The following is a 248,461-nucleotide window of genomic DNA, read 5'->3' as shown; positions in this document are numbered from 1 at the left end:
TTTTATACTTGTAAAAGAGAACTCATGCGCATGTAACACCTTGATTTTGTAAATTATTTTAAATATATTTTATTTTTTCTGCTAACATGACATGACCATTTGTTATGAGAGACCAGATGTGTAAATATACAAACACCTCATTATGGATAAGCACATTACCTTACCCCTTAAATTCATTGATAGACCACACCCTTTTTTAGCTGTTCTCTATGGTAACCAATAGGCTATTCACTTGTATTGATGGTTTCTTGATGAATGTGTGATTGTTCAACCATTTGTGGATGTTCAAATCATGTATATAGACCCAAATATTACTATGTCCACAATTTATGTATTTTATAAAGAGAAAAAACTAGCAGAATAGGCATGCATACTGTATACATTCCTGGAAACTGCACGCTGGGTGACACAGGTCTCATCTGTCAATACTTCTGTGTATACTTGTGAGTGTATGATAGAGCAAACAATTGTACAGTACACATTTTGTATTATGTCCAAATAGAGGGCCTTGTGCCTCTTACTGTCAGAAAAAAGAGTAAATATTATATCGCCTATAGAGAAATATTCGAATGACGTATATCAAATTATTCCCCTTCCCTGAGTCTGAGAGTGGTGCTTGCTGTGTGGGGAATTTGTGTTGTTTGTGAAATTGTGAAGAAGAATGATAATCCAATGTACTAAAAACCAACCTAACAGAGCAAAACATGTGCAATCGTCTGTAAGGAGGAGGGTTAAGTGGCTGCTTCGTGTGTGAAAACTAAACCAGACCAAGGTTGCTGCTTTTGTACGTTCCTGTTGTGTTTTTGTGACAATAAAAGTGACTCTCTCTCATACAACATGTCTGTGGACGTCCCCTTTGTTTAATGTGTGGATTATCATTGAAGATAAATGATTTTTGTAGTTTAGAGATGTAATGTGCACCCAAATGGCTCAGTCCGAAATACTGCCCATGTGTTCCAGAATGATGAAACATGAGAAACATTGCCATAGCATTTAACTATTTCAAACTAAATTCAAATAATTTTGTATAATGTTCAAGCAGCAGGTAAATGACTGTTCTATATCACTCCACTGTGTGCATACCAATGGGTAAACAAAAGACTAGGCTCATCAAAACAGAAATAACCAACTTGGACTTATTATTTGAGACTTCCACAGACCATGAACAGTCAGATTAACAGGTGAGCCATTTTAGTGTGCGGGAGTGTGGTGGATTAAACGACTCAGAGTCAGATCTGTGCATTACAGTTTTCACACACTTGGCGTTAAACTGAGTAAAGCACAGCTCCTCGTTGTTTAATCCGTGTGTAATGCTAACATGATAAAAGTACTTGGTGTATTAATTAAGTTATTATACTGTAGATCAGAGCAAGAAAGTCCCCATCTGTAAATACTAGCAGCACACAGATGAGTAACATTAGAAGTGTGGCCAAACCAAATCAATATTTGACTCTGGCCTGTATAATGAACTTGACCGTGACAATTCTCAGTGATGTTTCTTTGTTGACACCAAGGACCCAGAGCCAAAGTTGATTGTTTAAACATGCACTATGTAACTTTTCTGGTGCTGCCACGTCCTTGTCTCCATGGAGATGTTACTGCTATCCATATGTTACTGCTATCCATAATTCAGTTCTTTTAAGTCAACAAAATACATTTAAAACGCAAGATTTGACTATCACGTTTATAAAGTTTCAGAAACATCTGTTACTTGATCTTTGGACCCAAAACAAAGGAAACAAAGAGAAGATTAGTTAGCCAGGATGCCAATAGGTGTGAAAAACACCCATTAAGGGTTGTATGAATATGCTAAGTATGTCTCAGGCACAGTGCACATGTACTGTAGCTCAACAGACCTAGCCTACATTCAGAAACTAAACAAAAGCTGTTTTCAGTTTCAGTGTAGTTAGCTCCTCCCTTCAGGTAGCTATAAGTCAGTGTCCACCATCTGACCAGAACTGAAGAAGCGGCTTGGATGAGCAGCGAAACGTCTTCACTCATAACTTTTTGTCCAGCTGACAGATTTAACTTTTGTCTTTTACTATGGATCTAAGGTAAGAATTCCAGTTTGTTTCAACAAAGTGTAGTGCTGCTTGTCAACTGGTATTTCATTGGTTCATATGCCAGACTGAAATGAAATCTAGATTAATACAACATAATAAAAAAGCACTTTAGCGGTAATTTAATCTTGGTTTATATATATAATAATCAACTTTAAGGGTATGTAAGATTTGATAAAAAATTGATACAGTTTTATGACGTATCTGTGTTGCCAGATACAAGGTAAATCAAATCAAACATTGCTTTTACTGATAACATCTGTTAGTCCCTACAGTGTGGGCTAACCTAGGGAAGCAAGCTTTCTGTTGCTGCTCCCACAACTTCCACACTCCCACGCTGTGCAAACTGAACTGAAACTTTGTGAGCTGGGGTTTTTGCTCTATTTAAAACAAAAACAAAACAAAAAGCAAGAATCCTATGAATATTGTGCTTTTATATGTCATCCTGTAGTTAATAATAATAATAATAATAATAATAATATTATATTGGACATGACAGCCAAGTTCACCAGCTTGTCTTGGTTGTTTTGGTTCTCAAGATCCATTCAGAAAACAGATAGAGTCTCTGATTTGGGTTCCCATTTCCTATGACTCAACCCAGTTGGAAATAAACGACTCTCTGATCTGAATACTCCTGACCTAAAGTACTGATACATCATGTGGCCACACCTCCTTGTTAGAGGTCCTTGTTTCATTCACACATGTTTAACACACACATTCTGTATATTTAGGCCGAGTTCTTCTCTCAAACAGAAAACACTCTGTTCCACCTTGTGATGTCGTGGTAATACAAGAAGAGCTCCACTGTGTTTCTAAACTCCATACACCTCCATTAGAGTCATTTGAATTATTTCAGCCCTGGAATTAACAGTCTCTACTGAACAAAAGGTAAAAAGTAGCTGTTAACTTGAAAACTACCACTTCATGACATCACAAGGTTAAACAGAGGATTTTGAGCTTTGGAGATGTAGACAGACTAATAATAAAGTGTTACACAAACATGTGTGAATGAAACAAAACACAACTCCAGGTCTGTTTTTGGTGAGGTAACATTATAATGTGGTTTAAAGGTCACAAAGGTTAATTTTGCATAAAAAAAACTCTGATCTCAAAAGCTAGGGTTGGGCCTGGTTAGCACTTTGATGGAAAACCATCAGGTACAACAAGTGCAACAGTTTTGTCCTGGTGTGGAAGACACGTGACCACATTAGTGGGTGTGTGCATGAGTGTTGGTGGTCAGAGGGGCTGACTGCACAGATTGGCAGCCTCGCTTCTGTTAATCCCCAGGGCAGCTGTGGCTACTATAGTAGTTTACCTCTGAGTGAATGAATAACACACTATAAATCCTCCCGTGGACCCACCACCTGCGGGAGGAGCCATGAGGGGCGGGTGCGGAGAGATCCGGGTAGCAGTCGAAGGCGGGGACCTCGACGACCGGATCTCCGGACATGGAGACTAGCTCTGGGGACATGGAATGTCACCTCGCTGGGGGGGAAGGAGCCTGAGCTTGTGCGGGAGGTTGAGCGTTACCGGCTAGATATAGTCGGCCTCACCTCCACGCACAGCTTGGGCTCTGGAACCCATCTTCTTGAGAGGGGTTGGACTCTCCATTTCTCTGGCGTTGCCCGCGGGGAGCGGCGGCGAGCTGGTGTGGGCTTGCTCATTGCCCCACAGCTCAGCCGCTGCGTGTTGGGGTTCACTCCGGTGAACGAGAGGGTCGCGTCCCTGCGCCTTCAGGTCGGGGACAGGTCTCTCACTGTTGTGTCGGCCTACGGGCCAAACAGCAGTGCAGACTACCCGGCCTTCTTGGAGTCCCTGGGAGGGGTACTAGACAGTGCACCGACCGGGGACTCCGTTGTTCTCCTGGGGGACTTCAACGCCCATGTGGGTAACGACAGTGACACTTGGAGGGGCGTGATTGGGAGGAACGGCCTCCCCGATCTGAACCCGAGCGGTGTTTTGTTATTGGACTTCTGTGCTAGTCACAGCTTGTCCATAACAAACACCATGTTCGAGCACAAGGGTGTCCATCGGTGCACATGGCACCAGGACACTCTAGGTCGGAGGTCGATGATCGACTTTGTTGTCGTGTCATCTGACCTCCGACCGCGTGTCTTGGACACTCGGGTGAAGAGAGGGGCTGAGCTGTCAACTGATCACCACCTGGTGGTGAGTTGGATCCGCTGGCGGAGGAGGAAGCCGGACAGACCTGGCAGGCCCAAGCGTATTGTGAGGGTCTGCTGGGAACGTCTGGCGGAGCCCTCCGTCAGGGGGGTCTTCAACTCCCACCTCCGGGAGAGCTTCTCCCTGATCCCGGGGGAGGTTGGAGACATGGACTCCGAGTGGGCCATGTTCTCCACCTCTATTGTTGATGCGGCTGCTCGTAGCTGTGGTCGTAAGGTCTGTGGTGCTTGTCGCGGCGGCAATCCCCGAACCCGGTGGTGGACACCAGAAGTAAGGGATGCCGTCAAGCTGAAGAAGGAGTCCTATCGAGCCTTGTTGGCTCGTGGGACTCCTGAGGCAGCTGATGAGTACCGGCAGGCCAAGCGTGCCGCGGCTCGGGCAGTCACAGAGGCAAAAACTCGGGGTTGGGAGGAGTTTGGGGAGGCCATGGAGGAGGACTATCGGACGGCCTCAAAGAGATTCTGGCAAACCGTCCGACGCCTCAGGAGGGGAAAGCAGTTCTTCACCAACACTGTTTACAGTGCGGGTGGAGAGCTGCTGACCTCGACTGGGGATGTTGTCGGGCGGTGGAAGGAATACTTTGAGGATCTCCTCAATCCCACTGTCACGTCTTCCGAGGAGGAAGCAGAAACTGGGGACCCAGAGGCGGACTCGTCCATCACCCTGGCTGAAGTCACTGAGGTGGTTGGCAAGCTCCTCGGTGGCAAGGCTCCGGGGGTGGATGAGATCCGTCCTGAGTACCTCAAGTCTCTGGATGTTGTGGGACTGTCTTGGCTGGCACGTCTCTGCAACATCGCGTGGCGGTCGGGGACAGTACCTGTGGAATGGCAGACCGGGGTGGTGGTCCCTCTGTATAAGAAGGGGGACCGGAGGGTGTGTTCCAATTACAGGGGAATCACACTCCTCAGCCTTCCCGGTAAGGTCTATTCCAGGGTACTGGAGAGGAGAATCCGACCGATAGTCGAACCTCGGATTCAGGAGGAGCAGTGTGGTTTTCGTCCTGGTCGTGGAACACTGGACCAGCTCTATACTCTCCATCGGGTCCTCGAGGGCTCATGGGAGTATGCCCAACCAGTCCACATGTGTTTTGTGGATCTGGAGAAGGCATTCGACCGTGTCCCTCGTGGTGTCCTTTGGGGGGTGCTCTGGGAGTATGGGGTCCGGGGCTCTTTGCTAAGGGCTGTCCGGTCCCTGTATGACCGGAGCAGGAGCTGTGTTCGCATTGCCGGCAGTAAGTCAGACCTGTTCCCAGTGCATGTTGGACTCCGCCAGGGCTGCCCTTTGTCACCGGTTCTGTTCATTATATTTATGGACAGAATTTCTAGGCGCAGCCAGGGGCCGGAGGGGGCCTGGTTTGGGAACCACAGGATTTCATCTCTGCTGTTTGCAGATGATGTTATCCTGATGGCTTCTTCAAGCCAGGACCTGCAGCAGGCACTGGGGCGGTTTGCAGCCGAGTGTGAAGCGGCTGGGATGAGAATCAGCTCCTCCAAATCCGAGGCCATGGTTCTTGACCGGAAAAAGGTGGTTTGCTCTCTCCGGGTGGGTGGTGAGTCTCTGCCCCAAGTGGAGGAGTTCAAGTATCTCGGGGTCTTGTTCACGAGTGAGGGAAGGATGGAGCGTGAGATTGACAGGCGGATCGGTGCAGCGTCTGCAGTGATGCGGTCGCTGTATCGGTCCGTTGTGGTAAAGAAGGAGCTGAGCCGGAAGGCGAAGCTCTCGATTTACCGGTCAATCTACGTTCCTACCCTCACCTATGGTCATGAGCTTTGGGTAATGACCGAAAGGACAAGATCGCGGATACAAGCGGCTGAAATGGGCTTCCTCCGCAGAGTGGCCGGGCGCACCCTTAGGGATAGGGTGAGGAGCTCGGTCACACGGGAGGAGCTCGGAGTAGAGCCGCTGCTCCTACACGTTGAGAGGAACCAGCTGAGGTGGCTCGGGCATCTGCTCAGGATGCCTCCTGGACGCCTCCCTAGGGAGGTGTTCTGGGCATGTCCCACCGGGAGGAGGCCCCGGGGAAGACCCAGGACACGCTGGAGGGACTATGTCTCTCGGCTGGCCTGGGAACGCCTTGGGTTCCCACCGGAGGAGCTGGAGGACGTGTCCGGGGTGAGGGAAGTCTGGGAGTCCCTGCTTAGACTGCTGCCCCCGCGACCCGGCCCCGGATAAGCGGAAGAAAATGGATGGATGGATGGACTATAAATCAAATGCATTATTACTATAGCATGATATCATTTCACAATTTTCATGAAACACAACTTACAAACTGTTGATCTGACCAATATATTAGGCAGAAACAGAACTAGGTTTAAGTAAAATGCTATTAATCTTTGTCATCAAAATGCAAATCTTCTGTCATGTGCTATTTTCTATTATTTGTATTTTGTAGGTCTTTTGTAAACAGACCCACACCTTGCCTCCAGACCGCTTCAGTCACTATGCTGATGATCAGTGGACAAATTGAATGGCAGCGTGACGGCCGACAACTCCTCGGCTCTTTGATCAAATACGTTGAGCTCTACAGTTCTCAAAGGGACCACTTGACAAACACTGTATTTGACTTTTCCCTGGTCTCCTTTCAAACTCATAGACAGAAAGAAGAATTTGAAATTGTAGAGATTGTCAGGACATGTACAGGTGTTTTTTGGGGAGGATCTCTTGGTGCCATTGTAGGAGCCGTGAGTGGAATTTTGGCTACTGTGATTGGGACTGTAGCTGCTCTCCACCGTGAAGATCTGAATGTGGTCCATGCCAGTGTTGGATTCTTTGGAAGAACACTGGGGGATGTGCTAGGTGCAACATGTGCTGGTATGCTAGGGGGCGCTTTTGGGGTAGTTGCTAGAATCTCTGCTGGTGAAAATGTCTCCAATCTGTTCGGGTGTATATTTGGATTAACCACAGGAACATGGATTGGCCATTTATTTGGTGGAGACATTGGAACAGTAGGGGGGGCTATTGGAGGAGGGGTTGGTGGGTTTTACGGGGTCAGTCTTACCCTTTGTTTTATAAAGTTATTTAAAAATGTATGTCAAGTTCAAAATTTACAGCTACAGAGGAAAGCAGACTCAGCGAAGCAGAGCTGTCAAGAAATCACCTCTCCTTTAATCACTCAGCTATCAATCATCAACAGAATCAGCAGCAAAATGGGCACCAGGCCGAGGGCTGGGCTCGGCGATGTGGCCACACAGAGCTCCAAGTGTCTCATCGCGGTTTCCAGGATGTCAAAATTGCTTAGCGATGTGCAAAAGACCTCACAAACTACTTCCTGTTTGAAAGCTGCTGAACACTGCTTATACATGTATAGAGAGTTGGAAAACATGAAACTTGAAGCAGGGAAACTTTTAGCTTCCTGGAGCAGTACTGTTTAGACTGATGGGTGTTGTCATGGAAATAAACCAATGTACAGAATTACATTTTTTTTAGAGTTCTTCAATCAATTTTGGCAACTTGCCCTAAGATTATAATGGCAAAATAATTCCTAAAATATTGTAATACTAAATATATGCTTTAAAAAAAAAAAAAAAAAACTAAACAAAAAACAAACCATACAGTATATTCTGCTGTAAACCAGTATAACAACACTTAAAGTCCCTGTTTGCAATTAGACTGGGTGACCCAGCCCTGTTGTATTTTCACATTTTACCACCAGATACTATCTATATTAAATCTGTCTAATAGTGTTCCAAAAGAAGACCAGAGAGCACAGGGCAGATTCTGTACTTGTCTGTACCCTGTACTCCAGGGTACAGACTTGTAGGACTTGAGGAAGAAACTATTTAACAAGTAACTCACTATCCTTAAGTATAACCGTTATTATAACTCATCAGCCCTCTTCATCACACTTCAGGCTAAATATTTGAACTATGTCTTCATGAATGTTGTTTAGACTATTAGTTAGACTAAATTGTCTGTATAACTAATATCTAAAATAACTAATATCTTACAAAAGTATTGTATGAAGTATACTGTATAACAAGTATTCTTTCCATCACAAGGTGTGTATCCACACTAAATATAGCCTAATAAACTTTTTTGCTACCATAAAAGAGCTCTTGCTATGTTGAGACATATGAATTATTATCAAAGGCTGGTAATGATAACATTTGAATAGGCTAATTAACCACAAGAGCAGTGCTCTTTGAGCACACAGGAGGGTTTACGGTGATTTGCGGTGATCCCAGTAAAACGGGCAGATAAGTTCTCATCTGGGAATTCCAGCGGACTTGCCAAGAAGCGGACTTTGAATTGGAACAGGACTTGGGGGTAAAACCCTGAACAAAGTCGAGGTGAGGTAACAGTAACTTTTTTTTTTTCCATATCCAAAAACCTCTTAATGTACATATATTTTTTACAGATCAACTTGAAGCCAAAGTTATAATGGCAGAATCATCTCTAAAATAGTTGTAATAGTTCAAAATAATGTTAATATGTAAAAATGATCCTTCTAACTATTGTAAATATAACCAGTATAATTAACTGATAAATGCACAGTTCTCACTGTGCTTAGTTTAACTTGTGTGATTTAAACATGTTAGGGAATAATAGGGACACACCACAAGAGACTTATTTGAAAAACATTTGTTATTTTTTGCTTTGTACATTTGAACTTTGAAATAAATGCTATGGCGGCTTGTGTCTGATGTAAAAAATAAACTGGAACTTTGAAGTGCCTCACAACAAATTTAAGTCTGTTTTTGGGCAGAATTAAGTACAATATAGGATATCATTTTTTGTAACATAACATTTTTTGTCAGTTTTGTCAAAAATGGCATGTTTTTTTTATTAATTACTTTATATACAAAAACCCAGGTAATTGAACTTAAAGGTACATTATGTAACTACACTACTTGTTACCAAGGAGAAAATATTGCTTTGCCTGGAATGTTCTTTAGACCTTTAAATCCAATCCAATCAATCAGGTTTGTATGAAGACTCGCAAGTGGCAGACCTTCTCCTGAAGTTCATATTTGGGCAGTAGTGTGACGCAGTAGTGTGACAGGACACAGACAAAAGCAACTGTATAAAACATTTATTCTTTGAAATGCAGAAGCAAAGTAGCTATCTCTTCAGTATTAAAAATAATTTATATAATAAAAATCTTCAGCATGATCAGGGTTTTGAGAGTGGAAACTGATAATTCATAAGCTCATTTTTCATCAAAGCATTAGGGCCTTTTTCTTAGAGTGGACCTTTCTAAGTACATCTATTCAAACTTTACATAATTGTTTTAATTAACTTATTTGTCATTCTCTGCCATTAACAACGTCACAATTATTTTAATCACATGAGTGTTGCTAAAAACTCTAATGGAAAAACTACAGTGATGCTCTCAGAAGAGGCTGTGGCAAGAGCTGACTGTCATGCAGCTGGTTCATTATAGTGTTAAGTACATGCAGATTCACCTCTGCATTCAACAACATGCAAGAGGCGTGCCAGAGTTCAAATGCTGGGTCCCACCTAGACTACTGTATTCAGCTTTGTGCATTCTGTAGTATATAGCTTTAGAATATAGTTTGTATATAGCGTCATTAGAGTGAGATGTCTGAAGATACTTGGAGCTGTTGTCCTGGTTTCCACTTGGCGCTGCGTCGTCCCCCATCGGCCCTCCTGTACGGCTGGTTTCTGAGGTCTAAAAGGGATGAATCGAAGATGAATTGGTTAATTGATAAACATGACTATTCAGGTCACAATATAATCATAATGACTAAAAGAACATCATAGTGATTCCGATTCAATGGTATGGTATATCAACCCTGCATCCATTTATTTTTGGCATCTTATCTTCATATATATTCCTTTGTAAGTTGTGACTTGTAACCTATTTCTGACTTCCTTCTGATCTCCTTGGTATCCATTGGTTTAATGAAAAATTAGGATTGTTTCCAGCCATAGTGATTACAATTTTCAAACTAGATGTTGTATCTTTTGAATTGTAAAAAGTCCTTAAAATGTCACCTATAACAGGATGCTCAAATCCATGGATAAAAATGGTGACTTAAATGAAAATGGGCAATGTGGTTAACATCTGTGGTTTATATTTGCGATAAAGCTTAAGGTGTGAGATAGACTTTAGAGAAATATGTATTCCATTGGTCCTTGTAAAACGGATATATGGAGGAAATCATACTAGTACTCAGCATGTCACGATCATTCAAAACATGATAGATGGCACAATATTTTTGGGGGGTCAGTACTTTCTCAGTCAGTCAGTCATTTTTCTGGGGGTAACTGTTATTTTTGTACTATGGTAAGATGGGAGCTGTAGGACAAATAACTTCCATGACTCTTAAATATAAAAGTATTTCATTTATTTATTGCGGTCTAGAGCTTTTAACCATGTTATAGTTGTTTCCCTTCTCATTTACCCTCTCAAAGTTGTTTTTGTAGTGATTCGTGCTGTTTGACCTTTAATCGCTTATTTTCAAGATGCCATATTGCAGATCAATCCCTGTTTTCGCTGATACTGAAATACGCCCACTGCTCTCTACTTTATTTTCTTAATCGATGGTGTGCATAGGATTCTGCAGTGTTGCATTGTCATTTTGGTACAAATGAAAAAAAATCTGCTACTCGCTCGTGTGATCTGCATTTGTTTTAGATGAATATTACGATTTAAAATGTGCAAATTATAACATAATGATCTAAGGGTGTCATCGATTATAATTATATAGCAGACACAAGAACAATATGTCTTTAATAATTTTGTACATTTTGATTTTTTTTGGCAATATATCGCACTTCAAAATTTGCTATCGTGAAAGGCCAAACCAGTAATAGCATTTATTTAGTTTCCATGTGTTGCAGTAGTGCACATACATGGCTGGTGCTGAATGATAAAGAACGGGGCATGCGCAGAATACCCACTGGTTTAGGGAGAGCTGTCCTCAATGAAAACAGAGTCACAGAGAAGACGAGATGAACGTTTGCCGGAGCGAGCCGTGAAGGGGACAGACTTAAGAGCTGCACCAGATAGACAGAGAGAAAGAGAGGAAGAGAGGGAGAGAAGGAGAAAGAAGGGAAAACAGAGTGAAATAAAGCAAGGACAAAGAAAAGACAAGACTGTAAGCAGAAAATAGAAGTAGTTGAACTGGGAATGAGAGTCAATATAAGATTAACGTGAATAGGAAGTACTGAAGGACAAAGCAGATTAAAGAATGTTTAAGGAGCACTGCCAATAAGGGAGACATAGAATAGATAAAAGGATTATAAACCGAACAAATAGCTTTTATTATTTATATAAGGGACAACAATGCAATATATTTTCAAAAGACAACATGATGGAAAAGAAATGTTTTCAGTAAGTCAATTATATGTAAAAATGTAGAGTGATAATATGGTTTAAGTAAATAGTAAATTTTCTCACTGTCTATTGTATGTTTATGTGATTGATGAATTACACTTTGAAAAATGATTACATACCTGTGATGATGTCTTCGATAGCTCCATCCTTTCCCTCTCTCACTAAAGGAGTGGTCTGCCTCTTCTTCAGCTCTGCTATCAGGTCCATCTGCGGCAGCTTTGGCATCATGGTCACCTGCGGTCACGCCAGAAAGAGTTTCAGTTTTTGAACATTCACTGTATTATGTTTTCACATTTCAGTTTGCTTTTTAGACTAAAAATGAAATCCTTTTTTTTGTTGTTCAATAATTCTCATGATTGTTCTTTGCCCATTTCAGTGACAATATTATGATCACAATTAATGGTTAACTTCAACATTCTTATGAACCTTATAATTATTGGATGTCAAGACTAATTCAATTATAAATGATACTTCAAAATTTGGTCAAGTTTTTAAAGTGCCCTGAAAATCATATCCAGTGTTCCTTCCTTGTACCTTGTTGATGTCAGGTTTGGGTGAGGTTAGTGGAGGATCAATGTTGACTTTCCTCTTCCTCTGTTCATTCTCCTGCTCAGCTTGCTGTTGAAAAAGAAACAAATTACACAAATTATAAAAATGCTGAGTTTTAAGTTTGTTTACATTTGAAGGGCAAAGAGGCCTGTGATCCAGTCCCAGGGCGCTCCTTGTTTAAACAGCAAAAGCTCTTTCCCATTAGCAGTCAGGCACATATCTGATGTGACAGTTCATTGAATTAGGAAATCAATAAATTACTCCAATCTGACCTTGTATGCCTTGATGAAGCGAACGAAAAGAGGAAAGAACATCGCGGGCGGCATCGTTTTGGGGTTTTCTCCAAAATACTCCACTGCTGAGTCATACACGTCCTAAATAATACAGATACAATGGATCAATTAAAGGATTCTGAAAATGCCATATTACATGCTCAGATTAGGCAAACATGATTGGGACTTATGCTCACGTTAAGTACCCCAAATATTCCATCATTAGGCTGGTAAATTAACATTTTGGAGAGCATTAAGGATTTGAGCAAGTTTTAGAAATGATAAAAATGATGGCATGACCGACTGGTTTTCTTTGAGATAAATATATACCAAACTATTTCTTAAAACAACAACAACAACAAAAGTGAGGGGAATCTATGATAAGTCATGTACATGGGTAGCCACTGCAGCTTGATTTTATATCAGTAAATATGATATACTTTTTATGTTGCACCTCTTAAACAAAGACTTACAAGATATTATTATATAACTATTGCTAAAAAGAAAGAATGCTGACTCTGAATCTGAAAATAAACAAATAAATATTCATTCATTGATCAAACCTGTGCCTTTTTGCCATCGGCGATGACAGAGTCCAGGAGGGCAGAGTTGCTCTTGACAAAGGCCTGTAGGACGGGGTTGTCCTTTTCCACTGTAAACTCCCTCTTGGTCACCTCCATGCCCCGCTCCAGAGCCCGGACGTCCTGCAGGATACTGTCCAAAGAAACTGGGACAAATGAAAAAAACATGATTACGAAAATACTAATAGTAAGATTTTTACAGCTGAATTATTTGTTTATGTTATGAAGAAGTGGAAAATACAGTTGTGCTTTTTTAAGTAAAAATATATATGTTAAAGATGTAATAATAATTTGATTTATTTTGTATACAAAGTAAGGGTTTTATTTTTTTAATAGCTTGAACATTTAACCTTGAACAGGCTACTTCTAGTTGTGAGGGCTAGGGTAAATATTTTAAATTGTGCCATTAATTAACATGTGAAATTAGAATGTGATTATATACAATGTAACTGTAATCTATTGTGCACTATTCTCACCCATAGCAGCCTTGTCCAGGAAGTGCAGCTCTGTGTAAAATGAGTGGAGCTCTGGATACTTCTCCTGAATGATGTTGACTATGAAGTGAAGCAGGGTCTGTCTACGGTCTGTCGATTTGGTCTCTAATAGCTAAGGATATAAACAACATTAAAATTAAAGTGAAATAATTTATTCATTTTACAATTCAGCAAACAAACATCATACCAGATCTAAGCTCTGCAGTTTAAAGCCATATGCTGCTCCTCGTTTACTGCTGTTCATGTAGTTTCCAAATGCTAAAATGATCTAAATGACAACAATAGTTATAATTATCTTAATGTATGCCAAAATTGCAAAAAAATAAAAAGTGAAAAACTACTTACCTCTAGGATTTTCTTGAGTTTGGCTGATGATTTGATTGACATAGATGCAGCAATAATAGCATCAATTTGCTTTAAAAATAAATCATTGTGTTTCATTATGATGTATTTACATATATTGTAGCATTTCTATCATAGTAATTTTTATTTATTTATTTGGTTTAAGGCTACTTGATTTGGGAAAAATACTTACGGGCTGAATGAGCTGGACACTGTCTGTGAAATTGCCCATAAAGGTGAGTGTGCTGATGCGCTGTGCCAATCGGGGAATCTTGCCAAATCGCACCATAAAGCGGTCCTCCTCGCTGAGCTCATCCAGGGGCCTGCCCTCGCACTCGTAGTTGTGAATGAGCTTCATCTCGTACTCAGTGGGAATGAAACGCTCCAATAATTCCAGGAAATCCAAACTCAGGGCTTTCTGGTTGTAACTGAGGGAAAAGGAAACATCAGACACACAATACATTAAATAGGCCGTGTTGACGTTCTAAAATGTAATTATGTCATCTCAGGTGGTGTGCAAGGGCCTATATAACTATGGGAGATTTACTGTTTTTGAAAGACATATCCAAAATTGGCATAAAGCATTTCAAACTGAAAACAATACCACTTTTGGATTTGAATAATGGTATCTCTGTCTAAGGTATAAAAGTGCAAAGTATTAGATGAGATCGTACGTTTCTATAGCACAGCAAATGTCTGATGCTGCCATGCCCTCCTTTCTCAAAGTAATAGCAAGGTTTTTGGCCCGGTTTGGCTCCATTAGGCACACTTTACTAGGAATCTTGTGGGCCAGTTTCATCCTCAGGGTGCCGATCTCTGCAGGGGAAGCCTGGGCTTTGGTCTTGAACTGCTCTTCAAAGGCAGCCATGTTCAGCTCCTAAACAAGAATGGAAAGTAGTAGAATAGAATTGAATAAAATAGAATAGAGCATATTTATTGTCTACCAAAATAAAATTCTTTGGCTCATCACCACATAAAAACAGCACAAGAACAGCAAAATAGGGCTGTAGCCGACTAAAGTTCTTGGTCAACGTCCTACGTCATTTAGTTGACTAAAAAGGGGGCGTGGCAAAGTTCTTAAAACGACTGAGTATTTCTATGTAGCTGACCCAAATTACCTGGGCATTCATACAAAAACAGCTATTTCTACAGAAAAGGGAAGAAAATATTTATATGTAAAGGTAGATTATACTCCCAAATGTTCAGTTAAATTTCTCTTTTCTGCTGCTGTCCCATATAAATGTAAACAGAATAATTAGTTGACTAAAGACACCCTTGACCAATTAATCGAGTAAACAGCTAATCTTATGGCATACAGCCGTACAACAGAAAGACCATAGTCAAATAAGTACATTATAAAAAGTCAGTTAATTTCTGTAACACACGTTTCAACTCCTACTTCTTGGTATCACATAATAATGTTGTCAGTACTGATCCTCGTGGGACCATAGGTTTATATTCTGCATATTTGTCCATACCTCTAAGATGCTCTCATCGTCCAGCTCGTTAAAGATGGTGCCTGCCACCTGGTTGGACTTGAGAGCCTGCCAGTTGAATAACGGCATGCGGTACTTGGTCTGGATTGTCCTCTTCTTCTTAGAGGCTGCACCATATATCATAAATATAAATATTTAATATACTAATATGGAATTTACGAAAACAAATTAAACACACAAGCCTACTGAATTTGAAAAAATGAGATTAGATTAGTTTAATATCTTACATATCCTATCTTATAAAAAGGTTTCTTAATGGTAGTTTTGTCCATTTTAAAAATCACACTTTACATTACAAGAGTGATGGAAAGCAAAATATTGATCAAAAATTCAGAACTAGAGTTAGTATCACTGTCATGTTTAAATTACAAACTGCAAACTTCTTCACTGCCATTCCATCATAATATGTAAAAACGTCTACACTGCCTACAACCTGTAACATGTTTATGAGGGTCATTACCTGTAAGCGGTGCACTTCCAGCAGAGGGCAGCTGTGGCGCTGGAGGAGCTGCTGGAGGCGGAGGAGGCGGGGCAGAGGGGGGTGCTGGTGGTGCGGGGGGAGGTGGGGGCGGGGGAGGAGGGGGAGGGGTCTGGATGTTTTCTGATACAGCAGTTTTGTCTTCTTTTGGGTGTGCTGTAATGTTGCCCACATCTGGCACATCTTTAGCTATGAACAAGTAAATATGAAAGTGTGTGTGTTAAATTAGAAAAGTAACATTTGAATCACTGGTACACGAGGCCCTCTGCTGTCTGAGTATTTTTTTCAATTTAGAGACAAATCTTTTATTGTTTTGTCCTCCTTTGGGTTAATTATTATTTAGAATTACCTTATATATGGTTTAGTTTAACTTTAGCTCTAATTTAGGCCTCATATTGTTGGGCTTTAGATCTGCTGGTTCTCAGAAAACCAAATATTATCTTAGGTGGTACTTGGTGTGAAAACTTTGAAAACCACAGTACTTACCTTTCTGTATGACTTGTTGGACTGTAGGGACCACTTGAATGTCCAGTTGTCCTGATGTGGAGCGTTCCATCCTGATGAGCCCCTGATCAACCAGGGATTGAACTTTGGCCTCCAGCTCCTTCAGCGCCTGATTGCTCAGGTCCTTGTTTCTCTCGATCTCTCTCTCATGCTCCCGTTCAAGTTCTCGCTCCCGTTCACGCTGCTGCAGTGCACTGACCTGAGTGGAGGACTCACGGAGGCTTTCCTAGAACATAACATTTTTCTTTTCATCATATCAAAGCTCAAAAGCATGTGATTATAACTTTAATTGAGATGCATACAATTTGTAATTAAAACTTTAAAATACAGCAGATGTGTGTACCTTTAGGAGCTCCACTTCTTTTGTGGCTTGCATCAGTTTCTTTTCAAGATCAGACACTTTCTCTGTAGATTCCTTTTCACTTTCTTGCAGTCTTGTGTTTAGCTGTAACATATACATTTTATAGAAGTAATGTTACAGTGTGTAGTAGTGGTTAGAAATAAACAAATTACAGAAATATCAGTTGCAATAATACAAAAGCACGATAGATACACATAATACTTATAACATCTCCATGGAGAAAAGCAAGTTCACCAGAAAGTTACATAGTGCACCTTTAACTCCTGATACTGTAGTCCTTGGTGTGTACCTGTGTGTTGTGCTCCTGCAGTTCCTCCATGTGCTCCAGCAGAGCGTTCTTGGTCTCTGCGTCTTCCAGCAGTGCTCCCACGTCAAACACATTGTCCAGATAGGCCTGAATCTGCACCAGGAGCCGGTCACTCTCTGTGAACTTCAATGACTGCACAACCAAAGGCGTATATTAATCAATATTTTATTTATTATGTATTTATTGTATTGCATTATACAGGGCAAAGTAATAATCCCAGACTTGCCTCCAGGAACTCGTCCAGACCGTGGTGAGTGAATTCATACTGCAGATGTACTCTGAAGTTCATGTTCTCCACAGAGTGCACCACAATGTTGATGAACTGCATACAGGCCACCTAGTGGACCAGAAATGTAATTATTTTTAAGGGACACTGCATAATACACTGCAAAATACATACTTGGGTTTTATAATCAAAAATATAATGTGACTGAAAAATACAACTGCTGCCATGGCCAACAATTTAAAACTAAATTTTTTATCAGGAAATATATAACACAAAGGTGAAATCCATCCAACACAATTTCCCATTAGTATGTAGAGTACAGAATATTTAAATTTTAAGTAATCAATTTAACTTCCCTCTAAGGCTGTGCATATCTCGCAAAAATCTGTTAATCTCAATATAACTGTAGTTTTACAGCTTCTGTCTGGAATAGGCTTGTTTTCACTGCCTTACACAGCCACAGTTCATCCAGTCAGCCTAGACCCAATTAAACACTTTGTATACATATGGAACTGTGTGGCCATATCTCACTCACTGCATTTGTTCAATTCAATGCAATTACACACAGCTGTATCATTAACAAGAAACACTGTCATTGTGCTAATTGCTTTTTCTGTTTTTCTCTACGGAGTAATTAGTGCTAACCTCCACACTGAATGTTTTTGTTATGGAGCTGCATTCAAATATTCAGATTCTACCGTACACACAACAAAGGATGTATGTGCACGAGTAGTCAATTAAAATACATAAGCAGCTTACCATGAAGTCAATGTTATTGTCTTCATTGCAGAAATATTCCATGAGCTTTTCAAATCTTCTTTTCTCTCCACAAACCTGAGACAAACACACATTTTGCATCAGTAAATTCCAACAGACTGTTTTAAATATTGTTGTGAACATATAATAAGGGGAGGACTGATGAACAAATTTCACTGTTTTCAAGTTATTAGTTTTATAAAAGCATTTCAATATATATTTTTGTGTTGTTATTTCAGTGCTGCCATTCAGTTGGAAACATGTAAGTTTTATCATTTTTGAACTGAAATAATGAAATGACTTTAGTTTACACCATATGTTTGTTATATGTCTCTATTTGATGAACCATTCCACACAAAGGTTACAGCAGCATTTTCAGTGGTGGATGAAGTACTCCATTTTGTCACTTAAGTAAAAGTACAGATATAGAAGTAAAATGTTACTCTAATAAAAGTAAAAGTATCACATGAAAAAATCTACTAACTAAGTGTTTAAGCCCCTGTTTAAAAATGTACTTTACAAATAACAAGTAAAAGTATTTAACACAAGTAATGTGAATTTATTTAAGTGTTAAATGTGGTATATTGGTTTAAAAATTATGCATATTTTTGTCAACAGAAGCAATACAAATAAATGTCTTATTTTTTCTTATATATGTTTTATTTGTATTTATTTTTGTTTGCTCAAAGCCAAAGTTTGAACTCAAAAACTTTAGTCAGGATGTTACTACGAACATGGTAAAAAAAATAATCCCTCAGATCACATGAAAAGTTCAAAAATGTAGTGGAGTAGAAAGTATAGATACCTGTTCTCAAATATAGTGAAGTAAATGTACTTTACTACTTAACTACTTTTACTTTCTACCACTGCACATTTTACATTGGCACTTCTCAGCAAGATTTTTTATATCATCATCCATATTTTATTACTGTAATATGTGCTTTTTGCATGTGTTGTATTGTGGTTATAGTATTATTGAATGTCTATGGCCGAGTGCTTTCCCTTGTTGATCAATAAAGCCCATCTAAGCCTAGTGTAACTCAAATGTATATCGGAAAGCTGCTGTTAACGCTAGTCTTAATCATGTTTTCTCGTCAGCACAATTCCCATGAGTTTCTCTGCTCTGTTTGCTGCGCTCTGCCTCCCCCTTTTGTCCATTCATGTCCTCTAAATAATGCAACAACCGGAGCGCTCTAACAGGCCGGCCGCACAAGCCAAAACAAAGCCCCTGTCCTGCTTCAGCGAGACACATGATCCGACAGCTGGCCCCGTGCCCACCTCCTCCGAGCTGCCCCCTCCCACCCTCACCCCCTACCCAAACACACTAGTCCATCACAGCTAGCCATGCACTTTGCTACAGAGACTACTGCAGCAACATCACAACAACAATGGGTATCAGTGATGTGCCAGGAGCAGATCTACAGAGGTTTTGGAGAGGTTTATCCATGGGTTTGAGAGCAATGAAAAAGTAGTGCTGTTGCCATAGCAATTAAACATTCAAAACCTAAGTATTATCTTTTGATTTGGGAAAATAACTCGAAATCCACTCATAAACAAGACACTGAAAACTTTGAAAATATGTTTTATAGTGAAACCGGTCATTAGAATTATTACCGTAAGGCATCTTAAAATATGTATCTCAACAAATTTTAACTTTCTTTACTTTACTTTTAGAATCAAATAAGACTTAAATTGTATGATTAAAAACATGGATCTACACTTACTTTGGGCTAATATTAATACAATAATATATTTTCACTTTCAAGTAATTGTTCTTACAAGTGAATCCAAGATTAATGATTATCTATTTTGAGGTATTTTTTATCCAACCACAAGGGGGCATAAGCAAGTTACATTAAACAGTGAATTGTGCTGATTCCAAACCTGGATAAACAAGGGCAGTGGCAGAGGGTCAATTATGTATTTACCGATAGTTAAAAAGTCTTGGAGGGGGTGAGGGAGTATCATATATGTATCAATTTCAATTTAGTCATCTTATTATATAAATATTAGGATTAATAATTGAATAGTAAATATTGGTTGTAGACCCACAGAGGAAAAGCAGATCAAACAACTGTAGTTACTTGATGATACCCAATAAGGATGCTACAGTTAGCTTTAGGCTCCGCTGTGATACACATTAGTGTTATGTGTGTGGGTGTGAACAGTGCTTCAAAGAGGATCCCCCAGCTCACAGTGGGGGGGATACCAGACCACAGTTTGCGGTCTGTTGCCAGGGCTCCTGACATCCTTGACATTTACTAATAATAGGTGCTGCTAGTTCACGTTCTGCCAGAGTCTGTGCAGCTACGGGAGCCCATTAGCCAGCAACAGTTGCCGCTTTGTCATGAAAAAGAACAGAGAAATCCAGGAGAGGGTAGAGGCAGCTGGGGAAGAGTTTGACAGTGACGCCGACGCAGTGGTTTAGTCTGGCTGTGGGACAACTGAGCAGCAGCTGAGGAGCAGGTGGGGCGGGGGATTCCCAAACATAACACTGCAGTATACTCATAGTGTCCATAAAGATTTTAGTCCTATGGAAATGTAGATCTAAACAGCTCCTATCCTTTTGGGTTGTCCCCTCTAGTGTAAGTGATACCCTTAATGCTCAACACTTGTGAAGTAGTAAATACAGCTAATAAAACTGTCACGTTTATGGGAGGATGAATAAATAGGATAATAAAGCCTTTATGAGGAACTGTTAAGACCAGTCTTTATAATGTTGCATTGTTTAGATGCGTCTCGTCCAGTAATTGTCAGTGGTACAGTTTTAACAACAGCGGCCTATAAATGTTATGTATTATGCAATTAAACAAAAGTAAGGAATACTTCATTTCATATTTTACAATGTGCTGTTATCATAAAACGTGTTGTCCGAAACATTTAATAAAAATGTATGAAAGATTATGACCTCTAACCTCTTTAAAGTTGTCAAAAGCTGAGAGAATGATGTCATGTCCTCCTCTCACCAGACAGACAGCCGCCAGCAGCTCCAACACCAGGGCTTTAGTTCTGAGGGGACATTTATAATGCAAAGACAGATGCTACAGTCACTGTAACCCTCTCATCAATGCATGTATGTTATATATTATGTGATTGGTGCTTACCAGTACAGTTACTGTAAGCCTCTCATCAGTACATGTACATACATGTTATAAATCATGTGACTGATGCTTACCGGGGGTTCTTGTTGTTGAGACTCAGGGTGATCTCATTGACACAGCGGGGGTGAGTCATCACCACGTTAAAGCCCGACTGACAAAACAAAAGTCATTTAGAGTGGTCAATCACACGAGAGTGATCCAGAGAGAGTGAAAGAGAGAGAGAGCTCAAGTGAAAAGACAAGAGTGATCTACAGACCACAAGGTAATCTACCACCAGTGTCACTTTACCTGATGGACACAGTAATCAGTATTATACTGACTATTATTCTTCTCTGTAAAGTCATTCAATAAGTATACTCCATTGTAGTTTTATGAAGGTGTAAAAACAAGGATTATTCTTGATAATGATAATCAGAATACTCATGAAATCAAGTATCAAAGCTAGAATATTTTTTATAGTTCTAAAATCGATTGTATAGATTGATACATTCACAATCTAAAATGAACTCAAACGTTTAATCTTTTACTATGTCTCTTTCACCTTTTTTCCTCTGCTTAAGTCATTCTAGGCATAACACAACAGCATAGTACTCCTGGGGGCACGCAGAGCGCAGGTGCAGTACCTGGTAGTTCATGATGGCGCGTAAACACATGATGCACAGGTGCGTGTCGTCCTTCTGGCTCACCACACGGGACGTCCTCAGAGCTTTCCTGTTTGGAGTTCAATCTGACAGTAAGAAACGCTGCTCTTACACACAGGCCTGTCAATATCACACTGTACTGTAAAACACCTACTCAACTACAGACCTATCACCGGAGGTGGGTAGAACTCAGTTACATTTATTCAGTTATTTTTATTTTTTATAAAATTGCACTTCATAAAGTAGTTTTTGTGGGACTGGATACTTTTGAAGTACCTTCAGTACTATATTTAGTACATTATTACATTGTCAAAAATCTTATGTTGCAGACAGTCACTCTTACTCGAGTAGTACTAGTCAAATTATTTCTTGAACCACTACTTGTTGATAAAATACCTACCTCTTCCTGTACCTATTTATTCTGTATGTTTAGACATACTTCCACCTAACAGATTCACACTAATTCACACAATGTAAACTTTAAAGTAAATCTTTTTTTTCTATTATAATGTGCTAAGGCTTAAAAGCACAAGGCATATTACAGATCAGATCTGTGGAGTGTCAAGCTCGCTCATTGTAAGAATGCATGTTTCTCAAGATATTTTCAGCGACTACATGTAATTAATCTGTAATATATATATTTAATCCCATACTGTGAAATAGTCAAAACAAAGCATGTCTTTTTACGTATGTAATTTTATTTTAACTAAAATGGTTTTCACACTGATACAAACTTTTTAACTCATTTGCATTACAAATACTGAAAATAGTTGTTTACTTGTTTGTCTTCTATTGTACTATATTACTTCAAAAGACAGCCACTCCCTACAGCACAGGTATGTCTGTTAGTCACTCAGTGGACATTTTTCACATTCACACAAGAGCCAAATAACTGAGAAAACCACACAGGACGTATCATTGTGACAGGAATGCTCTGCTTTAAATGCCCTGTCCTGGGACTTTAGCCTGTGTTGTGTGTGTTGAGTGTTTTGGCTACATTCACAGACATATATAGTATTCTCAGGCATATTTTAAAGAACTGCAGAAATTATTTTTCTCCATACGTGGTTTGACAGCTGCAGTACGGCTGTCAACATACATCAAAAATGTCAAGCAGAGAGACAGTGCAGGGAATTATGTGGTCTGAATATTAAAAATGCCTACCATAGTTTTCTATGACAGAACAGTGTTGTGTCTACGGGTTAAGTAAGAAGTAATTCATGATGGTTTAGAGCAAAAAGACTGAAAAACTATTTTACCCCTACTGTCACTGGTCTTAAATAAATTAGGAAAAGCGCAATTAGCATGCTAGTTGTTGTTAAAAAAAGCTGTGACAAAGCACTTATAAATAATAATAGTGCATAAGGTAAGTGAGGACTAACTTTGGACTACTGCAAACTGATTAACATGAAATAGTTTAGTGAGGTTGTATGCACTGCTTGTTAGTTAGTACTGTCTGTGAAACGATTGACCTTCTGGGATCTAATAGTGTTGAATTTGGACTTAAACTGGTCCTCACCTGACTGTAAAGGCTTTGGTGGGCTTGGAGGCACTGTGAGAGGGAGAGTTGGTGGCACTTTTGCTCAGATCTTCCACTGATTTCTCTGCTGAGGCTGCAGTACTGTCCAGTGTATCTCCATCATACCTAAAATTTGAGTTAATGCAGTTATGTGCCTCAATGATGAAAGGGAAATGTTGTTTTTTTTAATTATAGTATGTATGAAATGTACATAGCAGCACTGTGGGCATAAGACAAGTAGTCCACCAGCACATCCAGACCCTGGTTCTCCTCATTCAGAAACTCCTGAGCCCAACTGCAAAGAGAAACAAAAAATAATGAATGTTTTATAATAGTTACACTAATTTACTACATCTTACAAGCCCTATATTATTGTACTTTATGATTTATGATATAATGGTGTTCCTTATTAAAAAATATATCCAAAATTGTGATTTGTTTCATTCACATGTTTAATACACAACTCTGCATAATTAGGTTAGTTTAGTTCTTCTCTCAGATGGAAAATACTCTGCTCTACCTTGTGATGTCACGAGGTAATACAGGAAATGCTCCACTGTGTTTTTAAACTCCATGCATACATCTTCACTAGAATCATTTTGATGTTTTCAGCCCTGGGATTACCTGTCTCTACTGAACAAAAGGTAAATGGTAGATGGTTAAGTTGAAAACTACCACTACATGACATCACAAGGTGGAGCAGAGCATTTTGAGCTTTGGAGATGTTACAGATTAATAATAAGAGTTACTCAAAAATGTGTGAATGAAACAAAAGACAACTCCAGGTATGATTTTGATGAGATAACAACATTCTAACATGGTTTAAAGGAATAAATGTTGTGTAATATAGGACATTTTAGTATGTCATAAAAGGGTTAATGTGAGAGTTCTGGTATTAAGTACTTATTACCCTTGTTTTGTTCTTCAAAGTTTATTATGGCTAATTAAGATGTAGTTATTATAAATTGTTATCAATATTGCTATTTTACATACCCGATGTGATTTGTCCGTAGAGAGATCTCCAGCTCTCTCAGGACCTGGGTGGACTCTGGAACGCGACGTTTAAACTACAAGAAAAATAATAAACTTATTTTTGAGGTAATTATTATTACTAAAACGAAAGCATAAGTCATCTTTCAAACGCCAGTGATGCATAACAGTTTCATTACATGTTTAATTTGTGATGCTCTTATATCAGAACCACTTTTAACTTCCTCTGCAATTTGAGCTAGAGCAGCTCATCTGTTAGATAAGCCACATGGGCCAGCCTTCACTCCCCATATGCACCACCTGTTCACTAGAACTGATGGTCTGATCCGGTTGTCAGGTAAAACTTGCTTTTTTCTTTACGCAGAGTCCATTTGCCCCCTTCACAACTTTGATTTTACAATTCTAACTTGATGTTTAGAACAGATAAAGAGATAATCCACGAGATAAACTATACCTTGATTTTTAGCACTTTTAAGTAGTAGTTCACATCACCTCATAGTAATTACCATGACAGGGCTAGTATTATGTAGTGTATTGCCTTGTACCTTGCGACTGACCCCTCCATGGTCCAAATAACTCCTGAGTTTGTCCAAGTATGTGGATGGAGGATTCTTCACTTGAACTCTCTCCTGTGGGGAATTAGACATGAAAATAGCTATAATTAGGCTGTATTGTAGAGTGAATGGTGTGGGTTTGTGGGTTGATTGCATAGCATTTGTTCAAACACAACTGATAATAGTTGCATGCAGACACACAATGGTTACATCAAAGCATTTGTACATCCTTTGTCCATTAAGTAAAATGACAAAACGCTGCCACAATGAGCAGTATCAGTCTGCATTGAAGAAACAGGGAGGCCTCACTCCTGTTGCTATGGTGTACATTATTTATATAGCTTAGGGATATGTGCCGCTCCATACCAAGTTATGAGAAAATCAATCACAAACCATGAAAAAGGAAAAATTACAACATATTTTGGATCTGATGGCAACAATATACCTCACATATTGCACAAAGGTAAGGCTGGAAAAACAGCTAGTACCAATCTAAACCAACAGGTTTTTTTTTAAATCTGATATTGGTGTGTTGGTGACATAAAACCAGAAATTAGCTATTAAAAGAATTGTGAAAATATTACATGAACAGAATTCCTATACACAGTATCCACAAATTAGCATATAGTTTGATATTGCAGAGTATTTGGGAAGAATCTTACATGGTCACAGATCAGGTCCCACTTCTTTTCATTGTCGTACTGGCCCAGGATCTTCATTTTGTCTGGAGGAAGATTCATAGTATCCTGAAAAAAAATAATAAAATAAAATAAAAAATAAATAAATAAATAAAATAATAATAATAATAATATAGAAATAATCAATGTGTCAAATATATACAGTAACCCAGTATTTAACCAGGTTAAATCACATGTGATGACTGTACATATCCTTGTGCGCTTATAGTGCATGACACCACATTTTTTTTATAGTGATTATCTCCCCTATTGTCCTTCAAAGATGCAAACATTCCTTGTCAGCTTGACTCACTGCTGGGTTACTGTATTATGGCTTCATTAGTACTTATATGCAGAGCAGCTAATTTGGATACACTGCTGCTATGGCTACCCACAATTCATGCATATGATGCTGAGGAGGTCATAAAAATACCCAGACCCAAATCGATCATGAAACTCGAAAAAAACATACTCATTTGAATAAGTATGAATACAGGCAATATAATAAATAAACAGGGCAAAATTGGATCTTTTGTGTGAGACCTCATGGAAATCACTATAAGTCCAGCAATTAATTAAAACAATACATTATGGAATTTTAGTTTAAAATTCAGCTATTGTGACAGCACTATAAAGGAGTGACATCAGTCTTGTATTTTACTAGCATGATTACTTGTTACTTATATTGCTTCAAAACTAGGCCACAGTGCACTTTGTTTCATTAATGTAACCAGTGACCCTTATCGCTGAAGTCAGTTTTTCTGCCTGCTCAGTCGGATGTGGTCCAAGGGGAGTTTGTTGATGACAGCAAACCACACTCCACAAGAACGCTCCCCTTTCTCAAGTGTGTCCTTGGAAACTTTTTTTTTTTTTTTGTAATTCTTTATTTTCAGACAGTGGGAAACATTCAGGGTGCAAAACATTAAACCAAACACAAAATCCATCCACAGTCTTTTTTTTTTTTTTTTTTTTTTTCTTTCACAAAAATACTAAAACAGAACTTTATACACTGGGAGAAAGAAAACAATACTGCACTGACCTACATAATAAATAAAGAAAAGTTAAGTATCAAAGCTGACGCAGGAGTGAGGGGTCATCTCTTTTACAGCAGGGTGCGCTAGTTGGGCCGGATCTCCACAAAGTCCGGACGTAAAGGCTTAATATATTTTACCCAGTTAGACCATAACTTAATGAAAACAGGTTTCTTGAGGCGAATTGAGAAGGTAATCGCTTCCATTACATATATATCATTTACAATGTTTATCCACTCTGAGTTTGTGGGGGGCTCAGGAAGAAGCCAACGTCTTGTTATTGCCTTTTTAGCGGCTGATGTAAAAATTTGGAATAGATATTTGTTTGTTTGCTGAAGTTGATTAACACAATGACCAAAAAAAAGAGTTGAAAATTGTAATGTTACTTTTACTTTAAGTATACTTACTACTGTCCTGTGGAACTCGACCCAAAATGGTTGTATTATTGGGCAGTCCCAGAATATATGCCAATGATCAGCTTTCTGAGCCCCACACTGTCTCCAACATCCAGCATTCCCAGCCCCAAAATGTATTTTTTGCTTTGGCGTAATGAAAAAGCGCATTAAACATTTCCAATTAAACTCGCGCCAACTATGAGAATTAGTACACTTCCATTGAGATTCACAAATATTCAGCCAATCATAATTTGATATTATCAGTCCTCCTTCAGTCTCCCATTTTTCTTTGATATATTCTGTTGAATGTGACTTTTTTGCCAAAAATCCTTTATAAAAGTTAGCAATGGCCCCTTTGATTGTATTGTTCTTATAAGCTTTCAGGAATATTGCAAGTATTGGATCATTAAGATCTGTTTTAACCCAAATGTTATGTTCAAAATAATTCCTCAATTGCAGATATCTAAAAAAATCATTATTTTCAAGATGGTATTCCGTCTTCAAACTATCAAAGTCCTTAAATTTACCATTTTCTGTAAGTGAGTAAAAAGTTGTCACTCCTTTTAGGGTCCATCGTTTAAAAGTATTGTCCATTAAGTTAGGCCTAAATCCTGGATCAAAAGCACACCACTGTATGATTTGTATTTTCTCATCTAACAGATATTCTCCTTTTACTTTCATCCAAATTTTTAATTGAGTTTTAATAAATGGATTCCTAATATCTTTGATATAAGAATCCAAGTTTGTATGGGCCAAGACTGCATGTATTGGTGGATCTTTATCTGCAAGTTCTATATCTTTCCATCTAGCTTGAAATTTCGGGGAGCACATATTAATAAGAGGCTTGAGTTGTGCAGCATAAAAATATCCTTTAAAGTATGGTAGGGCCATGCCCCCTTCTCCTTTTAAAAGCTGTAAAGTTTTGTATTTAACCCTGGGCCTTTTTCCTTGCCAGATGAATCTAGAAATTATTCTATCTAATTCTGAGAATTCTTTTGAAGTAACTTCCACTGGAAGAGCTTGGAATAAGAAAAGATATCTTGGGAGTATATTCATTTTCACACTTTCAATTCTGTGGCTCAGACTCAGAAAGGAAACAGAGTTCCATCTTCTGATATCTTCTTTAATTTTTATTAATAAAGGGCTGTAATTAATTTCTGCCAGTGTTGCAATATCCTTTGGTAAATAAATACCCAAATATTTCAGTATTTGTTGATCCCAATTAAGAACATATTTGTCACGAATTTGTTTTGGAGGTGAATAGTTGAAAGATAAAAGTTGGGTCTTTTGTATATTCAGTTTATATCCTGAGTATTTGCCAAATGTTTGTAAAAGTGCCATCACCTCTGGGAACGTAATAGTAGGATCAGATAGATAGACCAAAACATCATCTGCATACAGAGCAACCTTATGGTCTTCTCCATTTATGCTGATGCCCTTTATACTTTCAGTCTGTCTTAGCCACTGTGCCAGGGGCTCAATATAAAGAGCAAACAAAATTGGAGATGTGGGACAGCCTTGTCTTGATCCACGCTGTAATTTGATAGATTTTGAAAGATGCCCATTTATTTTTATTCTGGCAGATGGCTTATTGTATAGAGTACTAATAACTTGAATGAATTTTGAATGTACACCAAATCTATCCAGTACTTTATATAGAAAAGACCAACTGACCGAGTCAAATGCTTTTTCAGCGTCTAGACTTATCAACAGAGCCTCCAGTTTATGCTGATGAATGTGATGTAAAATATGTAAGGAACGACGAATGTTATCATGTGTTTGTCTCTGCGAAACAAAACCAGTCTGATCTGTGTGTATAAGGTATGGAAGTAATTTTTCCAGTCTTTTCGCAAGAATACTTGTAAATAACTTATAATCAACATTTAGTACTGAAATTGGCCTGTATGAGCCACACTCCAGTCTATCCTTACCTTCTTTGGGAATAATTGAAATAACTGCCTCCCTCCATGAGGGTGGCATCTTTGAGTTTTTCATGACCATGTTAATTGTTTTGAGAAGGCATGGGGTTAGTTCAGATCTGAGTGATTTATACCAATCTGGAGGAAAGCCATCTGGGCCAGGAGATTTATTAGCCTTCAACTTGGAGATGGCGCTATTGAGTTCTTTTTCTGTTATCTCAGCTGTCAAAATGCTATTATGTTCCTCGGATAGTCTGGGTAAATTAAGAGAGTCAAGAAATGCCTCAATTTTTTGTTCACCCTCTATAGGTGGTTGTGTGTACAAATTTCTATAGTATTTTTCAAATGCTTCCTGTAATTGCTCTTGTTTATACAGTATAGCACTTGAATCTGGGTCTTTAATTTTGTATATATTACCTTCAGCTCTCTCTTTCTGCAGTCTTCTTGCGAGTATTTTTGCAGCTTTGGGGCCTGCTTCATAGTATTTTTGTTTCACAAAGACAAACTTTTTTTCAACTTCTTGTGAAAACAGTAGATTTATTTCATTCCGTGTTTTTTTCATCTCCTCTAAAAGTTTTGGGCACTGTTTATCTTTATGTTGCATTTCAAGGTCTTTCAATCTTCTATTAAGATCCATATGTTTGAGCTGTTTTATTTTTTTGTTGTGTGAACACCAAGAGATAATTCTCCCTCGCATTACAGCTTTTAGAGTATCCCACACTATATCTGGGTCCACCTCACCTGTATCATTAATCTCCAAAAAACATTTTATTTCCTGTCTCATCTGAGCCACAAACTGAGGGTTGTTTAAAACACTTGTATTGAGTCTCCATAGTGTATTTCGTGGTGTATCTCCAATATCTACTGTACAGAAAATAGGGGCATGATCAGATAAATCAATAGAGCCTATAGCGCAACTACCTATTCGATAACGATCTTTCTTTAACACAAAGAAGTAATCTATTCTGGAGTAGGTATCGTGTGGATGAGAATAAAACGTATAGTCGCGACTAGATGGGTAAAAGTCCCTCCAAAGGTCTATTATGCCTAACTCTCCCATTAAATTATTGACTTTATTATGTAGTGCCGTTGTGGGTATATTTTTGGATGTGTCTAAATTAGGATTAAGCCTAATATTCCAGTCACCCCCACAGATTACAGTCCCCGGTGCTCCAATCATTAAGTCAAACAACCTTCTATAAAATGCAAAGTTACTTCCAGGTGGGACGTAGACATTGCAAATAGTAACTATTACGTTGTTTATTTTCCCTGTAACCACTATATACCTTCCTTCTTTATCTGACTCCCCAGATACATATTCAAAGAGTATTTTTTGTGATATTAATATAATAACTCCTCGTCTTCTTCCTCCCTTGTATGATGAGTAGTAAGCTTTTGTATACCCCATTCTTTTCAGCTTTTCATGTTCTGAGGGTGAGAGGTGTGTCTCTTGTAAAAGTACAATTTGAGCATTTTCACGTTTAACTTTTGATAATATTTTGGTTCTCTTAGCTGCACTTGAGATCCCCTTCACGTTAAAAGAAACAATTTTAATATCTTTTGTACCCATAGCGTATTAAATATACAATATAATTATCCCGCGTATAAAATAAACCAAAAATTAAAATAATAAAATAAATAAATCTTCCTATATGTTTAAACTTGTGCACCAACAAGCTCTCTCCCAAAGAGCAAAAGAACACAAATAATAAAAATGACAAAACACTGAACACAATATAACAGAACATAACAGGTGCTTCCAAGGCGGAGGCTCGTATTAAATGAGCCCTACAGGACCCTGTGTGGTGTGGGTCCAGATAGGGGAAAGTCCCACCTCGTTGAGAAGGTGGGGCCCTATGATATGTCCACATACTAGCAAGATGTTGTACAGAAGAAATAAGGGAGCATTTTAAGTCCCGACTCGGTAAAAGTAGCAACTTTGAAAAAGAAGTAGAGCACGAAAACCAGATTTGACTGTGTATTTACCTTAATAGTCATGGCGTTTCTCATAAAAGTGGAAAAGATAACCTGTCTTAATAGACATAGGTCTGGAATAGTGATCCGGATCCGTTAGTCCTCTGTGTGGGCGCGCCTTCGAAATTCCTGGAGCTTCTCTCTAACTCGAGCGTGCGCGTCTCCCTGCAGCGCTGTCTCCCCCGCCGAGCCGCGATGACCGTCTCCGCCTTGGGTGCGCCGGCCCCTCGCAGGTAACCAGGTGGACAAAAGCCGTATTTCTTCTTGGTCGAGGGCAGTTGGAGATTTCACCAGGCTGACAGGGAGCCCCCGGGATGCCATATCCCTCGTTGCTTCTGCCGCGTCTTTATAAATGCGCGTGCCTTCATTGTAGAAAACACGCATCTTGGCTGGATATGGAGTCTGAAACTTAATACGTTTCTCTTTCAGCACCCTTTTGGCCTCTCCGTATTCATTGCGTTTTCTTAGCACTTCAATGGGAAAGTCATGATCAACAAAGAAGCGCACGTTGTCACAATACACTTCTTTTTTCTGCCATGCTTTCCTGATGATCTCCTCTTTAATGCGGTAGCTGCCAAACTTCACTACGATGGAGCGCGGCTTAGCTTGAGTGTTGCTATTGGGTTTGGCTGTCAAAGCTCTGTGTGCTCTTTCGATTCCAAGTGCCTGATCAGCAGGAAGATCCAGCGCCCTTTTCAACAAGTTGTCCAAAAAACTGACCATATCTGACCCCTCTTTGTCCTCCGGTATACCATAAATGCGAAGGTTTTCCCTCCGCGCTCTGCCCTCTTGATCTATCAGCCTCTCTTCCAGGCTAGCTTGGCGCTCCGTTAGCCTCTTGATTAGCGTGGATGCTGCTTGTAACACGGTCTCTGTCTCTTCAATCCTCTCTTCCGCTTCATCTATTCTCTCATTGACTCTTCTCAGTTCGTTTTTAATGTCTGAGTATTGATCATTATTATCTTTTCTGAAATCACGGATCTCATTCAGGATATTCCAGAGCGTAGGCTCAGGTGTAGACATATCCACACCCTCGTGGGCTCTCGCTAGCTCCGAAGAGCAGCCTTTTTCGCCATGGTTCTCGGTGTCTTCGTCATTCGTATTTGCATTTTTCTTACTTCTTGTCGAAACTCCCGTTTCCATCTTCAATCAGTATCACCAGTATTTGTAGAAAGCGTGTTTTTGGGAGTTATTTTGAAAAAAAAACCGTCGGGCTCACGAGAATCAAGCTGTCATCCTCTCGCTAGCGGAACCGGAAGTCGTCCTTGGAAACTTTTAATAAGCACAGTCACACTTACACATCCACCAACTGAAACATGCTGGTGTCCTATGTACAGAGGTGTAGAATAGACAAATAAGATATAAAAAAAACGTATAAGAAAAATGTCTACTTAAGTATTATTGCATATATTTGAGTATTTGTAAGACTAAAATCAAACTTGTAATTAAAACTGCCAGACGTGATCAAGGGCCCTGGGAGCTCTTGTGACCACAAAAAGGAACGCTTCAGTGGGAAGGCTGCCTTTTAACCCAAAATTACCACTGCCGGAATAAAATATTGCTTTCAAAATGGCCGCATTGCTAAGACCTTGTTATGACCACACCTGAGACTTTGGCAAAATCTTTTAACAAATTTTATTCCTAGATATGTCCTGATGCTGCTTCAGTTTGGAGTTCATCAGATAAAAAACATAGGACAAGTTCGTTAAAGTATGAGGCCTAGCATATTCTGATTCAAAATGGCCGCCTTCACATTGGCGATAGGGTGTGGTCTCCATAGACTTTTTTGCTCAGGCTCAGATAAAGAATTGAGGAATGGCCATGTGAATATGGACGTAGATCATTTGTGGTCTTCATTGGCATTTGTTCATAATGTGTGTACCAAATTTCATTAGCCTATGACTAATTAAATTTGTCTATTCCATTTTAATATTGCAGGGGACACTGGAGAGACATTTTTAAAGATAGAAATTTAAAGCACGTATCATTACATCCAGGTCATCGATACACAAAAAAGTTACATTGAGTCCATCCAGATCTGGTCATTTTTGCAAAAGTTGTGCTCAGGCCCTAATTAGAAAGGACAAAAAACTAAATAATGCACAAAATCTAGTACAGACTTAAAAATTGGAAAACTAAATCATATCTGATTCTGAACAAGCAATGTCAGAATGTCAACATAAAGAGTTGGTCAGTTGTAGACTTACTCACACCGTAAAATACAGTATATTACAAATAGCACTAAAAGTATGGCATCTGAAACCTACCATTTTCCCCACCTCTGCCTATTGGCTAACCATAAAAATACACTACAAATAACCTAAACAAAATGCAAAAACATATTCAAATCAGGCTTGTTGCTTGCAATGTTTTTTCTTAACTTTACCTCCTACAATGCACTGAACCTTTGTTATTAAATACATTACAATTTCAATGTGAACAGTAAGTGCCCAAAACTGCAGATTGTTCAAAACGATTCCAAACAGATACTTGAGCTCAAAGAAACAGCCAAATGTAACCTTGGGAGGCCAACATAAGATAAAAATAGTAGGGATGGACAAGATCTTGTGCCACAAGATCTCATGAGATCAAAGTGCTACAAGATTGTGCACACTTGAAAAAAATTATCTTGTGAGATTTTTTTCCCCCATATGTTTGCATTTGGATTGGACAAAAAATGGTTGGTGAGTTAACATTTTGAGAAAAAAAGCAGCGTTACAACGACACAAGTACTCAATAAAAACTGTAAACTAAGCAATTTGTTCATTCTAATTTATATCAAAATGTCCCCTTCACTATCTCGTGAAGCTTATTTTGTGTCTTGGCTCGTCCCACCCCTAAAAAATACAGGTTAAAAGTGCAGTGATGACAGAGGAGAGAGAGGAACAGCAGAGAGGAGGGGATCAATAGTGTTGCTGGACTGAATGTGGATCTGATAAATCAGGGTTGATGAATGCAGCTGGCCGCTCAATACACTGCAGTTGGATTTGGTCTGCTGCGTCAGACATAGGCATATGTTAGTTATCATTTCAGAAAGATATACTTCATGAATTATTTATTTCCATATATGACTTTGGTTCAATAGCCATGTTCTACTAGGTGACAGTAGCTCAGTTGGTAGAGTGTTTGTCTATGGATCTGAAGATTGGCAGTTTAAATCCCACTCTCAACTTAAAACATCATTGGTAGAGCGCACAGATCCACAGGTGAGTGGTTCCTTGATGTAAAGTACTCTGAGAGCCTTGAAGGTGGAAATGAGCTATATAAAACTGTAACTATTTACCGTGTTGGGTAGGGCTTGGAGATATGACAAAAATACATATCAATGCATTTTCCTTATATTGACTGACCTAGATTTTCAAATTTATTTTAACTTTAATTACTGTCATTAAAAAAGTAATTTTTGTTCAAAGTCTGAACTCTGTTCCAAACCACATTCGTTTACTGACATAGGATTGGCTGTAGACTTCCATAAAAAATCCCCATTACTGACAAATGAAATAACTTAATCTCAAAAAAATTGCCCAGCTCTATGTGGGAGTCACATGCTCTGGGAGTCACATGACTTTTACCACAGACGAGCTAGAGGAAGCGTCTTGGGAGAGTGAAGTCTAAGCTGCTTAGGATGCTGAGCTCAATACACAAATAATTTAAATGTTGGTTCAGTTGGACGCCATTTTGGAACTGGCACATATTCAAAAGGCTAAATGTGTCTTGTAAGAAGATAGTTATAAACAGTTGGGCAATATATTCCAGTTTACTGCATATAGACAAAAAAACACAATTTGTTCCACTGGGAAAAGTAAAGATTGATTACACTGCATACTGAAGTGAAGCGGAGCAGAGTGGAGCGTTTTGTACAACTAAATGATGCATGGTTTCTGTGAATTTGAAGCCGGATTGACATATTCACGAGATAGTTCAGTAATATTATTGGACTTCGGTCGTTTTTGTAGAAAATAAATATGATAAGAGTTGTAAGAATACATTCACATAACATAGCTCAGATGTTTACAGTTATTCCTATGTGTATCAAGTTGTAAATTAATATGCTTTAGTTTTAAGTTAATCTCTTCTTAGCTCTATTTCTGTGTCTGCTGGAGAAAAATTTACAAGTCCACCCACTGCTGCTCTCCCTGTTGAGAAATATGCAAAGTGTTATGTAAAACAGTGATGAAACCGAGCCTGCTGCTTTGAGCCTTGGAGCGCTCTTATTAGCCGGTGACATGGGAGCACAAAGTCATAATTGCATTGAAAAGCCCACTCACTGCTTTTACCTATCTGTATCTTTACCTCTGCAGCAGATCAGTGTGGCGTATTGGGGATTCTCTTCACACTTGTTAGTATGCAGACGGAGTATATCAGGATTTAGAGCAAGGATTAGCTTTGCGGAGTCAGCAGAAGACTTAGAAGAAGATGGTCTACATTTTGTCTGTGAAATCTGCAAATCTATTATTAACTACTGCGATAAAAAGACACCTGTTCGAGGTATAGGGATTTAAAAGTAATGAGGTAATGCTTGTTGTCACTGCAGGCTAAAGGTAGTTGGCAAAAGCAACATGGAAAACAATGTGGAAATCATATGCAAACTGGCCATGTAAAATACTGTCCTTGTGTTTAGTCATGGCAGGGGCAAGTAAAGGGCAGGAGTAGCTATCATACATTTTAATTTAATATGCATTTTCATAATTAGTAGGAGCAATTGTGCTAATGGCGCTAGCAGTATTCATTGGAAAAGATTTGCTAATAAATAAACCCATTCATCAATTCAACCAACTTGAGTTTTGTTATGAAATAATGCTACTGAACTATGCTATTGAACTTGAATGTACTGACACTACTAAAACTACTACTACTATGACACTTTCTACTACTACTACTACCTTAGTGCAGTATTTTCATTCATTCATTTATCTTTATTCATACAGGGAGAGCCCAATGAGAGCACTCATACTGTCTTTTTCATGAGCACCCTGTTAAAATACAGAAACAAGCAAACAAAAACAAACAAAACATATAATTACATAAGTCCATTTAAAACATTACAAACAGGCACGGGTGTGACTATAAATGTTAATCACCGGATTATCAAAGTGCATTTGTGGCACTGACACATCCAGTTTTGCATGTCCTTGAAATGTATTTTCATTTTTGGGAAGCAAAATAACCAAAAGCCTTTTTCCCATTTCAGTTCTAGTGCAGCTTGTTTTTAGTTTGTATAGTGGCTGTACTTGGATAGACTACTACTTATACAGCAGTTATTGCAAATTAATACCGGTATGTTGTTGTCTAGTTAATGCATTATCAGAAATTCCACTGAAAGGTTTTCACAGTAAACTGTTGGTGTCTACTTGATAAAGAGTCCTATCTTCATTTTAGCTGCTTTGCTTAACAAAAACGGAATCTCTACGGAAAAGCAGGACTGGATGTGTTGGTGACACAAACACAATTTGGTAATCTGGTCACAAACGTCTATACACACTTGTTTTAATGCTTTATATGGATTTATATACTTGTACTTTGTACTATTCTTTCAGCTTGTATTGTATTTTAAACAGGGTGTCCTTGAAAAGGGAGCCCAAGTGCTCTCAGTGGGTTCCCTGTATAAATAAAGATAAATAAATAAATATCAACATATTTGTAGTAGTAATCAAAAAGAGTTACAGAAATGGTATTATAATGTAGCAGTCAGGATGCTACATTGTTTGTCCACATAGTACAAGGAAGTCTTCAACTAAAACCACAAGCTGTCTCTAGAATGAAGAGTGATGAAGCCATGATTAGGGAAAATGAGTCATGTGCCAAAAAGTGTTTGGCAGAGATCTGTCCAATTACAAACATTTGCCCAAGATTAGGAACAATTTCACTACTGATGTCTTTTCATACTTTTTTTAGACAGCCCAATTATCTTTTTCTACTTTGACTGGAAATTCTCAGCCAGCTCTATGTAATTTTTGAAAGATTGAAACGTAATCTGTCTTTCTCTCTACTATGATGTAGTATTCAGGTCACACATAAATTGATTTCACAGACTTGCCCTTTTTCGTTTTAAGTCAGATGGCTATCCTGACACCACCTCAACTTCATCCACACACAACCTCTTCATCAGCATAATTAACATCATTATCATCACCACCACACATTTTTCTCCTCCTTATGGTTAGTCCTTAGTTCTGATGTGGTAGTTCTGATATTTTTGTTTAGAGTTTAACCCTTGGTTTGACCTACTATAGACATAGTTTATCTGGTGGTGCCTAAATATAGCCTAAATATTTTCTTAGATGGTACTCAGTGTGAATAGTTTGAGAACCACTTCCTTTTACTATTATTGAGTAAAAACTGCTTTATAAAACACATTTCTTCTGTATTGCTTAGAAATATTATGAATTCCAATGCTGCCAGTTACAGTAGCTTGGACTATGGAGGAGCTGTTTAATTCCTCCGATTGATTGAAACCAGCTCAATGCAGAGGAGGCAATTTACAAGCACCTAAGTGATTACCCTTGCCCTCTGGATGGTAGATGCCAATGTCTAAAATGCAGCCTGTTGACAGTAAGCTTGTGGCCTGTTGCTCTCTGTCACATATTATTATCAGAAACGATAAGAAGGAATGCAGTTAATCACGGAGCAAGTCGTCTGGCTACATATCCAAAATATCTCTCTGGAAAATTGTCCCTAAACGTGTTGAAATATTCCTTTGTTGATTTTTTCTTGGTGTCACCCGATTGGCATGTCTTCAGCTTGTCATGCTCACGTCGCAAAACAAAAGACAGCCAAAAGTGCAGTGCAGACTAAATGAAGTTAGTGGAGGAATGGTGGCGACACGTTAGCAATTTTAGAAACAACAAATCAATGATTGTGGCAGATGTGGAAAGTAATTAGTTCAAGTATTATTCATTGCAAGGCTGGATTGACTTTTTAGTGACAAAATTAATTAGTGATAATAACAACAGCGGCATATAATTACAAGTATTTAAAGAAGTATTTTGTAATAATCAGTGGTAGCGTACAAGCAACAAGAGCCAGAATTGAAAGTTGTAGTAGTGGTAATAATAGTGGTAGTAATAGTAGTAATAGTAGTAGCAGAGGTAGTTGGAGTAGAATCACATGTCATGATAAGACTTGTAGCAGTAGTCGTACCTAAGACAAAGCATTTAAATCAACTGTAATTTCTTTAACCTTTAACCTTACTAACTATAACTATTCAAATATACTCTGCGTGTTAGTCTGCAATTCAAATGTATTGTTAGTTTACAATTCAAATAGGCTGGGATGCTGCATGGATTAGAAACATGGTTTTAAATGGCTATGTATAGATTTTAGTTTTAATGTCAAATAAGTTGGCTAAACTAAAATAGAAGGCATACACTTTATTTTCAAACTATTACATTTATCGCTGTTTCCTGATAAATATGTGTAGACCTACTTATGAGTGTGGCTTTCAACTCCTAAGCTTGGGCAATGGGCTAAACAGTGCACAAAGCTGACTTATTGTATAAATCCTTGTGGGGGTAAAGTAGCATTAACTCCAGTTTCTAGTATAAAGGTCTTTTTTGTATCTTTCACAGTGGCATTGTGTACCTGGCACTCAGATAAGCCTCACAACATACTCCACATTCTTTGTAACTTTATATTGTTATTTCAACTGCTCCTTCAAAGTGCAACATGCATGCCCTGGATCCTCCTGAACTTACCAGAAGTGCACTGAAGCGCTCCAACAGCTCTTCTTCAGGTGGCATGGGGAGCTTGGCCCCTGGTTTGTGGGGCCCAACTGATCCAGGTGTACCATCTCTGCCTGGGATGTCCAAGCTTCCAGGTGTATTCCCCATGATTACTATTAACTTAAAAAAAATCTCTATTTCAAAAACTTAAAATGTCAAGTTTTTAGTAAAGTGTGGCACGTGACCTTTGACCCCCGCTGATGAGTCCATTTTGGATAGTCAATCAAGAAGAAGAGTGTCGTTACATGTTATGAAATCCTAGAGGGAAAAGAAAGGGGTAGCCAACTCCACTGAGGCAAGTGACAAGCAGAATGACAGCTGAATGACTGAAAGAGAAAACGGGGGAGGGGGCTGGTTTTAAACGTTGACAGCCACAAATTGACACGTTAAACGATAAAAAGGGAAAAACTCTAGTCAAAAAGACGCAGTGCTGGGATGTAAACAGACTTAGTTAGGCTAGCAAGTAGTGATGGAAACTCCTCCTTCTCAACGCTGCCGCAGGTGCTTGGTTCTTTGCTTTCCATATCAAAAAAAAAAAAAAAAATTGCAATGATGAGAGAACACAGCGGGAAGGTAAAAAAAAAGAAGAGGGGATCCAGAAAGCAGCAACTCCTTTCCGTCTATCCGAAACAGGGACAGACGCAGAGAAGGCGCGCGCAGCAGTGCCATAGAGCTCCACGCGCACACGGGGAGGTGCCCGGGTCCTAGCGCCGACAGTTAAAGGACAGGCAGGTTTGTTTTGGACTGAACTTTATGGGTTAAATTAATGCTGTAGCAATCTGTGGACACTAATTCAAGGACTGAAAAGAAATTTGGCTAATGAAAATGCATTTTTAGACAGATCATTTTAGGATGATTCTTAAAATAGCAGTCTAGGTTTGTTTTTATTTGGGGACTCCAGACAAATAGCAAGCAAATTACCACATTGTTAATACGGTTTGTTTTTTGTTTTTTTTTGTTTTTTGTTGTTGTTTGTTTGTTTTTTGTTTGTTTGTTTTTTTGTAGTTTTTTGTTTTGTTTTGTTTTTTGGGCTTTTTTTTTGGTTTGTTTTTTTGATTATTTTATTTTATTTATTTATTTTTTATTATGGGGGGTTATTTTATTTCATTTTTTGGGGTTATTTTGTGGGTTTTTTTTGTTTTGTTTTTTCTTTTATTTTTTGTTTGTTTTTTTGTTGTTTGTTTCTGTGTTGTTTTTTTGTTTGTTTTTTAGTTTTAGTTTTGTTTTGTTTTTGTTGTTTTGGGTTTTTTTTTGTTTTTTTGTTTTTCACTTCTCATTTGGCTGGGCTGATTAATTGAACTTACTGAATGCATTGCTATTTATTAATTGCTTTACTAGAACACTAGCAGTAACACTCCAGTCACTCGGGGGGCAGCAAATGAAACTAGAAGAAGGTGTACCATTTTTGTTGTTGTTTGCTTACTACTGAATCTGTTTTTTCATATTTTCAGTACAATGTTTATACACTTAACAGTATTTTGTTTTTCTCAAGTTATAGGTTATTACATTATTACAACTATTAGTTCAGATCTAGGCCTATAGTTTGAGTTTTGTAATAATATTAATAATAATGGCAGGTGGGACAGTGCTGATGGAGGAAGTCGGTGAGATAGGGAGGGGCTAGGTAGATGAGGAGGACCTTGTATTGGATGCAGTATTGTACAGGGAGTCAGTGGAGTTGTGTGAGGATAGGGGTGATGTAGTAGCTCTAAAAATGTTGTATCTCTAAAAATTGATACCTTTAGAATTCAATAAAGGTTTTCATTCACAAAACATTCATTCACTTCCCTCTAGGTTTGCCTTTGCAGAGGAAACAAACAGTCCAACAGTTATGCTTCATGCCTTAATCTTAAAACCTTTATTTAAACCCTTTGCATCATGCGAGCACACCTAATACTCAACAACTTCCCACAATAACAAACCACAATTGTAGCACTAAACCAGACTACGGCTACCAAAGAGGATCAAACCGGCTAAGCACATTCACAAGTTTTGTCCAGGGCATGACGTAACTTCTTGCTGTGTTTGTAAGCAGCTTGTTGACTACCAATGGCTACAAGATGACTGTGTGCACATATACTGGAAGCTGTGGTTAATAAATAAAGAGTGTTATAGTGATACCTGGATGTCTGGCCACACCTGCTGGGTCCATAGTGAAGAGTGAGGACATAAGCAGCCAGCCGTGAGCCGCTGTTTGACCGGGAATGAGAATATAATGAGACGTGATGACAGAGACTGACATCTGAGAACAGGTGAACCAGCATCGCTTTCAGACGGGACAAAATGATGCTTTTATTGTGGTTTTTACATTCACAATCTATAATGGCATAGGGAACCAGCCAAAAATAGTCTAAAAACTACTTGTGTTTGCTTTTGTTTTTTTTATTATTTATTTATTCTGTCCTTGCTGTGAGCAGGCGTGCAGCTCCACTAAAATATGACTTTTATTTAGCATGTAGGAGGGCCTCCTCCTGCTCACTCCCATGGTAATGTTGTTCCTTTAGCTAGAATACAACATGGCATAAAATGCATCTGTCACCATGGAGAATGTTCTGAAATATGGTTTTAACTTTCGATATCAATGGAATCATGCAGGTGACATGCCACCTCCAGAAAGTTACATACTGTACCTTTAATTAGTAATAGAGAAATGCATGGGCGTTGGACTGGGGAGTAGATGTACTTTACCAGGAAGGGCCCTCACAATGTCTGTAATGTGCATTTTTCATAAATACAACATGTAGAGTGGGTGCATGGGTGTAGCTTTTCCATGGATAAATGTGTAGACCCCTACCAAGGCACTGAGCTTATATCTTGCAATGGTATAGATGTAATGCCTATATCAGATCTTATAGTTTTATAGTTATGTGATTTTTTTTTCTATTGAACTACAAAACACTTCTCACTCAAATGAAAAGAAAAAACTCCTAAAAAATACTGTGTGTCTCTAACACATCTGCAGTATGTGAGAAAATGTTCCCTTGTCCTGACAGTGACAGAACTTATGGGCTATGTAACACTGACATCTAGTGCTCAAACTGTTACAGAAGGCTAATTAAAGAAGGAAACTACTCCTAAAAATTACTCTGACCTGGTTGTGAGATGAGTCTACTGCTAATTTCTACAAAATTATATATTCAGATAATGTAGTGTAGTCCATATGAGCAATCTCTGTAGGTATACTATGACTTTTTGGTATACTATGACTTTTTGGATAGCCTTATCTACATTGTGCTTCTACTGATTCATTCCTGACACATAGATCTGGTTACTCTGTCTTTCACTGGAACTTTTGTTGGAGCTTTTCTATTTTTATCGTATTTTACTGCTCAATGTCTTCAAATTATTCGTCTGGGACAAATACAGTGACCGTGATTGACTGATTGATTGATTGAAAACAGAAATGCTCTTTTCTTTACATTGTTTATGTTTATTGATACTTTTTTAATGAAACCATAAAAATAGAGAATGCACAAGTAATATTTACATAACACAAAGTGACAATTAACAAAAAATTACATTATTAAAATAATTTACTTTACCAATGATCCCTAATTGTTCAGAAAAAAAATGTGTGATTGTAGGTTTGGTTTTTTTTGTTGTTGTTGTTTTTATGCAATGTGCATGTTGTACTTCCCCGAAAGACGGAAAAAGCCTAATTTTCTTACAAAAACATGTGCTGTTGATAAGTTGTGGTCTGGAGTGAAAAAAAAGCCACATTAAACATTGTAAATTTTCACTGCATGTCTGCGTTTGTCTCGTGATGAAGATGAACAACAAACTCTCACTGTCTTACTGTTTATAACCGCGGTCGTGACTATGTAGGTCAATACAGTTTATTGCAACATCATTTTAAACAAACAGAGAACATGAAATGATAAACATACTAGTAAAAAATGCTTATTTACATTCAAATAAAATACATTTTCAAATTTTGCAGTTATTGTCCACATTACCTTTACTCAATTGCCTGCTGTTTCAGAGTGATGCACCGTTGTCTTAGCAATTAACAATTTAAAACAAAATATGTGTTTTGTACAGTCAAGAGTCCTGAAAATGTCACCGTTTAACAGCCCTCTGGTGGCTGGCTCCAGAACTGTTTTTGCTATTTGGGAACTTGAATTTTGTGGAGTCACTGGTGCTGTTTGTGCTTCTGTCTGGAGACATGGGTGAACAAGGTGAGCTGACGGCCAGAGGAGGAGACATGGAGGTGGAGCTAAGAGTGTGAGCCATGCCTTTGGGTCCACATGGACACCCACAGTCCGAGATCAGTTTAACAACATCGTTTCTGAAGCGCACCCCAACTAAAGCGTAGAGGATCGGGTTTAAACAACAGCGCATGTATGCTAATGTACAGGTGATGTATTCAAGGAGCAGTCCACAGAAGGGCACGGCCATTTTGTGCAAGAGTACCACAGTGTAGGGCAACTGAAATAGGACAAAAACGACTACAAGACAGACCATTAATTTCAGAGTTCGTTGGCCATGCCATTGTTTACCTCGATTAAATTTCCGACCTTCACACAAAACTTTAGCTATTGAAGAGTAACATGTCACCATCACCAAAAAGGCTACACAGAAAATCACAATGATGGCACCATTTGTTGCCTTTTTTACCTTCCCACTAATTTGCATGCCGCAATAATGTCCGGCTGAGACTCCAGAATACAGAATTTCAGGAAGGCTAAGAAGCACCGCAATTAGCCAAACACAAACTGCAGCTATCTTGCCACCTGTTAAGATCTGCTGCCGCAATCTTAGCATCTCCTGGGCCTTCGCTACCAACATGTACCGGTCGACACTAATGCAAGCTAACAGCATTAACCCGCTATATGTGTTGATAGCGTAGCAGGCTCTGGTAAGTCTGCAAAGGGGACTCGAAAAAATCCAACCCAGGTGAGTGTCGGTGGCTTGCAAGGGTAATGTGAGGAGCAAGAGGAGGTCAGCTAGCGCCAAGTGAAGCAAAAACACATCTGTCATCGAACGGAGGTGAAAACGTCGGTACAGAGAAAATGTGGCGATGACGAGACAGTTTCCAATAACCCCTGTGAAGAAGATGAGGCAGAAGAAGCAGCTCTGGAAGACTTTGATCGTGAGTTCGTGGTCACCAGGGTCACACCAGTCTGAAGTGTTCAGGTCCAGATACATGCTGGTGGTGGAGTCATTGTAGTCCTCATAGTCATAAGTGTAATATTCATATGTGAAGTCGTCCATAGCTGTGAAGGAAAAAATCAGTAGTGTCATTTGAAGAAAAATTGGAAATGAAGGTCTTTTAGTGGAAATAATTACAGTGGGCATGGTCTAAGTGGCTCAGAATTTGACTCTGTTCTTTTCCTCTGTTCTTTTCAAATTTGAGCCTCCTTGTTACGGGCCCCAAAAAGTCTGTTGATGTTGATGGGCAGTGCCAAAGACCCCCTCAATAATGTACATTTTTTTAAAAGCTGCAGATCAGGTGGGGCATGTTTAAAGAAATTTTATATTACCAATACCAGTTAACAATCTTTTAAATGGGCAAAGTCCTCAAAATATTCCCTACTCATGGATTTCAGCTTCCTGCTATAAGACAGCAGAAATAGGACAACAAATCATATATATATTGAATCATATTTATTTATCTGATTGGGACAATATGGTGCATAGTAGAGCGCAATGTGTGGCCATTGAAAATATAAAATCTGCTTCAAGTGAAATTAACACAGGCCCCAGGGAACAATTCTGGGGCTAGTTCTCTCATGCGTTTACGTGAATGATCTGCCTGAAGTGTCTTGAAGTACGCCTTCATATGTACAGCGATGACTCTGTGGTTTAGGTGTTGGGCAAAATGCCTGTTGTCATTGGCGCTAAATTAACACAGAGTTTGTAGAAAGAATCAGTTTGGCTCAATGCATCACGCTTGACAGTGAATGCAAACAAGACTAAATCTATTTGTTTCTCTATTTAAAAGACCCATTCTGAAGACAGATTGAACATTACCATAAAAGGTGAACCCATAGAGCAAGCTGAGCGAGAAAATATTAGGAATAACATTGGGTTCCCAACTAAACTTTAAAAGTCATAATACCTGAATCAGATTACTCAATTGTTAATCCATTCAAATAAACAATAAAATAAATCAAATAAATACTAAAACCCATCGATAATAGGAAGTTGAAGCCCGTGAACATCTGGTCTCTATTCTTCTATTGTCATTTCGTAGACTTGATTGAGCTTTTCCACATTTTAAAAATCACTTAAATCAAATATCTCTTGTGACTGAGATATTTCATTTTGAGTGGGGTTGAGGTGTATTTGAGCAGGTTGCGTGACAGTGGTGCAAGGGACGTTGGCACAGGGGAAGTCGTGGGTCGCTTCAGGTCCACAGATTAGTCAGTGTCGCGTGCCAACAAAAGTTTCTAATGACAATATATTCATCTCATTTGTCATTAAGCCACTGTCTCTCTTGTCTACAACACTGTGCATTTATCTGTGGTGCTTTTTGGAAGCTAAATATTGGGTATTTTGCAAAGGTAAGACATTATTTATTCTTTTATTATTGGGGTTAAATGGTGCGACACAGTACAAACATGTTAAATATTCAAAACAATATGAAATTACCTTGAATTTAAATATTATTGATACTACTGAGAGGAGTTGATTTTGAATTAATTTTTGTGTATAGTGCAGGAATTAATTAATAACATTTTAAAATGTAGTATGGTAAATGAATGTACATTTTCATTAAAAAAAAACTTATGACAAGGAAGTTTTTCGCCTAAACATGCCTAAAATTTGAATTGCACAAAGAGTTTCCCCTTGTTGTTTTCTGATTGCCTCATGGTCAGGCTATTGCATATTGCACCATAAAGCGTGTCCAGCGTGACTAACCTACAGAGTGAGTCATGTGTGCAGTGCTACGGCCAACATACATGATAATGTTACATGCAGCTGTAGTATCATTTCATCTTTTACTTCAAATAATGGAACAACATAATGCTGTTTTTAACATATGGATTTTAAACAAAAACTGTGAGTGAAATGATTTATTCATATAGAAGTAGCTTATTCTTTTTCATTTCAGCGTATTTGTTCCTGTTAGAATAGAATTGCAAATATTTCATGTGAATTTAATATTTATTTAAATTAACAAATAAAAATGAAATCATAAATTATTAGTTGATTTAAATAAATATTAGATAAATAGTAAATATTTGCATCTAATGACACAATATACCATTTTTGCATTGCTGTTATTGCTACAAAACCCAGATGAAAGAGATATTTAGAATATCAATTAACATTGATTACAGTTAAGTACAGTGTCACCACTGAATATATACAATACTGGCATATAGAGTATACATTTGTTTAACCTTTAGTTGCATTAGCTCTCTGAAATATTAGCTTTTTTACATGGGCAGATGTTGAACCACAGTGAGGAAGTGAGTAATTTTTGTAGCATGATATTTGAGTTGGCAATGCCAATTGCTAACTGTCAAGGAAGAAAAAAGAAAAAAAGTTATATATATATACTTGGACCAAAACTGTACATATATATATGCCAAGTGCCAAGTAGACAATAAGACTTTTAAACACATTTATAGTTTTAAATGTATCCTTACTTGTGCTGGTGGTACTGATCAGCTTGTCCATTTCTTCAGAGCTTATTGTTGTCTATTTGAGAGTTATGCACAGTAAATATATGGATGTGTGTCTGGGCATGAGCCAATCACAGCTATTGTTGTACTGACCTCCGCCTCACCCCACCACTGGAGCATCAGGTTGGTGACTTTCTGCAAGGCACCTTGTGAGCTATTTCCTCACATGTTGTTTTGTTTTTCAACGTGATCATCAAAGAGCAAGTTGATGCATTTGGGAAAAAACACATATTTAGGCATATATAAATATATATTACTTTTGTTTTTGTTTTTTTGAGTCGCCAGTGTAAATGAAAGGTCAGCTTGTTTACTCTGAGGTGTCAGGTGTGGCCGGTTTGTGGTTGCAAACAAAACAAAAAAAACAAAACAAAATATAAAACAGTTCAAACCACACTGACCAAGAAACTGTTACCTGGTTGTAATGTATTCATTTCTGTTATTGGCTTTTATGGTTTTAGTGAAAGGAATCTCACATGAATGTATTTCTGTCCACTTGTACTTGTGTCTTGGATGATGTAGCCCCTTGAAAGGCTTGCGTCCAAAATCAAATCAAGAGCCCTGGCTTAATGAAACCACGCGCGCAGCACGACGTGAGTGCCGTAAAGCTGAGCGCAAGTGGAAAGATAATAAATTGGAGGTGAATTATCAAATACTCAAATGCAGCTGGAAAAACTATCAGCATGTTGTTAAAGCTGAAAAGACTAAGTTTTTATCAGAACTCGTTTTAAGTAATTGCAGTCAACCCCGTGTTCTTTTTAAAACAATTGGTTCTGTTCTTAACCCTAATCCATCCACTACACTGGAGATGACGTGGGACACTTGTGAAAAATTCCTGTCTTTTTTTAATAGTAAGGTTGAGGATATTAGAGCTAATTTATCTACTCTGTCTCTTTCTTCCAACCTCACCATAACAACTCAGTGCTCAAATGTTTTTAGTCAGTTTGAGCCTGTGTCTTTGTCTGTGCTTACAGGGATAGTGAATAAACTTAAACCATCCTCCTGTCCCACAGACCCAGTCCCACCTCGGTTCTTTAAAGAGGTTTGGGGAACTATTGGAAATTTTGTTAAAGAGATTGTCAACAGCAGTCTGTATTCTGGTGTTGTTCCTTCTTTTTGTAAAAAAGCTGTTGTTGAGCCTTTGATCAAAAAACCTGGTCTTGACCCTACAATTTTATCGAATTATCAACCAATTTCTAAACTCCCTTTAGTGTCGAAAATTTTAGAAAAAACTGTCATTGCACAGCTGCAGCCTTTCCTAAATGCAAACGGAACTTTGGACACTTTCCAGTCAGGCTATAAAGCGTTTCACAGCACAGAGTCTGCACTTTTAAAGGTTTTAAATGACCTGTTTTTAATGACAGACTCTGGTAATTCTGCCATTTTACTGCTTTTAGACCTGACTGCAGCTTTTGACACAGTTGACCACTCAACTCTTTTAAACCGTCTTGAATATTGTGTGGGTGTCAGGGGGACTGCCCTGGACTGGTTTAGGTCGTACCTAACAGGGCGGTCCTTCACAGTCAGGTTGGGGGACTCTACCTCATCCTTCACCCCACTTGTGAGCGGAGTCCCCCAAGGTTCAATTCTGGGGCCTATTCTTTTTGCACTTTATCTTCTCCCAGTTGCGGACATTTTTAAAAGACATGGCCTTTTATATCATTTTTACACAGATGATTGCCAGATTTATTTACCAATTTCTAAAAAAGACAATTGCTCCCTGACACCCCTACTCGACTGTCTATGTGACGCCAAGGCTTGGTTGGCCCAAAACTTTTTAAAATTGAATGAAGCAAAGACCGAGGTTATACTGTTTGGCTCTGGCAGTACCCTCACGGATGTGGGACCTCTTCAAAATTATGTGCGTCCCACAGTCACCAACCTTGGCATCACCATAGACAGCGATTTTAATTTGACAAGCATATTAATGGCATTTTAAAATCTAGTTTTTATCATCTGTGGCTTTTATCCAAAGTCAAACCGTTTTTATCTTTTAAACTTTTTGAACAAGTCGTGCACGCTTTTATTTCTTCGTGCCTGGACTAATGCAATGCACTTTATTCTGGCATTTCACAAAACTCGCTTTACCGACTGCAGTTAGTCCAAAACTCTGCTGCACGACTTTTAACAGGAACCAAAAAACACGATCATATCACACCAATTCTTGCGTCTTTGCACTGGCTTCCTGTTAATTATAGAGTTGATTTTAAGATTTTATTGTTTGTTTTTAAAGCTTTGAATGGTCTGGCCCCAGATTACATCTCGGACCTCATCAAAATTTACACCCCGGTGCGCGCTCTGAGGTCTGAGGGCCAGCTCCAGCTCGTGGTCCCTAAGACCAGACTTAAAACCAGAGGGGACAGGGCCTTTTCTGTGGTTGGAGCTAAACTGTGGAACGCCCTGCCCCCCCACGTTCAAACAGCTCCCACTGTAGAGTGTTTTAAGTCTCATCTTAAGACCCACGTTTATTCTCTGGCTTTTAACACCGCGTGAGTTGTGTGGTCCTCTGTGTTTTTTTTTATATTTATTTTTATGTGTTTTATTGATTTTATGTACAGTTAGTTATTAGTCAAATTAAATGAGCACCTACTTATTTTTGATTGTTGTTCCTTTTTATTTTATGTCACTTTGTCTCTGTGCAGCACTTTGGAAACAATTTGTTTATGAAATGTGCTATATAAATAAAGTGGATTGGATCTATTTTTCTAACCCTTTGCATTCCAAATTACAGAACCTGAAGTGGAAAAATTACAATACAGTATAAACTTCATAGTTGACTTATTTTCCTCTCTGAAATGTACTTAATGTAACTTCATGGACCACATTTGAGCTTTGAAATAGTTATGGTGGTGACTAATGGCACAGTGTACTCATGATAATTACTGCAATGGTTTATTATTCAATATATTACGGGAGGAACAATCATTTTTGGGGGTCAGTATTTATTGTGGGTGCTTTTTCTTTGTACTAGTGGGAAATGTTGGTTATTTTTCTGCATCACAATGAGATTTAATTTGTAGAAGATTGAATTATGAACCTCTATGACTCATTTACTACTTAAGTGTCACATTCTGTAATCTATTTCTTGCAGTTCATATTTTTTAATAATAGTGTACATTTGGAATACGTTTTTGTGCATAATCCTGCTTTTCTATTTAGTTCCTGTCATCTATATTTAGTTCAATGATTTTGAAATTTGTTATGACAGGCCTAACTGTACCAGTTCTGTGCAAGAAATATTTAAAAATCGGTTTAAATATAATCTAAGATACATTTCAAAATAACTTTTTTTATAAATATTTTTTCTTGAAATATGTAAGTCTTGTTTTCTGACTTCCTGGGCAAGACACATGAGTTTTGTAATTAGGCCCGAGCGCCAGAAGCTGGTGAAGGCATTAGGGCTGATCGTGGCCACTGAGTGAAGTGATGAGAAGTGCCCGTAGTGACCAGGGGCCCTCGGCATGATGTAAATGTGTGACTCTGTAGTTCATCAGCTAAAAAACATTGTTTTCATATGAGAATATTCTTCCTCTTTCTTTCTATCATATTTTTCACCCAGTGAACAATGACGAAATCTCACAAAACTTGCGCTTCTCTACATGCAAGTTGGCAAATGGCTATTTTCAATTTACAAAAATAAATAAAATGGGCCACCAGCACCCCCACACAAAAAAATGTACATTAGGGTACAGAGACAACGCCAAAAGAATGTGCACATAGAATCATGAAATTTGACAAAGAAGTAGACAGTAGACAAGTAAAAATATGATTACAGCAACGGCATCTGCCTGTTTTGGTCAAACCGAAACCATTTTTGCAAATGGCTCTCATTTGCACAAACAAGCTCTGATTTCAGTGCAAGCGGAGTTTGTTAAACTTTCGGTCCTAAAGCTATTTAATGTGAAAAAGTGGAATGTGTCGCATCAGTGCATCACTGAAATTTTGGCATCCTGATCACAAAAGTCAATGACAGCCATGTTTTACAGCACAGCATTGGCACTGCATTGATTATTTTGATTCATAAACATATAGCACCTTTCACTTAAATTCTTTTCCCACAACTGGACACACACTGGCAATGCCCTCCTCTGTAACCTTAGCCTGACCTGTGATGTGCAACCGAATGTTCTAAACAAAACAACAATACCCACTAAACCACAGGCGTTTCAGACGGTGTCACGACCCTGAGAACTGATCAGATGGTTGTTTCTGATGGGAAAAGTGCATCGTTTGGTGAGACAAAGCCAGGTGTTTACAGGCCAGGATCAGAATGAGGTTAAAGTGGTACCAGTGCCGTCTGTATCCTCCTGTGATATGTTTGTATTGTGGTTAATGCAGATCAGAGTGAAACTGGTAAGACACTCTTTCACCTGGGCATGAACCAGAGCAGGAGGGCAACAAACTCCACCTGTGGGTTAAACTTTCAGTGTAAGGTATCAGTACTTTGTGTCTCTCATAGAATTACCTACTAGTCTCCATATGTTATTGCTTTGTCCCATAGTATGGCATTAAAATTATCTGTCATCATCAAGGCAAGTAGGTGACACATCCAGGCCAAATTACAGATCAAGTCTGCGGGGAAGCGACGCTGTTCACTGTAAGAATGCATGTTTTTGAGCAATCCACCAAAAAAAAACTAAAACTGAATAAATGCAATGTGGATCATTTAATGCCATGCTGTGGAAGATTCTAGGCAACGTGCACCTCCATGGAGTCAAGTAGGTGATGGATCCTACACCAGAATTACAACTGTCATGAGCTTTTTTGCACTGTTGTTCTGCCCATACTGTACATTTTGTATTTGTGTATCAAAGTTTATTTTTATTGACCTTATTTTAATGCATGCCCTTATTTTTATTTTACCATAGTTTATATTATTATTCTTTGTTTTATATGCCGAAGCAAGCTCCTAATTGTGTTCACTGGCAATGGCTTATTCTGATTAAGTTATAAACTAAGTTATAACTTATTTTTCTGAGTAAAACAAAAACAATATAAATATACAAAACAATGAAATATATATAAGAAAACTACTGCATTTGAAAACATCATTAGGCTTCTATTACCACAACAATTTTGATTTAAGTGAAGGGTTTATTGGACTTTGTGGTGTGCATTAAACTCCATATATTTGACCTACAGCTGATCAATAATGAATAGTCAGTGAACTGAAATGTCTTTCAGAAAGCAATTTTGAGACATTTCAGAACTCAGAAGTGTAGACAATACTACAGATTATTCACTCATTCACTTATTCAGTCTCAGATTTGGTCACAGGTTTCATACACACAAAAAAGTCAACTAAACAGTTACACATTTACAGTTACATGTGGTTATTTTATCTTATGTATGTGTTTGTGTAGCAGCTCTTCCTGTTCCTAAAGAAATGTCTTTCATCACCAAGTGCTGAAGTAAAATTTCCTGTCTCCACAGACTCAAGTACTGCAGACTTAAAACTCAGCTATGACATCCTGCTCATATCAAAAAAAATATCAGCCTACACACACGCCTTTGTCTAAAAGTGTGAACTTTTTGAGGCACCAAAAGAATAATATATAAATGTCGAGACTCAATTAGCTTAAAGGTGCACTATGTAACTTTTCTGGTGGAGGGTCCATATTCTGCTTGTCTCCTTGGATATATTACTACTTTGTTTGGAAAATTCCACAATATGGCATTAAACGTATTTGTCTTGCATTTATGAAGTACAGGTGTTTTTTATTGCCGAACAATGTCTTGAGACATACATTCTTACTGTGAGCAGATCCGACCTGTAACTTGGCCTCAGCTGCTTGTGTCAGTGGATAACCAAGTTTAATGCTATATTGAGAAACATTCCAAGCTATGCAATAACATCTCCATGGAGATCAGCAGGTTGTGAATATTCCACCAGAAAAGTTACATAGTGCACCTTTAAATACTGATTTTTTAAATGATGAAATGAAAACATGTTATCACTGTTATCATGCAGTGTTATTTCCACAGCTCCCTTAAACTTCTACACAGCAGCCATACTTTGTCCATTTGGTTGTATTTTGTCTCGGCTCTAAATGAATGAGGAAATCCCTTCAGAGCTTCAGAGGGGGCAGGAAACACAGACCGACTTCCACTGAAACACAAATACACACACACACAACCAATTAGCAGATAGGAATCATGCTGTACGCTGTGGGTGCTCAGGGCGGAATGTACTGTTTTAAAATAACATACACAAAATTGGCGGGGTTTTTTTTATTTTTTTATTTTTATGGAATTATTATATTATCCTAGATTATGACATTAACAACTATAATGTGCATTTATGCTGCAGTGATATGTCTTATACTTGTTTTCTAGTCTTCTTATTTGTTGAATAAATTGTGCAAAAATAATAAAGAAAAACCCTAATCGCAAATAACCCTAACCGCATTTGCAATAATTATATTTTTCGATATTTTGGTGTCAACTGAATTTAAAAAGTTTATTCAAAAACAGATATTTCTCCTTTAAAGAGAAGAATAAAGTACTGTCTGTCTATCTACATAAAATCTTGGGTGCTACACACTATAAGGAATAATGTGACGTTGGGAAAATAAAGTGCAAAAAACGTCTTTATCTTTATTTATACAGAGGAACCCAATAAGTACACTCTCTTTTTCATGGGCGCCCTGTTTAAAATACAATACAAGTAGAAAAAAACAAAACAAGTCCATATAAAACGGTGCAGGTGGGTGTATAAATGTTCCAGATTATTAAATTGCGATTGTGTCACCGATGTATCCAGTTTTGCTTTTCCTTGGAGTCTGTACTAATTTATTTTACACTCAAGTTTAGGACACACACAAGTTTTAGATGGAAGTTTTGGTCCAGGTTTGTACCCAGTCCTGCTCTAGTTCTAGTTTAGTCCTGGTCCAGGTTTAATTCTGGGTTTATAGTCCCATGTAGTACCACTTTTCACATTTCTCTTGTCTAAAGGAAGACAGCTACAGTGGGATGGGCTTGTCCCTCAGCTGTGGTTAGTCACATGTGTGAGCGCTCAGTCGTCCAGCGTCATGGCAACGTCGTGGTCCCCTCTGTCCCCTCTGTCCTCCCTGTCCCCCTTTTTCCTCTATGCGCTCGGGATGCTGCTCTTCACAGGTACAAATTTTACATCGTCTTCAGTCTGGATGTGTGTAATTTCCTGTTTATTTCACACATAGCGGTTTAGAGAAAATCTAGTGGTTTTCGGCTTGGTTCAGAGACGGAAAAGTGAGATGATGTCAGATTTTTGTGATTTAGAAAATAAAATGTAATAATCTGTTTATTTGCAGGTGCTGTAAAGTCTCAATCTGACAACTACACAGATGTTTTGATCAGGCTGACGGATGAAACAGTGACAGCAGTCAGCAATGGTAAGATCATTCTTCAATATCATTTTAGACTGAAATGTAATAATATTTAGGATATGTGAACAAATTAGAGGCATTTAAATCTTACTAACTTGATGGTAGCTCTCACAAACCCTTGGTGCATTGCTGGAATTCACATCTGAAAAGGAAAGACCGCCCTGTAAGCAAACAAAAATAAACAACAAAACATAAGGAAATTGATTTGTTTTGTTACTGTTGACTAAAATATTTTTCATTTTTAATCAATATCACTACATTTAATACAAATCAACAACACTTACGTTTAATACTTTTACTTTTTACACTTGAAGTACATTTTTAAATACTTTAATACTTTTACTTAAGTAGATTTTTTCATGTGATACTTTTACTTATACTTGAGTAACTTTTTACCTCTATCTGTACATTTACTTAATAAAATTGAGTACTTCATCCATCACTGGGTAAACTGTAGTGGTCTGATTTTTGTCACAGAGTTCTGCCTTTACAATACAATTTCTGAAAACTAAAAGTACTAATTCATGAGAAAAAAGTTGGGTATCACTTAAGTTTAAATAGTCTGAATACAGGTCAGTGGTTTTGCATCAAATACATGCAGATGTTTTGAAAGATGTTTACTCACATTTTCATTAAAGGTCATACTCTACAATATTTATTTCAGGAACAACTTTTAATTTAACTTTGAAGGACGAAGTGGACAGCAATGTAACTCTTATTACAGAGGACAATGGTGAGTTGCTCTATGTACACACTTCCCCTGGGTTAATAGTCTTTAGTCAGATAGTATATTTTCCCATAGTTGTTGTCATCGTTGCCAAGTCATCTTTCTTACAGCTTTTATTTTTGGACAGTTGCTTGTGCATTTTAAGAGTTGTGAGTCGTGTTTTTGGGGCTTGTTCCTGAGAGCTTCATTTGATAAAAGTGGTGATTTTTTAATGAAGTAAAGACTGAAATACATGCTGTGTTTATTGTGACTATTGATGTTGAAATATGCAGTTCAAATATGCACAATATGACACAAGTTTAACCAGGGCTGTTTCTCAAGTGCAAAGTGTCTTGCTTTGTTTTGGTCTGATCTGGGCTTGGTAAGGACAGGTCACCACTCACTGCACAAGTTGTGTTCAATCCCCAATGGGAAAGAGTCACTACTACTGCATGAATATGTGATAGTAGTGACCCCCTTCCCACAAACTGCCCCCCCCCCCCCCCCCCCCCTTAAATTAATTTAAGCTGATTCGAAGGTGATACACATCCATGCCCTTCTTTTCACATGTGAATATTTGGTGCATTTGTGCCTGTGACGCTGCTGCTCCTTCTCTCTGAAGCTGCTCCATTAGCCGTGTTTGGGCTAAGGCACTGACTTTGGAGGAAATGACTAAGGAAGCAAAGGAAGGCAACTTACCTTTCATTTCAGAAACAGCCTTGGCGCCTCTTTTTTGAGGATATTTTTTGGAGACTGGCGTCGCATGTCTGTTGTGTTTTTTTTTCCAAATGCTTAATTGCTTGTTGTTGGTCTCTGATAAGCTGGCATCCCTGTGTGCTGTTTGCAGAGGCGTTCCAGGACTGGGAGGATATTCTGCCGCCGGGATTGTGCCACCGGGAGACCCTTCATCACTTTAGTCATGATCTTTGTGTTCAAGTGTTTTATGTGGAAATGATGAATGTGAGTGAGGACAAGTGGTGCAGCATGCAAGAAATCATCAGGTATTACACACATGTGTATATGTGTTTTCTGTGGGGCAGTAGGATCCATTTTGTCACCATCAAAAAAGTCTATTGACTCAATATTAAAAAAATAACTTTTTTATCCTCAAATGTAAATTAAAAGTATTGAAGCTGGAGGGTCCACCACCTGCTCACTTCCCATGTAGATGTTAATACTTTAGTTTGAATTCTCCACTGACAAGCAGCTCACAGTAATATTACATGTTTTTCATATACTTTTTTAACAAGAAAACACATGCAACTGAATAAATGTGAGAAAGATATGTTTAAAGGCAATTCCTGTAAACCTATTCATAAATGAACAGAATACACATATTAGATTTTTAGTCATGTCAATTTTCTTATTTTGTGTGCATTCAGACCGTACAACGAGATGACTTTGTGCCTGGAGCGTGTGTCTAGGATACTGTTTTGTTTCTACCCTAACACTATAGTTGAGGAGCTTTTTCTACAAACCCACTCTCACTTCTTTGGGGCCTGCTTCAGAGATGAGTTCACAGACCCTCCTCCGGCTCTGCTCCTCACCCTGACCCTGCTCTCAGTCGCTCTGATCCCAGTTCTGGTCTATGTGGTCATCTGCAAGAACCAAAATCAAGAATGCAACAAGACTTTATAGTTTGCAGTGTATATGCTGTATTTTTATGTCTGTGGTTTTCTATATCATAAAGAACACAATTATTAACAGTGCACAGTGTTGAACTAATTAATAACTGGTTCCATACATCTTTTAGTAAAATTATTTGGAGAGTTTTAATGAAATTTAAGATTGTAAAAAAATATACTTGTTATTTATATATTTTGAATAACTATCATTTCCTATAAAAGTCAATTAATGAATTTTCAGAATGAGAATTATACTTGTGTGTTTCTATATTTTTCCTGACGTGCATTTGAACATAACATCTCATAAAACATATTTACCAAATGTGTAAAGTGCAACAGTTATTTTAATATAGATCACGTGAATTCTCTCATGTCTCACTTCAGGTTTGTGTCAAGATGTAAACACCTCACTTTCACAACAGCCCTGTGTGATACTGTGATAAGAGTAGCCCATTAGCACAGAATACACACTATCTATCTATTGTATGCCCTGCCCCGGCTCTGTCAATACGCAAACCACGCACAGAATACAAGTAGATAAGGTTATTAGGTCAATGTGGTCAGTTCCTCTTCACACCAGCATACAGCATTTGAGTCCCAGAAAGAGGGTTTTGTGTTTTCTGTCATGCTTGTATTATCCCTCTATTAGCAGCAAGTTGTTTAAATAAATAAATATTGCATTGCTGACAGTGGAATAAATTAAGCTAAATGTATTTATTTGGAGTATTGAGTAAAAGGAAGTAATAGTAGCAGTAAAATGGTCAGTACCAGATTACATAAAAGCATTCTTAAGTCCTGAGTACTACTGTTTGTGGGTAGCCGATTTTATATTTATTTATATCCACAAGTAGGTATAGTAGAAGGCCTATATCTGTGGTGGAAGTATGAAGTACAAGTAATAAAGGACTGTACTTAAGTAGAAATTTTAGGTATCTGTGCTTTACTTCAGTAGATTTTACAGTGGATACTTTTACTTCACTTTTACTTTTACTTCACACAGACAGCAATACTTTCTACTCAACTACATTTTTGGAACTGGATTGAAAAGTAAAAAGTACTTTTCATGTGATTTGAGGGAGTATTTTTACCATGTCCATGTTAACATCCTGACCGAAGATTTTTGAGGTCAAGCTTTGAGCAAACAAAAATAAATAGCCTATAAAAAATTCATGTGAAAAATTAATGTTTGTTTGTTTCTGGTGTGAGCGTCAAAGAGAAGCAAGAGTCTGAAACATAAAGTCAGAAGGTTTTTGACAGTTTCACACAGGTAAACAGTGAAGCAACCGACTCTCAGGAAAGGATAAGATCAGAGTCCTGAGGTGTGTGTGTTTACAGTTTATCATGTCTATCAGTGTGTGTGTGTGTGTGTGGGTGTGTGGGGTGTGTGGGGGTGTGTGTGGGGGTGTGTGTGTGTGGGGGTGTGTGTGTGTGTAGATACGTCATACTACTGTTACCCTAAATATGTATAATTTTAATCAATATCACTACATTTAACACTAATCAACTAAACTAATCAACATCGCTTGTTTGAAAATACTTAAGATATTTTCATGTGATACTTTTACTTTTATTTGAGTAACTGTATGTCTGTATCTGAGTACTTCATGCACCTGGCCTATAGTGGTGACACAATAACAGCTGAATAGTCGCTGTAGTCAATATAAAATGTAAGGTAATATAATGTAAAAGTTCACGCACAAAAATGGAGCGTTCATCTCATTTATGTGACGCCACACTGCCCCCTGTCGGTAGAACGACAACAAAGGTTAAATGAACGCATAAGATAATTAAATATGACAAACGAGTTCATCTTACTGTGGCACAGGTTGAATATTTAACTAAAGTGTTTGTTGAGATGATTTATAAAGAATGCCAGTATCAGTCACGTGGAAGATAAGGTGGGAGCAAACAGGACCACTCATTAACATAAAATGCAAAACAATGGATTTAAGTAGGCTATAAAAGACACAAAGTACTACTACTCCTTCATCTGTGCTTCTCTTCTCTGCTTTCTCTAAACGCCTGGATTTGATTGTTTTTGAGACCAAGCGCAGGTTAAGTTGAGCATGTTCCAGTTTTGATCTGTTAGTCTAAAGCAGAAGTCTGCGGCCTTGAACAACAGAGCCACACTGCACTATTTTAAACCAAATTAAAGTCAGATATTGTTTTTTACAAGTAGCGAGACGAAGTGAGTAACCAATTCATTTGAAAGAAGTAAGTCAACTGTTAGTTATTAATATATTATAAAGTATATGTACCATTTTGTATTTATGAACTTTGTGGACTTATTTCAAGTGTTTTAGGGGGTCTGGGGGTTTTGTGCAAATTATATGTAATTTCCTGCAGTCTGGTGCATTTTATGTGAAATATTTACTCTACAAAATGATTTTTATTCTTTGCCACATGGGATTTGCTCGAATAGTACCTATAGTAAAAAAAATATATAAATTTAAAAAAAAAAAGAATTTCAATAGAATTAATATATTTTGGTATGCCACAAAGTCTGTCAAATGCAAACTTTAATAAATAAAGTATACCCAAAAAACTTTTTTTTGTTTTGTTTTTTGTTTAAAGAGCCGCTCTGGAGGCTTTAAAGAGCCGCATGTGGTTCTTTGGAGAGTGGTTGCAGACCCGTGGCCAGTAGTTTATTCCAAGAGTTTTGCTGTGCTGTTTTAGTCCTCGCTGTGGTCGTGAGAATGATACAAAGCAGGAAACCACACTGACTGTATCAAGGCCCTCGTGCCGTGTTCAGGCGCTTCTTGGTTAAAGTTTGCACCTACGTCTCGTTTTCTCGATTTGAGTGAATTTGAACCGAAATCTTACACATCTGCAGCAATCCTGTGGAATCTGTGGAGAGATTTGTCCAACCAGATATGAATCACACATGAAACTGCATATTATGTAAAAATGTGGTATTGCCCAAATACTAGGCTACTACAACTTCTATGCATTTCAGCTGCAGTTGACTCAGAGTGCAGAATATTAAATTGTCCAATTTCTCTGTGAATGTAGAGGCTAATTTGCAAACAGTCACTACTGGATTTGGCTGCCACAGTACCACAGTGGAAGATCTACAGACATGCTCAATTTCATGCCCCCTTTATACCTGGGGTTTCCACTCCAAACATCTAAACCACAGTGAACCATAGATGCTGGAGGTGCACAAATAAAAGGCAGTCAAAATGGCTCCTACAGACCATATAACACGCACTACACATCATTGCACACTACGAAGCGTAATATGTTGTTGCCATAGAGAAAAAAATTGAAAACACATTAAATTTACTAAACATAAATTAACATGTATTAAGATAAAATGTATGTGCATGCCTGTTTGTTATCTCTGTCTAAAACGAACTTGAGAACTGATTATTGCAGCTGTACCAAATAATCTGCAACTGTTCCGTGAATGTGTTTACACAGAAATGTTTGATCACCGGTGGTTTCCTTGGATCAATGGTCCGACCCCAGCACCCATCCCCATGACAGATAAGAAGGAGCCAGAACAGAGTGAGTCAAGGGGTTTATTTTTATTATAATGAAATCAACGCGTCGAATATGATAAACAAGACTCATAAGAACAATGTAGTTAGTCGTGAATCAATTGTTAGAACTGCACAATTTGGGAAAAAAGAATGAAATATGAACTGATAAATGAATACAAGAATCCCATGAATTTAAGAGCATGTTTGTAGTCGTCTAAACTACGGGAACAACTAGATTTTTCTTTGCTGCCTACACTGTGTTATAACTGTTGACGTGCTTATATAAGTCTGCATTTATGACTGATTATGCAGCCCTTTCAGTTATCATAATAAACTTGTTGATAGTGACTCAATTTCCTCTCCACGTGTGTATTTGTGCAGCCTCAGAGTGCCTGCCGCCCAAATCTCTCCTCTGTCGCCACACGTATCCCATGATGCTCCTGTCTGCCCTGTGCGTTCTGCTACTTGTGACATGCATTACTCTCTCTGTCACGTGTAAGTAAACACATGTACACACGCACAATCCCTCACACATTTTAACGCTGACCTACATACTGTATACTTACTTTCAGACAGTTGAATAATGGGTGAGTTTATACTTTTGTTTAGCTGCTTAGAGAAGAATACAGCACAAACATTTGAGTAAAAAGTGATATGAAAGTTGAAACCAATGCGGATTCCTCTTAGTTCCTGTTTCTTTTTGTTTTTTTGTTTTTTTTTTAAAGTACACTATAATAGCACATGTAAATACCAAATTGTCAAGTCATGGTCAAAAGTGGGTCAAAGATCCTCTCTTTGACCCACCTAATGTTTCCAGATATAAATTGCAATAACTTAAATAATAAAAGACACCAAGATTACGTTTATAATAAGGGTCGACTTTAGCTTTATTACAGTGACCAATTTCAACTTTTTTTTAATATTATTTGCTACACAACTCTTGTAATTAATTTAGCAACAAACATAACAACATGTTTACTTGTTTTAACTAACTCTTCATATATATATTTTAGATAGAGACCAGTGCAGCAGCAAACTCGAAAGGAACCACATCCTGTTTGAGTATCAGAACATCACTGAAAACTACATTTCAATAACCTCAATCAACAGCGACTTGAAAAGAGACAATAAAAAGTTAATGGACCACAATGCCGAGCTGGAAGAGCAGAACAAACTTCGTAACAAGACCATGGTCGAGTTATTGTCCCAGGATGTTGCCGCGACAAGGGAACGCACCAAACTAATGGAGAAGATTGACAATTTAACCTCGACAAATGTGTATCTCACTGAGGAATATAGCAAAGTGGTTCAGGTTAGGATAGACCAGGAAGAAACGATGGTGAATATGTCCCGGATTATAGCAGATTTGTCAACGTTCAATAGTGAGTTGCAAGAAGGTAAACAAAAGCTGGAAGAGGCTAGCATAGTTTTGCATGACGTTAATCAAAAATTACAAAACAAATTGATGAAAGAAAGGGAGAAGCATCAGGGGATTTTGGGAGAGCTGAGAAGCCAAAATCAAAATGTGACTTCTGCATTAGAAAAGCAAAGAACAGACTTGAACCAATGCAAAGAAGAACTAAAGAAAATGTCGGCCAAACTACAATGTGCGGTAGAGGCCTATCACTCTCTGGACCGCTACTGCCCTGTTGTTAACCAGAACACTCAAGGTAAAGTTATAAATGAACATCTCATATATTGTAAATAATTTCAGTGACAAATATTAAATTAATCTTCTTATTTTGTCCCAGAGCGCATGTGTAAGAAGTGTGCTGAAGGTTGGACCTTGTTCCAGTCAAAGTGCTACTACTTCTCCTCTCGGACCCTCTCCTGGAGCTCCAGCCGGGCCTGGTGTCAGACTCACAGAGCTGATCTGGTCATCATTAACTCTGAAGAAGAGCAGGTACAGTGTTGATCTATTATGTAACTTTTCTGAATGTCTCCATGGAAGTGTTTTACTGTTCAAAAAGTACTTTCATTGTTACTGTATATTTAACCATAACAAAACATTCCTTAGCTACAAACTTTACACTGACAAATTGAAATTGCAACCTGCAGTTTCGCCACCAGATGATGCCAAAGAGCAACAAATACAGATGTGTTCAAATAGTTCTACAACTTGAATACATCCTCCATAACCTGGCCCCTCCCTATTTCACCTCCTCCATCAATCAGCTGACGATAATGATGATGACGTTTTGTGGATGTCAACCTGTCTCCTTAATACTCCTTTTTTTCTCTCAGAATTTTACTCATGAGACAAGTCACAGGATGGACCAGACCAACACTCGCCTGTGGATCGGCATGTCAGACATCGAGCAGGAGGGGGATTGGCGCTGGGTCGACGGACGACAAGTAACATCAAGTCCACAGTAAGTCAAAACCAAATAACTGTCAGATATATCACATACATGTCACTGTTCTAAACTTACATCAAGTTGTTGTCGTCAAACGTTTTAAGACATTATAGTTCTACACAAGGACTAGGGACAAAACATTTGACTATGAAAACTGCAGAAGCAATTTGCGTAGCATCTGTGTTATCTGTACCACAGTTTGAGTACTGATATATAATAAATCCTATTGTTGTTTTCTTGCACAGATATTGGCTGGACAGACCTGGAGTCGGGACTGAACCAGACGACTGGACGTCAGAGGACATTGAGGGAGAGGACTGTGGACACGTGGACACCAGTGAGGAGGTGCTGCAGGCCTGGATGGACGGGTCCTGCAAGATTTCATACAGATGGATTTGTGAAATGAACGTATAGATGCACACTGTATTTTTGTATATCTGGACTTTGTAGATATACATTGTGTTACAATTGCCATATTGGTGAGTTTTCTTTCTTTATCTTACCTTCCTGTCATTTTATACAATGTCTTATTACGTGTGGTCAGTTTTTGTTTTTGTTTTTTTGGAGCCTATGTCAAAAATAAAAGAAGCAAATGTATAACGCTTCTGTCTACTATATATAATCAGTTTGTTATCATGGAAACAAGCTTTATTACATTTGAACTGTACTGTAACATAGAAGCACACTACACAATATCTACTAATCTAAATAACTAAGCTCAAGGTTTCATCACATTTGATTATATAATGGAGAAAGTTGTATGAAATAAGCACACAGAGATCATTTAAAATAAAAAATAACATCTTTCATTTATTGCTTCAGTGTATGTTTTGTTGCACAATACACAGTAATTATCAAGTATATTCCATTTTCTTGTGTGGTGGTCGTTAGCGTAGTCTTTTGCACAGTTTATTTGCCATATATTACTCTTGCTTTGGTTTTCTCTTTCGAATGATTCTACAGCACAGAAAACGAACAACTGCAAAAAATATCCACATCGACAATAAAACCACTGCTATTAAAAAGCTCACCACATCCACAGAGTAATAGGAATACCACGGCATCTTATACGACTCTGTACGAAGATGCGCCGCCCCTTTGTGCCGCATTACAAACTCTATCCAGAAGAGGGCAGTGTCGAGCGGGTGCATGGGTTTATCCCGATGCAGAGAGGATAATCTTTTCATGTTGTTTCTATAAAAAGGGTTACGGACAACCTCCTTAACCGTCTCTAGAAAACTTTCAGTAGTTATATGTGTCACGTCTAAAACCTTTGCTGCTCCTCGGACTTCCAATCTTAGAACGTTTTCCGGTTGGTCAAAAAGAAGAGGGACACCCACTATGGGGACACCGTGGTATATAGACTCATATATTCCATTGGTACCACCGTGGGCTACAAACGCTTTGATTTTTGGGTGTCCCAGAAGGTCGTTTTGGGGCAACCATTTCAGCAGTAGCGTGTTATTGCCTAAGTTATCTGGTTTTTCACCTGCGTGCCTCCATATAACTTTCTGAGGGAGCTGAGCGAAGGCGGCGGCGATTTTCGAAGTAATTTCTTTGGGCAAAGCTTTGACAAGAGTACCCAGAGACATCAAGATGAACCCGTGATCACCAGAACTTTGCACAAAATCCTCAAGTTCAGGCGGTAAAGGAGAAGACGGCTTGCATTGAAACCCGCCAATGTAAACGATATTGGGCATTGTGGGTCTTGGGAATTCAAACACGAAATCGACCCTCATCAACCAAATGTCTGCTCCTTGTAACATGTGATAAAAGCTTATATCAGATCCAAAGTATTTCTCCACCAATCGATCATAAACAGGAGCGACTACGAACTTGTCAATGCACGTGTTCAAGCCATAGTGTAAAGTGTTTTGGAGTCTTTGCCAAAACGTCATCTTGTCCGGTAAAGCCACTCCAGAAGTTGGCACGTAAGATGTTGGGGATGGGGCAACAACAAAATGGCCTTCTCCGCTGGTGATCCAACGCACATTATAAACAGTAGGAACACCAAGTTCATGCGCTACAAGAACGCCAACAGGTAGTCCAGGGTCGATCAGAACTACGTCGTATTTTGTCTCTCGAAGTTTTTGCATCAGAGTCTTATTTTCAAGCATTTGCACACCCACCATGCTCGCCTGCTGGTGTATTTTGGATAAAGCACCGAGCATTTCCCAATAGAAAGAAAGAAAAGCCATAGGCGAAGATCCCGCTTTCTTTATAGCCAACATCTTCATAAGAAAAGTTACGAAAAAGTCCTCCTTCTCTATGGCGATGGCTTCAGGTAGGGCGATGGTGAGCGAGGTGTAATGTGGCGCAGTTTCCTTGACGTACCAGGAGGAGTCGGTGCGCACCACAGTGACCTCGTGACCTCTGTTGTGGAGACCCTGGATCATTAGGTTCATGTTGACCCAGTGACTTCCATCCACCGGGAAAACCAGGACTTTCCCGGACCAAGCTGTTGTCAGGAAGGAGAGGAATGCCAACAATAGGAAAGAGAGGTGGGAGGTGGCGTCCATTGAGCCTGTGGAAAATAATACCAAAGATTATGATTAAGATTGTGTTTTAAAATTGAATGACACTTTGATACAGATACATTCATACATAAATATACTTGAAAGTATTAGATAAAATTAGTTGTGACATATGTAAACATGGCTAGCCTTCTGACTTATATAATAGAAACTTCAGAGACTGGCCAATCTGATGCACCTCCGCCCATGTCCAACTCAAATGCTCTGTGTATTTTGGCAACAATCACACTTAGATTAATTTTGCAATGTGAACTCAGCCCGGCACAGTTCCTCTTGGATCAATCTGATGGATATAAAGTACTTTAAACTTGTATCTGGATGTACTAATTCTTCAGTTAATAACACGTGAACACCAGTAAAATGCAAACAAGAGTCAAGAATGAGTCAAGAACAGAACTGTGAGTTCCTGTGCCCTGCCGTTGTGTGGGAGCTCACCAAGATAACACTATGAACACAACAAGATCAGATTTATACACACACATACATACACATGCACACACACCCCCACACCTGCACACACCCCCCCACACACACCCCTACATACATACACATGCACACACACCCCTACACACACATATACATACACACATGCACACACACACACCTACATACACATGCACACACACACCCACATGCACACACATACACATGCACACACACCCCTACACATGCACACACACCCCCACACACACACACATACAAATGCACACATACACATGCACACACACCCCCACACACATGCGCACACACAAACACACCCCCACATACACACATGCATACACACCCCCACATACAAACACAAGCACACATACACACATGCACACACACCCACACACATACATAAACCCTTGCACACACACACACATGCACACACACATGCACAAACACACACACACAAATTAAATCTGTCAACTGGAGAAATCGTAGTAGGAGTGAAGACGTCTTGCTTCTCCATGCGGTTTGGATGAGCAGTGTCATTTGCTATGGATCAGACCTGGAAAATTGAGAGATTACACTGACACACACGCACACACACACACTGATAGACACTATAAAACTGTAAACACACACACCTCAGGACTTTGATCTTATCCTTTCCTGAGAGTCTGTTGCTTCACTGTTCACTTTACCTGTACTAAACTCATTAAACCCTTTTGACTTTATGTTTCAGACTCCTCTTTCTTGGTCCTCTTTGACATTTACACCAGAAACAAACATTCTTAGATGACAATTCCAAAATATAAATAACTCATTAATAAAATATTTCCCAGTTCAATTTTGAAAGAATGAATGTACCTTAATTTACATATTAAACAGAGCCAAACTCAAAAACAAACTCAGTAGATGGTTGGCAAATCACTTCTGCGGCTTCACACTTCCCATTTTAGACCATTCTGAAACTATGCACACTACTAAAGATTATACAACTTTTACCTTCATTAGATCCTCTGTTTTTGATGATACATTACATACATTTGTACAATATAAGTTATGGGATACTCTCTTGGTTTAGTCTGTCCTTACATTTCCCCCTTTTAAGAAACAATCCCAACCCCCACTGTTTAAAAAAAGAGACTTGCAGACAGACGTTTTCACTCTCCCTTGCATTTCTTGTTGTCATAGTTGACTTTTGCATTGGCATTTTTAGCACAGGCTGTTTGCATTAGATACTGACAGGCTAATCTACTTGGAGCACAAAGAAAAACATAGCCCCAAGCTGAAATGTTTCACTTAGTACGTTTCCCCCGTGCAGTCTGCAACAGCCACAAATGAAGTCACAAAACATGCATAACATAACTCAGCCTACCCTAATATTCCAGATACTGAAGGAGAAATTGAATCCTTGTGAAAATCAGTCCCCACACTCCGCTTGTAAAAGGTTCCAAACTCCAAACCAGCTATAGTTGCATAAGAATGAAATAGAAGACGGCAGGAGGGGGAGATCCCAAAGGAGCTTAAACAATTCTGTAAGTCCGCCCTCTTCCAGTGTTGTGAAGTGTTCACAGCAGAAGTGGCACTGCATCATTTAACACTCCAGGAAAAAGACTTGCTAAGGCCTGTAAACAAATGAGCTTGGAAAACCTAGAAAGACTTACACATACTTTGTTTGGAAAGAGTGGAAAAATGTAAGACCAGTTTAAAAAAAACAGTTGTCTACAGCTGAACTTGGGGTTTAGGTGGTGAGGACTCAGTTTGCAAACACTATATAAAAAGACACATAAGACTACACTTTTTTCACACTGACTTTCCTGTTTTAGGTGAATTCGGTTTACCAAAATTATTTATATTTATTTGCTAAATTTGCCAGAATAATGAGAGGAGGACCTTTTCATTACTTTCATCAAATTCAGATGTTCACATACAGTAAGAAAACTAATGTGTGATTGATTTTCTATCTATTTGGAAATAAATAAACACCTCATCCTTTAGATTTTGTACATTTTATTTTTATTTATAATTTACACATTTATTTTGTTGTTAAATCCATCTGAAATTACCAACCTAACAATAACAACTTTTTTGATGTCCAACTTCTCTGACGAGCACCTACAGACGCCTTACAAAGTTTTCAGACTCCCTTTTATTTTCTTAAATTTTGTATCATTGTGCCGCCATAAACTAACACTTATTGAGTATATTTTTTAAATCTATAACATAATGATAATCTGTTAATCCCCCATCTTTATTTAGTCGCTCATGCACACAGAGCCAGCTAACTAACTTTGCTTAACTTAACTTTAAAATCTGGATTGCTTGGTGGTGGGCCCTGTGTTCCCTGGTACCTTGTCTGTAAACTAACGCACTTACAACTGTTCAAATAAGCAAATGAATGCATAAAAACAATGTTAAAGCCATATGTGCATGTGTTACATACATTTCCCGTTATGCAGCCATGTCACCAAAAAGAAACTTCCTGTCAAAAAGGAACTATCTCAGAGTAGGAAGTAAAAAAAAAAGCCTATAAACAGTGGCCCTATACAGTTTCTCCCCTGTGCAAGTATGTACATGTGAAGTATTTATTTACCTTTGCACAGTCACTGCAGCACTTTAAATCTCTAGTAAAGATGTAGCTTTTCATTTGATACAAGTTTGAAAGAGACATCTTGGTTTTATATTTTATTTTATACTGTGTTTTTATCCATTTTTAATACCTGTATATTGTATTTGGTTTGGCTGTTTTGAATGTGCTTTATAAATAAACTTCATTTGATTTGAAAATGTCTCACATCAGGGGATAAAGATAGGTCATGTTTGGGAATTTCTCAAATAAATGAATGTTACTAACTGAAATAAATCACAATCAAATTCATGTGACCTTGACTTTGCATCCAGCACCTCACTGTGTAGACTAAGAAATGCCAGAGCCAAGTAACTGTTTTACAACTCCCCAAGCACCACACCCTGATAAACATAAGAGTAACAGCCAAGAATAGCTTACTCATACATTGCTGCCTGAGAAAGGAAACCAAATGTAAAACGTCTTGCGTAGTGCGTAATTGGCACTTTTGCTACAGCAACGCGCTACAGTAACAGGAAGTACAAGTTATTCAGCTGACCATGGCCTGTGTCTTTTCACTTCTCCACAGACACTTCTCCATACACTGTCATCATGGCGTATTCTTGGACTCTTTTAGTCATACTTTTCTCAACAAAACTGAGCATTTGTGGAGGAGATGTGGGTGATTTTTCCCCTTGTTTACAGTTCTTCTACAAATCTTGGCCGCTGAAAGGTCTGACCGGGACTCCAATCTGTCAGAGATACAGCAACCAGTATCGCTTTGCCTCACTGTACAGCCGCCCGAGGAGGTCAGCCTGGTTCTCTGCCTATGTGTACAGTGTCCCAATGGGGAAGAGACCCTCTACATCCTGGAAGTATGAGCCACAGGTAAGAGATATATGATGTGAACAATGTGAGCATGATCCTAACAGCTTTTTGACTGGTCATTTAAAATATAATGGTCTAATATAAGTTATTGCATATAATTTACATAGCACATGAATTACAGCAGCACACTAGAAATGAGCTCTAAATGTTTTCTTTTCAGATCAGTTATAACATCTTTGTTCTCATTTTACTGGTTAATGCATGTTAATAATGCATACATACAAACATACATTATGTATGTACATACATACAAACAAACATACATACAGATTATTAAATTGTGATTGGGTCAGCAACATATCCAGTTTTGCTTTTCCTTGAAGTGTATTCCATTATTGTGTTGAAAAATTGCTTAGCCTTATGCAGTCATGTGATCTGGTATTAAATGTTCCAGTATCAGTGATACTGAAACAAACAGGTGAGGTATTCTGGCAGTTTTTGAAACAGTCCTGTGAGGAAGCGGGCCCGAGTGATCAAAAATAGGAGGCAGACTCAAAAGAAGTCCCATTAGACACTATTTATTACCCGTGCAGTGGTACACCGTGGACACACAAAAAATAATACATATGTACAAAAATTAACGGTGCTCAACAAAAAACTAAGCAACCAAACTTAAGCAACTGAAACAAAAGCCACGTGTACCCTGGCTACACTGGTGTTCTCCATCTGTCTAATTGCCCAGACTAATATACTTCCCTGCACCGGAAGCCCCACCCCCGGTCTACTCCATCTCTTGTCCAGGGGGCGGTGGGAGTAACATAAGCCTATATTGCATAAAAACATCTCTCGGGCCCGAGTCCCTTTACCCAAAAGTGTTTAACTAAATAAACTATAAACACTTAATTCATGAAACGAAAATACACAAGACATTAACACAAAGAAATAAACAAACTTAAATCAGTTTTTTCCCCCTCCACATGGTCCGGCCCACGACCCCACTCAAGCCTATAAAATGGCCGACATAGGGCACGCCCCCTCTTTGTCTGGACCATGTGGAGATGCAGGTAAGATGATTGTTGGATTAAACTGAATAGACAGATTTAACTAAATAAAATATATTTAACTAACAAATGTGTGGTGATTTAAACTGATTACAACTAAACAAAACAAACCTGGGATAGTTCTATTTCGTTGAGTATTGAAGTTATTGAAAATGAACAAACATGTGCAAAACCAAATCATAGTACTATTAAAAAGGGACAAAGGCCCACTTTGTCACAGTCCCTTATAGATACATTTCATACAGTGCTGCTCTCTTTTAATAGACAGTAATGGCCAACCCACTTTTTCACAGAGAATACAATGATGGTTTTCAACTCTATCCCCTGTAATAAAATGAAGGACAGAGTGAAAGAGTGGATCCAACGGATCCAAGCTTACAAAATGATTCCCATTTGCTAGGGCCATATGAACAATATATTTAAAATAGTATAGCTATGGTTCATTGAATTTAAAGAACACATTATTGTGGCTTTAATTCCTCTTTACAACATGCTTTTGGTTACCTGGGGATACACATTTCCCATTTTCTAACTTGAAATCATGTCTACAGGAAAACACATTTTATGACCTACACCTCTGTTTCCAATGAACAGTGGGAAAATAAATGACCCCCTTAGGAAACATGAATGCTATGCTAATAGGGCAATGTGGTCATTGTGAACACAATTTGACCGTAGAATCAGTCCGGTACAACTGTACTGGATGGATTGTTTACCTGTGATGCAACAATCTGTGCAAAATGTCAATAGAGCATTTTTGAGTTCTCAGAGGAGACGTCTTTGGATTAATGGATTAATGAAACAAGGTTGTGAATGAAGCAAAATACAACAAAAGGACAACAATATAGTGTGGTTAAAAGCTCACAAAAGTACTTTTTACATAATATGTGAAATAAAACATACTTAATTATTTCATTACACTGAATGCTCTCTCCCCTGCTCTCTCTGTCCACAGCTGGCTTACCCCAAGGCCAATGGCAACATGGCGCTGTTCCCTCCAGGCCCCTTAGATGTGAATGTGGTGGAGAGTCAGGCCGTGGATCCGGACTACATCAACTCCTCCTTTTCTCGTGGTCATTTGAACCCCAGTCTGCACCACCAGCAGTACGATGACCGTTCCTCCACTTTCACCCTTACCAACGTGGTCCCCCAAAAGGCCGGGTCCAACGATGGGCCCTGGGAAACCCTAGAACAAACCATCAACAAAACATTAGCGGCTTATTGCATTGGAAAAGCTTACATAGTTACAGGGATTATACCCTACAAGGATCAAGAGCATTGGATCAACAATCGTGTGGCAGTACCAGAGTACTTATGGTCTGCCTATTGTTGCCCACAGTTCAACAACAGCCTTCCACCATATCTAAAAAGTACCTTTCCAACATACGCAGCTATTGGTCGTAATGATAGAAATAGTACTGAGGAGATTGTGCCAGTAAACAAGACAGCAAAGAAGGCATTTTTAGGCTATGATGTGAAACAAATGAGCCTGGAAACACTGGAGATGTATTTAAAACAAAGGTTCAATACTGTGGTCAGTGTTTTCTATGATAGTTGTAATGGGTAATTTATAGGCTAAATGTGTCACTAATCCATAATAAAACACTATAGTAAACAAAACACACACACAAACAAACAAAAAACTAAACATAGTGCAAAATTGTTGATGCTAAATATGTGGACAATGTATATTGTTACTTATTTTTGCCACACGGGCATTGATACTAATTAGTTTCAGAACTAACACTTATTCAAAATCTGAAATGTCACATTAGTTTAAATGTTCTGTAAATGTGCACTTTAGATCAACTTGAATTCAACTGTGATTTTTTTTTTAAGAAAATGTGATTTTATTGCAATGAAATATTAAATGTTATAAATGTATATTTGTGATGATAAAATTAAGATTTTATAATGTTATATTTCAATGGACCCAGAAAGACTAGCTGATTGACTAATGGGATCCAAATAAATAAACAAATAAAAGTAACTTATGGTTTCAATGTCTCTAAAGTGTACCACTGACATGGCTCCACTAGAGGGCGCTGTGGTCTTTCTGTCATTAACATGCCGACAGCATTTTTATTTCAGATTTTATAAACATGACCTATCTGTGTCTCCAGATACGAGGTAAACATATTCTTACTCTTACTGATAGCAAGTGTAATGTAATCCAGCAGGAATAAGAGGAGCTCAGTCTCTCATTTGTGTTGCCAGTTTGAAGGCCAAAATCCAGTTGGTTTAAACCTAAAATGACTCTCTCTTATCTGAACCCTCACTACCTAAACCCCAGCACCTGTAGTCAATCATTAACCCGTGCTAGTGCAGCGTCTGCAGCTCAGTGAATGAATTCTGGAGGTTCTGAGCTTTCACATGAGGCATGGCTTGTTCAAGTGCTGAAAATGACAAAATCATAGTCATATCTATCCTGAATATGCAGTTTAAGGGACTGGCTACTCACAAGTTCATTTGTGATTGTAGTAGAGTTCTGGCTACATACTGTACCTTTAAACATAGCAAATGGGTGTGGTCTACTTTCTTTATGCTATTTTTGATATAAATAAACAAAAATAATAAAATTAAAATAAAATAAAGAAAACTACTTTTAGGGGTTTTCTGAATAATTATTACACATTTATAATCTATATTGTACCTGTGACAGATAGCAGATTGCACATTATGTCAGACTGGGTGATACCTCACCATGAATGATCACACAAATATTTAATTTTATGCATTTATTCAATTCTTACAGTGAATAGATGATACACTAGCAGATGCACATGGGACGACACATGTATGCACGACACTGATTACAGACAGCCTTCAGTGTTCAGTGGTGCTGGCCTATTGGTGGGCTGAATAGTTTATCCCAGAGCTCTACCTTCATCATGGCCTTGCCCACAGAAGACATGGTTGCTTTGACATCCAGGTAGTTCCCCTCAAATGTGATTCCACTTCCAGTGGCCTCCGCTCTCACAAACCCTTTGGGCTCCTTCTCATAGTACATTTCTTTGTACAGGGCTTCATCACACTCCTTTCCCTTATTGTAGATCCCCAGGGCAAACCAGTTCTTGTACATGTTTCTGTCGTATGGGACGGAGAACATGATGGCTAATGTCTCGATGTAATCCTGACGGTTCTTCTCGAAAAGGTCATAGGTCATGACGCCCACAGCACCAGAGGCTCTGCCGCTGTCTTTGCTGTAGGTGCACACCTCGGTTTTTAGAGGACGCACAGTTGGTTGGGCTGGAATAGGAGTGCTACCTTTCTCCAAGAACACCCTTTGCAGAAAATAAAATTAGTTTTCAATACTATAAAATGTTACTTGCTTTTTACTTCATATGCATACTTGGGGTTGATCAGACAGTAGTTAGTGGTGAGGTTGGTGATCTCAATAGTTACATTTCTTCGACTGGACAGGTTAGCTGCCACGGCTTCTGCGCTTTCTGACATGTTGATGCTAAAAATTCCAAATTAAATTAAGAGCACAAATTATACAAAACATTTTTATGTAATATATTCTTTAATCTTACCTGTTCTAATCCGAGCCTGTTACACTGCTGTGAAGACTGAGAAGCACTGCAGCTCCAGTTGACTTCTCCTGCTGGGGAATGCATGACACCCAAAAGTCCCACCCAAAAACAGGTCTCCACCTCCACCTGATTACTCAATGTCTAAAAATGTTGGTCCCATCCTTCAGTAACCAGTGTCAACAAAGGTAAGACAAGCAGAATAATATGTTCCATTGGTTAAAAAAAAGCAGGTTTAACAGGCATTTCGTGATATGTTCTCATTCCTTAGTGTCACCACACCTTTCCATTATGGTGTTCATGAGTTGAGACCTCAGTTAACAGCAACAATTAGGTGTCATGTAAACTCTGCTTCAGTTGAATACTATGCACGGTCTTGTCTGCAGCAGCTGACAATATAACTCTGAATGCTTTTCTGTTATTATCATTGCAACACAAAGAGGCAAAAACAAAATATGTTGTTGTTTCTTTTATTTGTACAGCACCAGTATACATATAGACAATATATATGCAGGTTAAATGTACGATTTTGACAATTTAGTGCAAGACGATGCTACAAGACGAGCTCATTTACCCATCCTATCGTAAAGCTCAAGCTTGAGGATAGCCCTGCCCTGATCGGACATGCATCCCCTCACGTCCACAGTTTTGGAGGAGAACACTATGCCTGACCCATCGGCTTCATGGCGTGAAAACTGGGAAAAATCCTTGCTGTTATACATATGTTTGTACAATGCTTCATCACAGGGCTTGGACTTTTCAAAGACACCCACACCTAACCAGTTTTTGTAGAAGGTGTAATCAAAAGGCACAGAGAACATGACAGCGATGAGCTCCTGGGCCTGGCGTTTCTGCATGTCAAAAAGCTCATAGGTGAAGACCCCGACAGCCCCCGACGCGGTGTTGTCGTCTTTGGTGAAGGAGAAGACTTCTGTGTGCTGGCTACGCACGGTGGGCTGGGGAGGGCTGTGGCTAAACCCACTTTCCATGTAGACTCTGGGAAAACAAAGATATATAAATGAACTTAATATGTGCTATCAAAACCGTAGTGTCTTTATAATCTTGTAGGATTAAATGAAGGCTTACTTAGGGTTTACCAGGCAGTACTTAGAGCTGACATTGGTGATCTCCACTACGCAGTTGCGGTTGGTGGTGAGGTGGGCAGAGTGGGCTTCTGCAGTCTCAGGCATGGTGATGCTCTGTAACTGTAAAGCAATAACATATGGACACAGATTAGACCTTAAGAATTACACACCACACACCAAAAATGGGTCAAAACTGGGATTAAAGCCTATAACGAAACCTAAACTAGAACAGGACTAAAGAACAGGAGTCAAATTAAGTCTACATCAGGACTAAACTGAGCTAAAACCAGAATGCACCCTGCAAGTATCTACCCATGTTTTAAATTCTTCCAATCTACCTTTTACATTGATACAAATATAACAAACTAGCAAGCAAGCGAGTTAGATTATTTAGTAAAAAAGCTTTGCAGTAGTAACTAATGTCTCAAAATAGGAGTACTTACTTTGGCTTAGGTGACACAGACAGGCAGGGACAGCACTGAAAACAGATTGGAGCTTTGGTGAACAGACAAAGTGAAGACACGCCTTTCCCCAGCACAGGCACACCTCTCAATGGGAGCGTAACGTCTGAGTTTAAGGAGAGAATTATAATGCAACAGAAAGGAATCACTACATTGGTCATTGCACTTTTAATTGTGGTTCTCAACTGATTTATGAATATATATATATATTTTGCTAATGACACATCTTGGCTGATTTTGTAATTATTATTCATTGCTTGTGTTGTGTGAGTTTTTCTTAAGTGTTTCTTAGACAATAGAACGCCATTTTGAATACAGTATAATAGTAGCTTCATTAATAACCTGCATGTGATTAGTTCTACTGTAGGTCAAAGACTAGATTTATAAAACTATTCCAGAAAGCAGTCCAACCTGTATCAGTACTTGTTGTTATCTTGATTTTTAAAGCCCCACCGTGTAACCTTTTTAGCCAGAAATAAATACCCAAAATAAAAAGCATGTTTGTTTTTTTGGGGGGGAAATTTGGATGTTTTTATTGCACTGAAAAAGCATCTTTAATATGAGCGGGGTTGGTGACTGTTATTTCTCTTCCTGCTTGTCTCTTGTCTGTAAAATTCCACAATATGACATCAAATTTATCTACGTCAATGGAGAATATTCCAGAATCATGCAGGTAAAGTGCCACCTTCAGAAAGTTCCACGGTGTTGCTTTAATTGCATGCACACTTTTGAATGCACTGTATCGTGGAGTAAGATCTGCCTTTGCAAGTGAGTGAAAGATTTTAAAATTTCACATTATGGACTTCTAAATCTGAGCAGACAGTCAGTGGTTTGCAGACTCCAAAGGTGCATAGTTTTGAGTCTGAATGCCTTAACGGTTGGGGCGTACAACCACACCTTGTAAAAAAAGGCAGATATGAGTAAGTGGAGGTGACACCCAGACTTCCCAGACTGGATTAACCAACTAAACAATGGCCATATTCTTCCATAAATGAATAATTATAGTCTACTTGGCAGTTATATAGCTTTAATGTTTGTGTTGGTTTGGAGACTGATAATGTTAATGTTAATATACTAAAATATGCAAACTTACTGCATAACATTAGCTTACTCTTTAATGTTTTAAAGACATTTTATTTTATGATGCTGACAAAACAATGTACTTGTTCTGCACTGTAGAGAAAAGCAAGCCATGTTATTACAACAAGCAGCACTAGAGGGCACTGTGGCTTTCAGAGATTAAACTCCAAAACAAATGGCTAGTATACTGCAATAAGGCAAGTTTAAGTGCAGGTTAAGTTTAGCATTTAGTTACTTTGTCACGTCATTCAGTAGAAATTCATCCTTTCTGGAAATGTCAAAAAGTGTTACCATGTGTGTAAAACTAAGACTTTTCTGCTGCTCCAGTGAATCTGCCCGTCACGTGCCTGCAACTGGATGATATAAGCTCTAAGCATTCTTTCCTCTCCTCATTATTAGTCTTGCTTCAGAAACATTTTAACTAAATCAAAAGTAAAGTATAAGCATTTGAATTACTTTTTCACTGAATAACTAAGGCCCATATATATATATATATATATATATATATATATATATATATATATATATATATATATATATATATATATATATATATATATATATATATATATATATATATATATATATATATATATATATATATAAAACATGGAATAAATGGATTAAAATACTCTATTTAAAACTAAATTTTTCCATTTTTTCCATTTAATGTTTATAAATTTCATTTTATATACAAACATTATGTGTTTCATATTTGCAAAGTAAGACTTGGCATCTGCAAAACATGTTGCATGTGTAGGTGTACCTGCATGTCCAGTGATATATTTGAAACTCACGGTTCAAATAGTGTCTTTTGTGCAAGTCTATTATACTGTCTGTCACTGAACACTGCACACTGTGATCTATGCTTCATCATTTGACACTCACCAAAGCTTTTACTCTGTGACTCACTGGCACTGTCAAAGGTCCCTGTACAATGTGCTCTTGTCAGGCAACTATGATACTGCAAAACAAGGCAAGTCAACCCAAAACTACTTGTTGTCACTACAATTTCTATTGACAGTTTCCTTATTAAAATGATTGCAAGGTTTTTTTCAGTTTATACATTCTGATATTCAGGTTTTCCAATGTTTTGAAGGTTATGGCTGGACCACAGACAGATTCCTGGACACATTCCAGTTTTTGCATATACAGCATAAGCAAAAATATCCCCTACACTCCCCTCCTCTCACCTTGATTTTTTGCTTTTAAGACATTTAAGTCATTCACACTCATACAAGGCTGACGTTCAAATTTACATGTGCACTGTTAATGGCAACTAACCTGTGCATATCTGCACTAATAAATAGCATATATACTGGTACTATTAACATAAATCAGTAAATATCTTTATCATAAACTGGTGAGATTGCATTTATTGAATCTGTCCTCATTGTGTTCACTTCACATCTGATTTCTTCTTCTTGTTTCCCCTGGCGTCTCACATGTGGAAATGCCCTCCTTAATCCTGACTCACTGGATGTGCCTCTCCTCCTCTTCCTTCTCTCTTCCTCTCCCTCTTTCTCTCTTTTACTCTCCAGCTGTCTCACTCTCCTTTCTCCAACTGCCTCTCTTTCTGATCACTTGGTCCCTCACACCAGTCCCTGAGCGCTACTTCTCCCACCAGCTCTACGGGCAAACAACAGCCTAACAGCCTGCTCCCCCCGCTCTGAGCGCCCTGTGGAGGTGGTCCTTTTGCCCGGTGGACGAGTGCGGCTACCCCCACAGTCACCATTTCCGCCCCGGAGAGCTCCAGGCTGGCAGCGCAGCCCCTTCCCCGGCTGAGCATCGGGCGGAAGACCCTGGTGGCAGCTGCTGTGGGGGTCATGCTGGTCCTGGTTTTGGTGGTTTTGATACCGGTACTGGTCAGCTCGGTGGGCGCAGGGGGGTCGGACGACAGCGCCAGCCACTACGAAATGCTCGGGACCTGTCGCATGGTGTGTGACCCATACCCCAGCACTGGCACTGCGGGGATGGGAGTCCACGCGGGCACAGATTCGGTAACTGCAGGTCTACAGGTGGACCATGATGAAGACTTGGGAGACCACAGCATTGGCCCGCCGTTGACAACCTACAGCGCTCACGGCTCACTGGGCAGACCAGGGAAACCAGGGAAGCCTGGACCCCCAGGACCTCCTGGAGAACCTGGACCCCCTGGACCTCGAGGACCCCCTGGTAATAACATGGACATAGTGAGAACAGGCATTCTAGGTCTGGGAGGAAAAGGGGTAAGCACAACCACTTACAACACAACTCCTCGTGTGGCTTTTTACGCGGGTCTCAAAAACCCTCAGGAAGGCTATGACATCCTGCGCTTTGACGATGTGGTGACAAATATTGGGGGCAACTATGAAGGGGCAACAGGCAAGTTCACCTGCAAGATCCCGGGCACCTACTTTTTCATCTACAACGTCCTAATGAGAGGGGGAGACGGCACCAGTATGTGGGCTGACCTGATCAAGAATGGCCTGGTGTGTATAACCTTAACTATCCTACACACTAAAAACTTTACAGTGTTTTTCTTTTCTTTTTTTTAATAACTTACAAAACAAAAGTAGAAAAGACACTGCTGCTAATTCTGACACACTCAACATTATGAACTCTCTAAACACGCTCAGGGGACACATGGATGTGCGGCGTGGTGCATCGAGTAGTCATGCATTCATGTGTATGATAATTTTAAGATTTGAGCTGGTGTTACAGAACTATATAATAACAATACAGAGGCAGGGTCCCAGAGTGTGGATCTGTGCATATTACACATCCTGTAAACGCTGAAGTGAGTGGAAGGAGCGAGGCGCTATCTCCTCTCTGCACACATCAAAACATCGCCCCGAGGACTGACTAGTTCAAAGCAGGTGCCCTTTGAAATACAACAAACTTCTGCATTATCACACGGTCTGTCAGCTCCAGACATTTGATATGGAATTATGATATTGGCTATTTCCATGGGTAATTTGGTAATGTCTTTAAGGCTCCAAGTGGTGCCAGTTATCAAACCTACCATGTAAATCTGAATCTAGATATTTGACTGTAAACACCTTGTACATGTTTATGGTTATGAAAATATAACATTACTTTTCAGCTGTTTTGACTTGACAATAGCTTACAATTTTAATTTATGGAAGCAATGTATTTATCCTTACTTCACGCCACAATATCATAACTATTTTAAAATGTATTATCTGCTGAGGTATCTCCAGACAACCTAGTATAACAAAACAATTAGATGAGAAGAAAGTTGGTGAGCAGTCAGAACTGGTCAGCGTAAACATTGCCAAGACCCCCTTTAACATGACTTTTCTAGATGTGCACTGTATAACCATTTTCCAGTTGTTAGATTTAATTTATATCATCTCATATACTATATAAACCTTAATAATTAGTAGGATGACTTGACATATATCATACAATTCCAATGAGTGAAGGCATTCGATTAAACATTCCTTTATGTGACAATAACATAACTATCAGTATTTTAAAATCTAATTACTTTTAGGGTATTTCCAGACAACATATGGTGTAACAAGACTACCCCCACCCTCTGGAGCTCCCTGCCCACACACATCAGAGACTCATCCACACTCCCCATCTTCAAAAAAGCCCTGAAAACTCACCTGCCTTCAAATAACTGCATCTCCTTTTTTATCTGTTTCTTCCATTTGTGTTTTGTCTCTCTTGAATTGTGTGAAACGTCTTTGACTGTGATGAAAAGCTCTTTACAAGTGTTATGTCTTATTATTATTATTATTATTAAGGCATAAGTTGGTGAGCAAGTAAACATCGAAAAAATATCAAGTATGCAATTAACAAGAACTAAAATGTCAGTGAAATAATAACGCAACACCGTGTCCTGATATGTCTTACCATATTATTCACGTACTGCTGTTTGATGATGCACAGAAAATGCTGGATATTTCTAGGTTGAGGCTGCAATGCGTTTCTGTCCATCATCGCTCTGTCATTCACGGCTAACCTTTACACTTGGACCCTGCAGCTCCTGGCACACGCTTTAGTCCTGATTACACGTCACTCCATATCCCCCACATCCTCCCAGGTCAAAACGCGGGCTCCACTCACAGGCGTCGGTGATTCGCTATGGAAAACAGAGAATTAAATAGAAAAGGGAGTTTCTTAAAAGGAATGGATGAGAGAGCATGTCAGTTCTTCTCAGAGGCTACTTTAATCTATCCTGACCGACCCTTTAGGTTGAGGCGTTGGGTTTGTTGGAAAAACAGCATATTCACAAGGCGAGAACGTAGTCAAATGCTATATATGTTATAAAAACATAAAAGAAAGCAGATTGTGCAGATGCAGTATAAATAATAGATAACACTGGCAATACTTTGTGATGTTTGTTGCACCAAAGTATTAAAGTATTAAATATTACTATTGACAACATAAGGGTGTTTAATTATATCTTGAGCAAAGGAACGAAACTGAATTTGATTTGCAACTATAACATAATTTGCATTTTAATAACTCAGATTTATTTAGATGTATTTCCTTAAAAATGTATAGTTACAAGTTTACAGTGACAGACTTGGCCAATATCTGGGCTGTAGTTAACATGTGATTTATGTGCAGCTAATTACTACCTTGTAAAATATCGCATTGCAATTACACATGGAGTTTACAGCTTGAGTGGCAAATCAAAGGGTTGGTTTACAATTAGTTCAACAGTTATTACACCCTGTTAGCCGTCTGCTCTTATATAATATGTAAGTCTATGGATCTCGAGGTTATTCAGTTATCAATAAACGTCACAGGAGAATTGTTAGGACTAAAAAAATTATAATCTTGGTAAATTTAGAAGGAAAATTAAGACGTTTCAGTTCAATCTGTGCTCTAAAAATGTTTATCTAGGGCTGTTTTTGCCACATTAACTGATTAAATTAAACTGGTGGTGAGCGACTAAAGGATGTTTGTTCATACGGTCTATAATCGTGAATAATCGTCAAATCGTGATGTATCTTCTCACAATAATCGTAACGCTAAAACTGAATATAGGGCATTTTATGTAGGGCACTGCTGAATCTGTGTTTACATGTGTGTGCGCTTGTCACTACCAGGTCAGAGCCAGCGCCATCGCACAAGACCAGGACCAGAGTTATGACTACGCCAGCAACAGTGTCATCCTTCATCTGGACGCCGGAGATGAAGTCTTCATCAAACTGGACGGGGGCAAAGCTCACGGGGGCAACAGCAACAAATACAGCACCTTCTCAGGGTTCATCCTTTATGCTGACTGAGGTCAAAGTTCAAAGGGGATAGAGTGGACTGCATTTCCTAACTACGTTGCCTAAAACCACTCATTTTAAGTAGGGTGACCACCTCAGATCGTAGAGAAAGAGGGACAAGCTGTTGAATGTGCTGGGACATGGAGGAATGGACTTGTGTGTTCATAGATAATAACTTCCAAAATACTATATGTTATTATATATATATATTATTAAGTAAAATCTCACTTTTTATGCAATGCGTGTGGAATCAATGAAAAAGTGGGACATTGTCTAAATAAGTGGCTCGAGTGGGTCCTAAATGGCTGTGTAGGACATCCAAAAGAGGGACAGGCGGTCACCCTAATCTTAAGGCGAAAGGATCAGTAGTTATGGGTGATACGGGGAGCTTGTGCGCTGTTATTTGATGGACTTGAGCCATGTTACAAGTGACAGTGACTCCCTGTGTGTCATGCCAGGGGGCATTGTAGCAAATCTGACCGTGCTGAAGCATCGCCGTCATTTCAAATTCAACTCTCAGAAAATCACCACCAGTTGTGGCCACTGCGTTGTCTGTAAACGTGCTGTATAGAGTCGAGAAAATGCTGTTTGTACATATGTCAGTGTGTATGAAGGATGATACGTAGAGACGTTTTCGCAGTACGTTGGAATAATATGCTCAGAATATACAACTCAAATGATTTTTTCAGTTACAATACCATTTTTATTTGTATTTTCAGAGGTGGGTAGAATCTAGTTATATTTACTTGAGTAACGTCTCGAGTTTTGGTTACACTGTGAGTACATTTATAGTGACAAAAGATGATTTCCAGAATGTGTGTATTATTCAGTGTTCAGTCTGTGTGATAACATGAACTCATAAAACAGATTTTAAATACATTTTACTTCTGAAGGGTAATTACTTGGATTACTACACTTGTACTTGAGCAATACTATTTTAAAGTAATGCCAGATCTACTTGAGTACAAATGAGTTCAGTTACTTTACTCACCTCTGTTAATTTATTTATTTTATTTATTTATTACGTACACAATGCCAGTAGGATGTATATATTTTTATTCCACCTTGATGGGCAATTATTCCAAATAGATTGAGAACACGTAATATTTTTGTTTAGACATTAAAGTATTGCCAGAGTACGAGTAAGTATACATTTTTACATTAAAATTCATGTAAAAACACTGTCATATATCTACATCCTCTGTCTATAGATGACAATGTAGTAAAACATGTGATGTACTAATATGCATTTTGATTTAGTCATGCATGCCATTCCAAGTTCATATTTACTGTCTGTCTATGGACGTTGGATCCCAAATGGAAAAAAGCAACAAACAAAAAAAAAACAACTTGTAAAACAACTTGGTAATCTGATTGTTCTGCTTGTTAATTTCTTCTTTCTCAACTCGAGGGAAGTTGTTAGTGCACCAAAGAAGCCAGCCCTCCACAGCACGAGGCAATCAGCTCTGAGGTGATCACTGAGGTAGAGCGCAAATACCAGCTGTGTTAAATGCCAAATGAAGCGTGGTAATTGCATTGCACAATCAAAGAGGAGACACGCTCACCCCTCTAATGCCCGTGGAGGGGAGGAAAAGTTAAGAGATGGGTGTTAGGATGTATCAACTCAACCTTAAGATCAATGTTGCCAAGTAATCTGGGGCAAATTATCCTCCGCTGGACTCCGAGAGCGGTGTCACGGACCAGCAGTAGCTTTGGGGCAAGTGTAAGAAGTAATACGTTTTTCTAAAGAGCTTGGTATTTGAGAATTCTTTGGACAGAGTTGCCATTTGACATTTCCTCCCAAGTCCCTTCAGCTGTCTTCTTTTCGAAATGCTAAGTTAGGCACACAAATATTGGGGACTTGTGTGATAAAACTGGGGTTAAATTGATTTACATTCAAAGCGACAAGAGTCTGGGTGTTTGCCAAAATCTAGCTGTAAGCGTCTGGTGCCCTGCAGTGGCCGAATGGATGTATAACAGATATGAGCCACATGGTATCGAGCTGTTTGTCAGTGGTCATGCCCCAGTTTAGTCCAGGATACTTCCAACTACTTTGTTAATTAAACGCACACTATATAACTTTTCTGGTGAAGGATCTACCATTGGAATGTTTGAAAGTATAGAAATAACATATACATCCACCAGGCCGTGTTACAGGTCAGATCTGTGGAGAGGCGACCTAACTCACATTAACGATGCATGTGTTTTCTTTATGATTTAACATTTTACAAGGATAAATGCAAAATAGATACGCAAAATGTAACACTGTGGGGCATTCTAGGCAAAGCAATAACATCTCCACACAATCAGATCAGACAGACGGCCCTCCACCAGAAAAGTTACATATTGTGGCTTTAAAATAATCACCCTATATCCAAATGAGTGTATCATCACAGTACTATTAATGTATGTGCAATTTGTTATCCACTGAGCTTCATTAACTTGTCATTATTATAGGGTGACCAGACGTGCCTATTTACTCAGGATAGTCCCAATTTTGAGCCCTGTGTCCCATGTCCCAGCAGGTGTATCCAAATTCCATTCATCTGTCTCAGTTTTATACAAGATACGTCCTAGGTGTCCCGATTTTTGACCAATTTGATACATAGCAACAGTAAAAGTTGCAATATATTGTCATTTGTTTAGCCAAAATACCCACTAGTGAGTTAAGAATGGACAATCGTATGTGCTCTTTTTACATTTTTATTTATTCCAACCATCCCAATCCAGGTGTGTCCCAGTTTTTAATTTTGAAAACCTGGTCACACTGCACTCTAGATATCAAAAAGTTAAACCACTGAAAATATGATCCTTATTTCTTCTTATTCATTTCTTGATCAACTGGTCCAATATAACTGCAACAAAAACAGGGATCATCGCCATCGCACTCGTCTGCACACAGCTGTAGTTTCACAAGTAACTGCACAAAACACGACTCTTCCTCTTTCGTTAAGTGAATGTCAGCATTTTAACTCCTCTGAAATCTTCTCAAGGGCCAATTAAATTCAACATTTACCTGTAAATATCAGCTGATTATTAAAATGATTCACAAATCTCTCCCAGTGGCTTGTGTGCTTAAATGTTGACGCACTTCCAAAAACCCTGTGGCCTAAATCCTAGCTTGTCTTTAAGATGGCCCACTTCCTCCAGACACAATTATATCTAGTGCTCTTGTGTGGGCAGAGGTCAAAGCAGCCAGCGGGGCACCATGTAACACAGTCTGCCCCCTGTTGCTTGGAGGGGGGATGAATCTTCATATTAGACGCACGTCACAATGTCAAAGATGATTTCCCCTAGATCTTAAGAAAATAACTCTAAGCTGAACATTTGTAAAAGTGTGCACATACCCTGAGCAAAATTAGATGTTAAAATATTTTAGCGAAGTTGTTATTTTTATAGCAGCAAATTTTTAGGGTAATGTATGCAGTGCAGTATCCGTGAGTGAAAATGTCGCTATTGACGCTATTGTTTCTACTCTTTGTATTGTATATTGGCTATGTTTACATGCACACCAAAATCTGATCATAATCTGAAAGCTGGAGTTATATTGTTGAAGTGTCATGGTAAATGGTCACACTGTTACATAGCGCTGTTCCACCTTCAAAGCACTCACAGCGCTTTATATGAAGGAACCACTCACACATTCACGCACACATTCATGCACCAGTGTACACAGACACTGGTGCGTCAAGTGTCTTGCCCAAGGACACAATGACAGTATTCATCTGTGGAAGCTGGAATCGCACCACCAAAACTGTGGGCCAGTGGATCCGAACGCTCTACCGATGATGTTTACATTGAGAGTGGGATTTGAACCACCGTAATCTGATTTCTGACAGTTCACATCAGTACAGACAATTAAAATTATGCAAAAAAAGGCCAAACTAATGTGGAAAAGAGAAAATGTTGAGACAGTTATTTAAAAATTCATTGTGCTTTCTCTTCCAAATCGTTACTCTAAAAATGATTTGATTAACTGACACAAGGCTTTTTAATGATTCCTATTGTGCATGTAAACATACACCAAATCAAATCTAATTACTGGGTTATCTGATTATTCTAGTTATTGGATCTTTACAGGGCATGCACATGTACCATTAAGATAACTAAACGTACTTCTTAATTTCCATACTTGCTTCAATGAGTAATATTACAACATCTGACACACAGACACGCCAACCACTGTGGAGTCATGAATGATTCAATGAAACACATACTTCATTTACGATACAGTTGTGTTGTAAGCACTCTCCTGACAGCATGTATCTTCTCAGAAATGGGTGATCCCTCTTTGCTATTGTTGCATAACCTCCCCTTGAGACACTTGTTTGGGTTTGATGGTGACCTCACTCAACAACCTACCCCAACAGGACGCAGTGCAGACGGCTGATTTAATGTGTCATGGAGAACTAGACAACAGCACCGGGTCAAAATGTGACGATGGGACGATGTGAAAGAGGTAGAAAATGGTTTGCTTATTTTCGTTCATTTATTATCATATTCATCATAATGCTTATTTTATGATTATTTTCAGTCCATTGGCTTCATTGGACAGATGCTCGAGTGAAACGGAGGTGAAGGATGAAGAGAAACATTCTGTCAATTGTCAGAGCCGGGAATCAATCTCATGACACACAGGGGTCCACAGAAGTACTGCTGCCAAGACCACCAGTGGCTCCCAACCTTTTTTTGTTTTGTTTTTGTTTTAAGTAACCCCAAAGCTTTATCTCACGCTGAGTTGTTTTGGAAAATATCTCTTGATGAATAATAATCCATTTGCGAAGCCTGGTGTGTTATGAAATAGAAAAAAGGTTTATTCTTTGTTACAACAGATGGTCACAGACTGCCAGCCTCCCGGGGTCTCAGGCCAGTCTCTCCTCAGTCCCCCCCTGAGTCTCTTCTGAATCTCTCCTCTGTATATTTATACCAGAATGACAAACAACATACATTACAATAGCAGGGTCACATCTGTTCACAGTCAGTGATAATTAACCTTTACACTTAAAGTCAGGTAAAACAACAAGGGCTTTTATGTTAATGTCTGGTCTGGGTCTGACAGACTGACACAGATCAAATGCATTTACACAAAGACATATATGATGAGAATATTTTCTTCACAACATGAATACACATATATTTCCATCACAGAGTGTACCTCCTATGCTGGTGATTCTGGTGATAAATGTATTACTACATGATACAGCTGAAACCAGAAGACACATACACTTTTTTTTCTCACTGTCTTGACATGAAATCAGATTAAACTTTGCCTGTTTAAGGTCAATTAGAATTACCAAAATTATTTCTATTTGCTGATGCCAGAATAATGAGAGAAGTATATTAGGCATTTTTTATTACGTTCTTCAAAGTCAGATGTTTTTATTTCATTAGTATCTGGTACCATTGTCTTTAAACTGTATGACTTGGGCCAAATGTTTTACATGTATTTCCACAAGCTTCTCACAATAGTTGCAGTTACAATTTTGTCCCATTCCTCCTGACAGAACCTTGGTCGCATATGCCTCTTCAGGTCTGTCTGGAGACAGATTATGTCTCAGGTCACCATTCTTGTTTAAGGAAGGATCGTCTTTCCTAACAAAAAATGCTTCTTTAACTCCCCCCTCAAACTATTCCTTTTCTCTGGCTAAGATCTGAACCTCACTATCTTCAAAGGAGTGGTTAGTGGCTTTGAGATGGAGATGTACGGCGGACTGGAAGGGCCTTAGACATCATCTATCTACTCCACTATAACTCCACCCTCAGACCAAATCAAAACAATGAAAACAATAGGGCTAGCCAGGATGCTAATAGGTGTGAAAGCAGCCATTAAGGGCCTGAATGATTGCACACTTAGTGTAGCTCGATAGACTACAAACAGAAATGTAAACGATCTCTCATTATTCTGGGATTCAGCAAATAGAAATAATTTTGATGATCACAATTGCCCTGAAACATGAAAAGTTTAGTCTGATTTCATGTGAAACAGTGAGAAAAAAGCATATGTCTTTTTACATAGTGTATGTTATTATTAGAATCTGAAACCTAAGTACCTCCAGCTACTTGGTTTATAATCCCAGCACCTCTTGGGAAACGCTGCACTAGACTACTGTGCATCATGCAAATTAGTTTTAACAGAACCTTGTAAACATTTAACATTTTATTTGATGTGTTTAGTGATTATGTATGTGTTAATCTTCAAGTCCTCAAGGCACACTACATTGACCTGGCTCCCTTCAAGTCAAGTTATGCCTAGATTAAATATATTATTTTTATATTAATTAGCGTTTTATCAAAATTTTATCAACATTACATTAATTTTAGATGTTGACTCATAAGAGAATGTGCCTTTAATGTTCCTTTGCTGTTATAACTGCGCAGGTTCACATTTACAAGATAAGCATTCCTAAGCTGCTTTTTCTGAATAATCCGCATCATTTGCTCCACTTTCGGAATATTTCTACATTTTTTATCTACAGTACATTTGTTTTTATGCATGCATGAGACACAAGGATTTGCAAAGAATAAGATGTTTCAATTTGGCTAATCTCCACTTTAGTCCTACGTAACTCAGGGAAATGTTTGATTCACTTGCTCCCATCCGCCCACTCACTATCAGTATGAGGCCTGACATTTACAGGGGCCAATTGTTGAAACGTGAGCGCTTATCAGTTGTCTGCAGAACGCGTGCATGTCCATTTTTGCATAGGTTTGGGTCAGCCGTGCACGTGAGATTGCCTTTTCGTCTTCAAGGGGTAAGGACAAGACACTCGGACACATCCCAACCTCCCGAAGTGACATTAATGAGAGCTTGCTGTTGTTCCTCACCAGGGGTAGATCCAAATTAGAGATAGATACTTTTAACTGTCAAGCTAAATTGCCCCTTCACGCTCCCATACACATCCGCCCACTAAAACAGCCACCTGCCTACACTTAAATGCACCAATGGTTGCGTCAGTGACTTTGTAATGCCTGAACAATGGGCAACACCAATTTGATGATCCTTAAAAACCTTATAACATCTCTAGGCGACGCATCTGTGTAAAAATAAAGTACTTTTATGTACGACAGCTCAAATGATCCAGTGGTCGACCAGGAAGCTATTCATTTGTTAAAGGAGCACAGCGTAACATTTCTGTGGAAGGTACGTATGTTTGGCTGCATGGAGACAAACAGTTGGTTGTTGTTTTGCCTGGAATGTTCCAAAGCGTATCTGTACTTTACTCAGTTTTAAGTTTTATTTCACTACATTTGAGAGAAGATATCTGTACTTTCCACCGAGGGGTTTATTTTTAATACGTTTGTAGTTTGTGCAAAAAACAAAAAATGACAAATAAAACCAACCTGAAAAAAACCATCAATTCTTTTGTTTTTGTTGAGCCAAATTCAGCACAAATATTTATCAAAATCAATACAGTTGAAGCTTTATTATATTTCAAAAAGCTCAAGAAATACTTTTACTTTTTACTCTTTAGGTACTCTAATATTTTTACTTAAGTATATTTTTACTTTTACTAGAGCATTTTTTGCTCCAGCATCTCTACGTTTAGTTAAGTAACAAAATTGAGTACCTCACTGATAAATGCTACAGAGATACGTTTAATCCCATGTGGAACATTTCAAGCAAAACAATAAAATCTCCATGGAGACAAGGAGGTGGTCGGAAAAGTTGCGCAGTACACCTTTAAGTTGGATACAGATATAGTGCCTAGATGTGGACTTGAACAACAGGAGGAAAGGCTCAGGCCCATACACATATTTTACCAAGATATCACACATAATTCCCATCATCAAATTTGCTTCTACTAACAGACAAACAGATTTTCCATGTCGCCTACAACAGCAACTTCTGTGTGTGTCCGTGTCTCAATTCTGAACTTTTCACCTGAGATATTTAGCTTTAGCTCCAGCTCAGACCGACATAGTGATAATAGAGACTGTGATTGCTCTTCAGTGGCAGGAAGTACATTGATCTTTGTAAAGTGCTAGTCTCCGCTGACTGTCAAAAGGACAATGCTCTGACAAGCTTCAACAAGTACTGGATATTTGCTGTATGCTGAAGGTTTTATAGGTATGTTTACGCTCCAAATGTCGGCTACGTGGTGTCAAATGAAGTTAGATATGCTGATCGAGAACTAAATCATAAAATATAGGCTAATTAACCATTCATGTAGTGATGTCTCTGCTAAAACTGCATGAAAACTTTGAACATTTTTTCCATTTAAGGTTAAAAACAAAGTAGGGGCCTATTGTGCGTGTTGTGTGATTCTGTGTATGAACCAACAACATTTCCCCGTCAGCATAAACATAAATAATAAGTAGACCTAGTGTTAGTTTAATAGTTTACAGCACTGAAAAACTCCACAAACCTGAGTCTTACTTGGCCTGGAGAAGGTCGTCCTACTGGTTGTGTCTATGGGATTGTTGTTCCTTTTATAGTCTTCCACAGAATGGCATAAAACATCCTCATCTGCAGGGAGAATGATTTTAACTTTCTGTTTCTATGGAATTATGCAGGTGATGGGTCTCTAGAAAGTTACATACTGTACCTTTTTACAGCTTTAATTGCCAATTTATTGCAGCTATCCACTTAAAAAGCAGCTGCGTAAAATGAAGCTCCTCACTGATGTAAAAGTCCCACTAAAGGCATTATTTTCTAGGGCAAAGCTGACACAAGCACAGAAAATGCACATATGATGATTATGTTTGTTTTTTTACATTAGAAACCTGCTGCTGAGGAAACACGTGTGCTGCAAAAAAAAAAAAAAAAAAAAGGCGCATATTTTCCTCATGTTGAAAGCTTTACACCCAACCTGCCTTGTGTTGTGTCCTGCGGTGGAGGGGGGCAGATGAGGGGCACGATGAGGGGCACGACGTAGGCTCCAGCGTGACTCAGGAGCCGTGGCCCTCTTCCCTTTTGCCCCGTGAGTGCGCGGGGGCTAACGCGCGCGGACAGCTTGAGTCATGTGGCCCGGGACGCTGCAGTGCCGTGTTGCCTGTCTCTTCTCCTCAGAGATAATCACGGGACAGCTGCGGATGAGCGCTGACACGGGCCGTGGAGCAACAGCAGCGCCCCGGCCTCCTCTGCAGCGCGGTGAAGGCGGAGGGAGGGCAAAGGTCAAGAGCGCAACACTTGTTACGCACAGTCAGTGGCGCACGAGACGGCGCGCGCACGGGACGCTCGCTCGTGTGGTGTCTGGATGTATTTGTCATTAACGAGTCAAGTGAAGTTAAGTTTCCCTATGAGCCAGTAAAAGCTTCACACATCCTTTATTTCAATGCGGAATCTATTCACTGAGGTACAAAACTTTTTTTTTATTTGTTAATGTTACCTCACAAAAAGTTATTTGCTCTTGAATAGGACCATTTTGAGGAATTATGGGAGCCCCTCTTCCTTTTTTTTTTTTTTTTTTTTTGGCTCTTTGTCCTAATGGTTTTGGCTCTGGTCTACACTAATCCTAAAAATCAGGGGAAGTAAAACAAAGAGAATGAAATGAGATGAAGAGGTGAAAAAGAAATCTGCTGTAGGCCTATAATTATATGTGGCAGACATTAGGTTTAATTATCAGTGTATACATAAGAGATAGCAGGTTTCTAAATGCAGCTGTGCAAATCCTGTTGTTTTTTCAGTGAAATAAGTGAGAATGAGGGATTTCAGCTCACTTTCAGACAATACTTGTGCTAATTTGTTACAGTTAAACATGAGCTAATGCAGTACATATACAGCAGAGATAGTTTTTGGAAAGGAACAACAAAGCAGCAAAGTTCAAGAACAGCATTTACCCCTGAACTAATCGACTTTCACATTCAAGCTATATCCAGCCTAATCACCTTCGAGCCACAGCCAGTGCCTTGACTCAGGTCTGCTCATCATAACCTCTCCTTCCTCCTCCTGAAGCACTTACGTGTCTCAGGGTCCAATCAATCAACTAGTTCTCAAATAAGTGACACGTTTAGTTCATAAATTGTTAGTCTGTGCTGAGAACTGCTCCTAATTGCAAATCCATAACACAATCGGGCTCTTTGTGCAGTGGCCACGACATAAACTCACCATCAGTAAAAGAAATGTCCAAAAGCTATCTGACGGAAAGATGTCTACAGACTACAAGCACGAACAATATTACACACAAACTGGTCTGACTCCCTATTTTTTATCTGTGAATGCCTCTGTGATTCTAAATAACTGTGAGTGACTTGCATTAATTGGTAATTTACTGAAAAGCTACAACTGAAAAGCTTCACACAACCCTCACTGAATACAGAGCAACCAAAGCCCTCCAGGATGTATGCTCAGTGTAGCAAGAAAATACTAGCCCTGAGTCAATCATTTTAACTCCAAGTAGTTATGGAAAGAAATATTTAGAATTTCAATTACTGCAGAAAAGGAAGGCAAATTATGCGTACTACTAACTAATTGGTAGAGTAAATGCATTGTTACTTTAATGGAAGTCACCCAAGCAGAGGGAGATGGTAATATAAAGTTGGGCGAGTAGTAGTATTAGGACAATAGTAAACGGTCACATTTTTACATAGTGCTTTTTTAATTTCAAGGCAATCAAATCACTTTACATCACCGATTCACACATACACATTCATACACTATTGAAATCGTGATCTGACTCTAAGAAATGTATTGATTTTATTGGCATACCATCCACCTCTACTGCTAATACTACCACTTACTACCACCAAAATGGCAAAAAATCATCTGAAATGGAATTATTTGTATTAAGTTAAATTCCTCTCAACCACATTCGCAAGTATAATGGTATCTCTATTGTGTTCTTCTGACTGTCTTCTTCCTGTACCTCTCCTGGTGGCAGCAGGCGGAGACGGAGATGATGAAAACCATTCAGACAGGAGATTCCAAAATGTCGACAAACTGCGCTGCCCCGGGACATCTCCCTGAACGTGATGGTGAGATTATGGACAACTGTACCCCCCGCCATCTCCAAATTATGAGCTTTACCCCTGCAGAGAGGACACACACACAGAGGTTAAGACTCTTATAACAGACGAGGTGGAAAGTAACTAAATACAAAACTCATGTTACTGTAATTGAGTAGATATTTTTTTACACACTAACCCTAATGTGTGAGAAGTGATTACTGTACAAGTCCCATTTATCCTAAAGCACGGCCGTCTCTCTGCTGTCTCTGATCCTTTTTGTACCTACAAACACGCTAAAAATCTGCTCTGATTGGCCAGAGCTCAAAAATATGCAGACTGTGATTTCAAACTACTTCATTCATTTTTACACTGTTTGATGGATCATGTTTTGTATAAAAGTGTGGTGCAAAAAGCTTCTAAAATTGTTTAAAAGTAACTATTAGTACAAAGTACTTTGAGTAGTATTATTTTTATGTGTATACTTAACCTCCTGAGACCCCAGCTCTTGCATGACATGCTTTATTAATTTCTCTTTATTATTTGGGCTGACTGGGACCTGATGAGTGTAAAAACAAAGAATTATCTTTTTACATTATGTAGTTTCTGAGAAAAGTGATATAAAACAAATATCCTCATATGTGGACATTTTAATCATTTTGATAAAACATTTTAATAATGATTTGCAAAAACTATTTATTTAAGTGCCTGAAAACAGCAACATTTGTCCTGAATGTAAAAACAAAATGAGAAACAACAATTGTGCCTCTTGGAACAATGTGTCCCATGTAAAGAGCTGCTGACAGGAGCAGGAAGACATATATGCCTTTACAAAAAAAATAAAATAAAATAAAGATTCTGAACATTCTAAACTCTTAAAAATATTCTAAATTGAACATTTAATGCATTGTTGCTGTTCTTGTTGCTGTTATTCTTCTTTAAAAATTTGCATTGTGGCTTAACCCAAAATGTGTTGTCCACATGAGGATACCAGGTCCTAGGAGGTTAAATATGCACTATGTAACTATTCATCTGCATGCCTTAAAGAAATGTTACTAGTTTGCTTGAAATGTTTCACAGTATGGCATTAAACTTGTCTTTCTTGCATTGTGTGCGCAGGGTGACCTCTCCACAGATTTGACCTGTAACATGGCTGATAGTGTCACCGACTTAACTCATGGAGATGGATAGGTTCAATGTCATACTGTGGAACATTCCAAACATGCCAAATAACATCTCCATGGCGCCTAGAAGGACAGACGATCCACTAGAAAAGTTACAACCGCAACTGAGTCCATTATTATCCATATATCTGTACTTTTACTTAAGTACACAGTTGCCGTAGCATCACTGAGATAACTTAAAACATTCACCTTTTCACTTGACACCTTCAGAATTAAATCTAATTTATATTCAACGCCGCTTCTTCCCTGCCACCACCCCTCTGCGCCCAGAGGGTTCACACTTTACGGTACAGATATAGTCGGCCTGCATCTGGCCTCTGTGCGTCTGTCTGAAAGAAGAGACTGAGAAAAGGCACACTTGGAAATCTCTACACAACAGCTGGCTGCTCGAGAACGCATGCTACCCCCTGGATCACCGCGAAGCCAGCGTTAAAAGAGGCTACAGCTAAGAATAGAGCATCCACATCTCAACTGTAGGCTTTGGGGGTGAAAGAATCAAATCTGTAAAGTGTCATTTAGAGATCAGTAAAGTTATGAAAATGAAACCTCAACCTTAAAGAGCCCATATTACACCATTTTCTGATCTGTTATAATGTCACTTATACATCAAAACATACTGTACCTGGAGCTGTTTTGTTTCATAACACACTCGCCCTGGAAGTTCTTCTCTCAAACAGAAAACACTGTTCCACCTTGTGATGTCATGCGATCCACTGGGTTTTAGCACCTTCGCTAGAATCGTTTGGATGCTTTCAGCTCTGGAGTTGCCTGTCTCTGCTGAACAAAAGGTAAAAGGAGCTGTTAACTTGTACACTACTGCTTCATGACATCAAGTGGTGGAACAGCATTTTGAGCTTGAGGTTACTCAAATGTGTGAACAAAACAAAACAAAACACAACTCTGGGTATGTTTTTGATGAGGTAACAACATAGTAACATGGCTAAGCACTCACAATAGTCAATTTTACATAATATACGACCTTTAATATTGAAACAAAGCAACAATTTGGATAAAATAATATACCCAAAATTGTTATCTTAATTATATATTTTTAACTAATGGAAAGGGGACATAGTCATAAACAATCTTAGTACTTTTTTATGGATCTTTCTTGGTTCAACTTGACTTTTCCATTACATGTGTGAATCATAAATGTATAGGTCCCTCTCATTGTCTCACTAATGTTTGTGTATGATGCATCATGTGTCAGATTTGTGAAGCGTCGGTTGGCTGTCCCGCCCACTGCAGGCCCTTCACTTTACATTATTTCTGCAGTGATTTGACGCTCACATGGACCACACCGGGGGGACGTGTAGGAGCCAGGAGTGCCACATGAAGGCCAGAGGGGTCTCGGTGCCAGGATGATGTCACCACTGACTCCTATGGGTGCGCATTTTCATCTCAGCTCGTGTGGGCAGAGCGAGGACGAGGGAGACGTTCAGGAATATATGGAAAAGTGTATTGCATCGATCAGCAGTTCTCCTGGAGGACTTGCTCGTGACACACCTGCTCATTCAGTGTTTGGCTTTATGTATACTACTACTACTACTAAAGACATCAAATATATAAAGCAAGATGTATGGAATATAGAAGAAAATGAATATATTTTGATACAGATTCCTCAAAGTAGCCATCGTCTCCTATAGTCACAGCACTGCAAACACTTGGCCTTCACACTGTTTATTACAATCCTCATGAGTTAATTCATAGCTTTGATGCCTTCAATGCTAGAGTTATTAAAATAAAGAAGAAAAAACGTGAAATTAAAAAGGTTGTCCAAACACATAGGAGATTAAGGGTGTTTAGAGTCAGCCAAAATGTAATGTTGACATTTTATAGAGCTAGTATAGAATCTGTGCTAAGGTACGGAATATTCAGCTGGTTTGGAGACCTGACTGTCAAGTATAAATCGCAGATCCTTAGACTGGACAAATTGGCTGGTAACATCATGGGTGTGTTTAATCTGTTTGGAACACAGACCATGTTTGAACAGTCAGTTGTGAAACAGGCTCTGAAGATCATCAGAGCTCCCTCTCATCTGCTCAACACACAGTATGAGCTCCTGCAGTCTGGGAGGAGATACTAGGTTCCTTTATGTAAAAATAACTGGTATAAAAACGTGTTCCTGCCCCCAGTCCATAAAAATGATTAACAACATGGACTGTGCAAATGTGTGAAGCCTGAGAGATTGGATAATGTCCAGTTCCTTTTATTTTTCTTATGTCATGTCATGTTTGTATGTTAATGCCACTGACCCCGGCTCCAAGTCAGATTTCTCCATGAGACAGAAATAAATGAAAACCTGAAACCTGAAATAACTGATTAGTGCCCACTGTGGAAAAATGTTAGACTTATGCTGAATTAGAAAACGGTTGTTCAAAATAAATGCATGAAAAAAGAGAAATGCATTTTGTTTTAGATTTTTAAACTCTTGCGGTCTATAATAACCACAGTAAATAGTAAGATTTGTGATGCTATGTAAAGACGGTGTACTAAGGATTTTTTCCCCGTCGCTATGTTATGTGTTATAAGTAAATAAAGAGACATTATAGAAGAATATATTTAGTGTTTGATTTATCTTAGAATCAGCAACTTGTTTTAAAACTTACAAGTGAGTGTGCAAGAAAATAAAACTACTATCATTCCCAAGTTCCATAATACAGCGAGAACATGGCTCTGTCAAAAATCACATTATTAAAACTTCCAAGGAAATCCATATTTTAACCATTAGAAAACAGATTGTCAAATACATTGGTCTTCATTAGAGTCATTAACACAATCTTGACATTTCACCAAAAACTATTGCTTTTTGCAGCAATTAAGATTCCTCTCAGTATGAGCTGCTATTTCATCCAATTTAGCATGTTTGTGAGTGGGGACTGCTCTGGCATTTGGTGATTCAGGAGGTTATCTTAATAATTAAAATTGGAGCAGAGACTAACAGGCACCAAAGTGACTTCTTGACTACTAAAACTGAAAATAAAGAACAGCATTTTCTAATAATTGGTGCTTAGTATGTACAATCTATACAAGTTAATTCATAAGGTTTTAATGGTATAAAAGTGAGAGGTTGTAACTGTATGTGTTACTGATGCATATAAAAGGCATTTTTTCTAATAAAATGTAACAAAACATGTGATGTGTGAACTTAATCTGAAAAAGTTAGGTACTACTTCAGTTTGTCAAAATTGCACGAAACCCTTCACGCTAAACCATATTTGTCAGTGCAAGTTATGCTAATAATGTAGGTAAATCCGTATTACCACCGGTGCATTCGACACTAATCTCACAGTAAAATGTACTCAGTGCCTTAATCCTTGCTTCCCCTTATAGCCCTGATCACTTATTTCCTATATGAAGAAAAGAAAGATCCCTTTTAACTGTTAGGACAATAACATCTTGGCCGCGTACAGCAGTATCCCACCCAAACTGGCAGAAGCAGCGATGGCGATGACCCTCACTAAGAGAAAGTCCATGGAGTCCTCGAGTTTGGTGTGGAGCTTGAGGACCTGTCGATGGGTGTCCTCGCGGCTGCCCGAGTTCTCGATGACGTGGTTGGCCAGGCCGCGCTTCTCGTTGAGGGGCATTTGTGCGGCCACGCGCTGCTCTGCCTGCTCCTGGGTCAGACCGTCCCGCTGCATCAGGCGCAGCAGCTGAGTGGCAGGGTCACTGAAAAGGAACCGACAATGGGGGTTATTTCTGGTGCTGCTCGAGAGGCTTGTTAAAAAATATAGAGGCGCAGAGTCGAGCTAACAAGGAAGAGAAAGAAGCTGGAAAATGCAGCCAATAACTTAGAAAAGTGAAAGTCTAATGGGCGTATTGTGTCAAAAAACAAAATGCTTTTTATTTATCATCTTCAATTCAGACACCTGTAAACAAACAGTCTGGAGATGATGGAGAATGGAGGGAAATGAGGCGCTCACCAGTAAACTACTACAGTGTGGTTGAGGAACTGCGTGAGGCGTCGTGTCTCAAAGAGAAGGGCCACATCCAGCACCACGTAGCGGTAGCCTTAGGAGGGGAAGCACAGCGAAACAGATTTAATTAGAGGAAACACACTTTAACACTGTGGACTAAAATGTAACACAATTAGCTTAATTACTTTGCAAGAATAAACTATTTCTGTAGAGAAAGTCATCTTAACCTAAACTTCAAGATTTGCGACCGGGATGACTTAGTTGTTACTGTGTAATGACAAAGTTATTGCTGTTTCAAAACAATACCTAAAAATGTATATATTTTCTATTATCTGTAGACAGCTTGACAGCATTTCAAATCCATTGTGACAAATTGCCTGGCTCTTACAGTGCATTCACAGCTGGCTTTAATGAAGTGGGCAGAGACGACTCGTCACTCACCTCGGAGGAAGTAGAACAGTATCTGTTTAAGCATAGCTTTATGGATCTCTGGGTGCGTGATGGAGTTCAGCAGCTTCCTCTTCTCTGCATTACTGAAAATGAGTTGACCCAGCTTCTGCCTGTCAATCTCTCCATTTTCCAGTAGCACTTCTGAGCCAAAATGGTAGACTATACGGTGGTACGCAGGGGTATTTTGTTCCACAACTGCAACAAAAGATCAGTAATAAAGGTCTAAAATGCATTTATTACAAGACAAATGTGTCAAAAAGAATAATTACCAACATGTGCAAATACCAATTACATATCCCTCTACATAACTGCTCACCTAGTTGTGTGACCTTTTTATCCTGACATTAGTAAAACACTTGCCGCCAGTCAGCAAAGACAGCGGTGATTCATGTGCTCTGTCTCCGAGGGTCTGTCTTAACAAACCTCCTAAAGGCTCAACCTCTTTATGTCCATTACAACTGCTCCAGTAACAAGACATTAGACTATGAGTCACTCAAATATGGGATTTTAAGTCACAAGTATACGGTTTAATACAAAATATTGGAGTGCACAAATTTTACTACTGCATACACAACAGCTCAGCAGCTCACCTTTTCTGGCTACAACATCTGCATCAATAATAGGACAGCCGAGCTCACGCAGCATTGAAGACACAGTGCTCTTCCCAGAGGCAATGCCCCCAGTCAGCCCCACGAGGAACATCCTGAGAGTGAGTGAATTAAACAAATTAACACAATGAACATTAGGATACAAAATACACAATGTAGTATGAACAATAGATTTAAATACACATTAAAAAGCAATAAGTAAGTAAGTAAGAGTAAATCTACTTCCTACTTACTACCAGGGCTTTTCTTACTGGCTGGTGAGCATTAACCATTAAATAGATTAACTTTAATGATGAAGATGCAGATCAGGGATGTTTAGCAAGATATTATGAAAATGTCACTGTTATAATACACCATGTACTTGTTGCAAGAGTAAAAAAGCGCCCCCTGCTGCATAAATAATCAACTGCCTTGGGGCTGCATAAATAACTTTATGATTGACAGAAATAATAATAGCTTTTGAGGCAAATTTTCGCCATCTTAAAAGAAAAAAAAAAAAGAAATATCTGCGAATGGTTGCAGCAGACCTCCATAGGCATTTCTCAATCAATGAATGACTTTAGTTTTACTTCTTATGTTAGAAAGTATTTAGATCACAACACATAGGTTTATCTGTTGCTTTACCTTCAAATTGCAAAGTGCTCCTTCAGCAACTTTATTTGAGGAATCCAAGTAGAGTCCCTGGACCTGCAGGACTAGTACAGTATAACACCCAGTACAGTACAGCTATTATCAGGCTAAAGCTAAAATAAGTCAAATTCAGGTCACAACGACATCAACAACACGGCCAAACACAACCAATGCCATAACTAATTACCTACAAGAGTGTCAGCTTTGACTCGTCTGTTTTTATGTGATTTTGATATTCAACTTACTAACTTTAGCATTCACTCGACTGACAGCTAGCTACTTAGCCTCATAGCTTCAGCACACGGAACCAAAAAGTCCCTCCGTGTCGTTATGATAGCCCACAATAGTTCCGGCTAAAAATAACTGCAACATATTCTCATCACTTCGTTTATTCACATTAAACAAAAGTAAGAGCTCTCTGAAATAAAACCAACTCAAAATATATACATTGCAAGCATTCTGAGGCAATAATGTGAAAAGTTGTTGCCTTATTATTTATTTCTAGAGTCTGTTGAAGGACTAGAAGAATTGTGAATATGTTTTGAACGTTTTCCTTTGTAAACAGTTTCATCCCCGTTCTCTCCTTCTTCACGTTCCAGTCTGCCTCTTTTCACAAAATGATTTATCCTCGACTCCAAGCTCTCACAGCAGGGGCGCTCCAATAAAGGCTTATAATTTTTCTGTCTTGTACCTTCAAGAAGCAAGCAGTGGTTTGGTGGTTCAGCGCCTGGGGAACAATAAAACAACATGTACATGAGGGCTACGGTCAGAATATCAGAATAATTGTGACTAACAAACTATTAAAATGATTGTTGCCTATTTTAATAAACAGTTTATTTGTTATTGTTAGTACATAGGCATAAAACACACTCTCTGTCTAGAAGTCTTCAAATAGTTATTTCTATTGCACTGCATTTTTGAACCACATAAAAAGTAAAAAAACAAAAAACTAGTTGACTAATAAAAAAATATATATTGCTGACTACTCAACTACTGAAAGAATCATTAGTTGTAGTCTTACAGTACATGATTTTTTTTAAATGAATATCTACCTTTTGCTTCCAAATCCTGGAGCATCCCAAACAGGACACTAGCTCTGACTGCACTCTGTGTCCAGTGTTGCTGTAACATTGCCAAAGTGTAGTTCACTTCCTCCTTCTCTTGTGTCCAACTCAAACTGTCAAAATGACAATCGAACAGGACAAGCGGGTAGTCCACTGCCATGCTAGAACAGGTGCAGAAAATTATTAACAAAAAACAATAGCTATTTAACAAAATATAATGATGAATGATAAATTAAATATTCTAACTTGTATTGGGGCTTCCTGGGGTTTTTCGTAACATCCATCAGTTGGTCAATTATATCAGGATCTTCCAGTTTTTGCCCTATTAAAAGAAGCACTGCCATCATGCACCGCACCTGCCGAATCAGACAACACTGTATTTATGTTTTTATACGCAAATATTCTATCTAGAGAGAAATAAACGAAATATAAATACAAAAAACAACTTGTGGAAATTCAAAACTACGATTTAATTTACCTGGTGATAAAGGAAGGCTAGTCCTTTAATCTCAAAAATAAAGAGCTCGTATGGGTCTGTGCTGCTGGCTGTCTGTGGTTTAGCCGGTCTCACTGAAGCAGACAGAATGGTCCTCTCGAACTGAAGCACGCCGTTACCAACATCCATTTTACACAGGTTACGGAAATCATGTGTTCCTTCATATCTGTAAACGGATATGCAAAAGTTAAACAACCTGTCATTTCTTCCATAATTATCACAATGATCATATCAAACTGAAATGTTCCACAGTGCGGCCTCAAATCTATCTTTACTGAAATAAGCAGCTGGTTTCAACAAACAAAAAGGTCACATCTATGGAGCTCAGTAAACAGAAATATGAATACATGTTTTTAGCAATAGTAAAACTGAATAAAGATGTGGAAGTTTTACAACAAAACTGAGGAACATTAAAAGTATAGCAATGACATCTCCATGGAGACAAACACATGGCAGACCCTCTAACAGAAAGGTTACACAGTGCACCATTATTACACCCACCTTTTTGCAGCTTCAGTCATAAGCTCCACATCCAAGCACCCTCTGGGGAAATAGTATCTGTATGTTCTGGACTGACAGTCAAAACGTGCACTGAAGCCTTGTGCTGCGGGAGACCAGTCCAAAACCCTTATATCCTGAGGCAGCACCCTGTTCAGCATCTTTACATACGGAAGCTCTGGAAGTGTCGTTTTGTCCTCGGCTGCAGGAACACCCACATTTTCAGGAACTATCACGCCCAGTCCTCCACAAAACTGATTGGAACGCAAGTCAATGCTTATGACCTAAAGAAATAATACAGTATCAATTGCTTTCTGACTGGTATAACTTCAACCATGAACTGTGAAACTTTTCCTGCTGGTCCCCACAGAGATGTTATTGCTTTGCCTGGCATTTTACACAATATGGCATTACCCTCCATCTCCATAGCAACAAACAGGTGGCAGCAGGCCAAGTTACAGGTCAGATCTATGGTCAGATAATGCCATAATATAGAACGTCCAGGCAAAGCAATAACATCTCTATATAAACCAGCAAAAGGTGGTTTAGAGTGCAGGTTTAAATGTGTTTTAACAGACCTGGGAAAAGGCACTGACTCCTTTATCCGTGCGGCCACAGCGGTGATAGTTTGAACTCTGTCGGTCCTGGATGAGTCTTGTTTTGAGGAGAGCTTCAAACAGTCTGGCCTCCACGGTGTTGTCTGTATTCTCCTGAACTGCAAAGCCCTGGTAGTCCCATCCCAGATAGGCCATTCTCAGAGCCACATGTCGCTTTGGGTGAACTGAGAAGTCAAAAGGACGTTTCTTGCCTTCTTTCTTCTGTTTATTATTTGACTTGTCCGTCTCATCTTTAGCATCACTCATGTTCTTTGGTAAATCTCTGGCTTGTTAGCGAACTCTTACAACACTTTCGACACTGAATACAATCAAACAATAATCAGTATACCAGAATATTATAGTTATTCGAGTTACTGCAGTTTTGTGAGATGTTGTAGAAGTGTTTCCAGGATGTCTTCTGCTACACGCGGGTTCACGTCTTGATGCGGGACCGATATAAACGACGGAACCATTTCCGGGTAGATATTTTGGGAAATGTAGTTTATCGTTTATCAATGAAAAAACACTACAAACTCATTCAGTCGTCGTGCTATTTCAGTTAACGGTTCTTGTTTTGGTAAGTAAGCTGCATAGTAATGGTGAATGTAAATTTCCCGTGAAAAAAGTGTGAAAAAGGTCAGTGTTTATGGTTTATTATTCACCAAACTGAGCAAACTGTTTTAGTGAAATGGATAAGGGCTAGATTGGAAGTAGTTTTCAGTTTTAATTTAAATTAGTAATCATTTTGAGAAGGCTGACATGACACATTTTTCTTACTAGCCTTTATCTGTTACCTTTCTATGGTGAAACAGAGTCTCATTGCCTGACAACACTACTAATACTAGTCATATTGAAATGTTCTGTTGAAATTTACTGTTGAATAGTAAAAATGCAATGCTGATAAGACAGAGGGCGTGGCATGGGATTTACTTATTTGGGCAAAAATGTAATCCACAGGCTTTAAACATGTTATTGCGTGCACATACCCTTGTCTTAACTATGCTTATCACAAATCTTAAGCTGCTTTTAAATCAACACATGTATCAGTTTTCCTTTTATAGTAATGCATGTCTTGTGTTTTTCAGTTCCTTCACAGTGACTGGTAGCTCTCGCTCTGGGCGTCTGCTGCCATCCTTCTCTGAGCTTCTAACATCTGGTTGGGGAACAGCTGTGCGGGCCAACCCTACAGGCCAAAGCATGGACCAGCGGATTCACTGACAGACTGGGGAGCGGTGCTTCTACATTTTGGAGTTCCTCAGAGGTCAGGCCAGAGCGCTGCAGGCGGTCAAGCTACTTAGTCATTTCAGTCACTTGCTTTAGAGGAACAAAGCGCATTCTGAATATACCACGGCAAGATGTATATTCAAAACAAAATCTTATTGCAATGGTTAACAGTTGTAATACACCATGAAACAAAATTACCAAGATGATCACTTTCACAAGTTTTGGGGGATTATTTCCATGACATTATAAAAAAAAAGTCAGTTATGATAACACCTAACACATTGATTTGGGGTTTATTTGATAATGTGTCTTTTTCATGATGGTATAGAAATGTGCCTGGCCATGCAGTTTGCATTTGGGACTCTAGATTAATTCTTTCTATCGATATAGTATCACAAGCTTTGCCTACTAATTTTTAAATTTTCAAAAACACTTTTTTTCACTCACTCTAACTACTGTTGCTTCCAAGGCCCATCACAAGAGGGCTCTCTTAAACCCATAATGCCACATCCTGCCTCTTCTCTATTAATTTGATGGGAACAGCACACAAAACAATTACATTCTGTAGCTTTTAAACCCCTTTTCAAAACAGGAAGTCCCATCATTGCTACCATTGGCACAGAGGACAGAAAACACAAGCCTTGCCTTTGATTTGGCCCTTTTTCCTGTTTTGAATTCCTGAGCTCTATATGATTTAGTATGATAAGCTTAATTGTCTGGAAAAGTGGACTGTTTCTAGTGAAGTTCCTGTGTACAATTTTAAATACCCATGTAAGGCATAATTGAAAGCACTTATATTAGTTTGCCTTATATGGTCTTGTCTTAGGAATGTACCCCAGGTTAAGCACCCCATAATTCTCACAGTCACACACAATATTGGAATTTCATTAATTACAATGACACTGTTTTTATGAAAAATGTGGTTGTGACGCACCATAGAATAAATATTTGCATTTGCATGTAGTGTTACTTTGTATGTCTGTCTAGTGTTAAAACTGTGGACCAGAAACAATTCCATCCTCCATCAATCACTGTAGACTAAGCTCTGGACGACATGTTTGTAGCCTGCTTCCCGACATGTGGTACTACTTTGAACATACCAGGAGAATGCTCCCTTCAATATGTCCATTAGGAATCACATTAGAACAAAAGAACGCTGTTATGCAATCTCTGTTACAGCAATAAACTTGGACGCTGCACAACATCAAGAAAGAAACAGTGGGATTTACAAGTCTCATTTGTCAAATGTGTAAGCTCACTAGCTCCTATTTTAAATGCACTGCTTGCATAATGTACTGTGCCATAAGTAAATATGCAAATGTGGTTATGGTTTCTGTTGTAAAACGTAGTTGTAAAATTATTGCGGTCTTTTAAAGTAGAAATTGATTAACTGTTTAGTTCTGTATAATGATCATCTAGCAGGACATATTCCACTGCCAACATGTTCATAAACATATTGGGAATTAAAAAATAATTAATTTGATCTGTTGAGACAAATACATCTGTAGACAATCTATCTGTAAACAATATTGATTCATACGTTATATTTAGAGGTGCACTAAGTAACTTTTCTGGTGAAGGGTCTGCCACCTGCACGTTTCCATGGAGATGATACTGCCTTGCTTTGCCTGGAATAAAAAAATGAGGTCGCCTCTCCACAGATCTGACAATTTCAATTTTATTTATATAGCACATTTAAAATATAACTTAAGCTGCCCAAAGTGCTTCACACAAAAACAACAAACAAAAACAGATAAAATGTGACACATAAGCAGTAAAACAATAAAAAGCTGTGTCCCACCCAGAGTCCTGAGGTCAGAGTATAGGGCTCCAGTAGCTCTCTCAAATGTAGAAGACCCATAGAATGCAGATATTTAAAGACAATCAGTAACATTTAAAATTGAACCCGATATGAAACATGGAGTGTAGGTTTCACAGCACAGGCGTGATGTGCTCTTTAATTACATTTTTCAAGTTGAGCTAAGTAAGAACAAATACAAAAACTACCAAACAAGGAGAGTTCTGCACAAATCCAAAGTACTGTGAAAGTAACAGGACATTCTTGTACCTCTTGTATCTTTGAATATTCATCAGGAAAACCCCCATCTATCAAACACAACTTTACCGCACTTATCACAGTGACCATCCTCTCCAGCAGGTCAAGAGGCTATCATTTAGGCGCAGTTAAACGACCCACCCCCTCCTCTCCCAAATCCCACCCCCAGAGGTCTACCTTGAATGATTTCCAACATGTTGCGGCTCAGTGGCTGATAGGCGGAAAGCTGCTCTACTGGCTCGTCCTGATTCCTCCTCGCTGTCTGACAATAGCTGTGGGCTGCTTTGTGTTTGCAGGGAATAACATGCTCACTTGAAACACGGGGTTGGCACACCATTTGAAGAAGGTAAATGCATTTTAAACTTACTTTTGACATTTTTTTGGATTAGTTTATCACTGTGTTTCTCAGACTGGGGTGCCGGTGTGTCTATTGATATGCATGCTTCTTCTGGTGATACTTAGAAGTGTAAAAGTAAAGTTATGAGAGTTGTTTTAATCCAGTTTACTCATTTTTAGCCATATGTTGGTTAAGTTTGAATTCTGTTATTGTAAAGCCAAATATTTCCTAATGGGCTGTTATTTGGCTCAACTTTTGTAAACAATGGTCTTCTGTATCTCTGCTCTCTAGCGTTTTGTCCCACTCAATCAATTTCTATGGTCTTTAACCTTTCAGTTCTTCCCTGAATTTCTCAGTACTGTTTATTGTAATTTGGGGAATTTGAATCTGTTTCCAAAAATTCCTGTTGTCACTATTGCATAGAAAACAAGGACCAGTCACACATGAGTTGCACATTACACATCTTTCTTCAATGAACTGATTGTGATCTTTGCTTAAGGATGGACAAAGGAGCCAAGGAGATTTTTGTGTCCACGTTCCGACTGGCCTTAAAACCCAGAGTTGGATTTTTCAGTTCAGATAAAGCTAAAGAGAATGGAGTCGAGGCGGAGAACAAGAAACCTGGATCTGCAACAGGTAATAGTGTTTTTTTTTAAATTAAAGGTAACAGTGCTTAATACTGAGTGTAATGAAAGCTTGTGAACATATTGGAACTATGGTGTGACAAAATGAAAGAAGGTTGATTATGGTAATTTGGCAAGCATTTAGCATGTTTACTGTGGTCTAAACAAACTATTCTCAAACAGTTTACCTTTAGGGAGTGTATGGGGACAGTTTTGAAAGTGCAACAAGAAACACTCTTTGCCAGTTTTAAGCGTGCCTCTGATTTGCTGTGGCACCTCTAGAAAATATTGTTCCCTTTCTTTTCATTGTATTGTGTCAGAACTATTTGTATTCCAATTTCAACACATGCCTCACCCCACTCTGACCCTTGGGAACAAATTATGTAAATGTTTACTTTACTCTGTACATTACGTCTACTTTACGGAAAGCGTGTGCCACTCTTTCAGTAATTACTATGCTAGAAACCTGTTATATGTAAAGTGAATTGGTTAGCTTGTTTTCGCCCAAGGTTAGGAGCAACCTGGATGTTAATATTAAAATGCCAACCAATGTGCAGTGATTGATAGTGCTGCAGAGCCCCAAGGCCTCCCCATACACACTCATGGTACTAATTGCATTCCTGGGTTCACTGGTGACAATCTACTTCCCACTGCGTGTGTACATGGACATTCCAACACTGCACATGGTGGGAAAATTCAACACAGACTTTAGTATTCCCAATGGAAGTCTGGATTTAGCTCTGCAACACTGAACTGAAATGACAGGAGATTACACAGTGAAAAAAACGAAGTCTGTGAGATCAGGCTATAAATAAGATGAAAAAGAGTCTGATAAATGGGAGCATGAAAACACATGAATGATTTAAAAATATATACATTACCTTGTTTTTAATACTTTAATACTAAAAAGTGAAACTAGATGTTGTAGCAGTAAGGGTTGGCACAAAAATATATACCAGAAATATACCAGACCTTATTAATACTTAACTATATATCAGTACTGAAAATAACAAAAAATATCGGACCTTTTATTGCACATGTGTCAAACTCAAGGCCCATGGGCCAAATGCGGCCCGCCACGTCATTTTATGTGGCCCGCGACAAAGTAAATGAAAAGGTATGACTGTCTTAAAATGTCAGTTTATCCTTAGATACACAGTTAAACAGCCATTGTTTCATGTCTATGCAAATTCATATGCAATATTTGTAACTTGAATAAGCAATATATATAGAAACGGTTAATTAACAAGATTAAAAAGTTGTTGCATTTATTTTACATTAAATTTGGTTACATTTAGTGACATTTATCTTACAGTTAGTTACATCTGACCCTTTGAGAACAACCATTTTGTTGATGTGGCCCTTTGTGAAAATGAGTTTGAAATGGTTATAAGGAGTGAAAAAAACAAAGGTTGTTTTCATACATAAATTTCAGGAACAGGAATGGAACAATTTATCAGACTCTGCTATTTCAGTACATTCCAAAACCCCAAAAATATCAACAAAGCTCTTCAAGATTTCAACAAAAACAAGAAAAGCCTATTACGCAACAAATACCACGCAATGGACAATATCAACATAAGGGATTCTCTTAATGACAGTCGAGTGGAAATGAAAGCGGTTGTTTGTCGATGTTTATCTGTTCAAATGCCAAACTGTCCACAGCACTCAAAGCAGAAACCCCAGAGTTCAAAGAATGGCTGCAGGACTGTGTCGTGTGTGAAGGAACTGATGCCTCTTTTCAAGCGGTTATCTCGGGAAGTGGCCCTCTGACAGTTTCCTGGACGCACAATGGTGAGTATCTGAGCAGTACAACTGTTATTTACAGTATACACTACAACACTATGGCAAAGAGAAAATGAGAGACCCAGAGCACATTTTTTAGACTTTATCCGTCATCCGCCAATAAACACATTTTTGTTGACAATAATCCAACATGGTTTGACTACACAATTCACTAAATTGTAGCTAGAACAATTATTATTATTAAAAAACATTTGCTGAAATATTAACCTAGTTTTCTCTAGTTTGACCATTTTAGTTAAGTTTATAGTTCTACTTCCCAGTTGGACATAGGCGTGGGATCAATATTGACTATCCCACCAAGTATAATTGCAAAAACATGTCAAATGCACAAAAACGTTTGTTTCTTTGGGTGTAACCTTTCGTCACAACAATGCGATTCAGTCAGTGCTCCAAGTACAAGTATCTGTTTTTAACTTTGTTTTCTTTTTAAGTTTGTATGTTTACTTCACTCAGGTAAACCACAAATAATTTAAATTTAGGTGAATACATTTTTGCTCATTGCTGCTGTGAATGTATTTGTGTATGCAGTGGCCCCTCCCCCTGTCCATCCTACACCACTGTACTGATGGACTCCAAAACTTTCACACAAGCAATGTTCTGGCAACTACAAATTGTACAACTAAAAAAAATGGCAACTATAATATATTTGAATAACCCCAATTTTGTACACGCTGGAGCCTTGTGCCCTCAATATAGACCTGCACACAGATTGAATATCTTGCTTTGACAATGGTTTGGTAACTTTATACAAATATTTAAATCTCTTTTTTATAATGTTGATGCAGCCTCTTATTTTTGCTCAAAGCTGTACAGTTAGAACAAGCAAAAATGAGCAAATGTTTTTATATTAGAGATAACATTGAGATTGCCTTGTTTCCTTGAAGGTAAAAAGGTTCGTTCACATAAGACTTCCTTCCACAATGGGGTCGCGACTCTGGCTTTAAACAACTGCTCATTTGCGGATGCCGGTTCTTACTCATGTGTAGTTGAAAATACAGCAGGAAGGCAGACTAGTACTGCTGCCCTGTACGTCACAGGTAAATTATTAGTTATTAGATTCATTATAATGCACTAATTATGACTATAAACTGTTTTTTGTAGTGAAACCTTTGTTTGTTATTTATTAGCATTAAGGGAAATCCAGACAGGAAGGAACCATGAGGTGAGGAGTGAGGTCATGTGTAAAGTGGACGTCGCCAAAAATACTCTACAAACAAAAGAAGACAAAGATCACAAAAAGGAGCAGGCCAAAGGTAAGTTATATCATTTACAGGTCTATCATATGTTGCAATACGGAGGATGCTGATTTGTTTAAAGCAAAATGAAATGGTTAGCTCTGGTTGTCATGGTAATGTGTAAATGTCTGCTTAGAAAAGGAGTATTATTCTACTATATGGTGTAAGATGAGATAAGGCTTGTGGAGGAAATTGAAGTATATTCATGTTGCGTATTTAAAAAGCCCTGTGTCAGTCTGCCAGACCCAGACCAGACATTAACATGTGTGAAGGCTCTGTCTCCATCCCACTGGAAACTCGTTGTTGTTGAGTGTGAAAACAAAAGTCTCTCTGCTTTGAAATGTATGTAGCATTGTCATTCTGGTATAAAATAGTCAGAGCTCAGATGCTCAGGGGGTGAGTTGGTTGGGTTGTTGAGATTTGGACTTAGAGTGAGAGGGGAACTGGGGGAGAGGCCGAGAGGCTACCAGTCTGTGGCCAGGGCAGGCCTGGGCCCTGTCCTGTCTGTATCTGCTGTAACAAACAATAAACCTTTTTTCCTGTATTGCAAAACTCACCGAGATTCGTAAATTACTATTCAACTAGAACTGTAATTTTTTCCACAACAGGCTAGTAGGTTATTATTTTTTAAATATTTTTTTAATCATTTTTTTAAGTAACTGCTCCCAACACATTAACAAATCCAAACCATTTTCCTAACACTAACTTACATTATACCCTGTTAGTACACTAACATGTGACCCGTCATGGCAGACCGTCCCTCCAGAGTTTACTAGACACCCTACTCTGGACATTGCCGTGGGTGCCAGCATCATTATTCGGGCTGTATTATTTTGCATGGAGCTGCCAATCTTGACAGTAAATAAGCTCTGTAGGGATTACAAAGGCTTTTTAAAGCCAACCACTGAATCAGTGCATTGTTGACTGCACATGAACATAGAACATTTTACACAAATCAACATATGATATAAAAGTATTATATCATATTTTAGCGGTGAAAGCTCTCCATTTCTCCCTTTAAATGAATAGGATTCCAGCTTAACCAGAAGTGCCACTACAAAGAAGCAGGAGCATTTAGAGCCAAAAGTGGGTGGGGCAGAATAAGGTCAATATAGTATTGTCTACGATCAGAAAACACAGACTGAAAAGTTATTTGAAGATCATAAAATAGTGACCATGGTTGACTGGTATGGAAAGATCTTGTGAAAGAATCAAAGTAAATGGAAAAAAAATAAATAAAAAAAAACGTGTGGAGAAAAATTGGAAATTCAAGTGCCATACTGAACATTTCCAAATTATACATTTAATATCTTTATCTATGTGTATTCCTCTATTAAATTACCCACTACTCAGTGGACTACAACAGTGACAGTCTGCTCAGGTTCTGGAAGTCAATTTCCCATAAATTTTTCCCATATTCTTTTCAAAAATTCTACTGTTAAGAGTTCAAAGGCATTGCAGTGGCTAACTAGCTACATGGTGGTCACTAATATCCATAACACGGTTGTTTTAAGTCCAAAAAGGCTGTTTAAAATGCAAGATTCTGTAAAATGGTTTAACAACTTGGCAGTTTATAAAGTTTCAGAAACTTAAAAAGTTGCCACATATATATATATATATATATATATATATATATATATATATATATATATATATATATATATATATATATATATATATATATATATATATATATATATATATATATATATATATATATATATATATATATATATATATATATATATATATATATATATATAGTGCCTCATTCATTGAACAAACCTGAATGTGATTGGCTAGAAATCTCTTAAATCTACCTACCAGAGGTCCCCTGATAGCCCCGCCCACTTTGGCAGGTTCCTCACACAAGGCTTGAGGTGATTTTGAGGGCATATTTTTAAATGTTTTTGTGTCTGTATTGAGCAGTAAGTATTGTGTGTTTTAGGTCGTCCTGTTGTATTTGTGGATGCTCCTGATAAAGTGGAGGTACGCATTGGGGAAAAGGCTCGACTACACTGTGTATTCAAGAGTGTTTCGGTCCCTGTGGCCTGCTGCTGGGTCTACAACAAGGACAAGGTAAGGAATAAGAAAACATTTAATACTTTATAAGCACTAGATGTGAAACTAGTCCCCAAATATGACCAGAGTTTAAAGTGAAAGAGTGCTAGTGTTGGAGTTGCTACTACTGATATTTGGGCTATTGTTAATGCTAATGCTGCTACTTTTTCTACTACATCCTTCAAGACTGCCTGACCAACTGTGACTTCTACTAATTCTACTGTTACTTTTACAAATGCTTGAACTACTATCACTACTACTACTTCTGCTACTACTACCACCACCACCATCTACAGATTTTACAATATATACTTTTACTTACCAAAATGGGAACTGTTGCACAAATGTATCTCGTTCCATTCTACTTCTCTATCCTCGAGCCTGCATTTGTAACATTGATATTTATGTTGGTGTTTTTGAGAAGTACAGACTCTTCTCTTGGTTCGTTCCTCTTTGCAGGTGGTGTTGGGAGGGACGAGGATCTCTTTTAGGAGTAGTGAATCTCAAAGCAGTGTGGAGATCTCTCAGGCTTGTCCAGAAGACCAGGGCTGCTACACTATTGTCGTACGGAATCGACAGGGTTTTGCACACCACACTGTAACTCTTAGTGTTATTGGTAAGTCCTTTTAAGTTTAATGAAGTGCCCATACTTTCTCAAACTGGCTCCCAGACTAAGGCTCACACAGGTTTCTTGAAGTTGTCCTTTCAGTTTGATTTTTGTCTTTTGTCTCATAGTGTAAAAGCTAATAATTATCTGGATTCTGATAAAGATTCCTAAAATTCCTTCGCAAATTCTCTTAAACATTTTCTGGTTTGTCCTTAGACCGTCCGGACCCTCCTGCCTCGCATCCCGTTGTATCAAAGTTAACCTCAGACTCTCTGGTGCTGAGCTGGACGGGCCCAAGCTACGACGGGGGCACGGCTGTTCTGGGATACATCGTGGAAGTCCGAGAAGAGAAGTCCGAAATTTGGAACGAAGTAACCACAGACTGTAAAAATACATGTTATAAGGTCAAATCTGGTTTGAAGCCACAGGGCCAGTATCGCTTCCGAGTCCGAGCGTTTAACTCTATAGGGATCAGCGCACCAAGCCAACAGTCAGACTGCATCAAAATGGCATCTGAGAGTAAGTGGACAATATTTTTCTTTTATTTATTCCAATTTCTGAGGTATAATTTTATTTATTTTTTTATCTAAAGAAAAGAAAGAAGAAGTGCTAAAATATGTAGATGTCACAGTCGACACAAAAAACAAAGTGAAGGATCATTACGATGTTCATGAGAAACTGGGAGTGTAAGTACAATTTTAATATTTGCAGATTTACAAATGAAACGTTGCACTATGTAACTTTTCTGGTCCCAATAACGTCTCCTCTTGTTTTGCCTGGAATGTTCCACTAACATAATCAATTTGCATTTATTCAGTTATAGAAACACCTGGCATTATAAGCGTGGTTGTTTCTCCACAATCTGTAACTTATCTGCTTATTTCTGTAGAGCTGGATAAGATTTAATGCCTTACTGTAGAACATTCCAGGCAAAGCAATGATATCTCCATGGAGACAAACAGGTGGTGGACCATTCACGAGAAAAGTTGCACGGTGCAAATTTTAATTCTCTCATGTCTATCCCTGGTTTGCTTTGCCTGTTTACTTTTATTTCTTTGCTTTAACACTGTGACCTGAAAAGCACAATTATAAAAAATGTAATATTCAAACGCATATTACCCGTATTATTTGCTGATTTTTCTCATTTTTTGCAGTGGAAAGTTTGGCCAAGTTTACAGGATGACCCATAAAGAAAGTGGTGATATTTGTGCTGGAAAATTTTACCGCTCCCGAACGTCGAAAGACAAAGCTGCTGCCTTAAAAGAAATTGAACTCATGAACTGCCTCCACCATCCCAAACTGGTCCAGTGTTTGGCCGCTTACGACACACGCCCTGAGATTGTGATGGTCATGGAATAGTATGTAATCTCTTTTTAATCTCTTTTTAACCTCTGCGATCTGTTTTTTAAATTATTGATATTGTCTTGAATAGTATCCCAGGTGGTGAGCTTTTTGCGCGTATTGTTGATGACAACTTTGAGCACACGGAGCCGACCAGCGCGCGATACATGCAGCAGATTTTAGAAGGAATGCAGTACGTCCATAAGCAGAATATTGTTCATCTGGATCTCAAACCTGAAAACATCGTCTGCGTGGACACGACCGGCACAAACATCAAGATAATAGACTTTGGGCTGGCCAGCAAACTAGGTACGCAACTTCTGATTAAACGCCACATTCATCTGGAATCTGGGTGGGATGTATTGAGCAACAAAGGAGCATTTTATCTTGAAGTTGTTACAGTAAAGCATGGATCAGTTTCAAAAAAATGCATGGTATTGCAGTTTTGATCAAAAGCATTTAAAAAAAGGGCTACAAAAAGAGATGATTAAAATAAAAATAACCTGCAATGTTATCTCTAAATAAGGGAACAGTAATATTCTTGTACTTTCTTTTAATTTATTTTTTTATCGGAATAGTAAAAGCAATAAAACGTATCGCCTATCACTAATTGAAGAAATTAAAACCAACACAAAGCCATTTTAAGTATAATTTAATAACATACTATTTAACTCTTAATTCTTACTTTCCTATAACCCTTTAGATACACCAGTAGTTTAAGTTTTATTTCTCTAACCTAATATATTAAAAGTTTTTGCAGTTGTTTGGACAGCAGATTCCTTGTTTTAAAGATAATCATTTCCAGTTTGTTGTGCAATTTCACCACATTTTTGATTGATTGCCATAATACATTTGGTGTGAGTAATGTCATTGAGATGTTAAAAAACAAAACACTTTGATATTCAGCTTTGTCAGTATCACCCAACCCTTATCTGGATTTATGCGAGTTACAAATCCTCATTAAATAATCATTACAGTATTTTGGACTGGCATTACTTTGCTCAAACAAACTTTTCACAACAGCCTAAATGCATGTTCCAATAGTCTTTGAGATATAGTTGTAAATGAACTCCCTTAGGGGTGATCAAATATATTTCAAGTATTTAAAGTTGCCCTGACAGCAATTATCTTGTTAAGATATAATCTGTCTCTTCTAAAAGCAGGAGCTTTGTTATGCAACGTCTAACTGCTAAAATGATGTCACTTTACTGGATTCAGAAAGCTTGAGCAATCTGCCTCAAACCTTCAGCACCTCTTTTAGTGGTGGTCTGTTTACAGTTTAGGATTAGGCCAATACAAACATTAAAACTCCAAACCAAATATCTTGAGTCTGAGTTAGTTTTTTTTGTGTTGTAGACGATGATAAACCTCTCCTGGTGATGCACGGGACGCCCGAGTTTGTGGCACCAGAAGTGATCAGTTATGAACCTGTCAGTCTGGAGACGGACATGTGGAGCATTGGAGTCATCTGCTACGTTCTGTAAGATATTTAATAGGTTTACATTGAAGCACCTGTCTCCATGGAGATGAGCTTTGCCTGGAATGTTCCACAGTATGGCATTAAATGTACCGTTCTGCATTTATGAAATTACCAGTGTTTTTTTTTTTTTTATAACATCCTGTTAAATCCCTCAGTCACCCAGGTATGATCCATAGCAAAAGAATAATTCAATTCTGCCAACGGGACAAAAGTTTTAGAGTGAAGACATTTTGCCGCTCATCCAAGTGATTTGTCTTTGAAGTGGCTGTTGGAGAAACAAAACAGCCACTTCATGGACTAGAGAATGTACCAACACTGTGAACTGGAATGGGGCCTTAGACATCATTTATCTCACATTTATAACTCCAACCTGAGACCTACATCAAAACAAGGAAAACAACGATGATAGGCAGTTTGCTAATAGGTGTGAGAGCAGCCACTCAGGCATACGTCACACAGCACCTGACTCAGGCACAGGTCACACAGCACCTGACTCAGGCACAGGTCACACAGCACCTGACTCAGGCACAGGTCACACAGTGTAGTTCTATTGAACTACACTGTTAGTTCACTAGTTCTATTGAACTAATAAAAAACTGTATAGAATTAGGTGTGGTTCAGTGTAGTTGGCTCCTCCCTTCAGATAGCCATAAGGCAGTGTCCCCAATCTGACCAGAACTGAAAAAAGCTCTTGGATGAGCAGTGAAACATCTTCACTCTAATGGCAAAAGAAAAATTCAATTCTGTCAATGGGATAAAAGTTTAATTTTTTATTGTGAGTGGGCTCACCTCCACAGATCTGACATGTCACTTGGTCTGGTGCCATCACCTGATTTTCTCCATGGAAAAAGATGAGTTAAATGTTATAAACGGGAAAAATGATGACAGCAGGTGATTGAGACTCTGGCAGAAAAGCTGCATAAGGCGCCTTTAAATGAAAATAGCGTAGCCTCAGTTCCCACATTTGGTGCCCTCTGCTGGTGGTAGTATAGTCCTACCTGTTTTAGAATCACATTTCAATAATTTCAGGTGCATGTGATGGGTAAACTTATTATGATTTACATACACTTATGATTCATTACCAAAAGAAGAAAAATCAGTAATCATCAGAAATGAGTTGACTATATATTCAACTTTAAACTTTAAGCTACACATGGCAAAACAATGCTTGATATTCTCCAAATGCTTTTCATATTTTTACTGTTATGAATAGACTATAGATCACAATGCATAGAAAAAAAAATGCCTGTGAAAGCTAAACACATCTTCAGCATAAACCCATAAGTACAAGTTAATCTTCTGAGTTGGTAATTCCAAAAAGCCTGTCCCCACATTAAACCTCTGGCATATTTTAATAAGTTTGTTTTTGTTTTGTTTTTTAAGGCTCAGTGGAGAGTCCCCCTTCCAGGGCAACAATGATGCTGAGACTTTTGCTTTTGTCACTGCGGCAAAATTTGAGTTTGACGAGGAGAGTTTTGAAGACATCTCTGATGAAGCAAAGGATTTTATTTCTGTATTGCTAAAGAAAGACCCAAGGTTTGTAAAATCGTGTTAATCATAAAAATTGGACGCAATGTAAGTGTTTTTCTGTGTTTATACTTGTAGAGACAGACTGTCCTGTGCTGATGCTTTAGCCCACCCCTGGATGGCCTCTTTCACCCCTCTGTTGCGAAGACCAACCAAATCCCTAAATAAGACGAAAATGCGGCGCTTCTTGGCCAAGCGAAAATGGCGGGTAAGACTTTCTTTTTTTTTTCTTTTTTTTTTAATCACTTTTTCCTCATAACATTTGAAATCACTGTTGTATAAAGTGCTGCAGCTCTTGGTTGCAATTGTGGTTCATCATCCACTTTTGACCATATAATTTCCCTGGAGCTGGGTCTGGCACCTGCTCCATGGAGATGTTATTGTTTTGCCTAAAAAGTTGCACAGTGCTGCATTACTTATTATTCTTGCATTTATTTTATTATGCTTCCCTTCACCTGCTTGCCTTGTGGCCAAAACCTCCTTGTTACAGCCTGATCTCATCAGATCTCCGAAGCTAAGCAAGGCCGAGCCTGTTTAGTACTTGGATTGGCAGCCTTGCTCCTATCAGTGTGCCCCAGGACAGCTGTGGCTACTATTGTAGCTTACTACTAATGTGTAGTGAATAATGCACAAAATTGTAACCTGACTTTGATCATCTACAAAAGCCTTGTATAAGACTCATTCATTATATTATTACTGCTCTCCTAGAGTTTTCAGTTTAATTTCATACTGTGGAACACTCTTGGAAAAACAATATCTGTGGAGACAAGCAGGTGACAGATCCACCACCAGAAAAGTTACATAGAGCAACTTTAAGTATGAATATATCAGCCCTTATTCCTACATTTTTACATATAGAATGCATATATATATATATATATATATATATATATATATATATAATCTTGATGTATGACTGTGATTGGTGTGGAATTTTATGTCATGAAAGACTTATTTTCTCCCCGGGACAATTAAGTTTACCTTACCTTATTTGGTGCCCTCTGCTGGTGGCTACATTTATTAATTTCACCACTTCCTCTCATGATAACATTTGAATTCATTGTCGAATAAAGTCCAGCAGCTGTTGGTTGCAAGTGCGGTTCAACATCCACTTGAATTTGACCTTTTTAAACTTGCAGAAAGCTGGCAAGGCTGTTCTGGCCCTGAAGCGAATGGCTAACCTCTCCAACAGGCCCGACTCCCCTGGCAGCTCCTCAGAGGGTAAGAGCGATAAGGCGCCCACATACACACAACTACATACAATGGTATCTTGTCCGGGGGCAGTTGCATATGGGAGGGTGACTCAGTTTCAGATTGTCACTTCAAGTTTAGCCCTTTGTGATCAGGAATGTCTTGTTTCTTCTTCCCTCTTCGTCCTCTCTGTCATCTAGAGCCAGGATGGAGCCAAGAGGCAGAGGAGGCCATCCGCTCTTTGGATAAGCAGCTCCAGAGCGAACCACGTTTTCACCAGACTCTGAAAGACACGACGCTGCCCAAAGGAGCCACGGCGCAGCTCACATGCCTCGTCAATGGTAAGAAGTGGTGGATGACATGCAGTAGGGCGGGGCAATGTGGCAAAAAAAAAATCACCTTTTTATTCGGTCATTTTCAATTCAGTTGTAGATTTTACAAATTAAAAAAGTTAAAATGTTTAATATTAATTTAATAAGCCTGGAACCTAATGAAATCAAAACAAAATGATTTTCAATTTTAAATTCCAATGTGTGAACACTGCTCTAAACCAAATGCAAACCTGACAGAGATTTGACTGTAGACGCCTCATTAAAATGCTCATCATGACAATATGAAACTATGGAACAGCAATTTGATTAAAATTTGAGTTATTGTACAGCACTGCTTTGAAAATAATTTAATTTATTCCTGTGTATAATATCTGATGCTCTAGGATCAATGATCAGGAACTATGCCAAAATAAATTACTTTCTCATTGACCTTTTACCAGATTGAATAAACTTAACTATAAATTCCATATAGCAAGTGTAAAAACATGTTTATCTACTTATTTTGCATGTGGTGATTCCTCTAGCCCTAAACTATTCTCTTGCAGTTTTTTTTACCTTGTGTTGCAACACTGTACTTTCCAGTGTGGGACAAGTAAAGGTTTATATTATATCGTCACTTTTATAGTATTTTGTAGCTCATTTGAATGCATGTTTTGTTCATCAATCTTGTAGGTTATCCAGAGCTGCAGGTGAAATGGCTTCAGAATGAGAAAGAAATCTTGGAGTCATCTCGAGTCACAAAGGAAATAAACAAGGACGGAGTTTGTTCTTTGGTTCTGATTAATGTGAAACCCTCTGATTCTGGAGTGTATGTGTGCAGAGCTAGCAACAAGGTCGGAGAGGCCATGTGCTCAGCCAAACTGACTGTTACCCACTGATGGAGAAAACCTAACACACAAATATTAGAAGTTTAAGATGTTTTGTATATTAACGTGTGGTTTCACTACTAAAACTATGAATGTACAGATGAACTATTGTTAAACTGTCATTGAGGTCAACAACATTTACAAGATTTGTATTGTGAAGTATTTGCACCTAAATATTTTCAATAAACACAGAAATGATTTATCATTTTTAATGATTTTGGTGTGTTTAAGTCACTAGTCTAATAAATGAGAACAAGCATTCCAGTGTATTCCCACTTTTATTATTAAACCTTTAGTTCATAAAACATTTGATAGATACATCTGAAATCACTTTTAAATCTACATGCTTTAAAATGTTACATATACTTGAAAAGAACACAAACCATGTCTGAAAGTACCTATAGACGGAATATGTTGGATTTCAGATGCACAAATTGGTATAAATTGTTAATTTCAGTTAGAAATTTTCCAGCTGCATAAACATACCCATATAGTCTTTCATTACGTGCAACATGCCAAAAATGACAGTTTGTAAATAAAATATTGTAAAGAACCTTGTACCATTCCACTTTAATATACCTTAAACAACCTGCTCAGTCTGAATACATTCATGTTAATACATGTATGTTTGACACAAACTGACCTTAAAATGTTTTAGCATTGTTGAATTAAAATAATTAAAACTGACTAAAGATTTATTTTTGATATCCTGAACTATGTTACTGTTATAGTAGAGTATTTCAGTATATCAATAAAAAAAATCTACTTTAGGAATAATGTTTTTTGTTGTTGTTTTTTACAAGTGGCACAGTTCACTTTAAGGCAGCATTTCCTTATATAGATTAGGCAGTTTTGAGTCTTTGGATCGGCATGCACTCCTGAGCAGAGTACGCTGACCCACACAGGCATCTACATCTACTGTCCCTCTAGTCTTTGCTGGATTCTTTTCTGAAGTAATTTCCATGCTTTTAAAACCTACAGGATGAATGAACAATGCATAGTTAAAAATGATAGATATGGTCTTTGTGATAATTAAAGTTTAAAGTTTCTGACCTGTTTTTGGGTCACCTCTGGTTCCCACAGTGTAGTCAAAGCCACATTGGCATATTGCACCTGTTTGGAGTTGGACCACTGGCTGTGCAGCCTCCTCAGGGCATCCTCTGTGCTCACCCCATCACGCTCTGTTATCCGCGACACGGCCTGAAAATGGAAGCAATTTTCTTTAAGCTAATGTCTCCCTCTTGTGGTCAGCCATAGGCACTACATTTGTTATTCAGCAATTGTAAATGGGAAAATAAATAAACCACATCAGCCATAAAAATCTATACCTCCTCCTCAGGGATGACTGTGACCCAAACTTCATGGACCATATCATTCCAACCAGCCTCTAGAAGAACTGCAGCATCCAGCACACACACTTGTTTACCTAAGATGAGAAAAATGTTTGATTATGACATATACTAATTAAGTATGCATACACAATTAGAATAAATGTGTTGTTATTTGCCCAATATGTATCAGCAAGTACCTTCCTCTCTTGCTTGTTGGATTCGGTTTTTAACCAACAAAGCAATTTCAGGCCACACTATGCTTGTTAGAGCTTTTAACCGTTCCTAAAAACAATAGAAACACATGAGTCATTTTCTATAAAACAATTTGGTTTTCATAAAAATGATACAAAAAAACAACAAAACAATATAAGTCACCTGATTTCCAAACACTTTCTTTCCCAATGCTCGTCTGTTAATTGTTTTATCCTCGTTAAGGATATCTACAATAAAGAAAACAAATGCATGGATTAAATATACAACATAATGTGCAAAACAAAAGAACTGCTTAGGCAATAAAAACAAGATTTGATTACAAAAAAAAAATTAAAACAAGTGTATTTATTTTCTTGTATGTGCATAAACAAGTAGTGTGTCCTGGGTCCTGATTTTGACATGTTGGTGATGGAGTATTTACCTTAAGTGAAACTAAAATATTGTGTTTATGAGGTGCAGTTCAAAAATGTCATCTGTCAAAATAGACGGAGATTGTCTTTGATCACAGAGTGAACGGAGCTACTTAAGAAGATATATGGCCCATTTGAAGTGCCACATTAGAGTGAGGAGATGGACTGGATTCATCATATGCTCTGAATCAGTGTCTCTTCAAATATAACATTTCAATCCCGTGCTAGTTTGTCATTGAACCAATCAAACATGTAAAAGCCAAAAGCCATTCATCATGTTTCATCACTCATCAAAGCTAGGACCTCTACTTCCACTGTTGCCCCCAATACGTCAATCAATATATTGTTTAAATACTAAAACAAATACAAAATTACAATGGACCTGGTTATAACATGTAGACTGATAGTAATTCAAATTAAAAGTGTAAGCATTCGGTAGCTTGATAAATCAGTCAGTGACATCCGATCTTAGTTGACCAAATATTTCTTAATGTAAGTTTACTGAGAGTATGAGGATTGATGAGCAACACCAGACGTGGCAGAAGACATGGACTGAATTAGTTTGAGGTTTTTTTTTTACATAAAATTGTAGATGAATTGTTTCTTAGCACTATTCCATAGGCACATTTGTGATTGCGTAAACATCAGTGACTTTGTGATCTTGTGACTGCAATTTGAGTAACTTCAGTGCTCCCCTTTACTCAACAAATTGCTTCAGAACTCCTCAGTGAACCAAGAATTTCTTAGCTCTAGTAAAAATTGCAGACCAGCAGATCAAAGAGTGAATTCGTCCAATGCTCCCTCACCTGAGCCAAACTCCTGCAGTACTCTGTGGTAGGCTGCTGTCTCGGGCTGGTACACCTCATGGCCCAGTTTGTCACAGTCGATCCGGACAGCTCCCAGCGCCTCCAGCCTTTTGGCAATGGAGCTCTTTCCACTGCCACTGCCCCCCGTAAGACCAATCACATATGGGAGGACAGGAAGATGAGATGCATCCTAAAACATAACCAAAACAAACAATTTGAATTTGTTACCAATAACAACGGATGGGTGATATGCCAAATAATGTATATCACAATTTGCAAGAGCCTGGATCATGATTTATGTTTCACAATACATTTTTACTATACATTTTACAATACAGTTTTAGAGCTGTACCTAGCTATCTGTTTAAATCCTTTCCTCTGTTACTCACTCGCATGACAGAGGTTTACCAAGAGGATGATTGGATGGCAAAGTATCTTGAGTTTAAGCTAAAGTTGCGTTTTATAGAAAAACAGTATCATGATATGATGCAAATTGTCACTGGGATCAAATCATAATTAGATTCTCCATCCCTCCCAATAAGTCAACTACATGTAAAAATATAATATTTGAAATATAGTAAAGTTTGCTCAGATTACATTATACAGCCGCAGCGTACTATATCAAAAAAACCAATACAATTTTTTTTTCTTTCTAATATTGCAAAATCTATGTTAAAAAAGTGCTATATATCTTGCTACTCATTTTATTGTTACATTTTTGTATGTTTTTCTATCCTAGGCTACCTTCCCTATGGTCAGTCTCATCAAGACCAATGTGTGCATTTATGCAGGTCTTGACATCCTACAGAAGTTGTTTAGTGACATACTTTGGGTTGGGTAAGGAGTGTCCCCAGTAAACGAGTCCGGAAACTAGAGGAGCTGATTTTCTCTTCTTCGATTTCAGAGTGGTGTGCATCTTTAAGCAGCTGGATTTCATGAAGAACAAGTGCTGGAAGACCCTGGCAAAAACAACCAACTTCATAATCATAATGGATACTTTTTTAAATGTCAGATTTGCTAACAAACGAAGAGACAATGTTTTGCAGTTTTGGCAAAGTAGTCACATTACACAAAACAAAATACATTATAAAACCAGTACAAAGAAACTGCTGACTTACATTTTCAATGCGTTTTTTGTTGACAGCCTCGCCTCCTTTCCTGGTCTCCTCACTGACTACAATGCACTCCAGCAGAGGGTCTACCACTGACACTCCAAAGGGGTCATTCAGAGGCACGATCTCCACCTCCAGAGAGGGCTTGACATCCCGAAGAAACTCCTGCAGTTTTTGGACACGCACAGAGTAGGGCTCGATCAGCTCCTTCAGCACTTTCTCTGACAACAAAGAGAGACACTGTTAGGCATAGATTTTTTTATTTTCTCATATTTGTCACTTCTGTTTTGGATAATTTTAATGAAATCAGTCACCAATATAACCAGTATATTTACAAAATGTACTGTCTAGGGTTGTCAAAAGTGTTGAAAATAAGATACTAATTGATACTAAAACTAGTAACAAAACAAGACACTCATTTGAGCAAGTATCGAGACTAAAAGAAGTCACATTCACAGGACAGAAATGAACCTTTCCTGAATAGCTTTAGAGTGATCTTGAGCTGTATCAGTGTAAGACTGCATAGACTAGTATCTGCCCATGGACCACTGTGAAACCTACCAGGATGACTGAAGGACCACATGGTAATACAAAATAAAGTACTATGATTTAATTATGAAAATGACGTTCTAGTCTAAATAAAGAATGTTTTTTTTATTATCACCATGGTTTTGGAATCAGTATTGAATATCAAAACTATTCTTTAGTATTGAGATTTTAGTACTGTGACAACACTAGTGCAGTCTTTTGTGGCGTTATTAGAGTGGACGGGTGTGCAATGTGAGTGAAAAGTGGGAGAGACATTTAACAAATTCTTGGTAATTAGTCAAGGATCTATGTGCAAATATAATGTCTGCCCTGTTAAATAATTATAAATGTTTTGGACATAATTTTTACAAAGCCAAGTAAAAGAAAGTATTTTAAGACACCAGAAGAACTCCAAAGAGGAAAGAGCTGGAACAATGGTTCATCTTCCGTACAATGGCTGGCCAACTGGTTCTATACACAACTACTTATTTTCAGCACTCTATGATTATCTATGAAATTTGGCCATAGTTTGGGTTACAGCATGTATAAACCATGTAGCATAATACTTACTTTTTAGCATAGCTTGGTCGCATACACCTATAAGGAACCTCCTATTGGCCAACAAGCACGATATGTTAAGCAGTGTCCGGTGAGCTCCATGTAGCCGGTCAAATGTCCCGCCTACAACCACATCATTGTATGTTTTCATTGGTTCCACTGTCCCCTCTGGCTCTTTTTGGTCAACATTTTCTTTTTCTAAATTCACTAACTGTGGGTGAAGCAACACTGAGGACAAAGACGGGCTACAGACATAACAGCACCCAGTGTACCTTTGTAGACACTGAGTAACTTGATGCAACTGGCTTGTATCCAGCAAAGGAAAGTCTGTTAGCACAACCTCTGGAGAGTGTGAAAGTGATTGTGGTGTTGGAAAAGGACAGTTTGGGATAGCGGCCGATTGAGCACGAACATTCGTGAGCAAAACCCGTACGTCTAGGTGGCCACATATATCCGCAGCGTTGTTATACAGACGTGTAATGAGTTTGGATAGGTCCACTACTGGAGGGATGTACACTGGTCTAGCCTGGCCCTCTTTGCCCAGATTGAGTCCAGGGTGAAGGTGGACATAGAGGGTGCGTTCGACAAGCTGAGCGGCAGAGCTGAGGACCGGAGCGATACGTAGAGGGAGGGTGTGAAGGGGAGACGTCAGCACCAGGATGCCAGTGCTGAACATGGACATCTTGCTGTTGGCTTGATATTCCCAACACAACCTTCCGGAGAACACAGGAACCTATGAATAACAAGATCTCTGTCACAATGTTTATTCATAAATTACAATCATGTTGACATGTGTGAGGGTCTGCCATCTGCTTATGCCCATGGAGATGTTATTGCTTTCCCTCTAATATTACACATTATTGCCTTAACTTAACTGCATATATTCGATCACAAATGTTTTTATTGCTCAAAAATACCTTGAAAAACATGCATATTATTGTGGGTGGGGTCGGATAAGTAAAGTCGGATAAATTGTGGAGACAGATAAGTTAAATGCTATTCTGTGGAACATTCTTGGCAAAGCAGTAACAGCTCTATGGAAACAAGCAGATGGTGGACTCTCCGCCAAAAAAGTTTGTACCTTAGTAAAGTTTAGCTTGTATAAGAATCATTGGCTACTGGAGTTAGCAGGAGGCATGGACTTCTTATGATGCAGTAACTCATTTATAACACTATTACAATGCAGCAACCCTGTCTGAATTGGCCATTTTAAACAGACTATCTAACATTGCAGTAGATAAGGATAATTGCAATGTTTAGCTCGCTTGCCTTGCTATTCTTACCTCACCTTCAGTCGGGGTACAAGGGATAAACCAGGCCACAAATGCTAATAAAGCAGGACATACTTGGGTCTTGGAGAGGGACTTGGAGAGCAAGCTAAAGTTGTAATCTTTAAGCAAGCACTTTTTCAACAAAGCATCCTACAACAATTACAGGAACTCAAATTTTACAAGTATAAAACATAAACAGCGACTTCTAATGTGAGTGTTGCCAGTTTCTAGCTATCTCAGCTGTGATTCTTCAAAAGCTATTTTTTAGTACTTTCTTTGTAGCCTACAATACAATACACGAAATAAATAAATACAATAAAAATATGTTTTGGATGGTGTCGACCTCTACACCACAGTAATTCGCTTGTAAATACCTCCATATAGCTGTTTTGCTAGGTAGCTCCAGCTTACCTGTGCTGATCAGCGATGTTGTTTATGTGATGATGATCAAATATAGCAGCTGCTACTGTTTACATGGCTTCAGACGGTATTATTCTTCAACATATGACATGCAAAGGTGAAATAACAAAGCCAGTCTCCCTGAAATGCCAAAGACCCTGTGGAAGTCACTCATAAGGAGGGACAGTAGGGGAGCTGACCACGTGGTATTTCACGTAAAATCTGATTGGTTGAGAGCACCGCTATGATACATGGGAACTGTAGTCGCTTTATAAGAATTTGGCAAATTTGACACAAAAAGCCAAGTTGTTAAAATAAAAGCTATTGTATATTTTGTTATCCTATATTTTAAGTGTTACGTAGGTTTAATTATTATCTATCCAACGCTTGGTCCCCTGCTTGGGCCTGACAGTGTGATTGGTCTTCTGTCCTCTTGTCATGGGGTGATACTGGAGCCATATACTCCACCCAGAACCCTGAAGTCAGCTGACCAGCTCCTCCTGGCTGTACCCAAGACCAGGCTAAAGACCAGGGGTGACAGAGCCTTTTCTGTGGCAGGAACCAGACTGTGGAACGGCCTCCCTCTGCCTGTCAGATCCTCTGTATCTTTAACTCAATTTAAGAAAAGACTAAAAAACACTTCTCTTTGGCATTTAGTTACTGCTAAACAGGATATCTTAGGTGTTTTATTGCTCTTTACCTGTATGTGTGTTTTCTGTATTGTTCTGATTATGATTATTATTGTTATTATTTTACTTTTGTGTGAAGCAATTTGGGTAGCTTAAGTTGTATTTAATGTATGTAAATAAAAACTGAATTGAATTGGTCTTGCAATATTTTGGTAGAATTCATAGGATACATATTGTCACTAGTTATTACACATGTAAAGTTAAAGGAAAGAAAAGAAATCAGGTCTTTCTAATATTTATTTTTCTTTTTTTTAAATTAGAGGCCAAAAACTTGTTTTTACAAAAATAATAAAAAAGAAACTGCATGTTATTTAGTAGAAAGTGTTGCATGAAAAGACCCAAAAGTTCACCGGGCAGAGGCATTGCATACTTAGCAGAGAGAAGGATGTCAGGCAAGTAAAAACAACTATTCAAGTAAAAGTAAAGAGTAATCATAACAAAGTTACATTTAAGCCTTGTGGCAATTCTTAGAAATTAAAATTCTTGCTGGCATTGTACTTGTGGCAAGAAGAGTTAAAGTGATCTTTTAAGAACAGTTTTTTTCTACATGTATTTAAGATTGGCAATGGGAAACTAATAGAAGATGATGTTGATGTGCAAAAATTGCAGAATTTGGAATGACAGTTTGTTTATAAATCATTTAAGGAAAGGAAATGACAAAACTGGTCTTTAGGATCAATTTAACTCATTTTTCATACAGCCATTTGAAAAGGTTTAATTGACTTTCTTGTCGCTGGTATTATCACTGGCAGCTGTATCATAATGGCACTTCTCCACACATCGCCTTGGAAACCATCCTCTTATTCGATCTCCAGCTACATATTAAAAGAAAAAAGTTTAAGGGATTTAAACTGAATAAAAAAGATCATATGGGTTTTGTTTTACCTTTAATTTGCTCTTCACTCAATATTTTGTCTCCATACATCCACCATCTATATAACCAAACCATTCCCCACAGTTTGAAAAGAATACAAACTATATAAAATTACAATATACCAATTAAGGTTTACTTACTTTGTGCCACGAGTAGCCAGGATGGTGTCCCCTTTTCTGAGAGGAATTCGAGGCTCTTCGGTGCAGGGGGTTCTGAAGAAGGTTTGAAGGCCTTTGCTTATTGGACAGCAAGCTCCATTGTAATCCTCCACTGCCTGATACTGAACCTGCTAATTGTGGCATATCTCACATCTGGTTATTCAATTTTCTGACAAAGAAAATTGGTAATAATATTATCTGTATTTTTTTTTATAATACTTACACTTCTTACTCTCTTGTCAGCTTTCTGCTTCAGCTGTTCAATCTGTAAAAATACATGTTGGCATTTACTTAAACAAATGCAAATCTATAGGCAAATAAAAACATAACATAATAGACTTACAGTTAAGGTGTACTGGTGACACTTTGCATGCACTGGCCAAACAATGCCGTCACCCTTTGGCATCCCTGACCAGGTAAAAACTTGCTTGAAGTTTAGCCAACGGGTGCCAAGATCATAGGGAAAGATGAACTCCTCTCCAGTTTGGTAGTGCTGTATTCTTTCTTTGGCCTAAAAATAAAGAGGTACATTAGACAGTGTTTAGTAATCATAAGGACACATACTTCATAATATATTAAGTATGAAATAAATGCATTTACAAACCTTTTCCTCAATCCAGGACTCTATTGAGGTCTTATTTCGAATTATTACTTTCATCTTTTAAAAAAAACAAATTAAATTAAAATGCTTACTAAGTTATATTTGACATCTATAATTATTAATAGAGTAAACACTTACCTGTATGACAAAAAGCATACCAACAGCAATAGTGGTGCCCAGAGCCAAGCCTAAGGCAAAAAGTGTCGCTGCAAATACAGGTATGCTGAAAGGTATGAGAGGCTGGACATGGTTCACTACACTCATATCAATCTTCACGGTGCTCCAGCCAAAGGAAATCTGTAGTCAGGATAAAAATTTGAATACATACATACTATAATCTCAATGTATAGAAAAAGAAGTCTTACCCTCTCATAAAGTTGGGTGTACATGGTCATAATAAAGATGAAGGCAGCATGTGAGCAGCCCAGAGGAGCTAACAGCAGAAAACTAGTGAAATAGGCATGGTTTGTATGGCCACAGCAGTTATTGATCCAAGGACAGTGGTGATCCATCTTCATCACGCACCTTGCAGAGATCAGTAGATAAATAAAGCAATTCCTTTATAGCTGATTCAAATAGCAATGTGCAAAATACTTCTCTACCTGTTGCACTTGCGGCAATGGTGGGACCGTGGTGCCTTAAATCCCTGGCACACACGGCAGTACTGCAGGTATTGAGTTTCTTGTACATTTTCCTGCCATAAAAATATTTTGTGCATTTTAACTGTTAATAAACTGAAATTACTTTGTATAGTTCTTACTTACTGGTTTCCAACCAGGAGGGATGTACCCTGGGCCAACAAACATAGCATTGAAGTAGTTGTACAGGATAAGCACCGTCCAGTTGATGAGCATGATGAAGTTAATGCTACCTCCTGTAGTGTCCAGTGGCCAGTACCAGATTATGGAGTCCAGTATGGCCATGGTAGAACATATAGCGATGACTGATAAAGCTATAATTGGTCCCCAGTGGCATAGTCTTCGAACCTCATGGAGGTTTTCAAATGTTATAATGGCTGAAAGGAAATTCATTTTGACAAACAAAATGACAATGCTTTTGTGTTCATGAAATGTATATTGTAAGACTAGACGTGCTTCTGTCGTTCTCTGCTATCTTGAAAGGAGGTCAGTGTAGGCTGTGCACATGATTTCACTTGTCTTCTGCTCATCCGGCAAGCAGACTGGTCTTGAGTACCCTGGTATTTTTCTTCCCCATTGTTGAATAATCTGACAAAATGAAGCATTCTTGTTTGCCAATTTTAGGAACTACCCTTTTGGCATGTTGACAATGTTGATCTAAAAAGGAACAAAAACACACATAAACCAAGGCCATTGTATGCTATTTGCTAATATTGCTTTCATAAATAAAACTATGAATAAGTTTACCAGAAGCTCCATCAATATAGCATTCAGAGAGGCAGTAGTAATTAGCTGCTGTTGACAAGTGAGCTAATTGACGTAAACAAAACAGCAACAGTGTTGAGTGCTGCAAACACAATCGTGTAAACACTTATTAGGTACGAAAGAAGCTGGTGCAAACTAATCTCTTTAATAATGTAATCGTTCTATAATATTATCTGTCTGTTTGATTACACCCACATGAGCTAGCTGCTAGCCCCTGCCCATGGTTGACAAGACTATCGTATCTGATCTGAATGAAGTTACAGTGCATCGCATTCAAACCAAATATTTATGCATTATAATAACAAACACGCTAGTATAATTTACATGTGTTTACGGGCAATCTACATAACTGTCACTTTAAATCACAAACCTGACCGCTTCCTTGGATTTTTTCTTCAATTTCTTCAGCGGATGTAGGAACCTTTTTTACCAGATGTAACTGTGCCTGTTCATTTCTATTTTCTGATGCAGTGGTTCAGTCATTGTCACCTTGTAAACAACATATAAAATTGAGCATTTGCATTTTTAACTTTGAATGGCATATGGTTCAAATTTGTACTGTTTTTTCTGAGACAAAAGGAAATACACTTTGCATGTTGTTTCTTATCGAGCCGATTTCACTGTGACTCAGGGAAGACAGCTGTTCATTCGAGCCGTGTTGTTTTTATCCTGAGCTAACTCTCGTAAAGAAACCTATTTTAAACTTCTTTGTCAAAATGTCTTCTGACTTTGAAACCTACGAGCAGGACTTTGGGACCATCACAGCAGATGTAACAAACAAGATTGGCAGAATTCCCAAGCTAAATGGAGGTAAAACAAGCCAAATGTTTAGCACAAATTGCTAGCTGTGTGTTAGCCGCTCAGCTGATGCGTACAGCTAACGGGAGCAGGTGTCATTTACACAAGGAGGAATTTAATTAAAGGGCTATTTTATGCGCATGATCATTTAGTATTCTTAGATAAACCTGCCCCTCTAACAGATTACAACTCTTAACCTTGCACGGCCCTGGTTCTGTTTGATGCATATTTAACTGCATCATTAATGACAGTTCTGTAACTTATCTAGCGCTTACTAAATGTGGTGAAATGTTTGCTGTATCAGATGTTATACTTGGAATTCTTCGCCTATTTGTCATTGTATAACGGCAAAGAAACATGCCAAAATAAACCGTAATATTGGGCTTTCCCGTGTTATGTTAATGGAAAGGTAATTTTATGTGGTGTTAATGGTTAAAAAACACAATCAGTAAGGTATTTCTGCATTTGTTACCTGGTACAAAGATGGATTTAGATATTGTCACTTGCTTATTGCTACATCATACTCTTTTATAAAACTGTCTAGATTTATTGTCAATACATATTGTATTTTGATTGTACTTAGTGTTTGGGTTAAAAAAATGTAGTCCAGCCTGACCCTGGGGAGCTGTTCCTTAAAGACCATCTGTTGATTCGGGCTCCTTTATTTATTTCATATTTAAGGAAAGTTACTTACACATCGTAGCTTTATAACACCAGTAGCTTATATCTCATTTATTGTTCCACATTTTTGTTTTTACAATTTTGTTTCGTTCAGTTCATCACATTTTGGCAGCGTAGAAAAGCCTTTTCTCATGTCGGTTTTGCTATTACTCCCCATGTGTCTATCAGCTGACAAGGCATGCAGTGTAAAATATTGTCTTCTACTGTTTTTCATTCATGCAGCATTGAATTGCTCCAGACCCCAAGCAAAAATAAATTTTGATATTAATCTTAATTCTTACTGAAGTGAGTGTATTTCGCAAAGTAAAAACAGAAGAAGCATGTGCATTTTTTGTAAATATATGTACAAAAACAGACAGTGACCTATTTATTATGTCAGCAGTTTTCTGTTAAGATGTACTATAAGCTATATTTTTTGTACATGTGCTTTTAACATCTTATCTAATGTAATTGTATGTTTTGATACCAGATTATAGTCTGGAATTATTTTTCACAAGGCCTAAACCATCTAAAGTGAACTATGTTATACTTCTGGTGGGAGCTCCAACAACCGCTTGGATCCATATGTTTTGCTTTGCCTAGAACACGTTACAGTAAGGCATTAAACTTGGCTATCTTACATTTGTTCAGATTTTATTGCAAAGAAAAAAATCTTTTGCAAGGTGACCTCACCTGCTTGTCTCCTTGAAGATGAGACAAACAGGTGGTGAACCTTCCACCAGAATAATTACATAAGTGCACCTTTAACCCGTATTCAAAAATGTAGAAAAGTAAACTTTTTATTCACAAACTTTATCAACAGAGAGGATATCAACTCAAACGGCAATGAGACTGTAACTCCTCTGCTTTAAATAACACTGTCTGTTGTAATCTGGGGTCCGTCTTGACTTCTCCCTGTGCCTCTTTTGAACTGCTGCTTGTCCTAATGAGTTTCAATGGGTAATGTTGAAGAGCAGCCACAGGGTTTAAGGCGCACACCGATGCGTTAGTCATTCTACGCGGGCCTCTCACTCGCGGCAAACGGAGCGGAGCTGACACCTCCCTCTCCCTTTGAGGCTGCAGTGAGGTGTCTCGCTGCTCCTCAACGCCAACCAACAAAGGCCTCGGTGACGCCAATAACTACCAGACTTCAAATGTCGGCTTGTCGCATGTGCAGAATGTGTAAATATATCTTCAAATGTGTCCTCTCGTGTTGTTTTTTCACCACCACCCTTCCTCCGACTGCACTGTTGCGGGGGAGTCAGGCTGTTGTCATGAAGCGCTGTTCTCTCTGTCTGCTGATCAATATGTCGTTGTGACTTTTCCCTTCTTTTTTTCTTGCAGAGGAGAAGACACAGCTGGTTCTAAATGTCGACAAACAGCTTGAAGAAGTCAGAGAGTTGGTGCGTCTTTGATCAGTAATTTTCCATTTCCTAAATAATGAATTTGTGGAAAAAGGAAGGGGGGGACCTTTTTTTTCACTGACGCCAGACAACAAGCACCTGTGTGTTCTTCTATCTTGACACGTGCTTCCAAGGCGTTCTCCTCTCCTGATTACTTCCCACTAATTCGCTTTTAAGTGACACCCCTATGACATATTTCAAGCCATTATTTCGAGGTGGGAGTCTTGTAGCGGTTTTAGAAAATGAGTACCTGACTGAGACAAATTGTTGTTGCAGTTGTCTTGTTCTGTCAACGTGATTAGATTTTCTCCAAATCTTCTGCAGAGAGACCTGTCTAGCCACAGATCAAATGTACCACAGCTTCATTGAAAGTGACATAGTGGAGTCTATGTATGGAGCTACAATATATAGGATGTGTGGTTAGGGATAGCTGTTCTCATACAAGGTTTGAACAAGTTTGTCAGGTTCTATCTTTAGCATGACAGCGGTATAATACAAATATGATCATTAAATATTGGTTTTGATGCCATTTGAGTGTTTACATATGAATGTGTTGTAGCTGGAGCAGATGGACTTGGAGGTGCGGGAGATCCCAGTTCAGAGCAGAGCCATGTACAACAGCAGACTGAAGAGCTACAAGCAGGAGATGGACAAACTGGAAAAAGACTTTGTAAGTACAGTTTCCTCCACAATCAGCACCATGGACAGAGGAAGAATTCTGCATTGTAAAGTATCCTAAATAGATATACATTGGTCGATCCAGCTATTTCAGTTCCAATACCAATATTTTCCCTTAAAACATAAACGGTAACAAAACCCATCCAAATATGTTGTGCAACTGTTATGTATCCTTCAGTAGAACTATAAAAATACATTTCAACTTTTTAACTAATTTACAATTGATTCTTCCACTGTCTTTGGTATTTAACACATTATCATTATTCAACAACATGCAATCTAAATTATGCTAATGGGAGCTCCCTTAAAGGTAGTAGTGTCCTCTTTAATGTCCACGGTGATCAATACTGATGCACTGTTTACCTCATAAACTCCCCTTCAGACCAAAGCAGAGCCCACAGAGCTGCAGATGTTGTGTTGTCTTTGGAGATTACCCTGTACTGTTGTGTATGTGTTTGTGCTGTGGAGGAGTTTGGCCTTGTTTAGTAATTCATAAATCACTGTATTCCTTCATTTGATCTCCAGACCCCATCAAAGCTTAATGAGGATCTTAGTCTTTTGGGTCACACGCTTAGCTCCCCATACCTTTTTATTTACAGAGCCTTAATTAGACTATATCAACTCATTCGATTTTTAAAGTTTTTAATTCAATACTTTATTTACTTTACTTTACTCATAGTTTCGAACCCCTATTTATAACTTTTATTTATAACATGAACACAAACCCAGAGTGATCAGTTGGCCTTGAGTCTTACAACAACACACATTGAAAGGAAAATCAATTCATAACCTCACAACATTGCCTTGACTGGAAGTTAAGACCATTACCTGCAATTCCAAGTAAAAACTTTTAAAATGTTTTTTTTTTTCTTCCAGCTCAAAATTGTATTTTTTAGAAATGAGCATATTCAGTATAGTTGTAATTATTCTTTCTGACCTGTGTGAATATCACTGAATGCTATTACTATTTGAATGTTGTCCTCAAAAATATGTTTGAACAAGCCTAGATCATTTAACTGAGGAAGTTCTTACTGAGATCACAGGGGCTCTCAGTGCCAACATGGTTTGATTTCCTCACCATTGGAGCTTAATTAGTCCACAATTAGACACATTTAACTTATTCTCCTTGTACTTCTCATGACCCCGTCTGATCATTTGTTTTGATTCATATATAATTTTAACTTGTTTCTACAAAAATAAATAATGTCCTGATTAGCAGCAATATGAATGCACACTTAGACACATAACATATTCAACATTTTGTAACAGTGCTTCATTTCAAAACAATAACTTTATTTGGCGAAATCCATTTTGACCCAAGCGGTCTTTTTGTCATCAGTAGCTGAATGTGTTTCTAGTCTGACTGAATGGCTGTAGTTGTCTCTGAGTATTCTTTAAAAGTGCAGTGGTCTCTCTCTCCCTGGTGTGCCGTACACTTTCTCTGCCTGTGCTCCGTGTGTGTGGCCTGGTCAGATCACAGTTGCATTTAAACCCTCAGCAGCCACTTGACACAGGAACACGGAGTTGAACCGCTCTGCCGTAAATCTGATGCAAGTGTTCAGAAGGCCAGGACTGCAGCCCCTCAGATGTGTCTCAGATGTGCCAAACGCTTTAGCCTCTTGCCTCCCGCTGGCCCGGAGAGGACATGACACTCTCAACCAAATCGCCTTTCTTTTTAATGTAAAAGGCCTGGGCTTTGTTGTGCTTTTGGCGGATATCAAGGCTCTCCCTCTGCTCCTTCAGTTCCACCCCCTCCCTGTCTCCTTACCCCCCACCGGCCTCCTACGGGCGTCTCCAACCTTAACCCTCTTTCTTCACCCTCAGTTTGAAGTCTGCTACCACCGGTGTGCCAGCTGCACTCCTCATTCTTTCACCTTTACAGACAATGTCCAAGTCGATCCAGACAGTTTCTCCCAACACGCATCTCCCATAGTTTAGCCCAGGGTAATTCACTGCATCTTTAGACATAAGACTGTGTTGTAGTTTATCCGGTCAAAGTCAAGGCCTTAAAAATAAAGGAATCACAGAACAAAGTCAGAAAATATATAGATTTTAATTTTTTGTATACCTAAATAATGAATTGAAATGCTAAAATAACTCCCAAACATTTTAAACTTTTATACTACACTTATTCTACCTTCCCTCACTGCTTTAAGTCTGTCAGATTAAATCATTTGAAAATAATGGATGACTGTTCAGGTCTTAATTCTACAATTTCACAATCCATCTAAATCAATTTATTTAAAAAAATAATTTGAATTAAAAACAAAAATTATGAAAAAAATGTTTTGTTTTGTTTTTGGGTTAAATAGTAAAATCCTGCAGATGCCCTGTATGCAGTTGCTTGTTGACGGGTGGACGGGGGAGGTTCAAAAGGTAGAGGCCCATGACAAATAAGCATGTAAAATGGGACAACAGTGGGATTGTATGAAGTGAAGACAAAATTAAGAAGGACAATGAAAATCCGATTTGATGGCGCTGCCTTCAAGTCGGTGGCAGCAGAACGGCGTAGCTCTTAGCATCAGCTTTGATCAGGAAAAGAAGTTGTCTAACGCGGGCTTAATCTAATGAAATCTATCGGGTAAACAGAGGCACCATCTTCAAAGGGCCTGGTTTGGTCTGTCCCAGTGGGGAAGGTGGGGGGCCACAGCTTCTGTTGTGTCTTACAAAACACAATACATTTGGCTGGATGTGGCTCTAGCACTGCGACTGTGTGCTGGATACCACGTGGGGCGCGACAAAGTGTCAGCACAAAACTGTCACTAAATATCTTTGTCCCAGAAATTTACATGTGATTTTCTGTCAGACACCTCTTTTGTCTCTAGGTATTTTGAATTTCAAAGCTTTTTATTTTTATTCTCCTCCCCAATCAAAGTTAAATTTTTTAAGCAGAAATTAGGAGCTAGCATTTTCAAGTAACCATATGTATTTTGCTGCTTATAGTTTAAAATATATGTGTTGCTGTCAAGGATAGAAATCAAACTTGAATAAAAACTTCTGGTACATTGTTGCCCTGAATTTTTTTCTTATAGCTGTTGCTGTTACCCTATAGTTCCAGTAGATGGCGATATTGGTCTAATTTTTGTCACTTATTTAGAGAACAATTTCTTTAGTTATCAGTCGCTTGGCTTAAAAAATCAATATTGCTAAGAATGACCCTTTTAGACTTCTATTTTTAATTGTAAACTCAATAATGTGGTCCAAATGCCGTGTGGTGAAGGCTGTTTTATCTCCTTATCTTTTAAACTCGGTGAATATGATATAATACTTTTACCTTGTGTAGTTATGAGGCAGTTTGCAGTTCATTATTATGTAAAGTTATCTCTATAGCAGTCTATGTGTCCAAGGATGTCTGTCCAATTAATCCTAGGTCACGTCTCTGTTGTTACTGCATTCTATCAGCAACCATAGAAGTGTATTACATAAAGTTATAAAGCTGTATTACATGTGAGGTCTTAAAATGACAAAAAAATCTAACCTTGGTTTAGTGTTTAAAACGCATGGCTGAATTTTGTGTAAAAAAAAAAAAAAAAAAAAAGAGTTATTGTGCAAAACAAGTAATTAATTTGGTCAATCTACAATTCTTTATGTTATACAAGTTGTGAAAATTACGCCAACATAAAGATCATTTTGAGTTTTAAATTTAATCACAGAGTAAATTCTATAGACATTCTTAGTCCCATTTACTCATGGTTGTGTACTCAAGTGGCCGTTTGCCTCTTTATTCCTAAAGGAAGAGGAGTTTACGTGGTTTCCAAAGACAACCTTGAGACGTTGAACAGTTTATTTGCAGAGCTCTATTGAATGCATGGACCAAAGATGGCATATTGGAATCCGAAAGGTTTGGTGACCTGGATATGGATATATTTTTGAAGGACTTTTAAACACTCATGAGATAATTTGCGTTTAAATTAAATGCTTTTAATTCATATTTTCACATCCAGAGGTCAAGGTGGTGTTATCGTATCAAATTAGCTGGAGTAATAACTTTATTGAGATTTGCAAAGGCCTCCAAAGATATAAGGATCATTGTTTTCTTCAAGTTTCAAATAGGAACATTAGTGTAATTAGGGGTCCCATTTAGTGCGATCGACAATCCAAGGTTGCGAGGACTTTCCAACTTTTAACTTCGAAACTCCAAAAGTCACTCAAACTTGAAATGGTTTTGTAGAATTGAGCCTATTCAAATTGTCTTGGTGTAATCCATGTTCGAAGGTCCCTTGTCCTTCTTACTACGTCGACATAACAAACCATCGTAAGTCATGTGTTGGACACTTAAAATCGCATTAGGTTGCCTTGGTCTGCTTGTTCGTACTAAAGCGTGTTGTTTTGAAGTCAGATTGCCTCTTTTTATGGAATGCCGCTTAACAAGTCATCAACACAACCAAAGTCTAATCACTCTTAACCAGTCATGAAAGAACGGTTGATTTGACAAGGATTTCCTCCTATATTCTCAGATTGAACACGTAAACAAACAGATTTTTAATTTGGAAGTTGTACAGTAAATCCTCCATTAGTGCTTTGAGGATTCCAGGATTTGTCTTTTTGTTGATGCTTCCCCAAATTGAGATTAATTGATGGATTAAGATTTTTAGACAATCATTGGGAGATGGTTTGTTGAAGGCAATGTCATCAGGAGGGTTGAAACGTTAAACTCTTTCTCAAGCTGGCATTGCATCACAGAAATATATTTTTGGACCTAAATTACACTTTTTAACAAGGGATGTCACTGATGTCAAATTTTGGTTTTACGAGTATTGTGAGAAGAAGCATTATGACTTTGGATATGTGTCAACGGTGTCAATTAGGACTGAACAATATGGAGAAAAAATGTTGTATTCGATAACAATATTTGCTATAGCGATAACGATATTTTTGAGGTATTTTATACTTTTTGACACAACACCTTAGATGAATTAAAATGGCACATACTACAAATTTACTAGCCACAAAAAAGACTAAAGTAGAAAAATCATTGGTCAAATCTTTGTCAGACGATGTACTTATTTTTTCACTGTAATGAAATATTTAATTTGCTTTTGTTACCACTATCTAATCATGTGTTCCTGTAAGTGGCCAGCTTTTCTAGAAAACAAACTTTCTGACGTGAATAAATGGTAAAAGGTATTCATTTTGGTGCTTTGTTTGAATTTAAACAATGTCATTTTGCTTTTAAAACTCTTACCATTATTATTTTTTAGTTCACAGTAGATTATATTCTGACCTGGATTAATAGATCACAGTTACTCATTAACTAAATTCTCTTGAATACTCTTGACATCCTCAGTTTCTTCTAACATTGTTGCTATATTTGTGCTCGACAGTGGATCAGCAGACGTCCACAGGCTCCAATTTGTCCACGGATCACTCTGGTCTTTATGTGAACACCGGTCCCATCTGCATTACGCCCGGAGCGCTGGTTTTGTTTTTGGGCGGTGTGCAAATTTCATCCGCGTTATCCGTCTTCCTCGTCGCTTCCTTCGTCGCTTATCTACCTCCCTCTCCACCCCCCTCACCCGCCGCCCCTGTCCCGAGCAGCCCTGCGATGGAAGTGGCCCGCCGCGCTCACACTGACAGCGATCAGTATAGCTTTCAGACGCGCCCTCCCAGGTCCCACTGTCCTCGGGGCGTGTGTGATTGAGTGACTGGAGCTAGCACGGGCCAAACATAATAAGGAGGAAAATCTAAAAGACACGGGGCAATGATATGATAACACCCCCCTCCCCTCCCCTTTCTCCCCTCTCCTCACTTCTTGTGTTCCCCATCCTGTCCTACCTCCAGTCTGCAGCCTGTCCCGCGCATTGGGGTAAACCAGAAGTGACATGTGACACCCACTCCCTAGTGATGTGCTGACAAGCCGCTACTAGAATAGGTGACAATGTTTTTCTTTTTACCCGTCTGGCTTAAGTATGGCGCAGGGATTCATGAAGTATTTATGAAATATATTATGAATCATTGGCTCTGTGTTTTTCTCCTGGTTTAATAAGTAAAAAAAGGCAGCAGCAGCAGAGAGGAAGAAGTCTTCTCTGTCGCTTCCTTAACCAGTGGCCCTCTCTCTCTCCTCCTTGTGTTTGCTCTTGTTTTAACCCTGATGCCCGCACCCTTCACACAATTAAACAGTCTTCCTCGCTTTCGTCCTAAGTGTTCGTAATGAGCCAGCCAGCACAAAAAGGCAAAGTGTGTTTTGCTCTCAGCGACTGACAATTTTGCCTTTTCTCTGGTGTTTTTGAAGCCTGCGGAGTATTCTGGCTGGGGCCTTGATCAGAATTACATTGTGGAAGATGAATTAGGTTTTTTTCAATTATCCCAGAGGTTGGCCACCATTAGAGCATCAGCCTACTCCTGCAGTGAGACTAAAGTCTTTAGTTTTGTTCTTCTCATCGCCATAGAGCTCCTGTTTGTTCTGCCTTGGCAACTACAATCCCAGCTTTGTGCTTTTTTGTTTGGAAGTCAGTTTCACACAACATATTTAGTGCTTTAAGTGCTGTTGTGAAAGGGAAAAAACATGCCATTTAAAAGTCCCTTTTTATATTTTATCTTCATAAGAAATGTTAACAAGGCTTCATGACCCTCAGCTGGGCATTTCTCATCTTTTCTAAACAAATGTTGTGAATTCCAGCACAATCCCTGGGAGTCCCGAGAAACTAGCCCTGCTCTGGGCAGTTCAGGAGGGCACATGTTGGAAGGGCTTCTGGTTGGGGGCCTTTCTGGCCTCATCAGCATTTGAATATGTCCAGGCCAGTCAAATAACAAAGTATACATAAATATATAGAGATAATGATCTGGCTAAGTCCCTGTGTGCGCGGCTGTATTCTTATGCTAATTCTGCAGCATTCAGGTGTTACAATGGTGGCATTAGAAGAAAAGGCGCCGCACTGAAGACTGCGCTCTGAGCGTGTCCACTGTCGGACATGCTCACGCGCGCAGCAGGCTCCACTCCTCCGCCTTTGTGTCTAGGACTTTTTATTACACATTTCAATTTTAGATAACACTCCAAGAATAGACTTCAAACACACGTGAATCATAAATGCAGGTCAGGAGTGGAAGCATACAAAGGGTTATGAGTGAAGCTATTTCTTTCTTTAAACAGCGATGCTAGACAGATAGCACAGGAGCTCTTCTCAGCAGAGGGTTCACTGAACCATATGTAGGTAGCCACAGGCTAATAGGCCGCTTGGTCCCTGGCTTACCAGGTATCCCGCACCGCACAGCTCCTCACCCTCCCTCCCCCCTTCCACCTCCACTGGGGAGAAATCCTCCTCCACTTCCCTCTAATCTCACCTTTTTGTGTGGTGCTGACCCGAGGAGGCCCACTTTATTCCCCACTGCACGCCGGGAGCCTGCGTTGTGATGGGCCCCGGCTGCCTGCCTCCCTGTCGGCTGGGCTTCATTGATTCAGTCCTGGACCCAGTGCTGTCTGCTCCTCGTAACCACGACTACAGCCTCTTTTACTGTTCCTCCTCTGTCCCCTCCTACACCGGGGCCCGGAGCTCCTCTACCGTCAGCAGAGGAACTGAGATAGAAGGGAGACGCGGCCTTTGATTTGTCATTACAAGAGCCTTCAGATTTCAATATGGGGTTTAATGGTTCCTCATGCCTTAAAGAAACAACCACAGAGACGTGAACCTGAAGCTTCTTCAAACAGACCTTGTTCAGCAGGTTCCTGTTTAGTTTTGCCTCTTGTCTTGTCTTGGGTCTCGGGGCTCCTCGTCATTTTTGAGGCTTATTGTCTGCTCAGTTTTCTGTTTAAATAACTGACAGGTAAATAGTCAATCAAAGCCCTTATATATCACCATAGTTAAACACTGTATTTATTGTCACAGATCAGACCTGAAAAGTTTGCCTGCTCTTGTATTAGCCCTCTGTCCATTGTGATTGTTTTGAAGCCTCCTGCCTGGTGTGCTTATGTGGCAGCCTCGCTAACATTATTAGCCTGCCCTGATGATCACTTACCTTTATGTTCTTTCCATAACCGCTTCGATCCCCCCGGTTCTATTTTCTGACACCACATAAAAACACAATACAATGTCTCGCGTGTGTACGGAAGCCACCAAAGCACTAACCTGTGAGCTAATGAGAGGCCCCATGCTGTCATCTGAGGCTGCCGCTGCTCTTCTATTAGGCAGACAGAACGCACACAGGGCTAGCGCGCGCTCACGTCCTCCAAAGGAATGCTCCCTTGGATATTGTAGATACAGTATGTCATGCACTCGTATTCTATGACACCAAAACACTCACAATGACACCCTTCTGTGACACGCCGAGTGCTTTGTCTTTTTTGACGATATCTTGGGCTAAAAAGTAAAGAGTAATTGAACACTTCTAACGATTTGTCGGAACAATAGTGTGTGAAGACCCCCGCCAAGGCAAGATGCATTATTGAGCGCGCTGTTGTGATACTCGCGGCTGCTTAAAGGTCTCGACTTCCTTTCAACACTGGGCTGCTCGGGTCCACCTCTGCCCCATGAGAAAGAGGGAGAGGAGGGGGCAGGGTCCTAACCCCACCTGGGAAAAAAATCACAGCAGGAGTAAGAAGACACGGAACAGCTAACCTTTGAGTAAAATGTGTGGTTTATGGATATTTACATGATTGTTGATAAGGGAAAAGTAGGCATCTTTTGGTCCATGCTATCAGTCAGTCAAAATGTATTTTTATAGAACTTTGTAATAACACAAAGAAGACCAAAGTACTTAAAACATAAAAACATAATTGAGCATGTGATTATGAAAAATGACCTTAAAGTCGGGTAACCTTTATTGTTGGTATGAAATTTGTATATGTACTGTACTTTAAACCAAATATGTACCGGTATTACTTGCTATTTCGTGTTCTCCTTTTGATGCTTGGAACAATTAGTTATTGTAATTAATTGTCCAATAGCTAACTTCATCAGTAAAGAAAGTGTAATGAAGACTTGCCTTTCTTTTCCTAGAGTGTACAATATGACATGTATATGAGCGTGAGGAGGTGCCAGAGTTGTTTTTGCCCAAGTAAAAATAGATGAGTTGTTTACACAAAACACTCGGGTACTTATTGCACATTCCTATAGAAAAACACTGTTTGGACATGAGTGTTATTAGGCCTATATTTGGAGATGCTGGCTCTTCTCCCACTGGCAGTAAAAGGCAGTATTGTAAAGGCACATTCTTAATTACTGCTGGTGCTCTGCCTCCAGTGGTGTGCTCGGGAGGAACAAGGCAGCACTGGGGAAGAGGAGACTTCAGGGCCCTCATTACCCTCTGCCCCTGGGTATTTTTACGCCTTTTATTCCCCCTCTAATGAACTGTTTACATTTTTCTGCTTTCCAGGCGCCACAATTATTCGTCCTCCATGTCACTCGGCGCACCGGGCGAAAAGCGAGGAGGGGAGTGTAATGGCACTGAAATGTGGATACAGTTGTAATTATTAGGAATGGACATTTTTTTTAAATAGATGTTTGTAAAAGATGGAAATCGACAACAGCTTCTGAACCAATATTTGATTTGTCAGTGGGGAGTTTATTTGGATTATTATTCCCAGAAGCTCTTGCACTTAAAAGGCTTGAAACAAAAAGACCCATATATTTCTTATAATTAAATAAGTATCATTTTCTACTGGGAGGATTATGCTGATCTTATTAGCATATCTGATATGAATTGTTATGCATGCATATGTAATTACATTTTGATGCCTTTTCTTGTGTGTCTTCTTGGCGCTCCATGTCAGCGCAGGCAAAACGTGTGTTTGTGACAGGACGGCCGCACCTCTATTGACGCGTTTGACGGGACGCTCCGACTTTTAAAAGGAGGGCCACTTTGCATAAAGTTAAGATGTATCTTTGTACTTTTCTTGTGTGCTTCCGGGAATAGAAGCAAATTCTCACCCAAGATTAAAACCCTGACAAAAGACAGACCTCAAAAGGATTAAAAAAATACTTTTTTTCTTTGTGAGCAATAAGGTATCTTTGGAAGTGCTCCTTCGTTTTTAGATTAGGGGCTGATTAGTGGAGTTAGTTTTAAGATCCTCTTGTATTGTGTCTATAGAATGACACACTTTCTTTATAGATCTTATAATTATGTGTAGGATTACAGTAAGAACAGCACTGCACTCATGACCTCAATACTCATGTACTACACTAAACTTTATAATCAAAACCTGTCACTTTGTCACCAGTCAATACAGCTGCTGTGTGGCACATGAAGAGGGAAGGCACTAATCATTACCAAAGCTCTTGTTTTCCAGTGGGAGCTACAGTAAGTACAGCAGTACTACTTTTGTATTCCCTTAAAACAGGAAGTGCATCTGCAACAAACAGCTATTTAGAACAAACCAGGAGCAGAAGAAAACAGTTTAAAGTGGTGTAAGCTTCACTCTGCTCCCCGTCTCAATTATAGTGCCACTGTCATGACGTTCCCCCTGTCGCACCTCAGTCTTTAGGATGAAACTCACTTAAATGATCTGTGGGCGTTCTGCAGCAAGAACAATAACCCTGTGCACAACTTTACTCTTGTCTTCTGATTTGGCTGTAGAGTTTTTGATCAGATTAAGGTAAAAGGGAACAATGTATGACTTATGAAGTTATAGGGTTATTATTATTATTATTTTTTTTTACTTTAATAGTTATTTTGTTTGTTGCAATAAATTTGATTGGCTTTCTAAAACATAGATTTCTTAAATTATATTTTAATTGTATTTATTATTTATATAAATATTTATAATAAGATATCAGTCTATCAGTGATGGTTATACTCTTTGTTAAAATTTAAATATTTTGTGTCTAACAAATGACAGTATTATAACAATTAAAAGAAGACCTCTGATATAAGAATAATGCTGTTGTGAAAATATTGGCAAAAATATTTGACTTGTCATTCATAACCTCTTGAACATAGTTTAGTTTGATACAATTTTCGTATTGATTTCACGTTAAACAGATTTTAAATACAGAGAAAAATGTCCTAAAAATTCCCTATCAAAATGTTTTGTTGTTTTTTTTTTGGCCAAACATCATCCAAATAATAAAAAAAGGCTTGTAACATATTTGACCGCTGACACTAACAATGTCAAACGCATGAATTGTATTATAAAATGACTTTTCCTAGTATGTGCTCAATCACCGTGGTGTTTGTTCCTTATTTCCTCAGGACCACAGCGCGCCCTGTGACCACTCCAGTCCCTGCGGCTCAGTATTGTTGTGCCCAGTCTTTATCTAATGTGGTTTTGTGGTTGGGTCAATCAGCCTCTCTCTGTCTCTATAATTACTCCAGAGATCTCTCCTTCGCCACGATAACACCCAAATCACATCAGGCATCTCTTTCCCCTCACCGCCTCACATTACCACCACGTACAAACAGAAATACTCGCCTGCCATTGGCTCCCGTCTTATTTCAATCAGGATTTTTTTCGGTGTCTCTTTCGGTCTCTGCATCAAGCGATAACTTCAAACTTTTGCTGATAATAGAAAGATAGTACTTGAGGAAAAACCCAGCAGGTAATTGGTGTAGCTTGCACTTTATTATTTGGAGAGGAGGACTAAATAAATATAGAAAATTCCTGTTGTGAGAACTGATATTTTCATTGCTATGCCGGTAGGTAGGTGTAGGCCTTTGATTTTAGCCCACCTCGAAAACCCCTGTCAAGGCAAGGGAGGGAAAGTGTAGCATGGCTTAGTAAACACTTTTTTGTGCTCGCGGTGATATGTGCTTTAGTCTAGAGGGCTTGCCAAGAGCCTGTTTTTCTATGGGGCCGGGGCATCTGTAAACAAGGCGTACAATTCCATGCAACCCTGCAACAATCGGGAGGTGGCAAAGTCTTGAAGTCTTTTTGGACATGGCATTCCCTGTTATTTGGGTGTATATGTGTGTGTGTGTGTGTGGAAGGCATCCCCAAATCCGATGGACCGCCAATGGTTGATGAATAATTCCCTGTCTCTAGTCGCTAGCATCGGCGCTATCACACACGGGCTGCCACTGCACTGGGGTGACAGCTAGCGACAGGGCCCCTAGAAAAGATTTAGCCCTGACAAGTGATACTTCCTCATAATACATCTCCTCTCTCCTTCTCGCCCCTGTCCCCAATGCAGCCTCCTCCGCCAGGATCAACCGTTTCATCCCTCCACTTGTATTTGTTTAAGTGGGCCGAGAGGGTTGCCACTTCTCCTCTTCCCCAGCACAAGTGCACTATAGTCTGTGGATCACCTCTCTGCGATAGCACGGCAGGCACCCCAAACCAAGTCGAAGTATATTGTCTGACTTGTATAACCAGACTAGCTAGAGCAGTGCACAACTTCCAAGTTTGTCACCTAGTTCCATTAGGGGGCTCCCGTGCTTAAGAAATGTCGGCTGTGTTTTTTTGTGTCAACACTATAGTATGAAAAAGCCATATTCTCCCACTTATTTTTTCCCTCTCTTTTTGCTCATCCTTTCTTTCTCTCCCCCTTGCAGAAAAGGTCACGTATCGCCTATAGTGACGAAGTGCGCAACGAGCTCCTGGGGGAAGATGCCGGATCTTCGGAGAATCAGGTAAGGCTGCTAATCAAGGCGAGCCAATGTGGGTGGCTGACCAAGTCCTCCCCCCACCCGGCGCCACCCCAGCGCCACCCAGCTACACCCCCAAGCTCATAGCCGCAGTCAAAAAAGGGACCAAAAAACCTGCCGTATTGTCACCAAGTCAGGCGGAAGCAATACTGTTTAATGCAAAGCTCAAGACAGCAGCTTCTCTATCCTAAAAACACATTGTGAGAATGTGAGGCGCGCACACACAAGACTCACAATGACGCGGTCGGGCCAAAGCGGGCTACCCCTGACTCCGCTCTGATCCCATGGTCCCGCGCTGAGCAAAGCAGGCGCAGGGCGAAAATCTGGTGCGCCCCGTTTTCTTTACACTCCAAGGGTGGCATACGGCACAATGCAGCCACTCAAAATGAATAAGCCGCGTATTAATGGTGACTGACAGAGACCGCGCCGAAATATTGTGGAATGTAATTCAATCACCTCACAAAAATTTGAAGAAAACATGAAAAAATATATCAAATTAAATTAACAAGATCAACTTGTATATATTTTTTCTCTCAAGTAATATTAACTAAGACTTAAAACATCAAAGATGAAAAGGTATAAATGTTTGAAATAGCAGTCAAATTGTTCAACATACATGCTGCAAGCTTTCAATTTTAAAAAACAACAAAACAAATTGTGCTTTAAACTGGTGCTCCTCTCACATAGTATATTCTCTTTTAACTCATTTCTATATCGTCTTTAAAATGGCCTATCAGTTGTTGAGGTCTTGAGCATCTCAAAGCTTATACAAATAAAATAAACACTCTATTTTATTTATAAGAAAAAAAGCAATTTTCTGAGAATACATCCCTCCATGTTGTGAGTTGATGATTGGAAGCCAGGCTAAATAAAGTTGTCAGATTTTTCTTTTTTAAAAACATTACCATTTCAATGCTGACCCCTGAACCGTGCATCTTGCAAACATATGTATCGCGAGCCAAAGATGTGTCATTGATTTGCATATTCTCTGCAAATTAGCGAGACACAAAAGTGACGGTGACGTTTTCCTCACGACTCGGAGAGAGACGCTCTGTCAGAAATATCGAGGCCGAGGCTGACGGCTTCAATCAGACATGTGCAGAAAAGAGCCGCGCGCTCAGCTTAAATACTGCACTTTCATTCAATATTAATATTACACATTTTTAAAGAAACACATAGGATAGTTTCATCTTCTAAGTTAATTGTTCAAAGAGAAAGTTATCAAATGATTTGTGTTTTCATTTTTTATTTTATTTTATGCATTTATAAATATTATGCATTTATAAATAATGTTGCATATAAATATATATAAATAATATATAATTTTTCTTTTTTTATATACAGGAATTTTTTAGGCCTACTTTTATAAACACATGTAGGCTGCTAGTATATTTCTTGAAATGTTCTGGTATATTTACAGTAATTGTTAATTATTTATTTCTAAACCAAAGAAAATTTCTAAAATATTAATACAGACTTACTTTTTAAATTTGAATGTAAATGTAAATATAATATATTAACAAAAACAAAAGTACAAAATTATTAATAACAAAAATGTATGTAAGAATAATATCTAAAAGGAACATAGAAACATGACACAATTTACATTCTTTCATTATATTTAGATATATTTCAAATTCATAATTTTTTGTTAAATTATTAAAATGCATATGCCAATTAGATTTGATTTCTCCTGGCACATTATTTCCATTATAATGTGATGATGTAATATAATAATATAGTGTAATTAATAAGTGATTCTTTTCAAACCGACATCAGAACATTTGATTTCTATTGTGTTAACATCTGAGAGCAGAGTTGGATGTTCAAACGTCCTGCCTGTGTCTCCTCGGTGCCTTCACATTTACCTGGTATTAATTCTCCATCTTGTGCAGATAATACTCTTGGCCGTCTTGCTGTGAGTGGAGCACTTGCAACTTCAGTTTTTATTTTATTTTTATCTAACGAGACCGCGGTGGTGATAGGAGCGGGAAGAGGCACTGGCGGAGGGGGCTGGGGGGCAATCGGTCAATTTAATTCCTGCCGATCTGAAAGAGGTCAGGATCATTTCGTATAGGCCTGGCCGCGCCGATCATTACCAGTCACAAATCGGCTGGTTACATGGCAAGGATTTGGAGCTAAGTAAATAGGGGAGCTTCATAAGTTCTGAAAATGCCGTGTTGGCCCCGCGATAATGGCTAAAGGACGATTTAATAGAGTCGGGCATTTCTTCGTTATCTGTATGCGGACAGAGACTGAATTGGCACTATCACAGTTTTTTTTCTATAATATGCTAGGCTACCATTGCAGATTTTTTTCTTTCCATTTCCTCTGCATGCAACACACACGCACACACACACACACACATAAGATGCCACACACAAAGCAGCAAATGCACATACAATTTTTTTATAACACACAGAATAGTTTCGATTTCAGTCACAGCAGCAGAAGGCTTGGCCACCAGAGATTGCGCCGGTTCGAGCCAGCACCATCCAGATTTTCCAGCCTACAAAGAAAGCAGATTACCACTTGTATCGAATTCCGTATTGGATAAAAAAAAATCTTTTGTTTGGAAAAAAAAGCTGATTATCATAACAGGAAAAAACGCAGCATTGCAATTCTGAATACTGGCATCAGACGAACACAAGCAGCCCAAACCTGAGTAATTATAACATTTAGTTTCTCCTCATTTTATGCGTCTCTTGAGGTATGGGAGCCTAAAGTGGACAAACTAAAGAACAGATGCCAAAGAAAAGTGAAGCCGGACTGCCCGTCATATAGTTTTAACAAATCCACTCTCAATCAGTCATGCAGCACAAATAGGAGCAAGCACGTTTTGTTTGGTGAGCATTGACTGATGCGGCGTTGGGATCCCGAGTCTCCTCTCCTCCAGCCCTCCAGAATCACGTCCACTGCAGAGTTGCTTTCAACTTTGGCCCCTTCATTAGAACAGTCTTAGTGGAGAATTGTTACTTAAGTTGGTAAAGTGTTTCCACTCCTCAGCGCGTCTTGTTAGTGCCAACGCTTTCAAGACTTTAAGCACTTTAAGATTTGTTTTCATTACACAGCACTATACTGAGAAATATAACTTATTATTTTTAGATTTTCAACGTTATTTGAGCAGATATGGTGTTGCTGTCTTAGTTTTGCCAACATGTAAAATGGATATAGTATTTTTCATTTGGACTTTACACGAAAACTTTGATTTATTTGTTAATCAGAAGATACTTGACCATTTCAACAGAGAAATACGAAAATGTCTTTAAATGTATTAGTTGAAGTGTAAGTTAAAGGACAGTAAAATTTCACTTAAAACATCCCTTCATCACCCCATTTGAAACACTACAACTTAAGTTTGTTCCATTTTTATTTTTAATCACCTGTTTTTGTAGCATTTAATATGAAAAAGTGAAAGACCCAAACAGATCATACACATTGGAATTAAACATACCCATTTTTAAATACGCCTGAATACATGTGTACACTAACCTAAAGTATCGTCTTAATTGGCTGTGTTAAATAATTCAACATGGACGAGCTCATAAAGCATTTCAGTATTTTTACATTGTGATTAAACAGTCTGTGTAATAGGGACAATGTGTATGCCATTACATCTTAGAGCTGAACAAAAATACTGTTTTATAAAAGTAAATGTGCTAATGTCCATCCTTTATCCTGTCAAACGTATTGCATTGCATTGTTCTCCCTCGTCCCCAGCCCTCACTTTAGACCAGACCACTGCAATAACCTTTCTAATTGTTGTAGTCATAATTAATAGCCAATGGGATTATGGTTCTCTATAACTGGTAGCTCATTATCAGAAATGCCTGCTTTTCCAGTACGGGGACTCCAAATAACATGGTTTATATTGTATTTCTTATTCCCTTTCATCAAACATGTATCGCTGTGCTAAGATTCATTTTTCATGTTCTGTGCTTGTCCCAATAATAAGGTGCGCTATATGTTCACGTACAATGGCCTCAGATAGCAGACATAATGGGCTTGTATGGAGAAAGATGCAAAATTGAATGAATCTGATGTTTGATAAACAGTAGAATAACTTTATCTCAGCTCCTAAGGGCATGTGTTTCTTTCCTGCCGTATCTCCAAAAATACTTAGCGTAATAATGTGCCATGTTTTGTCTTTGCTACATTAGCCGTGTGATATGACGTCCTTGGTAATGCTAGCTGAAAGCACGATGCAAGCGATCCATTCCCGCTCGGCGTTTAATGTGACAGTGCCAGGACTTGATCTTTGTTTGTTCAAAAACACACACCAAACCTGAGCTGCACGTTTAGCTAGCTAGCGTTTAATGTTTGTCTTGTGATTTCTAAATGCTAAACATGCGAGTGGATAAGTCGTCAAGGTTAATTCTCTGCCTCCTCCCATCTCCTGCTTTTTATCTCTCCTTCACTCTCTCCATCTTTCTCTTCTTGCTTTCCTGATGCAGTTGATAAAGTTACGTGAAGAGGTAAGTGGTTCTCTCCTCCGACTATTTAAATCATGCTTTCCGCCGAAATTTCCATTTGCCCTCTTGCTTCCTGCGGAAAATTAAAATCAGCTCATTTGGACGTGTTCTCCTCGCATGTGTGATTGAACGCCGTAAAGGCCAAGGCAAAGATAATGAATTCACTAAAGCCATTCCTCTCCATTGAAAATGTGAAACTGGAGATAAGATATAAATTCTGATGCACCGTTTTGAAGACAATTGGTGAAATAAAGTAAAGCTGAAGTATAGCTTTATATTATTGACGTTAAAGCTGCAAAGTGAATGGCCACTTTTACTGTCTTCATGTATTTGAATGAGGCCAAATGAGTTGTTTTATATTTTCTGATCATCTCAACTCGGGTTATCATTTGGCATTTTCATTTGCATTCATTATTACATCTGTCTGTACTTGCACAATCCATAGACATTTATGTTTTACGACATACATAGGCCTGTCACGATAATTTCTCGATAAGTCACTTATATGGGTAATTGTTGGTTAATTCTACTGTTTATTTGTTTTGCAGCTCATGCCTTTAAATTATACTGTCTGTTTAAAAAAGTTTTACTGGGATTATCCTGCTTTGTTGTTATTTTGCCAGTGCCATAGAGTACTATATTATCGTTATATTTCTCTACAGTATTATATATAGTGCTTCAAAATGCTTTATCGTGACAGGTCTAGACATACAGTTGTGCACCATATTTGTCTAATGAACTAACTCATGGATTTCATTTGTTTGCTTTTTACTTGAGTCCTTCCAGGTTATTCAGTTTGTCAAAGACTGGTTAATTACTATGTTCAGCAAAAATGTTTATGCTGTTCTCCAAAACTTAACATGAAAAATATGGACCTCTTTGAATAATTCTACTTTCAATTTGTGATTTTCAGCAATATAAGAAAAAACACGCTATAAAACAGATTGTAAATTAGGACTTGGAATCACACGGTCCCCCACGATTCGATTTAATACACAACCCATGGCAATATTATCACATTACTGTCACAATATAAGAGCGATACTGCAAACTCCATATATCGATATTCTATGCTTCACGTTTTTGAAGAAACAAATATAGTTTGAGAAAAATATTTCTTCGTTAAACCCCCTGCAGAGTTTTTGAAATACTTGAAATACTAAATGGTAAAGCATTACATAAACAAGTTTACTTTCTCTTTATAAGCAAGAAAACTAAAAACAACTTAGGTTTTGTAATTTATACAAAAAATAGTTGCGCGGATATAGCGATACAACAGCCCATGATATCGATACTGTATCACCAGAGGAACAAAAGTGAAACAATATTTTGATATTTTTGCGCACCTATATTATAAATGGGTCAGACCACATAAGAGTCACAAAGTTTTAATTTTTGAGAATGCAGTTTCTTTACCTTGTTACTGTAATTAATGGATGTCTATCTAATAACATCTTAATCTTAATCGTTATTCCACTTATCCTGATAGTTATCCAGTATCTATATCAATATTTGCTGTAGCACGTTTCTTCTCCAGTTCAATAATCCAAGATCCGCCAAATCTCCTCCACTCTTGCTTCTCCATGATGCGTTGGCTGACCGGGCCCAGCTGCTGCTGTTGGTGCGTTTTTCTTTTATTTAACTCCACTTTTGTCTCCCCTTGTTCCACTCCTCATCACACGCGTTTTCTCCTAGCCCGAGGGTCAGCAGACTTTTGGAGTTTCCTCACCTGTCAACCCTTTTCGGATCGCCCCGTTGTGCATAATCAGACCCGATCTTTCGCCCTTTTTTGTCAATGTGTCTTCTTCACCCTGGCTCAGAATCAAAGGCGGGCAGAGCTTATACACACTTAAGCATTGCCTTTTTTTAAAAACTATACTTCTTTTTCTTCTTCTGCAAAACATGTTTAAATATTTAGCACCCATATTCACAGCTGTTTGACACTTGTAATTCCTCGTCTTACAAGTCCCAAACAAACGGCACAGAAGATCACACAGTCAGTTGGAATCAGAGCTGTCATCATTATTCACTTTGACTCTCCCCCACCCTTATTGAAATAATAAGGAAATCATCTGAACTTTGGAAAATGGTGATAGTAACCGCTCGTGTTTGATATTGAAAAAAGGCAGGAGGAGAAGAGCAGTAAGAGGGGAGAGATTTCTTTTGAGCTACAGCTGCATTGTTCCGGGGCTCCCTGTTAATAACTTACAACTGACGACTGTTTCTTGACGTAAAAAAAGCACAACAAAAAAACAGCATTTTCCTGTTCCTTAAGAAGAGCTTTGTTCAAAATGTAGGTGTCAGATGAAAAGGCAAGACGTGCATCGGCAGAAGTGTTGGTGGCTGCTCCATTGCACTCCGGTGCTCAGTATTTAACATACACCATGCTAAATGTTTTTCTAGAAGGCGCCGAGTGACAATTATATATGATTTTGACGATATTCTCATCCTCCCACTTGTTCTTTTAAGTACAAGTCTGTGCTTAAACAGGCTGCAGTTCAGTTTCTCTTAAGGTTTTGACAATGGGGAGAGCAAACCTACTCAGGTCAAGCCTTGATGTGCAGTTGAGAGTCACAGTGGGAGCCGGTACACACTTGATATTTGCCTGAAAACTGCTGACAAAGATGGCTTGGTCCCATGGTGGATCACATGGGGTTTGTTTGGCTCTCCTGTAGATGAAGTCTGTAGAAATCTGCACATTGGGTATGACTACCTCTACACCAGGATGTTTAGATGGAATATATGTGTTTCTTTTCATTATTTTTGATGCATGATGGCAGCATAGTTTCATTATCAGGGCCATCTTTGAGCCATTACTGCGTTCTTATAGGCTGAACCTTCACCCGGTGCGGCTGCTTTTGTCATTGTCAAACTGAAGACGCATTATTCTAATGATTGTACACACCTCGCCACTACCCCCCCAGACCCACCTCACAAAGCCACCCGCAGCCTCCCTCCCTCCGCCTTAGCCCCAAAGAAGACAGTGCGAGAGAAAGAAGAATTCAGGAGCAGAAAGTGTTTGAAGTGGTTTTCCATCGCAAGCGAGTCTGCCGGCCGTCTCCCCGAGATGTGTCACCTTTGCCGAGAGGGAATAGGAAAATCACGTTTCGAATGGTAATGATAACATACTAATCACTGGAGTTCTTTGAAGAAGCCAGGGAGTATGTACTCTGTCAGAATCCCCGGCTGCCTCATGCTCCCAGCCACACAGGGACTGCTGCCACGGTCCAGGTGCATTAGCTAAAGCGTCGCATGTCAATATGTCCCCTCCATCTTTGCTCCACTGTGGGGCCTCATTACAGCGCAGCCATTTTCTTCAAGACACCAACAACTCTCAGTAAAGGCCCTTCTTACGCTTTGTGTCTTTGTCCTGGCGACCACCCTCTTCTCTCTAACCAAAAAACTCAACAAACAGAGCTACTGCAAAAATAACTTTCTTATGCAGTATTATAGAAGCTGTTAACAAGGTGTTTCTTGTATTTGCACTCTATATTGTCCCTGTAGGTAAGTTTAGCATTTGAGCCTTCCTTCAACCAGTGCCTCTGGGCAACCTGTCAGGAGCAGTGGGCGACCGCAGTGCAGCGCCTGGAGACCTATCTCCAATTCTTGATCCGCTAGCTTGGTCAGGAATACATGTCTAGTGGATTAGCCTTTGCGCATATTTTGGGGTGTTTTGATTGGATTATAATCCTGGCAGACACAACATGCACAAAATGTATATTGTAACAACCAAATGGCTGTCCTGTGCTTCCATTTCTGCTATTTCGCCAAGCCTTCCTCTACACCAAAGCACCAGCAGGCCTTTGCACTTTGCTCTGCTCACCACCTCCTTATCTCTCTCCCTCTACCACAGCCCCATTTCACTAGCCATCTGTCCCTACGCTCTCCCCTCTCCCTCCATCCTCCCCCTGCCCTCCCTTTAACTATTAAAAAGTATCTCTGCAATTTTAAATGACATGTGTCAGCGGGCGCAGACAAGACGCAGCGCCAAGAAAAGAGTTCAGAGGCAGTGTATCCACCCCGCTCTTTTCCCATCCCTCTCATTGTCAAACTTTGAGAAGTGTGTCATTGACTTTTTCTTATTCTCCCCACCATGCTTTCATTCCCTTAGAGTGATTAGCTGGTACGTATTTTGACAGCCTAACCAAATCTTTTTCCCCCTGTCCCCTTTCGTTCACGGGATGAGTCTAAACTGGTGTCAAAGAGGTAGTCTGTCATTCATGGGGTTGTTTTTGAACGTCAACTCCGTGTTACATCAGACCAGCTACTTAATATTAGAAAGGCCATCAAAACCAACAGCATTCAAGTAAACATCACCGTCATTCATGTCTACGCTGTTTACAAAGCTCCCTTTGAAGGCATGTCGTTTTGATCAGATGTTTGGCAGTTTGGATGAACTTAGTCGTAGCAGTGGACAGTGGTAATATGGACTCTGTGAAGGTTAGAAAATGACTGTAAATGCCTAAACAATTTGATTTCTTTAACCTTTTTGATTAGAGGATCTAACAAAACATTTTAAGGTGACATGCTGATTAACTAATCTATTTAAATGTACACTGAATTACTTAATACAGGCTTTGTGGCATTATTTTAGACTCTGTGTGAGTTCCTGCTTTGCGGATGACAAAAGTTTGATGCAGACGGTGCACACATCGGTCTCATTTTGAGATCAATAACTGCTCTCACAATATACCTGTTCTGGAGCAAGACAAATCTTACTACATGAGTTCTATCAGATTTGAAAAAGGCTTGTGTTGTATATGTGCAAAAGTTATTATTTTTCTAATTTAGAGTGATCATAGTTCTGTTTCAATACAATGACCTTTGATCAACGTGGGCTGCACAGGCAGTTCAGTTGAGTACCAGTGGATCAAATCTTATTAAATAGTGAATCAAATAAATAAAAACAAACTGAAAAATCTCATTAAACCACAAGCAGGGGAACGCAGTGCTTGAACAACACAAAACAAACCATAATTTATGATGTTTGAGAGCCCCAAGGTGAAAGTCAAGGCCATCAGTCAACACATCAGACCTTCTCGCACCTCAGATGTCCACCATGAATAGTTAAGCATGAGAGAAACCTCTGCTTTTCAGGTATCAGAGGAACCACTCACTGTTCAAGTTAGTACACCTGATATTAAAGCCTGCCTTTACACCTTGATAGTCACAAACATCTACTTTGAAAAAATGATCAAATTGCCTTTTTAATAATTAATGAAACACATATTTTTCTTGATATGCTGTCTGGATCCTGGGCTTTCACAGGGCAGACTTGTCAATTGTTGATAGCTGAGAGATACAAGAGGGACTGCAGTACTCATACATCATGGATCACTGTTTGGTCCACTGATGCGGATCAAGTGCACATACAATAGAAATATTATGGGCGATTCTCTGCTCAGTCTGCAAGAACTCTTTCCCTTCACTGTGGACAATCTCTACAGTACCAAATTAAAACCATTGTTGTCCCTCTTTACTTTATTTAAGGTAACTTATCTAGTTCTTGACTTTTTTAGTCTTTATGTCCCAAAATAGTAAACGTTCACTCTCAACTTGAAGTGGTATAATAGCGTTAATTACAGGCCACAACAGGTCTTATGTTCCTAAATATAAAGGCAGTTCTGTTTCTGTATCTCTTTTTGACCTTATGTTCTTATTTAAGTAACCATAATATTCAGTTGGTAATCCCTCCAATGGCCTTACTACTTAAGATTTGTCTAGCTGCTCACATTTTTCATGCATTTGTTGATGTTAATTTCATTGCAGCCAGTTGGACACCATCACCCAGGTATTTTTTGACTGAACCAAACCAAATTACATTTTTTTTTCAACGTGCTCCACTTTTCATCCTTAACTTTTTTGTGCGACTAAACGACGCGTTGTAAACAAAACAAGTCGGCGACAGACCTCAAAGTGCTGGCTTATGTTTTATGTCCAAGATGAGGAGACAGCACCTTTCCATTGTCGTCCCACAACATGCTGCCGCTTGATATTCCATCAGCATATAACACATTGTCATCCATGAAGGTTATTGCCAACCTGGCTGTATTATGTTGTGGATGTGCTCTGTCTGTTTAGGTGACAGTGTTGATGTGTCTCTTTGAAATGGCTCCCAGTCCCTTCTCAATCAATTATTTTGTGTTTGTTTCTTTGGCTTCACGGCTTCTTTTTTTTCTCCTTTCTCTATTTGTTGCAGAGAGCGCATCTGTTGGACAACACAGAACGGCTGGAAAGGTCATCGCGGAGACTGGAGGCCGGCTACCAGATAGCGGTGGAAACGGGTACGTATTTAGGCTGGGATTGAGTTGGGGGAGAAGGGAGACGAGGTGGGCTGGTTGTAAGATAGTGGCAAGGATGAGTGAGCGACAGCAAATTGTCTGGCTCGTATGCGTTGGTGGGTGGATATGTTTGTGGGGTGTAGCGAGAAGGGAGGGTCGGAGGGGAAAAAAAAGTATTTTCCTTGACGGTTGATGACATTTTCGGGAGCACATCAAAGGCAAACCAGTAGGATAGAGAGAGGTGTACAGGCGACAGATCGGGTGCCGCTTCTACCCCAAAAAAATCCTGCATCAGTACCACCGCTTGTGTGTGTGTTGGGTACTTGCATTTTTTTTTTTTTTTTTTTTTTTTTTGCCAAAACAGACAGGTGGGCTGTGAAAATAAACAACGTCAGCGTTCTTCTAGAAGTTCTTAATTCAGTTGTGCAGGAGGAAGGGAAAAAAAGTCTTTCTAAATAAAACTAAAAATGCACAAGCTTCTTTTCATCCTCATCAAGGTTGTTTTTATCTTAAAATAGTAAAAGAGAAGGCTCATTGGGATCTTAAATAGATGTAACCAGTTAGCATATTTCTGCTTCCTGTCTTCCTTCCTGACACTCCCCACATTATTGAGGCGCGGAGTATTCCTCAGAGATGTATCAAAGCTCATTCTTCAAGTATCAGCCGCCTTTCTGTGGCTTCCGCTGTAGTTTTGAAAAAGTTAGTCAATTTACACTATAATCGCCGGGTGGCTGGCACACGCGACATCAACCGATTTAATAATTCAAGTCAAGGAAGGTTCGCATGCGGACCACAGGCTTTTGATGTTTCCTCCCTGTGACTCGCAAATTCATAAATACAATCTGCATTCTCTGCTTAAAAATGTTGATTCGTAGATGTGTTGGGGTTCTGCGACAGCCCTAGATTTTTAAACATCTTTCTGTGTTTTTCTGATGAGAACAGAAGTGGGCTATGGCTTATAATATCACCTCCTGGGCTTGTTAGCTTCTCCTGCCTTAGTCCACTGCGTCACCTTTGACCTCTTGTCGCCGGTGGCTGCAGCTCAGAACAATGCTGGTTTATCTGCTCCGCAGTGCCACACACTCGGCTGGGTCCGCACCAGCTGTGGGTCGTGTTGGCGGGGCATCATGTTTAATCTCTGACCCCGTCTTTAGCTTGCTGTCCAGTCCAGCCCTCCGCTCAGATGCACAACCTCAAATACTGCTCTCCGTTTTACACAGGGGCTAGCACAGGAAGCAACCAGAGAGAGGATGACCATCAGGATAATTACATGTAGTATTTTACACATTAGTCTATTCTTTCATTTTTATTGGTTTGTCTTATATTTGCCTTCAGATGTAGCTGTAATACATTTCTATTTGAAGTTAGAGAACATTATCTAACATCAACTATAATTTGGGTTCTCTTTACCCATACTTTAAATGAATTGTTACTAACAGGAGCACTAGTGTGACACTTGCATGGTTTAGATGTCATCAGTGTAGATCTTTTGTATATTTTGCTGTTTTAAGTAGGAAATACTTTTGTTGTATTTTGTTGAGATTCTTACAATTTTGTCCACTTTTGGATCTTGACCCAGTGTTTGAAATTTTTTTGCTTTGCTTAATACAATTTGTTTGTATGATTATCTTCTATTGTGTACTTGAGCTTAACAAAGCCACAGTTTTTATTTTTCTCCCTTTATTTTCATATAAACAAAATAATAGAAAAAGACCACTTTTACTACAATGGTAAATGTTGCAGAGACACAGAGGTTGCAGCCACAGACGTTTAACACAGATAATTAGAGCATTAACTGTTTCACCAATCACACTTTCTTTGGTCAAACTATAAATACTTTTCTCTTCCCAGAACTTCTAAGCTGTACTTTTTATTTCTTTTGACAGAGAACAGTTTGTTATTTTGCGCTAATTCAAAGTTGCATTCTCTATCCAAAATGACACTGTAGCCCTGAAGAACTGTAATTGACCAATGGAGGAAGTAGAACAAAAAGACATTTTCTTTCAAAGAGCCAGATCCCGAACAAAGAAATGGCGTTGAGACTGGGCTCTGCCCAGTGACAATCTCTCCCTTAATGACCAGGAACAGAAAACGCCAGATGCTTCTAGGTCACGTTTAAGGGAGAAAAGGGGCTCCCAGCTCTGAGCAAAGAAGAATCTTCACACAGTCACATTTTATCAGATTGAGCATTTCTTGTGCCATTCTCTGTGTCTCATGTGTATTTAGCATAAAACAAAGGCTTTGCCAAAAGCACTGAGAGCCCTGAGAGGCTGGAGAGGAGGCTCTTAGGACACGCTGAGCTCTTTAGCACATGCACCCCTGGAGAAGCACACTGCAGCTCTGTTTGTCTCATAAATAAAGTATACAAGTTCATTAGTGAGGAGCAGAGACTTAAAAGCCCTGCACAGCAACAAGCCAGGCTCAGGCTAGCTCACTTAAAGAGGGAGGGACACACTTAGGCAATTTAAAGAAACTACAGTCAGACCATTTACATGGGCCAGAGAGGAGCACGACTCATGTCTTATCAAAGAGCACAAATATTTTAGTGCCTCACTCTACCCCTGGAAAAGTGAAATTACTTATGTAAGTTGTTGTGTTTCTCACTTTTAGTTGTTGTTAATATACTGGATAAATATTACTATTTATGTAACTTCAATCAGTATATTACATTCTGTCTCAAGTCAAATAAATCCACTAGTGAGAAGTGAGAGATGAAAAATATTGCAATTTTTGTTTTGGAGATGTCCAAAGTTGAATGTCCGTTATATTGTCTCTACCTAAAAAGTCTACAAAGTGAGCCAATTAAATATAACTTAAACCACAATTTTTACAGGCCCATTTCTAATTAATTGCCAAAAATATCATATGATTATTGTGATTGGGATTTTTTATTCATTTTTTAAATCAAAATATACATTTTTGTCATTATTTACTAATGATACCCTGTAAATGTACGACGAGACACGGTCCTGCTGCTATTGCATTTTGAATGTGACCACTGAAGTCTGAGTATTTGAGTTTTACAGACCTGTAATCAAGCCTGGAGAATGAACTTGGCTCATTAGGGATTGATTTCAGTTGTGTTTAGATAAGCAGAGAGCCAGCCTCCAGGGGCCAGAGTCCAGCCCTAAGTTCACCACATGCAGGTAGACAAGAGCACCGCGGGCTACAAACTTTATTAAGATGGAGATAAGCAACGCTAGTCCATCAGACGTGCCACTAGCTCATGTCATGATCCCTCTTTATTTAGTGCGATACCATTGAAGCCCAAACAAAGCACTCGTACACCGCTCGGTATGGGGCCCTGCAGTTGTCATTCAGGCCTGTGATGATGTGGCCATTGTATTTTCACTACATCAATTAGTTTCATATTTATTTGATTTAAGCAGTGCTATTAACCAAGGCTGCGTTAGAGCAAAGGATTCTGGGCCGATGAGAAATAAATGGCTAAATGCTGAAATAAATAAGTATGTGTTTGTAAACAGAGCGAATCTTCAGGGCGCGTTTGAAGTGAGCAGTGTGTTTGAGGCGTGCTGGGAGCCCATGGGTGCTGGAGTGTCCCAGTAACATGGAGCCTTTTTGTCCTGAGCTTCTATCTGTCCCCCTCCATCTTTGAGTCCACCCACTCCCTCACACCACACAGGCACAGAACTGTGGCACCGGGTGCTCAAATCTATCAGCAAATAAATACTCACAATCACAACCCTATGGCACCCGGCTAGAGCCTGCCCTGTTTTGTCAATAACATATAATAGACATTAAGAGCCTCCAATAACAAATTTTCCAATTTCTTTTTTTGCAGATTTGCCATTATCCCATCATAGCAATGTACGACCTTAAAAAACAAATACTCTTGTTTTACTTTTGAAATAATTTGGTCTTATTTGTATATGCTCGTGCATAACTCTAATGTAATTCTTTTTAACTTGGAATGCAGTGGAGTTTCTTATTCTAGTTCATGTTCTCTGTTCCACATGTAGCTTGAATATTTCAAGGATGTCTTTTTCATTCCTTTATTTAAAAGGACAGTTTGCTAAAGGGGAATCTCTGGAGGTATGGCATAATAAATGACTTTTTTGTAGACAGATACAATCAGCAATATTTTATTGTCTTCAAAAAGAATATGGACTTATTTGATAATTGTTTGATTAATGGAGCAGCGAGCTAGGACTTAATATTTCACAGCTTGAGTTTCTTCTCAAAGATACAGTTCTTTTTTACATGCATTTTAAGTAAAACAGTTTTTTCTGCTTTATTTAAAAAGAAAACCATTATTAAAAGCGACCAAAATTTAGCTTGAGACCATATTTTCCAAATATATATGCTTGAGCGTAGCGTCTAGCTCTCAGAAAAAGTAGCCATGGGTGAGCTGTTTATCAGTAAACCCCTGGTGGATGAAAGGCGTAGCAATAATGATTTTTTCTGGCTAATCGGACCTTGTCAGCACGCCGTCTTATCGTGGAGAGGAAAATGACACCGATCCTATCGAAGAGCCTGGAGTCCGAGTCGGCGCCGTGGTTCCCCCCAATCACGGCCAGCCGTGGCCTCGCCGTATCTAGCGCCGCCACAAACGGCGCCAACGCTTTTTTCATGTGGACTTCAAAAACGGCGACAGTCATTAAAATTGCACCCGCGTTCGGCAGCGGGGATCAGCGCTCAGGAGCGAAAATGGGATGTGGGAAGAGGAGGCTCGCTAAATGTGTTAATTCCATCCTCACATGTTTACGGCTTAATTTTAATCTGTTTGAGGAGGGGAGGGGGGGCGATTGGAGCGGGGGGCAGAGGGGCAATGAGAAAAGCTCGCGCCGCAATAAATCGCCATTATCTTTGACACCCTAGGACTCAGCTGGTCTGGGGATTTAGGGGTCCACACTGGCAACAGTCTATATCCAGTCTATGAAAACACTGTTTACGCTTGAACTGTGCTCGCTAAGGTGCAATGGGCGTTTGGGCTCGTCAGACAAAAGCCTTACGTACACAATGAGGCACTAGCATACGGCCCTGAGAGCTGCTAGCATTCAGCTCTGACCAGCACTCACACACACTGAGTCTGTTTACCTCTGTGCTTCAGGCGACAGGTGTTTTCGGAAAATCCCCAAACTAAACGTGAAGAGGGCCTTTAATTCAGTTGGAGAGAGCTTTATCACTTTAGCAGAGCCTCATCAGACTCCCTGATTGAATAATGACGCCACTAACCACCACAGCTAGCCACCTTGGATCCAACTAGTTCTTCAAAAGTAGCAACTAGCATTAATAAAATTATGAAAATCTAATAATTAGACCTCTAGTCGCTTATTAGCTTCAACAAGGCTCTCAGCCTAATGAGACTCTTGGAAGTAATGATCTAACCAGCGCTGAGCAGCTAACAGCGCACGGCTAAAATCAGGAAACATGAAGGATATTTAACATCTTTAAAATGTCCTTACCCTGTCCAAAATTTGATATTTCAGCTGCCTCCTTTCCACATGTGTATAGACTTCCAATTCAAATGGGATCACCCCTTTTATGTGTTCTCAGTTTTGATTTGTTTTGTGCTGATTATAGAAATCTTAGAATAAACTCCAAATACACCGACTTTTAATATTTAGTTTGTCTGCTTCAGATCAGAACAATTTAATAGAAAAAACATCTGCTTTTAACTCTGCACAAGTGCACTGTGGCAGCGTAGAAAGAACCTTGAAAATGAAGTAATTTTGTCTGAGTTTGGATATTGATCTATATTCTCAATCAAGCCTTATTCAATTATTGATATGATCTAATCCTTATCTCATGGAAAAACGGCTCCACGCTGATAGCACAGTGCCACTGCTATATCTTTAAAGACACCAACGTGTTTAAATCACATTCTATTTTTAGGCTACAATAAGTAAAAAAGACAGCCCCTGCCTTCAGAAAGTGTAGCGCTGACCTCTGGCTGACACGGAGAGAGCGAAGGAGGGGGACGAGGGAAAAGCAGAGACAACAGCAGTGAAGAGAGGAGCAGGGTTAAAGAAAAAACACCTCTCAAACGAGGAAATGGGAGACAAAAGCGAGGACTCGGAGCCCCCACGGCCGCTTTCAACACATCCACATCTGAAACATTATAAACGGAAAGAGAGGAAAAAAAAACCATAAAGTTGTCATTAAGTGTGCCACCTTGTCACCAGAGGATCTATAACAGAAATATTAGCATTGATGAGAATAACACGCCAGATGATTCAGTGACTGATGTGTGACAAAAACTCAAATAAGAAAAGGGAGATTCTGAAAGTCGCATAAAATGAATACTAAATCCAGATATTTCAGTCAATTTTCTTTTGCAACTGGTAACCAAAAATTAATACTAAAATACTTTAAAAACTCTGCATGTATAATATGGCATTCTGTGCAATTTAAATTCAATTTGTAACCAGCAATATACTTATAAATTATGACCTGGGCCATATTCTACTTTACATATACAAAATGATAAACAATGCAGCTCAAGGATTTTGTTCAATACAAGTCACATTTTAAATTATACATACAAATAAATAAATATAAAATATAAAATATAAAATATATATATATATATATATATATATATATATATATATATATATATATATATATATATATATATATATATATATATATATATATATATATATATATATATATATATATATATATATATATATATATATATATATAGGTTCACCAAAACTATAACTAGCTTATTTGACATTATATATTTTTTTTCCTTTTAAAAATTCTAAATAAATTATATGAACTATTAAATAATATAAAATAAATAAATAATATATTATAGTTTGTTTTTGGTGTGAACATTTTCAAACTAAGAAAAAGGCCCTCATGCAGTGTGACACAACAGCTTAAAGTGAAAATAATTAACTTCTCTTGTAACAATATTCTTTAAATATCTATGTCTTTTTAATACACTTAAGTTGCAGGAGAGGACCAAACAACAACTCTGACTTGTGTTGAGCTGTAAATACAAGCGCGGGCTCTTTGTTGTGTGGCGTTCAGTGAGCACTGTGTCACTTCTCTTCCACTTAACACAGATGTTTGTAGACCTCCGACTGCACAGTGGCACCCAACAATCACTATCTACTTTTACATTTTTTTTGTTTTTATCTCTTTATTTTTGGCTAAATCCTTGGGTAAACTATTGGATGGGGTAAATGCGGTCATCAGCTCTTTACTAACACGTCTTCCTCTTATCGGAGCCCCCCCACCTCGAGACGCACAATTATCCTTAACAAACACAGCCACAGTCGCCTTCTCCGTCTGTCCTCTTCTGCCATGTCCACCCAGAGGAGCCCAGAGCCCTTCCCTGTCAAAGGAGCTGGCTCTCTGGTCCGTCCTGCGCCCGTCAGACAGGGTGCCCACCCGTTAGACACCCACCCGCCGAACATGAAACGGGCCGGGCCGCGATGTCAGCTGGTCGTCCCATCTGCCAGTCAGTGGGACGGTAAAGGCTTTTGTCCTGGGGGGTAACCTTAGGAGTGAGCGCGCTGTGTCCCTGCTCCAGCCTGCTGCAGCCTGCACATGTGCAACGCTTTAGGATAGGCCACTAACAACATGCTGACTGTGGCTTTTTTATTTAAATCAGCCCAGAGGAAACAAGACTGGGGGAAATTTAACTTTTAGATTTTTTGTTTACAAATGTGAAGGTTTTTATGATGTAATTTTGAAAGAGCATCTTCTTTACTAAAATGCAAAAATTGATTTATTTTTTTATGTTTATAGATGTCTTGCCTTACAAATATACAAATTTTCATATATCTGCAAAAGTGTTTATTTACAGCCTTGTTAAATACCTAAACCTTGCTTTGTTCTGATACTTTAAAGTCGATATAAAAGATAGAGACTTACTGCAGCTCACTGAAGCTTAAACCTCACATGCATTCTCTCATTTGGTAGATAGGCCGCGCCCTTGAGCTGCTGAAGAAGAATCCTCTGCCGCTCTGTCGGTGCTGAAAGGGCCCCTGTGTACTCGCATGGGTGCCTGGATATAATGCTTTGGACGGGGCTGTGTGAACCCAAGGGTGCCTAAAAGAGAATGCGCATCAGCGGCTTGAACTTTATTTATTTAGCTTTTGTGGTGGACTCCCTCAAAGATATCTAAGTTAATGTGTGAATCATCTGTTAAAGTGAGCACGTGCCTCCCTCCGCCGTTGTGATAAAACCCGATTTAGAGCAACAAAGTAACCCTGTAATCATTTTAGTTGACTATTGGATGTAGAAAGCCTCCCCTTAAGTGCTTGACACAGTCCCGGCGTTAACTTCACTAGCGCTCGCTGCATGAAGTATGTACAGCTGTCCTAAAGGGCTGATGTATGCACAGCTCTGCACCAGCCCAAGTCTTCCCCAAGCACATCTATGATCTCGGGTTACTCAATCATCAATCAGGGCCAACTGCAGCGGTACTGTAGCGCGGCCCGTCTTTTAAAGCGCAGTTGAGAAGGACTGGCTAAGATGGCCTAAGGGACACTCTCCTTGGTCTGGACCGGCACAGGTTTGATGTGAATCTGTGCGTAGTTAAGGCTACACACAGACCGTTCATTGATGTAGCTGTTTGAATGTTTGGAGAAGGCCACCTGATAGTAGGAGGATGTGCTTGTTGGCATTTTTTGATATTTTATCTTTGGAAATTGATGTGGTGATTTGTGGGGTTTCCTGCATAATAACTCAAAATAAACATGTTGGAACATTTCAAGTTCTATAAAGTAACATCAATGAAATTATGAATTTTCTCAAGATCTGCACTACACCTGATTTGTCTGCCATTGGCAGAAAATTTCTATGCAATCTTTAAAAATATATTTTTAAATTAAATGTATAATTCCCTTTATGAAACACACTACAATATTTTATATAAAAGCAAAAGCTTGAGTTGCCATTAGTGTTTTTTCTGTTGGTCCTGTTTGCATGTTCCTATCCAAAAGCAATATGCTCATATCAAAATATTTTAAAACCCAGTGTCATTATAGAAAAACACACATTTGTTTTATTTGCTCATTATTATTCAGTTGAAAGTCATTATATTTAGCTGTTGACCAAATTGAGTGTGTAGATGTGAGCAGTCAAAGACAGAAGCGGAGCTCTTTGCCGCACCCACAAGTCACTCTAAGCCCGTTTTCGTCTAAGAATGGACATTCAGAGACACACAATATGGCAGTGATAGAGTTTCATGCCAATTTGCGTGTGTGCTTGAAGTGAGGTATTGTGCTGTTTTAATGAGCTGTTTAGACTGGTGGCCGGTTGCTCGATGAATAATTGCCAGTGCCTCTTAAAGGCCAGATGTATGGAATTCATGCAAATTCAGAGCAAAGGGAAAGTGTGTGTCTTAGAGTGCCTAGGAATAATTGTATTCCAGATGTCCTTCTTTCATGTGTGGCTCACAAAATGCAGCGCGTGAAAGGACGAGCAGATGATGGTGCGATGATTAAGATCTTAAGCATATGGAGATGCGCTGTTGTCTGCCTGTTTGTGTGTGTGGCGTTTTTGAACGTTTTTTGCTCCCTCAGTCTTCGGTGACAGGTTCACCCATGTCTCCTGGGGAGGCCTTCACTCCCAATTTAGAACCAGGCGTCGTCAAGTGACAGCAGTGGCTCCGGCACCCTACCTTGGCAATATGACTACAGTTAACTTAACAAGACTCGAAATGTGAGCCTCATCTTTGATGTAATTGATTTGAATGGTTTGAGCATCCTCCTTGCAGAGAATATTTTGGTCGATCTGTCAAAATGATCTTCCAGGAGTTGTGGGTCATTTTCCTCATTTGTGAAAGAATGCTAATTATCCAGTTGTATGATTATGCATGATTTGTGTTGTCAGCAACAAAGAACGGTAAGTAACAGGATTGCCATAAGTGACCACTGCACTCAGGTCTCTCAACGCCAGAAAAGGCAAAAGCAGTGTTTCTCCATCTGCCCAGGCCAGCTTGTTGTGCACTGATCAGAAATGTCATTACAACACAAATCAAAGATGTGTGTGATGCGGCGCTGCTGGTAGGTGGTCACTCCACAAGTGAAATCTCATTTCTCTGGTCTAATGTGTGCAGTAGACCTGTCGTGGGCTGGACTTTGAATGAGGACATTTGTGTTGTTTGGATTTGTGCTGATCACATTCAAGTACACTGTGTCTATTGTTTGTGCGGGCCTTTGATGTTGCTGCTGCCTCTACAGCACCTCCAGCTTGGATGTTGCATCTGTTTTATAAAAAAAGTGAGCAGCTTCTTGTGTGCAGCAGAATAAGCACATCAGTGCAATATCCAGAAACTAAAGATGGAAAGTGATGTAACATTCAGATACTAACACCACTATGTCGTATTTTAAATAGCCAGAAACAATCAGTGCTGGTAAAGTCCAAGTAAGCACATTTTCACTGTGCTGCTGAACAAACATAAAAGTATAACTCTGCCATGAATCTGAAGCATCAAAGATCAAATTTGAAATTGTCTAGTTTGTAAGTGATATCTCTATGAGCCTCAAAATACCTGACAATGGCTCTGCTGTAAAGTGTCTATTGAAAATATTTTGATTAGATTTTTTCTTATATTGGGTTTGGGAAAATGGATGCACTAAAGCAAATGAATCAACAGCCACCAAACCAAATGTGACTAAGACAACGGAAAAAAGACCTGTGCTGCAAACATCCTTAAACAGGAAATTACCGTGACTTCGGTTTGTCACACTGTGCCTGTTTTATGTAGAGTCTAGCTGTGGTGCGTGCCTTGATCCACCTGAGTTTATTTGGGCCAAGCAGGAAGACCTCAGGTCTGTGTGGGCCTGTCTCGTGTCCGCACTGGGGCCTCAGAGCCCTGAACAGAAGGTTCCTTTTCAGAACTCACACCTGAGCACCTCCCAGACGGGACACAGTGACCTCCATCTCTCCATCCCTTTCTATTCCTCTATTCCTCTTACCATGTGTCTCTCCACCCATCTCTCCATCCCTCTATTTCTCTTTCCATCTCCTATCACCACTTTTTCTCTACCCATTTCTCCATCCCCTTCTCCATAACTCATAGTCACTCTGTTCTTCTCGCCATCCTTCTCTCTACCCCTCTCTTTATCGTTTCTTTCTCTGTCCTGTTCTTTTCCACTCTCATCCATCTTTTCATCCCTCTTTCAATGACATCGACAACCTACCTCCCTATCCTTCTCTCCACCTCTCTCTACTTCCATTTATCCATCCTTCTTTCCTCTCCTTTCTCATCCCCATCTCTATGTCCATCCCTTTCTCCACTCCTTTCTTTATCTTTATCTCCATACCTCATTCTATCCTTCATTCCATCCTTCTCTCCATCCCTCTTTATGGCACTCTCTATCTGTTTCTCCACCCCTCTCTCCATCCACACTTCCGCTCCTGCTCCTTCTGCCCCACACTCGTCTCCCCGGCCGTGGCCTGCCCTACTTTTACCTCCCTCACTTCGGACTGTTTGATGTTGCCTGTGTTGTGGCCCTGTCCACAGATCATGTGTATGTTTCAAAATAGCTCTTTGCTTCAGCTGCATCTCTGTTTATGAATATACATTTCACAAACAGCAGATTTAGTTAATAGCGTGTGAATAGTGCGGATGTCTTTTATGTATTAACCAGGCTTATCACACTAAATATGATATACAGGAGAAAGCCACACTTCCATTGACTTCTACAGACTTTGTTCTGTTTTCGCTGGATGTTTTTATCTTTGGAATCTCTCCGAAAGACTTCCTAAAAAGAGGCCTTTATTCGACGAGGAAGTGTGTGTTTACTTGTCTCTTAGCATCTTTTTTTATTTTGTCTTGAAGTGACAGGGTGTGAAGGAGGCGAGGCATGTGCATTTCACAAGTCAAAGGCGTAAACAGTCACAACACTCAGGCTGCATTCTGATGGAGGAGGAATCCATTTAGAAATAGACCCAGGTTAAGGTTTAATTACAGCGTCGCTTACAAATTATTACAACTGCGTATCATTTAACAGTAAAGTATTGTCACAAGCCTGGGAAGATTTTAGTATTGAGGTGAATTTGGGGTGGGAAATATTGGGGAAAAAAACAAAAATGTCAATATTGTACTCTGTGTGTAATTGTTAATTATGGTTTAAGTATCAGATAAATATGAACTGCCAAATATGTAGAATTCCCACAAAATTGAAGAAATATTACTTTATATCCTGAAGTCTGCAATATGGTGACAATACCTTCAAGGTTTTACAACTCGATTCCTTTTGCAAACATGATTGAGCGCGCTGCTTCTTCTTGAACGCCAATAATGCCTGTTCTTAATCTTTTGCTTATCTTGTGTCTAGTTCAAAGTAACGTGATGACAGTAGCATATATTCCAACTGATATGCACTGATTTTTATGAAGGTCTGGTTTAGTGACTACAGCAGCAGTTAAATAGTCTAAGAAAAAAAAAAACAGTATCTTGTCACTTATTTGAGTGTTGTGAGTGGGCTGTCATCTTTCTAATGGCGTTTTCTTGAAGATGTCTGGCAGTGTAATTAGTGGATTGCTTTGAGCCGGGCCATCCCAGGGCAATGAGAGGAGCAGCTCCGATGGAAGAGGACTCACACTAGGGAGACCGAAGAAGAAAAGGGCCGCCCGATCTCCGCTCCTGATGGAGGTTATATTTTCTGTGACAACTGGACCAGAGTAATCAAAATGTGTTAATAATCCCTTCAAAGGCCCTGGCGGCACATCAGTGAGCAGCCTGAGTGAACGCCAATCCCCACGCTTTAGACCCTGGTTCGGGCCACCCCACCCTCCCGACCCTCCATCGCGTTTCTGCCTCTTATCTGCCAACCAACGTTTCAGTCTGTCTGCCACTTTAGCATATCAAATAAAACTGTATGCCAAGGTAACAGGCATTTCACTATGTTGCAGTGAGGTCCGAAGCCCAGAGGGGGGCATTGTTCTAAGTTGGAGGCACCCCACTGCCTGCTTCTGACCTCCAGGGACGGTTTGGGTCAGACGGCATGGGGTCCATTAAGTTCTGGCTTTTGTTTGAGGATTAGCACAAAGGTCAAAGTTCATGAAAATGGCCAGATGGGGTCTCTAACTCTAAATATCTATACCTTCCGTTCCTAAAAGGAGCTTGAGCACCAGGATCAATGAACTCGATCAATGGGTATAGCGCTGGCAAAAAGTTTGATTGCATGCATATTGATCAGAAAGAGGAGCTAAGCTAAGAAGCTGTAAGGCTATTGATCTGATTTTGGATTTGCTCCGCTTTAGTTCATCTAATTTGTGTACATGTTTGGGGCAGTACATGGACATGACTAAATTGTGAGATGAGTGACCACATAGAAAGCTCCTGTTGTATGGCTAGTCATAGTTTGCTATGTTGTTAATACGTGCTAGTTGAGTCATTGGGGCCGTCTACGAAATTCAAAATATGACTCAGGTGACCATTTACTCCTTTAGGGTAGTTTTATGCACATGACTAATATAACAGAAACTCCTTACCGTAAACAACAACTAGGGCGTGTGTTAAGTTTCAGTGTGGTTAGCTCCTTCCTTTAGACAGTTATTTAAGCCAGTCCCTCACTAGAACTGAGGTTAAAGGTTAGTGTCTAAGTGGACTTCTGTTTTAGAGCAAAATGTCCAAGCGAAAGAACAGAGAAAAATGAAAAACTTATTGAAATTATTAGCGACTCAACTTTTACTGATGAACTTGATGGTGACCCGTGATTTAAATGTCTACTCAATCTTTTGCATATCTAAATGAAGTCTTTGCCCATTAGAGAAAGCATGTCTCATTGTGAAGTCCAAGTCTGAGCCCATGTGTCAAGATCCTTTTTGAAGCCTTTAAAAATGCATGGATGAAGGTGAGGGACCCGAGCCCAGTGCAACCTTGGAGAGGTGTCCCAGGAGAGGCCGTGTCCAGTGTGGGGCAGGAGGGCCCAAAGACTTCACATCAAAGAAGCTATTGCAAAAGAAGGTTGAATTCTGTCAACTGGACAAAGTTTTTTTGTTTTTTTTGTTGTTTTTTTAGGGAATTTGTTTTGCCATTTATCCAAGTGACAGGCCTCTGACAAGTAATTGCCTTAAACATTTGTCTGAAGGGAGGAGCTGGCTTTACTGAGACTAACACCACCCTAGTTGTTTAAGGAGTGAGGAGAATCTGATTTTAGTTAAGTCCATTGAACTCCCCTAGTCTCATTTTGCATTGTTCGTGCTCCTAATGTTTCAACTCCTAATAGCATACTCAGATTAGCCCTATTGTTTTCTTGGTTTTGAGTTGGGTTTGAAGATCAAGTTGTAAATGGGTGATTGTTTACACCTTAGACCCCCCATTTTTGTTGAGAGACGAGTTCTATATAGTCTATATACACGTCACTCATAGACATCTGCATATAAAGTTTCATCTAGTTTCTTCTTGTTCTCTCTTGGATGCTGCACATACATAATAATTATTCGCATACGTTTGTGTATGTTCATGATGAGGCCTACATGGAGCGTCTCCCTGGGAAGGCTAACGTTGCTGCGAGCGCTAGAGGACTCATTGACTTTCTAATGATTAGTGGTCAGGCCCCCAGCCCAGTTTTGGTACCACAGGTCGGTTCGAGACGCTACTTCTCGCCTCTGGCCACCGCCGCGTTCCTGTATCGACTAACCCCCAGCCGCCTCTCTCTTTGGCCTGCTGGCGATGTGTCAAAACCTATTAGCACCAAGTTCCGCTACTAAAGACGAAGATCATTTTCGGTTTTTCCGTCTCTCCGCGCCAAAGTCTCCCTTCTCTCTCTTCCCCCTACTGTTGGTCCTCCTCATCCTCCTCCGCTGTGCTAAAATGAAGAGAGAATCACAGAGAAGAGATAGTAACCTTTGACAGGAGCAGTTCCTGTTGTGGTATGTATGGCTCTGTATTGATCTGCATTGGCTTTAGGAACTATAGAGAAGAAGAGTCAGCACAGAGTTGTTGCTTCTTTCAAGTCCCACACATTTTTCTGGGGAAAGACAAAGAAGTTTCAGATGCGCATTGACCTCTTTGGGTCCCGTAAGCTATGGAGATGTGTGGAGTGGAGCTAGTGTGCTTAGTATGTATATATGTGTAAGGACCAACTTCAGAGTTCTCTATATTACTATCTACTGCTGGTGTTGTCTGATTTATTCTCACTGCTTTTGTGCATTGGACTTTTTGTTGCTTAAAGGAAAACAAAATTGTGTATTCAAACAATCCTTTTGTTTTAGATGCTTCAATCCATTTTATGCTCCGAGGTAAAGCAACAAAACTGTAGTAGATTTTGTACACTTCCACTATTTTAGAATATCAAAAGTAATTGCTCCTGCTGCTGGCTTTTTGACAGATATTTTTAATGATAAACCAGTGATACTGTTCTCCTGATCAGTTCAGTTAATTTTCCTGATTATTTTAAATATAGTATTTTAAAAATCACTCCAGTAGGTTGCATTCACTTTCTTTCTTTATTCTGTACCACGGACCATGTAGAAATTCATTCATTTTACAAAAGAAAAGAAAGATGATTTCTACCAGATTTAGCTACTGCTACTTCAATAATTTGGTGTCATAATTTCAGATGGAGGCAGGGCCCTATGTAACTCTATGTGAGATTTACTGTTTTTGAAAGAAATATCCAAACCTAAGATCCAAAAATGTTTAACTTATATAATTTTCTGCTTGGACATTCCTTCACAAACAGGACAGTTTTGTTTCGTGTGGACTGGCCCGGTAATTAAAGATATTAGTCATAAAGCAGGTCAACAAATTTAATCTTACAGTTAAACGGCAAATTCCACCATAGAAATCTGGCCAATTTTAAACAAAAGGCATTTAAGAATGTTGTGATGTCACATGTACGCAGCATATATATAGTGTTCCCAGTAGTATTTTATTTAGATTTGTGCCTATGTTAGCTGTGAAATGCTAATTGAATAGTAGAAATGATCAAATGCCTGATTCGTCTTTATTTAGTTTGTGAACTTGCTCTCAATCTGAGCTAGTGAAACTTCTTGATTCCACAAATCTGAGCCATGATTTGAATGATAATAGATGTTTACTCACAAGCTGCGCGCTCTATGAGACAGCAGCATCCTTCTAACCCAGCACTTCCACTTCTGATAAGCTCAGTCTCCCAAGAGAGATGCGCCTGTCAAAGACTTTGTCCAAACAATGAAAAATATGTGAAAAAATGTGATGAAAAACTGCAACACTTCTCCATCCCCGCTCATCAATCCAGCCAGTCAGATTCATTATTTATTTATGAAACTTCGGGTGTGATATTTGAATAATACGACAGGGGAGGGGGTAGTTCTGTACCAAAAAAAACAACAAAATGACAACCACACCAAAAGCACCGGAGGGCACGTGCCAGCACCTCCCATCAGTGTCATCCTGCCACGCTCTGCCCCCATGGCTCCCTCTCTCTCTCTCACTGCAGGTAGCCACGCACAGATTAGCACTTAGCATATACCGTTGTGATACATGCATGCATATAGCAAAATGAGCGTGTAGCTTCTCAAAGTGGTGGCAGTAGTTCACTCCTGGACAAATTTAGACAAATGTATAGTGAGAGAGAGGGTCTGGTGCACCACGCCCTCAGGCCCTGGAGATGCAGTGATGGATGGATCCTATCTTCTGTGATCTCCACGTGTCAGACAACTGTCACTAAAAACAACAGTAAAAACACTGGGATGGGCCACATGTCAGTGGGCTGTAGGTGAGATTTGACAGTGCAGCAGATACACACAGCATTCAGATTATATACATATGTTTTAAGTGTATGTTTACAGGAGTGTACATAATTTATATCTATAGATCATACAAGATGACATGAAAAGACAATATGTTGTGGTGTCCTTTGGCAAAGTGCTTCACCCACCTTGCTCATGTAGAATATCTGAATGCGAGTGATTGGTGGTAGTGGTAGGGGGCAATGGCACAGATCAGCAGCCTCATTTCTGTCTGTTTTCCGCAGGGCAGCTGTGGCTACAGAAGTTGCTTTCCATCGGAGTGCAGAGAGTGATTAATGACTTAATTATTTCCAAGCTTATAAAGTGCAATACAAAAGTAATGTTAGAATAAAAGTAAACAACTTGTAAAACCAAATAAATAGTGAAATTACATTACCATTTCCAAACTGACTCCATTAAATTGTGCAAGACATGATTAAGAGCAGTAGGTCATGACTTTCCATTCTTTTGTCTGTACTTTTGTAACATTTCATGAGTTGCTTGCTCTTTACTTCAGAAATGGACTGAGCCCCAGTTGACCTGGTTTGGATCTTTTAGTGTTGTTAATATCCTCTTGATCTTTCCTCACATCCCATGACCACCATCTTTCATATCACAACCGTGTTCAAACGTCGGCTCCACTCCCCTGTCGCAGTCTCCACAACTCCAACTCTCTCAGCCGAATGTCACTACCACAATCCACAAAGGCTGTCTGCTTGTCCTACAACCGCCCCCGCCCTCATCTCCGCGGCGACAGGAACAGCCTAAACCAGACCACAACAAAAAATCTCGGGGAGAACCCACCTTTTGTTTACTATCCTCAGAGGTACGAGCGTGACGGGGCGACTGCAGTAAGGGATTGTGACAGAGGTGATGTCTAAATTAATCATTCATGCTCTTTTCACATGGGCTACAGTAACAGGACTGAAATATTAATGGTAGCGGTAGAATAAATTTGATTCACCCTTCTTTTCACTGTGATTATAATCCACCAGCCTGCTCCCATACACACACATGTATATTTATGCCCCTGAGAGGAGGTTGGGGGTCACTACCAGGAATTTGTCTGCGCTCATAGGCACACACACACACACACACACACACACACTCACACTCTCCCTCTTGCCACTTGCACTTGTGTACCACCTCATTGTTTTGGAATATGTACATATTTTTCACGTGTGCCGGGCGAGTGGATATACATTATACATTATATGCTACCACGGTCCAGGTATGAATAGTGTGTAGATGCTAGCCAGGATTTTTTGTTTGTTATTTTAATTAGGTGGTCTTTTTTCTCTTTTTGTATGGAGAGCGTGACCTCAGAAGACAGTGTTCTGATTGAAATTCAAACTTGGAGAGATCTGCCTTGCAAACTGGCATGGGACAGTGGGGTCATGGCGTCTTTTCAATTTAGCATTTTGAATTTTGTCTGGGCCCTTCTGAACATGATCTAAAACAAAACAAATGGGCAAAATTGGTACAGATTTTGGTTGTGCAATTATGTTTTGAGATTTGGTGAATCTTGCTTAATTAGCAGAAGGCTCTAGCATTTTTTGTTGTTTGTGTGTGGAAGTGTTTTTAGAATTAAGATACTTTTATATATGCAGCGTTGTTATTACATGAACTCCACTGTGGTCGTGTGAGCGCGGTTTTTCAATTCCATTCAATTTATTTTTGTAAACCCCAAAATCACAGCAGCAGTTGCCTCTTAGGGCTGAACATGAGAATTGATCTAACCTACATAAAGTTAGAAAATCAAAAAAGGAAGCAGATAAAGACAGGCACCTTAATCAACAGAAAAAAATGCAAATGGATAACTGTTCCCTGTCCTTAGACCCTCCTTCTCAGCAAGGAAAAACAAAAAAAACAAAAAAAAAAACAGTGGGAAAAAGAGAAACCTCAAGGAGATCCACTCCCATGGACGGACAGGCTGCAGATGTATCCAGGACTAATACACATCCATTTGCAGATAGAGTTCAAGACTGTAGGACCCTGTAGGATTTTCCACATATTAGTTCCTCATGGTAGATTTATTTGAGCTTGAACCTAGATCTATTGGAGCTAACCTCCAGCAGGGAGGGGTTTAGCATTAAACTCTACGAATGCAAACTCTATGAATGCAAATCTTTTATTTTTGAGTTACTGAAAGGTCCTGTATTACATAAAATTTACTCTTGTGAGCTTTAAGCTATGTTAGAATGTTGTTACCTCATCAAAAACATACCTGGAGTTGTGTTTTGTTTCATTCACACATGTTTTAGTAACCCTTTATTATTAGTCTGTCTACATCTTCAAAGCTCAAAATGCTCTGTTCCACCTTGTGATGTCTTGAAACAATAGTTTTCAAGTTAACAGCTTCTTTTACCTTTTGTTCATTAGAGATTGGGCTGAAATTATCCAATGATTTTAGTGAAGTATGAAATTTAAAAACACAGTGGAACATTTTCTGTATTACAACATGACATCACGAGGTGGAACAGAGTGTTTTCTGTTCGAGAGAAGAATTCAGCGTAAATATGCAGGGTTTGTGTGTAAAACGTGTAAGTGAAACAAAACACAACTCCAGGTGTGTTTGTGATGAGGAAACAACATTCTAACATAATACAACTTAATATAGACAAGTTTTTATAGACACCTTGCAGAGTGACTGTATCCGTTGACGCTCTGGACCTTTATTTTGAAAACGAGAATATGCTATAGTTTGCATTGAACTTTGTGTAAATGTTCTTTTTATGGTCTTTATCACTAAACATTGCTGCTGACAGTTTACACATCTAGTACAGCAATATAAAGTGAATACATAATTGAAATAGTTACATCTTTAAATTGGCTGAAATCCACCACTTCAATTGGCTCATCAAATGTCCTATTCTGTGTAGTGTCCAGCTTGTCAGAACAGGGAAGGTTGTCTGTCAGAAAATGCTTTGTGACTTTGTTTTGCGGTTGCAGACATCATTGCTGTAAGCCTCACTCCGAGCAACAGAACCTGGTGTTGCCGCGACGATAACTATCAGCTGTTTATGTCTCGGCGTGTCACTGGGGATCTGTGTCTTCCTCTGTCACCTTCCTGGATGGCGCCGCGCCTCTCTTCACCCCTCTGTTTCCTCTACTGTAATGAGGAATACGCAATGAGCCCACGGGATCCAAACCTAAGTTGTTTTGCAAAAATGGGGGAAAAAAGAAGACGACTCCCATTCCAAGTTTTTCTGACTTTAAAATGTAAACATTACAATATCTCTGTGAGGGAGAGATGCTTGTTAAGTCAAAGTTTAGATGGGCAGCATTTGTGGCAAGACTTTTCCCCTGTAAACTATCTTTCATCACGGCTTGTTTTCAATAGAAATACTTTGAGCAATTAGACTGTGATGGGTGTAATTGTGCGGCATCAGGTAAAGTTAGTCTGGCAGCTGAACACATTCACTCATTTGTGTGTTTTTGAGCCAGTGGCAGAATGAGAATCATGACACCAATTGGGCAAATTGTTCCAGTATTTCAAATGGATAGGTTATCTCTATTCAAATCTTTTCATAACTTTGCATTTGTTAGTAACCCAATTTTTGCATTATATTCCAGTGTAGGCGTTCGACTGCCACACCATATGGGCCACGGGTGGAGAACTTTTAAGAAACAGACCAGTTAAATTCACCAACTTGAGACTTTTATTAGAACTTTAGAATCTTCATCTTAATGTAATAATGCACTTTCAGCACATTGGGTTCCCATCGACTTTTGCAAAATAATATAATGGTTTATTAGTTTGTTTTCTATAGTGGCTATTGCATCAGAAACCAGGCGTCATCACAACTCAGCTCTAAGAAAATAACTTTTACTGAAACTTTGTTACTGTGCCTTCATTATTTTTGTATTTTGGGATTAACTGGATTGCTTGTAAGTCAAATTTAAAGGTCCACAATATAACTTTTCTGCTTGTCTCCATAGAGGTATTAATACTTTTCCTGGAACGTTTCTTCCACAGTATGGCAGTAAACTTATCTAACTTTTTTTCATTGCTGGTGTTTTATTCCTTATAACTTGAAAAGCATTTATTTTTACTGTGAATTAGTTTGCCTCTACAGATACAGATACATTTAATGTCATACTGTTGAACATTTCAGACTAAACAAATTTCCTATTGCTTTTTGTTTATCTGAAAGGTCGTGATACCAGAGATTTTATTTGGTAAATATAATTTTTTAATACTGGTGTGTAGCAGAAATGCCTGATTCAGAATTATGTAACTCCATGTGATTCCCAATGATACATTTATGTTGGCTCTTCAAGGTTCATTACAGTTTGACGAAGTTCTGACAGGCAATATGATCATTTATTTTGAACATATGTAATCGATCTAACAAAAATTAATCCTTAATCCATCTAACAAAAATTGATTCTTGTGAGCTTTAAGCCAAGTTATAATGTAACCTCCTCAAAAACATACCTGGAGTTGTGTTTTGTTTAACTCACACATTTTTGAGTAATCGTCTGTTTAAAACTCTAAAGCTCTTAATGCTCATTTCCACCTTATGATGTCATGTCGTGGTAGTTTTTGAAACAGCGACCTTTTACCTTTTGTTCAGTAGAGATTCAGGTCCGTTTGAGAGGAGAACATAGCCTAAATCTGCAGGGTTTATGTGGTAAACATGTGTGAGTGAAACAAAACACAACTCCAGGTATGTTTTTGATGAGGAAACAACATTAAAACATTAAAACATTGATCAGAAAATGGCATAATATGGACCCTTTAAGCTACATCCTCAATACTGAATGTTTATTGATATCTCTCTGTCCCTAAACTGTGCCCTGTGATAATATGTGGTGTCTCTGTCTGTTCTGCCCGTGTTTAGCCCTGTCTGCTCTGCCACACTGCGCTCGCCTGTGACATGACAGCGGCCACAACGCCACGCTCCGTTTGAGGAACAAAATATCAGTCAAGACATGTTTTTCCCTTTTCTTTTTGGGAGCAAGTAGGCATGCCCGCATTTTGTCTGGTGTCTGATTGAGCCGCACTACATGAATATTTGTGCGCTCATGTGACGCGCGTGGATATTTCCCCTCCACTACGTTGCCTTGTCAAAATCTTGTCCAAATCTTGCTGAGAGAGGTCATTTTTCAGTGTCGGGACAGACGATTCGCAGTGACATTGGATAGATACGGGACATAGTGAACTCATTATTCCGAGTTTGCGTGTATCACCTGCAAATACAGGAATACACGGCGACGCGTACATGAGATTTGAGCTGAAAACCTGGCTTCTTCAGAGCTTTGTTGCCATTAGCCTAATTAAACTGCATCTCGGCACACGACTGAAAAAACTGTCCTGCACTTATCAAAAGATGCCTGGGTTTAGTTTTGTATTCAAGACAAAGATGGTACAAAAATATGTCAAAATATAAAGGGCTTCACACACCAGGGGGCTTTCAGCGTTCAACAGGGAATTTGCATTTTACTATAGGGTGTCATAGTGTGAGAGGGAGAATATGCATTCAGGAGAATTGAAAGGGGGTTATTGGCTGATGTTTTTACTGTAATTACGTAGCAGAAACAAATATAAGCTAATGTAATATACACTCCATCTCAGTGTGATGTCACTGTAATGTCTTTAATTCTCACAATATAGTCAGATTATAACAATTGTTGAATCCAGATGTTGAAATGTATGAGTTTACTGACCTGAAATAAAAGTTGGTTTAGTCAGTTATGCCCTGGAAGAAATTGGTGGAATTGATTGACAAAGATAAATATTTTTGAAAAGAGGGAGAATTTGCAGGGTCAGATCGGGTGTTGTCTATATCAGTTCAGATATCATAAGTGAGATATTGTAAGCTGCCCCAGGTGCCCATGTGTCGTTCCCAGTTTGCCATCAGTACATTAGATATGTCTCTTTTAACTAAAGAGCAAAAATGACAATTAATTAAGCTTAAGCTGCATTTTTACACATCCATATATTGGACCATCCCTAAATATTCCTATTTTTGTTCACAAATGTTCCAAAAAAGACTTGTGTTCTTACTTTTTATCCACCAAATATTTAACTGAACTACCCCGATGCCCTGGAGTACCCCTGGCAGCTTTATTGCAGCAGAGTTTCCATACCCGTCCCTGTACAGCAGCAGTAGCAGCAGCAGCAGTGGGGCAGGCCCAGGTCACGGCCTCCTTCCTCCTCGTGTGGTATTTTAATCTGGGCAATTTGTCGAGACAGGCCTCCACTGAGCCCAGCGGAGTGGCAGCTCCAGAGCCCCTGACAGCTTCTAATCGCTGTCAGGAGAGGTATGTGCTATGTGTACGTGCCCGCTCTGCTCCTGTCCCCTTCTGTCCCTGTCCTCTGCAACATGTTGTTCAACCGCTCTACCTGTCTATCTCGGGTTTCTTATTTCATTTTGACTTTTTATTTGTTTTTTTAAGGGTGAATGAAAGATCTGTATCGCTTCTTCAGTTGTTTTGCTGTTCCCTGGTAGTTTGTTTTGGCTCAGGGCCAGCCGTCACTTCAGAATAGCCTAATCTGAAATCCCCAGTCGCATTTCTACTGCCTCCTTTTATACACCCATGCAGTTTGGAGATTTATGATGGAATATTTTTATTCTTTATGGCCATGACAAATCTGTTACAAATGTAAGTGATTAGGACTGCTAGTGGATATCCGCTCAGACAAACAAAGCCATGGACAAACTGTAGCAATTGAGAAAACATTACCTCTAGTTCAAGGGTAAAGGCTTATTGCCCCACAAAAACATTCATGGTATATGTACTGTACATTCTCTTAGACCGGCCAACCGTGGCAGTTGTATTCTCACTGTTCACCACTAGATGCTATGTACGTTACTGCAGTCTGATAGCGTGCCAGCTTTGATCTGACTGAAGAAGACCAGAGAGGGGGACGTAGGAAGAACAGCTTTCACATCTGCCATTTACTGGTAGAAAAAAGTAAACGTACTGATTCTAGCTGTATATTATACTTGAACCCCACAGTACCTAATCCTGTAATCCTTAATCCATCTAATAAAAGGCATTTATTCATTCATATTCACCACTTTTGAGGCAACTTGTATGTAGACCAACAAACAACCAAACAATCCATTGAAGTAACACAGGTGGTTGTAGCAAGATTCATTGTAATGTATTAGAATCAATAACATGCTCCAGAACTGCACTGGGTCTCAGGGTTTCGGGCTCAAAAAAAAAAATAAAAAAAAAAAAAATCCAATCAACATCAAGATTCTTAGATCGATTGCAGAGGCAGAAAGGATATGCTTTCTTTTTTAAGCAAACATATCCAGCTTTAGTGTTAAGGCAGGTTTATGATATAGACATTGTGAGGAAAAAACATCATTCATCTATTGATATTTAAGGTAAAATGTTGTGGAATTGTATTGATTGGGGGTTGTAAAGCGCAACATAACTCTTCTTTTCTCTTCTATTTCCCATTCTGTAGTCGATATTTCCCTAACATAAGAGCAAACCTTTCAAATAAGCAGGCCCCTCTACTCTTGCGGTACCATCAGCAACAAACTAGTCCATTAAAAGTACCTCAAAAGAAGTGGATGTCCGATAGAAGTTTTCCAGGTTGAACACAAACTCTCTCCCTCGCCTCCTTTTGGCACAGGTTGCTCAGTGCTCCGGACTGGCCCAGGTGGATTCTGTGCCATTGGCAGGAAAACTGGCACACTTTGGGCTGTGACTGTGGCCCTTCTTCCTCAAAGGCTCGCCCCACTGCCTGCTCTCCCCTCGCGGTCCCTGCTGCTCCATAGCCCAGGGAGCTCATTAGGCCAGACTCCTCTTCATTTAATCCATTTTTCATAGCCTAAAAAACAGTCCCTGATCTTAAAAATCCTGGCTAATTTAAGCCTGGATGTTGGGGAACTGGTGAAAATATCATGAAAAAAATCCAACTGGTGCTCTCTTTTTCATATTCTTCATGTCTACATTAAATGGTTTTTCGTGAGTGGCTATGTGGCTGATATAGGATGAAGCGGCGCTCGTATCAGCGGTGGTATAGCTGTATCCTTTAGCATTGGCTTTATCTTACTGTTGTCTGTAGGTCTAGAGGGAAGCTCGTGTTAACTTGGCCTAATGAAAACATTGGTAATAACACGCTCCCTCTCTGTGTAGCTTTAATTATGTATCTGACTGGATACCACAGGCCCCAGTAGGCCCGCAGCTCCACTTGTTGTGGAAGTGAAGTTTCATTTGTAACTCAGATCCTAGCAGGGAGGAAGTGTGTTTTACCATCTCTGCACATCCTCTTTACATCATGTTCTTCCTCTCTATCTCAGGAATTTATTGATCAATTTGAACTTTGTATAAATATAGCTTTGCTAAGATATATAGACAGCTGCAAGTCATTATTCAGACTTGGTAAACTACTTGCTCTCTTACCTGGCATGTCTTGTTTTGGTTAATATCGATCTCAAAATCAGAATTGTGCCCTGGAAATGATGATGGAAAATACTGAGGTTACTGTTCATAAAATTCTTCTTCTAGATTGGAACTAATAATGTTTAATGTGAAAAAATTGACTTGGCAGATAATAACAAATTACCTGGTTTGTGCTGATGTTGGGATGGCAGTCTTACACTTACAGAGAGGACACAGTGGATTTGGATGGTGTATACTGAACCCTGTTGTTAAAGCAGAATCTTAATGTTATTATTCCTACAGTCTTATTGACTGTTGATCTTCAGGATCAGGCATCAGGGTTGGTTAGGGTTGGGGTTAGGGTCTGCACCAGATAACTCTTACACACTGTGTTGCTTTTGCTTTGTTATTGCCTCACTCAAATCTCCTTGTCAAAGTTAACATGCTCAAAAGTTGTCCAAGTCTTTGTCCTTTATGTGAGTGAGGAGGACAAAGCTCTCCCCCTCCTCCTGGAGAAGTCATCACAGCATTAATATACCTCCCAGGTATAAAGAGTTGATGAGCGACTGTCTCCTCGGGCTGACACTCATTCAGAGGTCTGTTGGCGGTGGGAGAGTCGTGTGTAGTGCTGTGGATGTGGTGGAATAGTTAAGCAGTCTGGGCTGCCCTCTCGTTAGCCTCTCAGACACCCGGTGACAGAGGTGATCTGCAGCGGTGGTGAGAGGTTGTGAAGAGGCAGGTCACTGCCCTGAAGGCGCCCGTGCCGCGGTCGTGCCAGTGCGGGACCGGTGCCACTGTCCCGGTGCCTCCTCTGTCAGCGAGCCCTCTGCCCCGGGACACTGCAGGAGGGGCACCGAGGGGCTGTCACGCGTCGCCCTCAATTACAATCAGGAGAGAAGCGTGCGAACGCTGCCCGACCACTCGGCTCACATGGCAGCAGTAAAAGTAGTGTGGATCATATTTTATCTTCCATGCAGATGAAGCCGTTACAGTCTGAGGAATCTGTACTACAAACTGCTGTTAATCAATCCACCTTATCCTCAGGGCCATAAACTAGTAAGCTGTGAAAAACAAAGTTTTCTCACTCTGTAGTTAGTTGCTTTAGCAGTACCAGTAGTGGAAGTATTACCGCAGTCGCTGTTTGACCCAGTCCCTCAGTGGCATTGATGGATGCTGGGATTGTGTTGTGACTGTAAGAGGAGTTGGAGCTGCTAGTTATTTCTCCTGTCTGCTCTGTGGGCCTCATGCTGGTGTCCATGCTGCAGCGTGAGTATTCAGCACATTAGTCCTGCTTCCTCTATGGGCTGCTGGAACCACTGTTGTTGTCAGTCATGACAGGGTCACATACTCAGTCCCACCCCTGACGAGAAGATGACGCCTGGCTAAAAGAAGTGCTGTGTGTAAAGATATGTTGTTCCACCTCTTGTTGACCAACCTGTCCAAGCAGCTCCATGCTTAAGATTAGCTCCACCAGATGGAATGCATTATTCATTATGGACTTAAATCTAAGCTTGTGTTAAGTTAGACTTGATGACTCTATCTTTGTGTGATTTTTTTTCTTTTCTCTTTATTAAAGTCTGCCCCATCTGCATACTATGAAACCACCAGGGAACTGAGCGCCAGTATCCCCCTAGCCTATTGTCACCTACCATCGGCAAACTTCAAACGCACAAAACGCAAATTATTTTGTTCGGCAGCCACTGTGACAACGTCTGTTGCTCAGTTATAGATTAAAACCGAAGGATTTTCTTGAAAAGGAAGGACCGAGACAAAAGCATGCGGCAGGCAGGGGGAGGTTAAAGAAAAGGCCGGCTACTGAGTTGACAATTGAGTTCTAATATTGTGTCCTTTATGAATAATTAATTTGATGGTGCTGAGGCCCCTTAGAAGGTTGATTAAATTAGTTCTGCCATGTCTTAAAACTTAGATATGCTTCATTAGTGCGGAGGGAGGTGGCAGTTATGTTGGAATTCACTTAGGCCTGTTTTGGTTAATGATGAAGAGCAGGAGACACCTCGTCACCAGTTCGGAGACACATGGCTACATCACATTTTTGCCTCTTAGAAATGTAACCGCTGATTTTGGTTTAAAAGAATTGTGCAAAGCTTGAGTTATAGATTCTACATCTTATAATATGATGTTTGTTTGAATAACTGCAGTGTTTCTCTTCAGAAAACAATTTCACCAGTAGAGAACAATGCTAGTGCCCAGGGCTGGATGTACCCTCACATGTGGTGCCATGTTGTGTGGATTCACAGTGGCAGCTGACAATAATCTGCGTTCTCCTCCTTGGTCCCGCTCATTGTTAAATGAGCCGCGTGATGTGAGTCTTTTGTAAAGCCCTTGTGAGCCTCATAGTCGCTCTATAATAGCTGTATTATGGTCCTTTAGCAGAGCTGGGAAGTATCAGCCCAAAGTAAAACACAAACTGTGTGTCAGAGATCACAATGATGCAGTGTTCTCTTAACTCTGTCTCTGCACTCAAGGAATGTCTCTGCACCTTAAGTTAGAAGCACACGCAGCATCTTTAGTGGGTCACCCACCATGTTCAAAACTCTGGAAATAGTATTATTTACATGGACAGTATTTGCTAGAAATGCTGCCCTTGTATTATGGTGGTGTCATTTTCATATGCAAACATATAACACATTTGCTACAAAGAAAACATTTTGACTTCTGATTAAGTGCTCAATTGAAATCACAATTAACTAACTATTACTTATTCTCTGCCAAAACGTACTTGCACAGAAGGACCTAATAACACTTTAGTAATGGTTAGTTTTACTCCAGGTTTTGCAGGGCACAAGCACAAACACATATTCAGAACACAAGTTATTGAATTGCATTTTTGATTACAAGGGCATTGTTTCCTAGTACTATTATACAACTTTTCAACTTCAATTGATTGATTATGAAACAGTGAATTGAATTATGTATTTTTTTCCTACTTTCAAAACAGGACCCTGTTATGCCCCAAAATAGCATTGCTAATCTATTCTAGCCTCCCTGTACTAGTTCCTGTCCTCCATCTTGTTTCTGATTGGTGTAACACTTGCTCTGTTGCGTGCCCAGCCCTCTCCCCTCTTCGCTCTTTTCGGGGGTCCTCATCCTCGCCTCATGACTATTAATGAATTCAAAGTTTTCAGAGAAAATAATCTTTAAGTGTCTCCAACTGTCAGATCCTGTCAGTGCAGCCGCATCTAATGGCCTGCGTCTACCATTGGGCGCATGTTTGAAGTCTCGCTTTTATGCCCCGCATTTCCCTCTCCTCTCCCTCCATCTCCAAATCGCTGCTGACAATCCCGTGTCCCCTTAGACTATTTGTTTGTTTTGCTTGTTTTTACATATCATCGACGTAACAAGGATTCATTTATGAGCTTTTAATAGGGGGAACGGGTGGGAGTGGTCTGCGCGCTTTCTTATATTCAAACGGGAATCATGAGTCAAGTTGCAATCTGTTATATCGTCAGAATGTATCACCGATGCCAAATTGTTTCTAAAAGTACTTTTCTTCATGTCCAAAGCATTTGACAAGGAACAGCTGGGTAGAAACAGTTGCAATCTCGTCAGTTTGAACAGAAGAGGTGATCCGAGCATTGATCAAGATTGTCTAGACAGCCTGTGTATGTTTACTGATGCAGATTTCGACTGCTACAAAGCGCACTTCATTCATTTTGGCGGTATTATCAGTAGGTGTTGAAACGTGCTAAATACTCCAGAAGAAATGCATCCGGACTCCCAACAGGCCCTGTCAAAACATGCAAATGAGCCTGACGCCACCCTCGATATTTTTGACAAACGTAATTAAGGCGTACCTATTCGGGACATGCTAATAAACGCCATGCCATCCTTCAGGTTTTCACTAACTCCTAATGTGTAGAGAAAAGGATGCCCCCCTTTCCTCTCCCACAGTTATTGGATAATGAACTGATGGTGTGCGTTAGATCTACTTTAGCAGTGTTTCGCGAGTTGGAGGAGATAGGCAAAGATGAGGCGCCCGAGGTGTGCTGTTGTAAAGATAATTAAAAGGCAAGAAATTTGTGTTTGCAGCTTTGATCTGCCTGTCAACTTTGTGATGAGAGGCGTAAAAAGGCTTTAATCAACAGTAATGCAATGATTAGCGCCTAAACTGTTGAAGACCCGATTCGATGAGCGTCAAGTTTTGTCTTTCTTCTTTCCCTTCTTCGACCGTTCATCCCTCTGTGAGTCCGTCTTCAACAAACTAGCAAACTTTTCTTACTGCGTTGGGAGGGGCTGGTGGTATATAGATTTTGAGAGTGACTCGTTCAGCCAATCTTGTTTTTATGGGCGTACTGAACTGAAGTCAAGTTTTAGTCATTTTTTAAAAGAATAAAACCACACCTTAGTATTTTAATGGTTTTCACTAATAGTAGGTACTTCAGACTGTTAACTACAGGGTGTGTTACAGTTACAGTAGTTGGGTCATCCTTCAGACGGGTGACACACCAGAACCTTGTCAGAACTGAAGAAGCGACTTGGATGAGTGGTGAAACACATTCACGGCACAAAACAAAAAACAAAAAAACTTTTGTACAGTTGACCCTTTTTTTTTTCTTTTGCGATGAAACCTACCTGGGGACGTGACGGATTACATAGACATAATCCATATATATTTGGGTTAATCCAGTTTTTTATGGATTCTTATATTTTGAGACTAGCTGAAGCTACTGTGGTGATCCCAGCTTTACCAGTCGTCCTTTGCACAGTGTTAAAAGTTCAGAAAGTTCGAATTTGTTATTTTTTCTCTTACAACTGAAAACATGTTTCCTCTTTATTCCAGGCTTTATCACTGTTCTGCCATTTATAAAGAACTCATTTAGTTTGGCATATTCTTTTTACATGTACTGAATGCTAATTTAATTATTTAAGTTTTTGGCTAAAGTACATTCATCTCCATCTCGGTTTTACCAGTGTTTTTATTTGTATAGTATTATTTTTATATTGTACAATGGGCCTGTTTCTCAATAGAGAGTCACAAATGTCAGCACGATGAATAATGCATTCACAAATTAGCTCGTTCGGGTATGAGTTTTAATTCTGGACTTCATACATTTTTTACGATTTGACAAAGTTTAATCAACACAAAAAAATCACTTTCCAAGAACTGGGAATGGAATTAATAAGTCACGATTGACCAATGGGGCTACACTTAGAATAGGTGTATAGGCTGACCACTCGTCTGTAGAAATTCCCTGTTTTTTAATTGAAGACTCCGTAAGAACCATTGCTGGCAGCACAATGTTGCACACGGGGCCAATCAGAGCCAGCTCCCAACTCCATTAGTTTTCATTTGGATGCTTCAGTAAGACTGGCTGATTAAGTCCAGGCAATTTGCTGGTACAAACCCTTACTTTCCACTCTCCCTCCTCTTCCTCCTCTTCCTCCTGCTCCACGGCCCTCTGCCCCCCGTGGGTTGGCGTTCAGGTTAATTTAATCTGGTTTGTTAGAATTATTAAACACAATAGATTTCTAGCTGTCTACAGTAAGCTTATTTGCACGGAAGCTTTAAGGTACTGTACTGAAGAAGTTTATACTGTAACATATGGATACGGAAATGTATTACTGACACTACTACATTTATTTGCGAATTTGCAAATTAGCTCCATTTTGACTTGGGATCAGTAAAGTGTTGTGATTCATAAACTTTTATTCACAAAGTCATTATATTTGAAAAAAAAACAACAACCATGCAATTAAATTATAATGCTGCTCAAGTAAGGCGCTAAAGATAAATTAATAAAAAAAAAATACCACAAAGATACAAATACTTGTTCTGTGCGTTTTCAAAGCCACTTTTTACCTATTGATAACATTGTACTTTGTCATAAAATATCTAAAAAGTAAATGCACAACTGTTTAACCTCATCAAAACACTACATTTAAACAATATTAAATTTAGCTGCCACCAATCTGTATTAAGTAATCGCACCCTATAGACTGTTGTAATGTCGTCTGAAACGCTGTAATAGAAGTTGTACTGGACCTTTTTGATGATTAGTTGTTTTAGTGAGAACTTGACTTTGAGGCTAAGGTAAAGGGAAAAGACAAGGGTCAACTCATATCCAGCGTTCAGTCCTCTCCACCCGCTACAGCTTTAACCAAATAGTTCTATTACCATGTGCTCCCCTACACGCCCCCGTCATTTATACCCATTACACTGGTGTTTTATCACTCATAGGGCACTCTTACGTCTCACCGTCCTCCAATTGTCTGTAATCAGCTATTTAAAACAGAGGAGGAAATTTCTCTTGCGCCTTGCTCCGGTCTGACGGACAGGCAAACGAGGCGCGCAAGGAGGAGGGATATTTTGTGCGGGAATGATGAATAGGGCGATTTGAGTGGTCGGCGAACGGAGATCTGTCTTAATCAGAAGTGATTTGTCAGAACAGGAGCTCGGCGGGGTCAGGGCGCAGCCGATGAATAAAACACAGGCTGGAGCGGTGAAGAAAGGGCCCTGAAATGTGTCCTGACTGCCCAGCGCTATACTCATACACATGCAAGAGCCGGGACGCACCTGTACCACATCACACCTATTATAGAGGACTTTGACACTGAGCTCTATCAAGGCCTGAAACGTTGCCTTGCCTGTAAATGTATCCTATTATGCAAGTAACACTGTGTGAGGGAATTACTTTTAACAAATTCATTGTTGAAAACTGCTGCTCACGACGTAAAATTAAATCACCATGTCACTTTTTTTGCTTTTCTCCTTTGAGATATTATTGCTTTGTCTTGTCATCTTAGTTGGATCGTTTAGTTTATCTGTATCAAACAATATAGGCAAGATATGGTAATTTGTGTCTTCTGTATCCTCATGGAGACGAGCAGGTGGAACCGTCAGGCCAGCTTGCATGTCAGATCTGCGGAGAGGTGACCTCCACTTACAGTTAGAAGACACGTTTGTCAATCGTATTTTTAGGCCATACTGAGAAACATTCCAATCAATGACAAGCAGGTGGGTGATCCAGAAAAATTACATAGTGCACCTTTATTTTTTCGCTGTGTTGTGCTTCTTGTATTACTGTGCTATTATAGGTCTGGTCTTTTTGAGTAAATGCAGGATTTGATGTGTCATTGAGGTGAGTTTATGCATATACCATATATAAAATACAGTGAAGAGTCAAATATACCACACATGTATTCCAGTGTTTTTCTATTGTTTCAAAAGTCAAAATTATTCAAGAGACCTGTTTTATAATTTTGCTGTGGGTTGATTGAATTCATTAGAAATACAATTTGAACAGATGCCAGATATTACCAGGTTGTGTAGCCCAAAAGACACTGTTACACAAGATATTAATGCAATACATAAAACATAAGAGCTATGCTATGCTAATTGGAATAACTTTGCAGTACAGTGTAGTCTTTCAATATTTAACAAAGATTGCACAAAATTTCACTTTTCGAGGCTAATGCAACTCTTTTTGTCAAACCCTCAATCTTTCTTTCCTTTCTGTCACTTTCCTGATTAACATTCGACACAGTTGGTTGTTATCATAAGGAAGCTGTCATAACACTTGGCGGGCCCCTGGATGCCACGCTCGCCCCCTTGTGACCTAGCAGTTGGCACCTCTTTATTTCTGATGGAGAAGGAGCTAGCCTCATGGCCTGTGGGCTCAGCATTACAAATACGTCCCAGCGCGGGTACAACTTTGATGGAGGTGATGAAAGTGTGTCACTAGGCACTTGTAGACTTAGAAAAAAAAAAAAAGAAAGAAACTCCTCCAGAAGTGTACAAAGACTGGCAACTTTATTCACCTGAGAGACGCTGGCATATGCTGCAGAGTGCGGAGAGAGAAAGCTAATGCTCTAGCTAACTTCCCCTAGTTTTCCCTGGAGTTTTGGCTGCTGTTTGTTGAAGATACAAGTGTGTGGTAACCTTCAAAAAGTGCTTAATGAAAAGAACAGGGCCTCTGAGCACACCATAGCCAGGCCGTGTTCCCTTTCAGCTCCAGGGACAAACGCAGGAAAATAAAAAGTGGAATAAAGCCGACATAGGAGAAGAAGAGAAAAGGTCTCGGACGGTTTGTAGCTGGCCCGACACAGCTCTTGTAAAATGCATGATGTGTCCAATTAAATGGAGAGAAAGTTGAAGGTTGTGGAGGTATGGGTCTGAAAAAGGAATTGTTTACTTCCCGGGTAGTGTTGTCCCGGGCCACACCGGGTACTATATGAAGTCTAAAGTTTCACTTAATTATGAATGACGACTTACTGTATGTGTATTGATCAGGGACAGGCAATAACTGGTGTTTCTTTAACAGTACTATATCAGATTATTGTGCATGGTGGCATAGTGGTTAGTACTCCTGCCTCCCTGCAAAAAGGCCCTGGACCAGATGAGACCTTTTTATATGCCCTGTGTCTGTGCTGGTTGTTAGAATTTTCAGGGGTAAATAAATAAATCTGACACTTGCTGATACCTCATAATTTGTCTGGTTTGTGTAGTTGGGAGGTTAACTGTAAAGTAAAGGTTATCTGTTGTGATTTTTTTAAAGATGAGCTTGGAGTAATTAATTGAATCATCAAATCATGTGCATTTAAAGATTGCAAGCTATAGACTATTGTAATGAGTGTGCCTTTTCCATAATGAGCGCAGTGTATTATTTACACCTGGAGTCCAAGTACTGTCTTACCATTTGAACATGGGGCTCTACTGTGACTGTTACTAGGTTTTAATCATCATCAAATTAATCCTAATCAAGGTGTGCAATGTTAGTCTCTATGTGGACATGTTGGTACATTGCAGACCGACTTGGGCTGTAGCTGTGCTGGTGTGAGTCTAATGTAATGGAATAATGTGCTTGTTAAAAGGACCTTTGGGGACGCCGATCTTTAACCAGTGAGTCAGAGTAAGGCCTCGGGGCCAGTCGCATTTTAATTGTTAATAGGCGTTTAAACTGGAGGGGAATATTTAACACCCTAACGAGCAACAAGTCAGGGCATTAACAGTTAATTATTTCTGCTCCTGCATCATCTTTATCAATGGGATTTAACAGTTTGAAGATGTGGCAAATTTTCACCCGCAGCTAATTGCAGTGTTTTAATCATGACATCATATTAAGAGTTTATTGTAGTTTTGCGATTGCGGTTTCATACAAAGGCCTGCTGTTTTTGTTTTTAATGCTAGACTCAACAAGTTTTCTTTCCCAGGTCCTAATAAAGTTTTCCACACCCCAGTGAACAGCAGAGCTTAAACAAGATGAATGGAAATGCAGATATGTGCCAAACAATGAGTAATGTCGGAGGATGTATAATAAAGACACTAAACGCAGCACTAGTCCCTGGGGAGTTGTGGCGCTGATGGGTCGGAGCAGCACACATGGACCTAATGACCGCGCGACCAAGCCAAATGTTTATTCTTAACAAGCCGTCACCAAAGTTTGCCTCCAACAAACTATTTGTTCCCTTCACTTTTTTGGGCGCCATTATAAACCCTATTTGTCAAATGTTACTGCTGCTTTTAGTCGCCTGCTTTAATTGGTGATGGCAGCATTTTGGTTGTTTACGTGTGTAGTTCAAATGCCACGAGCGTGTACCAATGATCCCTCAGTAACTAGATTTTATAATGTCATATATATACTCTCTATATATATATTTTTACAATTATCTTATTATTTTGTAAATCTTTTAAGTTAGCACATCTTTTGTCTTAATATATGTTGGTGGTGGTTGGAGAGGCCATAGGTACAGAATAGCAGAATTGATTAAAGTGAGTGTTAAAATACTTAAAATACCAAAAAATGCTGAGGAAGGGTGTTTCTGCATCTAATTTTACCTTTCGATGAATCCAGAACCACTTTCTTGTCCCCATGGAAATGTTGCTGCTTTGCTTGTAATGTTCCTCAATATGTTTTTAACTCGTCTATCTCCATGGAGAATAACAAGTGTCTCCATAGATTAACGTTACCTGCCAGATTTGCGGAGAGGCGAGTTTGCTCAAAGCTTGAATGCATGTTTTTCAAGGTATATCTTTAGCTATAAAAACATCCGTACTTGAAAAATTGCAGGATGGATAAGTTTAATGCCATACTGCGGAATATTCCTGGCAATGCAATAATATTTAATTAGTTCAATCTAGCCAGCCTTTTTAGTCAATATTACAATTCACAAGTAGCGATCGTTTCTGTATTGAAAACGACTTGCCTGTCCTTAAAAGAACTTACCGTACTCACCATCCATCAGTGTTTCTCCCCTCCTCATCCATCTTTTCACCTTTTTACAAACCTTTTCCAATAATGCACTCCCCATCAAAAACGATGTGCTGCTCCAGCGCTTGTCACAGCCATTTATTTAAAAGAAAGCCTGGCTGTGACATAGACAGATAGACGTGTTTATTTGTCTGTTTAACTCAAGATGCCACGTCTCCTCTCTCCTCCAGCCTCTGGGGGGCAGCGGGGGGTCTGCGGAGGGTGGGTTTTACTGTTATTAATACCTGCTCTCACTCCTTTAATCTGCCCTATTTGTCACATGTTACTGTCTGACTGCTCTCTCTAATCTGGGGATCCTTCAACTGTCGTAGGTGAAGATGAGGATATAATGACAAGAAGAGGAAGATGAGAACATAATGGTGGAATATATGTTTTTGAATTTAAGTGTTGGGTAATGTACAGTGTATCTAAAAGTACTGAAACAGAGGAAGCAGTAGGTGTCAAAATTATGTCAAAGTAATATACAAAATGTTATTCACTGAGAGTTTGGAAATACTCTGTTATCACAGTTGTTGCTTTGGTGATAAATTTGAATATGGAGTACGAACAAAGATTTAAAAGAATGATTAAAAATAAAACAACTTCTAGTGTTTTCATACAGTGCTATTTCTGCTCTAATTTACAGCCCATTCACTTTGTTCTTGCAGTACTTGAACCTCAACCAAGACCTTCCAAATACTGTCTCATCATTATATATTTACCCCTAACCCATTTTTTTTTTAAACAAGAATACAATTTATAACAGAAAGTGTTTATCCCATTAAAATCTGCATATATTGGACAAACTAATACTGCAAAGACCCAACTGACTCACTGTGAAATATCAAACGGTTCAGAAAATGCTGACAATTCCCTTTTCGTTCTCATACTTTTTAGTTTCTTACCTTATTAAACTTACAGGCCTATATAAATTCAAGATCTATTGCATAACATTATCTTGAATTTACGTTGTCTTCTTAAATACATAAAACTGTTATGGTCTAATTGCTTTCAAAATGTTTGTATTTACATTTCCAGTCTTGGCTAGAGAGTGAATTGGATCTATAAATGTAAGTGTGCGGCAGTGGATCATCTGACACGGCCTTTCGCTCTTGTATTTTCTGCTCCGTTCCTGTCCCTCTCTCTCCTCTTGTATAGCTGCAGCTGTAGCGTCCCTGAACAGTCTGAGCAGCACGTGGGCCTTTGGTGTACCGCACCTGTGCAGTGTAATACAGTCAGCGTGCACGTTGTTTATTTCGGATTTGTTTGGTGCGCTTGAAAGCCCCTCTTTGATCCATGCAAAGATTCTTCACTTGGTTTCTTTTTTTTTTTTTTTTTTTTAACCCAATTCATTCTGAGCTCCCCTCATTTTTAAAAGCTCTGATATTGTATTTTTACTTGCTGGTGTTATTTCTTGTTTTGTCTCCAAATACCCAAGGGACAGCAAATTGACAGTGACCAATGATGAGCTTGTCAGGGCTGGTATGTTTTCTAATGTGTTTACAGCTTCAACTGACGAGTGCGTTTAAAAAGACTGACTTAATGAATATTGCATCGACAGAAGGGACGCCACAGGAAACCGGGCCAGAGGTGCAGCTGTTTTGTGGCTATTTATTTCACAGTTTTAAGAAGCTTCGAGAAATGGTTAACTCCGATAGTGCTGCTGCTGTCACCGATGTGTATGTCAACTGTGCTGTTTGTGAACAAAGGGCTGCAAATTGATACGTGACGGTATAGGGAACTGAAAAAGACATGATGGCGAGGATTACACTACGAGTGAACCTTAAAACTACATTCAAAGTCTTCATATTGACATTTGACTTTTGAATTGTTGTCCTCGAGCAAGACACTTCACCTACTCCACTAATCTCTGAGTTAGATTTGTTTTAATTGTGTCTGTGTGACTGGTTGCAAATGGGATATGGGTAATTTAACATCATTCTACTGTGATTCTATAAGGGAGTAGCCAAATACTATTAATATTATTTATATGGCTAGTTCTTATTTTAGACCAACTCGATTTTAAAATAAGAGAACTACGTATGTTCTTATTTTGAACCAAATATCCCTATAAAATGTCCATGTCTGTTTCTCAATGCACCTGTTTGTGTTTTCCAGAACAAGTGGGTCAGGAGATCTTGTCCAACCTGCACAGCGACCGTGAGAAGATCCAGAGAGCCAGGGAGAGGGTGAGTAACCACAGCAACCTGCCCATCCCAGTCTCCACCAACAGTTCTGCTCACAAGTGTCTGACAGACCAGACAGGTGCTAAAATGTGGACTGAAATCTAACTCTGTGTTCGGAGTAAACAATGGGTCCACGTTAAGCTGTAATGCTACTTCCTGTTTGTTTGCATCATGTCATTGCAAGACGCCGTAAGACCAATTTGATTTTTAAAGACACTGATAAAACTTTTAACCTGATTTCAATGATAGTGTTGTGCTCATTTGAAAAGTATCAATACTACAAAATGAAATGGGACAAAGAGGAGTTTATAACCGCAGCCACCTTCCTGTCGTCATGTCCAGGAACAGTTGTCTCACAAGTGTATGACAGACCAGCCAGGTGCTAAAATGCGGTCTGAAATGTAACGCTATGCTAGCTGTGTACGCAAGCAATGTACAAACTTACACACAAACAAATGTGTCAGCAAAATGTTATTTAAGCAGCTGTGTTATTATTTATAGAGAGTGATTCAGGAGTGAAGCCGTCCTACGCATTTCACTGCTACCATCATCTTCACCTGGAGTCAACTCATCTTCTCTGCAGTACTTCTTTCATAAATCCACTTATCATTCAGTATATGAAAGCTGGAGCAGTATTTTTAGGGGCACGGTATTTATCATGTATACATTTTATTTGCACAACCAAGGACAGTTTTGCTCGTTTTTGCTGTACTGTAAGATTTGAACTCTTAATGCAAATCTATGGCTGAATTCTTGACGCTAACTATCAACGAAAGTGTTTGATTCTGCTATTTCAGAAACAGATTTTTTTATTACTTGTCAGAAAAAAACGCAAGTCAGTGGCACAAAGTAGTTTCAATATGATCATTTATCGTGTTGTTTTCTGTAGCAGTATACATTTTACACTTTAAAATGAGTTATCATGACAGGCCCACTCAGCAGTAGTCCAGTTTCCATTTTCCTATTCAGCCCCCAAACCCTGACCGCTGCCCCTCCCTTCTCGCGTCCCGGACAGACAGGTAGACAGAGGCAGAAAGAGGATGAGGTTCCACGCAGAATGCTTAAAGATCACAACATGGCACTGGGCGATTTCAAAGCAAATCAAACGTCTCCTTTCAAAACGGCACACAGTGAGGAGGCGCAGGCGAGCCGCTTTTACCTCTCCTCTTCTGCCCTGGAGTCTTTATAAGCACATATAGTGTTAGCTTAGAGGGCAAGAGAGGCTATTTAATGGGTTTATCTAATATTACGTGGTTTGGGATAGTACCTCTGGGAAGTATTTATCGCAGTGTCAGTTTGGGAAGAAGGAAAGAATGTTGAGAAGTTGAAATTCCATATAAAAGGCAGGGACAGTTTACACAATGAACACATTTTCTGACTTAAACTTTAATTTAAGAATGTAAAGCTGTTGTTTTATATATAGCTCTGCGGGCGTCTGTCCTGTTGTGATGCTTATGACACAGTTAGATAGATTCAGACGGTCAAAGCAATTTTCTCTGAGGTATAGAACTGAAACTCTAAACACCTCTAAACAGCTAATGTCCAGGGCTCATGACCCCAATCTTAAAAGACACACAACAGTTATCGTTTTAGAGGGGTCAGGCTCTACTGATAATGGCTCAAATTGAATTGGAACAGTGCATACATGAGTACATACAAGTACTGCAAAAAGCAAGACTGAAGTGAACCTAATCTGATGATTTGTCAGAAAAGTCACAAACATTTTCCAGTATAAAAACAAATCAATATTGCTTTCAATAGTAATTTCACAAATGAGGATTTTAGTCACTGGAATTGAATACACAAAAAAATCTAATTAATTAAAGAGTCTGAAGCTAATCGCTGACTGTTTAAAACTTTGAGGCTTGATTTGATTTAGAATTGCACAACCTTAACTTAAACCCTGATGGCCACATGTTGCAAATTAGGCTTTAAACATCCAGTGTAATGGCTATGTCCATATTAACACTTTTTAATACACGTTTTCACTAAACCTGAGTGTAAATGCTAACAATATATGGTATAAAACCTAAACAAAAGTGAAACTGCAGATGGTATTAACTTTTTTTTACAGTAGCCAGTAGTTGTAGCTTCAGACTACTGCAGAAACACATTTGAGATACTAAAAGTGCAGTACAAGTTACATGATTTTACCTGAAATTGAAGTATCAAGACATAATTGTTTGATGTACGGTAAGGTGTATACTGCAGTGTCTTTATACGAACATAAAGACATTTGTACATTCGGACATCAGTTGAAAATACTGTAGAAGATATTTCTATGTTGCCATTTCTCTTGCTTTCTATAGCTTTAACAGACTCAACAGGTTCAGCTTTAATCACACTAAAATGGCTCCAACTCCAGTCGCTCCCTTTTTGGGTTAAGCAGGCGGTGGGAGCATGGAGGCAGAGGAGAGGGGCAAATGAAAAGAAGGAATGATTCAGAGGGATGTATTTTAGGCGAGTCGTCTGGGGTACAGAGCTGTGAGCAGAGGCAGACATCAGGCCTCCTCTGCAGGACTTGTTGTCTTTGCCAGAGGGTCCAAACCCTGGGACCCCCACCTCCTCACCCCAGACCACATGGATCTTTGGCTCTCGCAACCTGTGCTACTGCAGCGCCCACCGCCAGAGGGGAGGAAGAGGAGAGAGAAGTGGAACTGAGGAAGGCTGTAGGGCCAGTGTACAGTAGTGCAGTGTGAATATACAGTATGAGACGTGAAGTTACTACTTTAAACTTATCAGATATTATTATTGTTAAAGTCCCATTTCCTCCAATTTTTCACTGACTGTAATCAGTTGGTATCAGTACTTAAAGGTGCACTATAACTTATCTGGGAGAAGGAAGTCTAGAATCTTCCACAGTATGGCATTAGACATCTGTCATTTCTATAAGTAATATTTTTTTCTATTGTGGAGAGGTACCCTTCACCTTTTAATCACAACAAATACTGATACTGAATATTCCTTTGTAAAATAAAATGTATTTCCTTAAAAAGCTGAAAATGGAGACTGGATGAAATATTATTAGTAAATAGTTTAACAATATTGTACTTTTCAAAGCTAAAAAGCAGCTGATTTCAGTGGTCTGTGTTTCTCAGTTGTATATTAGGTTACTTCATTAACACTTCTGTGGCAGTGCTAAGTGACTCTAGAGGGAAACTTTCTTCGCCCAAACTCGCATCGTTCCCTAAAAATGCGACTAACGGGTAGACGTCTATCGCACCTCACCCCGCGCCTCGTCAGCACTTTCCTCCATCACAAAAGCACAAGTGAAAGCAGAGAGAGAAAGAATGCTGGAAAATAAAATATTACCTTTGAATGGGTGCGATGCTTATTTCAAGTGCTGCTCCAAGGACTCCCTGAGCTTGTAATGGACGCCAGAGGGAAGGACCTTGGCACTCCTGTTTCTGAGCTTGGGCTTTGTTTAAAAATGTCAGAAGCCACTGGTTTTATAAAGCAGGCATTGGTTATTGGCAATGCCATGGAACTGAAAAGTCTATTCAAAGAATAACTAAAGAGAGTGTAAATTGTCTGAACATTGTACATTGCCTTAGAGGTGTTGAGTTTAATTGCGGTTTGAAAAATAATGAATGTCTGTCTTTAAAGAATGATGATTCGTTTAAGATTCAGACCAAGGACTTTTTTCTGTGCTTTGTTCCAGCTGAGAGAAACCGATGCGAACCTGGGGAAGAGTTCTCGTATCCTGACGGGCATGCTCAGAAGGTAAGAGCCAGGTAGGGTGCCTCTTTCCCCACTTCTGTGTTTGGACCACTTCCTCTGCATGAGTGCTTCTGCAAACTCAAGACACTTCAACATAGTTTTGTTTTACATTTGTGTACATTTTTGGGTGAATCTTCTCAATTCAAGACTTTCAGGAGGGATATACAGTAGAGATCAATTATTCAGACTGGTATCTGTCGATTTATTATTGATACAAGAAACTGAAAGTGGGCATTTCTTTTTCCTAACCTGCAAACCGATCAAAATTTTCTGTAGTGAGAAAGGCACATATAGCACTTACACTCTTTAGATGCGTGGTTGTAGAACTTTTACATCTCAGTAATGTTTAAGAAAATATCATTACACGTGTACTTAAAGTCCTGTACTTGATTTGCGTGGTTAGCATGTTAGTTGTTGCTTTACTGTAATGGCAAAACACTATCTAGCCTCTGACAGTTGTGAAAAGCTTATAAACTCATCTTTTTGAATCAGTAGGATGCTTGGAATGCATAAGGTAAGTGAGGAATAACTTTGGAACGCTGCAGACGATTTAAATGTCCGAGTTCTGTTTTTTATGTTTTTAAGACAGTAAAAATCAGGTATGGCACTCGTAAGTATAACGGAAATTTTTTTTATAATGGAAATTTTGCAATATGTTTTCATAATTTATTACTGACACTCCACAATGTCAATTCTCTCAGCTGATTATACCAGTAAGATTTGGACAGACGCAGCAAAAAACAGATTATTTCTCTCTTCTCTCTCATTCTTTGTGCCTTTGTTTTAGAAGTTCACTCACAAAAAGCAAGAAAAAGTCTGCCCGATATTTCAATAGCAGCAGCATTATGTTATCCAGCCATCCTCTAACACACTCTGCACTCTGTAATATCTTGTCACATCTCCATTTCATAAAGTCCCTGTGAGCCTGGCCCTGAACCGTGACGCCACGCTTTCGTCTCTCCTCTTCCTCTTTCTTGTCTTTTTATTATTGTTTTTTTTCCTCCTTCCTCGTCGCCCACTGCGGATTTTGATTAAGAGTAATATGTAAATGACACGGAGTAAATGTAAAAATCCCGCGGTCTGGAAGGAAGTGCCAATTGAAATGGATGCTTGAGTGCACGGGGGCAATTTGCGGGTTGGACGGCCGTTACTTGAGATGGGTAGCGGGCCAGAGGAGGGCTGTGATGCCGACTGTAACCAATATTTCTGCATATGTCTCCCATTTTGTCAAGTCTGATTACGAGCTCGGCATGTCATCCTGAGCTGTCCCGGGCCCATTCATCACTGTCCCCGCCCCCTCCTCCTCGCCCCCTCCCCAGTAAATAACACACTCTTATTTCAATATTATCATATTAATGTTAAAGTTCAGCTGTCACCTAATGGGAAGACTTAATCAGACGTAGCATTTTAAAACGGCCCTACCCGACACTCCCCTCGTTGCTAGCCAAACGCGCTACCTCTCCGGCTCAAATCAGGATTTATGAGGGGTTTCCAAAAGTGGGGAGGGGGTCCTTTTGGCTTTCTGCTTGACAGGAGAAGCACAGTATACCCCCACCAAACTCACACACGCAACCAAAAGCGCTTTTTTTTTTCCTTTTTTTTTTTGACCCTTTTTTCCATTTGAATAAAAGAATAGTGTTTTGTTGTGAGGTTGTGAGCTGCAAATGTCAAATCTAGAGTCGTTTAGCTACAGAATAGAGAGAGAGAGTTCAGGAAGGTTCAGTGATATCTTACTCTGAGCCCTGTTTAAAGCCATTTTTCATCATTTTGGTCATTCGTTTCATTACATGCCCCCTCAAGTCTTTCTGCCGATTGATTAATTGTGTGTTGTTTGAGCAATTGTGGTGTAGTTAGGTCGCTCCATTGTGGAAATATATGGGTAGAGGTTTGCCATCTTCAATTTGTTTTAATATATTTATAGATCTTTGCTTGAATAGACATGGCTGTAGAGATACAAATGATAGATTTACCATCAAAACAAAGAACATTTGTCTAGGTCCTTGTCACAAGCTGTATCATTCTGAAGCTTCTTAAGGTTTAGTTTCGTATCAGTCTACTTCTCTATGTTCCTGTGTGAAAGACAGAAAAAAATTATAAGTGTTAAGTTTTTTATCAGATATCAGAACAGGTTGTAATTAAAACATTATATCACACAGAAGTTTGTACCATATTGATCTGGTAGACAATCATGTGTGTTTCAATAATTTTGCCTCTTTTTAATACCAATAATGTATCTTAGTGTCAGTTCTTGTTTTATGAGAGTATTACAGACCATAAACCAGGTGAAAACGTGCCTGCCTCACAGATCAGTTTCAAAATATTGGCTCTTCAGAATGTTGTGACGTCACATGAACACAAAATATTCAGGGATTTCAGCTTCCTGTTCATTGGCAACATATTGAGAACTTTTGGTTAATTGCTATGACAACGGTGCTAGAGTTACATCACACTGAAACCCATGGACTGGATGTCACTTCAAGTTTTAGAGAAGGTAATTTTCTTCTCTATTGCTGGAAGAAAAGGGAGCAATCAACTGAGTTATATTTTCGATTCTCTTGAGTTTGTAATCTCAAATGTACCGTCATGCTTGATGGTTGTAAAACTAAAACTAAGAAGACAGATGAGCACTTCACGCTGACCTTTCTTTTGAGTTGGGTGTAATATTAACCTGCTAACGTTTCGTATTCTTGGCTTAGTTCAGTTTTAACCTGCACTTTTAGGCTAGGTTCATTCTGGTCGGTCGGACATGAACCCAGCTGAGAAACAATTAGACACTTATTAGCTCTCTGTCATGGTTCAAGAAAGCCAATTAACTCAGCGACTTTGTGAAATGCTCTCACTGCTGGGAAGAGACACACCTGAAATAACTGTTGCTTTGTTTGAAAATGAGTTTGTCTGCAAATCTGCCTGTGAAACTCGTCAATGACCTCCCAGGTAATTAGTAGAGGAAAACTGTTTGGTTGCTGAGAAAATTAAGATCTTGTAGGTCTTTGTCAAATATCTACTGTATATATCTTCAGATGAATGTCAGTGGTGTAGTTTGGGAGAGTGAACTGGTCCACTGCTGGTTAATTTTTAATTCAGTAGTGTGAGTTTTAAAACCTCTGGGTTTTAATTATACCATGACAGCCACAGCAAACCTACTGAGACACAGGGCTGTCTTATATGGGATTCACATGTCTGATCTCATTTGAACCACTGTCATTAGGTCGTTTATGATTTACACTTGCCCCATAATGTAACATCACGTTCCTCTGCTGTATTTTTTATTCAATCATTTGTGAAGTTTGTGAATTAACCAACAATAACAACAACAACGCATAAAATGGTAAAAAGGTCAGGTTAAGCAAATATTCTACGTAAAATTATCAAGCTCAAAGGTTTTTAGATGATGTGAGAGAGGGCCAAATGGATGCCAGATTACTGAGTATGTCAGACTGCCCTACGGTGGCCAGTGTCTAGTCCAATAATAAGCAGGTAATCTGTGTTCATCTGTGTTACTGTAATAACCTCTTGTTAACTGGTGGACATGGGTCACAGGTCTGTGTATCTACCTGGACACAGCGGTCTTAAACACAGCCTGGCTCTTGCAGTATCATTCTCCTCGTGCTGTCCGTTGAACATCTCAAGCATCCCGGCCTTTGCGCTTCACCGGTTGGGAATGGGATGCAGCCCCAGCCCCAGTTAGGACCACTGGGGCCGGGGCAGCCGTGAGGAGGGAGGGGGCAGCGTGAAGGGCAATGAAGCGCAGGACGAAGGGGGAGGATGTATATTTTGAAGCAGAGGGCTTGTCTGCGCACTGGCAGCTGATCCCACATGCAGGTGGTCGACTCAGTCGCCAGGCAGATCAAAAAGTCAAGGCCCCGGGTGGACCTCTCTTTGAAATGGGAATGGGGCCTAGATATCAGACAGAAAACATAAGCAAGCTCCCAGCCACAGAACAGCTCCATATTCATGGCAGAGGAGTGACGGGCAGCGGCAGGACGGCCCGTCTTCACAAGAGCTCCGCACTCTGGACACTGATTAAGAGATCAGTGTGAAGGAGCAGGGACCATCAGAGGCAAAAAGTGCAACACGCTTGTCAATACTGGCCAATTCAACATGAGCACTGTCATTTGTATGATTTTTAATAAACCGTTAGTTTCAAAGTTCAATGAACAAACGCCATTGAAGTGGATGTTTTTGTGCTTTAGTTCTATTCCAGATTATGCAACTGAGAAATCCACAAAACTCTTAATAGTCTAACATCTCTCTTGTAAATGAAAGCATTTTACACAAATATAAAACACATTTAAAGAGATCAAGCATGTCCTCAGTACCTTCTAAATTCTCCTTGTTAAGTATTCATCATAACATGACAACAACAGAACTTTATTTTAGAAGACAAAATTGCGTGCTGAACTTACTACAGTAGCCTCTGCTCTGCTCGAGCTTTTGGTCCCGGGAGGAGTCGATCACTCCCAGTGGGTCCAGACCTCTCTGATCTCCATGTTGCTGCTTCTGTAACTCCATCCGCTACATTTAAACATATTCCCTTTGCTTAGCCATTTGTTCAGACTGGCATCAGCACCCCCCTCTCCCCCTCACTTCGCCCCACACACAACCACCCCCCCTCTGGGTCAGTCCTCTCCTGGGCCGAGATCACCTTCTCCATTGAAGTACTGTTTTTGTGTCCACTTTATTTGTTTTCTGGCGTCAGAGTAAAGCAGGCATCACTCGTGCTTCACTGCTCGTCTCTCGTTCAGCTTTGTAAAGATCTTATTTTATCTCCACCTTTTGGCGTTTTGATTCATTTTTGATAGAGAGCGTTTTGTGAGGCAACAAGTGTCATAGCTTTGACCACAGTACTTATATTAAATCCATGAGACATAAGGCTTTGTAGGGTCAAAGGGTGGGAATAACTAGCTTGCATATAATGGAATGAAATGTGTTATGCGCAACAGAAAAGATCAAATTTTCCAAAAGTAGAAACTAGTCTAATGCCTAGAATTTATTTTAACTTAATTATAGTTTTGGATTCTAGATAGGGGTGGCAGTTTTGTGTATAATTATGTATTCAGAAATAATGTATCATGAAAATCCACAAATGATAAGCCTGTTTTTTTTTTAAGTTAGTGTTAAATTCTATATATTTTTTCATAGGTTTCAGCTTCCTGTTATAGATTGCCAATTGCTATGACAGTGCTGCTAATTTTCAATCACTCTGAAACCGATACCATGTTAACATTCGGCGCATTAACAACATAATTTTACTAGACCCCAATGTTTTCCCCTGTTGGGACTTCTTCATGCATGTTTGTGTGTGCGAGCTGCTACAGGCGGCCTCTGGTGGTACAGTGACAGGTTGCGCCTCAGCCTTATTACTCACCTCTCCAGAGCCAAACAAGAAGCCCCCCAAAACCTCCTCACATCACCGTCTGCTCCTCTCCTCCACCACCTCGCCCATTAGAGACTGCTGATTGGACCGTTTTTTTTTTTACAGCATAGAAAGACACAGACACACACACAAACAAAATAGACCGGGCTGCAGGGACTGGGGTTGTTGACAGGGGCAAAGACGCGTTGTTGTTTTATATAAGGGATGCATTTGTCTGTTGAGGATTGACTCGCTTAACTGGCTGCCAAAGCTCCCTTCTTCTACCCCTACATATCTGCTTGCCTCTGTTTCAACCGCACAGGAACGCTTTTGTTTTGGATAGGTCAGGACATTGTTGAATCATAATTATTACTGCTCTGACGCTGCTGAAATTCCACCGATTTTAAAGGTGAACAATGTAACTTTTCTGGCCGCGGGGTCACCACCTGCTAGTCTCCATGGAGATGCCAATAATTTGCCTAGAATGTTTCACAGAATGACATTGAACGTATCCATCTTGCATTTATTCAATTACAGGCTATAGTGCGAAAAAAAAATACCTTGAGAAGCATGTAATTATGATGTGAGCGGGGTAAACGGTCCACAGTTCTGACCTGTAACTTGGCTTGTGCGCCGCTTGTTTGTTTCTTTGGAGATACATACAGTAAAATGCCATGCTGAGGGACATTCTAGGCCTTGTAATAACATCTTCATGGAAACAAACGGTCTCTCCACCATAAAACTTACATAGTGCCCCTTTAGCATGTGTAAAAGTGACAGAGGAAGCATGAATTGAAACTTTTGGTTTAGTACAAAAAGTAATTCTTTTCAATAGTACAGGGTCAACTTGTGACATTGAGCTGGCGTTATGTTGAGCCTCCTTCATATCGTCTTCGGTGATAGCGCGTGGTTTTTCCCTCTTCTTTAGCTCCTGACAGACTGTCGTTCTGACGAGATGACTGGAGATCAGGAGGGCTGCCGCGCCTTGAAGTGGCTGCAGGTGTCACCGAAGAGTACCCGCCATGTTTGATCTGCCGTCTCCGTGCTGTCGGGGCCACGGCACCCTCTGATTCTCCCGTCACAGATGGAGAGGTGCGCCCCTGTCCAAAACTTCTGCTACTACTTTTGATTGGCACCCGCAAAGATCAGCACCATCGGTAGAGTAGCCCTTAAATTGGTCAATTAGCCAAATGTATCCACTATTTAACGCTGCAGCCAACTAACCCTTCAGAGGATCATATAGAGGTGATCTGTTTGATAGCAACATCTTGAGTCCAAACAAGAGCAAGAGGAACAAATTAAACATCAGATAAACTGTTTTGGATGATCCTGCTGAGGGCCTTGTCTGGAGAACAAAAAGCCTTCTCACACATCTGAAGATTCTGTCCTAAGGAGGTCCCTGTCTTTATTGAGGAGCTACACAAACAAAAGCGACAGATGAAACAAAATGGAGGAATAAGGCTAGAGTCTATATGTCTTTAGCAAACACACAGCGGCCTGTTCCTTCCGTTCCTTTCATTGTACTACATCCGCTCCGGTTTTCTCTGCCTCCTGCTGTGAGCTTCTGTAGAAATTACAGGTGAGCTCTCAGTCTGTGGCAGGGCCTGCTTTCGTCTGCTGGGAGCAAGAAAGGCTGCTGTTTCTGATGGAGCAAGAGGAGAAGAAAGAGGAGGTGGAGGAGGAAGAGCAGCAGGAGGAGGAGGAAGAAAAGGAGGAGGAAGACTGGAACGGAGCAGGAGGAGAAGGAGGAAGAGGAGAGGGGGAAAGAAGAGATTCCTGCGCTTGCATGGCTGCTGTTGTTTGTGCAGCGCTCTCTTCTTTGTGTGTCTGACGATAACTTATTCAGCACAGGGCCATTCATCCAGGGGTTGAGCGCGGGCGTCCGTCAAGACGGAAAATAATGAGGCGACAGCAGCGCAGAGGATAGCTCCTTCCTCTGCCTGGGTCGTCCCCCTCTCCCTCCCCTCACCCCTCTCCTCCTGCCGTGCATTATCAGCCCATTTAAATAGATAATAGGGGGTCTTCTTCGGGGACATTTTGAAGCAATTAGAACCTATCACATTGTCTCTTCCCTGACTGTTGTTCCCTCCCATAAGCCATTGTGCATACTTCTGGGGCATATACGCAACAGCTGACTGGGAGAATGCACTGTTGAATGCCTCTACATTAGTGGATGGCAGCGTTTGTCAGAGAGAAAAACAGGCCTATTTTGTTCCCCGTATCCGTAACTGTAATAGACGCTCTGCCTACTTGTGCACGCCAAGCAGTCCTCCATCACTCCATACATGGCCACGGGATCCCTCCGTCGTGATAACTCGCTCTGGGCTCTTCAGTGTGCCAGGAGAAAATGGCTACTGTTCAGAATCTTTGCTCTTACATACCTTCTTGCACTTCCAGTCAGCTCTAATTTAAGTCTCATCTTTGCCATATTCTACTTGTGAGTGTCATATACTGCAGTTAAAGATACACATTTATTGCATTCGTCAATACAGTGAAATAATGTTAAGTCAATAAGAAAGACAATATGTATTTTATTAACAACAAAGCAAGCAACATCATCTGTCTAAGTGCTGTTTGCATCATGGTGGTTCTTTCAATTGTTGTTGCTCTTTAGATCTCTCTTTGACAGGGAGCAAAAGCCTAAAATATTAACAAATACTGAATTCTGACTTGTGTTTTTTCCTTTTAATATTTTCTTCTATGCCATCACTCATAGACTGTGTAGGTCTGTATCTCATTCTCTCCCAGCCCAGGATGGTGCAATGAAAACAAAGGCATCCCACTGTTACTCTGTTGATGGCATAAAAGGTCCCCTTTATCACTGTGGGCACCACTATAAACCCAGCCTAAATGTGTGTAAGCTGAGGCGTTCGGAGCCTCAAGCCTTCAAGAGGGTCCCTGTCACAGTACCATATAGAGGAGTTGTCACGGCTTTTACTGTTGTTTTCACCACAAAATAAATAAAGAAAAACATACTTTGTATAGTTGGAACAGGACTCTGAAATGTCATGATGTGTTTGACCCAGTTTGGACCAGAAACCCCCACTAACCAACATAACTAGAAAATATTTTAGAAAATCCAGCGGTTCTGGGCCAGTTTTCTTTGAAGTGTTAACACAATAAATATTTTTTACAATGTCTCTCAAAATAATTTTAAAAACTCTATTGTGTTGATATGATTATTTGTTGTTTTCATATTTACTGTTGATTTTTGTTCTGTTTGTGTGTCCCCAAATATGTGCTGCATTCCAGTCACATAAATGGTCAGTTGTGGAATCCCAACTCCTCCCTCCCTTTGAATAATTGTGCAAGGTTAAAAATCTGCTCTATACAACAGATGCCTCAAACCTCAGTGTCTTGTAGCCAAAGTGAAGGACTTGTACCACAGAAGCCTGGAGCTATTTGATCGCTGGAGAAACCCTCCTATGGTCCAATGTCCACTGTGTCCATTTTTAGTGCAAATACGAGGTTCCTAGATGTTGTGTAATTAGACGGTATGTAGTTAATCTTGAGACATATTTTGGCAACACAACATCCACTTTTCATACATCTGGTTTGTATTGTTTTAAAGTCTGCTTATAAGAACATTTGTATGTTGTCATGGGCTATTGAAATCCAGTTAAGTTAATATTATTCATGTGTAAAAGCATGTGTAAAGTTGAATGTATTTATGGTTTCTCATAAAGTGGGCTTTAAAATCCAATAAAATAGTTTGGCTGAGAAAGCTTGAGTCAAGTGCAATCCACATTTGTGCCCTGGCGCGGTTTGGGGAGTGAACCAGCCATGCACTGCTGCTAATGACAGGTTCCATGTTGCCTTGTGGGCTGGCGGCCCAAAGCCCTGTTTGTTTGGAGAGTGGTGCTCGGCCGTGAAGTGCTGGCCCAGCTGGCAGCCTCTCTGTTGGCCCTTTGGCCCGCTGACTGGGGCATGTTTGGCCTGCACCAGCCAGGCAGACTGGCATCCAGTGGTCTGTGGAGGACCAGGCCGTGGAGGGCTTTCTGACAGAGGAACCAAACTGTTGGCTGAGCACCCTGGTGCTAGACCAGGCCTGCTGCCAGCTGGAACCAAGTCCCCCCACACCCAGCATCTACACGTCTGTGTGGAGACAGCACCCTAGGGTCAACATCAGCCTAGCCACCCCTCAGCTTAAACTAATGCACGCACTGGCCATTTTATTTATTTGTTTTTGGTTTAAAATGTGTTGGCGGTTTCCTTTTTATTCACGAAATTGAAAAGTGTGACTCGTGTTTGTATTGTAAGATTTTTGTCATTTCTCATTATTAAAAACATTAGAAAGAATTTGATCTCTTTGTACAGCCCATATTCATGGAGCAGGCTCCAGTATTGCTCATCAGCTGTGGAACTAACATCTATACAAACAACTTAAGTCTGTTGAAATGTCTCCAAATATGGGGCACCTTTAGTTTATTTTCCGCCTGTTTGCTGGGTCACTCGGTTACATCCTGTCAGCCATTGTGTAAACTTGAACCCCCGTCCCATATTCAGATGGCGCCAGGGCCAACATAGCTTTAGTGTTTAAGGGAAGTTGTGAGGACATTGAAGTCTTGGCCTAGCATCCTGGTGTCACTTTCCCAGCATGTTTGTGCAGCCCGCCAGTGTTCATTTTCCCCATCTGACCTGAACGCATCACGGACTAACACACATGTGAAAAGCCTAATATCAATCCTACAGCAAATGTTTCCTATCACAGCTGTTCTATTAAATCAAATTCACTGGATCTGACCTCTCCGACCCTTCTGTTTATGCTTATGTTTAGTTCAAATGCAGCCTTCAAGACATTTTCATCTACAAGGTTTCCCTGCGGTACAGCATTTTGGGACATTTTTGCCATAAACCATTTCTAAACACTGCTTTCCTTTCACCATTCTTTAATTACATTGTTGGTAAAGACGGAGGGACAGTGGAAGAAAAGCGCCATCTGAGCAGAGCGTATAATAGTGAGGGACACCACAGGCAAAGAACAGCGGAGCAGCAGAGGAAACTATCATGCATAAAATATACTAAAAGAAGGCTTGGGTTTTGGCTAATCATGGCTAGGTTAAATCTGTTTTCACTAAAAGATTGTGTTGTTATTTATAGACTTTTGTGCGCCAAATGATAATGTTTTTATTAGACCAGGCTAAATTGAAATAGGCAGTTGCTAAAGTCATATGGTTTGACTGTTTACACTTTTTCTAAAACTGTCTAACAAAGTCCCACTATTGGTTTAAAATGGTCTTTTATAACCACCTCATCCAAGATTAAAAAAACATACATATATTTATATTTTATACAAATTTGACAAGACAATTAAAAGAAATGAAGTTTGTGAGTCCTGACCCTCGTTAAAATGACATTGTATCTTGTTATTTCGTCAATTATAGACCATTACTGATAAATCTCTGTTAAGATCACTACAGACAATGTCCCCTTAAGATGCCAAGTCACGGTTAGTCCATTAATTGTAGGTAGACAGAACAACTGCGATTGCATTCCTGTTGCACAGCGTCTCAGTGCATTATGATGTGATGAAGAGTGGCATTGTGGGGCAGAGCAATGGACAATCCTTCCCAGCATCAGGCTCACAAAGGCGGGCAGTGAGGTCGTGGCCCTGGCCGGGGACTCTCTGAGCTATCAATCCGGGACAGAGGGACACCACATAACAAGCTCTGTCAAATAATGGTGTCAACGGTGCAATTGTTGAGCTTCATTTGTGCTAGGAATGTCCCCGCGCTTTCGGTGACGTGTCGCTGTCTATTGACTCACCATCAGGTCAAATTTTGCCCCAGCCGCTGTCTCTGTCTGGCCGGTAAAGTAGGCTATTGTTTGCAGGGCTGTGTACAGTGTTTTGAAAATGTTTTCTTGTCCACAAACTTTGAGGTGTCAGAGAGGTCAACAGTCAGAGCTGGTTGGCTTAAGGACATACATGTGGGAGGGGATGGCTTAGCTCGTGTTTCACTGGAGCCTTTTCCCTTGGCTTTCCCCACAGCCAGCAGACAACAGGGTTTATCGGGATGAATATCAGACCTGGCTCTAATTACATGTTAATGACACTGTAATTATTGTTCATATTTAGCCCAGGACCTCAATGTCGAACTGTTGGGTAATAGTTTAAAACGGACAGAATTAGCAAAAGCGGTTATTATTTCTCCTAAAATGTTTTCATGCAGTTCAATCCAGATTAAAGCATTATGTCAACATTTTTAAATGAAGTATGAGATGGAGTCAAAGACAAGATAATTTATTAGTTTGACATAGCACTTCTTGTGAAACCGAAGGTCGCTGCACAATTTTGTGCTTTATTTACTACTATTTGTGTAGCCATAGCCACCATGGGAGGCTAATGGACGTGTCTACAGCCCCTCCAAACAGTCCGATCCAACCTTCATTGTCACTTTGTGCTTTATTGGCACGGCAATATTTTTACACACCTTTTATGAACAATACTGAAATAATCTGTCTCAGAGTGATCCCTCCTCTCACCTAAGTGGAAGTAAAAGTTGCTGTTTTAACTTTTGGATATGTTAAATATTGTACAGAAAGGCTGTGTTTTGTTGATGAAGAAGAAAAAGAAGAAGAAGAAAGCCTTTGTGGACAGGAGATGGCACGTAAACCGTCAGATGGTCCATTATTATTGAGCCTTACCTTTGAGTCTTCACACATCCTTTACCTGACCGCTTGGATAAAATGATTTATTTTCCTCCTTCTCCTTGCTCTCCAAGTCAGAATATCGCTTCCCCCACCGCCTTACCTCATCCCGGGCCCCTTCGTCTTCTAACGGTAAATGTTAAGATCCAGGAGCGGATCAATGGCTGTTATGCTTTGATGTTTCAGGACGCATTACGAGCGTGGCCTTCTAATTGGAGCGGGGAGCCCAGGATCAATGTTGGCTGTAATTGCCTGACACAGGGAAGGGTGTGAGACTTTATTATCATTAATATTTAGACATGATGTGGGAGGATCCGGTCCGGGCTAAATGTACAACGGGCGGCGCGGGCCTTTGATCTGCGGAGATAAGCAGATCGATTCCTCTTTGGTGAGGGGGGGCAGAGGAAGAGAGGTCGTGAAAGTGTGGCAAGAGCGAGACACACAAATTAGCCAGACCCGTACCTAGCATCGTATTGGATTTCTCAAGAAAGTTTCTCTTCTGCTTGCTAAAGGTCAAACGAGGAACAAGAGCCCAAATATCACCCTGCTATCGAAGGGTGAGCGTGAGTTTTAGGTTTAGACACTAATAGGAGGCTAACGTCACCTTTGCATAGTCCAAATCATTATGTATTTAGTGTAACTGTTGAGCATAAACTGTTGGACTTGAAGTTGTTTTTTGTATGTCAAGGATCTTTGGTTTTTGGAGCAGGAGTGGAGTGAATATGCTGGGTTATGGTAGTAGCACTAATGGGAGCAGTCATAGCAGTAGAATTGCTATATAGCTGATTTTGACATTATACTTTTATAAATTGTATATATCTAAAGATGCACTATGTATTTTCCACCATCTGCCTGTCAACATAAAGATGTAAATGCGTTGCCTGGAATGTTTTGCAGTATGACATTAAAGCTATCTTCAATTAAATTAGAGATGATTTGTTTCCATTCTTACAGCAAGTAGGCTCACCTCTCCATAGATTTGACCTGTAAACTGGCCTTTTTTGTAGCCTGCTTGTTTCCATTTTTCTGTGTAGACAAGTGCCAGATCCTTTATCAGAAAAGCTTTTAACTTTATTTTATTAAGTAGTACTGTAAAATGAGTTCTTCCAAGATTTTGAAGTAATAAAGCAGAAAACTTTTTTGTAATTCTTTCTCTCCTGGTAATATGCAATTGTCGTGACACAGTTGACTTTTTTGTTCACCGGTTTGAGAACAGACTGAGATTTAGGTGTGAGAATAAGGAGGGATGAGGAGTGATTTGGCATTTGTCTTTCTGACAGCAGCCATTGTTGGTGAGACGTAACAGAATATGATGGAAGAGGAGGCCTTCGGGGGCTCACGGCAGCGTCCTTAGTGTCAGCAAACACAACATGCTGTTACTTAATCTGAACAGAGGGGGCGGGGCCAGCTGTTCTGAAGGATCCCTCCCTGTCTCCTGGCGGCACCGTGGGGGGCCGGGACAGTCCCCTGTGTCCACTGAGCTAAAGGCCACAGCCAAACTCTAAACTGACTGTTGCTACTGTTGTGTCAACCGCTTCCCCAAGGACTGATACCTTAATCATTGTACTTAGCGGGACAAAGATGTGTAACGGGTCGCACAATAACAGGTGTGTAAGTTTTCATATCGGTGACCTGCTGCCTGATATGGCACGGAGCGTGAAACCTGTGAATCCAGGTCAGCAGCAGTGATGATCCTGAGAGGAGATTAGGGGGGCAGTGGGGGCAGAGATGTAAAGTGACACACACTTGACTTTGACTCACCAAACATGATAGTATTGTGACGCTCTCTCTCAGACAACTGTGTGAAATGGAGAAATCTGTTGTTTAATATGAATACATTCATACAAATATATGTGTGTACTATTAATCTGTTAAATTATGTTTGTTCTACCACTTCTTGTGAGTCGTGATGACTGTGGGTGTAGGTGTTTTTGTCTCCAGTATTTCCAGGCTATTGTCCAAACAATCGATAGTACTATTGTGGAAATCCTCAGTGGTACATTTATATATACAGAACATAACTTTTCATCATTGTGCAAACTGGCTAATTAAAAAAAATATATATATTTTCATAATCAATATTGCAGGAATATATCTTAATAAATGCAATCATTTTATTCAATGTTCAAAGGATTTTGGCTTCTTGTAATGGTCACTTTCAAAGTGACCGGTTAAGTGTGTGTGTGTCCGTGCGTGTGTGGGGGTGTGCGTGGGTGTGTGTGTATATGTGGGTGTGTGTGGGTGTGTATGTGGGTGTGTGTGGGTGTGTATGTGTCGACATGTGTCCCTGTATTTTTGTGTACTTTCTGTGTGCTGATGAGGGAGCAGGATAAAAGATGAAGCTCATAAAGGCATCCCCATCTGTTCCACTGGGTCTAATTGTTCCTTGGTGTGAAGAGAAAAATGCAGAACCACAACTGTACTTGTCCTCTGTCCTGGAGATGATTGTGTAACATTAAAAGCGCTGTGGCACGCTGCAGATTGTTGCCATGTAAATAATGGCACTTGGCTGGATTCCCTGCTAATGAATGTCATTTACTTTTCCAAATGAGGATTAATTATCGACCGAGGACCCCTCTCTCCTCCCACAGGGAGCTCAGCGCAATTAGCTGCCAAAAGGCATCTGCTAATATTTGTTTTTAAATTCATCTATATGTGTGATATGTGTGTGCATATGTTTCTGTGACACAGAGGATAACCTCCCAATTAAGGCCCGTGCAAATGTGTGGTGAGACAGCGATGAGGAGCGCAGGAGCGGCTACAGTGCCTGTGTCCTGTGAGCATAGTACACAGCAGTTTGGGATGTTGGACATTGTTTTTGTGAAGCCAGTGGAAAAGAGACTTGTGCCGCTATGGAGCCAGCTCCCAGTTACAAAATAAGGCCAGGAAAACAAACACAGGCCTCAAATTAGATTTCCCAAAACATAGCATTCCCTCTCATTTTACACACCACTGTGGCCTGCAGACCAGAATAGAAGAACCGTGAAATGCTCAGCTCCAGCCTGTTGGACTCAGTGGAAGATTTTACTGACAAACTTCTGATCTGGACCAAGAAGATTCAAAAGTCTGAATGTGAAACTTAAACCTGTGCCACAAATGTCAGGATACTGCACTCTGCATGGAGTAACCTCCCTCCTTCATGCACTGCATGTGTGCGTGGGCCGCCCCTGCACACACGTACTGCACATGCACTTAACCCAAATGAAGGAGCAGACGGAGGAGGCTTATTCCTGATGGCAATGGCTGCGTTTGAGGTGTGGACCCCCTCCTGAGAGCCCGAGACTTTGATAACACTCTGGAGCTGAAAGAGTTACACTGAAAAAGACCTAGAGCTGTAAAAGAGAAATATCTAGAGATCCAGACTAGCAAGTTAAACCAATATGATTTCACTTTATTTCAGTATATGTTCTCAATTGCATGTTATCAGGTTTTATAATAATATCCAAATTAAATCATCAAAAGCAACCTCCATGTAGCAACACAGCAACAAAATCTCATTTATTGATCGTAGTCTGCTCAGTGGATGTGGGCCTTGGGCTGAGAGGCAAAAATGTGCAGTTTTAGTTGTTTGGTGCTCACATGACACCGTATACGCTTAACATGAACCTACTGTAAATACAGAAACCAGTCCCCTGCTCTTATGGTGAATTATGATGGCTTTCGCTCGTGTGTTTCCACCTGCTTCATTTACAGCCTCTGTACTAAGACCTCCTGTCCCACATGGTCTTGTGTGTCAGACGTGCCCAGTAGAGCCAGGGCTTTTTGATAATGGATAACTGTGAGAACACTGGTATGGGAGGGGTTGTGGTGGACGTACACTATACCATGGGCTATAGTCCTTACCCCATGTACAACCTCCCCCTAGTCCCTCCCACTCCCTCCCTGTTTTACGGCTGGATTCTGTTACTGTTCTCTGGCTCACCTCGGAGTGTGAAATGAGTCTGGCCTTTCCTCGTCAGCCCGCCCCATGGAGCTCACGGACACACGAGAGACGCACTGACAACGCCAATTCTGTTTGGAATCTAAACATGGAGGGCTTTACGGCCATTTGAGCCTCTATGTATCCACACAGTATATATCAATGCATGGGCTGCAGACTTGACACTATGTTGAAGTAAACAACAAAAGCTAAGATATTAAATATTCTAGCATTGCTGTATTAGCCTGCAGTCCTTTTCCTCCCTCTTCCTGTACTTTCTTTGGCCTGTTCTCCTTGTGAGCGTCTCTAGGGGAGGGTGAGGGGCACGCTCCAGGCTGGAGCAGGTTAGGCAGGTTCTGAGGAGTGTGAGTATAATTTTGGATGTGCCCCGTTTCATCACGTGCTGCTGTCAGAAGTGAGTTTCAGAGGCAGCACATAAACTCCTCAGCTGATGTGTCACAAGTTGCACTTTGTAGCGCACATGTGTTTGTCTCTCAGGTTAGTGTACAGAGCAGGGACTGTTCTGTAGTGTACAGGGACCATACAGTTCTGTATTGTGTATACTTCTGTACTGCACTACTGAGGGGCTGATCTGAGTTTAACATTAACCAGTGCTTTGTCATCACTTGTGTTTTATTTCTCCTCTCACTTGCATTGTTCCCGCTGTATTTTCTGATTCCCCTACTCTGAAAAACTCTCACTTTTGGTATAGGTTAAAAATGAACATGCTTACAGTTCATTCCCAGTGTTGTTGGGAAAGTTTCCTTGCAGACAGTAAAAATAGACACATGTTGGCGCTGAGTTCTTCAGATGGGCTTCCATGGCACACAGTGAACCGGGCTGGTTCAAAGACAAGTGCTGTCAGAACCTGTGGCACTGGATTTGAAAGAACTGTGGAGTTTTTGAAGACATCTCTGTGCTGAAGGTGTAAGTGAATAAACAGATAAATACGCGTGGCCCTGGCAGGAGCGTCCCTCTGGCCAGGGGCCAAACAGGTAATTCCTCAGGCATAGTTGTGGAAGGACCTGAGTGAGTCGAACTGCTCTGCAGTCAGACTGTCTGCACATTTGTGCCACTGATGGCATACCACGGGCGCCATTTTCCTCTGTGAGACAGACAAGCCGGAGGATCTGATTGGCTACCCGCCAAAGCGTGCTCACAAAGACTCCTTTGACAGCAGGTCAGTCGGTTAACCAAGCAGTGGGCAGGGCGAGAGAGGGAGATAAGCCACAAAAGGATTTTTCACCTTTTGGCTTCATTATTTTAGTATCAGTTCCCCTTTATTAATTTAAGGAGCAGGTATATTAGAGGTATGCAAAGGGTTTTGTGAAAGAGTTAATTAAATCCAAACTAACTTGGAATGGTATGTAATATGTGTAGGCCTGTAGGCCTTCATAAGGGTCCTATAGAGTTTCTTTGGTATGCAAATCATTCATTAGTTCTCTGAATTCATTCTGTGTAGTCTTCTATCTGTTGTAATTAGCTGCAGAAGAAATTGGTCAAATGTGCTGTGATTTTGCATTAAAGTGTCAACCATGTTATGTGCTCGTAGCCTTGTTTAGCCCTCTATATGAGGTGTAGAGGCTACTCATAGTCACAGTGTTCATACGAGTGTAGACTTTAATAGTTTAACATTTAGAGTTAAACGGGACATACATCAGTCCACATCAGTTTGTGCTTGTGCAGAGCCTCATATCTCTCCATGGTGAAGCTCGTGCGGAGCTGTTCTTGCCTCATTATCTCCACGGTCCAGGCCCCGCTCCTGAGCTCCTCCCCTGTGTACTGGCCGCTTTGCATATGTCTGATGTTTAAATGCTGCATTGTTAACTGACGTGGGGTAGCCCTTTGCTGACCCGGGAGGTATTTGCTCGTTTGATCATGGGGCAGCTCTTTTAATGTATCGAAGCAGGACCCGCTCGCCAAAGCCCCTGGTAGGAGCGCAGATGATGGGGCACGGGCTGGAGGAGGGCACATGGATCCATAGAGTTTGTGCGTCCTGACAGCACCAGAGCACAAGGTGATTATGAGAATATGTGTTGGTCAGCAAGGCCAGAGGCGATGCTGCTGACCCGGCACTTCCACTGGTGCTGCTGCAATGGGGCATGTTGGTTTTTCACATTACGAGGGATGTGCCAAAGACGAAAGATCACTGCCTCCAGATGACATGCTGTTAAAGTTTGTTCATTTGAAATCGGCTTTTTATTTATTTGAACTATTGTTTCCAGTCTTGTTCTATGCTGCTTATATTTGCAGATCACTCTTATCCTGCCATTAGCCTCAAGGGTTTTTGCTTGACTAGTGGAAAGTATTCATTTTTACTTCATAAACTTTAGATTTTTGTTCAAGTCAATAAATATGTGCTTGCAAAGCTTTGGCCGGAGTTCTTTCTATGTTGGTAGCATCCACCTGGCTTTCCCTGGTGTCACTGGGCTACTGAATCCCACTTTGCCAACTGACAACACAACAGAAAGGAGCTTTGAGAGAGAGTAGAAAAACAATGATACAAACAGTGTACACGTTTGTGTTTACACCCTGGGAACTGTATCAAGACCCTGCCTCTGCTGAATCTGACCCACCTCTGGACACTCAAAGGACAGAATCGAACGCCCAGGCAGTCCCTCACATTTACCCCTCTCTCCTCTGGCCTCTACCTGCGCCCTTTGGTCGTCTTTGGAAGTCTCCTCCTGCAACAGTGGCCATGGACGTTAGGGGAAAGAAAACGCCAAAGAAAAAAAACTCAATCATTAATATTTGATGCACAACTCCCCCATGAATTTCCCATTGCCTTCCACACTGGCTTTGTGATGTGAGGAATATATGGCTACCGATTGGGATTATTGGATGGTATTGATGGCCAGGACAATATTATCAGGTGGATTGACTTGACCACAACAAGAAAGTTCTTAAACCTTTTACTCAGCAACTTGTCCCATACTAAGAAGGAGTATCCTTGCTTTCAAATACTGTAATTGCCAATATATCTTTCTCAAATACTTCCCATATAGATCCCGTCTGAATAATTATGTCTCAGATTAGTGCTTTCCTTCGATACACATGTCGAGAACTGGGCAGCCTCCTGAGGTCTCACAATTGCATTTTGCAAATATGGATTGGCTCTTACATTTCTGAAAGTCCCCGAGCAGCCCGGATGCCCCTTGACTTTTGAACTGTGGTTCACCGGGAAAGTAGAGGTGAAGCAACAATCTGCATGTCTCTTGGCGCCTGACGCCCACACCACACCACAGCACTGCTCAGAGAGGGAGAGAATATAGTGTGAGCGTGCCTCTACCAGCACAACAAAACAAACAACACATAAATGCCTACTCTTGGTCAATTAACTCAGGCTGTCATCATAGGACCCCAAAGTTTCCCTTAATTTGACTATGTGTCTCTTACCCTATTTTATGTTCCCACATGAGGCTGACCCAATGGTTACAGGCCTCGATAAGCAGAGCGCTCTATTCTATTGATCGAACTCTAGGCCGCTAAGCTAATGTAGAAGAGGCAAAAAGTCAATACCCCTGTTAGCACTACTGTCACACTGCTGACTATTCTCCGTAAGGAAATGGAACTGGATAAGGCAAGACACTACAGGTGAATAGGAAAAAATATTAAATTTAGAGGTAACAATTTGAAACTTGTTCTGTGGTTCATTTACATAAATCTGAGAATATACATTTTTCATCATGTACAATTTTTCTGTCAATTTTTACATTTTATGAGTAAAAATGTCCAAAATTGACTGTACTTTGGATAGAGCCAGGTTTAACTTTCTTGGATAATTTTGTGGACATATTAGATACAAAAAAAGTAAAAATGTGCATAGAAATTCTAATTTGGAGTCTTTTTTGAGTTAAAACTCTCATAAATCAGGCTTAGAACAAATAAATCCGGTTGCAAAATCTGTCAATAACTTGTTAAGTAAAAGTTGGTTGAAAAGTTGGCTGTATATACTATTTACAGGGGTGATCTTTCATCACCCTGATGAGGGCTCTAACTGTACCCCATGTTCCAGCAGTAATGACTATGCACCCATACCCTTTTCTTCTGGGTCGTATGGACTGGGAAATCTGGTGTGCAATTTTAATGTAAAAGCATGGATTATTCAGACTGACTAAAACCTCAGTTGTAATGTCAGATCTGTGCTGGTGGATGATATTAGACCCCTCCTCTTCTCTTTCCCTGTCACCCATTTGTCCACATAATCCCTATTACGTCTGTAACTGCACACAACACCAGCAGACGTGCTCCTGTCATTTTCACACTTTTTCATCCACAAATTCTTCAGACTGGCACGTACTTGTTAAACTAAACGCTTCTCCTGCGTTTGGAGCCTGAACTTTGAACTTTGGCTGACTTCTTCTTCCAGGCCCTGCAGGACAGAGCCTAAAGTGTGGCCTAAAGGTCAAAGGTCAAGTTCAAGGAAAATTTGCTCCAGACTTCAAACATGACCCTTTGACCTTCCAAATAATGTATAGTGGAAATGGTGTAAAGAAATTATGTGTAACAAGTTTTATGTATGATTTAATAATTTTAGCCTGTTCAGCCATAGATGTCTTTCATGTAGGGTCCTAGGTGAAGATCCCACCCAACCATAAGTATTTACTGATCTACACAGGAGCTCAAGAAATACAGTATTCAAACAAAGAGTACTTTCACAATCATAATCACAAGGACACCAAGAACTTTTATTAAAGACTTGGATTCTATTTTCACATCAACAAATCTAAATATCTTTTGTGCAACTGGATTTCTTACCTTTGCACGTAATTATAAAAACAAATTGCTAAATGTTGTTTTGTTATGAGAAGCTATGGCAACTCGATTGGCACAATTTTAGACAGCTCAGTATTTTAAAATAGTAAATTAGACAAGGCTTTTGATATTTACAGTGCGCCTCCATTCAGTTGATACTTCCTTGTCTATGGTGACCTTGTTTACTCTGTTGCTATGTGAACAAACAAAACCTTTTTATTAATGAGTGACCTTTTCGTGACCTAAACACTACAAGAATCCAGGATGTTTACATTGTTTTTGGGCTGTACTTGAGTCAGGTAAAAACAAACTCAAGCTAGTTTAATTCCCTCAGAGCAATCTTTCACAGTAGGGCTTGGCGATATGTGACAAAGCACATGTCACAGTTTGTTCTCCCTCATGTTGATAGATCACTTTTTTTTTTAAATTTTGTCTTATTAAAAACAAAAATTGCTTTCAATATTGATTTCCTCAACATAATAGACTTTTAATTATGGCCATTTAAAGGGCCCGTATTACGCCATTTTTTGATCTATGTTTTAATGTTGTTTTCTCATCGCAAACCAACCTGGAGTTGTATTTAACACAAAAATCTTGCCTATTTAGGCTGAGTTCTTCTCTCAAATCGAAAACACTCTTGTTCCAACTTGTGATGTCATGTGGGTAATACAGGAGGTGCTCCTCTGTGTTTTTAATCTCCCTACACCATCACTAGAATCATTTGGATGATTTCAGACCTGGAATTGCTAATCTTTACTAAACAAAATATAAAAGGTGGCTTAACTTACTGGTTCATGACAAGGTGGAAGAGAGCATTTTGAGCTTTGGAGCTTTAATAAGGGATTACTCAAACATGTGTGAATGAAACAAAACACACTCAGGATAGGTTTTTGATGAGGTAATAACATTATACCATGGCTAAAAGCTCACAAGAATCCATTTAGTGTAATATAGGACCTTTTAATATGATCTCTTTAACACCCCTGCTGAACCAGCAGTGTGGGTGGAAAGGGGCATTACCTTTAACAGGCTCACTTCGGATTGGCTCTTAGGTTGCTATGATACTCACGGTCATAATTCCAAATATGGAACTTGGCTTCAAATTTGCCCCTATAACTGTTTGCCTCGACGAGCTTTATTTTACTGTAGCAGAACACTATGGGTGACATCACCCTCACTCAGTCCCCTTCTTTATACAGTATATGCTTTTAACCACACATATACAACTTTTAACTCTACATATACAAATGATTCAACTTTTCAAACTGCATTTCAGTGTAGAACAAGGACGTTCTGATATAAGAACATTTTTAGTTTCTCCAAAAATGATGCTGCTAAATATACGTTTTACTCTGCATGGCCTATCCTACTTATGTTCATTTGTACAGGAAAAGTGTGTAGGTGTCACTTTTGCTTGAGTTTTGGCTGGTGGGCAACACTACAACATGGTGTGTGCCTGGAGCCTCACAGGATGCAACGCTTAAACCCACATGGGATTTCAGCACAAATATTTGGAGAGTCAATTTGAAACTGCAAACAAACATCTTCCTTTTACCAGTTCATAAAACCACTCAGACATAAACACCAATATCCTCACGGCTTCCCTGTCTCTGTGGCCTAAATAAATTAAATAAATAAATAAATACCAAAAAGTAAAAAAAAAAAAAAAAAAAAAGTTGGTCTTTTCAGTTGGTTTTATTTCTTTGTAGAGTCTCACAGAGTTTCGCAGTTATTTTGATGGCACCTATTTTTAGATACTTCTTAAGAATAATGCTCTTTAGGGGTATTGTGATGTTCTTGGCCATACCCAGCTTTTGTTATAATAATGCATTTCTAAAAGTCTCCTGGACATCACATCCCCGCAGTAGTGACTCTAGTGTTTCAGCGTTTTCCCATTGGGCTGTAATCAGATCTGCAGCGGGCCCCCAGGCCTTGAGCAGAAAATACAAGGGGATTTTGTGCTCCAACAAATGTAGAGGGTGTTTCTCTTTGTTTTCATGACAAGTTAAAGTCCACTGGTAAAATGGATTATCTGAAGTGAATGAGGAATTATTGCTTTATCAGTTAACGTAATTTCAAAGCAGTTTTAAAGACAGTTATGGAGCAAAAGGACAACAACATTGTCTCTACTCTAAAGTTTGCGTAATTCTACTATATGCAGCGTGGTGTGTCTTATGTTACTTGCCAGCTCCACCCCGAGAGAGTATTTTTAGGAAGGACTAGGCCTACAACTCTTTACCTAGTTTCTGTTGAGACTAAGGTGCTATGGTTAATAATTATTGCTTGCCTGGAAGTTTCCGCAGTATGACATTAAACTTCAACTTGATGGATTGTTCAAAAAATACAACATGATCGCAGTCCAGTGTCTTCATATCTGTCCCCTATCGCGGCCTTGTGGCGTAACCTGCTTGTCTGCATGGAGATACTTGGTTTAATGTCAAACTGTGGAAACATTTCAGGCAATACTATAACGTTTCCATGGAGACGGGTAGTTGATGTATCCTCCACCTGAAAAGTTACACTGCACCTTAAGTGTTTTTTTTATGTTTTAGTGTTTTTTTCAGAGTGAGAAATTAAACTATATCATACTATGGCGTGGCAAAAGATTAAAATGGCAGTATTGGTATTCCTCCACCAGTCTGCACGCTGTAGCAAAGATAAATTAGTCCTGAGCCTAATGACGGTGCTCTCGGTCCTGCTCTGTTCCTCCTCCCTCACCAGCACAGCCCTGCAGCAGAAGCAAGGCCAGGCCGATGTACCGTAACTTAATGTAAGCGCGGGGACAAGAGAGCAGTATAAGGAGGAGCGAGGGAGACAGACGTAGGTAAAGACGAAGGAGGGCAAGGTTCACGTGAGGGAATGGAGCTGTGAAACCACCTGTACATCGCACCGGGACAACTGGCACCGAGCTACGTCCGCTGCTTTAAAACGCTCCCGGCAAAAAAAGTTCTTCGCCATTCCAGACACACTCTATGCAATATGTTCACTACGTCTCCTCTCTCTCTCCACTCATCCTTCACTCTATGGCTTTATCGCTCTCTCCTCCTACGTTCTTTCCTCTCTTTCTTTCTTCATCCCTTTCTCTCTACTATACACTTTCTCAGCTGGTCCCAGTCTAGGCTGCTGCTGGCTGGGGTTGTTAGCCGCTAAATAAAAAATGGATGAACCAGGGCCCCAGTACTGTTCTTCTGCACTGAGATGGTACAGTAAAGAGGGAGCTAGACTGACATGAAATACATGGCTCACATCCTGTCCTCTAAATAGAAATATGTCCCACACTTTTAAATGAGGCGACTGGTTGTGGGAGAGCAAAGTGTTTTAATAGCTCAAAAACACTGAATACATTAATGTCACTACGTTATTACACGTTAGGTGGTGCTACACGATGGCTCAGATGCCTTAAAACGTGGAAACGAGAGCAAACTTTAAACATTTTGCAGCGGTCCAAAGTTATTCCTTACTTACCTTATGCATTCCGAGCATCCTAATTATTCTCCATGATGAGTTTATAAGCACTTTTACAACCTTCATATGCTTGTTTTGTAATGTGCATGCTAAGCGCTTACTTCCTAATTCTCGGACAATAAAACACTTTATAATTAGATGTAGATCATACACAGCAGGCTTATTTTGACCCCAAGAGCTGCTTATGCAATATGTCTGTACTGAGACTAATTTTTCTCATTTATATGGGAAAAACCGAGTACATTACGTTTCATTGACTCTTGTGAGCTTTAAAGCATGTTGTTCCCTCCTCGAAAACAGACCTGGAGTTGTGTTTTGTTTCATTCACACATTTGAGTAACTCTTTATTATTAATCTGTCCACATCTTCAAAGCTCAAAAAGGCTCTGTTCCACCTTGTGATGTCATGAAGCAGCAGTTTTCAAGTTTTAACAGCAGCCTTTACCTTTTGTTCACTAGAGACCGACAATTCCAGGGCTGAAATTGACAAATTGAAAATGACTCCAATGAAGTTTTATGGAGTTTAAAAACACAGTGCAGCACTTCCTGTATTACGACATGACATCACAAGGTGGAACAGACTGTGTTCTGTTTGAGAGAAGAACACAGCCTAAATATGCAGGGTTTGTGTGTTAAACACGTGTGAATGAAACAAAACACAACTCCAGGTCTGTTTGTGATGAGGAAATAACATTATAACAGATCGGAAAATAGCCTAATATGGGCCCTTTGAACCATCTCTGTTTTAGTTTAGGGCCAATAAAATAATCATAAGGAAATAATGTGTGCCTTTGTTTTGTTACACTGTTACAGAATACATGTAGTAAGTGATAGGTCCCCAGATAGCACCTACTGACTCACCGATGCTATTACAACACATAACAGATTAAATACATTTTATTAGTGGTTTTATCAACACCATTTACCGTGGGGGAATAACGTAGCGTTGGCCACACTTCTCTAAATGATTTATCATAAACAGCTTGCGATTAAAGACACTCTGGTAGCCCTGTGTGCGTATAAAAAATCATTTGCATTGAAGAGCCCCTTGGGGCCAATAGGCAGAGCATAGACCGGATCAGATCTCTGGAACAAGCAGGTCAAGTCATTATCCGAGCGCAGCAACTTGAGCCCAGCGCATTTGTTCAGGACTTCTTCTCGTTTTCATTCTCTTGATTGTTGCGTCGCACGTTTCTCACCTTTCTTTTTGGGGGATTGATCGCAGACTCCACCTTTTGTCCCTCCGTGCGTGTGGTAGCTCTATCAAACATTTATTCCTATTAGTTTGCCATAAGTCGATGCATTAGTTAGTACATAGTGCCAGCAGCGTCTCACCTCCATGTCCATCACTCAAACCATTTGTGAACACATTGATCCTCTGCGCGCCCCTCCCCTTCTCCGCCGGACTCCCCTGCGCCGGAGATTCCCAGGGTTTGGAGGGAGGAGAGCCAGAATTGCTCAGACAGCCATTGATTTTTATTTTATTGGTCTGGTAGTGGAAAAGGAGGGATCAGGAAGGGCCATAGAGATGCTACCGGGCTGCTAGGTTTGTGTGTTTTTTGAGGTCTATGTGGGATGGGCGGTTGTGTTTTGGGAGAGGGGGGTAAGCCTGTCCGGATGCCTATGTCCGCCTATGAGAGCCACCAGAACGCTGTTTTATGTGTCCACGTTTGGGACTCTGGTGCTGGAGAGGGGACCCGAGTCTCCGCTCATTAGTGCTGTAATAAGGCCGGGCTGCTGCTGCATCAGAACAGGGAGAGAGGAAGGGAGGAAGAGCAAAAAAAATGAAAAAAATGGAAGATTTTAAATTTTAATAACACTGGTACGATTTTGTAAATCTTTCCTGACAGAAAAGTCCTCATTATTTTCATGTGTCTCTGTGGAGTGTGTGCCTCCCCGGGATGCCCTCCCTCCATCCTGCTCCTAACACACACTTCTCCTTCTCTCCTCAACACTCCTCCTCTCTTCTATACTTTCACAGCTCTATTGTCCATTCCCCTCCTTCAGCCTGTGGTGTTTACCTTAACATTGCTTTCTCAGTTTCCTTTTTAATGCATGATTTTAGCATTCACCAGTAGGGGGAGTAGTGTGCACAAAGACTGACAGAGGCAGCGACAGAAGAAGAAGACTCAGATGTGTTCTTTTTATTGATAAAACTCCTTTGACTTGGCTTTTTTCCCAAGTAGCCAAGATCCTTTTCCTAAAATTAGAAGATAGAAACTGTTAACCAAGAAAACAGCACACTTATTTAACTCATTATTACTCAGTATAGGCCCCGATACCTGCTTTTAAGGGTTTGAAACCTGCTTTTGAGTATCTTCTTTTTCTCGTACTCTCTCTGTTGCAGCTTGTATTTCTGGTCCATTCTTTTTATAAGTCTCAATCGGATTGGCTGCCAACAATGGACAAATTCTTGTAGCCAATGACACGTCCTCTCATTGACTTTCACCTGCGAGAGTGCAGACAGTGGGGATCACACTGTCTATGTGGGTCAGGCTTCACTCACATCTCTCACTCTCCCTCTTTCTCTCCCTCTCTCTCCCTCTCTTTCCCTTTCTCCCTTCTTCTCCTCTCTCTCTTTCTGGATGTCAAGTGTCAGAGGCAGTGGATGGATCCGGTTTGATAAGTTCTGTTCTGTCTGGCCACGTGTCAGGACGGGATCAACCATTCGGCAGAGGGAAACCGTGTTCTCTGCCCAATTTTAGGACGGGTTCTTTTTCGGAGAGTGATATTCTGGGGTCCATTTTTTCTTAGAATAATTTCGCGCAGGCTATTTTAGTTTTAGTATCAAAACTAAATGTATCAGATATACATTTTTACTAAAGTAGGTTATTTTTTACACATTTATTCTAAAAACACACACAAACCTAAAATGACTGACTAATACACTTTGTGAGCATATTAAGATTTAAAATGGGTAATTAAAAAGAAGTATATATAAGAAACAGTCGCAGAAAGTGCATATTTTCCCCACAAAGTTTGCAAATCCTTTGTTACTACACTTCCCACAATCCCCTGCTCTGACATATGATATGACAGAATTAATGTTTGGGATTTCCAACTTTGGCTGAACAGGTGCGGCGTGTCCCCATTAAAATTACCTTTCCATAAATGTTCAAGAACAGAGCAAAGTAGGAACATGTGTACAATTTGTAATAGTTTGGTTGCTATAGAGACGGATTATGGTCAATAAAAGCCATTTTTAAGGTTTCTTCTCGCAGTGTTAAAAGTTGGCAACTCAGCGCACTCACGTTGAAGTCTCAGAAATGATTTGGCTCCATCAGACTAATGAAAGCACTTTTTACAGTACCTCTATATTTCTCAGCCACGCGCCTCAAACTTGTTGTTGGTCCCACCCGCGAGCCTCGAGTGGCCCCTCCTCTTCTGAAAAATTACCCGCACAAACTGAGCGATCCTCCCAGTGCTGCTGCCCCCCTCTCTATGTACACAAGACTTCACAGCGCCGCCGCATCTCCTCCGAGTATTTAACTGGGATAAATAATCATGCTAAATAATGAATGTCAATTAATAGTAGGAGACGTGGCCTTGCTAAATATCGTTTGATGAAGGGGTTTCTGTGGGATCTGCGCTACAGTCGGACTCGGCCAATCAGCTTAGCCGCAGACGAATTATCTGTTTCCCCCTTAGACCTCGCGGCAGACATTTTTGTTCTGATCTTGTCTTGTTATGCAGTAGCCTAACACAACACGTGGCACAAATGGTGATTACAAGCTCACAACGGTTCACCAAAAACATTAAGACTTTTTGCCAAGAGGGATTGTGGATGCAGTTTATTTTTCTAATTAGTTTGTTTGTTAGCAGAAAAAAATCATTATGTTTTTACCCTAATTTTAAAAAGTACTTTTTGGAGAGTACACAGTTATTTTGGGAGATACAGATTTTTTTTTTTCATTTGTTTTCTTTTAGAAAATTTTACTACTTCAAGGTGCACTGTGCAACTTTGACATGCATTCTTACTCTGAGCGGTATCGCCTCTCCACAGATCTGACATGTAACGTGGCTAGATTGCATCCCCTACTTGTTTCCTTTAAGATAGACAGGTTTAATGCCATGCTGTCTATAGGTCTATCATTTTTTTGGGGTCAATATTTATCGTGTGTGCAGTTTCTTTGCACTACTGGGAAATTTTTGGATTTTTTTTTTTTTTTTTTTTGGCTGTATAAGATTTAAACTATAAAAGGTTGAATTAATAACTACGACTCATTACAGATGCAAACTAAGTACTAAATTGTTTCATTCTGCTGTTTATTTATTACAGCTCATCATTTTTTTTTAACAATATTGTAGATTTAAATAGTTTTTGTGGTTTAAATCTGCTGTTGGATTATTATCAGTGGCATTTCAATATTATCGTTTATTGTTGAAAATTTACTTCAGCAATATATCGAACTTCAAAATGTGTTATTGTGAAAGGCCCAACTGTGTAGCATTCTAGGCAAAGATATGTCATCTCCATGGAGACAAGCCAGTATCAGACCCTACACCAGAAAAGTTACATAATGCACATTTATTTTATGGGCCACCAATAAAGTTTTCAAGTGTTTTCAAAATGTAAATATAATGTAAAGTTTTGGTTTATAAAGCATTAAGATGTTAAGTTTTATGGACATCAGGTACAGCTCTTTAAAAGTCAGAACTGGGCAGTTTAATCTTAACGTAGCATTTTGTGTCTGCTTTTCTAAGGAACATTAAATGTGTAGTGTTCACTTTCATATCTCCCACTGTTAAGCCCCCTCCCATCTGCCCCGTCAACGTCGTCTTTTGTTTACGGCCCTGGATCCGGACCAAGAGGCCAGCGGTAACCTGCTGAGCTGAAGCTGTTGCGGGTCTGTTGGCTGGACGTCCCGTGAGCGCGGCGACCGAAGCTTTAGAGGGTACCCAGCCTCTGCCCCCCGCCCTCTCCTCCCTCTCCTGCTCCGGTGATAAATGGCCACTACATGGGCTATTCATCTCCTGCTTAGAGAAGTGGACAGTGGACACCCCACACCCCTGCCGGGACCCCTCCACCTCCCCTCCGCATGTCAGCAAATGTGATAATTCCTCCATTTGTCAGGGGCAGTGGAGGGTTGTGAGGGTGTTTTTGTGTGTTTTGGAAAGATGACACACTTCACCACCTTCACTTTTCTTTCTTTTTTTCTTTCTTTTTTTCTGGTTGAGTTTGTTCAGGTCGCTGTGGGGAGAAAAGATTTAAATGTGTTAAGGAGTGAGTGGTTTTATGGCGAATTCCATCAGTAATTCAGAAATTTTATTAGCTCCAGGAAAGTGAGCCACTTTTTCCACTTTATTGTGCAAATAAAGTTTTAGGGTCTGTCTGCCGTGTGTGTGGAGTGTCATGGCGGCCGTATGTTTGTATGTGCAAAGTCTGATGGTTTTTCAGCTCAAGTTGGAGGCAGCAGTCAATCAATATGGTTTGGAAGAGTACACTGTGTGTCTCTTATCACATGTTGGTAGTGTATTGGTACATGATAAAATTTACAATCATTTTAGTTAATATTATCTTCAGTGAACTTTTGTTGCACAACTTAAGGGTTGATCTTCGAAATAGCTACTGTTGAATAGAGCGCACAGTACTTTATATTTAACCAAAAGATCAATACAGGCTAAAAAGGTGAATTTTCAGCCAAACTTACTAAAGTCGGTTGGGGTGCTAACAATAATTTGTCCAAAGACTCCAAAGTTTCATTGTTGCCATTTCTGTTAGCACCAATTTGTGACTCACAGATTCATACAAATGGACAGAAAGACACTGCCAGTCTACATTTTATATACATGCAGAAGACAAATATATGAAGTAAGATATAGGGCATTATGTAAAAAAAATGTTTAACAACTCATGCATTTTATATACACAGTATATTTATATATTTTCTCTTCACATCCTCAAAGTCACCTCCCTTTACTTTGACAGCTGATTTGTAATATTTGCACACTCTTGTTGTCTTGTTTCATCTGTTATTTTAATTTTCAAATTGTTAATCACTGTGGCACCAGTCCAAATGTTTCATCATTCTGAAACCCACAGATAAACGTTGTTTGTTTATGCGAGGGGTTCAATTTCATGCTTCTACATCTCTCCACTAGTTCTCACAAAAACTACACCCTGTTGCTTTAATGCACAAAGTACACATTTAACTCCTCTCTTGACCTCTCTCTTTTTGTGTCTCTTGTTTAGGATCATCCAGAACAGAGTCTTGGTCTTCATCCTGGGCGCCATCATCCTCCTCGTCATCATCCTGGCTATTTATTTCAATATGAGAGCCCACTGATCGCCCCTCTCTCTCTTTCACACACTCGCGCACACACACACACACACACGCACACACACTCCACCCCCATCCCCTTATACAAATACAAAACACATAAAGTGATTAATAGCGACAAACGCGTTGTTCGGCTGTAATTAGGACAAATGTTCCCCATGAATCACAGTTTCCAAACGCTGTCAGGGAGCCCCTTTTTCCAATCCGCGTTTTCTTTTTGCTGTTCCTTTATCCTTTCTTCCCATTTTCTCTCAACTCTTTCACTTTTTGTTCTCCGTCAGACTCTCAGAGGACTCGCTTTTTTTTTTTTTAATACTAAATATTTTTCATGGTGTTGTCTTTAGTGCGCTTTTGTGTCCCTCGGCACTCGCCGCTAGGGAGAGATTTTGTAACAAGCGTTTTCAAATGTATAGATTTTTTTTCCCCCCACATTTTGCTCCCCGATGGGTCCGGCGTTAGGACAGACGGAGAAAGGCTGGGGCTGAAGTCTTTTGCACATGTATGTAAGTGTAGCAGTAGGACATAAAACAAAATGATTCAGCTGTTTTCATGGAGATCCCGACGCAGAGCTGAGGAGAGTGCCTTTAGGTGAGACATGTTATTAAAAACAGACAGGAGTAGACACTGACACACGCAAACAGAGCAAGTGGAGACGAGCTAGTGAGCGATTTTAATAGATCGAGTTCTCTCCGTGTAACTGGTAAAACTTAAACTGCATCATCATCCTCTTTAGTTGAGTTGGTACCACTTTATAATAACTATCCTTTTAATTATCCTTAATAATGATCTTGTTATGTCAGACCAAAGCTGGCACACAATCAGACAGCAGTAACGTAGAAAGCATCTAGTGGCGATATGTGAGAATGCAACGGGAGCGGGTCGGCCAAACAGATTACACATGGTAGCTTTAATTCATAATATTTGTTCCTTATGACTTAAGTCTTTCTTACTGCTTTATTAAGGCTAATTAAAGTGTAGTTATAATAATGTCAATACTCAAAACAGGAACGTTTTTTTGCTACAATTCTTAAGCGTTATTATTACTTTTAGGGGGGTTGTTCTGGTATCGGGGAGGTTCAAAATTGCAACTACGAATTGAAAATACAAAGTACACACAGCATATTTTGACACAGACCACAACACACTAACATGGACTTATTTTCTCACTGTAAAGACATTTTAACCTCTTACTGTATGTATAGTGTCTCATAGCAGTGCTTCTGTTGATATTTATTTATGAACAAGTTTATGAAATTTCCATTCAAGTCTCTGTAATTAGATCTGTACATTTATCAAACCTTTTACTAATGTTTTTGACGCTGACTGTAACAGGACCAAATGCAAACGTGATTTTTGTTTCTCTTCGTTTTTTTTGTTTTTTTTTTCATTCTTAAATTGAGCTTTTAAACATGTACTTTTCAGTTGTCGTATGTAAATTTGCTGACTCTGTGACGCGGTTGTAGGTGTTAAAAAAAATGAAATCTATACTACTGTTTCCTTGTGTTTTTGCAGTGAAAAGATATTACAGATTTGGGGTGATTGGGGTGTTATTGATACAAAATGTCACTTTAACGTAGAAGTAGAGTTGGGCCTGTGTCCCCAATATGCTTCCCGTAGAGCACATTTGTAATTCTGTTTCAGGGACCAAAGATGGAGGGTTTTTGGGGCGCTCAGAGATGTATCGCCCCTCACCCCCCACCTCTTCCTCTCTCCCCACATTTCTCCAGCCACACTGCTGCTTCAAAGAATCATATTAATGGCCAACAAAATAGTGTGTTTTTGGCTGTCCCATCCTACGCCCAGACACAGAAATTTGGACACAGGAAGACGGTGAAAAGATGTGCAATTATCACTACTTGTGTAATTATCACTACTTAAACGTGAACTATGTACGTTTTCTGGTGGAGATTGTCTATATGCAGATATAATTGCTTTGCTTGGAATGTTCCACAGTATCGCATTAAGCAAATATCAAATATAGAGCCAAATAGGCCAAGTCACAAGTCAATACAAGTCAGATCTGTGGAGAGGTCACCCCACTCACAGCAACAATTTGTTTTTCAATGTATTTTTAGCACTAAAAACACATACTTAAATAACTGCAAAGTGGCTGCTACTATGGAATATTTAAGACAAACTAATAAAATCTCCATGGAGACAAACAGGTGACAGAAAAGTTACATAGTGCAACTTAAATAGTAAACATACATATTCAAACTAACTTATATGAAATACCAAAAAAGTTAAAGCCTTATGTAAGTGTGAGGCTGCAGGTCTAACCAATTGTTAAATGCTGGTACAAATATATATAGTAACATAAAATTGATGTAAAATGTACAGTGTGAAAAAGCGCAAATAAGGAAGTTTTCTGTAGGGAGTAAGGTCCTCGCCAGCTCCAAATCACTTTTTTGTGTGTGGGTGTCTGGTTGGGTAATAATTACAATATGAGGACTAAAAACTGTGTTCACTTTACGGGACAAGCCTTCCTCATGGGGGAAAAATGCAGGTCCCCATAAGGTAAATCCATCAATGTGTTAGGATAATAACATGGTTTAAAGTAAAGTTACGGGTTCAAATAGGTTAAGGTTCGGGTTTAGGTTAAGGTTATGTGAGTAGTAATCGTGGTTAAGATTAGGATCAATCTCCAGGAAATGAATGCAAGTCAATGTAATGTCCCCACAAAGCATGGAAACCCAACATGTGTGTACTTACCTCCTCCTGCCACCTTTCCCCCCTCTCCCTCTCCCTCCCTTTCTCTCTCCCTCCCTCCCCCTCCCCCCTCAGCCTGTCAGATGCGCGGAGCGGTGGAAGGCAGCGTGGCGGCGGCTTCCTATTTGAAGTTGTAATGGTGTCAAAAAGTCAGGGCTGACTGACAGACGTCATTCCCACAGGGCCTCATTAAAAACACAGCCACTTGACAAGGAAATAATTGTGCGCCGGCGACAACTCGCAGAGCACCCTCCGCGTTTTTACATGTTTTTATTTTCCCTTTCATTATTAGCGCTGGGCTATTATGTTCATTAAGAAACGGTATTAAGACAAGTTTTTAAAAGCGGGACGGGCGAGGGAGAGGTGGGGTTAGCAGGCTGCGTGGAGGTGCGTTTAACGATTTGTTTTGTCACATGATGCATCAATTGTCATCTCTCTTTTTTTTTCCTCCACCTTTTCTTTCTGTCTTGTTGGGAATATGAACTGGATTATTCATCATTACCCCCCAACCCAAACCCCGCCGCCCTCCGCTGATTTGGTTTTCGACAAGCGTCTTGACTCGGGATGAAAACTTGTCAAAAATGGGTTATATCTTATTCCAAAAAGGCAACAATGGTAGCAGGTACAGACACCTTTTAATATTTAATTTAGAGAGGAGTTAACCCTTCTTAAGTGACTGTGGCTCCGTCTCCCATACAGACACGGGACGGGTGAAAAAAACCAAAGTGGTGGAAGAATTAAAGACTTGATGTCTGAGGAGTTCTTGTTCTGTCTTTGGGTGTCCTGGTTCATCTGCACTACCGCATCGACTGTGCTAAAAGCTTAACACTGCTCAAAGCAAATTTAAACCACCACTCATCTCATTTGATTCCATCTTACAATATAATTCAGATGTATTTCAACCCACATTTTCCTCTAGTAGTCTCCACACGATGTTGCAACCATCTCCAAACTTGCCATTCCTTTAAAACGAGGCTTTGTGCTTAGTCTTTATGAGATGGCTGTACCTCTTTGCTAATTCCTGTGTTCCAGAATGATTGAAATTAAGACCGTTGTCATAACAATTAACAAATCAAAACGAAATATGTCTTTTGACTGGTCCACCGTCCTCAAAATGGCACCGTATAACAGGACGCTTAAAGCCATGAATAGCTGCGTGGGCGGGAGGCTGGACTCTCTTTCCCGGGACGGTCCCATGTTCTACACCCTCCCCACCCGCACACACATACACGCACACCCACACACCACCACAGTACCAAAGGAGGCCTATACCACAATGCCCCTATGTGTCCACTACAATGGCTCTTGTGCCCTATCTAAACGTATGGGGCAGTAAAAACGTGCAGAGAAAAAAGGAGCCATGTTCTCTGTTTGTACACGCAGGCAGCTCCGGCAGAATGGGTGTCTTTCTCTGGTCTGTCCTTTATCTGTCGCTCGCCCCCATCAGCGCTAGCCAACGCTTTATTAGCATTTGTCCACACACAAGCTACAATGAGGCTATTATTACACAGTGGACGTGCATATAAAGTACATGTGATGCTTGTTTGACGTGTTTAACTGTGATCGTGATAGGCGCGCTAAAGTCAGCATATGCCTTGTTAATGCGTTTTGTCTGTACTTTCTACAGACGGGTTACTATGCGCAATAACCTTTAAAGTGATTTTGAATGGATGCTGGGGCAACCAAAACAAAACATGCAAACTTTTCAAACAGGCTTGTGATCCACCCTTGCTTTGCCTCTGTGTCCAAAAACACCCCATGTGCCAAAGAATTTGTGACAGATTTAAAGCACCGCATGACATTCTGGAGGCTGCACGTCACCTGCACAAAATGGATTAAAGCCTTACTTTGGAACATTCTGCACGGAGATAGAAATGTCTCATGCAATACTGCGGAAAATTAAACCTTGAGGAGCAGTATTTCGTTGGAGACAAGCAGGTGGAGGCCAAATACGAGTCAGGATTGTGGAGATGCAAGCCTGCTCACAGTAATTACATTTCTTTGTGTTCTTTGTGTAATCCCTCCGTCTACTAAAAGAAAATTTCAAATCTAACAACTGGACAAAAAGTTGTAGGAGTGAACAACTTTTTGTCCAGATCTGAATTTTTCTTTTACCATTTCTTAGTGCAATAAAAACATCCAAAATGATACCTACGTCCTCCTTTTGTGTTGTGAAAATCAGGTAAAGCAGCTTGAAAAATAGAAGCTTGTGCATATTCAGAACTTTGTGTATTTTCTATAACTATACATGTTCTTTTATTCTGAAGTTTAGGTTGTTCGAAGGCCACGTAAGTACAGATCTCGGTCAGAACAGAGCTCCCCACCTCCCGCTCTCTCTCTCTCCTCTCCCCCGTCTCCATCTTCCTCCATCACTGTCCCTGTAGAATACTGCCACAGCCTTTGAACTCAAATTAACACTTTACCACTACAAAGACATACAGTTGTATGCAGCAATATCATTTGCATCATAATGAACACCGGGTACATTTTTGTCTTCAGCTTTTAATTCGCCTGCCCTTTTTGGACAAATACATTTTAACCTTATTTAACTTTGCTTTTCTAAGAATGTTTTAGGTCATGTGTGTTTGTAATGGGACATATTTAACAGAGAGACACTCAAAGGCGATGTTTTAAAGTCATATTCACTGACTCATGACTCATTCAGTGTTCAGTGTTCGATGAAGACAAATGAGGACTTTAGATTTGGTCAGGTACCTTTGACGCTCCAAGTGTCCTAGCTGTTCTTGGACAGAGATTTTGGACGCAGCCCCGTACAGTGCGATGCATATGGGGGCCTTAGCAGACATGATTCTAAATTTCCAACTGGGAGGCATCAGTGGAGGAATCGGTGTCTTCAAACGTCGGCCTGCCAGTCACGCTCCTCCCGTAGTGTAAAAGATCTGAGCCAACGGTGATCACCCGTGACATCTTTCTGAAAAAAACAAGAATCGATCAGCTTTGATGGAGCACATACGCCATGACAGGCTACTGAAGAGCCCGCTAATGAAGTGGGGAGGGGCTTGGAGGGGGCATGGAGGGGGGCACCGCTTAGCATGGCAGCCCGGAGGAGTGGGCATGTAAGTGAGGGCTTTGACGCGTGGTGAAGGTAAAGCATCGTTGACTCAAAGACGTGGGAGATAGTTTGGACGGAGAGTTAAATAATATGATAATTATGTGTTAAAATCAGGGGGGCAAACAGATCCTTGTGGACTCCCCCTTTTACCACTCCCTCTGATTGTTGGGGGCAATTAAAGATTTATGATGTAAGCAGTCCCAGAGCTGGGCTTTGTGAGAAGCTTGTCGTGAGCCAGGAAGTGGTATTGGACATTTGACAGACTATGGAAGGATAACCGGGTAAACAACACGATTTAGTCCAGCATTTATGTCCATTGTAAGGCAGTTAAGGCTGGGCAATATGGTGAGAAAAGTGAATAGCGATCTAACCCCAAGACGATCTGCTATTTTGATGTCATTGTCATATTCGGTGTTTAAGTGCTCTACTTTCACACACACTTTTTTCGCAAAACTTATCCTATTGGTCAGAACTTATCCTATTGGTCAGAACTTATCCTATTGGTCGGCCTCATGCTCTGAGTGAGTGACAGATGGGATCAACCAATCACAGTGAAGTGTCTCAGAAGCAGAAGAGGCTTGAGCTACCCTTAATCGCATATAAAACACATTAACTGCATGAATTTTGATTGTTCTTGTTTTTGTTTTGTTTTTGGCACATCGCTGGTCAGGTCGCTGGTGGACACTACCTCCCCCAGTCCGACGCCCATGGATTTGAATATATTTTACACTTAACAAATTACTTTGCTTTATTTTGCACAGTATTGCCAAAGCATATATCTAGTTTATGATGTTTTTGTTTTATAATTTTGATGCACTAAACGCCTTCACTGCACCAGTCCATTTCATTCACAGGCTTGAGACACAACACAGAGCACATTTAAGATCATGTGTTGCCATATACATTATATAAGCACTATATTTCCAGTGTGTGCGTCATTATTACGTTCTCTCTACAGTCTCCCAGGTGCACACTAAAGCACACACTTATCTATAGAGACGTACGGGGACGTGGCAACAAAATGCACAACTTTTTGTTCATCTCAAGGACTTGTGAGGCCCCAGTGAACTTGCGAGAAGCCATATTGATTTTCTCTGGTTTCAAGCTGCGACTCTGGGATTACCCATTTTCTCATTCATTTTTAAACACAACTTGTGAGATTCCTACTTCCTCTTTTGTGTTTTTTTTTCTTCGCACTACCTCTCCCCCCATTCTACCACCCCCAAAGCCGCGGTTGGAGCCACCTCTCGTCTACAGTAGTCCCTCCTTGACCCTGAAAATTGTAATTCTGCCATAGATCACAGCTGTTGAATATTAGGGCTTACAAAAGCAGTTAAATAAAATATGTTGAAATGGTGGTGATCCCGGAGGCCGCAGTAGAAATTCTAATCAGGTGAGAGAAAGAAGGAGCTGTCCAGGGATTAGTGTTAAAGAGAAGGGGCCTGGATCCAGCAGGCAGCAGCTGACAGCCAGATACAGAACTGAGCCATATGAATGTGCTGGAGACAAGCCACTCAATGTACTACTGACACTGTACAATTTATAGACTTAATGGGGTTTGGAAATGGTTTTCTTATCTCTAAAACATTCAACATCTAATCTATGGACATTTATGGGGTAAAACTATCCATACTGTGTCCAGGTTTAGCCTTACGGGTGAGTTATTTTTCTAATTTGTGTGCGGACTTTGTGCGTGGAGTTCGTTACCTCGTCAGATTGCACATAATATTACATCTAGGTATCCCAGCGCAGGTTTGGAGAAGTGCCCATGGTTGCTGCATAGTCTAGGACTGCAAGAAGAACTGCAATTGAACGGTTTGTTTTTATGTCTCTTGGCTGGCCTGGGAACGCCTTGGGGTCCAATCGGAGGAAACGGAGGAAGTGTCTGGGGTGAGGGAAGTCTGGGAGTCCCTGCTTTGACTGCTGCACCCATGAACCCACCCTGGTTTTTCACATGGAACGTGGAAAAACTAACTTGGTATATTGTCTTGTTATGTGACTGTGTGCATAGGATTCTAGTAATTAACGCGACCTGGGACTAGCCAACACGAGACAACTTTACGCTCATATTTTCAGCTTTCTTCAGGCCTTAAATTGCGTGTAAAATATGCACTCTGAACAGAATTACTCAAAACATCAATATCAAATCTAAAAATTTCTGTTAGATATTGTTCTAAAAGTACAAGATGGTGGGCCAAATGAGTTTCTTTACATTTCTGTGGTTACTGCCTCCTCACCAGCTGCTGTTTGTTTCAGCCATTGAAGCAAAACAAATGTATGGGCAACAGTAGCTCAGTTGGTAGAGTGCCCACTGATCCGAAGGTTGGCGGTTTGAATCCCGCTCTTGACGTAGACGTCGGTTGAGCGGTCAGATCCACTGCAGGGGCGGCGTCGCACGTTTTCGGTTGGAGGTGTTAAGGTCTTCGATGTGGGTGCTCAGTTAAAAAGTTAATTTAGAGCTTTTAACAACGAAGCACACTCCCCACCCCCTGCCATGTTTGCTTTGCTGCTTTAAACAAGTAGTTATTCATAAAACGTAATATGGAATTCAGTTTCGTTTTGAAGACTGTGCGGTTGCCGTTTGAACACGTTTAGTCGGGATTGGATATGCTATGGAAGTGAGGAAAAACTTTTAGGGGAGCTATTGGAGCATTGGCCATTCTAGGAGAGGATAGTGCCCACTCAAGCCCCTCCCCCTGGTGCCACCCCTGATCCGCTGACCCACAGGTTGGCGATGCGATTCCAGCTCCTACTTTTGTGTAAAGCGCTATATAAAAATGTGACCATTCTTATTGATTGGAGGATTTTACTGTTCAAGCACTCTATGATTACAACGTCTATTTGAATAAAGAGCCATTTAACCTTATGTTATCTGTGTGGACATTTAATAGAGGTTTAAAATTGTACTGAATCAAAAATACATTACGATTTACAGTAACCCGTGCTATACTATCATGCAGCGCCTCTGGCTAAAGGTCTTCAAAGTGGGCAGTATTTCATAACCTGCGGTGTCGACACAACTATTTGCAAAATAATTGACTCTCGATATTAATAGGCTCATTTTATGCTAAATATTCCAAAAACACAGTTAGCCTATAGGGCCTTTTCTGACCAGCGTAGGAGGGGGTCAAAACGTATTAATTATTCTGTTGGCATGCTTGTTAAAGAAAGGTTTTCCCAAATGTGTATCGGGACAAGCCTGCTTTTTTTGTTAAAGATATAATACAATTTCGTATATAGGGATAAGAAAAAGCGATTTGAAATAGGCTGTCAAGATTTATAAAAGCGAAAAAATAAATGAAAGACTTGAATGCAAGGGGTTATTTTGAAGTAGACAGGCACCCAAAATAGATGTATCTTAAAGTGCAGTTATGGTTTGGTATTGGGGTGTGGAGGTCCAGGAGCAGTCACTTGTAAAATGGTGGGACAGTCCTGAAGGGTGATTGATCGCAGCCTTATTCTTCAGTGGGTCAGCACACACGGGACGCTTGATTACCCCAGTAGAATTAACAGGGAAAATTGGACCCAAGACCTTTAGCTGAACAAAACAAGTCAACAATGCACAAGTTTGAATTATCTTCCACTTTAGTACGTTGGTTAGTTGGTTCGAGTTGTCTTTTTCTTTTTAAAAAACACTAAAAACCTGGATCTGTTGAACCAATTGAGATATCTCCTTTTTCCATTTCATTATTTTATGTTGAGTCAAAGGAAATGCCAGGGCAAGTTACAGATCTCACACCGATAATGCATGTTTTTCAAGATATTTTTGAACATTAAAACACCTGGAACTGAAAAAATGCTAGATATATTTAGGTTAATGCCATACTGTGAAGCATTCGAGGCACAATAACATCACCATGGAGACGAGCAGCTTACATTGCGTACGTTTACCATAAAATATTTAAATGGTAAAAGATTGCATAATAGGGTCAACATTTCATCATCATACTGTCAAATGGCTAATTTCGTTTTTTGATTGAAAGTTTGTATTTTGTTTCTGGAGAATTATAGTCCATATGTTTCTTTTGTTTTCTTTTTTCAGTGATCTTGACGTTTTGCGTGTCTTTTTGGGTCTTGTCATGTCTGTTGTCAAGTGGTTCTTTTTCAATACAGCACAAAAGAATGAGAAGTCAACATAAAGTCATTTAACGCCGATTACCCTAACTATGTACTGGATGTTATTATTGTAGCTGAATATAAAAGAGGCCGGATCCAATGCACATCAGATGCAGTGTTTCTACTGTGGCCTTGAGCTCGTATTGTTAGATAGTAAAATGCCCCCTACAGTACCATTCTCTATGTGATGTTGCTTCTGCATTTACACTCTGGCTTTTGTCATCAGCCCCGAGATTAACAATAAAATTCCAAGAAAGCTCACAGTTGCTACTTTTGTCTTATATGAACAGAAAAAGTGACTTATTTCCTGTTTTATTCTATAATGTAAAAAATAAAAATTCATATTGCACAATATTTGGCCAATAATTTAAAAATGTACTTACTATGTTACCGTGGTACGATGGACTTCTGAAACAGAGACTTATGGATTTCCAGTTGTGTCTGTCTACAAGTCACAAGAGTCCAGGATTGCTTCAGCTGTCAGTCTGTCTGCTTTGGTGTCTGTCAGAGTTGTGGCTCGACATGTTGAACTCTGGAAGACTGAAAGATGGCTATCCACCTGAGAAGACCCCATCCACACAAGTCCAGACAAGACCAAGTCCGAGTGAACAAGCAGGCCATGGTTCACAGGCTGCAGTGAAGAGGAGCTGGAAACTTTTAGATCATAAATACCATCAGATTTGGAGTATATTTATGTTTTTATATGTGTTGTAATTGTCATTGTTGGTGTATGAGTCTTATCAAGATGTGTAAACATAAAAGGTCCAAATACTGACCCTTGGGGAACTCCACATGTAATACTTACAGACATGTTCTCACCCAACTCAAACTCTTATGTGAAAACTTTTTTTAGTATATGTTTGAACTTTTGGCATAGGCAAGTTGGTCTGTGCAATTTAGAGTAACTAATTTGCTTGTCCAGTAGCTGAGTGATAAAGGTGCACTGTGTAACCTTTGTGGAACAGTGTTCACCACGTCCCGTCTTATGGCCATGTTATTGCTGTGCCAGGAATGCTTCACACTATGGCATTAAACCTCCCTTTGTACTATTTATCTAATTTCAGGTATTTTTATTGTGGTACAAACAGCTTGAGCAGACTCCTGTCTCCACAGATCTGACCTGGTGAAGTCCAATACCATGTAGTGGAACACTTCAGACAAAGCAGTAATGTGTCTGTAGAGATGAGGAAAAGTTACATAGTGCAGCTTTATCTCTATAGCTGAAAACTGTGTTAATTTTATGTCATGCATGTGGAGTATGTTTTGAATGTGGCTTGAAAAGTGAATTGACTCAGCTATCATGTGCTATTACGGCATTATTTTTAATCCAGTGAAGTTTAAAACACACAGGTATCTTTCTGCCACAAAGCAGCTCTATTACCAGAGGAAAACCAAAGTGAATCATTCGCTCATGGCCAGAGATGAAATAGTTGTTTTACATGTAACACACACTGATACCCAGCCAGACAGGTTGGTTGGTTACACAGCATCTCCTTAAAAAAACACAAAACCAAAAAGTCCCCCGGCGCATCTCCACGGCAGCTATAGGGAGCGGGGTCATCAGATCACGCGCGCTGATGGATGGCACTCAGGAACGAAACGCGCGCCCAATCCACTGCAGCCCTAACCGCCGAGAGAGGGCCCCTTCGCTGGCGAGAAATAAATAAATAAACAGCAACATCAAAGGCATGTTCAAAAGAAAAACAAAGCCGGCTCACGTTCGTTTGCTAACACACACACACAGACGCACACTATGGCTAGAGAGAGAAAAATACAAAGGACTCCGGCATACACATACTTTACTCTCCAATGACACTCGGTTTGAAGAAAATCTAGACAAAACAAGGCAGATTGGTGAAAATTGGAGCGTTTGATGGTTTGATTTTTGAGCCGAACTGACTTGGTAAAAAACAAAGAGCCAGGCCAAATCCATATACACTTTCTGGTTTTCATACAACACCCAAATGATCTTTAGAGTTTCAGATTTGTTTTAGGGTAGAGTTTGACATGTATCCACTCAGCACAACAACAGTGGAGGTTAATGAAGTTGTTTTTATCTGAAGAACACTCCATGTCCAGTCCAGTTTTTAATCTTGAGTCAAAATTGTACTTTTAACTTCTTACTGGGACAAACCTGCTTTTGTTCATCTTCAATTTCTTATCTACTGAGAAATTCATTTTAACGGTTAAAGTAAAAACATGAAAAACGGATATAGTATAGGTTCATTCCTCACTTTCTTCACACGTCCATGAGCGTTCTAACTATTCACGGTGATGAGTCTATAAGTGCGTTTGATCATTTTGAGAGGTGTGGCTCTGTGGTACATCATTATCAAATAAAATTATACATAGGCTACTTAGATAACTTAATTAATATAAATATTGGTGTTTAGTTCAGATGTATTTCTATTCTCCTCAATGGAACCAACACAGATAGACAAAACACCAACAAAACTATAGTAAAAAGTTGTCCAGCATTATGTGTATAGAGTAACACCACGCAATCATCGCTGAAGTTTGAGCTCAAGAACTTATAACTTCTTAGACCCACAGGAAGGCGCTAGTAATTGTTGCGGCCTCAAAAATCCACAAAGTAGTCTGTTTTCCTTTATTGCACCATGTAAACTGTCCAAACAACACCTTTGCGCTTTTCCAACTCGTGAAAGAACATTTGAACGCAACCGTGGTCATCTACATTTTATGACGGCCATTTTGGATTCTCTACCTTTGTCTCATTTATCAGATTCTCGGGAAATGCGGCTTAAATGTTATTGTTTCTGCGATCGACAATATTGGCAGGAGTGAACCTCGGCAGACTTGCGAGCGCTTTGGTCGGTGAGGGAGCCCGGCTTGCATGGCCTTGAGTTAGTCAGCGTGGGCCCGTCCCATGAAATATTGAGGAGGCTGGAAGGGTAGGGGCGGGACTGTATTGGCTGTGTGTGTGTGTGTGTGTGTGTAGAAGGAGGGGAGGGGGGGGCATAGAGGGGATTGCCTGACGGAGAGAGCCGTGGATGTTGTGTCAGCTCCCCCCAAACCAAAACAAACTCCTCACTCAGCCCCCAGCACGCTCCTAAAAACCTGAAACGCGTATTGCAATATACAGTCAATTGAAAAAGATAGCGTACTCTGTCTGGTTCACCCTCCCCTCTATACAAACTGTTTTATTCTCAAACAAACAAAAGTCTTCTCGTTTTTATCTATGCTGCAGTCCCAACTCCTTTATCTGTTAACATCTCAGTTTCGCCATGCAAATCCCCTCAGAAAGAACACATACATACTTACATATACTGTAATCAGTGTAGGGAATAATGCAATTTAAGTATAACGCCGTTACTTTTACCGGTATCGAGTGGTTTACTGGTTCATTACTTTTTCCTCTGCTGTAATGCCGTTATAGTTACTGCCAATGTGATGTTTTATTGTGTTTCTGCAGCAGTGACAGATCAGACTGCCCTTTTTCGTCTCTGCTCAGAGGATCAGCTAACTTTTTTCCTTTGTTTTGGGAAGTAAACAAAACCGAAATAAGGGATTAGAGCCGGTAAAGGTGACCAATCAGAAGCAGCATTAAGTGGCTATAAAGACTTTCCTGACATGTTATTAGTTTAGGGCTGGCACGCGCTCAAATACTCGCTGTTTTTAACACACATGAGGAAATATACATGGTTATTTGGTGACTCCATGATGGGAGTACAAATAGATGAGTTGATTACAGCAGGAGTGAGTGCGTTAGCCTTCTGTTCACGCTACTTATCTGTTTGGTGGTTCACCTCTGATTTTACAAGTACACAAGTGCTGCTATGTATGTATGATATCTGTGCGTTTGGTAAATGTTCTGTTTGGCCACAGTCTGCTGCATAAAAGGGACAGGTGTTTGCCCTGCGTCGTTGTTACTGTACTGTTGTGATCCGTTTCGGTGCTTTTGAGCTTTGTGGATGAAAGTACCTTATAATTCTGGCTGGTGCATTCGGTGATTTGCAGGCGACATAAGGCTGAATTTAGCTAATTTTACTTGAAAAAAGCAGCTGGGGTCTCTAAAAGTTAAACGTTATATATTAGTTCAGTTACTGTGTTACTACCTCAGACCACCACCTGTAATCCAAAACCAACTATTATTAACTTTACGCCAATTTGAAGTTAATAAAGATAATTGTGTGTCCACACTTTAACACAGAAGAGTGATTATTATGACACAAAAAACAACATAATGACAAGTTGGCAGGTGCTTTGAATGGTATAGTTTTATAAAAAATTCTATAGTAAAAATATATAGTTACTCCCCGGTCTTTCTCTTCTCCGCTTCCTCCCGTCTCCCTTTGTTTTTCAGTGCGCTTGTGTGTGCGCCGGTGTACAGTTGAAAGAACACATCACATCTGCCCATCTCTCTCTCAGGGCTGATAATACGGCCCCTCTCACCTGTTATAGGAACTAGTGAGCCGCTCCGCCTCCCTTTAAATGGACTTCAGAGGGGCGCGTCGGATTGACAGGAACACAGAGAGGCCTGCCCCGTCTGACTGGCCTTTCTGACAAGGCGAACCCCAAGGCACTCCCCTCGGCCCGCTCCTCTTTCCACTACGCTGGCTCTAAATGCTGTGGTAATGACCAAAACACGTCTGCTGCTATTGTGAGCGTATATGAGGGAGGTTTAAAGGGTTCATTTAACATCAGATGGAGCTCTTTAATAAGCAAAGGTGAGATGCTACAGATAAGAATGTTGTTTTTGTGTGCAGAGGATAGATTTGGTTCGATGTGGTCCTTTAACCTGCAAAGAGTTTCAGATGCTGTGTTGTTCCTAGGTATTGCATTAAGATGATGCAAAGATTGCTCATGTTGTGAATGTGGTCACCTCTCCACAGATCTGACCGTTAACCTGCTCCGATGGCGTCATCTTCATGGAGACAAGGTGGTGTCTTTAACTGTTGTTGAGCAAGATCTGATATGGGGGTGTACTCTAAAAAGTTGTGTGTAAATTAGTAGCCTCATAGAAGGGAAATACACAGTTGGATTATGGTTTACAATTGATTTCTGATCTAAGAATCATAATATATACCTATATTAAGAAAGTGTAATGCTCAAAAGTTGATAATAATGGTGAGTTTATAATATTGTTTTACCCTGTTCACCTGTAGTATCAGGCCTTCATCTTTATTTCAAACAGTGCCATAGGAATATAAGACTGAGCCTAGTAACTGTTTGAGAAGCCATTAGGGGCCTGTGTGTGTTCCCCTGACAGACTGTGCATAGTAATTCAGGCTATGGGGAAGCCTCTGTTTCAGCCCCGTAATAGCCCGTATGATGACACTTTATCTATAGTTTGTGCAGATAATCACCAAACCAGAGGGGCCGACCCCAGGGGCAGAGGTGCACCCGCTGACACTTGACATCTCTATAATTAACTGAGAAGGTCTAATCTCTAGCTCCAAACTGACGCACGGCCACACACCATTTAATATGCTTATAAGCAGCATGTATTATTCAAATATGCAGATGAGGCCTGCAGAGAAAACAGACTTTTTGACACAGGTTTTCCTCGAGCGTCGTGGCGGGCTAAAGGGGGCGCCGACGAACGTGCGGAAATTTTTATTGTCAAAGTTTTGCTTCTTCTATCATCTTCGTTAACTAAAGAGCTCGTCTGTACGATATTGAACACCTATTAAACTAAATAAAGGTAATACTGCAGCTCTAAGCCAGTCGATTAACAAACCCGAAGCATAAATGAATTCTGGGAAAGAAAGCCCTCTCCGTTCTTTTACAATGTCTTTGCTCATATTAAAGGGATGTAATAAAGTTCCCGAGTACAGATACATTATAAAAGCAGCTCATGGAGTCAACATGAGACTAATGTGTGCTGTCTGCGTGACATTATGATTTTTATTGTCTGTGTAACACTGGTGCGCTGTTAGCATGGTAGTTGTTGACATTACTACACTCTATCCTCTGAAAGTTGTGCAAATGTCTAAAAACCCCTCACAAGCAAATAATTAAGATGCTAGGAATGTGTTAGGAAAGGGAAAGGGTTTGGACCAGTACAAAAAGTTTAAAATGAACATGCTTTCAGACACATTCTCGTTGTGCTTAGATGTCATCAAAGAATGATCAACTTCACTAAGACAGGTTGGATTCTCTCTACTGCTCCAACTCTACCGCAGCAGCAGAACTACCAGTCCCTTCAGCCTCTCAGTCTTCTTCACCATCAGTGTTCATGTTTTACCTATTATAAACACTTTTCACCTGACTCATTTGCCTTTTTCTCCTCATGTTAAAGGTGCACTTGCACACCTGCATGTCTCCATAGTGATGTTATTGCTTTGCTCAGAATGTTCCCAGTAAAGCCTTTTATTTATCTAACTCCACAGAGACAAGCAGGCGATACCACCAGGCCAAGGTTCAGGTCAGGTCTGTGGAGACGCAGCCCACTCAGAGTAGAATACATGTTTTTAAGGTATTTCTGAGCAAGAACAACACCTGTAGTTGCATATATACAAGGTAAGTTTAATGCAATACAGTAGGAACATTCCAGGCAAAACAATATAATCACCCCACACCAGAAAAGTTCCACAGTGCACCTTTAATATGATGTTTGGAGAATAGTCAGCCATCTTCGGGGGCTTTTTATGGATGCAGCGCTGGAAGAAAGCCACTCTTATGTTCACTTTTGGCTTGAGTTGCTTTGGAGAGGTGGGCTGTGGCCGGGTCAGACGATGCACTGAGCCGGTAACACTACATGAAGCCTGAGCCCTCAGAGGGGCTGACCAGCACAGACGCACACACATGCACACACACAACTGCACACACAACTGCACACACAACTGCACACACACACACACACACTTTTTTAGGAAAGGATTTCAAAAGACAGAAGTGTACCGTACATTCTCATTCATTTGCCTGTTTAAAATCCATATTCATGATTAGGAGATTTGTAGCTGAATTAAAAATGGATGCCTCACAGCAGTTTAAACTACAGTGAGGTCATACATTCTGGCAAGTATCCACACAACATTATCATCAGTCTGTATTTAGTGAGTTTATCATTTAATGCCAAACAAGAAATCTATTGTATTGTAAGCTCTTTGTAATATTCAGATGATCTACAATTGACTCTGAGATCTTACAAAACTCTCTCACAAAACATAATCCTTTTATTCTCTACTGGTACTGGTTTGGTCACACCATTTTTAATGTTTTGACACATGCTCGTTACCAAAACATTTATTCATCTGCTTGTATGTTCTTCAACATTGAACTACTTCAGATACTATAAGCTATACTCACCTACTGCACATTTTTTGTAATGAATGATGAATTATTAATCATTTTTGGTTTTTTTAAAGCACTATGTAACTTTGTGTCCACCACATACTTGTCTCCATGGAGATGTTATTGCTTTTTCAGTTCCAATACAGATTTCAGTACTACAGCTTTAAGTATCTGCGACACCAGGACAGAGACTAAAAACAGCATTTATTTCCTTTACACACGAAACAATTTAAATAAAATAAGACAAAACTGATCCAACTGTGTCATGTAGCTGTTACTTATCCTTCAAGTACCTGCAACACTTTTGTATAGATAAAAATTCAAACATTTTGAGACTTTCTGTTCCAACTACGACCAGTGAATAGTCTTACTACATAGATTTGTATGTCCAACCAGGATATTGGCTGAACCGATATTTGGAAGTCGATATCCGATATAGCAACTTTTTCGGATCGGTGCATCCCTAGTTATTGCCTTGCCTGAAATGTCCCACTATAAGGCATTACATTTCTCTATCTCCAGTGAAACACCACAGCTCAAGTTCGCTAGTGTGATGTGTAGACTGGCGATCCCATTTAAAGCATTATGGTGGAACATTTCAGAATCATCTCAACACAACAGCTTTTAGTCTGATGTTTAAATTGAACTGAATCATTTTGTCACATTTATTGGCACAAGCACAAACGGGAAAATCCATGGCAAAAGCTTAACATGCGCTCAACCATTTACAAAGCTTTATTCATTAGTTACAGTATAACTAACAACCTTAAACTCTAAGGGTTAGTCGCTCTCACTCAAATGACAAATTACCCTTGCCAACAAATACACCTAATGCTATAAATAAAATCTAAACTGAAATGGAAACACATATTTAGTGAATATTTGCATACATTTGTAATAATATCCATTTACAATGATAATTACCATGTTGGATTAGCCTCTCTCCTGTCTCATTTAAACAGAAAAAAGAAAAAAAAAAAACATTGTCTGCAGTTTTTGCCCCCAGTGTCAGACGTATTCCCACTTCACTGTTTGTCTGCTATTGAACCATCGAATGATCGTTTTGTTCCTTAAAGCTGCTAAACATTTGTAAATGAGAGTTTGCATGTGTTATCCTCCATCCTTGGTGTGAGCTGGTGCCTGAAGCTGCCCTCTGCCCAAAACCATGTCTCACCCTATCCCAACTCAGCGATTCAAATGCTCCCCTTTGTTTGAGGTCCATTCTGTGAACATCCAGATTATTTTTATTTTATTTTATTTGTATTTATTTCATTTTTTTATTTATATGTAATGTATTTTATTTTTTTATTATTATTTTTATTTGTATTTAATGTATTTATAATTTATTTGCCCCACTTATTTACGCCAAATTGTTAAAAAAAATAAAAATAAATAATAGAAATCACATGGTACTATCGCAGTTACTGTCTATGAAATCCCATTTCCTTAGTCCATTCAAAAACGTGTCCCTCTTTCTTTTTCCAATTTTAACTTATGATCAAGATTTGGACAAGTTTCCCTAGATGCTGCACTTTCAGATTTATATTCCATTTCTTCATCTCTATATCTTAATACACTATTGTCTCACCAGACTTATAAAACGTATACTTTCCGTGTTTAGAACATAACACAATTAGTCCCATTTTATGATGTGGTAAAGTGGTGCGTCTTAAGGAGCTGGTATGTTTGAGGATGGAGTTACATGGGGCCGTTCCAGGACACACATTTAGGATTGAGTTAAACAGCATGTGTGCGACAGTTACGGTTTTACATTGTTCTCCCTGCTGTGGAAATGTGTGCGTCTTCTGTTGTACGTTCAGACAGACTTTTCAGACATTTGTACTTACATATACTGACATTAAATGGAAAGTATGTTTACCTTACTTCAGTTTAGAACATTGTGATGTATGAATATGTTATGGTACAAAGTTGCATCATTTGTTGCCTGGAATGTTCCACAGTATGACATTTGGTCACATGGAAATAGTCACATTTTTATATAGCGCTTTTCCACCTTCAAGGCACTCAGAGCACTTTACATCAAGCAACCACTCACACATTCACACAGAAACATTGTCACTGGGTTAAGGGGAGGTGAGTTAAGTGTCTTGCCCAAGGACACAACAACAGTATTTATCTGTGGGAGCTGGAATTGCACCGCCAACCTGTGGATCTGACTGCTCTGAATGGACAAACGCTCTACCAGCTGAGCTACTGTTGCTCCATTTAACTCATGTGTCAGGCATTTTTCAGGTGTTTTTATGGCTAAATACGTACCTTAAAAACATGCATTCTTTCTGTGAGTGGGCTCATCTAACCTGCTCTGTACTCTGTCCTGCTGACGTCACCTGTTTGTCTCTTTGGGAATAGATCAATTTAATGCTATGTTGTGGAACATTCCAGGCAAGCATGTCATTTAAAGTGTGAAAAGCTGCAGTTCTTGGTCCAAACAGTAAAAGAAAGACTGGAAAAGACTGACTTGTGTGATACAGTTGAGATATGTTTTAAATATTACTGTAAATGCACAAATATTAAAATCAGTCAATACAAAATCTAATCAAAATGGAGGCGTGCTGACAGTACCAGGATGTGCAGTTTCTCTTGTGGAGCGAGTGTTTTATTAGTACAATGCTAAACTTTCTTTTTGTCACGACCTCTTAACATTATCCTATCCCTCTCTATTTCTTTCACCCATGTCTTTCTCCTGATCCCTCCATCCTGCTGCCCGGCCGAACATCACCAAATCTAGTGGTCCGAAGCCGAAGTGGTGTTTTTACTGATTGAAGATCAAAGTGGCAAAGTCTCGTCCCTGAAGCCCGCCCCTTCTATTAGCTGCCCTTAAGAACAGAGGAAAGCGTCCATTTCTCCCACATCAATGGCGCTTCATAATCAATTGAAAAAGACACTTGTATGGGGATGCAAATCTTATCTTTGTCTTATTAGCGCTTTTAGAAGACGCATGTCAGGATTTAATGTTATGATATGAAAGGGGGGCGCTTGTTTTAATCTAAAGATGCAGAGGCGTTAGTAATGGTCCGAATCAAAGCACTGGGACTGCAGTAATTACTGGGGGAGTTTGCCTATCCTTATTAATATTGATCAAATATGACTGTGATCCAGACTCGCGCCTCTGATGAATTTGGGAGGTGGTTAACAAGCACAAAAGACCAATGTGCCTCTTGTTTCCTGAGCTAAAATCATAACTTAGTTTGGTTGTCATTTGGACCAGGAAAAGAAACGTTTTACCTAAATCTGGTTAACAAAGATAATTCAAGGTCACTTTTCATCGGGTTAACTTGTAGAGCAAAGTTTGTATGCATGAATTGGTTTATATTTTAAAAGTCTATTCTTAGTATCTGTGATTGCTTTGCCTGGATTGTTCCACAGTATGGCATTAGACATATCAACCATTTTATTACAAGGTTTTTGTTGCTCAAAACATAAATTCTTACTAGGAACAGGGCCATCGCTCCACAAATCAGCCATTCTGTGGAACATTTCTGGCAAAGCAGCAACATATCCCTGGAGACAAGCAGATGTTGGATCCCTCATCTGAAAAGTTACACAGTGCTTCTTTAAGTAATATGATTTTAAAAAGTGGACATTCGATTGATACAAATGTTGTGTCATTGCATAACATATAATTCACACAAATGTAACTACGACGAATGGAGACAACATCTGAATCTGACCAAGGTAACTGATTGGCACCACTTTACAACAACTGCACCTTAATTAGCCTTAATAAAGCATTAACAAAGATTTAGCCTAATTAATGCAAACCTAATTAATACTCTAACTCCTAACCTCTTAATTAAGCAGTTATTAAAGAAGAATTATTGTGCTTCTGTCTGCTATATAGTTCTAATCTATGACACTCCTGGATCTTTAGGTTATAATTTGGCCATTTTAAATTGCAATATTCATCTAAAACGCCTAAACGTAGCTGTCCGTCCCTCCTATGGATAGCTGCAGATCATACTTTTTTTCATTTGTACCAAAATGACAAAGCAACACTGATGAATCCTGGACATGTCATCGGTTAAGCAAATAAAACTGAAGAACAAAGTAAGTAGAGAGTGGGCGTATGCTGGTGGCGGTGGAAACAGGGATAGATCGGCAATATGGCGTCTTGAAAATAAGTGATTAAAGTTTACTCTAACATGCATGAATCACTCCAGAAACAATTTTGAGAGTGAATTAGAAAGGGAAAAAACTATGACATGGTTAAAGCTCTGAGAAGTTGATTTGCTTTAAGCCCGAATCACTCTTAGTATACTCCCTGTTCAGTATGGATTAAGTCTTTGTTCATGCTTTATTAAGTCTATTAAAAGTGTAGCTATTATAACGTGTTACCAGCTGATTTATTCTTTACCTGTTGTACATCTGACTGCAGACGTGATGTGTGGATCTTATACTGAGGTCTTAAATTTGCTGGACAAAACGTGGCGTAACAGAGCGGCGCTGATCACAGAGCCTTAAAACAAGTGTATTTTGAAGTGTAAATAAGGCCGCTGCTCCTAAGTGCTGCCGCTAAGGGGACTGTTCCTGCACAGTGTATCTCCACACTTAGAGAGCTATCCCATGTTAAGTGAGACCTAAGTGGCGACCAAAGACATGTTTAGGAAAAGACATCAAACATCACACAAGACGCTGCAAAAAAGGTGGAAGTTTATTAGTTTCATTGTGATTCAAAAAGCTGGTTCCTGCAGCTAAACCAGCCGCAGAGAGCCACCCATGTGGAAAGCATTGATCGCTGCTCAGAGAAGCCTTCAGGAGAGCAGCGGACACAAAACTTCAGGCCAATTGATTTTTCTGCATTAATTTCTCAATTAGGAGAGCGGAGGATGACCACAAGGGCCACAGCCAAAAACAGTGAGTCTGGAGGCCTTTGCTGGGAGAAGTACTGTGTCCGTGTGTTAGACCTCCCAAATGCAGAAGCAGTGTTTTATGATTTTGAATGATTTTAGGATCAATGTTTGGGAAAAAGGAATACCTGAGAGGTAATCAATATGGAAGCCAACTGCGGCCCCCATCAGTGTTGAACATTCAAACAGAAAAGAGGAGACCTGTTACTGTAGCTGAGAGCGTACATCCACAACAAAGACTTTAAACAAAGACAAGAATCTGCATTTTGAAACACTTTGTCTGGACTCTT

The 248,461-nt window shown here is 39.6% G+C and overlaps 15 protein-coding genes across 19 annotated transcripts; 6 read left to right on the top strand and 9 right to left on the bottom strand.

The window, feature by feature from the left end:
* Window positions 1-9,261: 9,261 nt before the first annotated feature.
* fmnl1b (formin-like 1b) lies at window positions 9,262-39,076 on the bottom strand. Its single transcript, XM_055229644.1, has 26 exons — window positions 38,409-39,076; window positions 25,381-25,464; window positions 24,710-24,793; window positions 24,168-24,241; window positions 23,386-23,469; window positions 23,175-23,300; window positions 21,638-21,725; window positions 21,089-21,165; window positions 20,829-20,922; window positions 17,917-17,991; window positions 17,158-17,268; window positions 16,914-17,063; window positions 16,607-16,708; window positions 16,246-16,489; window positions 15,742-15,948; window positions 15,264-15,388; window positions 14,460-14,662; window positions 13,979-14,213; window positions 13,789-13,857; window positions 13,631-13,711; window positions 13,426-13,555; window positions 12,932-13,095; window positions 12,369-12,470; window positions 12,082-12,165; window positions 11,667-11,781; window positions 9,262-9,876 (listed from the first exon to the last, which is right to left on the bottom strand). Exons 1-26 carry the CDS (start codon window positions 38,541-38,543, stop codon window positions 9,776-9,778), a joined length of 3,144 nt encoding a protein of 1,047 aa, XP_055085619.1. The 5' UTR covers window positions 38,544-39,076; the 3' UTR covers window positions 9,262-9,775.
* A 3,395-nt stretch (window positions 39,077-42,471) lies between these two features.
* Window positions 42,472-46,061, bottom strand: ccr10 (chemokine (C-C motif) receptor 10). Its single transcript, XM_033985237.2, has 2 exons — window positions 46,034-46,061; window positions 42,472-43,651 (listed from the first exon to the last, which is right to left on the bottom strand). The coding sequence occupies exon 2, from the start codon at window positions 43,647-43,649 to the stop codon at window positions 42,495-42,497; it is 1,155 nt and encodes a 384-aa protein (XP_033841128.1). The 5' UTR covers window positions 43,650-43,651; window positions 46,034-46,061; the 3' UTR covers window positions 42,472-42,494.
* Window positions 46,062-53,097: 7,036 nt separating this feature from the next.
* LOC117387698 (uncharacterized) lies at window positions 53,098-55,874 on the top strand. The gene is made up of 5 exons (XM_055229835.1): window positions 53,098-53,182; window positions 53,356-53,436; window positions 54,095-54,163; window positions 54,984-55,137; window positions 55,519-55,874. Exons 1-5 carry the CDS (start codon window positions 53,098-53,100, stop codon window positions 55,772-55,774), a joined length of 645 nt encoding a protein of 214 aa, XP_055085810.1. The 3' UTR covers window positions 55,775-55,874.
* A 4,960-nt stretch (window positions 55,875-60,834) lies between these two features.
* On the top strand, window positions 60,835-62,017 carry LOC117387697 (asialoglycoprotein receptor 1-like). The gene is made up of 4 exons (XM_033985235.2): window positions 60,835-60,916; window positions 60,998-61,149; window positions 61,491-61,618; window positions 61,849-62,017. The coding sequence occupies exons 1-4, from the start codon at window positions 60,835-60,837 to the stop codon at window positions 62,015-62,017; spliced, it is 531 nt and encodes a 176-aa protein (XP_033841126.2).
* Window positions 62,018-62,386: 369 nt separating this feature from the next.
* LOC117387411 (UDP-glucuronosyltransferase 2C1-like) lies at window positions 62,387-66,057 on the bottom strand. The gene is made up of 2 exons (XM_033984918.2): window positions 65,945-66,057; window positions 62,387-64,127 (listed from the first exon to the last, which is right to left on the bottom strand). Exon 2 carries the CDS (start codon window positions 64,120-64,122, stop codon window positions 62,527-62,529), a length of 1,596 nt encoding a protein of 531 aa, XP_033840809.1. The 5' UTR covers window positions 64,123-64,127; window positions 65,945-66,057; the 3' UTR covers window positions 62,387-62,526.
* A 1,611-nt stretch (window positions 66,058-67,668) lies between these two features.
* On the top strand, window positions 67,669-70,827 carry LOC117387295 (endonuclease domain-containing 1 protein-like). Its single transcript, XM_033984770.2, has 2 exons — window positions 67,669-68,023; window positions 69,980-70,827. Exons 1-2 carry the CDS (start codon window positions 67,748-67,750, stop codon window positions 70,589-70,591), a joined length of 888 nt encoding a protein of 295 aa, XP_033840661.1. The 5' UTR covers window positions 67,669-67,747; the 3' UTR covers window positions 70,592-70,827.
* Window positions 70,828-71,756: 929 nt separating this feature from the next.
* Window positions 71,757-72,661, bottom strand: LOC117387453 (DELTA-stichotoxin-Hcr4a-like). The gene is made up of 3 exons (XM_033984965.2): window positions 72,561-72,661; window positions 72,377-72,487; window positions 71,757-72,308 (listed from the first exon to the last, which is right to left on the bottom strand). The coding sequence occupies exons 2-3, from the start codon at window positions 72,478-72,480 to the stop codon at window positions 71,858-71,860; spliced, it is 555 nt and encodes a 184-aa protein (XP_033840856.1). The 5' UTR covers window positions 72,481-72,487; window positions 72,561-72,661; the 3' UTR covers window positions 71,757-71,857.
* Window positions 72,662-73,013: 352 nt separating this feature from the next.
* LOC117387429 (uncharacterized) lies at window positions 73,014-74,185 on the bottom strand. The gene is made up of 3 exons (XM_055229589.1): window positions 74,086-74,185; window positions 73,644-73,762; window positions 73,014-73,553 (listed from the first exon to the last, which is right to left on the bottom strand). Exons 2-3 carry the CDS (start codon window positions 73,745-73,747, stop codon window positions 73,124-73,126), a joined length of 534 nt encoding a protein of 177 aa, XP_055085564.1. The 5' UTR covers window positions 73,748-73,762; window positions 74,086-74,185; the 3' UTR covers window positions 73,014-73,123.
* A 2,678-nt stretch (window positions 74,186-76,863) lies between these two features.
* LOC117387373 (C1q-related factor-like) lies at window positions 76,864-80,459 on the top strand. Its single transcript, XM_033984873.2, has 2 exons — window positions 76,864-77,654; window positions 80,256-80,459. Exons 1-2 carry the CDS (start codon window positions 77,010-77,012, stop codon window positions 80,433-80,435), a joined length of 825 nt encoding a protein of 274 aa, XP_033840764.1. The 5' UTR covers window positions 76,864-77,009; the 3' UTR covers window positions 80,436-80,459.
* Window positions 80,460-95,861: 15,402 nt separating this feature from the next.
* dcakd (dephospho-CoA kinase domain containing) lies at window positions 95,862-98,411 on the bottom strand. 2 transcript variants are annotated; one of them, XM_033985328.2, is made up of 5 exons: window positions 98,091-98,411; window positions 97,449-97,561; window positions 96,850-97,053; window positions 96,415-96,502; window positions 95,862-96,160 (listed from the first exon to the last, which is right to left on the bottom strand). In XM_033985328.2, exons 2-5 carry the CDS (start codon window positions 97,558-97,560, stop codon window positions 95,875-95,877), a joined length of 690 nt encoding a protein of 229 aa, XP_033841219.1. In that variant the 5' UTR covers window position 97,561; window positions 98,091-98,411; the 3' UTR covers window positions 95,862-95,874. The 2 variants fall into 2 exon arrangements, with proteins under 2 accessions (XP_033841219.1, XP_055085458.1); XM_055229483.1 differs by having other exon boundaries at window positions 98,342-98,411.
* A 106-nt stretch (window positions 98,412-98,517) lies between these two features.
* On the bottom strand, window positions 98,518-101,180 carry pus3 (pseudouridylate synthase 3). Its single transcript, XM_033985269.2, has 6 exons — window positions 100,733-101,180; window positions 100,158-100,438; window positions 99,639-99,822; window positions 99,407-99,516; window positions 99,149-99,321; window positions 98,518-98,823 (listed from the first exon to the last, which is right to left on the bottom strand). The coding sequence occupies exons 1-6, from the start codon at window positions 101,015-101,017 to the stop codon at window positions 98,588-98,590; spliced, it is 1,269 nt and encodes a 422-aa protein (XP_033841160.1). The 5' UTR covers window positions 101,018-101,180; the 3' UTR covers window positions 98,518-98,587.
* A 3,068-nt stretch (window positions 101,181-104,248) lies between these two features.
* LOC117387696 (myosin light chain kinase, smooth muscle-like) lies at window positions 104,249-117,785 on the top strand. The gene is made up of 17 exons (XM_033985234.2): window positions 104,249-104,376; window positions 104,867-105,003; window positions 106,656-106,784; window positions 107,681-107,833; window positions 107,924-108,049; window positions 109,980-110,110; window positions 110,552-110,708; window positions 110,916-111,218; window positions 111,292-111,385; window positions 111,854-112,057; window positions 112,132-112,349; window positions 113,397-113,520; window positions 114,904-115,056; window positions 115,126-115,255; window positions 116,187-116,268; window positions 116,439-116,579; window positions 117,243-117,785. Exons 2-17 carry the CDS (start codon window positions 104,868-104,870, stop codon window positions 117,446-117,448), a joined length of 2,487 nt encoding a protein of 828 aa, XP_033841125.1. The 5' UTR covers window positions 104,249-104,376; window position 104,867; the 3' UTR covers window positions 117,449-117,785.
* Window positions 117,786-118,103: 318 nt separating this feature from the next.
* On the bottom strand, window positions 118,104-124,277 carry coasy (CoA synthase). The gene is made up of 10 exons (XM_033984793.2): window positions 124,077-124,277; window positions 122,407-123,127; window positions 121,315-121,529; window positions 121,024-121,155; window positions 120,197-120,386; window positions 119,143-119,207; window positions 118,965-119,049; window positions 118,765-118,862; window positions 118,490-118,636; window positions 118,104-118,411 (listed from the first exon to the last, which is right to left on the bottom strand). Exons 2-10 carry the CDS (start codon window positions 123,074-123,076, stop codon window positions 118,352-118,354), a joined length of 1,662 nt encoding a protein of 553 aa, XP_033840684.1. The 5' UTR covers window positions 123,077-123,127; window positions 124,077-124,277; the 3' UTR covers window positions 118,104-118,351.
* A 695-nt stretch (window positions 124,278-124,972) lies between these two features.
* zdhhc6 (zinc finger DHHC-type palmitoyltransferase 6) lies at window positions 124,973-128,253 on the bottom strand. Of its 3 annotated transcripts, none has more exons than XM_033984794.2 (11): window positions 128,160-128,253; window positions 127,151-127,681; window positions 126,989-127,080; window positions 126,752-126,911; window positions 126,525-126,683; window positions 126,390-126,443; window positions 126,129-126,296; window positions 126,009-126,050; window positions 125,768-125,916; window positions 125,639-125,685; window positions 124,973-125,568 (listed from the first exon to the last, which is right to left on the bottom strand). In XM_033984794.2, the coding sequence occupies exons 2-11, from the start codon at window positions 127,415-127,417 to the stop codon at window positions 125,468-125,470; spliced, it is 1,239 nt and encodes a 412-aa protein (XP_033840685.1). In that variant the 5' UTR covers window positions 127,418-127,681; window positions 128,160-128,253; the 3' UTR covers window positions 124,973-125,467. The 3 variants fall into 3 exon arrangements, with proteins under 3 accessions (XP_033840685.1, XP_033840687.1, XP_033840686.1); XM_033984796.2 differs by having other exon boundaries at window positions 125,768-125,913; XM_033984795.2 differs by lacking the exon at window positions 128,160-128,253 and adding an exon at window positions 127,772-127,866.
* Window positions 128,254-128,391: 138 nt separating this feature from the next.
* vti1a (vesicle transport through interaction with t-SNAREs 1A) lies at window positions 128,392-227,643 on the top strand. Of its 2 annotated transcripts, none has more exons than XM_033984804.2 (8): window positions 128,392-128,599; window positions 130,592-130,650; window positions 131,210-131,320; window positions 143,752-143,829; window positions 154,516-154,600; window positions 191,938-192,008; window positions 195,667-195,728; window positions 226,061-227,643. In XM_033984804.2, the coding sequence occupies exons 1-8, from the start codon at window positions 128,506-128,508 to the stop codon at window positions 226,152-226,154; spliced, it is 654 nt and encodes a 217-aa protein (XP_033840695.1). In that variant the 5' UTR covers window positions 128,392-128,505; the 3' UTR covers window positions 226,155-227,643. The 2 variants fall into 2 exon arrangements, with proteins under 2 accessions (XP_033840695.1, XP_033840697.1); XM_033984806.2 differs by having other exon boundaries at window positions 195,667-195,739; window positions 226,061-227,497.
* The last annotated feature ends 20,818 nt before the right edge of the window (window positions 227,644-248,461 follow it).

This window comes from Periophthalmus magnuspinnatus, chromosome 19 (assembly GCF_009829125.3).
Source record: "Periophthalmus magnuspinnatus isolate fPerMag1 chromosome 19, fPerMag1.2.pri, whole genome shotgun sequence".
Taxonomy (NCBI): Eukaryota; Metazoa; Chordata; class Actinopteri; order Gobiiformes; family Gobiidae; genus Periophthalmus; species Periophthalmus magnuspinnatus.
Note: the sequence above shows the minus strand (reverse complement) of the source record. Positions and strands in the feature narration are given on the sequence as shown.

Bases quoted from the DNA above. Each gene is read 5' to 3' on its own strand.
- pus3 (XM_033985269.2), bottom strand. From the start codon at position 101,017: ATGAGTGATGCTAAAGATGAGACGGACAAGTCAAATAATAAACAGAAG. The intron at 100,439-100,732 runs GTCTGTTAAAAC...TTATTTCTTTAG, and splicing joins GAGTCAGTGCCTTTTCCCAG to GTCATAAGCATTGACTTGCG. The intron at 99,517-99,638 runs GTAAATTAAATC...CTGATTCGGCAG, and splicing joins TAGCCTTCCTTTATCACCAG to GTGCGGTGCATGATGGCAGT.
- LOC117387698 (XM_055229835.1), top strand. From the start codon at position 53,098: ATGGCAACGTCGTGGTCCCCTCTGTCCCCTCTGTCCTCCCTGTCCCCC. The intron at 53,183-53,355 runs GTACAAATTTTA...GTTTATTTGCAG, and splicing joins CGGGATGCTGCTCTTCACAG to GTGCTGTAAAGTCTCAATCT. The intron at 53,437-54,094 runs GTAAGATCATTC...TATTTATTTCAG, and splicing joins AGTGACAGCAGTCAGCAATG to GAACAACTTTTAATTTAACT.
- zdhhc6 (XM_033984794.2), bottom strand. From the start codon at position 127,417: ATGAATTTCCTTTCAGCCATTATAACATTTGAAAACCTCCATGAGGTT. The intron at 127,081-127,150 runs GTAAGTAAGAAC...TTTTTATGGCAG, and splicing joins TCCCTCCTGGTTGGAAACCA to GAAAATGTACAAGAAACTCA. The intron at 125,686-125,767 runs GTAAGTAAACCT...TTGGTTATATAG, and splicing joins CTGGCTACTCGTGGCACAAA to ATGGTGGATGTATGGAGACA.
- LOC117387373 (XM_033984873.2), top strand. From the start codon at position 77,010: ATGCTGGTCCTGGTTTTGGTGGTTTTGATACCGGTACTGGTCAGCTCG. The intron at 77,655-80,255 runs GTGTGTATAACC...TGTCACTACCAG, and splicing joins ACCTGATCAAGAATGGCCTG to GTCAGAGCCAGCGCCATCGC.
- LOC117387453 (XM_033984965.2), bottom strand. From the start codon at position 72,480: ATGTCAGAAAGCGCAGAAGCCGTGGCAGCTAACCTGTCCAGTCGAAGA. The intron at 72,309-72,376 runs GTATGCATATGA...TTTTCTGCAAAG, and splicing joins TACTGTCTGATCAACCCCAA to GGTGTTCTTGGAGAAAGGTA.
- LOC117387295 (XM_033984770.2), top strand. From the start codon at position 67,748: ATGGCGTATTCTTGGACTCTTTTAGTCATACTTTTCTCAACAAAACTG. The intron at 68,024-69,979 runs GTAAGAGATATA...CTCTGTCCACAG, and splicing joins CCTGGAAGTATGAGCCACAG to CTGGCTTACCCCAAGGCCAA.
- LOC117387429 (XM_055229589.1), bottom strand. From the start codon at position 73,747: ATGCCTGAGACTGCAGAAGCCCACTCTGCCCACCTCACCACCAACCGC. The intron at 73,554-73,643 runs GTAAGCCTTCAT...TTGTTTTCCCAG, and splicing joins TACTGCCTGGTAAACCCTAA to AGTCTACATGGAAAGTGGGT.
- LOC117387696 (XM_033985234.2), top strand. From the start codon at position 104,868: ATGGACAAAGGAGCCAAGGAGATTTTTGTGTCCACGTTCCGACTGGCC. The intron at 105,004-106,655 runs GTAATAGTGTTT...AACTGTCCACAG, and splicing joins GAAACCTGGATCTGCAACAG to CACTCAAAGCAGAAACCCCA. The intron at 110,709-110,915 runs GTAAGTCCTTTT...GTTTGTCCTTAG, and splicing joins TGTAACTCTTAGTGTTATTG to ACCGTCCGGACCCTCCTGCC.
- coasy (XM_033984793.2), bottom strand. From the start codon at position 123,076: ATGTCCATGTTCAGCACTGGCATCCTGGTGCTGACGTCTCCCCTTCAC. The intron at 121,156-121,314 runs GTAAGTCAGCAG...TGTTTTTGCCAG, and splicing joins ACAAAAAACGCATTGAAAAT to GGTCTTCCAGCACTTGTTCT. The intron at 118,412-118,489 runs GTCAGAAACTTT...TTCATCCTGTAG, and splicing joins CAGAGGTGACCCAAAAACAG to GTTTTAAAAGCATGGAAATT.
- LOC117387411 (XM_033984918.2), bottom strand. From the start codon at position 64,122: ATGGACGCCACCTCCCACCTCTCTTTCCTATTGTTGGCATTCCTCTCC.
- ccr10 (XM_033985237.2), bottom strand. From the start codon at position 43,649: ATGGACGACTTCACATATGAATATTACACTTATGACTATGAGGACTAC.
- LOC117387697 (XM_033985235.2), top strand. From the start codon at position 60,835: ATGTCGGCCAAACTACAATGTGCGGTAGAGGCCTATCACTCTCTGGAC. The intron at 60,917-60,997 runs GTAAAGTTATAA...ATTTTGTCCCAG, and splicing joins TGTTAACCAGAACACTCAAG to AGCGCATGTGTAAGAAGTGT. The intron at 61,619-61,848 runs GTAAGTCAAAAC...TTTCTTGCACAG, and splicing joins CAAGTAACATCAAGTCCACA to ATATTGGCTGGACAGACCTG.
- vti1a (XM_033984804.2), top strand. From the start codon at position 128,506: ATGTCTTCTGACTTTGAAACCTACGAGCAGGACTTTGGGACCATCACA. The intron at 128,600-130,591 runs GTAAAACAAGCC...TTTTTCTTGCAG, and splicing joins AATTCCCAAGCTAAATGGAG to AGGAGAAGACACAGCTGGTT. The intron at 131,321-143,751 runs GTAAGTACAGTT...TCCCCCTTGCAG, and splicing joins ACAAACTGGAAAAAGACTTT to AAAAGGTCACGTATCGCCTA.
- dcakd (XM_033985328.2), bottom strand. From the start codon at position 97,560: ATGTTCCTCGTGGGGCTGACTGGGGGCATTGCCTCTGGGAAGAGCACT. The intron at 96,503-96,849 runs GTGAGTGACGAG...TCCCCTCCTAAG, and splicing joins ACTGTTCTACTTCCTCCGAG to GCTACCGCTACGTGGTGCTG. The intron at 96,161-96,414 runs GTGAGCGCCTCA...GTTCCTTTTCAG, and splicing joins CACACTGTAGTAGTTTACTG to TGACCCTGCCACTCAGCTGC.
- fmnl1b (XM_055229644.1), bottom strand. From the start codon at position 38,543: ATGGGGAATACACCTGGAAGCTTGGACATCCCAGGCAGAGATGGTACA. The intron at 23,470-24,167 runs GTATGTAAAATA...TTCTCTTTGCAG, and splicing joins CTACGGACAAATCACATCGG to TTGGGCTCAGGAGTTTCTGA. The intron at 17,269-17,916 runs GTAAGCTGCTTA...CTGGTCCACTAG, and splicing joins ACAATAACATTGACTTCATG to GTGGCCTGTATGCAGTTCAT.